Genomic DNA, 233,479 nt, shown 5'->3' on the forward strand with positions numbered 1-233,479 from the left:
ACCCACTGTAAGCCTAACAAGCATGTTTCTCAAGTCTAACTAGAACTCACCATTGAAAAATTTCAACTATGCTTTGGAGAACACTTACACTGAATATGTAAAATCAGAGCCATCTTGGCCTGACCAGGTAGTGGCGTAGTGGATAGTGTCAGACTAGAATGCAGAAGACCCAGGTTCGAAACCCTGAGGCCTCCAGCCTGAGCTCAGGGTCACTGGCTTGAGCGTAGGATCATAGACATGATCCCATAGTCCCTGACTTGAGCCCAGAGGTCGCTGACTTGAGCCCAAGGTCTCAGGCTTGAGCAAGGGGTCACTCACTCTGCTGTAGCCCCCCAGTCAAGGCACATATGAGAAAGTAATCAACGAACAATGAAGGAACCGCAACAAAGAACTGATGCTTCTCGTCTCTCTCCCTTCCTTCCTTTCTGTCCCTATCTGTCCCTCTATTTCTGTCACAAAATTAAAAAATAAAGAATTGTCTTGGAATGTTCTGATTCTACACTTGCCAAAAGCCCTGAGTCCATGTGGCAGGTGTGGAAAGCTGGGCAGGAAACAATGATGGCAGGCGGAGCCGGACCGGGCAGGCATTCCCCCATCCCCCACTCGCTCCCTGTGAGCCCTGAGCTTCACAACTGCTTCTGGAGGTGGGGAGCCGAGGCCCACGAGGCCACTGCCCAGGTGCTGCCCACGCTGAGAGCCTGCCCTGTGCTGCTCAGGACACAGTCAGGAACTTGTGCTGGAGCCAGTTTCTAAAACTGTCCCATACCTCAGGAGGTCCAATATGCTTTTTAGAAACATCATCAATTTCTTACTTTGTTTTCTTTTTTGAAAAACATAGAGATTTCCTTTGAACATTTTCAGTCTGACCCAACATCACTTAATTCTGTAACTATTTTCAGGTCAACACGAGCAGATACTCTCCGTGAACCAAGCAGCAGCAGTCCCTTGCTCGGGGGCGGGTTGAGAAGAGGAGCTAACAGTAAGAGCAGGAGTAAACTGAGGCCCAGAGAGTGACCAGGGCCAGGGCGACAGAAGATGGGAGGCGAGGCTATAGGCAGAGAACGCCCCACCCACATGGGCCTTTCCCCGCCTCAGCCAATCAACTGCAGCTTGTGTTCAAGGTTGTTCATGTTCTCATTACCATAAAAGATAAGTGACGAGAATTTTGAGCTCTCTGAAGATGGATTTGAGAATTAGTTCTCCCAGGTTCGTGAGCTAGGTCTTCTGGAACAATAAACCTTCCCTTGCTCCGCCCCCCCCCCCCATAAAAATAAAAAAGATAAGGAAAGAGTACGTCCTTGATTCTGGTTAACTCCACCCTCTACGATCACAGTCTCCCCATCCCGGGATGGACGGACTCACACAGGCCAGCACCTACTCCTGGGACTGCAGTGTGGATATCTGCATTTAACTAGAGAATAGTCATGTGCTGTGACTTGCTCAAGTCATCACGTAGAATTATCAAAACTTTGTAGCTAAGGAAACTAAGTTTTTGGTGAAAGTTCAAAGGAGGAAAAATATCAAGATGTAAATAATTCTATTTTTTCCTTTATTCTCCCATTTTATGAAATCACTTGTTTTCCTTTCTTTGTCTTTCATTTAATAATCATTTATTTAATCACCATGTCCCCCGTGGGAAAGCCAGAAGACCTCAGGCCCTAGAATGAGGGTGGGAGTTGACATATAATTTCCAGACACCCATACTGGACCCAAAAGACCTGTCAAGATGTCTAATTGCCCCATAAGTCATATATATGAAGCCATGAATCCTTATTTCCTGGATCCGGAAAGTGAATTTTGTCAAGAAAGCCTTTCCAGTATGATAATTAAGTCCCTTCTCCAGTTCAGCCAAACACGAGGCTCCCAGGCAAAGGGCTGAGTCTCAGGCTGCGAGTGACTGAAGGAAAAAAGTTGGAAATTGGTAGTCAATTCTCAATGGCCCTGAGCCCTCCGGCCGCAGACCTTAGGTCACAAAGGGGGCACAGGTGAGTGCCCTAAACGGCCAAAGGGAAAAGACAGTAGAGAAAAAACAAAATGAAAGACTGAAGTCTCAGCACGTTATTTTATCACATCAACCTCAGGGAAATGTGCTAGATTTCTTGGGTTGGTTCAATGAAATGCTTCTGTAACTAATGTTTCAGTTGCATTCTTCATACCCTTTTTCCTATAGATATTTCAATTCTCTTGATTAACTTAACGGTGTGAGGCCAGTGCTATGGAACCCAATAAGCGTGCACAGTGGATGTCACAAAAGGCTGCGTATCAGTTCACGCCTCCACAAATGTTAGCGTCCTCATTTTAAAATATGAAAGACAGAGACGAGAAAAGCATGAGTAAGAGCAGAGCAGAAGCTTCCCTTAGTTTCAGATGGGAAAACTCAGGGTAACGAGGGGGTGTGGAGCGGGGGCAGGGGGAGGAACCGGGGGGAGAAACCATGGAGAGGGGGTGGACAGCTGGGTGAGGAACAAGGAGAACAGCTAGGGGAGGAGCCAGGTGGACAGCTGGGGGAGGAACCAGGGGGAGGAACCAGGGGGAGGGGGTGGACAGTAGGGTGAGGAACAAGGTGGACAGCTAGGGGAGGAGCCAGGTGGACAGCTGGGGGAGGAACCAGGGGGAGGGGGTAGACAGCAGGGTGAGGAGCCAGGTGGACAGCTAGGGGAGGAGCCAGGTGGACAGCTGGGGGAGGAACCAGGGGGAGGGGGTGGACAGCAGGGTGAGGAACAAGGAGAACAGCTAGGGGAGGAGCCAGGTGGACAGCTGGGGGAGGAGCCAGGGGGAGGAGCCAGGTGGACAGCTGGGGGAGGAACCAAGGGGAGGGGGTGGACAGCAGGGTGAGGAGCCAGGTGGACAGCTAGGGGAGGAGCCAGGTGGACAGCTAGGGGAGGAGCCAGGTGGACAGCAGGGTGAGGAGCCAGGTGGACAGCTAGGGGAGGAGCCAGGTGGACAGCTGGGGGAGGAGCCAGGGGGAGGGGGTGGACAGCAGAGTGAGGAACAAGGTGGACAGCTGGGGGAGGAGCCAGGTGGACAGCAGGGTGAGGAGCCAGGTGGACAGCTGGGGGAGGAGCCAGGTGGACAGCAGGGTGAGGAGCCAGGTGGACAGCTAGGGGAGGAGCCAGCTGGACAGCTGGGGGAGGAGCCAGGGGGAGGGGGTGGACAGCAGAGTGAGGAACAAGGTGGACAGCAGGGGGAGGAGCCAGGTGGACAGCCAGTGAGGAACCAGGGCAAAGGGGTGGACCACCCAGGGAGGAATCAGGGTGAGGGGTGGACAGCCCTGTGAGGAACAAGTCAGGTCATTCTTCCTGCATCCCCCCAGCCAGTGGCAGGAAGTCATACACCCATTCAGTGGGTTCCTGAACAGCCCAGGTGGGACTCGTGCATTTCATCCAGAGCACCATCTTCTCTGGGGAATAATGTCTCAGAGCAAAAAAAAAACCAGACAATGGTTGTTGATCTTTTCAAAATATGGACAAAGAAAAACAGAAGGTGGAGAAGGAGACTTTGCATACGAAAGCCAGATTTCTACATCTCCTATTAAGAGTTTTTAAAAGATGATATGGTCTTAATATGACACATTAACGAACACTTGACTGTCAGTATCACTTCCCTCTTATAACAATATCTCCAGACCTGTGAGCCTGTGATCCCAGGGAAGCTGTGGAGTTATTGCCTTCAGGCAGAAAATTTCCACGTCTAGACTAAAAAAGAATAAATAAGTCATATATGTACCACTTTCTCAAATGTCTGTAATTGCTTTATAAATAATAAAATACAACTTCATAGAAGCATTACTAAATTTATATCAGCCTTTGTATTTATATTTTTTCAATTATTTGACATAAAAAATATGTAAGTACCATAAACCAGATGAACTTGAAATGTCATGTTTCTTTATTTTCTTTCAGTCAACCTACTTCCGATTCTGAACTCCTGTCCCTCTGGACAGGCAGGAAACCCAAGCTGTCTTTCTCCAGGTTCCGTCACGCACGCATGGTGCTAGGTGCTACACCGCCAGTTCTCCCCAGGGATTCTGTCGAGTGTGGAAATCTTCAGTGAGGCTGGGTGTCAAGAGCTTGGGATCCAGTCCTGCAGCTACAACCCACAGCTTCTGGGGGCTGGCACCTGTCAGGGCCAGGACCACAGAACTCCCTCTCCTCTAGGCTTCAAACAAGAAGGAAGTAAAATATATACGGGAACTCAGTATTTCTATCGGTTATCCTACTATTAACTTGTTATCAGTGAGGGTCTAATTAAGAGACAGAAACTATGTAATAATTTTAACAGGGACATATTAATGTAAAAAAATTATTGGCCCTGGCCAGTTCACTCAGTGGATAGAGCGTCAGCCCAGTGTATGGATATCCCAGGTTTGATTCCCGGTCAGGGCACACAAGAGAAGCGACCATCTGCTTCTCTACCCCTCCCTCTCCCCCTTCTCTCCCTCTTCTCCCGCAGCCAGTGGCTTGACTGGTTTGAGCATCAGCCCCGGGCACTGAGGATAGCTTGTTGATCCAAGCATCAATCTCAGGCACCAAAAATAGCTTGGCTGATTCGAGCATCAGCCCCAGACAGTGGCTGCTGCATGGATCCTGATTGAGATGCATGCAGGACTTTGTCTATCTCCCCTCCTCTCACTTAAAAAAAAATGAATTATTGCCCTGGCCAGATTGCTCAGTTGGTTTGAGCATCACCTGGAAGCACAAAGGTTGCCAATTTGATTCCTGGTCAGGGCACATACAGGAACAGATCAACGTTTCTTTCTCTCCTTCTCTCACTTACATCAATATAAAAAAGAATTATTAGCTATAACAAAAGATTAACTATAAAGGGTTAAAAAAACTTTTTTAATTACCCAAGAGATGAAGGATAAGCCTCACCAAGGCTGTGATTCAGATCTCCCTGGAAAAGGTGTGGTAGCAACCCACCAGGTGGTGGGAAATTTCTCTAGGCTGACCTGAGCCAGAGCTGGACCACAGTGTCTGCCCAACGGCGAGAAGGCAGGTAACATGGGCTGAAACTGGCAGCCTGGAAGCCTCCCACTGGGGTGACGGTCGACCAAGCTACAGCCAAGGAACCACAGCTGGGATTGGCAAGCTGGAAACAGCCCACCTCAGAGTGTAGGAGACTCAACGCTGAGAAGCCAACCAGTAGAGTGTCTACTGGACTCACTGAGAATCCACCTGCAAGGATGCCACTGAGACTCAATAGAGGTGAGAGCACCACTGGATGTCTGCCCCTCATTCCACTGGCAAGAAAAAGAAGGAAGAAGAATAGAATGCACCAGAACTAGGAAGTGATGCCCATCCTCCTTTGCTGTCAGTCTAGCGCCCTCTGCTGACAGAGTTGAATGAACAACATGACAGCTGAGATGGGGAGATGCTCACAACGCCCCATTCTGCCGCCACGGAGCAGGCGATCCACCATCCACAGAGGAGTGGAGTTAGTGCTGAGACTGCAACGTTAAAATGGTAATAAAGCAATAACTGTCACACACATGAAGGCTTTGAAAATGTTTTATGTTATAACCAGGACCTCATGTTCACAATGTTCGGGAACTCGTGACCAACATTAAATAACAGTCTGTTGCTTCCCATCCTGTTAGGCATTTCTGAGGCCAGGGTTCCATCTCTGGTGGAGGTCATCTCTATGGACCACAGTTCCCACCTTTCCAGAAAGACCTTAAACTAATTACTAAAGAAAAAGGGGCCCTGACCTCTTCTCCCTTAGCAACTAATTTATTTGTGCCATGAGATGAAAATGGTTGTATTTAGTCAGGGCACTGACCTTAGTAATTAGTGTGTGTTTGTGCCATGAAAAAAAAGAGGTTGAAAGTCACTGACCTAGAGCAGAGGCTTCTGTTTTGTCTTCCAGGACGCAGTCCTTGTCTCACTGCCCCCAGAGACCAGCCTTGTGACCTGCCGCCGAAACCCAACACATACAACAGTTCTCCAGTGTGAGGATTAAACTTCTGCAAAGTCTATTTGGGGATCAAAAGGCAAAGACTACAAAAATTCATCCATATCACCTCACCAAATAATCAGTGAAATTTTTATTAAAAATTGAGTTATGTTGAACCACTGCAGGTATCCAATAAGAACACACTTCATTACATATGGCATCCTTATCTACCCAAATGTATTAAATTAGTTCTCATAGAAATAAAGTAAATTTTGTCACACTTTATATTTTGAATTAAGTCTCCACTGAGTTACAAAATGCTTATGATTTTACTGAAAGAAATATCACGAATAAAAGAGAGAAATCATTATTTCAAACAACACAACTCTATATCATGAGCAAAAATTCAGGTTAAAAAAGTAGAATTAATGAAGGTTTTCAATAAAGTGATCAGAAGTAACAATATTTAAATAATTTTCCAACTATGGAAAATTATGAAGCAAAGGAGGAAAGGAAAAAGCAGGAAGAAGAAGGAAATAAAGAAAAAAATTGGTTTTGGGAGTCTCTTTCTGGCCAGTGGTGGGGAAGTTGTTCAAAAACATAATTGAAATATTTGTGTTCAAAAGCATAAACAGATGTTGGAAGAGGATTAATAACTTAGCAATTTGCTGTTTTGAAACTTAAGTTCTACATAGATCCCTCCTTTAAGTGAAGTAAATATATAGAGAAAAAAATACGAAGTCGGGTCCTAATTTGCAATGGACAGCTGGGAGGTATGACCAGAACATCACGATGAATGCAGAGTTCTTTCTAAACACACAAAAATGCTTAGAATTATACATTTATACTCGGCAAAGAAGAGCCCAGCTGTTAACACTCAGATTTGAAACACACTACTGCTTTGGGATTTACTTTTTACTGAACTTTGCAAATTGCTAAAACCAGGACTAACAACCTTTCCCCTTGACAATGATTTTCTTCTTTTCTTAGAAAGCAAGCCTGCGAGAGTGATGCTGACCTGGCCCCAGAGAAGCCCTCGACCCAGCGGGCAGCTTCCGGAAATGGACAACAGCATCTTCTCCCCGAGTACCATCCGGTGGATCAAGCATTTAACTAGAAAGTTCATCCAACCTTTTCCACTGATGCTGAGAAGATAACAGTACCTGCCTTCTAGGGTTGTCATGAGAAGTAAATGAGTTGACAGGTGTACAGCGCCCAGCTCTGGGCCTGACACACAGCAGGCCCGTCACTGTGCGCCCTCACCCGACTGTGCTGGCCTGGCCGATCTATTTGAAAACTTCACAGGACCATTCTCAGCATTTCCCAATGCTCCTTCCATGGAAATGACCCCAGCAACCAGCAGCTTCCAAAGCTCATCATCCTGCAGTGTTACATATCCCACAGGAACACTAGGAATCGATACTAATGGAGATCTTTGAGCGACTGAGATGCACACACATCTCTAAACAAATCATCTGGAAAGAAAATATCAGGCAACTGTCAAATCGGTTTTCCTACACCTCAGCACACCTGCCTCAAGCATCTAAAGGGGAAAACCCTTGTTGCTCAAAGAAAACAGCTTTTCAAAACTCAGACCCCCTCAAAAGTCTATGGTAATTTCTAATAAAGAAAAACAGTCAAGTCTTCTTTAAAGTCAAAGTGAGCTGTCTGAAAAAGAGTGTGGAATTTCTTTTGCATTTGCACAGTCTCTTCTACTTATTCACCCCGGGGAAATATTTTTTCCCACAGGCCATTAACATGTTTTGAAAGGATGACAAAGGGAAGAAAACAATAAATGTCTAAGTTGAAATAAGATGTATAAAATGGAAATGTAAACATGCCACAGTCCGCTGCACAAAGAGCAATACTGTATGCACATGGCAGGGGGTTCTTCACTCCATCCCCGCCCCGGCCACACTGGGGGTGCAGTATTCTCTAGTCAAGGTCCAAGAGCAATTTGTCATCAGCTTGCCAAGTCCTGCACCAGCCTGCTGTGGTCAGTTTACTACTATACATTCCAAAGAACTTTGGGGACATCTTATAAACAAATGACAGAAGATCACGAGGAACATTGTATAGACAAGGGAACGCTGTAGACATCAGGTCACCGCTGCTCGGAGCCTCCGCCTCCTGCTGCTCTTCAAACAGTCCTTAATCTTTCTCCTCTTTGCGAATATACATCTTAATTAACTAATCCAAAAATATGAAAAACGAGCATGCATCCTTCCAGCTTTTACAGTGTTTACAATAGAAAAAAAATAAACAACTTGAATATACAAAAGTTGAGGAATGCTTAAATTATGGTATGCCAACCAAAGAGACTACTGTGAAAACATTTAAAATAATGGCGCTAAAGACTCTGGAAAATGGAAAAATCAGAGCACCTCACACCCCGAGCTACCGGGCAGCTCAGGTCTGGATACACAGACAAATCAACACCGCAAATGGCATACTGGTATTACAACACATGATATGTGAAATGACACCACACATTACGTTTAATGTCTTTTCTCTCGGTACAATGCACAGGCAAACTGCAGTGGACACCGGGCATTAAGGCAGCATGTCCTGCAGCCCCTGTACCTGCAGGTGATGCGCTGCCTTCGATGATCTATGTCTCTCCGATTTTCACTGGCTAGCCCTGTGCTGTTAGTAAATCCCAGAAGTAATCAGGCAGTTGCTCTAGTAAGCATGGAGCCCTCTCCCGTTGGCCACATCATCCTCTAAGGTTTAGGAATTTAACCATCTAACCACTCTGGAGTAATGGGATGACATGTTCTCCTGGTGGAAGCATTCAGTGACTTTCCCAGTCCTACAAGTGCAGGCATTAATTGTTGGTCACTTAAAAGTAGTCAAATGCGTCAGACAGTTGCCTGTGTTACCAGACTTTACGGGGCCCCTGTCTATGGACCAAAGATTCAGACATATTGGTCATGGCTTTGGCACTCTCCAGGGGTCTCTGTGCTTTACGGTCCAAAAGCCTCCTGGAAGAAGACTCATCTTCAAGAAGAAAGGACCCAGTGTTTAGAAGCTTGGTTCAAAAAAAACTTTTAGGTTAGAGGAAGGTATAATTACGAATACAACCTATCTCTGATTATCCCCAAAAGGGCTCCTCAAAAATAGATTTTCCTGGACCTTAGAGAAGGCAGGGCTATGAATAAAATGGACCAAGTTTCTATAAAAATCCTGGAAAGCCTGACCAGGCGATGGCGCAGTGGATAGAGCGTTGGACTGGGATGTGGAAGACCCAGGTTCAAGACCCCGAGGTCGCCAGCTTGAGCGAGGGCTCATCTGGTTTGAGCAAAAGCTCACCAGCTTGAGCCCAACATTGCTGGCTCAAGCAAGGGGTTACTCGGTCTGCTGAAGGCCCGCGGTCAAGGCACATAAAAAAAAATTCCCAGAAAGATTATTGTCACACAGTCACGCTGTCTTACGACCACATAACAGAGTGTAGCCTGATTATAATAGTGTCAAACACATCACCCACAGGGCTATGGCCCCAAATATCCTCGGGAAACACAAACACCATTTGACTAGCAAAACCTTAGGGGATCATATTGAATGTCAAGAAATATTTGAGATTTGCCTACATAATTATTTATGAACTCCAAAATTACAATCACTTTCTCCCTCTTCTGATACATATTCCATCCTCATCTCAACAGATACTGCGGTGCCTGTGAAAGGGAGTGGACAGAACCTTCCAGGTAAGATTACCATAAAATTTATCACCCAAACCAGGACACTGCTGAGGATGTAAAGGAGCACTCTTGGAATTACACCAGGACAACAGGTGTAAGCCAGGACTGTCCCAGGCAAACCGGTACATCCGATCACCCTATGAGTCTACAGCAGGGGTCCCCAAACTATGGCCCGTGGGCCACATGTGGCCCCCTGAGGCCATTTATCCGGCCCCTGCCGCACTTCCGGAAGGGGCACCTCTTTCATTGGTGGTCAGTGAGAGAGCACAGGATGCATCCTGTGTGCTGTATGTGGTGGCACCACAAAGCGCAGCGATGCAGGACGCACGCGTCAGGGCTCCAGAAGCGCGTCATATCACTTGTTACAGCTAGCATTGACAAATATGGAACCAGACACTGACCATCTCATTAACCAAAAGCAGGCCCATAGTTCCCATTGAAATACTGGTCAGTTTGTTGATTTAAATTTACCTGTTCTTTATATTAAATATTGTATTGTTCCTGTTTTGTTTTTTTACTTTAAATAAGATATGTGCAGTGTGCATAGGGATTTGTTCATAGTTTTTTTATAATCTGGCCCTCCAACGGTCTGAGGGACAGTGAACTGGCCCCCTGTGTAAAAAGTTTGGGGACCCCTGGTCTACAGGCTATGGGACAGAACGTTTGTGCCTCTAACTTTAGTCTTTTGTTCAAATCGGTTTTTTATTCTGCCACATGCTCTTGCTCTTTTAGACATATCTTCCATTACCCAAAGCAAAAACCCAGGCTTTCCAAGACATCTGGATGAACGCTGGCAAACCTAAATAACAAATCCTAGATGTACATATTCTTGGCCGTTCCCACCTGCACCCTACTTCACAGAGATATTCAGGGACGCATGGTTTCTAAAAGGATGAAAATAATTGGCCATTCAAAACCATCCTACCTTAAAGAACTGCCTCTTGTTCATTACTAACAAAAAACAAACAAAACAGATATTAGATGCCAAGCACCCTTCTAGGTACTGGGTGATACAGGTTTTAAAAAGACAGGACCATGGCCCTGGCCGGTTTGCTCAGTGGTAGAGCATCGGCCTGGCGTGCAGGAGTACCGGGTTAATTCCTGGCCAGGGCACACAGGAGAAGCGGCCATTTTCTTCTCCACCCCTCCCCCTTTCCTTCCTCTCTGTCTCTCTCTTCCCCTCCCGCAGCCAAGGCTCCATTGGAGCAAAGTTGGCCCGGGCACTGAGGATGGCTCTGTGGCCTCTGCCTCAGGCGCTAGAATGGCCCTGGTTGCAACAGAGCAATGCCCCGTATGGGCAGAGCATCGCCCCCTGGTGGGTGTGCCGGGTGGATCTCGGTCAGGTGCATGCGGGAGTCTGTCTGACTTGCCTCCCTGTTTCCAACTCCAGAAAAATACAAAAAAAAAAAAAAAAAAAGACAGTACCGTCACCTGCTTGCTGGACCCTACACTCAGTGAGGGAGGCTGACAATGACTGAGCAAGCAGATAGATCACTGCGGGGCTTCCTGAGGCACCAATCTCCATCTGGGGTGGAGGGAGAGGCCACCTCAATAAGAGAGGGCAGGAAAGACATCTCTGAGAAGGCGACCTCTGATGTGACATATGACAGGCCCTGGCCCGTGTGACAAGCCCTTTCACACGTCAATGTTAATCGTTTCCAGCTTTCTGTCTGCTTCCAGTTTGTGTAGTCCACACATGTTAATACCAGTGGGCGCGACACCTTGATGTTTTCTCAGGAAATGGAATGAATACAGATGAAAAGCAAAAGAGGCTTACACATACACACACACACACACACACACACACACACACACGGGCCAACCATGGGGAGTGGAATGATCCCCACCAGCCAGCATAAGGTTGACACAGGTGCCTGAAACGAGATGTTCTTTAATGTGGCTTAACCATCAACAAGGTCCTGACGCTCCCCGAGTTGTCATTGGTTTGGGGATCAGTAAATGGAGTCTAAACCCAGAAAAACACTCAGCACAGACAGGAGCTCGCTGGACTGAGCTGATTACAGGCCTTTCTCAGGGCCATTCTGAGCTAATGTTTATGCTCAGGCCTGCCTGAGAGAGGCAGTTTTCTGAACCCACAATATTCCCAGCATCAGTCCTAGCTCCCGTTGGCCGCGGGTCCCACGGACCAATTCATTCTTGTGGTCAGGTCCCTCCCGGTGTTCAGTGTTTACTCCCCCTGCTGGCAGTGTTACACTGTGATTTCTTATTCCACTGTTCGGGACCAATTAGAATAATCTAAGCTTCTCTCTTCCAAACATGAGCCACAGGCTGCTAAGTCAACACCAAGCTGGTTTGGTTGCTTTATCGTTAAGTTTTTCATATTCCTCTTTTTTTCCAAACTCCAGGTCAGGACTGCTGCACTCCTCTCAACTCCATGCAACATGTGATTTTTGGAAACGTAACAAAAAGAAAGTCTGAATAGGCTTTTTTTAGCCGGGGCCCAGCAAGAGCCAAAGGAAATGGAATAATGAAGCGTGTTCTGCTGTTCAGGCCAGGTTTGTTACCATGCCCAAGTGTGGCTTTGCCTTTTATGGTATTTAGAGCCTATCATTGACTCATGTTCCATAAGAACCAATTTGATTTACCCGTTACAGCCCATTCCAACCCGCACTTTCTTTCTTCCTCCCTCTCTCTCCCCTTTCTTTCTGTGAACCTTCCTTCTACCCAAAGCCAGGTTTTTATAATGGCACATTTGATTGTACCATTGTTCACAGATAATATGCCTAATTGTTTTTTAATTAATGCTCCTTTGTTTTCAGATGCTTTTGCCTACTTGTCAAGATAGGTAGTGTATTTTTCATTCCTCGTCTACATATAAAATATTATTTGCCATATTATTTGGGTACACGACAGATTTTTTTTTTCAGGTATTCTTACCACCTGACATGCAGGTCATGCCCCAAAATAAGAGCAAACCTTTACATAGATAGGCCTTACAATACTCCAGGCACTTGATATTTATTAACTCACCAAGCTTGATCAGTGGCAGTGCAGTGGATATAGCCTCAACCTGGAGCGCTGAGGTTGCAGAGGTCACCAGTTCGAAACCCTGGGCTTGCTTGGTCAAGGCACGTACAAGTAAGCAATAGACAGCTAAAGTGAAGCAACTATGAGTTGGAACTTCTTGCCTGACCTGTGGCGGCACAGTGGATAAGTTATCAACCTGGAATGCTGAGGTCGCTGGTTCAAAACTTCAGGCTTGCCGGGTCACACATGAGAAGGAACAGTGACAAGTTGATGCTTCCCATTCCTCCCCCCACTCCCTTTCTCTCTTTCCTCTCTCAAAATCAATAAATAAAATCATTAGTTTTGGGGGTTTTTTTCTAAGTGAGAAGCAAGGAGATAGACAGACTCTCACATGCGCCCCGACCAGAATTTACCTGGCAAGCCCCACTAGGGGGAGATGCTCTGCCCATCTGGGCCACTGCTCCGCTGCTCAGCAATCAAGCCATTTTAGCACCGGAGGCAGAGGCCATGGAGCAATTCTCAGTGCCCCAGGCCAACCTGTTCCAACGGAGCCAATGGCTGCAGGAGGGGAAGAGAGAGACAGAGAGAGAAGGGAAGGGGGAGGGGTGGAGAAGCAGATGGGCGCTTCTCCTCTGTGCCCTGACCAGGAATCAAACCTGGGACATCCACATGCCAGGCCAATGCTCTACTGCTGAGTAAACTGGCCAGGGCCAATAAATAAAATCTTATAAAACAAAACAAAACAAAAGAAAACTTATTAAATCCCCAACAACTGTAAGAAGTAGGTATGGTTAGAACACTAGCATAAAAGATAAACAATGTGCCTACCAGAAAGGGAAACTCCAAGATCAGCAAGATGTAGTGGCCAGTTTCGAGCCGGCGTGTCTCCAGTTCAGAATGGGGCATACTCTGGCACAGAGGTGGTTCAGCCACTAAAATAGCCAGTTGTTTTTGGCTTTCCAGTAGCCTTCTGTGCTGCGAAGTAAAAGTAGTGTTCACACTTAATCAGTAGCTTTGCAATTGGCCAAAATTACCATCTTTTAATTAAGTACTAGCATGCTTTCCTTAAAATTCTTTCTAGTTAGTGACTTCAGTCATGAGAAATTTTTGCACTATTCTGATGATACACTAATGTTTTAGGTGGCCTTATTTTACAGAAGAAATACATGTAAAAGGCAAAAGTGGAATCTCAGTAGATAAAATGGACATAATTACATACTCCCTGCCTCTCTATTCAAATTTCCTTCCTCCAGGGGGCACTAAGGGACAAACTATTCCAGATTGACATCTCCATTTAGTAACAGTATTCATTAGCACTGTTCAAGACAGGCAACAGGCCCACAGTGTAGTCACTAATAATGTTCCGTAAGCCCCAACTCACTAAGCCGAGATTTAACTACAGTTTTAACTCCCTCAGAAATGGAGTGGTAAATCAATCAGGGAGTGATCAATCAGGGGGTGCTCAGCGATAGTTAATCTGCCGGATAGACCCCTGCCATTTTCTCTAAGAAAAATAAGCTCACAATAACCAATCTGCTCTTCTGCCTAGAACAAATTCCTTGTTCCTGCACCCTTCTTCCGCCTATAAAACCTCTTACCTTTTAACCTCTTAGAAACTCCCTTCTACCTCAGGGCTAACTGTGATGCTACCCAATTTATGAATCTCTATATAAAGCCCGTTAAGATCATTAAAATTTACTCAGTTGAATTTTGGGCGTTGACACACTTTCTATTAAACTGAATGACCATACTTCATCTGTGGGTGAAAAGGACCAGAAATGACATCCCCTGATTATATATTGTACTTATTCCTAAAAACCATCCCTGGAAAGCTGCAGGGATTGATGTGAGCATCACTGATCACAGTCTTAAACCCCATAATACTCTCTCACTCATTTCCAGCATATCTGAGCTCACGTATTCAAATAAGGAAGAAATAACAAAAGTCACAGTAAACGCCGCCCCTCCGTGAACGGTCCCCCGCCCACGAAGGTGCCACCCGTGAAGGGCTGCTGAACCAGGTTCTCTTGGAAAATAGGGGCGCCTTCTGCGGGAGAGCCCTTCAGCCCTCCGGGGGGACCGCTCAGAAACCTGGGTGACGTCACTACGTGCCACTAGATGGCCAGGCTCAAAAGCAAGAAAGGGCAAGTCCTGGGAGAAAGTCAAAGAAGGAACCCGCACAGAGAGCGGGCAGGAAGACCCCACGCCCCATGAACGAGGAAGCCAGGGCACAGGAGGGATGCCCACAGGCAAGCAGCTGGCACGTGAGGATGGAGAGCGGACATGCGAGTGGAGTCACAGTGGCACCTGGACCACGCGGCCTAAAATGCCAATTACGGGACTGAACCCTCATTTCCGGCCAGGAGGCTGGAAGAGAGAACTCTGACGCATGCGTCCCCATGCGTACAGGACTGACGTCACAGGAAGAGACGTACCTGCACCTCCGACAGGAAGTGAGGCTGCTGGACTACCTCAGCCGGAGGAAGAAATGATGCGTCTTGCCCCAGTAACAGCTCAGCCAATGGGAGACTTCCAGAATTCAGCCAATGAGAAGTCACTACAGTTGGCCCTTTCAGTTTCCTCCAATGGAATCTTCCTTTACAACAGCCCCTCCCAAGTCCATAAAAAAAAACATTGCTGTAGAGCGTCGGCCTGGTGTGCGGGGGAACCTGGGTTCGATTCCCGGCCAGGGCACATAGGAGAAGCGCCCATCTGCTTCTCCACCCCCCTCCCCTCCTTCCTCTCTGTCTCTCTCTTCCCCTCCTGCAGCCAAGGCTCCATTGGAGCAAAGATGGCCTGGGCACTGGGGATGATTCTTTGGCCTCTGCCCCAGGCGCTAGAGTGGCTCTGGTTGCGGCAGAGCGACGCCCCGGAGGGGCAGAGCATCGCCCCCTGGTGGGCAGAGCATCGCCCCCTGGTGAGCGTGCCGGGTGGATCCCGGTCGGGCGCATGCGGGAGTCTGTCTGTCTCTCCCCGTTTCTAGCTTCAGAAAAATACAAAAACAAAAACAAACAAACAAAAAAAAAACATTGCTTTCGGTTGTTTCTCTGGACCTGCATGTGGTTTGCCATTAGACTGCGTGTCACCAGTTACTATTCTTTATTATTTCGGATAAATCCATTTTGCTGGAGGAATATCTAGCTGTTTGTTTAGTCAATAGTAATTACTGATACTACTTTAGCAAGAAGAACGTTTAGCCCAGAAGGGAGAAGAATGCTTGAAGCATCCATGAGCCTTAAACAACAAAAGACTTGAAGAACCTAAATAAGAAGCCATCTCAAAAATAAGGATAAGTCATTTGGAAATTACAAAAGGGGGCATTAAAATAATAGATAACAGTGGGAGAGGTTAAGCAAACTCAAGAAGTTAAAGCAATCTAGAGTCACTGCCATACTGAGGAGTAGAAAGATACTCATTCATTTTAGGCATTGTTAGAAAAATTACATTAGAAATATATATATATATATATATATATATATATATATATATATATATATATATATTTCTCAGACCAACGCTCTATCCACTGCGCCACCACCTGGTCAGGCAAGAAGTGAATTCTTGATACAAACAAGTAGGGGAATCTTACAATGATTATGCTAAGTGTAATTAATTATACAAAAATATATACTGGCCTGACCAGACGGTGGCACAGTGGATAGAGTGTCAGACTGGGATGCAGAGGACCCAGGTTCGAGACCCCGAGGTCGCCAGTTTGAGCGCGGGCTCATCTGGTTTGAGCAAAAGCTCACCGGCTTGGACCCAAGGTCGCTGGCTCGAGCAAGGGGTTACTCGGTCTGCTGAAGGCCCGCGGTCAAGGCACATATGAGAAAGCAATCAATGAACAACTAAGGTGTTGCAACACACAATGAAAAACTAATGATTGATGCTTCTCATCTCTCCGTTCCTGTCTATCTGTCCCTGTCTATCCCTCTCTCTGACTCTCTGTCTCTGAAAAAAAAAAAAAAAAAAAAAAAAAAAAAAAAAAATATATATATATATATATATATATATGTTATGGTTATTGTCTTGAGTGCAGTGTTGGTTTCATGTGTATAATTCAAATTTATGAAATTAAAAACTAAACCCATACAGTTGGTTTAGTTTATACCTCAGTAAAATCTGTGTAACAAAGTTTGATGATGCAGAACTGATAAAAATATCAATGAATATATATATATATACTGTATTATTCCATTAATATAAAGTCCTAAGAAATGCAAACTAACCTATAGCAGTGACTTTCAATTGGTGTGCCACAAGAATATGTACCTAGGCCCTGGCCAGTTTGCTCAGTGGTAGAGTGTTGGCCTGGCGTGCGGAAGTCCCGGGTTCGATTCCCGGCCAGGGCACACAGGAGAAGCACCCATCTGCTTCTCCACCCCTCCTCCTCTCCTTCCTCTCTGTCTCTCTCTTCCCCTCCTGCAGCCAAGGCTCCATTGGAGCAAAGATGGCCCGGGCGCTGGGGATGGCTCCTTGGCCTCTGCCCCAGGCACTAGAGTGGCTCTGGTCACAACAGAGCGACGCCCCGGAGGGGCAGAGCATCGCCCCCTGGTGGGCAGAGCATCGTTCCCTGGTGGGCGTGCCGGGTGGAACCCGGTCGGGTGCATGCTCGGGAGTCTGTCTGACTGTCTCTCCCCGTTTCCAGCTTCAGAAAAATACAAAAAAAAAAAAAAGAATATGTACCTCAATAAACTGAATTAAAAAATAAAAAAGTGTTTAAAACATATAGTAGGCCTGACCTGTGGTGGCGCAGTGGGATAAAGCGTCGACCTGGAACACTGAGGTCGCCGGTTCGAAACCTTGGGCTTGCCTGGTCAAGGCACATATGGGAGTTGATGCTTCCTGCTCCTCCCCCTTCTCTCTCTCTCTGTCTCTCTCTCTCACTCCTCTCTCTCTAAAAAAAAAAAAAAAAATCAATAAATAAAATATTAAAAAAAAAAAAAAAAAAACATATAGTACCTGATTATTTAGTCAGGGACACTGACCTCTTTTCCCTTAGATTGTCCTTTTTCTTTAAAGTTTTTTCAAATTTTATTTATTGATTTCAGAGAGAGGAAGGGAGAAAGAGGGAGACAGGAACATCATTCTGTTCTTGTATGTGCCCTGACTGAGGATCAAAGTCGCAACCTTAGCCTCTCCACATGATGCTCTAATCAACCAAGCTATCAGGCTATGGCCCCTTAGATTGTCAAAAAAATATGACACAGCCAACACAACACTAGCTGTCTTGTGCTAATGAATCAAAAGTATACCTATTTTTTTGTCAGATCGGCAAAAAACTAGAATATATTTTTTGGTGTACAGCCAAATTTTAGTAATTAGTTTATGTGTGCCATGACATGAAAATGGTTGAAAATTGCTGATCTATAGCAATGGAAAGCAGATCAGTGATCGCCTGTGGACGAGGAGTCAAAGAAGGGCAAAGAGGAGGGATTTCCAAGGGTCACAATAAAATTTTAGGAGGGATGGCCCTGGCCGGTTGGCACAGTGGTAGAGCGTCGGCCTGGCGTGCAGGAGTCCCGGGTTCAATTCCCGGCCAGGGCACACAGGAGAAGTGCCCATCTGCTTCTCCACCCCTCCCCCTCTCCTTCCTCTCTGTCTCTCTCTTCCCCTCCTGCAGCCAAGGCTCCATTGGAGCAAAGTTGGCCCGGGCGCTGAGGATGGTTCTATGGCCTCTTCCTCAGGTGCTAGAATGACTCTGGTTGCAACAGAGCAACGCCCCAGATGGGCAGAGTATCGCCCCCTGGTGGGCATGCCGGGTGGATTCCGGTCGGGTGCATGCAGGAGTCTATCTGCCTCCCAGTTTCCAACTTCAGAAAAATACAAAAAAATAATAATAATTTAGGAGGGATGTTATGGTTATTGTCTTGAGTGCAGTGTTGGTTTCATGAGTGTATAATTCAAATTTATGAAATTAAAAACTAAACCCATACAGTGTATTATATGTTAATTATACCTCAGTAAAATCTGTGTAACAAAGTTTGATGGTGCAGAACTGATAAAAATATCAATGAATAAGAATAGAGAGCCTAGAAGTTGACCTGTATATATTTGGAAACTTGGCATATGATAATGATGGCATTACCAACCAATGGAGAACTGATAAGTCACCCAATAAATAGTATTATACCAGTTGACATTTCAAATTGAAAAGTTAAATTAGATTCATACCTCCAAATCAATACCAGATTGACCTAAGATTCAAATGTTGAAAGAAGAAAAATGGATTTAAAGTATTAGCACAAAGTAAGAAATTTGGAAATTACAAAAGGGGGCATTAAAATAATAGGTAAGAGAATATATTTATGACTTCAAGGTAGGGAACACTCTCTTAAATAAGGCACAAGAAGCATAAATAACAAAGGATAATATTGATGTTTGACTCATCAAACATAAAACTTCAATTTTTCAAAAGATGCCAAAAACAGAATTAAAAGAAAAGTCACAGACTGAGAAAAGGTCTTTTCCCTTAGAACAAACTAAGAATTAATATCCAAATACATACTTCTTTAAAACTTACAAATCAATAAGAAGAAGGGCAAGACCTAATTAAACACATAAAGGCAATGACTACGCAATCCTCAGAGGAAGGAATGCAAACTTTGAACAAACAAATGGGGGGGGTTCAACTCCACTGGTAATTAGAAAAGTGCAAATCAAAACTAGGACATAGCACTTCTCATTCACAAGCCGAGCAAGAATTTAAGACGTGAAAACATCAAGAGCTGAGAAGGATGTGGAGAAATGAGAGTCCTCCTACAACCCTGAGGGTAAATTTTGAACAGCAGGTTGGCACTATCTACTCAAATTGAAAACATGTTCATCTTCCAACCTAGCGATTTTATTTGGTTGGGGTGGGGGAAGAGGGAGAGAGTAATGACAGTCCAGTAAGTCTGACCAGCGGTGTTCCCTGAAAGATCTAGGTTATCTTCACAAGCTCCACACTGTAAGTAACTCCCTACGGGGCTAAGAAAGGAAATGGGGCCGACTGGGGGACACGGAAGGAAAGGGAAAGGAAACGGACATGGTGGTGTTGCTCTGACTTCTGCTACTTGCTTATCCACATGGTCTCTTTGGAGTCTTGATCCAGACGTTCTCTCTTCCTGCCACTCTCTGCCCACCCTTCTGTGTGACCAGGCTGCTTCATTTCACATCTGTGACTGCGGCCACCCCCTGCTCGGCCCCGTCAGACTATATGAATCTGAGCACAAGATACAACAGCAGGCCTGGGCATTGTGGTCTGACCGGGCAAAACTAGGGGAGAGAGTTTTCATCCTCACCACCAGAACTAAACGGCCTTCCCACAAGAAAATAAACAATCCAGCTTTTTCCATCCGTAGGACACAGCAAGGGCAGTCTTGTCGGTCGTGCTATTAAGCTTGCCGGTCTCACATGAAAATGACCTCACTGACCACCCTCATTACAGCTGGAAGTTGGAGATGTTCCCTAGTCAGGGAGATGGGCCGGGGCCAGTGTACCCACACTCGTCACCCAGTGACCCCTGGTGATGCTTGATGTGGGACGGAGCAGAGACCACAGCCAGCACAGGTGGAGCCCCCAGCCCTGTCCCCACACCCTGCCATGGCCCCCAGAATTCGCCGGGCCTGACAGCCCACTATTTCAAGTGGAAGGACAGCAATACTAACGTCATCCTATAATTTGCAATACAAAATTACAAATGTCCGTGTGCACCCATCACTGGCAAACAGATTGCCTTTAAATACTACTCATTGTATATTTATTTATTGAGACAAATATTTATTGATTGATTTTTCTATCACTGAAAGTCATGTGTCACATAACATAACAGCATTTTGGTCAAAGATGGTTCATAGAAACAACAGTGATCCCATAATATTGTAATAGATTCTAAGCAAAAAGTTTGTTTCGATATTGAACGAAAAAGCTGGACCTGACTATCATGATGAATTTACTGCTAGTTCTGCGTAGTTGAACGAGGCGGGGCTCCGTGTGCTGTCCACCTGCCCTGTGCCCGCACTCAGCTGGGCCCTGGAGCTGGTGAAGGAACAAGAGGAATAGGTGAACAGGAGGGAAACCCAGGCACGGCCCCTGCCTGCCGGCCCCCCGCGCGCGCGCGCGCGCGCGCACACACACACACACACACACACACACTTTATACGTTTAGTTACACAAATACCATTGTGTTGTAATTGCCAACAGTATTCAGTACAGCGGCATGCTACATAGGCTTTACTAGACCAACTATGTGTGCAGTAGGCTCCACCTCCTAGGTGTGTGAAGTGCTTCTGTGACGTTGACACACTGACAAAATCGCCTAAGGATGCATTTCTCAGAATGTAGCCCCATCCTTAAGTAACACATGACTGTATATAAACAGGTTCATTACCAATTCATTTCCACAGGCCAACACGGAATCAGTTTTTTGGAGGAAAATAAATTGGCAAGTTGTCCACGTGTCTGAGCTGGTGAGAAGAAACACAATCTGGAGTAGATATATTATAGAAGAAATGCAACAGCCTTCGCGGGAACACGGTAACAACAAACTGTGTGCGCCATGAGCTCCTAAGGGACTTGCGTCACGAGAAAAGACCACAGAGCAACCCAGATTGGTCACACGGTGCTACAGAAGGGTTCACGTAACAAGTAACTACTTAAAATTAAGTTCTTCATAAAAATGTATTCAAGCCCTGGCCGGTTGGCTCAGTGGTAGAGCGTCGGCCTGGCGTGCAGAAGTCCCGGGTTTGATTCCCGGCCAGGGCACACAAGAGAAGCGCCCATCTGCTTCTCCACCCCTCCCCCTCTCCTTCCTCTCTGTCTTTCTCTTCCCCTCCCGCAGCTGAGGCTCCATTGGAGCAAAGATGGCCCGGGCGCTGGGGATGGCTCCTTGGCCTCTGCCCCAGGTGCTAGAGTGGCTCTGGTCGCAACAGAGCGACACTCCGGAGGGGCAGAGCATCGCCCCCTGGTAGGCAGAGCGTCGCCCCTGGTGGGCGTGCCGAGTGGATCCCGGTTGGGCGCATGTGGGAGTCTGTCTGACTGTCTCTCCCCGTTTCCATCTTCGGAAAAATACAAAAAAAAAAAAAAATGTATTCAAAATGGATCATAGATCTAAATATTAAAATGCAATACTACAAAACTTCTAGAAGAAAACACAGAATAGCCTGACAAAGCAGTGGCACAGTGTCACATGAGCCAGCCAATGTCCTCATTAGTTAAGCCAGTGTGAGGAGCTTTTGTTGGGGTTTTTTTTTTGGCAACTAAAACACTCTAACTGATCCACCCTCATTTTGGACAAACCTTCAGTCTCACAGCTCAATATGTTTGTAACTAAAGGTTTAACTGAGTGTACCTGTTTACTTATACACCCATATAAACACCTTGAAGAATGTAAAATGTACCTGACCAGGCGGTGGCACAGTGAAAAGAACGTTGACCTGGGATGCTGAGGACCCAGGTTCAAAGCCCCAAGGTTTCCAGCTTGAGCGCAGGCTCACCAGCTTGAGCGCAGGGTCATCGGCTTGAGCTTGGGATTATAGACACAACCCCATGGTCACTGGCTTGATCCCAAAAGTTACTGGCTTGAAGCCTAAGGTTACTTGAGCCCAAGATCGCTGGCTTGAGTAAGGGGTTACTGGCAAGGCTGGAGCCCTCTGGTCAAGCCACAGATGAGAACCAATCAATGAACAACTAAGGTGCTACAATGAAAATTGATGCTTCTCATCTCTCTCCCTTCCTGTCTCCCTCTCTCAAAAAAAAAGAAAAAGAAAACCATAAAATGCAAATTGAACTTTCTAACATGATTTTTAAGTGTGTATTTGCGTACTATATAACGTGTCAACAAATTAAGTAGTAGTATCCACAATCAACTCAGTATAACAGAAATACACATATACACAAATATAGCCCACTTAGGGTAACTTTAACTAAGAGGAAAAAATTCAGTGTTTAAGGGGTGACACTTTACCAGAATTACATTAATAGTATCTCCTGTGGCAGTAAAACTTAAATGCTTGGGCGGAAAGTTTTAGGGTGGGATGTTTAAAGCCCTAATAAAAATAGTGAGCAGCCTGACCTGTGGCAGCGCAGTGGATAAAGCGTCGACCTGGAAATGCTGAGGTTGCCGGTTCAAAACCCTGGGCTTGCCTGGTCAAGGCACATATGGGAGTTGATGCTTCCAGCTTCTCCCCACCTTCTCTCTCTCTGTCTCTCCTCTCTCTCTCTCTCTGTCTCTCCCTCTCCTCTCTAAAAAAAAAAAAAAAAAAAAATAGTGAGCAAAGCTTACAGTAAACAGGCATGACACTGAGGATATTACAATGGCAAACACTGAATATGAATCAGTGTCTATTAGCCATGTTACACCATGGCCAGGCCTACACAGTGCCAAACATCTGGTTGCAAACTAAAAACAATCCAATAACAATGGGTGTCCCAAATAATCATGGATTTGGAATATGAAACAGAAACTCGTGCTCACATATTCAAGTTTCATTTCATGGTCTGATTTTAATATACTTTTGCTATTTCTCAGAGACAAACTTACTAAATTTTAACATTTGTGTATTTTGCTAATTAATATCTAACATGTTTTAGTCATAAACCACTAGAACTGGTCTATAAATAGAAGTAGAAAATAAAACATGACATTGAAGTTGAAGTCCCTACACTTTTTGTTAATATGGTCATCGAAATATTGAGGCTGTCAAACATTTTCAAGATGTAGATTCCACATTAATTTCACAATAAATTTTGAAACACAGTTCCATTTCAAATGTTCACAGATGTTAAAGTTCAAAACCTCAAATTTAAGACAAATACATTCTTTGGCAGTAGCAAAGTATATACTGTATATTTTAAGAATTCACAGAATACTCCAGAAAACATGTATGTAAAGTCAGGAAAAAAAATGATGACATTTTAACTGAAGTTTGCCTCATAACAATGACCAAAGACTAAAAACAGATAATAAACCTTTTTATTATAATATAAACAAAAGTCAGTAAGTTTTAGATAAACTGTCTAATGAATAGTCTAGAATATAAAAAAATGGCAAACACCATTTCCAAAGAAAATTTTAAAATATTTGACTTAAGTGGAAAATAAAAAGCAATAGTCTTGGAATTTGCCCAAGACATGCATTCTCAAATTCTTATATTTATTTACCAGAACTACATCTTGCCTTTTATCTCAAGAAGTCCAATTTAATGTTAAAAATCTTGAAAGCAACCAGAAGCAGGCATTAAGCCTGATTCTCCCCAAAGATCTCGGAGAGGTTATGCAGCCACCAAAATTTAAGGACTAGCTGAAGAAAACTATTCTATTTAAAGAATAAAACCTCTCTCCTCTTCCTTTTCTTCTCTCTCTCTCTCTCTCTCTCTCACACACACACACACACACACACACACACACACACACACAAAGAAATAATACCAAACTGATTATTTGGGTCTGAATGGATAGGCAATACATAACTATTTCTCCTAATGTTTTTTTTTGTTTTTTTTTTCATTTTTCTGAAGCTGGAAACAGGGAGAAACAGTCAGACTCCCGCATGCGCCCGACCGGGATCCACCCGGCACGCCCACCAGGGACGATGCTCTGCCCATCCTGGGCGTCGCCATGTTGGCGACCAGAGCCACTCTAGCGCCTGAGGCAGAGGCCACAGAGCCATCCCCAGCGCCCAGGCCATCTTTGCTCCAGTGGAGCCTTGGCTGCGGGAGGGGAAGAGAGAGACAGAGAGGAAAGTGCGGCGGAGGGGTGGAGAAGCAAATGGGCGCTTCTCCTGTGTGCCCTGGCCGGGAATCGAACCCGGGTCCTCCGCACGCTAGGCCGACGCTCTACCGCTGAGCCAACCGGCCAGGGCTTCTCCTAATGTTTTTAAGCTACAGTCCTTTTATATATTTTTTAATGCTCTCAAGTTTTTCTACACAAATTAGTAAATTATTCATTTTTTGTTTGTTTCAGTAGTAATATAAAAATGTAATGGAAACACTGGGCAATTTGGAAGCCTGCTTTATGTCTGAGGACCCAAGGGTTTCTTCACAGGGTCATTACTGATTCCGCGGCCATCAGGTAATACCACTTTAAGGCTGGTGAGCTAAGCAGACATGAATGAACAGATGAGGCATTTTTAACGCCGCAAACGTGAAAGGTATATTGCATGGCAGGTGGCAGATGGAATGCGTATTTTTCAATATTGGGAGCGGAGGAGAGTGTCAGGAGAGCTGGATCACCTCAGGGCGGGGCTTCGAAGCCCCGCAAGGGGGCGCGGAGGCGAGGAGTAGGTGGTGTGCGTTCCAGGGAGGTGTGATTCGCATCCCTGATGCTGACCCTTTGCATTGTGTTTCCTAATTGTGTTTGTGTAAAACGATACATGTATTTGACTTTATAGTTGTACAAGACCTGTAAACATCGAGTTTTTATATAGGTTTGTTTAAATTTTTACATATTCATATTAAATACAGTAAAATCATTTAATTTTGGGAAAAAAATACTCAACTGAGTCTCCTAAATTCTTTCATTTACACACACACCCACAAAACACAGTTTCCTAATCTCATCTTACCGTTTCTCTGCAATCTTCCCGTCTGACTTTTCAACAGATTGGCAGAGCGGGAACATTTCAGACCATGGCTGAACTGTGACAAAAGCTGGGGCCCGCGGCCCACACCTGGCAGGCCTAAATTTTAGTTTTGCAATGTGTTCTTCAATAGACAGGTTTTTATTCAACAACACCATTGCCTGTGGCTCTCTGAACAGAGGTTTCACGATGTGTGGCTCTCACACCTTCACGGTAAAGAAAAGAAAAATTATCACACTGAATCAATGTATTCAATTATTCAACCAATACGTATTAGTATAAGGGCAGTATACTGTGTCCTGGGGATACAATGCTTCTTTTGAAAACAGCACCATGGCCCCTGCCTTCACGGAGCCGATGGTCTAGTGGAGGAAATCGCTAGTAACCACACAACGACGCGGCCCAGGGGGTGGTGGCCAGCTGCCATATGTGCTCTGAACGCCCGTGCAGACTACTGCTCTGGCGGTCAACACGAAGAACACAACCTTGGAAGTCACACAAGTCAGACTTTTCATAATCTTCTCTGAAAATCAACCAGTTGCTCAGGAACACAGCAGGACTGATATTGGCATTTGAGGAAAGTTTCCTGTTGATCCACCAGAAGGAGAACGGGAGGAAGAGAGGAAGAGAAAGATGAAGAAGGAAAAGAAGGGAAAAAGGTAAGATGAAAGGATAGAAGGAAGGAAGGAAGGGAGGGAGGGAGGGAGGGGGGGGGGAGGGAGAGAGGGAGGAAGGGAGGGAGGGAGGGAGGGAGGGAGGGAGGGAGGAAGGAAGGAAGGAAGGAAGGAAGGAAGGAAGGAAGGAAGGAAGGAAGGAAGGAAGGAAGGAAGGGACCCCTGTTCAAGCCAGCAACCTTGGGCTCAGGCCAGTGACCACCAGGTCATGTTTATGATCCCACACTCAAGGTATTATGAGTGGATGCTTCCTGCTCCTCCTCCCCCTTTCTCTCTCTCCTCTCTCTAAAATTAATAAATAAAACTTTTAAAAAAAATGAAAAACAGTAAAATGTCTGAAAACTGAGGATGGCATGCCCATGACCTAAATAAGTCAAAACAAAGAATTTTTTAAAAGAACATGAAAAATGAGTCCTTGCCTAAAGGGAATTATTTTTTAGATGAGTAAGCAAGAGAACCAGTAAAAGTAAACGGAAATCAGCATACCATAGAAACTCACCTTTGGCAGATTTGGAAGTTTCCAGTTTGGAGATTTTACAAGACTACGCATGTAGGTTAACTACCCAGTCCAAATATACCGGAGGGACGAAACAAAGAAAGGAGTGTTTTTCCCTGTATCAGCATTGGCACATGGCCTGTGGTGAGGGGACCGTCTAACCACACCGTGGCAGCGTCTAAGGCAGGCGACACAATACCTAAGTACAGGGGGATTCTGGACTGGATTGTTTTGCTGTAAAGGGCATTATTGGGACAATGACTGGATAGTATCTGAGAATTACAGGATAGTACCTAATTGTTAATTTCCTGATTTTTTTTTAATCGAATTCACTGGGGTGACTTTGGTTAATAAAATTACATAGGTTTTCAGGTGTACCATTTGATAATACATCACCTGTACACTGCCCTGTGTGTTCACCACCCCAAGTCAAGTCTCCCTCCCTCACCCCGTGTCCCCCCTTCCCTCAATTCCCTGATTCTGACGGCTGTCCAGTGGCTATGTAGGAGAATGTCCTTGTTTTCAGGAGATACAAAGTACTTGGTGGTGATGGGGCATCCTATGGGCAACGGACCCTCAAAAGAAACCCTCTGAAAACACTTGGGTTTGTATACTATAATTGCTACTGTTCTGCACATTTGAGGTTTTCAAAATAAAAAGAATTAAAAGTTTAAAGTGAAAAACTGAAAGAACATCCTTTTTATAATGAACAAAAAAGGTTCAGTAACGTGTGCCTTGAAGGTCCTCCTTGAAGTGTTCCAACACCCTGAACCATTCTGCTTCTACAGAAATCCCGTTTATAGCAGTGCCTGGAGGGAGAAAAGCATAGAAATACTGCCACCTAGTGGTTCTAGAGCAAATATGGGGTGTGGCAAAAGTAGGCTTACAGTACATGAAAGTTTTTTTTGTATTATTATTTATTGTATTATTTTCCATACAAACTGTTAACCAAATTTTTCCCCACCCTGTATATTTAGGATAATAGTTGGGGGGAAAGGCAATCTTGCGTTTTCCTCTGGATGGAAGAATAGAAATTTTTATGGATTTATTTTTTTATTTTATTTTTTTAGCAAGAGACAGGAAAGGAAAGAGATAAGAAGCATTAACTCATAGTTGCAGCACTTTAGTTGTTCATTGATTACTTCTCAGACATGTCTTGACTGGGGGCTCGAGCTGAGCCAGTGACCCCTTGTTCAAGCCAGCGACCTTGGGCTCAAGCCAGCGACCATGAGATCATTTTGATCCCACATTCAAGCCAGTGACCCTGTGTTCAAGTTGGTGAGCCCGCGCTCAAGCCGGCAACCCCGGGGTTTTGAACCTGGGTCTTCAGCATCCCAGGAAAATGCTCTGTTCACTGTACCAGTGCCTGGTACAGACAAGATTAACTCTTTAGGCCAGAGAAGAAATAGGAGAACTGACCCCAAGAATGGGGTATGAGGATATAAGACCCAAAGGGAGAGAAGACTGCTAGCAAAATGTAAACCAACTACTGGGCAGCCCTGGGGGGGTCACACAGGTGCCTCTACACACAGGGCGGGAGAAAGGCTGCATTTCAGAGCAGCCCTGGCCACCCTGGGGACACCCTCATAAAACACAGCTAGCCAATCACGTGCAGGGGCCCTGGCTACTTCCCATGGCGGGGTAAACATTTAATTATCTAAAAGTTACTTGTTAATTTTTTTCAACTCCATTTCTAGAACACTGAACATATTTGTATATGATCCAGCAATCACTATCCTTGGTAATTACCCAAATGATTTAAAATCTATATCCACAAAGATGTTTATTTGTAATTGTCAAAACTTGGAAATATGAAGATGTCCTCCAGCAGGTGAATAGATAAATAAGCTGTGGTTCATCCAGACAAAGGAATACTATTCAGTGTTAAAGAAATGAGCTACCAAGCCATGAAAAGACATGAACAAACCTTAAGTGCATGTTACTAAATGAAAGCCAATGTGACATACCATATGATCCCAAGTATATGATGCGATGCTGGTGGTCGAGGCCAGGCCAGTTCACATTGGACTTGGGCAGACGATAGAGGAACCGCGGAGCGGGAAAGGCTCAGGCCATGCCCGTTTATTGGAGGCTCGCAGAGACAGGCGAGCGAATCAACAAAGGAAAACCGCTTTGCGCAGTGGAGGGTGAGGGGTCAGGAACAGCGCCCCTCACAGCGGCGGCTGAGGGAATCGTGGAACCGCACCTCCCAGAGGCAGGAGAGCGATCTGGGCAAATCGCCCCACCGAGGGAAAGCGGCCATAGCTTTTCATAGACACACACGTGGCTTTCTGCCACGTGCTCACGCACTAATCGTGCAACGTGCTTGCAGCCGGGACACCAGTGGGCAAGCCCAACCCGGCTGTTTTCCCCACATAACACATTCTGGAGAAAGACAAAACTATGGAGAAAACAAAAGGATCAGTGGTTTCTGGGGTGTTAGGAAGAAGGAAAGAGCAGGTGGCGCACAGAGGCTCCTTGGGGCAGTGAAGCCATTATGTCTGAGGCTTTAGTGATGGGTGCATGTCACTGTGTACCTGCCAAAACCCCTGGGAGGAACAACGCCAAACGTGAGCTCTTCTGTGAACTATGGGCTTCGGGTGATTATGATGCGTCCAGGGGGGTTCATCGGTTTCAACAAATGCACCACTCTGTTGGGGGATGTCGGTAGGGAGTTTGGGGGTTAGGCAGCAGGGTATAAATGTGAAATGTCTGTACTTCTGCTAGTTTTGCTGTGGTTCTAAAAAAAGTCTGTTTTATAAATCCTATACCATAATGTCGCCAATAACCATAATGACAACTGAATATAGCCAAACTACAGAGAATAATAGAGAATTGGGTATATAATTGCCCACATATTTCCAGCATTTAAAGTGGTACAAATTTATGAGTTTGGGTTAAATTTTAACCTTCATTGGGGGAAGAGGAAACTCCTTATAAGTATTCAATTAAAACAAAATTGAAGTATTGAATTCATCTATTTCCTACTCTATAATCAAGAAATATACAAGAAATCTTATACTTGGTAAAAAAAATAATAATAATAATAAATCTTTAAAAAAAGTTTGCTGAGGTCGCCGGTTCGAAACCCTGGGCTTGCCTGGTCAAGGCACATATGGGAGTTGATGCTTCCAACTCCTCCCCCTTCTCTCTCTCTCTGTTTCTCTCTCTCCCTCTCTCTCTCCCTCTCCCTCTCTCTCTCCCCTCTAAAAATGAATAAATAAAATTAATTTTAAAAAAAGATTCCTTTAAAAAAAATTAAGCTTCTGCTTAATTTAAAACTTCAAAAAACTGGAAATTCTTTGTGTTAATATTCTCTACGTGCAAACATTCCTTAAACAGGGACCAGGTGTTTGACCATGAGAAGGCTTTTAACCTCTAGACAAAAGCTAAAGATATAAATTTACTTTCTTTGCCAGGTTTCTTGCATCATTAGGACTTGACTTGTTTATGGTCATATTATGATTCGTACAAAGATCCTGGAATACTGAGGTGCTGCAGAGAGAGAGAGAGAGCTTAGAGAGACTAAAGATCGCTGTGGACTGAATCGTGTTCCCCTCAAAGTCATATGTTGAAATCCTAATGCCCAATGTGACTATGTCTAGAGATAGAACCTTTAGAAGGTTCTAAGTAAGGTGAACTGGGATCTTAAGCATCAGGCCCTAATTCAATAGGACTGTGGCCTTCTAAGAAGAGGAAGGGAGATTCTGTGTCTCTGTCTCTCCTTCTCTCTGCCATGGGAGGACACAGCAAGAAGGTGGCCTTCTGCAAACCAGAAAAAGGGCTCTCACAGGAACTGAATCAGGTAGCACTTTGATCTTAGACCTTACAAACTCCAGAACTGTAAGAAATAATTTCTGTCACTTAAGCCCCCCAGTCTGTGCTATTCTACATGGCAGCCCAAGCCAATGACCGACACAGTATGGAACTCCTGGTGCAAAACTGGCTCCATGAAGATGGCCACAGTTCTAAGTTGCCTGGCCATATGTCCCTGAATACAAGCCCAGTGGCCCGGCTCCACACTCTGTGCCATACCAGTCCCCGTGAACAGACGAGAGGGGTCGCTGTGAAACACTGCTTTCATTTCCCTTAAGCTGAAGGGACTTGGGTGTTTCCCTCCACATCCTCCCTGAGCCCCAAAGATGGAGCCGACCACAAACACTACCAGCAAGTATTCTATTGGTCGGGAGAACCCTTGTTTAGAGTAATAAACTGGACACCTTTTGTAAATGACATGACCATCTAATATCATCAGTATGCATTTATCCGCCCTCATTTTAGTCAAAACAAAGATAAATCCTCAAAGTGCTAGAGTTGGCATATAGTATTCTCTGTCCAAACCCATTATCGTACATGAAAGGGACAGGGACTCAAATTAGGCATGCTGACCAGTAGTATATCACACAGGTGCTGAGTAACGACATGGGGGCCCAGGCCTCCTGTTCCTGCTGTGCCGTGTGCAAAGGCAAGCAGCAGGACAAGAGCGAGCCTAAGGCCCCTGCAGTCACAGGACCTATGCTGTCACATGTCTTTGTGGGTGTTGGTGTTAACGTCTGAGCCTCGGGGAGACCCTTTATGTTGTGATGACTACATTAAATCATATTGCTTAATAAAAATATTTGATTTTGGGTCCAGAATTCTGTGCGCGACACCAAAGACACACGAATGAACAGTAGCTCCGCCCGGGGCTGTCCTGGGGCTCCCAGGTTAGCAGGGAAGCAGACGAGGACTCATCTCTGAGCAGTGCTGTTGAGAGAGGTCCCGAGTGCGGCCATGGGCACACTAACTGCAGAACGGTAGACATGAAGCCGGAACCCGAGAGCTTTCGTGCCCTTTCCCTGTCAAACTGAACTGAGACAGCCAACTTTTTTCAAAACACGTTCAAAAGCATCTTGAGAGCAGAAGCACTCGCTCTCCAAAGCACACATGCAACAGCAAACAGCAGGACTTCCCCAGACACAGGTGAACGTCACTTTGCCTTCCACAACCACTATCCTAGCAGGCCAGGGAGAGGGGCCTACGTAAGCTCACACTTTCCAACACTGGAGCGAATAAAATGTCACTTCTTACATAAAGGTCAGAACTTCATGTAAAATACACCTTGTGGTATGAATACTTTTTTCTCCCCAGAGTTTAGGCAATATTCTATGTTTGGTTAATGTTCTAAGATGTTATGACATTGCCTGACCAGGCGGTGGCGCAGTGGATAAAGCGTCAGACTGGGATACCGAGGACCCAGGTTCGAGACCCCAAGGTCGCCAGCTTAAGCACGGGCTCATCTGGTTTGAACAAGGCTCATCAGCTTGGACCCAAGATCGCTGGCTCGAGCAAGGGGTTACTCGGTCTGCTGAAGGCCCTCGGTCAAGGCACATATGAGAAAGTAATCAATGAACAACTAAGGTGTCGCAACAAAAAACTGATGATTGATGCTTCTCATCTCTCTCCATTCCCGTCTGTCTGTCCCTAACTATCCCTCTCTCTGACTCTCTCTGTCTCTGAAAAAAATAAATTAAAAAAAAGACTTAAGGTTTAAGATGTTATGACATTATTAACTTTGTATATAAAATACTATGCTGTTACATTATCAGATGATGTTGCCGCAGAAAGGACTGAAGAAAGAGTTCCTACGCCTTCCAGGTTTTAAAAGTAAAATTTCAACTACCAATCATTTTGTATTCCGTTCCTACAGTAACGCATTGGATTCTTAAGGTTTTGACCAACACGCAGAACACAGCCTCTTTTTGACAGACTCTTTTTATTAACAATCAAAAACTTCACATTTACAATAGGAAAATAAATGTTCCTCTAATGAATAATTAAGTGAAAACTATTCAGGACCTTATAGATTTTTCATATGTACTCCATGTATCTTAGAAGACAGAGATTAGCTTGCTGAATCATCAGGTATGACTGAAACTGAGATACTAATTTTTTTGTTTTTTTTTTTAAAGATTTTATTTATTCATTATAGAGAGGGGAGAGGGAGAAAGAGAGAGAGGGAAGGGGGGAGGAGCAGGAAGCATCAACTCCCATATGTGCCTTGACCAGGCAAGCCCAGGGTTTTGAACTGGCAACCTCAGTGTTTCCAGGTTGACGCTTTATCCACTGCACCACCACAGGTCAGGCAATACTAACTTATAAAAGCTACCTAATAGCTATCCCAAACAGCAGTTCCCGGAATTACAACAGGAAATCAAATCTGTATTTCTACTTTGTTTTAGATACGACTCACAATGCGTATCAATCTTACTTAAATGATTTTGCTGTCATTTTTTTAAAGATATTCAACAGAAATTCAAATCTCATTTTAAGACCCTGAATCTGAAGTGTGCAAGCAAGCTGTGATTGCTCAACAGCGAAGTTTGACTGTGCAGTGCAAGCCGTGGATACCAAGTCACAGACAGTGTCTGCGTCCTGCTTCCGGCAGCCCGAGTCACAGGCTCGGGTTTGACAAGCACATCTAGAACAGGGCTGGTACTGCCCACGAGTCACAAAGGTCCCCCCTGGGTGACCACATGTTTTCAGAAGAAACGGCTATTTCACCTTTTCTGCTTTTTTTCTAGTATGAAAAACAGGGCTAACCAGAATCTTAAGTCTCACTCTCCGCTGGCTGATTACAATGTTTACTCTGTAAATTATCTTACTCTTGAAACCTGTGAGGGAGGAACACGCAAAACCTCCGTACAGTGAGCTTCCCTTCAACACAAAGCCAAAGCAGAAATGGAGCCCCGTGGAAATTAACATTGAATTTTTTTGAAATCTTAAAAGTTTACTGAGTCAGCCTGACCTGTGGTGGCGCAGTGGATAAAGCGTCGACCTGGAAATGCTGAGGTCGCCGGTTTGAAACCCTGGGCTTGCCTGGTCAAGGCACATATGGGAGTTGATGCTTCCAGCTTCTCCCCTCTTCTCTCTCTCTGTCTCTCCTCTCTCTCTCCTTTCTCTCTCTGTCTCTCTCTCTGCCACTCTCTCTCCTCTCTAAAAATGAATAAATTAAAAAAAAAGTTTACTGAGTCAAAGAGCTTTATATAAATCAGTAATTTCTGCGTATCTTTGTTAGTTCAACGCATACCATGATCCAGCAGAAAACAGATTCAAAAGCTCATCTTACCCGGATTCGATTCCCGGCCAGGGCACACAGAAGCGCCCATTTGCTTCTCCACCCCTCCACCGCGCTTTCCTCTCTGTCTCTCTCTTCCCCTCCCGCAGCCAAGGCTCCATTGGAGCAAAGATGGCCCGGGCGCTGGGGATGGCTCTGTGGCCTCTGCCTCAGGCGCTAGAGTGGCTCTGGTCGCAACATGGCGACGCCCAGGATGGGCAGAGCATCGCCCCCTGGTGGGCAGAGCGTTGCGCCATGGTGGGCGAGCCGGGTGGATCCCGGTCGGGCACATGCGGGAATCTGTCTGACTGTCTCTCCCTGTTTCCAGCTTCAGAAAAATGAAAGAAAAAAAACAAAAAACAAAAAAACAAACAAACAGAACTGTAGAATATTTTAGGAAATGTTCAGTTGATGAAAGAGCCCACAGCATCAAAGACAAGGAGAAGGCGCTGCGCCTGCGGAGCCAAGGACCTGAGGCCCGGGCCTCGTGGGAACAGCGCCCTCTGCGGCAAAACCCAAACACCATCCGAGGTGCTGTGTGCTTGTATTATGTGCAGTTTTCCCTTTATTGAGAAAAAAAAACAATAAAGGCTTCTGTAGTGGCTGTACATTTTCTAAAGGAAAAACATCAAAATGACTCAAAACAGTCTACGATAAGGAATGTTCCCACAGCGCATGCACCTGGGAGGCGGCTGGGAACCTGTCACTCACTCCTGGGAAGGGGCAGGGGTGCTCCTGCTCAGAACAGCCTGGAAGGAGGGGCGGGGCAAGCGCCAGGCCACAGGGACCGAGGCCTCCTCCCCATCATCAACCAGGCCTAATTGTATCCCTTTTGAGCGCTTAACCAACACACATTTTTATGTTTGAAAACCAAATTTCACATACAAGTCTTTGTATTACACAAACACACACACACACACACAATTCAGATGCACAACTATTTCCTTCTCAAAATAAAACAAACCATTCTCAATTAGCAATCACATATTTATTTATATGACAAAATGCTGTTAACTTTGTGCAACATATGACTGTAAATAATTACAGAACACTGGGTGATAACTACCAGAAGTAATACTAGACATAGGATTACTTACAAAACAAGCAATTTTTAATAGAAAACTAGTATTTCCCTTGGGAAAAAAAATTTAATATTTTATTATTAAACAACTGGCACAAAAGACTAGATTTTTCTATCAATGCAGAACAGGATCAGAGAGGTTTCCCTAGAGGCCCCAACAGTATAGGATGCAATATTTTGGATGTCTTTATGACAGTTATCACCTCCTAAGTATTTGATCTCTCTGAAGAAGATGTTCAATCAAAAGACTAAGTCATAGGAAGCATTTAATATTTTCAAACAGTTGCCCAACAACAAAAATTAAAACAAGATATTATTTATAGTACTAAATTATATTTATCAAATACTTGAAGAAGCCACGATCAGAAACGCTACAATAGAGCAGCTTACGGAATACTTAGGTGCTCTACTATAAAAATAGTTGTCAAGAGCCTTATATATTCAGTGTAATGCTGATGTTTCACTTTTTGCAAGCCATGTATCTCTCAGATACATTCTCCCAGTTGATTACCTTCCAAATAGCCTTTAGATAATCAGGTCTGACATTTTTATATTGAAGGTAATAAGCATGCTCCCACACATCAATCCCCAGCAGTGGAATAAGACCTATTGGAAAGGGGGGAAAAAAGCAAAAACAATAAATGTCAACTTAAACACTGCATCTTGTCCATTTATCCTTCATCCCACGCATCTACAATCACCCTGCACAACAGTCTCATCCATTCTCCAGTCTCTGCCATAAACAGGAAACATGCATAAGAATAAAGACTCCGGCCCTGGCCGGTTGGCTCAGTGGTAAAGCGTTGGCCTGGCGTGCAGGAGTCCCGGGTTTGATTCCCGGCCAGGGCACACAGGAGAAGCGCCCATCTGCTTCTCCGCCCCTCCCTCTCTCCTTCCTCTCTGTCCCTCTCTTTCCCTCCCGCAGCGAGGCTCCATTGGAGCAAAGTTGGCCCAGGTGCTGAGGCTGGCTCTGTGGCCTCTGCCTCAGGCAGTAGAATGGCTCTGGTTGCAACAGCGCAATGCCCCAGATGGGCAGAGCATCACCCCTTGATGGATGTGCTGGGTGGATCCTGGTTGGGCACATGCAGGAGTCTGTCTGACTGCCTCCCCATTTCCAACTTCAGAAAAATAAAAAAATAAAAAAATAATTAAAAAAAAAAGAATAAAGACTCCTATAAAAAAGATTTTAAACTTGACTCTTTTGAAGAAAATGTGGTTAGTACTAAAAATAATTAAAACAGACCTGGAAAAATCAATTAACTACCGTATTTTAATAGCGGTTCTTAACACAACAGATTTATCCAAGAGCCAGGTGTCGGTCATCCTCACTGGGGGTCCCAGTAAGAGAATGTTGTTTGGGGGCTGGCTGAGGACCTTCCAACGGTCCTGAGTTCTCAGGGAGGTTGTGAGAAAGCTACCCTGCTCCCCAAGGCTATTGTTAGTCTTGGGGAATAAAAGCACTTATGAGACACTAATAGAAAGAACAAGTGACATAAGGGAAACTGCATAGGACCAACGAAAGGCACACAGGAGGTGCAGCCAGGACTCAGCTGGACTCACACACAGCCTTTCCAGGGGTACCTTCAGGGGCAAGCCTGCCCCCTAAGGCACTCAGTGCCCCCAGCCCTTTGGCTGCTTTTACAAATCCTGTGGCATCTCAATTTCTCAAAAGAGCCATTTAGGTTCCGGGAAAGTCTGAGTACGTTCGAGAAGAGTCACATAACAAGCTTTCTGACGTGAGTAGAGGTGGAAAAGGTGGCTGAGAGCGGCTGTTGTTTGATGTGAAGGTGTCACTTGGGCTTCTTTACATCAAAGCTAACCGCTGGATGGCTTATGATTCTGTTTCCTAAGGAGGATCTAATTCAATCTGGTGCCACATTAAAAAAAAGACTAGGTAAGCCCAACCTGACACTTCTAAGCCAAATTCTGTCAAATATCGAACCCCCAGAAAGGCAGAAGTCTGGAAATCTGAGCTCTCCTCCCAGTTCGATCACGAGTGCTCAGTAGAGTGAGTCCAAGTTCTGAAGTCAAACGTCTTTTCCTTACTCTTGTTGTTTATCTAATTTTAGTATTTTTACTTTAGTGAATATAATTGCACCGCTGATACAAACTCACTGTCAAATGAAGCAGTTTAAGACTTTTTTTTGGTTAATGTATTGGTAAAATCATATGTACTTATTTTTGTAAGATTTAAGATCTCAAAAAATCAAGAACTTTTAAAGCACTTTTGCTTACATAGACTCTGGGCATCATCTGTTAAGATTTGCTCAAGCCTGACCTGGCGGTAGAGCGTTGGACTGGCATGTGGAGGACCCAAGTTCAAGACCCTGAGATCGCCAGCTTGAGTGCGAGCTCATCTGGTTTGACCAAGGCTCACCAGCTTGAGCTCAAGGTTGCTGGCTCGAGCAAGGGGTCCCTGGGTCTGCTGTAGCCCTCCGGTCAAGGCACATATGAGAAATCAATCAATGAACAACTAAGGAACCGCAACAAAGAATTGATGTTTCTCATCTCTCTCCCTTCCTGTCTGTCTGTCCCTATATGTCCTTCTTTCTGACTGTCTCTGTCTCTCCCACAAGAAAAATAAAAAAGATTTGCTCAAATAAGTACAGGCTCATGATAGGTTTAAACACTGCTGGTTTTTCGTATTTCAAGTGAAGTGTTTTATAGTGAACCATCTCCCCCAAATGAATATATAACAATATTCCGATCTAACCTGTTGTTCCTTCCAGGGGATCCTGGTTGGGACAAGCAGCAATCTGTAAGCGTCCTCGTTCCTTATTGAAACCCAGCCACCCCCAGCCAGAGCCTTGAACGCCAGCAGAAACAGTGGTCAGCTTCTCCTGAAATGCGGCGAAGGAACCAAAATCACGTTTGATGGCTTCCAGCAGTTCCCCTATTAAAAAAAAAAAGCCACAAATGAACAGATGGTAACAATTACAATATTTTATTACATACATAAAAGATTGTTATATGGCCCAAGATACAACTGGACACCACCACACAGAAGATACAAGAAAACCCAGTGAGCCTGACCAGGCGGTGGTGCAGTGGATAAAGCGTCAGACTGGGATGCCGAGGACCCAGGTTTGAGACCCCGAGGTCGCCAGCTTGATCATGGGCTCATCTGGTTTGAGCAAAAGCTCACCAGCTTGGACCCAAGGTCGCTGGCTCGAGCAAGGGGTTACTCGGTCTGCTGAAGGCCCACGGTCAAGGCACATATGAGAAAGCAATCAGTGAACAACTAAGGTGTCGCAATGCACAACAAAAAACTGATGATTGATGCTTCTCATCTCTCCGTTTCTGTCTGTCTGTCCCTGTCTATCACTCTCTATGGAAAAAAAAACAAAACCACCCAGTGAGCCTCCATAGCTCTGCACGACTCCAGGGCCCCGGGCCCCACGGTTCCCACTCGTGACTGAGGACTGCAGAGGGTTTCTGCCCTCGCTGAGCTACTGCCCTGGGCAAAGAAACAATCGTTCCCATTCGCTTTTTTCCTCCACTCAGCAGAAAATTTTCCTTTGACTTCTACCCTGCCTACTCTCAGTTTGGGAATAAAATGTTATGGCTGCTACTTGTTTCTTCTCCAAGGTAGCCCAGAGCTGTTCTATCTCAATGATATTGTGTTAAAAAGAGTGATTTTTCTCTTATATTACTATATAATATAACAATGTGTTTTTAAAAAGAGCTATAGCCTTTTTACTGTACAGCAATATAGAATATCTTTCTAGACTGAACACATCAACTAGGCCAAAAATATCATCTCTCCATTAAAAGTGAAATCATGTGTTATAAACACCAACAATGGACTGAAGTGATACAGGTAACACAAAATGCCAGAGTACCAACACCTGTTGATTGAATAGGGGTGTGGCCTGACCAGGCGGTGGCGCAGTGGATAGAGCGTCGGACTGGGATGCAGAGGACCCAGGTTCGAGACCCCGAGGTCACCAGCTTGAGCACGGGCTCATCTGGTTTGAGCAAAAGCCCACCAGCTTGAACCCAAGGTCGCTGGCTCCAGCAAGGGGTTACTCGGTCTGCTGAAGGCCCGCGGTTAAGGCACATATGAGAAAGCAATCAATGAACAACTAAGGTGTTGCAACATGCAACGAAAAACTAATGATTGATGCTTCTCGTCTCTCTCCATTCCTGTCTGTCTGTCCCTGTCTGTCCCTCTCTCTGACTCACTGTCTCTGTAAAAAATAAATAAATAAATAAAATTGAATAGGGGTGTGGCTGATATTCTGCTAACTCAAAAGACCTCAGTAGTGTTAAAACATGGTCTGAAGATCTAACTCACAAAAAATAAAGTGTCCAGTTTCCCATATTTACTCCCCCATTCATCTTTGCTTCTTAATGAAATAGCTTATCTCTTTTATTTTTTTCCCTTCTTCTTTTCCAAGTGAGAGAAGGGGAGACAGATGGACAGATTCCCGCCTGCGCCTCCACCAGGATCTATCCAACAACCTCTGTCTGGCACCATGCTTGCAAATGAGCTATTTTTAGTGCCTTAGCCAGAGGCTCCATGGAGCTATCCAAAGCACCCAGGACCAATGTGCTCAAATCAATTGAGCCATTGCTGCAGGAGAGAAAGAGAGAGAAGGAAGAGGGGAAGGGGGGGAGAAGCAGATGGTCGCTTCTCCTGTGTGCCCTGACTAGAAATCAAACCCAGGACATCCATAAGCTAGGCCAACACCCTACCACTGAGCCAACTGGCCAGGGCCAAAACTGCTTATTTCAATTGCATAAGATGCCTTCTAGAACACAATTAAAAAACACACACATAGAAGTTTAAGGTATATTCCTGAAGCCCAGAAATAAGGGAGGGGAGCTATTGAATATATTTATGCCCCATACTCTCCCTGGCCTGAGTGGGGGCTATTAAAGTATTAAAGTCTCCACACGCCGCACAGGAAGTCACGTGAACGAGGAGAGTGGGCCAGACCACCAGCTCTGTTCTCCCCTCATCACCTGTGGTTGTCCTGGAAAACCTACTTTTCTGGGACAGCTGACTTCCAGTCACTTAGGAAGAGAAGTAAAATAATAGCAAAAGCCACTATTCTAAACACTTTATATTGAATAACTTAATTCTCAAAACAGCCCTATTATCCCTGTTATCGCATAGATGAAGAAAGTAGGGTTCAGGATGGTTAAGTGTCTCACCTCAGGTCCTGCTTTTTCTAAAAAGTGCTTCTCACTCTTTTCCTAATGTAGAGTACAGTACATTGCAACCAAAAGTTAACACCATGTGTGATACTGCATGTGTGTGTATAAAATCTGATGACACAACCCCTGAAATGCACTCTCCATTCTTACATGTGTCCCTTTGAAAGTTACAACTTGATTTGTACTTCTTGCTATAAAAAAGATGCCATTATGACGCCTCAGAGAGAATTAGGGTAACAAAAAAAAAATCAACAGTCTATTCCTATCATGCACAAAACGCAGCTAAGCTTGCACCAGCATATACTGACCTTTGGGCTCTCCTCCACCCTTAGGGCTCAGGTTTGTCCAGAAAATGCTGTGATTGATATGGCCTCCACCGTTGAACTTCAGTGCAGGCTGAAGAGCTATCTGAGCTGTAACATCACCTGAAATGTTAAAATGCAAAATACGATTTTTTTTTTCATTGAGAGGAGGGGAAGCAGACAGACTCCCATATGCACCTTGACCGGGATCCACCCAGCAAGCACACTAGGGGGCAATGTTCTGCCCATCTGGGGCAACCAAGCTTTTCCTAGAACCTTAGGAATGCATGTGTTTTATAGGGAGAGCTGGCATTGCTGGCGGATACGCTGCAATGGAGCCATGGAGCCATCCTCAGCACCCAGGACCAACTTGCTCCAATCAAGCCATGGCTGCAGGAAGGGAAGAGAGAGAGAGAGGGAGAAGTGAGGGGGAGGGATAGAGAAGCAGATGGGCATTTCTCCTGTGTGCCCTGACCGGGAATTGAACCCAGGACATCCACATGCCAGGCTAGTGTTCTACCACTGAGTCAACTGGCCAAGACTGCAAATACATTTTTTAAAATTCTTACTTTTCCAGCCATTCTATACACTGGTTTATTCTTTGTAAAATGTCAGATAATTGGGTCAATTTATTTATAATATCCCATAGGTCCTAAAATTCTACAATTTCATGATTCTACCAAAAAAAAGACCTTCCCAAAATTATTATGTCCCACTGAATTTTCAGGAGATTAGTAAAATGTTGAATAACAAGTGAGAGACCCAGCAGGCATGGCAGCTAGCAGAAAATTCACTCCTCCGTTTCAAAGAACTCAGTTTCCTTGCATAGAAAAGATCTCAGCAAATGAAATAATGAAGAACAAAAATAGAGAACAGTGGAATGCTAAAATGTATGGTTTCATAACAGACTACGTGGGAAATTTTCACCTCTCATCTCCTAGGTAGACAACTATGCACTGAAAAATAATCTCACTGTTGCATTAACACAGAACACCACATATTCAAAGTTGAACTGATTTTCAACCCCAAACTTACTCCTACTGGGGTTTCCCCATCTCTGTAAGTGCCAGCTGTCTTTGCAGGGCATTTTTGATGGCTTGGTCATCTTTGACTCCTTTTCTCTCGCCCCACATCCAACTCACCAGCCAGCGTATCTGCCAGCAATGCCAGCTCTCCCTATAAAACACATGCAGAATCCAACCCCTTCTTCCGACGCCTGTGCAGACCAGCAGCATCTCTCTCCCACCAGCATTCCCGCTGCCCTTGGGCGCTGACCTCCTGCTCCCACATCTGCCCCCAGCAGACTATCCTCAACACCGTGGGCAGAGGCTCCTCTAGACCCCACACCCCTTATGGTGCTTCCCTGGTCAAGCCGCTCCGTGGGCTGCTCTTGTCAGAGTGAGCCCCAGCCCTTACACTTGGCTGCAGCCCGGCCTGCCACGTGACCCTCTGTGGCTCCTAGCTGGCCCAGCTCCAGCCACACTGGCCTCCGGGCTCTTACAACAGCTCAGCTCCCAGGGCCAGGCTTCCAGAGCTTCCAGTGCAGGAACTTTCCTCCCAGAGGCAGCCTCGAGCTCCGTTCCCTCCTTTCTCCTGCAGGTCGCTACTGAACCTCCAACCCATCAGTGCCGCCTTCCAGCCACAGGAAGAAGCCGCCTTCCAGCCACAGGAAGAAGCCGGCAATCCCCCTACACTTTATTTTTTGTTAGATCTTCAGACCATGTTTTAATACTACGCGTATTTACTTGTTCATCTGCCTCCCTGCTAGATAATGAAAGGCCCAGGGTGGGACTAGGGCTTTCATGCACTGCCTCATACACAGCCTTCACTCAATGAATATTTGACGACTGACTAGATAATTGAATCTACTGAATGTAGTTTCTAAGGTTAAAAATTCTCTGATATTTATAGTATTTAGACAAAAGGATGTCCTGTTTGAAGGCTATTTTTCTACCTTGCCTAACAAGTAACAAAATAAAATATTTTTTCTATGCCTTCCAGAAGCTACAGATGAACTGCACTACTAGGAAAAATGGGAATTCCCTTGTTAAACAAATGCCAAATGTTCATTACTCAAAAGCTATCAAGAGGCAACATGACGGACACTAAGAACTGTGGGAGACTGCAAGCTGACAAAAGTCCTTGCAGTTTAAGGGTTAAGCCAAAGGGCTAAGCTCTTCTCCACAACCTCTAATTGTTTGAGTTGGTAAAGGCAACTTACATGCCCCTCCCACACCCCCACGTTAGCTGTGATCCTGACAGTTCCTACAGTCCCATCCCCATGTCCTTCAAAGAGACTGAAGGCAGTTTTCTTTTTACCCTTTGTGTTGTTTGCTTTGAATGGTGGGTGGTTTTCTGCACTTGGGAGAATTCTTGGTTTGCCTTAGAAATGGGACTTTGTATCTGAGCTCTCTTTATTTTGCAAATGGCTTTGCTCTCTGCTCTATAAATGAAGTGTTTGGGGTGCAGGCTCACTCTTGCAAGCCATCAGCTTGGTAAAGAATCCTCCCAATCCAATCCTTTTTCTCTTTGTGTTTATTTTCTAATCCTCCATTGTTCCCACTCGAGATCTGAAAAATGAGTTGCACTGGCTTGTGACAAAGAACCACTGAGGGTGCTGCCAAAGCTCACGGAGTACCAGGAAAAGCTCTCTACTTCTGTTCTTGGGGAGCACGCTAAGAACCTATGTAAGAAATACTGTTTAAAAAAGAAAAGAAATACTATTGTCTTCTTTTTTTTAGCTTTTATTCTGCCATTTACTCATTCAGCACCACCTCATGGCAGACAAGCATTGTTACTATATTAAGCACTCATACAAAGATATTTCAAAGAAGGCCCCTAACATATAAATGAGCAAAGGACATCAAAGGATAATTCAAGGGGAAAAAAGAGAAAGAAAACCAGTTCCAATCCAATTTCATGGGAAAGAAGGTGTATCCTCATTAGCAATAAAACAAAGCACATTAGGCCCTGGCCGGTTGGCTCAGCGGTAGAGCATCGGCCTGGCATGCAGGAAGGAGTCCCAGGTTCGATTTCTGGCCAGGGCACACAGGAGAAGCACCCATCTGCTTCTCCACCCCTCCCCCTCTCCTTCCTCTCTGTCTCTCTCTTCCCCTCCCGAAGCCAAGGCTCCATTGAGCAAAGATGGCCCGGGCGCTGAGGATGGCTCTATGGCCTCTGCCTCAGGCACTAGAGTGGCTCTGGATGCAACAGAGTGACGCCCCAGAGGGGCAGAGCATCGCCCCCTGATGGGCATGCCGAGTGGATCCCAGTCAGTCACATGCGGGAGTCTGTCTGCCTCCCTGTTTCCAGCTTTGGAAAAATGAAGGAAAAAAAAAAAAAAACAAAACACATTAATGCTGCAGTATCATTCTGGTTTGGGTCCTACTCAATAATGAAATAGTCATTTAACATATTAACATCCAAAGCTGACAATGGTAAAGTGAGGAAGGGTACTTAAGCACTGGTGGGACTAATTGGTATAAGATTTCAGGAAATCATACTTTAGTACAAGAACACTGTTGTTTTCCTAAACAAAGCCAAACCTCAAGTTGGTTAGCAGTTCAGAGGAGAGGACCACCCAATAACTGAATACATAGATCTGTGAGACTTTTTTTGAAAATGTCAACTTTTTGCTGTTATGTTTTTTTTTTTGTTGTTGTTGTTTTTTTTTCTTTTCATTTTTCTGAAGCTGGAAACAGGGAGAGACAGTCAGACAGACTCCCGCATGCACCCGACCGGGATCCACCCGGCACGCCCACCAGGGGCGAAGCTCTGCCCACCAGGGGGCGATGCTCTGCCCATCCTGGGCGTCCCCATGTTGCGACCAGAGCCACTCTAGCGCCTGGGGCAGAGGCCACAGAGCCATCCCCAGCGCCCGGGCCATCTTTGCTCCTATGGAGCCTCGGCTGCGGGAGGGGACGAGAGAGACAGAGAGGAAAGTGCGGCGAAGGGGTGGAGAAGCAAATGGGCGCTTCTCCTGTGTGCCCTGGCCGGGAATCGAACCCGGGTCCTCCGCACGCTAGGCCGACGCTCTACTGCTGAGCCAACCGGCCAGGGCGAGTGTTATGTTTATAAAATAAATTTCTCACTAATCACTGGCTCCCTTTATTAACTTTTTTGGAAAGTCACCCTAAAAATAAATGTAAATTTATTAAATTGTGTTTTAATAAGTCAATAGTAACTACGTTTTTCTAATGGAAAAGAAATATGCTTGAGAATTACTTTAACAATTTCAATCTCTTAAGAGTTTAAACATTTTAAAATTTCAATAGAAATTTGGGGGGGTTATTATCTGCTTTTAAGAACATTTTCTGAAGTTCAACATTTTCTTTGGTTTCTCTTTCTGTTAAACGCAGTAAAAGTTAAAAATGTTTGTTTGAAAAGTATGCTACTTACATGTGATGAGACTGATGTGATTTTACTTATACTCCTTTAATCCCAAACTTCAAAAATAAAAATTTAGCTTTTTAACGATTTTTCAAATATAACCTTTTAAATAAAAGAAAGCTCTGCAGGTATTTATCTATTTATGGGCAATATAGACTAGAAGGTAAAGCTTTCTTTCCAGTGGCTCTCATTAAACAAGTAAAGCTTCGATTGCACAAGAAAAGGTGTGAAAGCAAGCTGTTTTTAAATACTGAAAGAGAAGTTCATGGGTGTCAGATGTTGTCACGTAGGAAATACTTTCACAACTGGGATATTCCCCAGCCTCACAATTACCACATCCTTCCCGCACTTGTTATGTGCTAAATCACCAACACTTTTCCCGCCTCAGAGACTTTTGCCAGACTTGAGGTTTCTCCCACTGTCAGAAGTAAATAGTCCAGAATGTGGCAACTTCCCCTTGGTTTGGTTTAGCCATTTGCCTCATAGACAATCAGGCTGAAATACTGCATTTTCCCACTAGATGCCCCCAGGCAACAAGATGTCGCTGTCTAAAATTACTCCACTAAATTCGTAAGACTTAAATTCAATAAAAATATGTACATTTAAGGGGAAAAAAATCCATTTTTAACTCATAAAGCCAAACCTGTAAGCTGCTGAAAACACGACTGTCAATTAGTTTCTCTGCAAACCGCTGCTTAAACTAACAGGTTAAAAAGTGTAATAGCTTTTTTTTTTTTTTTTTTGCATAGAAACAAACATAGTATTCCCATACACATTCCGCAGACGCAAAACGCAACAAGTCCACACGCTAATGTTTTTGTCAACTGGGCTCGTTAAAAAAGAAACGGTAACTCCATTTCTGTTATTACACTGTAACTGAATTCGAAATATTAGAAAATAAGTAACAAGCCTGTTTCCGCTTCCCATCAACGCATGTTTTCCTTATGAATTTCAAGAACACGTGGAGTGCTGGACCGCACAGAGAAGCGTTCCCGCGGCGGCGCCCCGCTGCCCCGCTGCCCAGAGCCCCGGACCTACGCTTGTGCAGCGCCTCCTGGTACTTCTCCTCCGTGACGTTCAGGTTGCTCACGTAGGCCGCGTGGTGCTTGCTGTGGTGCAGCTTCATGATCTCGGTGTTGATGTGCGGCTCCAGGGCGTTATAGTCGTACGGCAGGTCGGGCAGGCTGTGCTTCTGCCTGGAGCCCGGAGACGCCACGGCCGGCACCAGCCTCCGGCTCGCGCTGGGGAAACAACACGCACAGGGCGGTCCGCTCGGGCTGGGGTCCGCTGCCACGCGCGCCCGTCTGCGCAGAGGCCTTTCGGTCGTTTCCTCACTCGCCACATTCTGGGAGGCATTCACCTAACGTCGCTGCAGCGCCTAGACGCGCGCATGGCACACCTGCCCGGACACCCGGGCCCCGAGGGCGCCCTCGACCCCGCCGGGTCCCGGCCCGGCAGCGGCTGAGCAGGGAGGGAAGGCGGGGACCCGGGAAGCGACCAGCACGCCGTCCCCGCCGCCCGCGCCCTCCACCCTTGGGGCGGGTACCGTGTCCCCGCTACACCTCGCGGCCCGAGCGAGCGCCTCACCTGCACGCCGCGCGGGACAACATGGTGACGCCACCAGCAGGCCTCTCCAACCTCGAGCCGCCGCGCCGCGCTGACCGCTCGCAGTGAACCGGCGACCCGAGCAGCGCCGCAAGGACACCGCCGCCGGCCACAGGCTCCGCCCCCTGTCGCCGCTCCCACCCAGGAGGGTGCGCGGCCCCGGGATCTGCCCCGCCCGCCCCTGTCCGGCGCCCTGGGCCCAGACAACGTGAGAAAGGGGGTCACTGAGACCCTTCTCCAGTGTGCCGCTGGAATCAAGGTGACCACTGGCCGCATTTCCCGGAGGATCGACCACGGGAAGGCCGCTGCCCCCCCCCCAGGTGTCAAATGGTACGGTCCGGGGCTCCGCCCACGATGGCACCGCCCTGCGGGCCCCGGAGTAGGAGACGCGATCCCGGGGGTCTGTGAGGGTGTACCCTCCGGTTCCCTGGGGCAGCCCCGGGGTCAGGAGAGCTTCCCGGAGGAGAGACTTCTGTTTCCCCGAACAGCCTTGGCGCGCCCCGGCGCGTCCGCGAGGAAGGGCGGGTCCCGGGTGCTGGGAAGCTGTAGGGCCAGTGGATCCAAACACTGCCCAGAAAGGCCTTTCTTTCCGAGATAAGTGACCTTGGGACCTCCTCCAGGCCCGAGCCAGGCCAAGGGCGGCCTGGTAATAGTGTTGCTGAACACCAAGGATAGGCCAGAGACTGCCTATCCTTTTTGCATACCTTTACCTTTATTTCATCCTGAGGATAGGTATTGTGGACTCCAAGCTACAGTTAGAGTTCACTGAAGTTAAGCAGGTTGCCCCGCTCACACTGTTAATGAGTCAAGATTAGAACTCACAGTTCATATTTTCTCGGGTACTAAGACCTGCCCGTCAAGTCTTGAGTATTTGTTAGGTGTGACGTTCTGAACTAACCACTGGGAAAACAGGAAAACAGTACAGCAGAGTACTCTTTCCTACAACGTCTTGTAGTCTAATAAGCTTTAAGTATCAAACGCTTTCTCAACAATTAAAAAAAAACCCTGAGTTGTGTGAATCCTCCTTATATAGAAGTTAGGAAAGCTTTACACTGTACTGGCTTGAGTTGGGCCCTTCTTGAAAAGAATAATAAAAGGAAGCAGGTAATAGGTGTTTAATAAAGAACCTCATCTCTCTTGGCAGATTGTGGGAGGCGGGAGGGGGGGGCTGGGGCGCTGGAACTACTCTGGGAAAGCCACCTCTTTCTCACCAGGATCTCACCACCTTAGATGTTACAAAATTGACACCGCTTTCACGTGAAGTTATCAGCAGACAAGCCACAATTAACATAGATACAACTGGTCGTGTAGCTCATGGAAAGCCCACAGTCCTGAGCTGTTTCTGGAGTTCACACTGTCAGGTTCAAAAAAGAACTAGCCTGACCTGTGGTGGTGCAGTGGATGAGGTGTTGACCGGGAATGCTGAGGTTCAAGACCCCTGGCTTGCCAGGTCTTCCCGTTCCTCCTTCCCCCAGCCTTTCCTTCTCTCTCTCCTCTCTAAATCAATAAAATAAAATCTAAACAAACAAAACTAAAGGGTGCATGCAGGAGCCTATCTCCCCTTCTCTCACTTAAAAATAATAGTAATAGTAATGGCCCTGGCCGGTTTGCTCAGTGGATAGAGCGTCAGCCCCGGGTATGAATGTCCTGGGTTCGACTCAGGTCAAGACACACAGGAGAAGCGACCATTGACTTCCCTCCCCCTTCTCTCCCTCCTCCCCTCCTGCAGCCAGTGGCTGATTGGCTCCAGCCTTGGCCCCAGACAGGGGTTGCCCAGTGGATCCCAGTGGTGAAGCATGTGGTAGTCTGTCTCACTACTTCCCCGCCTCTCACTTAAAATAATAATAATAAATGAACTAGAAAAATATTATAATTAAGCTTAGATATGCTAATGCTAAGATTCACAAACTTGATGATGACTCAAGTAGTCCTGGGCCAGTATGGTACAGAGCCTGTGGAAGCAGTACACCTGAGGAGTATCCTGCAGGTCAAAGGGAACCTCAGATTAACTAGACATGTTTCCTTGTGCTGGCCACAACATTTTGATGGCTACTATGTTGAACGAATGTAGCTTCTGTCCCTAGCTGGTAATGAGTCTTGTCCTCAGTCTCACACTTCTGAACACCTGGCTGCTACAGAAATCATGAAACTGAAGCATATTTTCATTCTACAAAATAAAATTGATTTGGTAAAAGAAAGCCTGGCTAAAGAACAATATGAGCAGATCCTTGTATTACTGGCACAAGGTACAGTAGCAGAAGTATCATTCCAGTTTCTGCTCAGCTGAAATACAAAACTGAAATATTTATTAGGTCCTTTGATGTCAACAAACCTGGCTATGAAAGTTGATAACCTTAAAGGGGTAAGGGGTGGCTGGTGACAGTATTCTAAAAGGAGTGTTATAAAGGTGGGCCAGGAGATAGAAGTCAAATCTGGAATTATTTCCAAAGACAGTGAAGGAAATGGTATGTAAAACCAGTCTTCTCCAAAATCGTATCACTGTTTGCAGAATCTTCAGTATGCTGCTTTGGGAGGACTGATTGGAGTTGGGACAGAAATGGACCCCACTCTGTGCCGGGCTGAGAGAAAGGTGGGGCGGGTATGTGCGTGATCCGCACATTGGAGCCTTATCTGAGATCTTCACAGAATTGGAACTCTCCTGTGTCCTGATTAGATGGCTTCTGGCAGTTATTTTTATGTTTCAGTGATGAAAATTTAACCTCTAGTACTTAAAATAGGGTCTACAATAAATGCAAAACTTGGCATAATGTTGGATTGAATCTACCAGACATTAATCATCCCCAAATGACTAATTTACACATCAACGCAGGTTTGAAATGAAGCTATTTGCTACAACCAGCTTCTGCTGGAGAACATGTACCACTGAACCTGTTTAAAATATCTAGTTTTTCTTATTTTCATCATTCATGTTGGAGTAGCTCCAGGCTTGAAAGGTCTGGTATACCAGCAAAATCTTGAAGACATAAATTCTTGAAGACCAGCTTCCCTTTGCCTTATATTTTATGTTGCTTTATCTTTGCAATTTTGAGTGCAAAGAAATAGGTTCAAATAAAATTATCCAGTAGAGAAGGAAAAGAATTTGTTTTCTTCCACCTCCTTCACAACTCCCTACTCCCCACTTACCCCCCTCCTGCCCTCCCTCCGAGGATGACTAGGCTTTGGATTAGGGGACTAGCAAGGGGAACCACCCGGCTTGACTTCCCAGCAGGAGGGCTGGGGCTTGCTGGCAGCCAGAAGAATGTAACCAAGGGTGTGCTGGGGTGAAGGAGGAAACACGGGTTGGAAGCAGACTATGGATGTCCTCAAAACAAACATATGGTTGGTGTCAGGAAATTGAGAAGCATTTTGGCAGAAATGAAACTCATCAAAAGTAGTTTTTCAGGCAAGATGGTCTGGCATCGATATCACGAGGGGCAGGCTAGTTGGCAAACTGTTGTATGAATCCTAGCATGAGGTACCAAGAGCCAGTTTTAGGGTACCCTCTATGAGAACTGGAAGAAAGAGGGATGTTGAGCACTGGAACAACAGAATTCTCAGTCATTGATAAAAGGGCTTGATCTAGTGAGTATAAAATATCCCTGTCAGGAGAGAGCCCAGTCAGACTGTATCTGTGGGCTCTTGTTTGGACAGGTGATGATACTTTGAGATTTAAATTGACCCCCCAGGATGTGCCTTATTTATAATTGATTTTTTATTTAAGTACAGTTGGTATACAATCTTATACTGGTTCTATTAGTTTCCGGTGGACAAAATAGTGATTTGGCATTTTTATACCTTACCATGTCATCACCCCACTAATTCTAGTGATCATCTGTCACCATGTAAACTATCACAATAGTATTGGCCATATTCCCCTTCCCCTTTTGCATTTTTCTTCATTCATTTCATTTGCAGGGAGAAGGAATGTACAAACTGGGTGTTCTGTTTACTCAGGTATCAGGTGAGCTATGATGAGGCCAGGTTGAGTAGAGAGCAGGTAATTACAGTAAGGTGGGCTATGAAGTTCAGTGGAAATAGGGTGAGAGCAACAGCTTAGATGTGCCCGATTGTGTAACAGTACTGCTGAAACCGGAATGAGAGAGTGAGCTGGTAAAAGGTAAGAAAACACAGTGGTGATAAGTAACCACCAGGTACAGAATGTCGGTTTCCTCTAGGAGGAAATGCTGTTGAGGTAGAACAGAAGTGAAATTTATTTTTTTTTTCATTTACAGTTGACATTCTGTATTGTAGCTTCAGCATCGTAGTTGACATTTATATAATTTAAAAAGAGATCACCTGATAGTCCTAGTACCCACCTGGCACCATACAGTTATTACAAAGGACATGCCCTTTTGAACAAGTAACAAAGATGGGGGATTGGGGAAGTGACGGTAACAATCAAATAGGAGTGTCTCTAACATGTCATCTGTCATCAGCTACATTCTTCCAGAAGACAACCTCAACCATAAGAGTATCTGAGATTGAGACCCAGGGCTTGTAGAGTATGGGAGGTAATGAGAAGGAAGTTTCTTACCTCCTTTGCCTATCACGCCCAATAAACAGGACTCTCTCCTTTTTGTGTGGCCACGGTATGCAGTACTCATGCAATGAGCCCAAGGAGTTAGACAGATGGTAGTTGACCGGGGTCTGTCCCAGATTCCTCCAGCTCAGGATGTTGTCGGCCACATCAGGGCGCCATGATTATAGGTTTCTCTTAAATAAACTTCTGAGGGCTCCTTCACAGCCCTCCTCAGACCCACCACCACCACCTAGACCAACATATTGGAGGAGGCCAAATGGAGGTTGAGCTGAAATCATTTGCAACCAGCTGTTATTAATTACATTCCAGGTCTAGGAACATACAGCCACAGTGTCTCAAACACAGAAGAGTGTATTCCCTCATATAAGAGATCTGGAGCAGGGAGTCCAGGGCTGGGTGACAGCGTCACCAAGAACTCAGGGTCCTCTGTCCTCAGAGTCACCTCACGACCTAGGTCAGCTTCTATAGCACCTTTCCATGAACAGGGAAGGACAGAGGTTGGGTCCCAGCAGTCCTCCTTTTAAGGATCCTTTGTGGTAGATTCACCCAACAGATTCCATGAGAATTCAGGTGCAAAGCTACAGCCAGCTGCGGAGGAAGCTGGGAAGTGCATCATTCAGCTGCGAACATCTCCAGTCTGAAAAAAGTGGAATTCTGTCACTAAAGGGAAAATGATTAATGGTTTGGAAAATATTCTTCTTTAAGGCAGTATTTCTACATACTAGGGCATGAACTTTGAGCACTAGTGGAATGACCTTAGCTACATTTTCTTTTCTCTCTCTCTCTCTCTCTCTCTCCCTTTTTCTTTTCAACTTTTTTTTTTCTTTTTTTGTACAAAAAACAGAGAGTCCGAGAGAGGGATAGATAGGGACAGACAGGAACAGAGGGAGATGAGAAGCATCAATCATTAGTTTTTCGTTGCGACACCTTAGTTGTTCATTGATTGCTTTTTCATATGTGCCTTGACTGCGGGCCTTCAGCAGACTGAGTAACCCCTTGCCTGAGCCAACGACCTTGGGTCCAAACTAGTGAGCTTTGCTCAAACCAGATAAGCCCGCTCAAGCTGGTAACCTCGGGGTCTCGAACCTGGGTCCTCCGCATCCCAGTCCAATGCTCTATCCACTGCGCCACGGCCTGGTCAGGCTCTTTTCAACCTTTGTATCATAAATCTTACCCAGATAGGAATCTATGTGAAATGCTGCACCAGCTTTCCCTTTGCATAACAGGTTGTTAATAGGACTAAGAGGAGCACTTAAATTACTAAGATAAAACCAGCAATCCAAGCTAAAAGAGAAAGTGATGATAGAGATTTAGCACCATTTACAAGGAGTTCCAAGTGAGCTGCTCCCCTGCCACATCGTCAGGCTAATTATAATTAGATTGCATCCTGGCCCTGGCCGGTTGGCTCAGTGGTAGAGCATTGGCCTGGCGTGTAGGAGTCCCGGGTTCGACACGGGAGAAGCGCCCATCTGCTTCTCCACCCCTCCCCCTCTCCTTCCTCTCTGTCTCTCTCTTCCCCTCCCACAGCCAAGGCTCCATTGGAGCAAAGTTGGCCCGGGCACTGAGGATGGCTTTGTGGCCTCTGTCTCAGGCGCTAGAATGGCTCTGGTTGCAACAGAGCCCCCAGATGGGCAGAGCATCACCCCTTGGTGGGCGTGCCGGGTGGATCCCGGTTGTGAGCATGCGGGAGTCTGTCTGACTGCCTCCCCGTTTCCAACTTCAGAAAAATACAAAAAAAAAAAAAAATTAGATTGCATCCTCAAAGAACACATTAAGTACTGGAAAAGAAAGGGGGAGCTTGGCTCAGAACAAGTGTTTTATTGAACAAGATGTGTCGTCTTATTCTTTATAGCCATAAAGGAATTAGAGAAGCAATGTTACTGAGCATATAGCAATATGTGCCAGGTCCTAGGTCAGATAATGTACCTCATCTCTCACTTCACACATCTCTTTGAAGTGGTTTATTATTCCTCTTCTTCCCAAAGATAGTAAGTGACCTAACCAACGTCACACACAGAACTCATACGTAGTCGAGGTGGGCTTCTAATGTATTCTTCTCCCTGTAACCTGGACTTAGTTCTGTGCCTTTAACAGTTCCTTGCACACGAGTTGAGCTCAATCTGATCTTGTTTGTGTGTGACCCAAGTTCTGAAACTTCCTTCTGTGCTGCCCCCCAACTTATCCTGTCTTCTCAACTCCTGACTGATCACTGGCCTCATCTCTTGCATACATACTGAGGCCATACTCTTGGATCTAAAGCTTGATACTGCTCCTTGGCGCTCATATTGGATCATCTGGCCCTTGAATCACATTTGCTTCTTAGCCAAGGTGAGGACCCAGCTTCCTGGAGCCGCCCTTGGTGATGGCCCACCGGGCTGACTCCTCCCATCCTTGTCTATGGAGAGAGTCAGAGCTGCGAGCCATGAACCTGGGAAACCAGAACAGAACGGAGGAAGGGTGGAGAGAAAGTTGTGCCATCTTTGTGAGTCCAGCGGATTCCTCCATAAGATCCTCCGCAGAGACTGCAGCGCCTGCCCTGAACCATCACCATCATCAGTACGCCAGGTAGATTCCCTAGGGTTTCCAGAGAAACAGAGCCAGCAAGATGTGTACAGAAAGAGAGAAAGAAGTCCTGGCAGGGTGGCTCAGTGGATAAATCATTGACCAGCACGCTAGAGGTCATGGGTTCAAAAAACAATCAATGGGTGCACAACTAAATGGAACAACTAAGTGAAATAATGATTTGCTTCTCTCTCACTCTCCCTCTCTTCCTCTCTTTTTTCTCTCTCTCAAATTAATGGAAAAACTAAAAAAGAAAGATGTTGATTGATTTTTAGAGAGAGAGAGAGAGAGAGACATAGATTTGTTATTCTACTCATTTATGCAATCATTGGTTGGTTCTTGTATGTGCCCTGACCAGGGATTGAACTTGCAACCTTGGCATACCTAGACAACGCTCTAACCAACTGAGCTACCCAGCAGGGCAACACAGTTCTAAGAATAACCCGCAGGAGCTACCCAAGATGAACTGAGCCAGACTACTGAGGGCAATGACAAAGCATAAGGCTCTCAAGCTGGCTGTCTCCTGGTCAGCACATGCCAGGGGCTGTACCCCGCACCATGAGGTCAACTCAGAAGAACCAGAGTGGGCATGCAGGAGGCATGGCCCCATAGACTACAGCAGTTCATGCCGGAACTCAGTCCACTGGGAACAGCATAGACATTGGTCCCATTCCAGGAATGTCACTACCCCATCATGGCCCTCATCACTCTACTGTGGTACTAGCTACCTCTGCATTGGCCCGCTGGTGGGAATTGGATAAAATCATGTAAAGTAAGCCTGTGTTTTCACCCTATGAATATTAATTTACATGTCCTATCAGTGATGTACAAACGAGCAACTCTCTTCATCTCAACACTGACCCTGAACATTCCAGGTTCCCTTGAGCAGACATATTAGTTTTGTCCCAGACCAGATTAGAACTTCAACCAGTTATGAGCTGAGTCATGTCCCCTAAAACCCATACATTAAGCCCTGGCCGGTTGGCTCAGCGGTAGAGCGTCGGCCTAGCGTGCGGAGGACCCGGGTTCGATTCCCGGCCAGGGCACACAGGAGAAGCGCCCATTTGCTTCTCCACCCCTCCGCCGCGCTTTCCTCTCTGTCTCTCTCTTCCCCTCCCGCAGCCGAGGCTCCATTGGAGCAAAGATGGCCCGGGCGCTGGGGATGGCTCTGTGGCCTCTGCCTCAGGCGCTAGAGTGGCTCTGGTCGCAACATGGCGACGCCCAGGATGGGCAGAGCATCGCCCCCTGGTGGGCAGAGCGTCGCCCCTGGTGGGCGTGCCAGGTGGATCCCGGTCGGGCGCATGCGGGAGTCTGTCTGACTGTCTCTCCCTGTTTCCAGCTTCAGAAAAATGGAAAGAAAAAAAAAACAAAACAAACAAACAAAAAAACCCCCATACATTGAAGTCCTGACCCCTGTACCGAACATGCATCACCTGCCGGGCCGCAGTCTGCTGCCAGCCTGACAACCCTCAGCCCCTCCGTGGTCACGTCTAACCCTGCAAACGGCCCTGCCGGGAACAGGCTCTGCTGAGCTAATGAGCGGGAAGACAGGTAACCTCCACGGAGGGCAGTCAGTGGGACCCAGTCAGTTAGAGCACAGGCTGAATGATGACCGCGGTCTGGGAAAGAACTGTGTGCCTGCAAAGAGCATACTAATAAAGGAAGCGGTGTGTGTGCCCTCACCCCAGCTTTCTGAATGAAATGTAAACGGCCCTGGCCAGAGAGTTTCATCCCAATGCTCAAAGGTTGCGGGTTTGATCCCCAGTCAGGGCACAAACAGGAACAGATTGATGTTTCGGTCTCTCTCTCCCCCTCTCTCTTCCTCTCTCTCTAAAATCAATCAACAAATTAAAAATTGTTAAAGGGGCCTGACCTGCGGTGGCACAGTGAATAAAGCGTTGATCTGGAAGACTGAGGTTACTGGTTTGAAACCCAGGGCTTGTCCGGTCAAGGCACTTATGGGAGTTGATGCTTCCTGCTCCTCCCCCTTCTCTTTCTCTCTCTCTTTTCTCAAAAATGAATAAATAAAATATTTAAAAAATAAAAACAATAATTTATTTTAAAAAATGTCTAGGTAAATGCCTGTGAACAATGACAAATGTCACTCAGCAGGCATACTGATTGAACAGCTACGTGCGGAACAGTGGGGTGCTGGGAAATTAGATCACTTGGCAGGTGCCTTTAAGTTCCCACGCCACTTCTGAGAATTGAAAACGGAAATCACAGACAATGCATTACTAGGGTGGTGATGAGTAAGTCCAGCAATTTTCTGCCTCTTTACCTGAAAAATATTCAATGAATATGCATTGTATGTTTTAAGTTAAAACGCACTGTTTAAGGTAAGCATGTGACATTTTATTCTGATTCCAACTTTGATCCCATAGAATAAAAAGACTTTGTCTCTTAGTGTTAAATGAAGAACAGATCTATCCATAGTGCATTCTGGAAGTTAGGTTTAAATGTCTGGTCTTTTGTCCCACACAAAGCTCTTGGCTATATGAATTCTGGGGTCCCGCGATGTCTGAGGTCTGAGACATCCTTCCACCTGGGAAATGGCGCTCGAGGGCGGACTGTGGCTACTCCCTCATTGTCTTCCCCCCAAGTTGAGGTACAATTGACAAAAACTGTAAGATAATGAAAATAAATGTCTGGTCTTTGATATTATGTCTATTTTTGTTAAAATTTGACTTTCCATTGGCCTACTTTTCTTTTAGGTTTACCATAACCTTTCAAAGTCCAAGGAGAGGTTTGGTTTTCTTAAGGTTCCCTGGAGCACAACTCAGTCTCTCCGTTTTTTGTTTTTAAGATTTATTGATTTTTAAAAATTTTTTTTTAGCAAGAGAAATGAGAGAGAGTGAGAGAAGTGGGAAGCATCAACTCATAGTAGTTGCTTCTCATACATGACTTGACCAGGCAAGCCCAAGATTTCGAACCAGCGACCTCAGCACTCCAGGTCGATGCTCTATCCACTGCGCCACCGCAGGCCAGGCAGTCTCTGTTTTTTTTTGTTTTTGTTTTTTTTTTTTTAATTTATTCATTTTAGAGAGGAGAGGGAGAGACAGAAGGAGAGAGAGAGAGGAGAGACAGAGAGAGAGAAGGGGGGAGGAGCTGGAAGCATTAACTCCCATATGTGCCTTAACCAGGCAAGCCCAGGGTTTCGAACCGGCGACCTCAGCATTTCCAGGTCGACGCTTTATCCACTGCGCCACCGCAGGCCAGGCAGTCTCTGTTTTTGAACTGAACTGTAGGTGAGGAATTCTCAGTGATGGAGCGGTCTCCAAAATGAGGAGAGAAAAGAGTCCACTTACAACAACCGCCAGGCAAGACGAGGAGTCAAGTCCGAGTCCCCCACAACGGGCCCCTCGCGGCCACCACCATGAACAGTAACCCCACTCCCTCTCCGTCCTGCAGCTCAGAACCTGGAGATGTCAGAAACCATGGCCAGCCTGCTGACGGAGAACAAGGCAGGAAGCGGGAAGCCGCCGGCCCGCTGTGGGCTGCTAGCCTGCTTCAGGCCTACACCCAAGGGGGAGAAGCCTCGACTTTAAGTCAGAGTCAGGGTTTTATTCCTTAGGACTGGGCACAGAAGATTGAGCCTGTGTTCTGACTTAAAGTGACTCTATGACCTTTTGTTACCTAAGAATTAAGAAAAAACAACAACACACACACACACACCAAAATCAAGGACCCAGCATTTTGGTTCAAGGATAAAGAAAAAACAAGCCCACTAGGCCAATGTAAATACAACATGGGTGACTAAAGGGAAGTCACATTATGATCACATCCCAGGAGTCACTTACTCAGTGTGCTAGTTACTCAATGTACTAGTAACACATCAGTAAAATGTCTACCAGAAAGTCTTCCGTAACTGTGGCATTGGAGTGTCACTGCAGATTTCCGGCAGTAATGTGGGTTTTTTCCTCATGAGTCATTTCAGTGGGGATTTTAGAGCTTACGCCACCATCTTGCCTGGGAGTACCCACCCCCAACCAAATGGGACCTTTAAATTTAGAAAAGAGTATGCAAATCTACAACTTAAATTTTTCTAGGCATTTTATGGCTTCCTTGGTTGTTTTCAAATATGTCTTGAAATTCTTTCAGAAGAGTGTTAAGAGTAACAGATATGAGCTGCTCGGACAGCTAACCTCCCATCTCTTCAGGGTGTGCATCTTTATAACACGCCAGCATGCACGTTCCCCGCCTTTCTCTCCATCAGCTGGAAGATGGGAAAGACAATGAGAAAGCTTGTTTGGGGCCGGGCCTGCCTGTGGTGCTGCACATCCCCTCTGCCCGTCTGTGTACATTATCTGGAACTGGCCACGTGGTCATTATTTGACAAGAGAACAGAGACCATGTAGCTCACCTCTATAACCAAGAAGAGGAAAAGAACTTGGTAACTATTTAACAAGTCCAGTCACCACCATATATATAGTGGGGATATGAGATATCTCTCACAAAAATTAGGGGATATTTCAAAATGAATATGAAGGGATAAAAAAAAGAAGCATTTTTTTTTCTTTTTGTATTTTTCTGAAGCTGGAAACGGGGAGAGACAATCAGACTCCCGCATGCGCCCGACCGGAATCCAACCGGCACGCCCACCAGGGGCGACACTCTGCCCACCAGGGGGCGATGCTCTGCCCCTCTGGGGGCAGGGGGGGGTTGCTCTGCCGCGACCAGAGCCACTCTAGAGCCTGGGGCAGAGGCCAAGGAGCCATCCCCAGCGCCCGGGCCATCTTTGCTCCAATGGAGCCTTTGGCTGCGGGAGGGGAATAGAGACAGAGAGGAAGGAGGGGGGGTGGAGAAGCAGATGGGCGCCTATGTGCCCTGGCTGGGAATCGAACCCGGGTCCCCCGCACTCCAGGCCAACGCTCTACCGCTGAGCCAACCGGCCAGGGCCGCATTTTTTTATTAAACAAGAACATCAGAAAAGCAAACAACTCAAAGGAAGTTGATTATGCAAATGAGACACAAAACCAACTTTCAGTTCATTGGTGAAAATGCACTATACAAAAGGCTGAAAGTACTGGAGTATCTGCATGTTCCCTGATCTTGAAAGTGCATTTTGAAATACCCTCTAATTTTTGTGAGCAGTGTATATGTATGTGTGTGTGTGTGTGTGTGTGTGTGTATATGATTCTATGACTGGTGAAGATTAAGGTGTACATTAGTATTCACAGGACACCAAGAAGTGTGATGACAGCCTGACTGGGCAGTGGCGCAGTGGATAGAGCCTCGGACTAGGATGTGGAGGATCCAGGTTCGAGACCCTGAGGTCGCCAGTTTGAGCGCTGGCTCATCTGGTTTGAGCAAAGCTCACCAGCTTGCGCTCAAGGTCGCTGGCTCGAGCAAGGGGTCATTCAGTCTGCTGTAGCCCCACAGTCAAGGCACATACAAGAAAGCAATCAATGAACAACTAAGATGCCACAATGAAGAATTGATGCTTCTCATCTCTCTCCCTTCCTGTCTGTCCCTCTCTCTGACTCTATCTCTGTCACAAAATAAATAAATTTAAAAAAAAAAGGGTGACGACATAACTTATTAGTCCTGTCGGGAGGCAATTTTTCCTCTATCCTTCCAGGTTCTTTTGACTGGTCTGATAATTAAGTAGACACAGATTAACTGAAGGAAAAAAAGCAAACTGAACTTAGTACATACAGGAACCCCAAGATATGAGACTCGAGGGCAAAGCAGGCAATTGAGGCTCAGATGCCGCCTGAGCTCAGGAATGGGAGTGAGGGCTCCTAGATCGCTACTGAGGTCATTGCTGAACCTCAGAACAACCTGACTCCAGCTTCTCCAAAGGCCAAGGCTAAAGCCACACATGCTGCGAATTTTGGAAAATACCTAGGTCAAGGGCATACCCTGATTTATACTTTAAAAACTTACTATCTTTTTTCCCTGGCCAATTGGCTGTGGAAAAGCGTTGGCCTTGCCTGTGGAAGTCCCAGGTTCGATTCCTGGTCAGGACACACAGGAGAAGTGTCCATCTACTTCTCCACCCCTCCCCCTCTCCTTCTTCTCTCTCTCTCTCTTCCCCTCCCACAGCCAAGGTTCCACTGGAGCAAAGTTGGCCCAAGCACTGAGGACAGCTCCACAGCCTCCGCCTCAGGCTCTAGAAGGGATCTGGCTGCAATGGAGCAATGCCCCAGATGGGCAGGGCAGGGCAGAGCATCGCTCCCTAGTGGGTGTGCCGGGTGGATGCTGGTCGGGCGTAGGCAGGAGTCTGCGGGACATTCTCACTTCAGAAAAAAACAACAATAAAAAACCACTTACCTTTTTAATGACTTCTAGTAAGATTCTTTTTTTTCTTTATTTTTTTATTCATTTTAGAGAGGAGAGAGAAAGGGAGAGAGAGAGACAGAGAGGGAGAGAGGGAGAGAGGGAGGTGAGGAGGAGCTAGAAGCATCAACTCCCATATGTGCCTTGACCAGGCAAGCCCAGGGTTTTGAACCGGTGACCTCAGCATTTCCAGGTTGACACTTTATCCACTGTGCCACCACAGGTCAGGCTCTAGTAAGATTCTTATACAGAACAAGCTCATTCATCTGCTGGCATTTATCCTGTCTTGTTCATTCCTTGTTTTCAATGTCTGAGGCCCTGGAACTCTCCCTGGCTCTCATCGGTCCTTTCTTCCAGGGGCTGGGTCCCCTTCTCTGCAACTGGCTTTCTCCTGGGGTCCTACTTGGAATGTAACTGGCCTACCTCCTTCCTGCATCACCTCCTCCTCCAGGATTCCCTCACTGCTGAGCCCTGCTCAGACAATGGGCCTCTGGAAACTTCCATTTGCCTAAACACACCTAAGTTTTCCATGCCTTTGGGACACAGCCTTGACAGCCCAGTTTTCCTTATTAAGACTGTGGCCACGGCAGCCCTTGTAGCTTACCTCCTACCCAGACCTGTGCCTCTTACCATTTTGCTATTCCTCTGACTGGGCAGAAGCACTAGTCAAACATCCTAGATCATTTTGCTTAGAGGATATTTATTTTCTTCTTTTCCAAGTGAGAGGAGAGACAGAGAGACAGACTCCTGCATGTACCCCCACCAGCATCCACTCAGCAACCCACATCTAGGGGTCTGCCCATCTGGGCCATGCTCGTAACTGAGCTAATTTTAGCACCTGAGGTAGAGGCTCCACCTCAGTGCCCGGGGCTGATGCACTTGAACCAATCAAGCCATGGCTGCCGGAGAGAAAGAGAGAGAGAGAAAAAGAGAGAGAGAGAGAAGAGGGAGGGGAAGGGTAGAGAAGATGGTCGCTTCCCCTGTGTGCCCTGACCAGGAATCAAAGCTGGGACATCCACAAGCCAGGCCAACGCTCTACCACTGAGCCAACCAGCCAGAGCCAAGGCAGTTTCTATAGATGCAAGCATCCCAGCCTCTCCCAGCCTGCTGAGACAAGAAGGGAGGGGTAATGAAGCACTTTCTCTCCTGCACATCTCTCATCAGAGAAAATCCTTCTCAGAAACCCCAGGCGACTTCCTCTGGTACTGGCCAGAACTGGTCAACTGGCCGTCTGTCTGGAAGAAGACTGGATGCCACTCTTTGGTAAGGAAGACTCCAGTACCCACAACTGACCAGGGTTTCTCCTCAGAGGGATTCTGTGCACCCAGAGGTGTTGGAAACAGAGAGGGAGTTCTCTCAGTCATCACACAAATAGAGAGGTTAACACTGATATTTAATGGCTTGGTCTAGGGATTCTAGAAGTCCTAAAATACACAGAATACTTGCACACAAAAAAAGACTCATCCTACCCAATATACCAATGCCACTTCTATTGAGAAACATTGGCTTAGACCAGCCATAATTCATCCCCTGGGCTGAAGATATTACGACTCAAACACAATCATGGGACCATCAGCAAGAAGAGGAACGTGGCTCCAGCAGTGTGTGTCATGTACCCTGCTGGACGTCTGAAGGAGTATAATGATGCTGAGTCATGCTGGCACACTCAATCCTCTTCGAAAAACACTGTTATTTATACTAAATGGGTGACAAGGGGAAAACTACAGAAATCAAGACTGTCTCCAAGGTGGACTTTATTTTTTGCAATGAAGGGAATTCCCAGTAACTGGAAAACCTTGTTTCAAGAAGTAACTCTAAATTCCCCACACCTCTATTGTCTCTGCTCCCTGCCCCAAACAAGGATTCAGAATGATGAAAACACAACTGTATAGATTTGGGGGATAAACATCTCCTTTGTAGACTCTGTACTTCGTAAAATGTGGCAGATATTTAGTAAATGTTTCTTCGGTATATGACAAATACATTGATTCAAAACGATACAAGGAAACAAAACCTGGAAATTGTTCAGCATTGTGTTACAGGAAATAGGTACAATAAAATAAAAAATTAAAAATAGTAGTAAAAATTATGATAGAAATCTATTAATTTTAAAATACATTTTTTTTAGAGCGCCAGTGGAGTCCTTTGTGGTCTGCAAAGAAAATAAAAACTAAACATTATTAGCTTTAATTATCACTTAAAAATTTGTATGTTAGGCCCTAGCTGGTTGGCTCAGTGGTAGAGTGTCGACCCGGCATATGGATGTCCCAGGTTCAATTCCCAGTCAGGGGACACAGGATTCATCTGCTTTTCCACCCTTTCCTCTCACTTCTCTCTCTTTTCTCCTCCCATCCTGCAGCCGGGGCTTGATTAGAGTAAGTTGGCCCCAGGTGCTGAGGATGGCTCCATGGCCTCTGCCTCCGGTGCTAAGAGCTTGGTTGCTGAGCAACAGAGCAATGCCCCAGAGGGGCACAGCATCGCCCTCTAGTGGGCATGCCAGATGGATCCCAGTCAGGGTGCATGCCGAGTCTGTCTCTGCCTTCCCTCCTCTAACTGAATATTAAAAAAAAAAGTTTTTTGGCATAGGAGGTAATAATTCATTTTGCTAGTATTATTAGATTTGAACTACAAGTCTTTCTCCTGTACAGGTACTTTCTGAAAACTGGATGTTGTTTCACTCTTACAGATTCTAAATTTGATCATTTGGTTCAGGTGGTGACCACTAGATGGCTCCACTACACAACGTGTGTTCTCTACAGTTAGATAAATCACCTATGGAGTGATATTTTGGTGCCGCATAAATACTCCTGTTAATCCAAATTCGGAGGGACCCGAAATATGGAAGACAGGAGCAAGGTCCGTCGTTTACACATCAAAGCTTTATTGTCTAGCTTGGCCAAGCGGCGGGAACTCCGACAGAAATCTGTCGGAGAGCGCGCCGGCCCTTTGTTCTACTTAGTTTTTATAGTTTTGTAAGTGGGAAGTACAGAAGCAAAAATTGCAATTAGGAGCCCCTTACCGCTATTGGTTATAGTCACATGTCCTTTAACATGATAGGACCACGTTTAATTTGCAAACCATACATCATTTTGGAGAAAACAAAATTTACAAGCCAACACAATAGTAGAAAGATGTCTCTTTACATATTAAAGGCATTCCTATATTATCTAGTGTTTATCTGCTATCTCTCTGTCCAGAGTCACACACGCATTTACATAGGAGAGGTAGTTTCAGTGGGGACAAATGCCCGCAAATGACTCATTTCTATAAGAAAAGGTTTATTTTGGCTTTTCTCTTCCTGCACCTGGCTAGCCATTCACCCCTTTCCCCACAGGTGTGGTGGAATGTCTGGGAATCCATGTTTTCCTCCCCTTGCATTTACAATACAATGCCAAGGGCCATCCTGGTTATGCCAATCACACAGTACAGAGACTATTCTCACAATTTCTCTTCACACCTTAATCCAAATTAATAAAATGTTCTCCAAGCCTCTTAAAATATTAATTCTGTAGCCTTTAGTACTTTACAACACCTGCGGGTGAAATGGCTCAGTGGCTCCTCACTCCTATTTCTCAGCAATCTATCATCTGAACATTTTAAAGTCCATTGATAATCCTTGCCTACATCAATTATTTTAGGATTTGCATAATGGTCATTTTCTTTTTTTTATTTTATTTTATTTTTTATTGTATTTTTCTGAAGCTGTAAACCGGGAGGCAGTCAGACTTCCGCATGCGCCTGACCAGGATCCACCTGGCATGCCCACCAGGGGGCGATGCTCTGCCCATCTGGGGCGTCGCTCTGTTGCAACCAGAGCCATTCTAGAGCCTGAGGCAGAAGCCAGAGAGCCATCCTCAGCGCCCAGGCCAACTTTGCTCCAGTGGAGCCTTGGCTGCGGGAGGGGAAGAGAGAGACAGAGAGGAAGGAGAGGTGGAGGGGTGGAGAAGCAGATGGGCGCTTCTCCTGTGTGCCCTGGCCGGGAATCAAACCCAGGACTCCTGCACACCAGGCTGATGCTCTACCACTGAGCCAACTGGCCAGGGGATAATAGTCATTTTCTAACTACATAATTTATTCCATATTTATTTGCTAGCACCCTATTGTAAAAACAGGGCAAATACTATTTTTCCTTTTCATAACTAATTTTCAGTGTATGGAGTTAGTGTAGTAATTTCTAATGATGGAAAAGTCTCCTGCCCCCTTCTCTTTCAAGTATAACTAGAGAGTATAGATGTTTTTTAATCTATTCAGTATTTACTATCAGCTATAGTTATTTGCTAAAATTGCCCTAAATTTGGCCTGTTGGAGATCCTTTCAAGCTTGCTTCTTTCGCTTTTAAGTTTTACTTTAAAGAAAAACAACATACAGCTTGGCCTGTGGTGGCACAGGAGTGTCTACCTGGAACGCTGAGGTCACTGGTTTGAAACCCTGCGCTTGCTTGGTCAAGACACATATGACAAGCAATCAATGAACAACTAAAGTGAAGCAAATTGTTTCTTTCCTCTTTCTCTCTTCTCTCTGTAATATCAATAAATAAAATATTTTCTTTTCTATAACTAAAAAATACAAATGAACCCGGGCAGACCATATATCTGACCTGCAACTTGCAGCAAAGCACCTAGGAAACCTACTCCCTTATCTCTAATAACTAGCCCAGGAAGCCAGCTTGCTAAGAGACTTAGAGGAAGTTAGACTGCTATCTCTGTAACAATGCAGAAGGCTCAACAAACCTTCTACAACAGCTCAAAATGGCCGGAGTTCATTAAAAATTGACAGCTTCCCTATTTGTCCCCACTTCCAATTTCGATCCAAACGCACCCTAACCCATACATGGATGCCCCGCCTCTAGCCAGCTGCCTCCAGCTTCCACGCCCATCGCCCCCATCAGGGCACACCTGGGCCTGCCCTTTCTGCCTCTTCTGCCCGCCTTTGCGTCTCTGCCAAACACAAGGGTCTCTCTTGCTACAGCAAGTTCTGAATAAATAGCCCTTGTTTTTCTGTTTGTTGGTCTTAATTTATTTCCACACCTTACTGAGGTATAATTTACATATATATTAGGCTGTAACTTGTATGAGGTATAATATACATGAGTTAATTTACACTGAGTGCACCCATTTCAGTGTACAGTTGAATGAAGTTTGGTAAACATATATAGCTGGGTCATCACCACCCTGCCCATAATGTAGAACATTTTCGTCAATCCCAAAGTTTCTTCATGTTCCTTTCCAGCCAGTTTCTGTTCCTTTCCCCTCCTATCCACGCACAGACTTGACTTCTATAATAATGGATTAGTTCTACCTGTTCTAAGTCCTGTTGACATATTTTCATTAGCCTCTCATTCAGGAACAACAAAATGTCTGACTTAATATAAACTTTCCCTATCCCAAAACGGGAATCAGTGCTCAAATTGATATTTCCGATTTAAACAAATTACAGGTTTTTTCCTGAACTTCCTTGATCTTATGTTTGTATTTCATTTTTCTTACACTGAAGGTCTTGTATAACATTAAAACATTTGTGTATCATACAATACAGTTTCAAAACCACGGCAACAATATTACCACTCATTATAAACCATGTAACCGGGGGCTCACTTCAAACCACAAAACAATACCGTCGTAATAATGTGCTCTCCACTCTAAGTGAGGACGAACAGCCTTTTATGTTTAAAGACCATTTGCTCTTTTCTGTCCATGTTCCTGCGCATTTTTCTCTTTGGATGTGGTCTTTTTCAGTTTTGAAGAGTCCTGTGATGGAAGCTGCAGATATTTTCTCCATCTTGATCTGATTTACTGAGGATATACCCTGATCCTTTTGACCATTTGGAGTATACTTTAATCTCATCCTTATAAATCGCCTCATTCCAGGACACCTTGGGGGATAAACAGTTTTGGTAAAGCCGGATAAGGGCAGACCAATCAAAACAATTACCTGACCCCTGCAGTAACTGTAAGAAACTGCTTCTCGCTCACCGGGTAACACCATCACGCTTATGCAACGGTCCGGATGGCACCAAGTTCGGCGTGAGGAAGTGGGTTCGAACTACACAACTCATCTGATCAGGTTAACACCGCGCAGGACGCGCCTTCCCCGCGTTTCTGGGTTAGCAACGTGCCCCTAGAGCGGCTGACAAAGGCACAAGCTCCGTCCGCTAGACAATAGCTCCCCCGTGTCGCCTAGAAATGCCAAGTCCGGGATGAACCAGGACCCAGAGGGCCGCAATTCACGCAGGAAGAGAAAGCACCCGTTGCTAACCGCTCAGGACACGCCATGGCGAGGCTGAGGGTAGCCGAAACCGACCCCACGCCGGCCACCGGCCCCGCCCTCGAGCGCGCACCTGGCCGGCGGGCCGGCGCGCGGACGCATCACCGACAGGCTTTGTGAGCGGGTATCCAATCACGCGCCGCCCGGGCTCGGATTCCTCCGCCGGAGGCCGCGCCGCAGCCGCAGGTGGCCGGCGAGCGCGTCCACCCAGCGCCGCCGAAAGCTACCCGGCCGTCCTTCCCGTGATGCCTTGCGGCTGACCTCCGACCTCGCGGCGCCCCCCACCCACCCACCCCCGCGCGCGCCGGCCGCATCTCTCCCCGCCCCCGCCGAGCTTGCGGCGCTCCGGCGGCTGCAGGTGGGGGCGCGTCCGGAGCACGGCTCCTCCCTCAGCGCCTCAGGCCCCCGGGTCGGGCGCCGACCCTTCGACTTCGCTCCGCGCCGCGGTGCCCGGCGGCGGCCGGGTGAATGCGGGCACGTCAGGAGGCGACAGGTCGGCGAGTGGGCGGGACGCTGCCGGCCGGGGCCGGGCGGGGCAGGGCGGCGGGAGGAGCGGGCAGGGGGCGGGGCGGCGCGGCCTCGCTTCCTCCCTCAGCGCCATTTTGTGGCGGCGAGACCCGCAAATAAAGGGGAGCGCGGGGGCCGGCGGTAGCGCGATCGGGCGGCCCGGGCGGCGATCGGGCAGCGCGGGCTCGGCCGAGGGGACAGGGCGGCGCCGGCGCGCCTCCGGAGAGGTAGGTGCGGGCCGCCGGCGGGAGCGGCCGCGCGGGGCTCTGCGGCCCGAGCGCTGAGGCGCGGCCGCCCGGGCCCGGGAGCGGGGATCGCGCTCGGCACCCAGAGGACGACCCGGCGCTGCGGGCCCGCCGGCCTCCCGCCTGCGAGGACACCGCGCGCGCGAGGCCATTTTCTCTCCTTCCTCCTTCCCCCGGGCCCGGAGAGGTGGGCGCTCCCGCGGGCGGGCCCCGGAGTCCGCCCCCTCGGGGCGCGCTGTCCCCGCCTCGGCGTCGCCCCCTCCCGCCCCCTGGGCCGGGTCCCGGGCTGGCGGCGCGCCCTGGGGCTGCCGGGCGAGGGGAGCTGCGTCCGTCCCCCGGACGACTCCTCGCGCGGAGGCTGCTCTGCGGCCGCGCGCTCCCGGAAACTTCCATTTTTAAATGATCGGTGCATTCTGAGTTGAAAGATAATTGTTGAATTACTTCCAGATTTCCGTGAAATTTCAAAAGTCTCACCTTGGATCCTTGTAAGGTTGTTAGATGTTTTCGTTTGTTTTTTTGAGTCATGTCTTTTTAGTGGGAAACCCAAGTCCAAGTTCTTGTTTTAGTAAAAATAATTGGATGTTTGATCCCAAAGGACTGTTAAAATCCTAAAAAACCGTGCTTATGTAATAAACGATTTCTTTGCTCGAGTTAGAGAATTATTTCCATGAGGGTGTTGTTGCAGTCGTGACTTGTCCGTTGAAATTTCCAGCTCTTAGAATTTAGTTTAATTCCATTGTGGGCAGATAACGTGGAAGTCAGTTTTCGCACCGCAGCCTTCTGTGGATATGAGAGTGGTAACAATGACATGTGTACAATATATTACGGCTTTCAAAGTGCCTTACAGTCTTGTGTGTATGTAGTGGAGAATCCCTTTGAAAGTACAGGGTGGGGCAAAAATAGGTTTATAGTTCATAAATTATATGGAAGATAATACAATAATAAGTAACAATAAGAGAATAAACATTGTTTCACGTATTCAACTGTACACCTACTTCTGTCCTACCTGGCATACTTAGTAGTACTACTATTGACCGTTTTCATTAAGTTGTATATTATGTTGCTTTTGAAAAAAAATTTTTTTTCTTGCTCTTAAAAAATGTTATGTTGCCTGACCTCTGGTGGCACAATGGATAAAGCATCGACCTGGGAACACTGAGGTCGCTGGTTCAAAACCCTGTACTTGCCTGGTCAAGGCATATATGGGAGTTGATGCTTCCTGCTCCTCCCTCCTCCTCCTCCTCCTCTTCCTCTCTCTCTTCTCTCTAAAAATGAATAAATAAAAAAAATAAATTAAAAAAAAATGTTATGTTGGTGGGTCATTTAGCAAAACAAGTTCTAGCTAGTATTAAATTAGCTCCCTTTTCTGTCTCTAAATAATTTTCTGTTCCTAACCTTATCAGAGAAAAACTTTTTAATATTCTCATAACAGTATTTGGCTATTAAGGTAGTGCATCAGGCAGAACTCGATGTTATAAATAAATGTTTTTCTCTCTTCAAAATGTAGGTGGTGGAAATTTAATTTTTCCTAAATGCACATCAAAATGATCTTTTATGTTAATGTTACTATTTTATTTTTTAAATCCCCTTTTTTGTTTTCTTTTGTATGGCACTTTTATGCCACTTTAAGCCTTGAGATTTGCAGGACTTAGTGAGACAGACAATATTGGTGTTCCCTTTTTCCTGAGAAGGAGATTATAGCCCAGAGAGTTAAGTGAATTGCTCAGAATCACATGACTGAGAAGGTACAAGAGTCAGGACAAGGTGGTCTTCTAATTCCTAACTAGTACCATTTCAATTATAATGCCAAAGCTAATGTACAATGCAACAAAATATTATTTTTTTTTAGTTATGACTTTCAATCAGGTACATGCTTCTTACTGAAGTTGTGTTGGCTGGTGCTTGCCTCACAGTTTAGAGAGAACTGAGTTGCATAACTTAGAATCGTAATGCTTAGAGCCAGGGACATACTAATACTTGGGATGCTAGGCACCTAGCCAACCATAACCAAGCCTCTCTCTCTGTCATAAGCTGTTTTTCAGTATTAAGACTTCAAGAATGGATGGTGGTCCTGACATTCTAAACTTAGACATACTATTGTATCTTTGCCCCTCCCCATTTGTTTGCTTATTTCTAATTTCTTATTTATTGATATTATGATATAAAGAGAGAGGGAGAGACAGAAACATCTATCTTTCTTGTATGTGCCCTGACCAGGGATTGAACCTGAAACCTTTGTATGTCAGGACAATGCTCTAACCCAGTGGTTTTCAGCTGCGGGTCTGCGGACTGCTGCTGGTCCACCAGAGGTTTTGTGCCATAGACTATTATCTTCATACAACATCAGGCGGTTAAGTCTTTTGCGGACCTGCATGAAATTTTTGGCGGACTGGAGGTTGAAAACCACTGCTCTTACCAACCGAACTATCCAGCCAGGGCTAGATATATGTATTATCTTTGAATTATCCACCTGAATAACTGAAATATTTATAATTTTAAAGTTATATTTATCCAGATTTCTTAAATGTGCTAAAAGGTAACCAAGTTGCCCAGTTTTGAGGTTTATTTATTTTGCTTTTCTGCATTCTCTACTCTAGCTAGCTATAAGCTGCTGGATCATTATCGAGGCTTGGGAGAGTGGGAGAATTACCCATCTTCATTAGTTACCAGCTTTTGTCATTTCATCACCTGAAAAATGGGGACTAACTTTGAAAAGTTATTAAGTAAGTGTCTCATAGCACTGATCATATATTCACTTCTTTCTGTCAAGAAATATCTCCAAATATTTCAGTCATTCGATTTTTCTGATGCAAGAATAGATTGTACTAAGAACCTGAAATGTCCGTTGTTTTTATGACTCTAGAATCGAATTTAGATGGTATTGTGCTGTCAGTTTTGCCGAAAAATTTTGCCTGGGGAAATAATAAATTTCTTAGCACATTTGTACAATGTGAAAGTCAAAATTGAGAACCAGGCCCTGGCCGGTTGGCTCAGTGGTAGAGCGTCGGCCTGGCGTGCAGAAGTCCCCGGTTCGATTCCCCGCCAGGGCACACAGGAGAGGCGCCCATCTGCCTCTCCACCCCTCCCACTCTCCTTCCTCTCTGTGTCTCTCTTCCCCTCTCTCAGCGAGGCTTCATTGGAGCAAGGATGGCCCGGGCGCTGGGGATGGCTCCTTGGCCTCTGCCCCAGGTGCTAGAGTGGCTCTGGTCGCAACAGAGTGACGCCCCCGGAGGGGCAGAGCATCGCCCCCTGGTGGGCAGAGCGGCGCCCCCTGGTGGCGTGCCGGGTGGATCCCAGTCAGGTGCATGCAGGAGTCTGTCTGACTGTCTCTCCCCGTTTCCAGCTTCAGAAAAATACAAAAAAAAAAAAGAAAAAATTGAGAACCAGGATCTATTTTGACTAAATTGTTCGGTATTGAGGCTTTTCCATTTTAAACGTTTTAATTTGCCTTTGCCAGACGGTCCATCTAACTATTGTGCAGTATCATGGGCACTCAACAAAAGACTGATTTTTCATCAATTAAAGATAAAGGAGGAGTTGCATTCTAAACGCTTATGCTTTGAATTCCTAAATTACATATCCTGTAACATGTGGAATGACCGGTGACTGATAATCACATGTGAAATACAGAGATTTATACAGAACTTGTATTTATCCTTGACTTATTTCAAATTTAGAAATTTATTTTTATAAATAAAAAAATAGGCTATGGCCTGGTTATAGGTTGGCTCTGGTAGAGTGTTGACCCTGCATGTGGAAATCCCAGGTTCAGTTCCCAGTCAGCGCACACAGGAGAAGCTACCATCTGGTTCTCAACCCCTCACCCATTCTCTTTCTCTCTCTCTCTCTTTCTTCTTCTTTCTTCTTCTTCTTTTTCTTCTTCTTCTTCTCCCTCCATAGCCATGGCTGGATTGGTTCTAATGCATTGGCCAGGGCACTGAGGATGGCTCCATGGAGCCCCACCTCAGGCACTAAAAATAGCTTGGTTGTGAGCATGGTCCCAGGTGGCAGAGCATCAGCCCCAGACTGGTGGATCCCCATTGGGGCACATAGGGCAGTCTGTCTCAATATCTCCCCTCCTCTCACTTAAAAAAGAAGAAAATATGGCCCTGGCCAGTTGGCTCAGCGGTAGAGCGTCAGCCTGGCGTGCGGGGGACCCGGGTTTGATTCCCGGCCAGGGCACATGGGAGAAGTGCCCATTTGCTTCTCCACACCCCCCTTCCTCTCTGTCTCTCTCTTCCCCTCCCGCAGCCAAGGCTCCATTGGAGCAAAGATGGCCCCGGCGCTGGGGATGGCTCCTTGGCCTCTGCCCCAGGCGCTAGAGTGGCTCTGGTAGCGGCAGAGCGACACCCGGAGGGGCAGAGCGTCGCCCCTGGTGGGCATGCCGGGTGGATCCCGGTCGGGCGCATGCGGGAGTCTGTCTGACTGTCTCACCCCGTTTCCAGCTTCAGAAAAGAAAAAAAAAAGAAGAAGAAAATAAATAAATAAATATCCTCTAAGGCAGTGGTCCCCAAACCCCGGGCTGCAGACTGGTACCGGTCCGTGGGCCATTTGGTACCAGTCCACAGAGAAAGAATAAATAATTTACATTATTTCCATTTTATTTATATTTAAGTCTGAACGATGTTTTATTTTTTAAAATGACCAGATTCCCTCTGTTATGTCCATCTAAGACTCTTGACGCTTGTCTTGGTCACATGATACATTTATCTGTCCCACCCTCAAGGCCGGTCCGTGAAAATATTTTCTAACAGTAAACCGGTCTGTGGCCCAAAAAAAGTTGAGGACCACTGCTCTAAGCAGTGTGCTATAAAATCTACCCAGCATCAAACTTTTATAAAGGAAAGAACAGAACAAAAAAAAAAAAAGGAAAGAGAACATATACCAGTGTTAGAAATTACTGTGCTGTAGAAAAGCAGGGTTATTAGAACATTCTTCATGTATTTCTTAGTCCTTTAAATGCCATTTTAAAATAGTTTTGTGTATTTATTGCAAATTAATTTTGCAGTTAATTTTATTTGAATAGATTAGAAGTGGAATAACTATTAAGATCAGAATAATGGGCCCTGGCTGGTTGGCTCAGTGGTAGAGTGTTGGCCCAGCATGTAGAAGTCCCAGGTTCGAATCCTAGCGAGGGAACACAGGAGAAGCGCCCATCTGCTTCTCCACCCTCCAGTAATTTAGGATATGATCATTGATTTTTTTCTAAAATGTACTCATTTCTTCACAATGTACCTAATCTGAATATTCAGGTTTGGATTGGAGTATTTGACTTACAGACTTCCCCCTCTCCTTTCTCTCTGTCTCTCTCTTCCCCTCCAGCAGCCCAGGCTCCATTGGAGCAAAGTTTGCCGGGGCGCTGGGGATGGCTCTGTGGCCTCTGCCTCAGGTGCTAGAATGGCTCCGGCCACAAAGGAGCAACGCCCCCTGGTGGGCATGCTAGGTGAATCACAGTCAGGCATATGTGGGAGTCTGTCTGACTGCCTCCCCGCTTCGCACTTCAGAAAAATACAAAAAGGAAGAAAGAAAGAAAGAGAGAGAGAAAGAGAGAGAGAGAAAGAAAGAAAGAAAGAGAAAAACAAAAACAAAAACAATGAGGGCTCTGGCCAGATAGCTTGTCTGGTTAAAGCATCATCCTGAAGCACAGAGGTCGCCAGTTCTATCCCTGGTCAGGGTACATACAGGAACAGATATTTCTGTCTCACTCCTCTCTCTAAAATCAATAAAATAAACACTAAAAAGGAAGAAGAACAGAATGATGGCCCTGGCCAGATAGTCATTTGGTTGCAGGTTTGATCCCTAGTCAAGGTACACACAAGAATCAACCAGTGAATGCATAAATAAGTAGAACAACAAAGCAATGTTTCTCTCTTTCCCTTCCTCTGTCTAAAAAAATCAAAAACAAAAAAGTATCTTTTAAAAAAGAACAGAATGAACAAATAGATCTGGGGAAAGTGTCAGGTTGTAGAAGCATATACTAGGTTATAAACTATAATTTAACCTATGTTAAATAGCACCCATAACACTGAAGTTTTATAGCTAATCTTTTGAGTACTGTGATGCCCAGTGACTAGGTAGGTAACAGGTAGACTGCCTATCTACAGAGTTAAATTTAGCTGTCTTCAAGTTGTCATTCATTGAACTCGAGGACAATACATATTCATTAAGTTCCGCATATACTGTATATTCAGAATTTTATAGGATGGACATCTTGACCGATACTGAGGAGAAACTATTGATAGATAGGCTTGTTTGGCTCACTTTTATGATTTACTAGTAACTGAAGCAAATTCATTTGTTCTTTTTTTTTTTTTTTTTTTCATTTTTTTCATTTTTCTGAAGCTGGAAACAGGGAGAGACAGTCAGACAGACTCCCGCATGCGCCTGACCGGGATCCACCCGGCACGCCCACCAGGGGCAACGCTCTGCCCACCAGGGGGCGATGCTCTGCCCATCCTGGGCGTCGCCATATTGCGACCAGAGCCACTCTAGCGCCTGAGGCAGAGGCCACAGAGCCATCCCCAGCGCCCAGGCCATCTCCGCTCCAATGGAGCCTTGGCTGCGGGAGGGGAAGAGAGAGACAGAGAGGAAAGCGCGGCGGAGGGGTGGAGAAGCAAATGGGCGCTTCTCCTGTGTGCCCTGGCCGGGAATCGAACCCGGGTCCTCCGCACGCTAGGCCGACGCTCTACCACTGAGCCAACCGGCCAGGGCCTCATTTGTTCTTTTAGCACAGTGGTCCCCAACCCCCCGGCTGCGGACCGGTAGCGGTCCGCAGAGAAAGAATAAATAACTTACATTATTTCCGTTTTATTTATATTTAAGTCTGAATGATGTTTTATTTTTTAAAAATGACCAGATTCCCTCTGTTACATCTAAGACTCACTCTTGACGCTTGTCTTGGTCACATGATACATTTATCCGTCCCACCCTAAAGGCCGGTCCGTGAAAATATTTTCTGACATTAAACCAGTCCGTGGTCCCCAAAAAGGTTGGGGACCACTGGTTTAGCATATGTTTGAGTGTCTATCATGTTTTGAGGCATCAGCAGTGAATGAAACATTTCCTCGTGTAGCTTATTTCACAACTGGGAGAAACAGTATAGAAAATAGCAGGTTTATGGAGAAAAGTAAAGCCCAATATGAGGGGATGGCAAGGAAGTGGCATTGACTATTTTGAGTGAGGTGAAAAGCTTTTAGTAAGATTTAACCGGAATAGTGACCTACATGGGTACACATTTATATATTAGTTAACTATGTCTGAAACTTCAAATAGCTAAAATTGTGTTACAGTTTTTATTATTATTTTTATTATTATTAAATAGACTATTTTTTTCTTTTTTTGTTTTTTTTTTATAAATTTTTATTAATGTTAATGGGATGACATTAATAAATCAGGGTACATATATTCAAAGAAAACATGTCTAGGTTATTTTGTCATTAAATTATGTTGCATACCCCTCGCCCAGAGTCAGATTGTAAATAGACTATTGATGTTTGCCTACTGTATATACTCTGGACAAATGGGAAATTCCCAGTAAATGCCAAACTTTCTGGGTTCTAAGAAGTTACAGCTAGTGGAGTAAATGCACATGGAAGCCGCACTGAAGCAGAAGTAGTCAGACCTCTGTGGAGATATACATGGTGAGGGTTTGTTTCCCAAATGATGGGATCCCTGATAACATGTCAGGATAAACAAATGATACACTCAGGCTTCTGCTAGTGACATCCACTGATAAGATTATCAAAGAGGGGAGAATTAAGCCAGTGATTTAGGAAATGATCATTGATTTTTTTCTAAAATATACTCATTTCTTCACAATGTACCTAATCTGAATATTCAGGTTTGGATTGGAGTATTTGACTTACAGAGTTGGGATTGTATGTAATATAAAAAATGATATTGGAATATTTGAGATTGTATTTCAGGTTCCTTTTAAGGAACTAAGAAGTCAAGTAGCTTTTACAAACTCAGTTTTACACTATAAATTCTTTGGTTAAATTTTTTGAAGTTTAAAAGAAATTTTTATTGAGTCTGACCAGGCAGTTGTGCAGTGGGCAGAGTGTCAACCTGGGATGCTGAGGACCCAGGTTCAAAACCACAAGGTCACTGGCTTGAGCATGGGATCAGAGACATGACCCCATGGTGGCTGGCTTGAACCCAAGGTTGCTGGCTTGAAGCCCAAGGTTGCTAGCTTGAGCCCAGGGAGTGACTGGCTTGGCTGGATCCTCCTGGTCAAGGCACATGTGAGAAGCAATCAGTGAGCAACTAAGGGACCGCAACTATGACTTGATGCTTTGCATCCCTCCCTTCCTGTCTGTCTTGTGCATGCACTCTGTCTCTATCAGTCTCTCTCTCGCTAAAAAAAAGTTTTGAGTATATTGGGGTGACATTTGTTAATACAATCACATAGGAGTCAAGTGTACAGTTTGGTAATACATCATCTGTAAATTATATTGTATTCACCACCCCAAGTCAAGTCCCCTTCCATCACTGTTCATCGCCCCCTTTACCCTTTTCTACCCCCTCTTTATTATTGAGGTCTTAGTGGCAATACAACATAAGTTTCAGGTGTACATTTTACTATTCTATATTTGTATACATTGCAAGGTTATCACCACAGTAAATCTAGTTTGCCATCCATCACCATACATAGTTATAAAAATTTTCCTTTTTTTTTTTCTTGTGATGATGACTTTTAATATTTACTTTCTCTGCCTTGGCCGGTGGCTAAGGGGATAGAGCATTGGCTAGTGTTCGGACATCCTGGGGTCGGTCCCGGGTAAGGAAGGTACAAGAATCAACCAGTGGATGCATAAATAAGTGAATAACAGATCGATACTTTATTTCTCTTTCTCTCTTCCTCTCTCACTAAAATCAACAAATAAAATTCAAATATGCAGTACAGTATTAACTAGAGTCACCATGCTGTGCATTACATTCCCATGACATTTCTATTTTGTTCAATTTTTAATAATTTGGAATTTATAGTGACTATGAGTAGGTAAAATACAACGGTAAAGAAAGTTTTCTGTTTGTTTTTAGCGAGAGAGAGTGGGACAGACAGGAAGGGAGATGAGAAGCATCAACTTGTAGTTGTGGCACCTTGGTGGTTTATTGATTGCTTTCTCTCATGTATCTTGACGGGGATCTCCAGCCAAGCCAGCAACCATGGGGTCATGTCTGTGATCCCACGCTCAAGCTGGTGAGCCCAAATTCAAGCTGGCAACCTTGGGATTTAGAACCTGGGCCCTCAGCGTCCCAGGTCGATGCTCTATCCACTGGAGTCACCACTAGGTCAGGCTAAAGAAATTTTAAAATAGGGAACATTCATGACTGCGCTATTAGAAATGGTACCTAGAAATAAGTTTAAATTAGCTTATCTTCCTTATTAAATTTCAACATTAGGAAGTAACAAGTGTTTTCAGTAAGCAAATAATATTAATGAGCATAGTTCTTTCATTAACCTATCTTCCCTGAGAAGGTTAGGTGAATTTTGCATAAACTTACATAAAGAAGCTAATTGTGAGATACAGATTACTGTGACATGAAGCAGTGTAGGAGTATCTATTAAGGCGTCTTGTGTTACATGAAACATCGCACAGTAGGGAGTTGTGACAATGATGGGTTCTACCTCCTGTACCACCGTAATGCTGTAAAAGCAGAGGCTTGGCTGGCGCCCCCCTTCTGTATGGTTTCAGCAGGGTGCCTAGGCCTAGGGTACCGCTGAGGTCAGTATCTGACTTTCAGCACAGTGTCCATTCTGCAGCACTTGTCTTTCATAGGGCAGTTGTAAGAGTGCATTGAAAAATTATTTCTCTTGATCCTTCTTCGCAACATTTAAAAGTGGTGGTGCGGTGGATAAAGCACCAACCTAGAATGCTAAGGTTGCTGGTTCAAAACCCGGGGCTTGCCTGGTCAAGGCCCATATGGGAATTGATGCTTCCTGTTCCTCCCCCCCCCCCCCTCTCTCTCTGTCTCTCTCTTCTTTCTTTAAAAATAAATAATAGAAAGTATGATCAATTTTTTATGAAAGAATTTTTTTAATGACCTCATAACAATGGTAATGTAATGTAATGGTAGTATTAATATAAGATGTTAACTAGAGAAATTGAGTGTGGAGTATATGGGAACCCTGTAATATCTTTGCAGCTGTTCTCTAAATCTAATACTATTCCAATATAAAAGATTTATTTTAATTAAAAAGAAACCCTAATGATTTAGTCATAATTGAGTTCACTAATAAATTGGATTGAAAAGACCAGCATTTTTTACTACTTTCAATGGAAAACAATCAATTGAACCTCATCTCTCTATTGCTTTTCTAGGACTCAAGATGACCAACGAGGAACCTCTTCCCAAAAAGGTGTGTTTTTCCAACAGTTTTTAAGCACAATTTTTGGATGGGATAATAGAATTGAAGGGACTATTTGGATTATTGGTCATTCCCTTGCCTATGACAATAACAGCATTGTGGTGTGTAGTGTACTAGACTTTGTATGTTTTACGCAGTGTAGGTTTTTAATATTTTCAGCTTTTATTTTTTTATTTTATTTTTTTTCCATTTTTCCGAAGCTGGAAACGGGGAGGCAGTCAGACAGACTCCCACATGCGCCCGACCGGGATCCACCGGCATGCCCACCAGGGGGGCGATGTTCTGCCTCTCTGGGGCGTCGCTCTGTTGCATCCAGAGCCATTCTAGCGCCTGAGGCAGAGGCCACAGAGCCATCCCCAGCGCCTGGGCCATCTTTGCTCCAATGGAGCCTTGGCTGCGGGAGGGGAAGAGAGAGACAGAGAGGAAGGAGATGGGGAGGGGTGGAGAAGCAGGTGGGCGCCTCTCCTGTGTGCCCTGGCCAGGAATCGAACCCGGGATTCCTGCACACCAGGTCGATGCTCTACCGCTGAGCCAACCGGCCAGGGCCAATATTTCCAGCTTTTAGAACACTTGTTATAATGTTTTCTCCATTCTCTACTGTTAGCCTTCATTATATGAATATTATACAAATTATGGCAGAAAGGGAAATTATTTACAGGTTCCTATAAGTTACTTTTTTTTTCTTATTTAAATTCCTTTGAATGTAGTGTAAAATTACTTCAATATTTTTAAAAAGTTTACAGCTGTTTAGTCCTTAGCTTTTCCTCATCCACTCCCCCCTTCTCGTCCCACCCTCTGTTGTACCCTATCTTAGTTTAGTGACTATTTTACACACGCGCACGAAGTTACAAAGAAGTAACATAGTTTCCAAAAGGAGTTACTCAGTTGGGAAAGTAGAGTATGTGTTTACCGATATTACTAACAGTTGAGATATGTGTTAGGGAAATTTCTGTCTTAAGTTTGAAGTCGAATTATTCATAAGTACAGTGATTTAATAAGCTGAGGGCTACTATGTGTTTTCTGTTGGACTTTTAATGTTTTCTGGTGTAAGGATGTTTCCCTCTTCCATTTTATGATAGTACTACTATATTACTGGTGAATGTTACAGTTTGAAACTTTTTTTTTTTTAATTTTTTTTGTAATTTTCTGAAGCTGGAAATGGGGAGAGACAGTCAGACAGACTCCCGCATGCGCCCGACCGGGATCCTCCCAGCACACCCACCAGGGGCGACGCTCTGCCCACCAGGGGGCGATGCTCTGCCCCTCCGGGGGGTCGCTCTGCCGCGACCAGAGCCACTCTAGCGCCTGGGGCAGAGGCCAAGGAGCCATCCCCAGCGCCCGGGCCATCTTTGCTCCAATGGAGCCTTGGCTGCGGGAGGGGAAGAGAGAGACAGAGAGGAAGGGGGGGGGGGGGTGGAGAAGCAGATGGGCGCCTCTCCTGTGTGCCCTGGCCGGGAATCGAACCCGGGTCCCCCGCACGCCAGGCCGACGCTCTACCGCTGAGCCAACCGGCCAGGGCCAGTTTGAAACATTTTATAAGAAAATATCTTAAGTATTTTATGAAGAAAACTAATATAGCATAATTTTATACTAGAGTAGGAGAGGTACCTTCAGCTTTACAGTCTTCATTGGTATGGAGAAAACATGCACTGTTTCTCAGTTTACAAAGCAGTTCCAGCTAGCCAGACTAGTATGCCCATTGTTTAAAACTTTATTTTGAAAAAATTACTGGTTCACAGAAAGTTGCAAAGAAATGTACAGGGAGGTTTGTGCACTCTTCCTCCGGCCTCCTTCAATGCTAACATCTTGCATAACAATCAGACATCTTGCATAACATTATCAAAACCAGGCACTTGACACAGAGCTAGTCCACAGAGATCATTCAGATTTCACCAGTTAAATGTGCACAGAGAGAAAAAGCGTGTGTGTGTGTGTGTGTGTGTGTGTGTGCGCGCGTGTGTGTGCGCGCGCGCAGGCGCAAGCCTTTGTGTCTGCAGTTTTATCTCGCGTAACTTAGTGCAACCACGAGAAAAATAAACCATCACCAGAAGCCTTGATCTGTTTTCCATTTCTATAATTAGACTACTTTATAAATGTTATATAAATGAAATCATGTAGTATATTTGTCCTTTGGAAATTTTTTTTTTCACTCAGTATAATTTTTCTTGAGGTTTATTCAAGTTTTTGCATATATCAAGTCTGTTTCTTTTCAGTACCCCATGGTGTAGCTGTATCCTAGTGTATTTACCTTTTTGGTAGTTTCCAAGTTCTCGCTATTATAAATAAAGCTGTATATTCATGTATAAGTTTCTGTGTGAAAATAAATATCCATTTCTTTGGGACATGTGCTTAAGAGTGTAACTGCTTTATGTCTAGTACATTTTTTTTCCTGCATCCACTTTTAGTTTTAAAAGGAACCACCCAACTCTTCTAGAGCAGCTGTACCATTTTACATTCTCAGCAACAGTGGATGGAAGTTCAGGTTTTCTGCATCTTCACCTACTGTTTGGTGTTGTCACCACTGTCTTTTATTTAGACGTTCTAATAGGTGTGTAGTGATCTAGCTCTAGCTCATTGGGGTTTTAATTTGCATTTTCCTAATGAAGCCCATTTTAAAGTTAACAAGTAGTTCACATTTTTAAAACTTACTTTCCAATAAGAGGGTTTTTTGTTGTTGTTTTTAAAATTATGTGTCCTGAACCATTTAAGTGTCAAACTCTGTCTCAATACAGACCTTCTTTGGGGATGTGCTTTGTATCTATCTCTTCAGTAATAAGGACTTGCTAAAATAAAAATGAGCAACTGGATTAGAAGTAATGCTTCTGTCTTCATAAAGTATAAATAGCACAAGTGCCAGTGGTATTTAATATTTTAAAATTTTAGGAAGAGCATTTAGTTCATATTTATTTCTCTTCATAGGTTCGACTGAGTGAGACAGACTTCAAAGTTATGGCACGAGATGAATTAATTTTAAGGTAAGTTCTTTTATCAAAATAGAAAAAATTTTTATAGAACATTATATTGTGATTCTCTACTATAAAATTTTTATCTGTCATTTTTAATGTGAATACATCTTCAAATTATTTAATGTACTTTCGGAATGTATTTTTTATGGCTTGTTTCTTTATTACACAAACATTAAGGAAAATATAACACTTTCGAGATGGAAAGCACTAGGTTGGGTAACTTCCCAAATAATAGGTAGCCAGATTTATTTTCTGGCAAAGGGAAGATACTCAGAATTTTACTCTGAAAAGCAATTGTTGAGCTTTTATATTTTTCTATTCCTCTGAAGCAGATGGTTCTTCTATAACCTCCACAAAAGACCTTATCCAACCCCAAACATTGAATGCACTCTGTTTGTATCATAGGTTATCAGAGCCATAAATATGAGCATGTGCTTGGTTGAATAGTAGTCTTTACATAGAAGGTAGATCAGCTTGGTAAATTAAGTATTTTTGTTATGTTGTAATAATAAATCTTAAAGCAGACCTGTCAAAAGATTTTAAGTTTATAAAAATGTTTTCTAAAATTAAATTTTTATTAGCTATAACTGAAGAGCAGCTTGAAAATACGGCTTTTTCAGTAAGCAAGATAGCGACACTCAGGGCAGGTTACTTTTGCATTAGCAGTTGCTTAAACCTGTGACTGGGGAAAGCTTTGTTGTTTATATACAGTAATTGCAAGGGCAGCTACTATAGCCTAGATTTTGTGGGTGAAGGAACATAATAAAGAAAGGTCTTGTACTCGGACACGGTGTGGCATTTATGCACGTTATTTCTGCAATTTGACATGGCTTTTAAAATAGTCTTGAAAAATAGTATAGCGTCTCCCCTTTTTTCACTGGCAAAAAGAAATGTTATTTGGAGAAAGTCACATGGTATTTTCACAGAAGAGCCAAGATGAAGAACCTGAAGTCCCTTGTTAGATGTTTGTGTGTGTGTGTGTGTTTTGTTTGTTTTTTTACAGAGACAGAGAGTCAGAGAGAGGGATAGATAGGGACAGACAGGAACGGAGAGAGATGAGAAGCATCAATCATTAGTTTTTCATTGCGACACCTTAGTTGTTCATTGATTGCTTTCTCATATGTGCCTTGACTGTGGGGCTACAGCAGACTGAGTAACCCCTTGCCAGCGACCTTGGATCCAAGCTGGTGAGCTTTTTGCTCAAACCAGATGAGTCTGCCCTCAAGCTGGTGACCTTGGGGTCTCAAACCTGGGTCCTCTGCATCCTAGTCTGATGCTCTATCCACTGTGCCACTCACTGTCTGGTCAGGCGTTAGGCGTATTTTTATAAGCTTTTTCTTTTGGTGGACAACTAGCTGACAGTAGTAGGGTTTTCACTCAGCTTCCATCATCCAGCCATTATGCTGAGCGTCAGGTGATGTATGCCACGTCATGTGTGGTGTGTGATCTGACCTAGGGAAGCACACTGCGTGTTCTCAGGAGAGAACTCTCCTCCCTCTGTTTCCTTTTATATACCTCCTGTAAGTTAAGAAGGAATAATTAAATGACTAACTTATTATTGGTTAAGACTAGATTCATAATTATCGCAAAACAAAAGAGACCTTAAAAATCATGTCGTGGGCCCTGGCTGGGTGGGTCAGTGGATAGAGTGTTGCCCCTGCACACAGGTCGCTGGTTTGATCCCTGGTCAGATCATGCACGAGAAGCAACTAAATGGAGTGGCGAAGGGAAACAGGAAGATGCGCTTCGCTGCCCACCCCTTTCCTTCTCTTCCCTGCCCACCCCTTTCCTTCTTTTCCCTGTCTCAAATCAGTGCGGAAGGATCTTTTAAAATTCTTTTTTCCTTAAGATTTTATTTATTAATTTTTTCAGAGTGGGGGAGGTGCCGTGAGAAAATATCAACTCCTAGTTGCTTTACTTTAGTTGTTCACGGCTTGTCGTATGTGTCTTGACTGGGCAAGCCCAGGTTATGAACCAGCGACCTCAGTGTTCCAGGTCGACACTTTCCACAGCGCCACCATGGGCAGGCGGTGGGTCCCTGGCATCGTCATTTGGCTCTAGTGTTGTCCCTCTACAGCAGGGTTGCCGGTACAGTTCCCGGTCAGGGGACAGACAGGAGTCAACCAGTGAATGCATAAATAACTGGAATAACAAATTGATGTTTCTCTTTCTAAAAATTAATCAATAAAACCATGCAGCAGAATTCTTGGTGTTAAATTTATAAGTTATGGATGTGATTTTTCTAGTTTTTTAATAAGGCAATTCCAGTTTAGCAGCTAACACGTATTTATTTTTGTACTAGATGGAAACAGTATGAAGCATACGTGCAAGCTTTGGAGGGCAAGTACACAGATCTGAATTGTAAGTTTTAACTTCCTAAAGACCATGTGAACATCTCCTTTTAGATTGTTGCTTTAGGCTTGGAGGCTAATTGGTTCTGCTAAGCACATGTAATTTTTTTCAAACATTAAAGAACTATGTCCAGGTACTATATTGAGTGCTAGAACATAGCTGAATGAGAAATGATCTCTCTTCTTGGGTAGTTCCCAGTCATTGGGAAGACTGACATGCAATAATTATATAATAGCATAGCTGTTTTTTGTTTTTTTTGTTTTTTTTTTTTTCTTCATTTTTCTGAAGCTGGAAACAGGGAGAGACAGTCAGACAGACTCCCGCATGCGCCCGACCGGGATCCACCCGGCACGCCCACCAGGGGTGGTGCTCTGCCCACCAGGGGGCGATGCTCTGCCCATCCTGGGCATCGCCATACTGCGACCAGAGCCACTCTAGCGCCTGGGGCAGAGGCCACAGAGCCATCCCCAGCGCCCGGGCCATCTTTTTGCTCCAATGGAGCCTTGGCTGCGGGAGGGGAAGAGAGAGACAGAGAGGAAAGCGCGGCGGAGGGGTGGAGAAGCAAATGGGCGCTTCTCCTATGTGCCCTGGCCGGGAATCGAACCCGGGTCCTCCGCACGCTAGGCCGACGCTCTACCGCTGAGCCAACCGGCCAGGGCCTAGCATAGCTGTTTTAACAATTAAGTACCAGGTTCTGAGATAGCAAGGGTAGGAAAACTCAAAACTACTTGAAATGTTTCTTGATCTATTTCTAATCCCTTTCACAGAGGAATTTGAACTAAAGCATGATTTATTAGTCCAGAAAGGATGTAAAACAAATCATAAATTTACTTAAATTGCAACTTGTTACTCATATTGTAACAATAAGGTATTGGCTATATTTTTACCAAAGTTTTTAATTTCAAACCATTTTAGTCTGTCATTTTTCTTTGAGAGTAACATACTGTTTGTGAGTATGAAAACCAGTACAGGCTCCGGTTACCTAGCTCAGTGGGCTAAGAGCACCACCCTGAAACAACAAGGGTGCAGGTTTGATCTCCGGTCAGGGCGCACACAGGCAGCAACCGGTGAATGCACCACTGGGCGGAACAAGTGAATGGATGTTTCCCTTCCCCTCCCCTTTCTCTCCCTGCTTCTCTCTGTCTCTTAAAAAAAAAAAAATAAGCCCTCGCCAGAGAACTCAGTTGATTGGAGCGTCATCCTGGAGCGCAGAGGTTGCCAGTTTGATTCCCTGGTCAGGGTACAGCATGATGTTCCTGTCTCTCCCTGCCTCTCTCTCTCAAAAAAAAAAAAAACAAAAAAACAAAACAAAACAAAAAAAACACATATATATATGTATATGTATATGTATATGTATATGTATATAGTTTTCTAAGCCCAGAAAGCGTAGTATCCAGAAATTTGTTATTCTACAACTATATTACAATCCGTAGAAGTTATGAACATTGTGAAAACATAAAATAATAATTGTCCATACAGCTATTTGGCAGGTTTATTATATCGAATAGGTTAAAAACAATACTGACCGAGACTCTAAATACTGTATAATACAAACAAATGCAAGTGAAGTTTTTTGTGTTCCGTTGGAACAGATTAGACAATAATAACATAAAGTCCATCTAGTATTAGATGATTTTGGAGCACTGTAACACTACTACCTCCTAAAAGAGCACTCATGCTTGGGAAGAAATGTTCTTCTAAAAGGAGTTAGTGTAGAAACTAAAGACTTGGTTAATATTTTTTACCCTGGTTTATATTTCCCTTGACAAAGGTAATCAGGCTGGTTTTGGTTAGTTCAGTTTGATCTTGAAATTGTATTTCATGTTCTGAAGTTTTTTTCTTTTAATCATTAGCTAATGATGTAACTGGCTTAAGGGAGTCGGAAGAAAAACTAAAGCAGCAACAGCAAGAGTCTGCTCGCAGAGAAAACATCCTTGTAATGCGGCTAGCAACCAAGGAGCAGGAGATGCAGGAGTGTACTGTAAGTATTTCAGGGGCTAAGTCTTTTTGAGGAATTGGTTTTTAGTCTACTTTACATGTGGTAATTAGTACTCAGCTAATTTGATATCCTTAGTACGGATTATAAATGCACATTTCGTTAAGGTAGATATGCTTTGAGCTATAAAAGCTAAATGTAAAATTTTGATAGTCTCAAATACGTTTTGTGTGGCCAAGGAGTCCAGAATTTGAAGTTCCCTGAAATCTCGTGTTTTAGGAGAATTAGTACATTGAGTCATATATTGCTTAGTAGCTTGAGATCTGAGGATATAAGGAGCACTTGTTCTTTACTCAGTAAACCGTCTGATTAGTTTCTCCTCGGCGACTGGCCTGTGGTGGCACGTGGATGAGGTGTTGACCTGAGAACGCTGAGGTCACAGGTTTGAAACCCTGGGCTTGCCTGGTCAAGGTGCAAATGGGGCTAATGCTACCTGCTTCTCCCCCGCTTCTCTCTTCTCTAAAATGAACAAATAAATTTTTAAAAACATGAAAAAAAGAGTTTCTCCTCTGCACTCTTTACACCTTAGTGGGTAAAACTATTTTTCTTAGTATCAGCAACTTGTACCACCTTTCCTTTTTAATTATTACGGCTTATGTTGGTACCATTGGCCATGTCTACATAGATCTAAAGTGTAGTGGCTTATTTGATGGTGTTTGTATATGTAAATTTTACTAAATAGAGGAAGCTCTGTCCCTGTTCCTAATTTTAAAGTCTGAACTTTTCCTGAATTATTTTGTTATCTTGTCATTCAATACATATTTATTAAAATCTAATATATAAGGCAATATGCTGGTCATTGGGGACTAATGTATGGGGCACAGTCCTATTCCGATTTCTTTTCTCATCAATGAGATGTTCTTTAGGGCTCAGTCACAGTTCTTTTACTTCCTGTGCCGACATCATCCACATCCACCAGAGCCTCGTCTTGCCCTTCACTTTTGCAGAATGAGTCTTGACCCGTCACTTTGTTCGAGAGAACAGTAGCCTTTGTCATTTCTCTGCCGCCACCACTTGTTCTCCTTTTGTTTCCACCTTCACTACCACTGGCTTTTTTTTCCCTATAAGGTCACTAATTAATACATTAATAATTTTTTTTTTCCTTAGTACTCATACGCCTTCACTTTCTGTATTTTCAACTCTTAACCATCCTCAGCTTTAGCTATCGGTTCTGCAAAGTCTTACAAAGAGTTTGCATGTTATTTTTTTTTCTATGTAACACCCACCCTCCAATAAAAGATTTTTTCTCTTATGATTTTCATGTCTAATGGAGTGGACAGTGCATCTCAGGTGCCCAGTCTCAGAACTGTTTAATTCTTTCCTCCTCTTTCTGATGTTTAGGATTCTAGATTCGACCACTTATTTAATGGTCTTCAGTCTCTGTGTTTACATGATACTGTACTATATATACGCTTACACATGCAGAGGACGAGTGGCCTCTGAAGTGCTAGCCCCTGGTAGATAGAGGGGACAGCTGGTCCCATGATGGCACCTCCTGACCCCAGTGTGTCCTCAACTCTGTTTTCTTGGCAGCTTTCCTCTATGCGTGATCAAAGCTTGGGTTGATGCCCCTCGCCCTTTTGTCTTCTCAGGCTAGCTTCTAAGGTTATCTTGACTGGACCTTTCTTTTCCAGCCACTTTGTAACAGCTCTCTCCTGCACAGGTTTCGCTGAGAATACAGTGAAGTTTACAGGAAGGACAGGATTGATGTGGCAGATGAGAGCAGTTCGCTGGCTGTCAGTGTTGGAGGGACAGTGGCCTTCAGTGACGGTGGTGTGTGGTGTAGACTGTAGACATGCTTCATTCCTGTTCGGTTGTCTTAGCATTTGGCCTCACATTGAATTAGCAGTTGTACTTTTTTAAAATGAGTTAAAAAAATTTTTTCCTAAGCTAAGTAAAAATTAGTTCTGTTTGCTCAATGAAATAGTAATTAAATGTATTTCAGCCTGACCTGTGGATAAAGCGTCGACCTGGAACGCTGAGGTCACCAGTTCAAGATGCCGGGCTTGCCTGGTCAAGGCACATATGGGAGTTGATACTTCCTGTTCCTCCCCGCTTCTCTCTCTCTCTCCTCTCTAAAAAAGGAATCAATAAAATCTATATAAATAAATGTATTCTAAACCATTCAGTATTTTTTAGCTTTTACTAAATATATGATAGAAATTAGCTACTTATGAAATGTTAACCTAAATCCTATTTAGGACTTAGTGTGGAGCAGGATCTTGAACCATATCTTCTTTGGGTGTGAAGAAAGTGATGCATTTAATGCTGGTAAACTGTATTTCATATCTTAGAGAGGTGTTTGTAATGTGCTTGTAAATAGTACAACGGAAGTTGAAATGGAAGGTTTCATGTGCAGGTAGAGGGGTTCTGGTGTGGTGGAAAAGCCCTGGACCGGAAGCGTGAGAACCAGACGCCAGTCCCAGTTCTGCCACTATGAATTTAAAAACTGCCACTGAACTCACTGTGTCCTTGGACAACTGGTTCATTTCATTTCTGAAAAATAAACAGTTTGGCCTGACCGGTGGTGGTACAGTGGATAGAGTGCCCACCTAGGATGCTTAAGTCCCAGGTTGGAAACCCCTAGCTCCCGAGCTTGAGTGCGGGATCATTGACTTTAGCTCAAGGTCACTGGCTTGAGCAAAGGGATCACTGGCTCAGCCAGAGCCCCCAGTCAAGGCGTGCATGAGAAAACAATCATTGAACAACTAAAGTGTTGCAACTATGAGTTGATGCTTCTCACCCCACCCCACCCCAGCTTAAAGGAAAACAACAGTTTGGACTAGATCAGTCACCTTCTGCTTTATAATTCTATGATTGGGATCTACTCCAAAGGAGAAAAACTAAACATAGTTTATTTTGGCTTAAGGTGCTATTTATAAAGCTACTTATAAGGTGATGTTTATAAAGTAATGCTAACTCATGTAAACATAAATACTACATATTTTTTATTCTGGAAATGCAAATGGTGTATTTTAAATTATATTCTTGTACCTGGTGTATTTTTAGGGAATTTGTATTATATATAGAATAGCTTCCATAGGCACAAATTTGAATGAGTAAAACACTATACTGTTACATGATATTTTAAACTTGGCTTTTCTCTAGTGGCTGCTAGCATTTTTAATAAATATACTTTTTTGTAATGTTTTGGTTGCAAATAAATATGGAGCCTCTTTGTTTAAAGGTTCCAAATATGGAAGTGCAATCAAATGGCTTAAGTCCTACATCAATAACCTTAGTTTTTTCATCTCTTATTTTTCTAGAGGATGTTAAAATCAAAGGGGGTGTTAATAAATAGAATGAAAGAGATTTGACCCCGCCTCCTTACGTATGTTTTCTTTCATTTGGTAGTAATTGTCGCTTTTGCTTTGCACAGACTCAAATCCAGTACCTCAAGCAAGTCCAGCAGCCCAGTGTTGCCCAACTGAGATCAACAATGGTAGACCCCGCGATCAACTTGTTTTTCCTAAAAATGAAAGGTGAACTGGAACAGACTAAAGACAAACTGGAACAAGCCCAAAATGAACTGAGTGCCTGGAAGTTTACGCCTGATAGGTAAACAAATCCTACTCCCCAGTCAAGACTCCCTGACAGTCCCACTGCGAGAAAGCTGTGGTGGGACAGCCACGTACTCGTTTCCACACCAAGACTCAGACTTTTTGAGCCAAAAAAAGCCACATTCTTATACTATCCAGCTTGTAATGGTTAATGTAAAACTTACCAGATGAACCTTGTGTTTCAGCTTTTTCCTCCCCCCCTCCCTTGCTTCAGAGGCCTGATGGCGTCGGACTATTCCGAAGAAGTGGCCACCTCCGAAAAGTCCCCCTCTAGAACATGTAGACACTTGAGAAATGTTTCTGTTTGAAGAAAATAGAGGGAGAAACAGAAGTCTTAAGTCTGTGGCACACTGTGTCTTCAGACAGTTTGGAGGAATGAAAACCTAGAGATTTAAAATCATGAATTGAACATGTAAAATTCCAGTAAAATGTAAAAACGGAAAATGCATCGCTCTTAACCTTGAGCATAGTGACTTAGAGACACTGTGTATCAGTTTTGCCAATAAGACTGTGGACTTCGTGATCATTGTTGAACTTCTTGGTCAAAACTCAAACGAGGTGAATTTTGCCTTTAAAGGGTTTATTTGCTAAGAAACAACTGAATAGTTATAAGAGAATCAAATAATAGATAACAGTACAAGTAGTTTATATATTTAACCATTTAGTTTGGGGCTCTGTTTCTTGAATGAGCCTTGAATCAATGTGGTTTTCATCAATGGTTTGTTCTTTGAATGGTTGCTAACACTGTAGATAACCTTACTGAGGACTGTACAAACATGAAGGTGTGGTATTAAACTTCAGGTTTAAACTGTTGGAAGCATTATAAACATTCATTTCACAACTAGATTGTACAAGGACATCGGCTATGATGAGACTCACTGCGTTATTTTTTTAGTAGTGAAATTGATTAAATTCCCGTTCCAGTCAACAGGCACGTGTTGCAAGAGCATTGTCATTGGTGTTCGTGGGGGATGTGTTCCTTCATTGTATTCGGGCCTTCTGTATCACACTCGATATTAAATTAAATATGCCTTGAAATAGTTGGGTTTTTTTAAGTTCAAGGAATATGATGATTTTGTTGTACTTTTAACATTTTGATTTGGGGGGCTGTGGAGAGCAGATTGATTTTGGAAAACTCGTTGCTGTGCTCTTCAAAGGAAAGGAAAAGGCTGTGCCTCTGTTTTCCAGCTGGTCATAAAAGACAAGGAAACTTGACACTTGTTACTTTTTGACGCCTTGTCCCAGGATATTGAAGTAGAAATTAATGTGGGACAGCTTCACAGGGTGCCTGCCAGAAGACTGGGGAAATAATGTATTGGAACTGTGGCCTGGCCTCAGTGAGACATTTTGTGAATTGAAAAAAAAGGTATAGTGATCATTTCTGGCAAATTCATTTGATCATTTAGATAAATGAGGCATTTTCTTCATGCTTCCATCCAGTCCTGGAGGTGAATTTTTTTCTTCAGATCATTCTGTAAGTCACCAATTCGAATTTTCTCTTGGTGATAATGGAGTCTAAGATGAGTGGAAGATAAATGTTCCAGATTGTCCCAACGTTTAAGTGCAGTTTTAACAAGGGTGACTTAAGTTCTCTTAATCATTCAAATCAATTGTAAGTATTACATATGTTTACGCTCTAGGGAACTGCTTGTGGGGCAGGGGTGGGTTCAAGAAGTGGTTTGTGTGACTTTACAACAAAAAATCCGCTTCTGAAATCCCCATTCTTTATGGGGACTGGAGGGTAAGTAACTAAATCGGTTTGAAATTAGTTTATTGTGCCCACATTAAGGCTCTTGTATATATTTTATGTCGTTTAAGATCAGAGACTTGGGAGGTGAACACACAATACGGGGTACAGAAATGTGTTTTAGAATTGGGCACCTCAAACCTGTATAATTATGTGATCCAGTGTTACCCTAATAAAATTCAATTTTAAAAAGTCACAGTACAAATGGCCTAAATATTTTAGTAGGTCAAGAAATAATTTATAAAATGTATTATTAACATGTACTTAAAATATGGCCAGTATCTTTCTTTGCGTTTAGGTAACAGTTACTTTGGGGTCTGTGAGTTTTTTCTTACTGTTAAACATTTTTTTACTAAATAAGATCAGTCATGCTCATGAATAAGTTGAAGCAGCATGAAGAAAGGTGAAGATGGAAAGTGAGTCCCCCCTGGACGTGCCCTTGTCCCTCCCCTTGTCCCCCCCCCCCCCCTCTGTTCTCCGGGCGGTAACCACTTAACAGTCCTGGGTATCATCACGATCATTTCTGGGCTGCAGTCGTTTTATAGATTGCTTTAAGCAAATGTAAGCGTATGTACAGGTGATTTGCTGCTTTGGTTTTTGTTTTCCACTTTATCCCTTGGGCATTTTTCCTTTTTTTGTTTGTTTTTTGTTTTGTTTAGTTTGGTTAGCTTCATTTTTAATGGTTATGTAATATTTCCATTGTGTTAGTGCATTTTAATCACCTATAAGTGGATTTTTGTTTTCTATTTTTTTTTTTTTTTTTTTTTTTTTTTTTTTTTTCATTTTTCTGAAGCTGGAAACGGGGAGAGACAGTCAGACAGACTCCCGCATGCGCCCGACCGGGATCCACCCGGCACGCCCACCAGGGGCGACGCTCTGCCCAGCAGGGGGCGATGCTCTGCCCATCCTGGGCGTCGCCATGTTGCGACCAGAGCCACTCTAGCGCCTGAGGTAGAGGCCACAGAGCCATCCCCAGCGCCCGGGCCATCTTTGCTCCAATGGAGCCTTGGCTGCGGGAGGGGAAGAGAGAGACAGAGAGGAAAGCGCGGCGGAGGGGTAGAGAAGCAAATGGGCGCTTCTCCTGTGTGCCCTGGCCGGGAATCGAACCCGGGTCCTCCGCACGCTAGGCCGACGCTCTACCGCTTGGATTTTTGTTTTCTAAAAGAAATAAGCTATAAGCCAGGGTATTCCAGGTACTAAAAATACATCATTAATCTGAAACAAGTAGTACATAATCAATACTATGTCTGGAATAATTCAAATAGAATGGGTTGTGGATTGTTTTGCTTTTTTCCTATTCTGTTTTCATTTTGAGAGATTCCCTGAATTAATTTGTCCACTTTAGTTAAAATATTCTAGCATGTGACAGTACCTATGTTCAGAGTATTTAGTGGATGTATACAGCATTTTGGCAGCTTTCAGGCTGCACTGACTCAGGTAACTGTGTGGTGCACCTTTCTAGACACCTTGGCTCCCCTGACAGGAAACCAATGTACAGTGTCTGTTCTTTTGTATAAAATTTTCTCTCAAAATAATTTCTATTTTATTTTTTTTTGTGGGTTATTTGACTCTAGGATTGGGTTGGATTGTTTTCTGTTTTTGTTTTGTTTTTTTTTTAGCAAAGAATTTTTTTCAGAGATAGTTTACTTATAATTAAATTCTTACCATGTTTTTGTGATGTAATGAACACAACAGAAATTTTACATAACATAATTGGTAAAAATGACAGTTATAGATTGGTTAAAGAACAAGCAGTTTTGTTAAGATTTGTTTTAGCAGCCATTAATTTTAGAAGTGATAGAATTATCTTAGAAAGGGCATTTTATTTATGAAAAGGTATAACTCCATAACTAAAACATTTTTTGCATTAGAACTTGTGCCACTTTATGAGATTAAGTCAGATCACAAATTAATGTATTGATTTTAGTTGTTTTTCCCTAAGCTTTGTTAAATTTATATAAAAGATTTTTCAGGTTAGTTGGAAAACAGTGATGTTACTTACATACTTCGCTAGAAAAAGTTGTGGGAGGGAGGAGCACCAGAGTGTTTGACAGTGCTGCTCAATCTCAGTTCCTGGGTCAGTGTCTGACCCCTTGTTCAGTGGAGGCTTCAGTCTGAGCTGCCAGGGGCGATGGGAGCAGCAGTAGCAACAGATGAGAACAGGAGCTAATACAGTTACTGGTGACTCACCTGAGGCTTCTTTGAACAGCAGAAGTAACCCAGGTTGACTTGACCACAGATTTGGGTAAAGAAACTTAAATTACAAATTAACTTGAATTATATTAGGTTAAAACAAATACTCAGTAAAATAACCTTACAACACTGAGTCAAAAAATGAGAATCATTTACAAAGTGCTCCCATTTAAAAAGTTCTAATGCTTAATAGGATCAGATGCATTTGGAAATAATATATTGGGCAAACACAAAGAAGGAAGAAATAGAAAGTGTCAGCAGGAAACATTCTTTAACCAATAAGGTCATTCTGAACTTAACCCCATCACAAGAATATCAGATTTTCTATCCCAGTCTCAAAGGTAACATCACATTTATATACTTAAACCAGATCCCTTTAAAAGTCTTTTTTTTGGCCCTGGCCAGTGGGTCAGTAGATAGAACATTGACCTGATGTATGGACATCCCAGTTTTGATTCCCACTCAGGACACAGAGGAGAAGTGACCATCTGCTTCTCTCTTCCTCCCTCTCCCCCTTCTTGCCCTCTTTTTCTCCTGCAGCCAGTGGCTTGGTTTAAGCGAGGGCCCAGGTGCTGAGGCTAGCTCTGTTAGTGCTTCAGCCTCAGGTTCTAAAAATAGCTCGGTACTGGAGCATCTTCCCCAAATGGGGTTGCCTGGTGGACCCTGGACCAGGCGCGTGCAGGAATCTGCCTCACTATCTAACCTGCTCTCACATTTTTAAAAAAAAGTTATTTTTTTCTGTTGTTATTGCTGAGGCTAAAGAAAAACCAGTAAAGTTTTATTGAGAAACTATTAGAGCTTTTGAATTGCATATTGCAGTTGCTGTATATGTGCCTATAGTTCTATAGTATGTTGCACTAGCACTTGGTAACTGATTTGTGAAAGTGTGGCACTCCTAATTTTGCAAATATTTGTGTTATTTGTGATTAGTGGCACAAATTTTATTTTTGTGTCCAAAGTATAATCTTTTATAAAATGAATAAAATGTAACCACATGTCAACATTAAATTTTTTAGAATTTATTTTTTAGATTATATAGTTCAAAAGTGTGCATATAAAGAGAAATTAAGAGGGATTGATGAATAGAAATTGTCTCAAGGCTCATTTTTAAAAGCTGCTTTTTAAACAATTACTGAACACACCTCCCTTAATGCAGTTTTGTGAGAACTGCCTATTGAGACATCTTTATTAAATGCCATTCTAGCAAGAATAAATGGACTCTCATTCATTTATATTTATTTGTACTGATTTTCATATACTAGGTATTTTAAAGAATTGTACATTTGTGATGTTGCATTTGTTTTTTCAAGAACTTTTCTGTTCCACAAAGCTAAGTGCCTTAAGTATTTTATTACTATTGGCATATCTGAGGTATGAGTTAATTAACTGGCCTGTTTTATTTTAAATGATAATTTGGAATGAAAGTAGATTTCAGAATTAATGTAATAGCAGTAAAAAGTGGCCATTTGGATACTTTTTGTTTAGAGTTTATTTTTACTGCTGTATTGGCAAAATGCGGAAATGCAGAAGATGGATGTGTTCCAGAAAAGAAGATGGTAATTACTGGGAGGCATCTGCTGTGACGTAGTTACGTTCTGTACCTGTTAACTGGATCACTGTAATGCTTGCAAGAAAGAAGGTTATAGAGCATTTTGTCTTCATTTTGTGATGGATGGCTCTTTCCTTTGCAGTCAAACAGGCAAAAAGTTAATGGCGAAGTGTCGAATGCTTATCCAGGAGAATCAGGAACTTGGAAGGCAGCTGTCCCAGGGGCGCATTGCACAGCTTGAAGCAGAGTTGGCCTTACAGAAGAAATATAGTGAGGAACTTAAAAGCAGTCAGGATGGTAAGGGGTTTTTTGAAAAGTTTGGTTAGTATTGCACTGGCTTTTAAAAATAACTGCCAGGCGGTCAGTGTTATAGATTTTCTGTACGTGGTAATCACTGGCCAATCCTATAAAATTATGAATGAAACATTTCTAGTTAAGTCAGAAAACAAAGCTGTTTCATTTTAATGCCCCCCCCCTCGATTGTTGTTGTAAATTTCGTAAGTTTTTGTTATTCGGGGTGGGATTTGGTGAAAGAGAAAGCCTGTTACATTCCTAAGGCATTACATAGAGATACAAATTTATAATCAGTGCCAAAAGTGGGGAGTATTTCCATCTAACCAATTTCTCTAATTGTAAGTCTTGGTATTTATCTATTTCCAGTGGCCTAAAAATATATCATTGACTGTACCTGTTAAGGTCCTAATATTTAAATATACTAAGACAAACCAAACTTGCCAGCTACCATCCTTTTGTGGGGGCAAGTGTAGCTGTTTCTCCTCTTTTTGAAAAAGGTTAGTAGTAGGAAACTACAGTATCTAAATTCTGAAAATAAAATTATGATTTACTGTATCTGTGACAGTTGTTTGCAAAGATCAGTAGTCAAATATATCTTTAAAACGACCTTTTCAAAGTAATAGTTCTTCACTTTTTTGGTAAACATAGTAAATAGGAGATTTTGTATTGTAGTGAGGACTTTTTTTTTCCTCCAAAAGGCTTTTAGAATTTAATGGACATTTGGTTTGTATCCTGTTTTCAAGAGGTCTTTTCTCTGATTTTTTTTTTTTTTTGGATGTGGACTAGTCCCTTGGTTACAGACTAGACACCTTTGGAGTGCTAGAGTCCAGGACCACACTGTCCCCTAGGGGCTAGATCTGCCATGGGGCTAAGAACAATCACTGGCTAAGAGGAAGAGTAAGAGGACCAGTCACGTGGGCCCACAGGTTAAACAAACGTGAAACATATTTAACATATTTTGTGGGCTGTGATCAGTTGAATGTGGCTAGCTGGTTTGAATCAGTTTAAAGTTGGTTGTTTTAATATATTTATTTTAAGCATTTACCTCCTCTCCAACAAAAACCTTATTTTTAAATGGCTATTTAAAATTCCAAGAAGCAAAATTTTAAAATCAATTTTAGAATTGTATTTGTTCGCTTAAACATTTGTTGACTGTCTGCTTTGCAGCAGGCATTAAGAAGTATTTTAAAACATGCTATGCAATATTAATGTAGGTTTGACTCTTCTTTGCACAGAACTGAATGACTTCATCATTCAACTTGATGAAGAAGTAGAGGGCATGCAGAGTACCATTCTAGTTCTCCAGCAGCAGCTGAAGGAGGCGCGCCAACAGCTGGCTCAGTACCAGCAGCAGCAGTGTCAGGCCCCGGCCCCCAGTACCAGCAGGACGACGCCTTCTGAGCCTGCAGGACAGGCGGAGGCCCCAGGTAAAGACTGCAGTCGGCTGGCCAACGGACCGAGCAACGGCAGTTCCTCCCGCCCGAGGATGTCGGGGTCCGGATTTCTCAGGGAGGGGGACACACCCGAAGATGGCTTTCCTTCTTCTCCAGGGAGTGGCACTAAGGCCTCCGGCAGCTCAGAGGAGAGAACTGGCAGAGGAGGTGGTAGTTACGTAAACCCACTCAGTGCGGGGTATGAAAGTGTAGACTCTCCCACGGGCAGTGAAAACTCTCTCACACACCACTCAAATGACACAGACTCCAATCATGACCCTCAAGAGGAGAAAACAGTGAGCGGGAAAGGTAACCGAACTGCAGCTTCCCGCCACGTTCAGAATGGCTTGGACTCCAGTGTAAATGTGCAGGGTTCAGTTTTGTAATATTTTTCCAGCAAATTTTTATACAGTGTCATTTAATTTGGGAGAGGGTACTATCCAGAAAATTACGCATACTTTGTCACAATTTGCCTTTTTTGGTGAGTGTGTGTGTGTTTTTTTTCTTTTTTTCCCCTTTATTTCTTTGCTTCAATACCTCTGCCACTTCGGAAATTGTAACAGTTAATTGCTTTGTTGCTAAAAGGACATTTTGTGTAGGGTCAGGTTATTTTTATATGAGTTAATGTGAAGTTGTAAATGGAAATCTTCCCTTCAAGTATAACAATGATGTCTGTGCAAATCTGTGTCTCTAGAACCCGTGCTGTGTAGGGCGTTCTGACTCATGCTGTTGCTCCACTCATGCACCATTCGGACTTGTTAGAGTAGATGCGGGGTCTTGACTGCCAAGTTTGCCCAGTACAGTAGTTTTATCACTACAAGTTGGACTTGTTGATAGAGTCCTACAGTAGTTTCAGTGTTAGATACAGTTTTTTCCACCATACATCTGTGCATTTTCTCTTTAGGTGACTGAATGTTTAAGAAATTTGTGTGCATAGTTACTCAGTTTTTATGAACTGTTGTACCCTGTTAATGCATATTGCTCTGTGACTCCACTATATCTTACCTGTACTGACCAAACCTAAATAAAGATTTTTATTGTAACTCCTGCATTAGTTGTTTGTTTTTTGTGTATTTAGCACTTGTTATTTATTTTCATTGAATTCCTTAATTTCTCCTCATTATCCTTTAGTACCATACCACAAAAGTGCAACTTGTGTCCATGCCTGCTTCAATTTTGATTGGCACTTAATTTTTCAAAAATTTGTGCCTTGTAAAAAAAAAAAAAGCCCTGGCCGGTTGGCTCAGTGGTAGAGCGTCGGCCTGGTGTGCAGAAATCCCGGGTTTGATTCCCGGCCAGGGCACACAGGAGAAGCGCCCATCTGCTTCTCCACCCCTCCCCCTCTCCTTCCTCTCTGTCTCTCTCTTCCCCTCCCACAGCGAGGCTCCATTGGAGCAAAGATGGCCCGGGCGCTGGGGATGGCTCCTTGGCCTCTGCCCCAGGCGCTAGAGTGGCTCTGGTCGCGGCAGAGCGACGCCCCGGAGGGGCAGAGCATCGCCCCCTGGTGGGCAGAGCGTCACCCCCTGGTGGGCGTGTCGGGTGGATCCCGGTCAGGCGCATGCGGGAGTCTGTCTGACTGTCTTTCCCCGTTTCCAGCTTCAGAAAAATACAAAAAAAAAAAAAAAAAAAGTTGTGCCTTGTTCTGAAAAATACACTTGGGATTTAAGACTATACTTTAAATTTTTCTCCTAACTTGTAAAAATAAATGTTATAAAATATTCAGAAGGGCCCTGGCCGGTTGGCTCAGTGGTAGAGCGTCGGCCTGGTATGCAGGAATTCCGGTTTGATTCCCGACCAGGGCACACAGGAGAAGTGCCCATCTGCTTCTCCACCCCTCCCCCTCTCCTTCCTCTCTGTCTCTCTCTTCCCCTCCCGCAGCCAGGGCTCCGGGAGCAAAGTTGGCCTGGGCGCTGAGGATGGCTTTGTGGCCTCTGCCTAAGGTGCTAGAATGGCTCTGGTTGCAGCAGAGCAACGCCCCCTGGTGGGCGTGCCGGGTGGATCCTGGTCGGGCGCATGCGGGAGTCTGTCTGACTGCCTCCCCATTAACAACTTCAGAAAAATACAAAAAAAAAATATATATATATATGTATATATACATATATATTCAGAAGTACAGAAAAGTATACCGAAGAAAATAGTCAACCTTTTGTGAGGTTTTAATTGAAAAGCCATTTTGGGCGCTCTCCCTCTGGGGAGCACACCTACACCTCTCCCACCCCTCTTCTTCCCCCCAAGGCGCCTTACCTGGACCTTTCTCCTGAGCTCCGAGGGCCTTTCTTTGCCTGTGTAACTTGTTACTTGAGCCCATCTTTTCTGTGGCTCAGCTCTTCTACCTTTCTGACATTCTCAATAAACTTTTGCTTGTATTTGAAAAAAAAAAGGCAGATTTTGTTTTTGTGGAATGATTTTGGGCAATTAGGGTATCTGTGTAGTCAGTGATGTTTGGTTTAAAACATTGGCCAGGCCCTGGCCAGCTTGTTAGTTGGTTAGAGCATCATCTCATACGCCAAGGTTGCATCAATACCCAGTCAGGCACACACAAGACTCAACCAATGAGTGCATAAATAAGTGGAACAACAAACGATGTCTCTCTCAAATAAAAAAAAAATTTTAAACATTGGCCAGATGCTACTGATTTATACTATTAACCTGTCTGCTAATATTGCATAGTAAGGCTGTGGGGTGTTAGAAGAAAATATTCATAAGACGTAAGACTCGAGTTTTGTGTTTTTTTTAATCTATTGATTTGAGAGAAGGTAGGGAAGAAGAGAGGGGGAAGGGAGAAAACATTATCTTGTTTCATGTAGTTGGGCACTCATTGGTTGCTTCTCATGTGCCTGGACTAGGTACCAAACACCCCATTTCTGTGGGAATTATGCTCTATCCCCTGAGCAACCCAGCCAGGACTATTGCTTTGCTTTTTTTATTTAAGCATTAAGTGTCCAGGTCTAGGCTATACTGCCTGACCAGGCAGTGGCACACTGGATAGAGTGTCAGACTGGGAGGTGGAGGACCCAGGTTTGAAATCAATGAACAACTGAGGAGACTAAGGAGCCGCAACGAGGAATTGATGTTTCTCATCTCTCTCCCTGCCTGTCCCTATCTGTCCTTCCCTCTCTTTCTGTCACAAACACACACACACAAAGGTATACCAGTTGTCGGCAAACAGTCAACAGAGGCAAATATCAACAGTATAACGATTGAAATTTCTTTTGAGAGCCAAGTTTTTTATTTTTTATTTTTATTTATTTTTTTGTGGTAGAGACAGTCAGAGAGGGACAGATAGGGACAGACAGGAAGGAGGGAGAGAGATGAGAAGCATCAATTATTCGTTGCAGCTCCTTAATTGTTCATTGATTGATTTCTCATATGTGCCTTAATCGGGGGGCTACAGCAGACTGAGCGACCCCTTGCTCGAGCCAGCGACCTTGGGATCAAGCTGGTGAGCCTTGCTCAAACCAGATGAGCCCACGCTCAAGCTGGCGAGCTTGGGGTCTCAAACCTGGGTCCTCCGTGTCCCAGTCCAACACTCTACCCACTGCACCACCGCATGGTCAGGCTTAAACTTAAACTATATAGGTACATTCCTTATCGAGGTAGTGCCCACATGTGGTATTTTGTGGAAGAGCTACACTCAAGGGGCCAAAGAACCGCATGTGGCTCGTGAGCCGCAGTTTGCCGAGGGGTCTATGCTATCAAAGGCTATAGAATCCACAGCTTTTCATGTATACTGCTCACAGAAATTAGGGGATATTTTCTCACTTCATATTTTGACATATCCCCTAATTTTTGTGAGCAGTGTATGATGGAGATGATATGTGACTTGCTGAAAGCAAAGTATTTTTTATAGATACTACTTTTAATATAATCCAGGAACCGGAGAAGTGGAGTTATGATACTTGAAACTGCGGTACAACTTATTTCAAAGTAACGCCTGTCTGCTTATTTCACTGGTATACAAGTATATGTGTTCTTTTTTGGTTTATTTAAAGTACTGCACTTCCTGCCTTGACACGTGGATAGAGCATCTTCCCAAGGTGCCAAGTGTACCAGTTCGAGCCCCAGTCAGGACACTTAGGAGAAGCAATTATTGAATGCACAACTAAGTGGAACAATGAGTTGAAGCTTCTCTCTCAACCTCCCTTACTTTCTCTAAATAAATAAAGTACTGCACTTCTTGTCTGAAACTTGTGCAGTGTTCAAGTAAATAAAAAAGCCTATGCGATGTTGTATAAATTTAGTAATGATAAACATGTTGGTATGTACTAAAACACTAAATATTCCCTTGATTTATCAAGTACTGTGGGCTTTAGTTTTTGTTGTGTATGTTTTTTCACTTGCCCAATTTAAACAAAAATAAAAATTTCTCTTTTGGTCTTATGCCGTGGTGTGCAATAGGAAATTGTGTGACTGCTAATACAATTTTATGACGAAATTTAGATGTTATGTGTTGTTACCCATTTTCACACTTGTGTTGCATCTGCATTAATGGATGAACAAGTTGGACGAAGAGAAGTTAAGACTGGGCAAAGTCCACATTCCTCACTTCTGGAGCTGGCTGTTTTATCTGCTCTCAGGACTCGCGTGAGAGGTGCTAGACTGTAGTGCAGGCTGAGACAGAGCTCGAGCTGATGGCTGAATCCTGGTTTTACCGCTTACCTGCTTCATGGCTTGGGCAGACAAGGTCTCTCTGGCTAGTGTTTCCCTTTAAAGAGCTCTAAGTGAGTTGATACATGAAAAGTGCTTACCACAGTGTCCAGCACATACTGACTGCTCAGTAAATGTTAGCCATTGCTCTTTTCTCAGAGTGAGGTCCCAGCCCTGATGACAGACCATCTATCTCCCTTGGTCATACTGCTCCAAATATGATTTACTGCTGGGTTCATTTTCACTGAAGGAAAAGATAGTGCCTTTTTTTTTTTTTTTTTTTAATTTTTTGTATTTTTCTGAAGTTGGAAACAGGGAGGCAGTCAGACAGACTCCTGCATGCGCCCAACCGGGATCCACCCGGCATGCCCACCAGGGGGCAATGCTCTGCCCATCTGGGGCTTCGCTCTGCTGCAACCAGAGCCATTCCAGTGCCTGAGGCAGAGGCCATAGAGCCATCCTCAGCGCCTGGGCCTACTTTGCTCCAATGGAGCCCTGGCTGCGGGAGGGGAAGAGAAAGACAGAGAGGAAGGAGAGGGGGCACAGATGGGCACTTCTCCTGTGTGCCCTGGCTGGGAATCAAATCTGGGACTTATGCACGCCAGGCCGATGCAAGATAGTGGCTTTTTTTTTTTTTTTTATAGTTTTTTTTTTTTTCCTGTATTTTTCTGAAGCTGGAAACGGGGAGAGACAGTCAGACAGACTCCCGCATGCGCCCAACCGGGATCCACCCGGCACGCCCACCAGGGGTGATGCTCTGCCCACCAGGGGGCGATGCTCTGCCCCTCCAGGGCGTCGCTCTGCCACCACCAGAGCCAGTCTAGCGCCTGGGGCAGAGGCCAAGGAGCCATCCCCAGCGCCCAGTCCATCTTTGCTCCAATGGAGCCTTGGCTGCGGGAGGGGAAGAGAGAGACAGAGAGGAAGGAGGGGGGGGGTGGAGAAGCAAATGGGCGCTTCTCCTATGTGCCCTGGCCGGGAATCGAACCGGGTCCCCCGCACACCAGGCCGACGCTCTACTGCTGAGCCAACCGGCCAGGGCGATAGTGGCTTTAATTAAATGGATTGTGGTACCTTTGATGTAAAAGAAGTTACCTGCCTGTGTGTTCTTCTGTTAAAAGTGTATTACTTCTCAAGCAGGACAAGTGGGACAACAGCAAAGCATTCTTAAGATCAGGGGTCTCAAACTCGCAGCCTGCGGGCCGCATGCGGCCCACTGAACAATTTTGTGCGGCCCGCAGACTAATCCACGAAGTTCAAAATATTTTGGATAAAATTAAGTAAGCCTAGGGGCCTACTTGTATTTTTCATTTCTCTAGCATCCTAGCTAGATATTAGCTTAGTTAACAGCAGTTGTGATGCGAACTACTGTTTCTGGTCGTTTTGAGACACTGAGTAAACTGCATGTACGATTGTGCTTGTTGTACTGATTTTTTTTTGTTTTCAACTGCAGTGAGAAAAGTGTTGTGTAACAGTTGCCTTTTGTAGACCTAGTGCGGCCCGCCCAACGGCTGTGATCTTGCTCTGCGGCCCACATGCTGAGTTGAGTTTGAGACCCCTGCTTTAGATGTTTCTTGGAAACTGAGAAACCCAGAATTTGGCAAAAGCTTGATGAGGACTGCCAAAGAAGGTTATTATTATTATTATTTTTGTATTTTTCTGAAGTTGGAAACGGGGAGGCAGTCAGACAGACTCCCACATGTGCCCAACCCGGATCCATCTGGCATGCCCACCAGGAGGCGATGCTCTGCCCATCTGGGGTGTTGCTCTATTGCAACCAGAGCCATTCTAGTGCCTGAGGCAGAGGCCATAGAGCCACCCCCAGCACCCGGGCCAACTTTGCTCCAATGGAGCCTCGGCTGCGGGAGGGGAAGAGAGAGACAGAGAGGAAGGAGAGGGGAAGGAGTGGAGAAGCAGATGGGCGCTTCTCCTGTGTGCTCTGGCGGGGAATTGAACCCAGGACTCCTTCACACCAGGCCAATGCTCTACCACTGAGCCAACCAGCCAGGGCCAGGAGGTTAATATTTAAGGGCAGCCAGCTTGGATAAATTCCAAGATACAGTAAAAAACGTTCAATGTTTAACTCTATTCCAGAGAGAGTTGAAGGTAATAAGAAATGCCTCAGAAAAATTTTTTGACATCTATTAAGTAGGTACATGGCAGAAACTGACAGCTATTTATATGTATTATGGTCTTCACTATCACCCCATGAAATAGGCACTTGGTATGCCCATTCACAGAATAGGTAGTGGGCTTTAAAAAGTGAAGGAGCCTGACCAGGCGGTGGCGCAGTGGATAGAGCGTCGGTCTGGGATGCAGAAGACCCAGGTTTGAGACCCCGAGGTCGCCAGCTTGAGCACGGGCTCATCTGGTTTGAACAAAATCCCACCAGCTTGAACCCAAGGTTGCTGGCTCCAGCAAGGGGTTACTCGGTCTGCTGAAGGTCCGTGGTCAAGGCACATATAAGAAAGCAATCAATGAACAACTAAGGTGTTGCAACGTGCATTGAACAACTAATGATTGATGCTTCTCATCTCTCTCCGTTCCTGTCTGTCCCTGTTTATCCCTCTCTCTGACTCACTCTCTGTCTCTGTAAAAAAATAAAAAAAATAAAAAATAAATTTAAAAAGGGGAAAAAAAGCATTAAAAAAAATAAATAAAAAGTGAAGGAACTGGCCCTGGCCGATTGGCTCAGTGGTAGAGCGTCGGCCTGGTGTGTGGGAGTCCCGGGTTCAATTCCCAGCCAGGGCACACAGGAGAAGCGCCCATCTGCTTCTCCACTCCTCCCCCTCTCCTTCCTCTCTGTCTCTCTCTTACCCTCCCGCATTCGAGGCTCCATTGGAGCAAAGTTGGCCCGGGCCCTGAGGATGGCTCCATGGCCTCTGCCTCAGGCGCTAGAATGGCTCTGGTTGCAGCAAAGCAACGCCCTAGATGAGCAGAGCATCGCCCCCTGGTGGGCATGCCGGGTGGATATTCGTCGGGCGCATGCAGGAGTCTGTCTGACTGCCTCCCCATTTCCAGCTTCGGAAAAATACAAAAAAAAAAAAAGTGAAGGAACTACCACAGGGTTGGTAAGTGTTGGAGCTGCCCTCTAGGGGACTGTCATAAAAGCTCCCTGGACAATAAATACATCAGAGCTGGCAGCTTGAACCACTTAATAACAAGAAGCCAGACTTGCCACTAGTACATGCTCTTTTTTTATTACTTGTTTTTAATTGATTTTCGAGAGAGAAACATCGATTGTTTTTGTTCCACTTATCCATGCATTTATCAGTTGATTCTTGTCTGTGCCCTGGCTGGGGACCAAACTTGCAACTTGGTGTATTGGGAATGACACTAACCAACTGAGCTACCCTACCAGGGCCATAGTACATCCCCTTAAATCAGTGGTTCTCAACCTTTCTAATGCCGTGACCCCGCAATACAGTTCCTCATGTTGCGGTGACCCCAAACCAAAAAATAATTTTGGTGGCTACTTCATAACTGTAATTTTGCTACAGTTATGATTCGGAATGTAAATACGTGATATGCATTATGTATTTTCCGATGGCTTCAGGCGACCCCACAGGTTGAGAACCGCTGCCTTAAATGAAGCAAAGGAATGTTAGCTGAGCTTCTGAGGATGGTATCTCATGCCTGTCTGAATGATTGCTGTGCCAAATACATACAAGTTGGAAATAATCCCATGAAATGGTAAGCAATGATGGAAAAAATGCAAATCAAAGATTTTTAAGTTCAAGATGTTGGCGAAGGTTAGAGGATTTAGTCTCTTAGAAATGGTTAACTTGGTCCCGGAAGGCAGTGCTGTTAGTGGACAAGAGAAATAAGAACACTCCTCCAAGGTCTGGCATTGGAGGACGTACCAGTTGCCATTTCTTCACATAAGGTTTAGTGGATACAATTTCCTGTGGGAAGATTTCATGAGAACAAAATGTAAAAGTGCTTTGTTACATAGGGCTCACTAGACACTAGTTCTCTTGGCCTCTCAGCTGAATTGGATGCAACTGACCAATCTAGTTTCTGGGACACGTGTAAACATAATTTAAAAAGCCCTTCTTTCTGACAGTTTTTCTCTCAGATGGTCCCTATTTTCCATTAATAGCAGTTTGTCCCTCCCTTGTACCCAGTCATTCCTTAATGCTCTTCTCTGATGTCACTTCCTTAACAGGTCATTTTTTCCTGTGGTTATAATTAACACTCCTTACTCCCCCGGGGAATACTATTTACTACCTTTGATCTTTGATTGGGACCCATGGGAGAGGTGAGCTACACCTGTTGAAAGCAGCACACTCCAACTCTCACCTTCAGACCAACAAGAGGGTTTGCTGTGTGGGAGATTGGTGAATTCTGCCTTTTCCTAAAATCTGGTCTGGATTCCTGCCACCCTGTTTGTGAAACTTGATGGAGAAGGTCTGCAAAGCCCCATCGGGGGACACTGGTTCAGGAACACTTCTCTAACAGTGGTTCCTCCTTCGCACTCCTCACCAGCCTAAGTGGCATATGATCCTAGATCCGGGTGTAATATTTTAAATGACTTCTTGTTTTCACCTCTTCGTTATTCTTAGTCCCCATCTGGCCAGTACATAGCTTTGAGTAGATAACTGATGAGGAACTGTAATGAGGACTCCCCAGAGAACAGGTGCTGTATGGCCACACAACAACAAAAAAGCAATTATCTTCACAATATTTGCTCTTAAGTTGGTTCTGGATACCCACATAAGAAACAAGGGAATACTTTCCTAGCATCCAGAAAAATAGATTCATAGATACACTGGGAATAAAGACTATTATATTCGTATTCACGATCAACTCCTATAATGCGCTAGGAGCTGTGCATAAAGCCATCTAACAAGATTGTCTTGCAAAGCTTATACAGTCCAGCAGAAGAGACAGAACTAGAAATTATAACAAATGGTAAGCAGAAATAAAGTTACAATGTCAAGGAGCTCCAAATGCAGGAGACAGACAGGACTTTGTCCAGGAAGCCTTCCTAAATGTAGTGCAAAATGGTAAGTAAGTTGGTTAACAGAAGGTAGTTACAGTGCTCACTGACATTTTGAATAGAGAAGCAAAGGCTAAAAGAGGTGAATATAATGGGTTAGGTGTAGCCCTAACTTTTGTGAATTTAGGGTTTTTGGAGTAAGTGAAAAGGTGGGGTGACATTGCCACCGAGACGATGACCACGGGGTCCGAGCTTTTACTCATTCTGCCACACGACCAGCCCCAGCGCAGCTGTGGACCTGATGCTGTCGCAAGTGAGGCAAAGCTTGACTCAAGCAGCCGACTGACCACTCCGGGGGAGGGGGCGGAGCCCAAGGCCGCCCCGCCCACCGCCTCTGAGGGCGCGCCAGTGCGCAGGCGCGGGGCTGGAGGACGGGCCGGAGGCGGGGCCCCGGGGCGGAGACCCCTGACGAAGACACGCCGCGCTCTCCGCCATCATTTAAGGGGATGTATTATGGCCCTGGATAGCTCAGTTGGTTAGTATTGTCCCAATACACAAAAGGTTGCCAGTTTGGTCCCTGGTGAGGGCACATACAGGAACAATTTGATGTTTCTTTTTTCTCTCTCAAATCAATAATAACAAAAAACTGAGTTAGATGTATTAAATGTGTTGTGCTTACGGGAACTTTATCTTTTTTATTTATTTTTTATTTTTTTAAAGATTTTATTTATTCATTATAGAGGGGGGGGAGAGAGAGAGAGAGAGAGAGAGAGAAGGGGGGAGGAGCAGGAAGCATCAACTCCCATATGTGCCTTGACCAGGCAAGCCCAGGGTTTTGAACCGGCAACCTCAGCGTTTCCAGGTTAACGCTTTATCCACTGCGCCACCACAGGTCAGGCTTACGGGAAATTTAAATGGAGTGCACCTATCTCCTCAGGAAACAAGTAGGTTAGAGAGATTTCAGGGCTGTCAACACAAGGGTGGTAACTGAAGCCATGGAGTGACTGGTACTACCCAAGGTGCCAGTGCCAAGTAAAACCTTCGCAGAATATATTAAGGAGCAGTGAAAGTAAGCCCACAGAGGACAAAGGAGTGGCCAGAGATGTAAGTGGCACTGGGATAGAGTAGAGCATGAAGCCAGGGGACAAGTCCCTTAAATTCCTCAGACTCCATATAGTGCAGTACACACTCCAGACAGAAGAGTCTCCGAGAGTGCTGCCAAGTTCTCGGGGCAACTGCTGATTCTATCACTGTGTCAGACCCTAAACATTTCCCCTGGAGGAGGCACTGTTATCCAAGCTTTTCCCTCTCTACCACCTCACCTCTGGGGCTTATTCCGTAGTTATATCCTCTGGTTTGACTTATCCAACCACATCTTTTCAAAGTCTTGATGTAGGTTCCCAGGATCAAAGGAATTTCCAATCTAGCTAAAAGTTTTTCAGGAGTCCCTAGGTTTGTCAGATTTCTCCTCCATAATTCTGTGACAGTCTCTTGCTCCTGTATCCTCAAAAAGCAGCGCTGCCCCTCTAGAAGCACGTTCCTTGTTCCTATGCTGGGTTTCCCCTTGATTTGCCGAACATCCAGAAATCTCAACTTCCTACCAAGAAGTCAGCCTGGATAAAACAGGATGCTTTCAGGCCCTGGCCGGTTGGCTCAGTGGTAGAGCGCTGGCCTGGCGTGCAGAAGTCCCGGGTTCGATTCCCGGCCAGGGCACACAGGAGAAGCGTCCATCTGCTTCTCCACCCCTCCCCCTCTCCTTCCTCTCTGTCTCTCTCTTCCCCTCCCGCAGCCGCCGCTCCATTGGAGCAAGGATGGCCCGGGCGCTAGAGTGGCTCTGGTTGAAACAGAGCGACGCCCCGGAGGGGCAGAGCATCGCCCCCTGGTGGGCAGAGCGTTGCCCCTGGGTGGATCCCGGTCGGGCGCATGCGGGAGTCTGTCTGACTGTCTCTCCCTGTTTCCAGCTTCAGAAAAATAAAAAAAAAATTTAAAAAACACACAAAAAACCCCAGGATGCTTTCAGTTGCTTGCAACGGCGGCTTACTTAACTGAAGCTGGCTACAATGAGAGGGAAAATCTGTTTCCTAGTCATAGTTGGAAGACCAGAGGTTGACGGGCCTCTAGGGTTGGCTTCACAGACATCTTCAGAGGTCTAGTTCTTTGCATCTCTGCTTGGCACACCTCTTTCTCCTCAATGTGCTGGCCTTGCAGTCACGTTAGCTCCCCTCACACTCAAAAGGTGGTCCAGCTGCCCTGGCCAGATGGCTCCATTGGTTGGGGTATTGTTCTGAAGAGAAGTTGCTGATTTGATCTTTGGTCAAGCACATACAGGAACAGATCGATGTTCCTGTCTCTCCCTCTCTCTCTCTCCTTCTTCTCTCACTAAAATCAACAAATAAAAATGAAAAAACAAAACAAAACAAAAATTCCTTGCAATCCAAGACTATGTCCCTTTAAAAAAAAGAAAAAAGGTGGTCCAGCAGTTCCTGGCCTCACACCCAGGCACCACAACCTCCGAGGGTAAAAGATCTATCTTCTTTGTGTCTCATAGAAGGCAGAATGCCTTTTCCAGAGCCACCCTCCACAACCTCCCAATTTTGGTGGCAAAATATTAATTACGTGGAGTAATGAGTGTTGGAAATCAATCACCATAACTGGATTCAAGGGAAGAGGTGAAATGTATCATGTTCCTGTCCTAACCATGAAATTGCAGCCATCCCTGATTATCCTAACCGTTTACCCTTTATTCAAACACACCTTGCCAATACTGACAATTGATGGTTGTTCAATTTTATTCACATATCTATATTGACAACGTAAGAAACATCCAAACCTGTAGAGAACTTTTATGAGTTTATTTGAGCCAAACTGACAATTGTCAAGAAGCAAAATCTCAAAGGTCTGAGAAAATCTGGAGGATGGTAGTTTGCAGCTTATTTTATACATTCAATCAAAGAAGGAGGTGAAAGGTGGAGGGGGGGTTACATGAGACTCATTGGTGGTAGACTACGGAGGCGGGAGAAAGCAAAGTGGCAAATCTCTGGGATTGGATAAAGAGGAAAACTTAGTCTGACCTGTGGTGGTACAGTGGATAAAGCATCGACCTGCCTGGAATGTTGAGGTCGCCGGTTCAAAACCCTGGGCTTGCCTGGTCAAGGCACATATGGGAGTTGATGCTTCCTGCTCCTCCCCCTGTTCTCTCTCTATCTCTCCCTCTCTCTTTAATAAAAATGAATAAATAAAAAATCTAAAAAAGTAAATAAATAAAAAAAGAGAAAAACTTAGAGACAAATACTTCTTTTTACATTGGTGGGTACAGGGTAGTTAACAAGGAACAATTTCAGTACATAGAGATATGTACTCCGGGAACAAGGTGACAATAGGGGGTTCTGTGGTCTTGCACTCTGGTGCAGTGGATGAACTTTGAGGTCTGTAAAATGGATTACTCTGATATTCCACGGGAATGTTATGTTAGATGCAAGAAGCAACAACAACAAAAACGACAGGCTCACTGAAGGTAAAGATTGACCCTTGTCAAGAAAGCTACAGGCCTAGAATGTGACGATCCGCCATGACCCGCTTTTAGTTAGGAACGTTTATATTCACACCACCCTTTGTAACTATTTTCCATCTCTGGGTCTGTAAGGCCCACCATGCAGCCCCCCCCTCCCCGCCCGTCCAGCTTGTCGGGTTTAGTCCTTGTAACTCTCCACATTTGTAGCCTGATTCTAACCTCTCTCTCTCTAGGGCTTCCTGCAGCCCTGGGGTGTTGTTAAAGCGTCCAGATGATCATCATAACGAACATTCATGAACGTTTGATAAGCGTGCATTAGTCTCCACTGCGTGTCCAACACTGTCGCAGGCGCTAGTGAGAATGAGACAAAGCAGGACCTCTGTGTGGGAGACCAGACTGGGAGGTGTGTCCAGGGGAGACAAGCCAGAGCGCTGCTGTACAATGACCGGGGCCAGGCCATCGGGTTCCTACAAAACTGTAACTCTGACTTTCGTCCCGTCTGAGACAGAAAGTAATCAAGAACATAAGAGCGACCCAACTTATCACACGTTCCTCCGCTTCCGACGGTCCACACGGCCAGCCAGAGGCAATCCCTCTGTCGTGCGGGGCACGAGGCCAGCCGCTGCACGTGGTGCCAACCGGCCGGGCACGGAGTCTGCTCCCCGCGCCCCCGTCTGCCCGAGGAGAACCAGGGCGACCCGCAGTGGGAGGGAGGGTTCGGGGCGCCCAGACAGGGCGAGGGGGTGCTCTGGCGGCCAGCTGAGCAAAAGCACCCATCAGCGGGGGCTCCCGCGACGGGCAGGCCGCGCCACACTGTCACCCCACCTTTCACTCACTCCAAAAACCCTAAATTCACAAAAGGAAACCCACACGCCTGACCTGTGGTGGCGCGGCGGAGAAGGCCTCCACCTGGCATGCTCAGGTCGCCGGCTCGAAGCCCCCGGCTTGCTACTAGTTGATGCTTCCCGCTCCTCTCCCCTGAATTTCACTGTCTCCTCTAAATAAAATGTTATAAAACAAAACAAAAGCGTCCGAACAGAAACTGCAACAGTGGGTTGTGCACATAAAGTCGCAGGTGGCGGAGAGCGCGGCGCGTCTCCGTCAGGGGTCTCCGCCCCGGAGCCCCGCCTCCGGCCCTTCCTCCCGCCTCGCGTCTGCGCACCGGCGCCCGCAGGGGCGGTGGGCGGGGCGGCCTTGGGCTCCGCCCCCTCCCCCCGGAGTGGTCTGTCGGCTGCTTGAGTAAAGCTTTGCCTCGCTTGCGGTAGCATCGGGTCCACAGCTGCGCTGGGACTGGTCGTGTTGCAGAATGAGTAAAAGCTCGGACCCCGTGGTCATCGTCTCGGCGGCGCGAACCATCATAGGTGAGTGGCCGGAAGCCGCCGCGCAGCGCAGGAATACGCAGGCCGGGCCCGGCTGCCGGGATCCCTGGGACGCCTGGGACCCTCGGAACGACGGTCCTCACACCACCCGGGATTGATCCGGCAGTCCCTACCCCCTCGTCCGCTGACGGTGATTCCTCCCCGCGCGCTCTGATTGGCTCCCGGGGTAGAACCACTGCACCGTCCGACTCTCGCCATTGGCTGGCAGAACGAGGCGCTCTCTCTTGAGCTTTTGATTGGCCGTCTCAGCCCCATGGCCTCAGGTGGGGCTGCTGGGTGGCACTAGCCCGGGACAAGGGGCAGGGGTCTTGCCGGTGGCCCCAGCGATGCTGTGAATTACTTTCATGTCCTTACTGCTGTAGGGTTTTCAAAGCCTTTGGCGGCGCGGGAGGGCCGACATCTTTTGTTAGGGGAGCGTGGTCCCTCCACTCGGACTTGAGGGGCAAGCCCGCGGGTCCGCGGCCCCCAGCGCGCTCTGGGAGCCCCCTGCCCTGGTCTCGGCTGCTGCGAGTCACGCGTTATGAGTTCTGTACCCACGTGAGCGGTGGTGGGCGCCTGCTCAGGGGCAAAGCCGGGTCTGCCGGCCCCCCGTCGTGGGCGGCCTCTTCATCGCCCTCGCGTTCCCTTTTGTTCTAGGCTCCTTCAATGGTGCCCTGTCCACGGTTCCTGTCCATGACCTGGGCTCAGCCGTCATCAAAGAAGTCCTGAAGAGGGCGGCAGTGGCTCCGGAGGAGGTGTCAGAGGTCGTATTTGGACACGTTTTGACAGCAGGTACTCCTCGGTGACCCCGGCAGAGGGTCATGTGTATTTATCAGCGACCCAACTGCCCCCTGCACACTTTGCTCTCACCCCTGTGCATGTGCTCACAGAGTTTCTGCTGTTAGCATTTTTCCTGTCGCTCCTCTGCTGAGTCCCCTGAATAGCTTCTCTCCACTCCGCATCTTTAACCCACTTTTCTTGAATGAACGAGACCACCCCTCCTCCACTGCCTTTTCCTTCTTTAGAGGCAGGGCCAGCCTGGCACGTGGGAGAGGATGCATGACCCTAAAAGTGTCACGCATTTCAATAAAAATGTACTGCATTCTTCTTTCCTGCCCCACGCTGTGCTAGATGCTGGGGAGAGGGTCCCAACAGCACAGGTAAGATTCTCACCCCAGCGGGGCTCACTTGTGAGCTGGTAAGGCAGGTTGGCTTCATGCTCCTCACAGGTAGGTCACCACAGTGCTCCGATCTTCTGCCAGGTTTAATAGACTGGCGATCACTGCCAGTTCCTAATTAGTTCATTGTAACTAGTTTCGTGCTCACTAACAACTGGCTTTTGTCCTTACTCTTTCTGAGACCTGGCCCAGTTTTTCTGTGTATTTACTTTGTGGTTTTGTAATTCCTCTTTCTTCTTTCTCCACTGGTCCAAACGGGACTTCAAGTTGAAGAATGCCACTTTCTCGTGACTCTGCAAGGCTTTAAATGTATGAGAAGCACCTCAGCCCGGCTACCTCCAGTCACTGCCCCCTTCTTCCTTTCCAGACCCATGACTCAATGGGCACTTCCAGTGCCCATTGGGTACTCACCTACTGGTTTCTCTGTTACCTTTTCCACATCTCACCTTTGTAGTATCTGTACATATGGTAATAAAAATATAGCTGTGTTTACAGAGGGTCTGCTTAGTGCTGGGCCTTGAAAGCACTGTGCTTAGTGCTTTCCTTTTATTAATTTATTTAATCTCAGTAAGTGGGTTGGATCGTATTATCTCCATTTTACTAATGGCTAAATGAGATTTGGAGAGGGTAACTTACCCACGGTCACAGTTGGAAGTAGAGTTAGTCTTTGTTCCCTAAGCCCAGATACTCGCCACAATCACGTAAATATTTACTGAGCACCTGCTGTGTGTTAGGTACTGTTCTACCAGCTTGAGATAAGCACTGTTCATATAAGATAGACATCCTCGCCCTGGCTGGATAGCTCAGTTAGTTAGAGCGTCATCCCGAAGCACAGAGGTTACCGGTTCAATCTCTGGTCAGGGCACATACAAGAACAGATGTTCCTGTCTTTCTCCTGCTCTCTCCCTTTCTCTCCAAAATCAATAAAATAAACATAAAAGAAAAAAGAAATCCTTATTTTCATGGAGTTTATATTCTGCTATTGCTAAACTACTAATTAATTATGTTTACTCATTTTCTTCTTTTTTTTTAAGCAAGAGAGAGAGATAGGAAGGGAGAAAGATGAGAAGCATCAACTTGTAGTTGCAGCACTTTAGTTGTTTGTTGATTGCTTCTCATACGTGCCTTGACTAAGGTGCTCCAGCTGAGCCAGTGACCCCTTGTTCAAGCCAGCGACCTTGGGCTTTAAGTCAGCGACTTTTGGGCTTCAAGCCAGCGACCATGGAATCATGCCAATGATCCCAAGCTCAAGCCAGCAACCATGCTGAAGCTGGATGAGCCTGTGCCCAAGCCAGCGATCTCAGGGTTTTGTCAGAATGAGTTACTGTTTTCTTTATTCATGATAGTCACCAGCTTCTTTTTAAAGATTAGAGAAGGGGGAGAAGCAGGAAGCATCAACTCCCATATGTGCCTTGACCAGGCAAGCGTGGGGATTTGAACCAGCGACCTCAGTGTTCCAGGTTGACACTTTACCCACTGCACCACCACAGGTTAGGCGCTATTCTCAGGGTTTTTTTTGTTTTTGTTTTTGTTTTTGGCAGAGACAGAGAGAGTCAGAGAGAGGGACAGATAGGGACAGACAGACAGTTGGAACGGAGAGAGATGAGAAACATCGGTTCTTCATTGCTGTTCCTTAGTGTCCATTGATTGATTTCTCATATGTGCCTTGACTGGGGAAGGGCTGCAGCAGACCGAGTAATCCCTTACTGGAGCCAGCGACCTTGGGCTCAAGCTGGTGAGCCTTGCTCAAACCCGATGAGCCCGCGCTCAAGCTGGCAACCTCCAAGTCTCAAACGTGGGTCCTCCGCATCCCAGTCCAACGCTCTTTCCACTGTACCACCGCCTGGTCAGGCGATCTCAGGGTTTTGAACCTGGGACTTCAGCATCCCAGACCCTCTATCTACTGCACCACCACCAGTCAGGCTGTTTGCTCATTTCTTAACTACCACCAGTCAGGCCAAAGTTTGTTTTGTTTTGTTTTTTCTTTCCTAAGCAAGAAGGCTACTCTCATTGCTGTGGGCGGCAAATGTCCACTGTCATGCCTACATTCTGACCTACAATGGGTAGATGGTGACCCCTGCATATACACTGGCACTAAGACAAGTCCTGGTAAACATGATGTAGTTTGGCCCCGACTGGGCTAGCTGCCTCTGTGAGCGGGTTTGGAGTGTGGAAACCAGGCAGGCCGAGGGCTTAAGTCACTGGCCTGCCCTTGTGAGGGAGTGTCTGGAAACTTTTAAAGACACATGTTACCATTAAAAAAATTTTAGTAATACTGCCCTTTTCTGAAATATGTACTGTGTCATAGCCCTATACCCAGTAATCGAAGACAGTGACATTCAAACCTTTTCATCCCACGGCACATGTAAATGAATGACTAAAATCCTGCAGCACACCAAAAGAATATTTTGTTTCTTGAAGATCTGACAACAATTATGTCTAATGTTAACTCATTCACACCAGATTTATTGATTTTAGTGAGAGAAGAGGAAGAGGAATAGAGAAGAAAGAGAGAGGGAGAGAGAGAGAGACAGGAACAATGAGCTGTTCCTGTGTGTGCCCTGACCGGTGATCGAAAGGGCAACTTTGATGCACGTCCGACACTCTTCACAGAGTTAACCGGCAAGGGCGGGCAGGCCAAAGTTTTTATAAAGGATTATTTACCTAAATGCATGTTCAAGTCATTGTAGTTTAAAAAGTAGAAACCTTAAATAAAGTTGTCTTCTTTATTAACCAGTGTCCTGTTTAATTCAGAGAATTTTTTTTCAAGTATTGCATGCTTTATTTTTTTTATTTACAGAGAGAGAGATAGATAGGGACAGACAGACAAGAACGAAGAGAGATGAGAAGCATCAATCATCAGTTTTTTGTTGCAACAGCTTAGTTGTTCATTGATTGCTTTCTCATATGTGCCTTGACTGTAGGCCTTCAGCAGACCGAGTAACCCCTTGCTCAAACCAGCAACCTTGGGTCCAAGCTGGTGAGCTTTGCTCAAACCAGATGAGCCCGCGCTCAAGCTGGCGACCTCGGGGTCTCGAACCTGGGTCCTCCACATCCCAGTCCAATGCTCTATCCACTGCACCACTGCCTGGTCAGGCCAGAGAATATATTTTTTGTTTTGTTTTGTTTTCTTTTGTTTTTTGTGAAAGACAAGAGTCAGACAGAGGGACAGATAGGGACAGACAGCTAGGAAGGGAGAGATGAGAAGCATCAATTCTTCATTGCGGCACCTCAGTTGTTAATTGATTGTTTTCTCATATGTGCCTTGACCGGGGGGCTACAGCAGAGCGAGTGACTCCTTGCTCAAGCCAGCGACCTTGGGCTCAAGCTGGTGAGCCTTGCTCAAACCAAATAAGCCTGTGCTCAAGCTGGTGACCTTGCGGACTTGAACCTGAGTCTTGAGCATCCCAGTCCAACATTCTATCCACTGCGCCACTGCCTGGTCAGACCAGAGAATTTTTTTTTTTTTTTTTTACAGAGACAGAGAGAGAATCAGAGAGAGGGATAGACAGGGACAGACAGACAGGAACGGAGAGATGAGAAGCATCAATCATTAGTTTTTTTCGTTGCGCATTGTGACTGCTTAGTTGTTCATCGATTGCTTTCTCATATGTGCCTTGACCGCGGGCCTTCAGCAGACTGAGTAACCCCTTGCTGGAGCCAGTACGTTGGGCTCAAACCGGTGAGCCCACGCTCAAGCTGGCGACCTTGGGGTCTCGAACCTGGGTCCTTCCGCATCCCAGTCCAACGCTCTATCCACTGCACCACCGCCTGGTCAGGCCAGAGAATATTTTAATACTGTCTTTTTAATGTTTTTCCTGCATCTACTCTCAACATCCAGTTTAATCCCAGATTAATAACACTGTGATGCATATAATCTCTACATTTTTGTCAATGACCCATTTGCTGATTTTTTTCTAATAAGCTCACCAAGGAAAGTTTCTAGGTGTGGGTATATCAGCAATTTGCATTAGAGTGACCGCTGTATAGACACTTACCCATTGTTACAGATAATGGTGACTGAGGATACTTGAAACTTTTGACTCCATCCCCTTCTCTGCTACTTTGATTAAATTAAGGGTATGAGATTTTTTTTTTCATTTTCTGTAGTAACTCCCCACAGTTGAATTCTTGAAAAGGTATTTGTCGATTCTCATGTTGTACATAACTTGTTACATAACCAATTAACCATGGTGTGCTGAATATTAAGGAAAGAAGTGCTTCTTATCAGAAATGTTCCTCTTTAAGTAGCCCTCTAATGTTATGGCTCAGGTGTCTTAGCCATGACCCCAGAAACACATCGCCTAGATAGAAACCAGCAACGCCCGTGTTCTGCCTTATGTTTATATGGGAGTATGTGCATCTTCAAGCCCTGTCTAAAGGGCAAGAAGATAGTTTGTGTTTATTTTTTATGGTTTAATTTTTTAAATTGAATGTATTGGGGTGACACTGGTTAACACAATTGTACCGGTTTCAGGTGCTCAGTGCTACAGCACACCTCTGTACACCCCATTGTGTGTTCACTCTTAAGGTATTAATAGCTTTGTGGAGAAGAAAGCTTGTGTTCCTGTCTGTAGAACAGCACAGATAGTAAGTATTACCGGCTGAGTATGACAGACAGGGAGGGTACACAAGCCATTTCGCTTCTGGCAGAGCTGCCCTGGCAGTGGCAGCAGACCCGGCCGCAAACTCCTGACTGCATGTGCCTCCCCGAAGTCTTCACCTTTCTCTCTGATGGCTGAGAGGCCTCCGTGTTCCTTCTTCCAGGCTGTGGGCAGAATCCTGTTCGACAAGCCAGTGTGGGTGCAGGGATCCCCTATTCTGTGCCAGCATGGAGCTGCCAGATGATCTGTGGGTCCGGCCTGAAAGCTGTGTGCCTGGCAGCGCAGTCCATCGGGACGGGCGACTCCAGCATTGTGGTTGCAGGAGGCATGGAAAGTATGAGCAAGGTAAGGCCTCTGACGAGACGGCCACCCCAGGTCTGTCGCCGTGAACTCACATCCGTGGCCACCCCAGGTCTGTCGCCGTGAACTCACATCCGTGGCCACCACAGGTCTGTCGCTGGTGAACTCACATCTGTGCCAGCAGTGTAAGCCCGTTCATATCAGAGCTGGAACCAAACAGGAAACGAATGAACAAGAAATGGATTCAACCCTGATTCCTACCTGAATGCTGATTTTTTTTTCAAATTAGAGGGGGGGATTCAGGTTGTAGAAGAAGTTGGTCAACCTGTGGGATTAGAACAGAATGGTTTTTCTGAAATGTTAAGCATACAGTATGTTCTGAATTTAACCTATAATGTTGAGATATCCTTGGCCTTAGATTTCTTTCTTGTAGTGCAGAAAATTTAAGGACATGTTGCCACTTACCTTCCTGCACGTGACAAGGAGGGCCCTAGGGACTCAATTTTGCTGACCTTTGGGGGTATGAACATAGAAAAGAGGACCACTGAGCGGTGGCTCTCTCTAAGAAGTTTGCCAGGTGGGATTTGTTCCCTCAAACTGGCACAGTGATAAAGGAAACGGGATATCCCCTGCTTCCTATCGGCAGTTCAGGGTCTCCCCTGGGGATGCCCTAGACAGGCCTGTTCAGCCCAGCGTTGCGCAGGCCCAGGGAGGCAGGCTGAAGGTGGCAAACAGACAGTGATTCTCATGGGCCCTACTAATATCCTGATAGCGCCGTATGAGATGCTTTTATACACGCAGTCACAACAGCCCTTGGGGGCAGATGATGTCATTGTTCATTTATAGGGAGTAAGTAAATAGGCCCAGAGCCAGGACTCAACTACAGATCTTCTGACTCCAAGTTCTTCTATTATTTTTATTTTATTTTATTTTTTTACAGAGACAGAGGGAGTCAGAGAGAGGGATAGATAGGAACAGACAGACAGGAATGGAGAGAGATGAGAAGCATCAATCATCAGTTTTTCGTTGCGACACCTTAGTTGTTCATTGATTGCTTTCTCATATGTGCCTTGACCGCGGGCCTTCAGCAGACCGAGTAACCCCTTGCTCAAGCGAGCGACCTTGGGTCCACGCTGATGAGCTTTTGCTCAAACCAGATGAGCCCGCGCTCAAACTGGCAACCTTGGGGTCTCGAACCTAGGTCTTTCCGCATCCCAGTCCGACGCTTTATCCACTGCGCCACCGCCTGGTCAAGCTATTTTTTTTTTTTAAAGATTTTATTCTTCCCACTCCTCCTCACTCCCCTTTTTTTTCCTCTCTCTCCTCTCTAAAAATCAATAAATAAAACCTATCTTAACAAAAAGAAAAAGCCTGACCTGTGGTAGCGTAGTTGGTTAAAGCATTTAGCCTGGAACACTGAAGTCGCCGGTTTGAAACCCCAGGCTTGCCCGGTCAAGGCACCTATGGGAAGCTACTACTTCAAGTTGATGCTTCCCGTTCCTCTCCACCCGCTTTCTCTCTCTCTCAAAATCAATAAATAAAATCATTTGGGTCAGAAAACCACTTTAAAATAGATTTTATTTTATTGATTTTACAGAGAAGGTATGGCGCGAGAAGTATCAACTCATTTGCTTCAGTTTAGTTGTTCATTGCTTGCTTGTTGTATGTGCCTTGACCGGGCAAACCCACGGTTTCAAACCCAGCAACCTCGGCGTTCCAAGTCGACGCTCTATCCACTGCGCCACCGCAGGCCAGGCTAAATCCTTATATTCTATTATATTTGCAATTGAGTTAAGTAAGAGTTAAGAGTATACCCTACCCAGAAATCCCTCTCCATCAGTTAATTAGACAACTCGATTATTCTCATGTATAGGCATTATGTCTCCTATCAAAATAGGTAACATCGTTAGCATCACTTAAGCCCTTGGGTGAGCTCTTCCTTTAACAGATAACTAGTTGCCTCTTTGGAAGGAAGGAATGAGGTTTTTTTTGTTGTTTCTTTTTTGTATTTTTCCGAAGCTGGAAACGGAGAGGCAGTCAGACAGACTCCTGCATGCGCCCGACCGGGATCCACCTGGCACGCCCACCAGGGGACGATGCTCTGCCCATTTTGGGGCATCGCTCTGCCACAATCAGAGCCATTCTAGCGCCTGAGGCAGAGACCACAGAGCCATCCTCAGTGCCCAGGCCAACTTTGCTCCAGTGGAGCCTTGGCTGCTGGAGGGGAAGAGAGAGACAGAGAGGAAGGAGAGGGGGAGGGGTGGAGAAGCAGATGGGCGCTTCTCCTGTGTACCCTGGCTGGGAATCGAACCCATGACTCCTGCACGCCAGGCCGACGCTCTACCACGGAGCCAACCGGCCAGGGCCAGAATGAGGTTCTTAAGGAAACAGGACAGGAGGGATGGGTTTGATGGAAAACGGGTATGGGTAGGCAGGAGGGTAGGAGAGCAACAGGCTCCCACGAGTGGACAGGGAGGTGTGCTGATTCCAGGGGTTTTCAGAAGCTGGATCCCGAGTGGGGAGGAGGATGGGCCAGAACTGGGCAGAAGGGTTCTGAGGAGGACCGGATGAAGACTGAAGGTCCACTGGACAGTTAAGAGCGGGATCCTTGGGACAGGACTGGTTCTACCCGAGCCTCAGTTCAGTTGTATTTCTTGTCTCCAGGCTCCTCACTTGGTTCACTTGAGGACAGGAGTCAGGATCGGGGAGACACAACTGGCTGACAGCGTTCTCTGTGACGGGCTCACAGATGCATTTCACAGCTATCACATGGGCATCACAGGTGAGGCAGACGTGGCTGAGAGCATTGAGTGTAAAAGTGTCGCACCACTGCACAGGTGCTTTCCTCATATTGAGGTCATAATATCATTCGGTGGGATACTTGCTTTTCTGCATACTCTTTTTTTATTTTTTTAAATTGACATTTAGAGAGAGGGAGAAGGGGGGAGAAATATTGATTTGTTATTCCACTTATTTGTGCATTCATTGGTTGATTCTTGTGTATGCCCTGACCAGCAAACCTGCAAACTGGGTGTATTAGGACGATGCTGTAGCCAACAGAGCTACCTTCAAGGTGCATACTCTTAATTTAATCTTGAGGAAACAACAAACCCAAATCAGGGCCATTTGACAAAAGAACTGGTCCCAGCTTTTCAAAAATGTCAAGGTTAATAAACACAAAGATACTATAGTATGAGAAACTCTTCCAAATCAAAGAAAACTAAGGAAATGATGAAATGCAGTGCATGAGCCTGGATTGGATCCTGAACTGAGTAACTAAATTAGCTATAAAGGACATCACTGGGACTAAAGGTGAAACTTGAATAGGGACCAAGAATTAGTTAATTATATTGTATCGATGTTATGTTTCTTGAATTTGAAAGCTGCGGCTATATAAGAAAATGGCCTTGATTGGAGAAAATATACACTGAAGTGAAAATTTAAGGATAAAGGAGCATGATATCTATAACTTTCAAATGGTTCAGAAAAAACGATAAAATAATTGGGGCAAAAGTAAACAATTGATGCATCTGCATAAAGGAAAGTTCTGGAAGTTTAAAATTATACAAAAAGGAAAAGGTAAGAAGCAAAGAAAAAAAATGGCTTCGTAAGTCACTGCAACATTTTCGTTTTCAGAGACAGTGGGAGGCAAGATTGCATGGGAGCGCTGTCCCTAGCCCACCAGTGAGCCTGCTCGTGTGGGCAGGCAGTGTTTGGTTAAATGGGAAAATCTTGAGCTACCAAAAGCCAATTCCTGAAAATGATTGTTCTTTGCTTTATTTTTTTTCACAGCTGAAAATGTAGCCAAAAAATGGCAAGTGACTAGAGAAGATCAGGACAAGGTTGCAGTTCTGTCCCAGAACAGGACCGAGAATGCACAGAAAGCTGGCTATTTTGACAAAGAAATTGTACCAGTTTTTGTACCTACTAGAAATGGTGGGTGTATAAATCATGATTTTAACATTAACATGGCTGTTTACAAGTAAGGGTAGTAATTAAGAGAATAACATATGGGACTGTTTATAAATGATAGTGTCTTAGCTGTGTCTTTCAGGTTGCAACTAGAAGATACTGAATAAGGGTTGGAGGAGGGGGACATTTATGGGCGAGGGCATGGGAAGCCGTGCCCGCATTAACTTAGTCCCAGGGTGTCCACACTGCTGGGGAGGCAGAGCGGGTTTCATGAGGAACTGGAGCGCTGGCTCAGGGCTGTGAGGGGGCAACAGCTGACCTTTTTACAGGCTACATCTCCTCAGAAATAAACATCCCTTCCTTCCTGTTGCTTCTGTGTGCATTTCCTATTTCTTGGGTGGATCTCTTTAGATCACTTTGTTATCTAATATGGAGGGCCCCAGTCCAGTTCTGTTAGTGATTGACGGCCATCTCCTATGACCAGCCCTTGTGAGGCTGGCTTGCACACTCCCGGACCCAGTTGGCTGCAACCGGCCAAGCCCTATGTCCCAGACCCCAAAGTTTTGCACAAAGAACTCCCTATGACTGCCTTCCTCAGAGGGCTATGGATACGGAAGACACTGAAGCTCTCACGACAATAGTGCTCATAAAAGGTGTTAACATACAGTAATTATTAGGACATACTTTTCTCTTTTTGAAGTGGAAGTATTTTTAAGTAAACCTTTCTTCCACATATTGATCTGGATGTATCAGGTCTAAAGAATCCACCTTTCCTAGCGTGCTGCCTGCCATCTCTGTTCTAATGTCAGGTAATTTCCTTTTTTAAAGGTCTTACTGAAGTTAAAACAGATGAATTTCCTCGCCATGGGAGCAACATAGAAGCTGTGTCTAAACTGAAGCCTTACTTCCTCAAAGATGGAACAGGAACAGTCACCCCAGCTAATGCTTCAGGTTAGGTTTTCTCAAGGGCACTTGGGGGAAATCTTATCTTCTGGTAGGTCTTCCAGGTTAATACCTTTTTATACTATTTATACACGTTTTTCTATAGCATTGTTTTAGCTGTTTTAGGGGAAAATGTTGTAGTTCCGTATATTTGATCATTAGTTTCTCCATAGCTGATTATTGACTTAACCTATGTATAAGGTCTACTGGAAAGTTCTGTCCATTTCTATCACAAGTTTCGACACGTAAACACATTTGGCGCATGTGTGCCTCTCTATTTTTATCACTTAATGCAGTGATTTTCAACCTTTGTTTCTCACGCACTCATAAACTAATTACTAAAGAAAAAGGGGCCTTGACCTCTTCTTCCTTAGTAACTAATTTATTTGTGTCATGAGATGAAAATGGTTGTATTTAGTCAGGGGCACTGATCTTAGTAATTAGTGTGTTTGTGCCATGAAAAAAAAAAAGGTTGAAAATCACTGACTTAATGTATACATACTGACATAGCAAATTAACTAAAACAAAGTTGATTCACGTTAGTCTTATGTGTGAAGCAATAGTGTACCCACGGCTACTGATAAAGTTCATTTACGCCACTGTAATTTTTACAAATTTCAACAAGGAAGAAATGCTACAGAAGCATGTCTGTTGCATCCACCATATTCCCCGGACTTAGCACCCTCTATCACTTATTTTTGTCCTTAGAAAAGTTTTTGAAGGGCAAAATTCAAAAATGAAAAGATATCAAACAAGCACTGGTTCAATTTTTCACATCAAAAGATAAAACATTTTTCAAAAATGGGATATACAAATTGCCCTCACGCTGGCAAGAAATCATTAATAATGGCAATTATTTAATAAAGTTTATTGACGGTAAGAAAAATCTGTATTTTGTTTTATTCCAAAAACGGACAGAACTTTCCAGTAGACCTTATATATAAAAGATGGGGCAAAAGTAGTTTTAGTTGCTCATATGGAAAATTCAACTAAGAAATACGAAAATAAACTATTGTGTACTCCCAACTGTAGTAACCCTTTACCCACCCGGCATGCTGAATGGATTTGCTTTCCCAATATCCTGATGAGACGTGCAGGTGAAAAAGCCAATCTGTCAGTACCCTCCTGAGGCCAGAGCTGTTTCTTCCGTTTTTCATTAATCTCCCTTCCCCACTGTTTCCATCTTTCCACATTCATTCTCCCATTGGAGTGTTCTGTGGTCAATTATGTCATACCGGCTAACTTAGCTTTTCTAATCACACTCCGAAATACAGCCGACGGCTTTGCCAACATGTTAATAACTTGTCTTCAGGTTTTAAGTAAACACAGGTACACACAACTGCAGCCCAGCAGCCTTACTGACAGCCGTCTTTTGCAGGAATGAATGATGGTGCTGCAGCTGTGGTGGTTATGAAGAAGTCAGAAGCTGACAACCGTGGCCTGAAGCCTTTAGCAGAGATAGTTTCCTGGTCACAAGCAGGTGTGGAGCCTTCCATTATGGGAACAGGACCGATTCCAGCAATAAAGCAAGCCGTGAGTTTAATTGTGAATGTTAACTTACCTCTCGGGGACTAGACCAATGACCTGCAGTTCTGTACTCAGCTCTGCCGTTTGAACTTGGCCTGGGTCCTTTCCACTCCAAAATGCCAATACTGAGCTTGGTTTTGCTTCCATGTTTACTCCTCTCAGGTTTTGCTTTATATATAGTCTTCCTATTAGCCTTAAATGAGCTTACTCATTTCCTTACCTCTACTTACCCTCCCACAGAGGGAAGCCAGGAAAATTTAGATCATGTGGTTTGGGGAACTGATTCTGCTACATCACCTCTTCTACACATGACAGATGTTACTGGTTCAAATTTTAAGTTTAGAATTTCAAGGGCTGTTTTATCCTTAACCTCTTAGAATGTGTGATGTAGGAACCCAGAGATCCTTCAGTACTGCAGTATATTCTTTTACCTTCGATGAAGAACGATTCCACCTGAGTTTAGATTTTAATCTTTTTTAGGTTGCAAAAGCAGGTTGGTCCCTGGAGGATGTGGACCTATTTGAAATCAATGAAGCCTTTGCAGCCCTCTCTGTTGCCATAATTAAGGAACTTGGATTAAACCCAGAGAAGGTAAACATGAGCAAGCAGTGTTGGAGAGCTTGCAAATGAACATTCACAATGCAGTTTTACGACTGTCAACATAGAACTGCATTGGTTTACTTCCAACACGAACAGGGTTCTCAGAAATAAGGAATAAGGGAAGGCAGTCAGGATACATGTCAAGAGCACAGGTCAGGTTCTAGGCAGTTGAAAAGGGCGGGTTACTGAGGTAACATGACTGTGGAAAAGGTAGTTTAGGATTTCAGTGATATATCCACAGAATAACCAATCTTCTCCCGCTTAGGTCAACTGTCAAGGAGGGGCCATAGCCTTGGGCCATCCTCTCGGGGCATCGGGCTGTCGGATTCTCGTTACCCTGCTACACGCACTGGAGCGGACAGGCGGACGCCGTGGAGTTGCTGCCCTGTGTATTGGGGGTGGGATGGGGATAGCAATGTGTGTTCAGAGAGGTTGAACCCAGTTTTAAACCTCATTTTTCTCTAAACTAGTAAGGCACTAATGTGAAATCAGGACCAATTTGAGAATGGGAGCCACCTTCCACTTCACAAGAACCCAAGGCATGCCAGCTTGTACTTTAATGTGTAATACACAGGCGTAAGACAGGTGCATCTGACACTGTTATAAATAAAAGGAATCAAATCAGTCATCAAGGGCTCCTGAGTGAACAGCATCATCATAACCTCCATGCTTATCATCTCTGCTTTCTGGATGCAATTTAATAAGATCATCAATTCGAAGAATGGTAATTGCAGCTTCTGTCGCAAATTTCAAGCTTTTAACTTTAACTATAGTTGGTTCAAATACCCCTGCTTGTTTGTTGTCTCGAGGTTTGCCATTGACCAGATCAAGACCAATCCTGCAATTCAGGGGAAAAAAATAATGAGCTCTTATAGAACACATACTCATTCTATCCCTTTAAGACTAAAGTAATGCTTTATGAACAACAAAATCAATGAAAGGATTGTACATGAAAGGCCTAGATTGTAGTAAAGAAATGATTAACACCATTTACTATCTTATAAAGGGGTTGCTTAAAATGGATATGGATCAACCCAAAATAATCTCCCCTGTTCCTCAAGTGGACTGTCCTATAAAGTTAATTACCCAGAGAAGCAAAGAGAAGTTAGGACACTTGAATGCTAATAAAATCAGCAGAAAAGAAAATGACATACAGATGACAGTGAGCAAGACAGGGAAACTGTAGACTTACCATTTTAGATTTTTACGTTCTGGGTTAACTTGAGCCTCATTATGAAAAGCTCTTAACTTTGCAACTAGGTCAGTCGAGTCTTGGGCAGCATTAACTGCCAGTGTATTCGGAATAACAAGAAGAGACCGTGCAAACTCTGCAATAGCGAGCTGTTCCCGAGACCCCTAAGAGGAGAGAGAATGAGGTGTCTTCACAACAGCAGCCAAGGCCTCAGATGAGGCACATGAACAGAATGCTAGTTCCCTGGCACATCAGCTCAGGTGGTCAGAGATCAGCCCAAAACACCACGGTGTGGGTTTGCACTCTAGTCAGGGCACGCAGGAAGCAACCAATGAGCACACAACTATGTGGAACAAAAGAATGTCCTGCCCCCTCACAACCAGTCAGTAAGTACTAGTTTTTAAAAATGCTAGATAGAGACAATCTCACACACCTCTTGAAAAGAAAACGGGTTTCTAGACGTTCTTACCATGCTGGTTGCGTAGTTTTCAAGGTATATGGAAAGGGCTGCTTCTACAGCTCCCCCACCCGGAACCACAGACTTGGACTCCAACACTCTCTTCACCACACACAGAGCATCGTGTAAAGAGCGCTCCATCTCATCACACATGAAATCGTTTGCCCCACGTAGGATAATTGATGCAGATGTACGAGCCTTAGTGCTGTTAAGAAGATGAAGTGACATTCTTAACCTGTTTATAAAATAAGCCTACACAGAAACTCTTTAAGGGCCCTGGCCGGGTAGCACAGTTGGTTAGAGCACCATCCTGATATGCCAAGATGCAGGCTTGATCCCCGGTCAGGGCACCCAAGAGAATCAACCAATGAATGCATAAATAAACGGCACAACTTGATGTTTCCCTCTCCCAAATTAATACATTTTAAAACCTGGCCTGTGGTGGCACAGAAGAGAAAGGATTGACCTGGAACACTGAAGTTGCTGGTTTGAGACCCTGGGCTTGCCTGGTCAAGGCACACGCGGGAAACAACCACTATGAGATGATGCTTCCCATTTCTCCCTTCTGCCCCTTTCACTGTCTACTTTCTAAAAAAGAAACACTAATAATATACATTATTAAATATATAAAATAATACATATTATAAATATATGAGAAAAATGTGCTGTAAGCACTTTGATTAAATCCTGCTTACCTAAGGACATACGGACAGGGAAGCAATGTCTAGGCCATGTATGCAGAAGAGATCTGAAACGGTTATTCCATCTCAATTTACAATGGCCCAATGTTATTTTATCCCATGCGTATAACTGCTTATATCACTGAAAAGACTACAGCAGCAAATAAATGGGAAGGCGATTTATTTTTAATTCATTAATAAAATTTATGTAGCTTTCTATTTTCGAAAGCAGCTCTTACTTTTTGATCAGGATCAGCTCATCATCACAAATTCTTTCCTGGACCACCTCTTCCGCTTGTCCCAACATAGAAGCTTCAAAAGTCTCTTCCCCTTCCAGATTAGCCAGGGTTGACAGAATAGTTGCTGTTAAGAGTTACAAAGGTCTGTAAACACTGTTCTCCCATGAATACTTTCACAACCTGTCTTAGATTCAGAAACATTTCTGAAAAGGTGATGTATAAATACCAAGTTTAAGGTTTGAGTTAAGCATCAGACAAGCAACTGTTCTTTTGTCCTAAGAACTGTCATTTTGAGGTGAAGAAATTAAGTAAATCTAAAGAACTTTTCCAGTTACATGAAACATGGCTCTATAAATACATCTGTAGCACAAGTCACAAAAAAGTATGTTTTTGAAACTGCTTAGTGTTAACATTTCAGTGTAAAGAGACATGGTCTTGTGCAATAACATGAAATGTCGTATCTGACAGGTGGCAGAAGACATACCTCCAGAAGCCTTAGCAATGCGTTTAAGGTCTCTCTTTAAAACTCTTCTAACTGCCATTGCGCCAGTCTCCACAAAATACTTCAGACACATGTCGTCAATTCCACCAGTGGTTAGGACCACGTTGGCTCCAGTTGCCAGGATCTTCTGGATTCGCTCCTTGGTGATATCTGACTCTCTGTAAATGAAGTGTGAGTAGGAACCCAAAGTTACCTCCTGTATTTACATAACATAACTCTAACTTCAATTAAACGTCAAAATACAATGCTCAGAAAAATTAGGGGAGATTTCAAAATGAACATCAAGCAATGAAAAAAAGCATTTGGTTTAAAGAACATCAGAAAAGCAAACAAAGAAAATTGTTTGATTATGCAAATGAGATGCAAAGCCAACTTTTATTTCATTGGTGAAAATGCACTATACAAAAGGTTGAAAGTACTGGAGTATCTGCCCGTTCCCTGATCTTGAAAGTGCACACCTGCAATTTTCCATCCGTTGCAATGCTCAAGTAACACAATTTGCCTGAATGCGAAGCCTGGAGAGCCATAGACATCTTGAAGCTAGTCAGACAACAGTGGCAACAGCACTTGGAACATCCCAAAGTGTGATTAGCAGACTTTGGAATCGCTTTCAAGAGACTGGCACAGTACATAGAAGACGAGGATAGGGTCGCCCATCTGCCACAACAGCAAGAGATGACCGCTACTTGACCTTATTGGCAAGAAGAAACAGGTGCAGCAGTAATGCGGCAAAGCTGCAGGGACAGTTTCTTGCTGCTACTAGATGATGGATATGCACCCAGACCATATGAAATCGGCTCCATCGTGTTAGACTGCATGCCCGGCAACCAATGGTATGCATTCTGTTATCTGCTGAACACCATAGAACCTGTAGAAGGTGGGCTGATGAGCATCATCCTTGGCCCCGTGATGAGTGGTCAACTGTCTTCTCTGATGAGTCACGGTTCAATCTGCAGCCTGACAATCATGTTCTGATCTGGCGTGAACAAGGAACACAGGAGAATCCACGTTTCATGCGAGAAAGGTACTCCTTTGGTGGTGGTGGGTGTGGGCTGACCTCCACATCAGAAACAGATTGCTGACTGCTGTCACATATCGAGATGAGGTCTGCACCGTCTAGTGGTCCCCATGCTGGAGCAGTTGGAAACAACTTTCTTTTCACAGACGATAATGCAAGGCCCCACTGTGCGCATCTCAACAACATGCTTCAAGAGGCAAGAATCGAACGCATGGACTGGCCTTCACGTTCTCCAGACCTGAATCCCATTGAACATGCTCGGGATGCACTGGGAAGACATCTGACAAACCGTCCAATGCTTCCCACAGCAGTTCTTGAGCTGGAAGGTGTCCTGGAGCAGGACTGGCAGAGGGTCCCATTAGAACTGCTGGACAACCTGATCCTGTCCATGCCCCATTGCAGTCACTGTGTTTCAGCAGTCTTGGGTGGCCATGCACCATACTGAACAGTACATGTGTGGCACTCTCGTCCACCCTGACACGCTTCTGTTTATGCCCACCAATGTCACTTGCTACTCAATGACAATAATTGAGTTTGCATCTCATTTGCATAATAGAACCTTCTTTGACTTGTCATTTGCTTTTCTGATGTTATTTAATAAAAAAAAGTCAAATGACTTTATTGCTTCATATTCATTTTGAAACATCCCCTAATTTTTAGTGTGCAGTACAATTGCACATGAAATTAGATTGACCTCCCTTTTGCTTCTATGACCAAAATTTAAGCTAATCCAATTTATATAAAAGCTCCAAGGATTAAAAATTACTTGCCCCCCCACCACCACCTTGAGTCACTAACCAAGAACTATGTTAGAAAGGAAAGCGTCCCTGCCTTTAATGATCTGCCTGTCAAACCACATTCTGTGGCCAATGCTAATACAGTAGAATGCAGAGATTACGAGCACATGGGAGGCAAAATCCATCCCAGTAGAAGGGACAGAAAGCCTGAGGGTCTGGAGCCAAGAAGGTTCTTGAGTTGAAATGACAGGTAAAACCAGAAAATGGAGAACCCTGTAGGGGTGTTAAAAAGTCTGGATTCGGCCCTGGCCGGTTGGCTCAGTGGTAGAGTGTTGGCCTGGTGTGCAGGAGTCCCAGGTTCAATTCTCGGCCAGGGCACACAGGAGAAGCACCATTTGCTTCACCACCCCTCCCCCTCTACCTTCCTCTCTGTCTCTCTCTTCCCCTCTCGCAGCCAAGGCTCCGTTGGAGCAAAGATGGCCCGGGCGCTGAGGATGGCTCTGTGGCCTCTGCCTCAGGCGCTAGAGTGGCTCTGGTAGTGACAGAGCGACGCCCCAGATGGGAACAGTATCACTCCCTGGTGGGCATGCCGGGTGGATCCCGGTCGGGCACATGCAGGAGTCTGACTGCCTCCCCGTTTCCAACTTCAGAAAAATACAAAAAACAAAACAAAACAAAACAAAGTCTGGACTCAGTTTAATCTTTTTACATAAGAACAGCATTGTCAAATCTGTTTTCAAAAGGGTCCCGATATCAGTGTGGAAACTGCACTGGAAAGGGGATGGACTGAGGCAAGGAGGCACTATGTGGACCAACGGGCGACCAGAGCAGAGTCCCAGGTTATGACTTCGGGAACTACCTGGCGTTTCAGCCACTGACAGGGGAGTAGAACTACTAACAGGCTGGGGTAGGACGAGAAAGTAGAGTTCAGTTTCTAACAACTGAGGCTGAAGCCGTGTTATATTCAGGTGACGCTGCCAGGAGGCAGACAAACATATGGAAACTAAGCAAGCTATGGGAAAGAAGAATAAAGCGTCTGGCAACCAAGGTCTCAGGTTAGATTCCCAATCAAGGCACATGAGATGCAACCAGTGAGTGCACAACTAAAACTGGAACAAGCTGATGCTTCTCTCCACCACCCCCAATTCCGTGGAGAAATTAAAAAAAACCCACAAAACGATAAAAAAAAAAAGCCTGCAAAATAAACCCCTTCGTACATACTGAAAAAATACTGCCGGACACTATAATAAAAACAGATACAAAGCCAAGGAAATCATTCAGTGTCTGTCTTAAGAGTTTATACTCTGGCCTGACCAGGCGGTGGCGCAGTGGATAAAGCATTGGACTGGGATGCTAAGGATCCAGGTTCGAGACCCCAGGGTTGACAGCTTGAGCGCAGGCTCATCTGGTTTGAGCGAAGATCACCAGCTTGGACCCAAGGTAACTGGCTTGAGCAAGGGGTTACTCGGTCTGCTGAAGGCCCACGGTCAAGGCACATATGAGAAAGCAATCAATGAACTAAGGTGTTGCAATGAGCAACGAAAAACTAATGATTGATGCTTCTCATCTCTTTGTTCCTGTCTGTCCCTGTCTATTCCCCCCCCCCCCCCGTTAAAAAAAAAAGGGTTATACTCTTAAGTCATACAAACATAATTAGAAATTGTGGTAATCACTAGGGAAACAAGGTATAGAAATTCATAATAGGGCCCTGGCCAGTTGGCTCAGCAGTAGAGCGTCAGCCCAGTGTGAAAGTCCTGGGTTCAATTCCTGGTCAGGGCACACAGGAGAAGCAACCATCTGCTTTTCCACCCCTCTCCCCCCCATCTCTCTCTTCCCTTCTCGCAGCCATGGTTCAAATGTTTGAGAAAGTTGGCCCCAGGTGTTGAGGATGGCTCCATGGCCTCGCCTCAGGCGTTAAAACAGCTCAGTTGTCAACAGAGCAGCCCCAGATGGGCAAAACATCACCCCCTAGTGGGCTTGCCAGGTGGATACCAGTTGGGGCACATGTGAGTCTGTCTCTGCCCCCCTCTCTCATTGAATAAAGAAAAAGAATTGGCCCTGGCCGGTTGGCTCAGCGGTAGAGCGTCGGCCTAGCATGTGGAGGACCCGGGTTCGATTCCCGGCCAGGGCACACAGGAGAAGCGCCCATTTGCTTCTCCACCCCTCCGCCGCGCTTTCCTCTCTGTCTCTCTCTTCCCCTCCCGCAGCCAAGGCTCCACTGGAGCAAAGATAGCCCGGGCGCTGGGGATGGCTCTGTGGCCTCTGCCCCAGGCGCTAGAGTGGCTCTGGTCACAACATGGCGACGCCCAGGATGGGCAGAGCATCGCCCCCTGGTGGGCAGAGCGTCGCCCCTGGTGGGCGTGCCGGGTGGATCCCGGTCGGGCGCATGCGGGAGTCTGTCTGACTGTCTCTCCCTGTTTCCAGCTTCAGAAAAAAATGAAAAAAAAAAAAAAAAAAAAAAAAAAAAAAGAAAAAAGAAAAAGAATTAGTAGTTGAAGACGCATATGAGAAAGAACTATCAATGAAGCAAAAATCTTAAAGCAGGCCCTGGCCGGTTGGCTCAGTGGTAGAGCGTCGGCCTGGCGTGCAGAAGTCCCGGGTTCGATTCCCAGCCAGGGCACACAGGAGAGGCACCCATCTGCTTCTCCCCCCCTCCCCCCTCTCCTTCCTCTCCGTCTCTCTCTTCCCCTTCCGCAGCCAAGGCTCCATTGGAGCAAAAAGATGGCCCGGGCGCTGGGGATGGCTCCTTGGCCTCTGCCCCACGCGCTAGAGTGGCTCTGGTCCCTACAGAGCGACGCCCCGGAGGGGCAGAGCATCACCCCTGGTGGACGTGCCGGGTGGATCCCGGTCGGGCGCATGCGGGAGTCTGTCTGACTTTCTCTCCCTGTTTCCAGCTTCAGAAAAATACAAAAAAAAAAAAAAAAAAAAATCTTAAAGCAGAAGGCAACAGGACCTGGAAGAAGGACTGGTCTTTGACTGAAGAACGCTTGCTGGTATGTCAGGAAAGAGTAAAGAAATACAGTTAGATAAAAGATGACAGCATTACTGACTCCTGGGGAAAACATTTCTTATACATTTGGTTCAGTTACTTAAAACCCACATAAAAACAAAACAAAAAATATACTCCAAATACTAACCACCTAACCATTAAAAACTTGACTTCATGACCAGGCCTCTAGCATGCCAATCAGTAACACTGGCTGTACCCCTAGTACTTGCCTGGCATACAGTAGGTAGGCACACAGTGTACTTGCCTGATTCCTCTACTGTTTAGCTGAGAGAATACATTAACTGATATGTAACTGTAACTCCCTTTTAGTTTACTATCACCTGGTCTAACAGAAGTGGAATTTACAGACACCTGTTTTCAAAGGTCAGAAATAGTTTGCCCACTTACCTCTGTCTAATCTGGTCCAGTTTTTCAGGGTCTGTAATGACCACCTGGACACCAAGTTTCATCTTTGTTTTCTGCAGGCTGAAGTCAAGGCAGGCAATTTTTGCATTCACTATTCTCTTGGGCATGCCTATAATTGAATATAATGTTCAGTTCACAGTAATTACTTCATAGTAATTATTAAAAATGCTACATTTAATAACATCCATGGAACTATAAAGCATAATAGAATAGCATGGAGATTAAACTATGTTATATGTAAACACAAACTTCAATTTTGTTACATTTAACATTCCATACACATTTTTATGGCATTCAACGCATACTTTCTCCTAATTTGCATTTTTCCTAAGATGGTTCATCTTAGATGTACAGTATTCAGTCCACAGAAAGCTAATTTTACCCGCCAGGCCTCTCCTTAGGTGGCGGAGATCCCAGACTTACCCTGGGACCCCACCACACAATTGAGTGCATAGCCATTGATGAGCATGCTCTCCACCTGGCTTCTTCCATGGGCTTTCAGAACATTGATGGAATTGACGGGATAGCGAGGCTGGCCTCTTACATCTGTGTATTTAATGGCAAGAACAGCATCTACTACCATGTTAGCGAAGAAATCCCCATTTCTAAGGCAACAGTTAAGGAGAACTTGGAATGGACAGTGGGTAAACAAAGTCAAGGGTAACTCAAAGGCACATCCTATTTACAACCCCATCAAAGAAACAGGCATTATTCACACCACCAAAATGCTAGAGAACTATCACCATTTGTAATTCATACTACCTTTACAAACACTTTAAATTACCTTCCCCTTAGAAAAGCAGGGAAGGAAACAGTTGGTTTTAATAAAGTGCCACCTGGCATGAAAACTAACAAATTCTTGCTTTAAAAAAAGCTTAAACTTTATCGGACCAACACAAGGATACATTCCAATGATTTTGGATGACATTGATGTCTTAGCAGCATTAATCAGGCAGTCTCTTCCAAGTTCATCTGTGTTAATAATTAGATTTTCACTAATGTAACGCACTGCTTCCCTGTTTAAAGTGTGCCGGAGAAAACATAAATTACTTCCATCTTCAAACTTTCATTTTATCAGTGTCAAAATATCATAGGCACCAGTTTTCTGTTTAGCCATTTCATATAGGAGGAGGACACAGAAAAACCCTCCCTCTTCAGATCATGGCAGCATTAATCTATCCCATAAGCATAGCCACTAAAATCTATTATTAGTAGAAAATGTGGTAGTCAAATGGGAATAAAAAAAGATACCAGCCCTACTTACCTCAAAACATTATTACTTAAATGCTAAAATACACATTTTTAAAATTAAAACGTAGTCATCAACAAAAACATTTAAACGGTTTATGATTATATCAAATAATATAAAATCTTCTCTGAACGCAAACATCTTACTTGCAGGCAAGTCGATAGCCACTAATCACTGACGTGGGATGAATTTTCTGTTTGACTAGTTCATCTGCGTTTTTTAGAAGTTCTGCTGCAATAATTACCTGTTGAGAAAACATTCATTGCCCTAACATCAGTCTGACAATATATGTAATGATGCATATGTAAAAACACAAGTCAGATAGTAACCAGAATATTAAACAGCACTGTGATAGCAGTGAAATGAATAACTGATTAGAAATTTAAAAAAAGATAACTCTACATAGGGTTTCATATGCAAATGGTCAAAGCCAAATAAGAGCCAGAAAAATGTTCTGGCTAATAAATTAGTTCTGCAGTACATTAATAAAGTACACAGCCATCACCTTTCAAGATGAAGTGTCTGCCTACTCAAATGACCTGTACCATTTCAGTTTATTGCTTGGTTCATTTCAAAAATCATTTAAAGCCTGACCTGTGGTGGCTCAGTGGACAGAGCGCCTACCAGGAAGGAAGCCTGAGACTGCGGGTCTGAAACCCCAGGCTTGCCCGGTCAAAGCACACACAATGAACAGCTAGAGTGAAGCAACTACTTCTCATCCCCACCCTCTGCAAAGTCAGTAAATAAAATCTCAAAATCTCTTAAGAATACTAGAAAGGTATTTTTTTCTTAATTAAAGACTTAAAAATACCACATCATTTGGGGGAAATTATGATTTTATTTAAAAAGTCATGTTATCATAATTAAGTTACCTGTACAAAACCACTTTTATTATTTTAGAAGAGGTAAGTTCCATTCTTTCACGGCTTGTAGTTTAACTTTAGAAATACAAACATTTCCCCCCTCCCACAACACACTATTTCTTTAGAACACGTTATTTGTTCTTGACCAAATAAAAGCGTTTCTACATCAACGTGCCGGATGATTTCCAATTTTTTTTGTTTCTTATGAGAGAGGCAGGGAGGGACAGTACCACCCACTGTTCCTTTATGTGCCCTGACCAGGGATGAAACCCGCAACCTTGTCATTTCAGAATGATGCTCTTAACTAACTGACCTACCCAGCTAGGGTTCATTTTATTTACAGACAGAGAGGCAGGGAGAGAGGGGAGGGTAAAGGGAAACATTCGTTTGTTATTCCGCTCAGTTGTGCATTCTTTGGTTGCTTCCTGTGTGTGCCCTGACCGGGGATGGAACCCACAACCTTGTTGTTTCAAGACGACACTCTTAACTGAGTTAACTGGCCAGGGCCACCAAGGTTTTATGTTATTGATCACGTTTACTGACTTTCTCATATTCCCACTATGAACTCATGAGAATGCCTTGTCATATAAAAAATGTTGTTTTTAAGAACCAGTGAGATTTCTTTTAGATAATTATAAAGGGAAGGTTTTAGAAATTTCTAAGTCTCAGGTCATTGATGGGAAAGGAAAATAACTAAACTTAAATGAGGGAAACATATTTCTTCAACTTTCTTTTCTATTTGAAGTGTGCAAACTAGGTATAACCATCAGTCAACCCCCCTCAATCCGTTTCCAAGTCACTACCCAAAAAACTTCCTTTTCTCCCTGGTGACCACCTACCACAGAGGTAGTTCCATCTCCCACTTCCTTGTCTTGCAGATCAGCTAGCTCACAAAGAACTTTAGCTGCAGGGTGTTCCACCTCCAGTAACTTCAGGATGGTCGCACCATCGTTAGTAATGGTTACATCCTAAGAAATTTGCCGGAAAGAAAAAGATAATCACAATCACCCCCAGAAACAGGGTATCTTCTAATGAACACAACTCTGTTATGACATACATTCATTCACTTTGTCAACACCTTCCAATACTAGCACTCTGATTAAAAACAACTTACATAACAAAATACTTAAGATCTTTTCAATTTGAAGAAACAAAACAACTAGATGTACTTACACCAATATCATCCACCAACATTTTATCCAAGCCAACTGGTCCAAGGGAACTTTTTACGATATTGGCAATAGAAGCCGCAGCCATAACTGTAGAAATGAGATTAACAAAATTAAAATAGCCACCATTTCAAAGACAATCATTTCAGCTTAAAGTAAATGACATCCAGCAGTCTCTGAATTTTACAAATCTACAAATCTGTTCTATTTACTTAAATTATCTACTAGTCATAATTTCAGATTCTCCCACCTTATATGGAAAATAAAAAAACACATTTCAACAACCTTTTCCTTCAGAAGCTGGCAGGTATTTTTCCTTTTTTAATTCTATAAAATCAACAGTTTTTATCTGTGAATCAAAAAACTGGGCATCCAAAGGTTCTGACTTTCATGCAAACTCATCCAAGACAAAAAACAAAAAAACTAGCAATCTATCAAATAACGGTAAGACCCACAGGCATCCATGAGTTCTCATTGTAAGCACTCTCAAAGAGGCTCAACAACAAACGCTTTAAGTCGTATCCATGTTTCATGGAACAAATTCACTTTAAGTATCGCTCACGCTAGCCTCCAACTAATATTTCGCCGGCTATTATTTCAAGAAGCTGTTAGCGATAGGTAGGGAACGCAGCATCTACTGCCGAGGACAATGGGCGGGGCAGGCCATCGGGATGGTGACCAGTCGGTCACTACGCATCAGAACAGCTGAAAGTAGTCTTTCCTGGTTAGGGGTCCTAAACCGAGGCCCCGAGGTTGCGAGGGGCGCTCCTCGTGGGTATGGTCGGAACAGAAGGGGCTCAGAGCAGCCAGAGCGGACCCCAGGCTCGGCCGGCCGGCACGTGTGGGCACCCGGGTCGCTCTCGCGCGCCCGGAGCCCGGGCATCCTCCCCAGCCGTCCCCACCCGGCGCGGTTCCCCATCACGTGCGGCGCTCCTCCCCTACCTGCGGGAAGGGGGCGCTTGAGACCCGCGTGGGTAGGACATGCAGCCCGCACCAAGCTCTCTTTTGGGGAGAAAACGGAAGCACAAGGACGGCGGCCGCGGCCCGAGCGGGGCGCGCCGGGGCGGGGAAGCGCACCGCGCCGGCCTAACCCAGGCCCGGCCCATCCTTACCGTTCTGGGAGCGGATCGCCTCCCCACTGCTGCGGTCCCCGAATACCGGCAAAGGCCCCTCCATCTTCGCGGCAGGGTCCACTTCGGGTTTCACTCACACCGCAGACAACTGGCGTCTCGGTCCCTAGGCCGGGCGGCTGCCAGTCCAGCGGCGGCGGCGTGGAACGTGCTGGAGCGATGCCGCAGGGGCTGCCGGGAACGCCGCTCCCCTCCCCACCCCGGTCGCCTGTGTCGCCGCGGGGCAGGGCGGGAACGGAAGAGAGGAGGGGCGTGCAGTGCCGGAAGTGAGGAGCCGGGAAAGGGCGGGCCAGCGCTTTCTCCCAGTTGGACAGCGAATGAGAAGGGCGCCAAGGTAGAACGGAAGTCAGGGTCTTTGCCTACCGGGTGGGGCTGGGGGGGGGGGGCGGGTGTGCTCGGTGACGCCTGCGCAGTTACACATTCTAGTGCCTTCTAGAAGAGGGTTCGCGGCGGGGCGGAGCTGGGAGTGTGATGGGAGGGAAGGGCGGGGCCGTTGTCAGGGGCCGGAGCACGGGGGTCTTGGGAACCAGCTATCTACAACCTTTTTCATCTTATGACCCATGACTTAATTACTAAAACTCAGTGGCACATCAAACATTTTGTTTTTTGCAGATTTGACAGGAAAAAATAGGTATAATTTTGACACATTCACATTGGACAGCTATGGTAATCTAAGGAAAAAAAGAGATCAGTGTCCCTGACTAGTCAGGTACTGCGTGTTTTAAAAAACAATTCTTGTGGCACACGGTACACCGGTTGAAAACTGCTTTCCCTTGTTCCCCCCCAACGTGGGACCTTGCTCGAGCAGCAAGGGCAAGCCGGCCTGTCGCAGGCTTTGTTTCCGGCGGCGGCGGGCGGGTCTTTCCACGGACCCTCGGTAAAATGACAGCCGCCCTTTCTGAAGAGAAAAACTGCATCTTGCTCTGCCCCGGTCTTTCCCGGGGTCCAACGGGTGCCCTCGCGGTCGATCTGAGAGCAGAGGGACCACAAAGGGTAGCGCGAGTCCACGGCTGGCTCACGCAGGATTCCAGCCCAAAGCGTCTCCTACTCTAACGGGTCGCGCCCACCCCCAGGTGCGGTACTGCGAGGTGGTTGGTCGACCTCGTTGGCTACGTGCACCCAGCGTAAGCTACGATTGGAGGGGCGGAGATAACGGTTGCTCTCTCAGCCACTCAGCGGCAGGGGAGTTATTAGTTCCGATAGGAAGTGTCGACAGGGAGTTTAAGACTTTTCTCTAAGTAAATATGGCTGCGGCCACGGACCGGTGGGCTTGCTAGTGAGGAAAGGAGGCAAAATTTTCCCGAGGCTTTGCCCGTGATCCTCTCAGCGATGGCGCTTCGGCCTGGGTTCTGGGCGTTGTTGTCGGTTTGTAGGAACTCCGGTAATTAACCTTGCCACTTTTCTGAGATTAGTCCCCGGGCCCTGCTCAGTAAAGTGCATGTGCAAGTCGTATTTTCTATTCGGCATTTCCCATCGAAGGGTGAATGACCTCACAGCATTGCGATGACAGCCGGCATTGAGGACGGGGTCTGAGAAGACTGCGCCCTGTGTCCAAGCATACCTTCCTTCGTCCTTCCAGGGCGCGAAGACGGGGGTGGGGGGGTGGGGAGAGTAGATGGGAATAATCCAGTTTCGTCCCCGTTCGTCACTTTTAAAGATCCGTCTGGTTGTTTCCATTCATAGGGCGTGGGGTCGCCGCGCTCTCAACCAGGTCCAAGCCAAAGGTGAAGCCCGAAGTCGACCCTCTAGGAAATGAAGCTGTTGCCCCAGAGTTCACCAACCGGAACCCCCGGAATCTGGAGCTCTTGGCTGTGGCCAGGAAAGAGCGGGGCTGGGGGACAGTGTGGCCTTCCCGGGAGTTCTGGCACAGGTAATTACAGTAAGTCGGCTGGTTACTGAGCGATAGAGCCGTGCACGGTGCCCTACACGTTGTATCCATCAGTTCATCCAACAAACATGCCCATTAATGCTGGGGACTCTCTTCTAAGGAAGCTGAGGTGCCCTGGGTGGAGGGGGGCACGTAACAAATAGGAGTTACAGAAAAATTAAAGAGGGTGATGGTTGAAGGGAACTAGGTCCTTCTGAACTATAGGAATAAGCCCAGTTATCTGCCAGGAAGAGCATTGCCCGCCGAGGGAACAGCTAGGGTGGTATGAGCTTGGTGCGTTGGGGATCTCGTGGGTAAAGGGATGAAGGGTGTAAAATGAGGAGGGAGAGGTTAACGATACAGACTGTTAACTTTGTAAGTGAAGTAAGCACTTTAGACTCTTTTCACTGCATTGAGAAACTATGAGAGGATTTAAAGTTTGAGCCTGAACTAAAGAGCATTCTGGTTACTTTAGAGAGAACACGTTCTTTTTTCTTGTTCTTTTCCATGGATTTGGGAGTGGGGGCATGAGGAGAAGCATCAACTTGTTGTTCCACTTAGTTGTTCCATTTAGTTGTGTATTTGTTGGTTGCTTCTAGTAAGTGCCCTGACCTGGATTGAACCTTGACCTCCACGTGCCAGGTTGACGCTCTATCCATTGAACCAACAGGCCAGGGCTGGGAGAACACATTTTTAAGGAGCAAGGGTAGCCCCAAGAAGACCAGTTAGGTGTCTATTTGTTATAAAGGTGGTTATTTGTTGAACACTTTCTATTTGCCAGGAACTATACTAGTTGCTTTATATTCATTTAAGTCTTTGATCCATGGTACATTTGTTTTGGTGAAAGTGTAGAGTGAGTTTATTTTTAGCCATTGTAGGGTCAGCAACTTAGCTCTACCTCCTCAAATCCTTTTTTGAAACAGATGCTGTGTAATTATAACTCAGCTCTCAGAAATAACAAATTTCTCTTTGATATTTGAGGTTAAGTGGAAGTGTTTGGTTTATTTTTTATTTTTTACAGAGACAGAGAGAGTCAGAGAGAGGGATAGACATGGACAGACAGACAGGAACGGAGAGATGAGAAGCATCAATCATTAGTTTTTCATTGCACGTTGCGACACCTTAGTTCTTCATTGATTGCTTTCTCATAATGTGCCTTGACCGCGGGCCTTCGGCAGACCGAGTAACCCCTTGCTCAAGCCAGCAACCTTGGGTCCAAGCTGGTGAGCTTTTGCTCAAACCAGATGAGCCCACGCTCAAGCTGGTGACCTCGGGGTCTTGAACCTGGATCCTTCCACATCCCAGTCCAATGCTCTATCCACTGCACCACCGCCTGGTCAGGCAGAGGAAAAATAGCTTTGCCACATAAAATCAAGGTCGAGTATGTTGAAGTAAATCAACAAAGTATTTCAGCATGTATTCACCCGAGATCACTTCTTTTACAAATTTACTCTCTTCTCACCTCTTTCAGGTTGCGAGTTATAAGGACTCAGCATCATATAGAAGCGCTTGTTGAGCATCGCAATGGCCAGGTCGTGGTTTCTGCATCCACACGTGAATGGGCTATCAGAAAGTACCTTTATAGTACCAGAAACGTGGTGGCTTGTGAGAATATTGGACGGGTACTGGCGCAGCGATGCTTAGAGGCAGGAATCAATTTCATGGTCTACCAACCCACTCCTTGGGAGGCAGCCTCAGACTCGGTATTGTTGTTTTCATGTACTTATTTAAAAGGTGTCCTGTTCATTCTTGACATTAGATACTTACATAATAATAATAGTTTCATACAGTATTTCAAGTTCTTTTCACGTGTCAGACTCAGAGGTGAGTATTCTGATGTGCATGACCTTTTTTCCTTTTTTCTGATCTTTAAAACCAGATGAAAGCACTGCAGAGTGCTATGACAGAAGCGGGCGTGGTGCTGCAGGAGCCTCGGAGAATTTATGAATGAAATAGAGGCACTGTTTGGAATATGTGGATATCAATGACAACGGAGATTTTATGAACAAAATAGTCACCGTTTGGAATATGTGCATATCAATGACAATGGAGAATTTATGAACGAAATAGAGGCACTGTTTGGAATATATGAATATCAATAACAACGGAGAATTTATGAACAAAATAGAGTCACTGTTTGGAATATGTGCATATCAATGACAATGGAGATTTTATGAATGAAATAAAGGCACTGTTTAGAATATCTAAAGATGAAACTGTCAGCTATTAACATCCATCAGAAGAGAGCATCTGGAAGAACAGCCAACTTGGGAGTTTTTTGCAATAATGTAACTGCAGGTTGCTGGTAGCAGTCAGGATCACCCCCTTTACCCTTGTGTGTGGGGGGCTAAAGTTTTCCCTTCTGTTGGACATGAGAGAAGTATCTGAGAAAAACGTCACCAGTTATAATTAGCTTTTGAAGGACAAATTACATGTTTATAAGTTAAAGAATAAAGGCATATTACGAACTCTTAATTTCTGGCTAAATTTATTTTTTAGCTCATTTTAGCAAAAGTACACATACAAGGTTTATGCAAAGCACTCATCACCATATATATCGAGTTCTTAGTGGGGGACCTAAATTCATGTTTTTCAACCTTTTTACACTTGGGAATAGTGAAAATATAAATATTTCGGGACTGCTAAGGCAGAAATCACCCTGAGCATAAGCAAATTCGACTAAGATTATTGGGTCTATAATCTTCATATAATATCAGGTTGGTTAACTCATTCGTGGACCAGTCTGGAGACCATTGGTAGAAAACACGGATCTGATCTAAATGAGAGCTTTCCACTCAGTTGTGCATTCATTGGTGGCTTCTTGTGTGTGCCCTGACCATCGACCAAACCTGAAATCTTGACGTGTAGGGATGATGTCCTAATGAACTGAACTAACTTGCTAGGGCTGGAGGTTTTGTGTGTTTGTTTTTTTTTTAAATATGAAATATCATTATCAATTCATTATAAAACGGTCTTAGGAATATGAAGATACAGGGGACAAATTTTAACCTCAACTTGGCCGCTGGATTCTAACAGGCAGAACCAGATTTGAAAGGATAGATGAATGCAGTGAGGAACTGAAAATGGAGGTGGAAATGGAAGGGTTAGTGTGTTCGGAATTTGCCATGAAGTGAAAATGGATTAGGAGATTAGGCTTGAAGTGCATTCAAGTTAACCTAAAATTGAAGCTGGGGTAACTGGGAATCGGGGTAGTTGTCTCGAAGTTGATTAAAGCAAAGGAGTTAACCATTACAGCTGTTGAAGATATGAAGAGGAACCTATAAACAGTTAAGGCGGATTCTAAAGCATTTCCCCTTCGATTATTAAATGTGTGGCCAATTACATATATTTTGGGGGGGTATTTTTCTATTTTTTTAATTTTTTTATTATTTATTTATTTTATTTATTGACTTTGGGGGGAGAGAGAGAGAGAAAGGGGAGGAGCAGGAAGCATCAACTCCCATATGTGCCTTGACCAGGCAAGCCCAAGGTTTCGAACCGGCAACCTCAGTGTTCTAGGTCGACGCTTTATCCCACTGTGCCACCACAGGTCAGGCCAATTATATTTTTTATACAGAAGTAAAGTAACATTACTTTTGTCAATCTAGGTATCCAGTATATATTTTAAAGATAATAAGTAGGTATGCACCAACATTTTTTAAAAGTATAATTGGGCCTGACCTGTGATGGTGCAGTGGATAAAGCGTTGACCTGAGAACGCTGAAGTCACTGGTTCGAAACCCTGAGTTTGCCTGGTCAAGGCACATATGGGAGTTGATGCTTTCTGCTCCTCTCCCTTCTCTCTCTCTCTGTCTCTCTTCTCTCCCTAAAAAAGCTGAATAACATTTAAAAAAATATATCTTTAAAAGTATAATTGATTCTGAGAGCCCTTTGGAATCCAGTGGCTTAGTCCCCTTCTGATTAATAAATATGCCAGTGAAGATATTTTTTTGTGTTTGTTTTAAAATTTTTAAATGTACTTATTGATTTGGGAAGGGAGAGAGAGAGAAACATTGACCTGTTGCAAACCTGCCACCCTGGCATATCTAACCTGATACCTACCCGGCCAGAGCTCCAGAGGAGACATGTTTTAATTTTTAAAAAAGGTTTTAGTTACTGATTTCAGAGGGGGGGAGAGAGAAAAGCAGGGGGAGAAACAGGAAACATCAACAAGTAGAAATTGCTCCTCTCATGTGTGCCCTGACCAGGCAAGCCTGGGGTTCTGAACCATGACCCCAGCATTCCAGGTCAACGCTTTATCCACTACATCATCACCATAGTCAGGCCCCAGTGGAGACATTTAAAAGTATGTATATATATCATAGCCCTGGCCAGTTCAGATGGTTAGAGCAGTGTTTTTCAACCAGTGTGCCATGAGACATGGTCAGGTGTACCGTGGGGAAATTAAACATGGGTCCCCAAACTACGGCCCGCCGCCAGCCGCCTCTATCCGAACATAAACATTCCCCTCACAATCCCTCCAGCTATCAGCGACAAGAAGAGTGGAAGCACAGGGAACGCTCACTGACCAATCACCTTCTAGGATTCATCTGACCACTAGAGATGAACCAATAGTAGGCCGCCTCTCATCCACACCCAGGAAGGTCCCCACTCGGGTTGCCGCGCACTTGTCATTGTGTGGCCGCAGCGAGTAGTTGAAGCTGCTACTCCTCCTCATGGTCCTGATTTCTAATCCTGGTCAGGACTGGAGGTAAATGTTGCCACCACTAGATGAAGCCTCAGCCTCAGCTGGTTATGTCTATCCTGATGGTGTATATAGATATTTGACCTTTTTCTTTTTAAAAAAGGCCCCCGCAGAGGATGATATACAATGCATCACAATGTTATCTATATTGTATATGGCCTCCTGAAGGGTCATCTTCTTAAAGAGCTCAAATCTCTATATACACCATCAAAACAGACAGAACCAAGGCCCCTGCACCCAGCTGACCATGGGATTTGAACCCACAACTTCAGGGAGAACTCTAGTATTTATCAGAATCCTTACCTAGAAAGCAAACTTCTCAATCTGACAGTAGAGATGCTCTGAGGACTTATGATGTTACACAAGTACCCAACGTTTTCTAAAATTGATTTTGTCCAGTCTCTATATAGAGTATTTGTCAAATTGATTTGAACCCACAACCTTCCTGAGGTCGCCAGCTTGAGCGCGAGCATATCTGGTTTGAGCAAAAACTCACCAGCTTGGACCCAAGGTCACTGGCTTGAGCAAGGGGTTACTCGGTCTGCTGAAGGCCCACGGTCAAGGCACATATGAGAAAAAAAGAATAAAAACCTTGAACCCACAACCTTGATGAAAGCTCCAGTATCTATTAGTGGGACTGTATATATGAGGGGATACATGGGACTGTATATATGAGGGGTTACATGGGACTGTATATATGAGGTTACATGGGACTGTATATGAGGGGATATTACGTGGGACTGTATTTATAAGGTGATGTTACATGGGACTGTGTATACGAGGGATGTTACATGGGACTGTATATATGAGGGGGTTATCCTTTTTTATTTAACTTTTTTTTAATAAATGTAATTTATTTAAACTTTAAATAAATTCTAACAGAGAGTCATTTTATGTCATTTTGGTAGGTGGTGTGCCCCAGGATTTTGTAAATGTAAAAAATGTGCCGCAGCTCAAAAAAGGTTGAAAATCACTGGGTTAGAGCATCCTTCTGATAGGGAGTCTGTTGTTGGTTAGGGCACATACAAGAATCAACAGATGAATATGTAAATAAGTGGAACAACAAATTGATGTTTCTCTCTCTCTTCTCCTCTCCTGCAGCCATGGCTCGATTGGAGCGAAATGGCCCTGGGCACAGAGAATAGCTCCATGGCCCCAGCCTCGCGCTAAAGAAGGGCTTTGGTTGCAATGGAGCAACGCCCCAGATGGACAGAGCATCGCCCCCCCTAGTGGGCACGCCGGGTGGATCCCAGTCAAGGTGCATGCTAGAGTCTGTCTCTGCCTCCCCTCCTATCACTGAACAAACAAACAAACAAACAAAAACAAAGGCAATGATGATGCAAAGTAAAGTGAGGAAAAGATGGGCTGGGGGCTGGGGGCTGAGGGCTGGGGACAGACCAGTACCGGCAAGGACAGCGAAGTTGAGAAGTGCTGACTTAGGAAACCAGGTGTGGTCCTTAACCAGCCCGCGTGTCACACAGGCAGGATCCGCTTACTGCACTTCCTTCAGGGGCTATGTCCTGGTTTCGCTCTAGGTTTCCGTAAACGGCAAAAAGATGTGTTGTGACTGCAGTGAAACTGCCGTGGAGCAAGGCAAAGGGCTTGGATTGCCGAGGCGAGTCTGAGCAGCCCTGACCCGAGCCCACAGGGCGTGAGCCAGGCCCGCGTGAGTGGGCAGGGGTGCGCGGACCGCAGCCCTAGCCGAGGCCCCTGGGGTGGAAGGGCGCGGGGCGGCCCCGTTTACCCGCGCGGGCTCTTTAAGGCGGAAGGGCGTGGGCGCACCGGGGGCGTCGGTTGAGCTGCGTGCCTGCGAGGCCATGGACGTGGGCGCCGACGAGTTCGAGCAGAGCCTGCCTCTGCTGCAGAAGCTTGTCATGGGCGCGGACTTCGTGGGTAAGGCGTGGGGACTCTGGGCTGGGAGAGCCCGTGGAGGGTCCGGCGTGGGCGGGACAGGGCGGAGAGGGGAGGCCCAGCTGGGACAGTCGCTAGGCCCGTGGGTGGCTCAGAAAGCCCCCCCCCCCCCCCCCCCCGCAAGGACCGAGAGATTTCCTCTCGGCCTGGGCCGTGCGGTGTTAAGTAGCGGTCACCGCCTGGGCCCGCAGTGGCCCAGGTGGAGCCGAGTCCACGGAACTGGGACCGGGTAGCCTGGCGTGTCTTTGGTTAGGTTTCCTCCGTTTTTCCCCTAAGGTGACCAATCGTCCTCCTTTAGGGAGGACAGTCCTTCTTTTGTAAGTTCTGTCCTCCCTTGAAAAGTGTCCTCCTACGTGTCCTCCTTTTTGACTTTGGAAGACTGATCTTGTAAATGCCCGTTTTCCCATGCAGAGTTGATCCATTGCATGTGATGTGACATATTTGTATCTAAATGAGTACTTTTTTCTTATAATTATTATTAAAAATGAATAGGCATGTAAGCATAATTACAATATAAAATATTACAAATGTTTTTATTATGCATTTATCATATTATAGTGTATTACTATTGCAATGAAGAAAATGTGTATTTGCAATATTGTTTTCTTCAATTTATTTTTTGTCCTTTTCATTGTAATAACGTTGGTCACCTTACTTTTGAACTCACTTGGCTTCTTGAACACAAGAAAAGTGAGCCGAATAGTTTGCCACGTGCAGCCTTTACAGCATGCAGAGCGGTGGTGGCGGTCTGTTCTGGGGACTCATCGTCTTTTGCCTTCCGGCAGGTCTGGACATCGAGTTCACCGGCCTCTGCACTAACCTGTCCAAGCCTCAGCAGATTAGGTAAAGCGAAGGCTGCCTTAGAGCCGAGCTAGAGAGGTGCTTACCTGTGCCCTGCTGGAGGGCATCCTGCCCAGACCTATGTTGTTTCACAGCAGGCACCTGGGGCCTTGGGAGGGCAGGGCAGGGCAGCATTTTGTGGGGGCATCTGGAGACCTGGCCTTTGTCCACTGAATGCTGGCAGTATTCCCCAGCTGTAAGAAGGAACAGTGGCCAAGAGGTGTCGGTCCTCATGCCATCTCCTGGCCTGTGGGGTGAGATGTCTGTTTTTTCACAGTCTTTTTGACCTGCCATCAGAGTGGTATCTAAAGACCCGTCCCAGTGTTCAGCAGTTTACAGTCTGTCAGATTGGTGAGTTTGATCTTCAGCCGTTTGTCATGAGTTGCTAAGGGAGGTACTTTTATTGTCTTTGTGTTTCCTACTGACCAAAAGCTCTGACATCTTTGGAAGAGCTTGGCTGTCATTTTGTGTGCTTGTTTGGTTTTTGGTTGTGTTATGCCCGTCGGATCTCACACTTTGGATCGAGCAGAACTCAATTTAGCAGCAACATTTCCACGCCTAAATAAGTTAAGGAATTTGTACCCTCTTTCAAGGAAAAAAAAATGTATGATTTTTGTTTAGAGAAAACATACAAACAAGATCATACGACACACATTTTGTTTTGCGTCTTTTTGTTTTCGCTAATGGGGTTTAGGGATCTTTCTGTATCAGCACAAGCAGATCTCTTGACCATTTTTAACAGTTGTATTCCAAACCACGAATGTATCTATTGACTCAGTTTCCTAATGATTCGTACTTTGGTACCATTTGTGTGTAATGAAATAAGGTTGCACTGTCTCTCCTATTTACACATTACTTTTGCGAGTACTTCTAGCAGTGCAGTTGCAGAGTTAAAGAGTATGTGTTAAAATATTGCTCTCTGTTGCCCACCTACTCCTCCTCGTCCTCCTCCTCCTAACCATCCACAAAGTTGACAGTGACTCACACTAACAGCAGTGAATGTGCCTGCTTCCCTCACTCACGCTGGTTATCACTCTTAAGTTTTTTTGCTCTCTTAGAGGAAAAATGATGTAACTATTACTCTGCTATACACTTTCAATTCAGAGTCAACAAACATTTTCTGTAAAGGGCTATAAAGTAAATATATTAGGTTTTGCAGGCCATATGGTCTGTTACAACTACTCAGCTTTGTCATTGTTTATGGGAAATCAGCCATAGATAGTACATAAATGAATGAGCATGGATGTATTCCAATAAAACTTTCTTTATAACAACAGGCCTTGGCAGATTTTAGTGATCCTTGCTTTCCCTGTGAAGGATGGTGAACATGTGTGTGTGTTACTCTTCTATTTTTGTCCTTTGATATTTCTGTTGTTGCTTTACCTGATTGCGAGACCTCTGTGAAAAGTATGAGAAATAGCTATGTTTCTATTGTTCTTCCCTGCCATGGAAGTCATTTCCACTTTGTGTATGGTCTTTTTATTTTTAAACAATATAGACATTTTAAAGCGATTAAATATATAAATTGTCATGGTTTTGGGTGTTTTCTCTGGCTAGTTTTACAACTATAAAAATGTCCATTTAATTTTACTTATGTGTTTGGAAAACCATCCACCATTAACATTTTAGTAATTTCAGTGTGAATTACAATTTGACAGCACTAATGTTTTGACTTTGTCTCCTTCTCCTCATTCTCTTCCTCATTCTCCTCCATCTCTTCTTCTTCTTTTTTTTTTTTAAAGAGGTTATCTTCTAAAAGCCTATACAGTATTTCTAGATGCAAAGTACTGTTCAAAATGTTTCGTTTTAGTAGGTAACTTCTGGTAGCTCTTCTGCGGTGCTCATTCCCGCTACTGTCATTCTTCTAGGGTTGTCTGTGTTTTCCAGTATCGAAGGAGAGTCAAACAAGTATGTATAAAGACCTTTTCACACCGCGTGGCTCGGGCCCCTTCATCTTCTCCACCTGCTCCTCCCAAATTCTGTTTCAGGCTCTGAACCGCTTTGGCCCTGGACGCCCCTGTTCTCCCCTGCTTCTGTGCCTTCACTTGCTCAGTCCCCTGCAGACCTTGGCTTGTCCTTCAAGCCTCTTGAAGCAACACCTGTCCTGGGGGCCTTTCCTGACACCCGGCCCTGCACCTTACGCACTCCTTGCCCTGTGTCCATTGTCTCCTGTGTGCATCTGCAGAATAGTGATGAGCACAGGGTGATACTGAGGGGGAGGTCACTCCTCGACACCATCAGAAAGGATGCTGGGTGGCAGTCCCTCTGGGCTCTGGATGGGGGGGGTAGACTTTTTCTTCCAGGGCAGGATCTCTGTCTTTTTGAATCGACTCCCCGCCCCGCCCCTGCCAGGGCCAGTCACAGGCCTGTCAACAGCTGACATTCAAATACTTCTCAAGTGCAAGAAGTGTCCACTCTAAAGCCTGTTCTGAGCCAGAGTTGTAAAAAATGACTTTGTCTTTTTCTCCTTTTGTTTGTTTGTCTGTTTTTATAGGTACGTAGCCCATTCGTGTAACTTCTTTCTCTTCCCTACAACATTTGGGATTTTGGACTCAGAATTCTCTTTCCAGGCTTCTAGTGTTCAGTTTTTGAATCAGTATGGCTTCGACTATAACAAGGTACAGCACTGGGGGGGGGGGGTGTCTGGTCCAAGCGGCCTTGAGCCCCGTTTCCTTCCCCTTTCGTGTCCCTATGGAACCCGACGAGGAAGGTTTTTTTCACTCTGCTCCCCAGCCCAGGATGACACTACCAGGCTGCTGTTCTCTTCTGTCTTTAGTTTCTCAAGAATGGCATCCCGTACATGAATGAGGAACAGGAGAAGAAAATCAAACACAGCATCCTGACCGGGAACTGGAAAATGCGCAGGTAGAGTGTGTTTCTCTGGGTGCGTGGTGGGCTTCCCTGGGTGCATGGTGGGCTTCCCTGGGCGCGTGGTACATTTTCCCTGGGTGCGTGGTACATTTTCCCAGGGTGCATGGTGGTACATTTTCCCCGGGCGCGTGGTGGGCTTCCCCGGGTGCGTGGTGGGCTTCCCTGGGTGCATGGTGGGCTTCCCTGGGTGCGTGGTACATTTTCCCTGGGTGCGTGGTGGGCTTCCCTGGGTGCGTGGTACATTTTCCCCGGGTGCGTGGTGGGCTTCCCTGGGTGCGTGGTACATTTTCCCCGGGTGCGTGGTGGGCTTCCCTGGGTGCGTGGTGGGCTTCCCTGGGTGCGTGGTGGGTTTCCCTGGGTGTGTGGTGGGTTTCCCCAGGTGCGTGGTGAGCTTTCCCGGGTGCATGGTGGGCTTCCCCGGGTGCATGGTGGGTTTCCTCACGTGCGTGGTACATTTTCCCCGGGCGCGTGGTGGGCTTCCCCGGGCACGTGGTGGGCTTCCCCGGGTGCGTGGTGGGTTTCCTCACGTGCGTGGTACATTTTCCCCGGGTGCGTGATGCATTTCTCCGGGTGCGTGGTGCATTTTTTCTGGGTGCATGGTGCATTTTTTCCGGGTACCTGGTGGGTTTCCCCGGGGCCCATGTTCTTCCACCCTTCCTGTGGGTGGCATGCTCTCTCAAGCACGTGGAGACCTGGCACTGTCCCCTCCAGCTGGGGTGGCTTCTGCGACCTGTGCTCAGTCACACAGACAGGCTCAAATTGCTGGTGATCCCACTCTCACGCCTGAGTGGGGAAACCTCTCGCTGCACCATCCTCGATGAAGGGAAAGGAAAATAGAAAAAGAACTGACTCTTCCATTGGTGCTCAAAGAAGCAGGGCCTCCACTCCAGGGCTGGGCTGGCGGCAGGGGAGAGGGCCCTGTTGAACTTACTTTGAGAGGGTGTGTTGGCCTTCAGAGTGGTCCTAGGGAGTTTTCAGGGGTATCATGTGGGCAGCCTTGGCTCTGCCAGTTACAAGGCTCAATGTGGATGGACATGTCACCTCAGGTGCTAGATCCTGCTGTGTTCCCCGAGGGCAGGATTTCTGCCTTTTACCCTTCGGCCCCCAGGGCCAGTTGTCATGCTTGAGAATCCTGACCTTCTGTGGAGCTGGGGCAGGGGTGACGGGGTGACCGGGTGGTGAACAAGTACGCATTGTGTGCCAGAAAGGGCCAGGCCACCTGGTCCCGGCAGGCCCTGCTGTCAGATGTCTGATTTTGAACAAGTTATTTACAGGTTATTTCAGCTCTTTGGGCTTTAGATTTATGCCTTTGTCACCAAGGGGGTTAAATTAGACAGCTTTTTTAACTCTGGAACTAAGTTATGGTTATTTGGTCCAGATCATTATCTTATGTGATGTTGGAGGCTGGTTTTTTTGTTTGTTTGTTTTCCACCTTTGCAGTTTTTACATAAAAATGTAGCTTTTTGTAAGGGGAAAACAGTTTGAGTTTTTAACCTCCTGTTATTTTCAAATGTTGGCAAAAGACCTTTCTGGATCTCAAAATAACGTTGTGTTCTCTAAGACAGGAGAAGATGTACTTAACTGAAGTTCCTGTCTTTTCCTTATTCTGCCAGATGGTGCTTTTTTCACCTCTGAAAGCAGAATTAGGAAGACAGGCCTGACAATAACGGGTAGTGCTGGCCGGCTCCCAGTACTTTTCCTCCGCTCGACCTCGTGATGCAGAGAGGGGTGGAGCGTCCTCCTGTGGACATGTGGGAGAGGATAGACCAAGTGCTGGCTTCCCGTTGCAGAAGGAGACTTGGGGCCAAAAACGGTCCTTTTGGGGTCTGTTTTCTTGCCAGATTCGCAGTGTTTAAACGGCAGCCCTCGTAGCCACAGCCATGCTCACGCCATGTCATGGTCCTGCTGGTTTTCTCCAACATTTCCGTTCTCATGTGCCCATTTTCAGTTCTCTGGATAAAGAGCGGATCAAGGTGGTGATCGACGTGGTGACGCAGTGGCTGACCCTGGCAGAGGAAGGCGACTCGATGACCCTTCCTGGTATCACTGGTAGGCAGGAGGCTCCCCGACCTGGGAGCACTGGTCTGGTCACTGTCACATACCCGCTTCTTCCACAGCTCCTGGGCATACGCTCAGCAGATGTGTGGTCCTTGTGGTGAGATAAAGCTCTGAACTCAATTCAGACGTGGGAAGCTGATTGACCTATTCTGAGTTTTAAGGATGAGGAGGTGAAGTTCCATTCAGAGCCGTCCTTTTACCCCAGCTCTGGGTGTCCTGTGTACTTTTGTTTATTTTTGTTAATCCCTGGATATTCCCCCCACAGTACAATGTGGAATTACAGTGATCTTGCCCTGGATTAGTGGTTCTTAGGCCTGGTCTGTGGACCCCAGGGGTCTCTGAGACCCTTTCCAACAGGTCCATGAGGTCAAAAGTATCGTCACAGTATCGCTTGGCTATCAGCCATTGTCACTGTGCCTTTGGCACCGATGGTGTCAGAGCGCAGGTGGGCGAACCTGTCAGCACCAGGGCACAGACTGTGGAATAGCATCAATGTGCTGGTAGTCAGTGTCATCTGTCACCAGTTACTCTCAGTTCTAAAAAAAAAATCCTATTTTACTTAACTTCCTTGAAGAAGTGATAATTATTAATTTATTTTTCATTGATTGAATTTTAGAAAGAAGAAGCGGGGGGGGGGGGAGGTGGAAGAGAAGCATTCATTTGTTGTTCCACTTAGCTGTGCATACATTGGTCACTCCCTGTATGTGCCCTGACTGGGGATGGAACCGGTAACCTTGGTGTTTTGGAATGACGTTCTAACAGCCTGAGCTAACTGGCCAGGGCTGAAGTAAATTCTTATTTTTATTAAATCTCAACCTTTGCTCATCGTGTTTCATATTCAGTGTGTTAACATGAATATGTAAAACAGTAAGCAGGCATAGGGCATTGCTGCTGCGTACCAGAGTTCAGTGGTGTTGAGGGAAAACGCTTGTGTAAGTTTTTAAGTTGAGAGCTGAATTAATTCCCTTTTTCTTCATGGAATATTGCTATTATTATTTTGTATTTTTCTGAAGTGAGAAGCTGGGAGGCAGACAGACTCCCGCATGCGCCCGACCGGGATCCACCCGGTATGTCCACCAGGGGACGATGCTCTGCCTATCTGGGACGTTGCTCTGTTGCAACCAGGGCCATTCTAGCTCCTGAGGTGGAGGCCATGGAGCCATCCTCAGCGCTCAGGCCAACTTTGCTCCAATGGAGCCTTGGCTGCGGGAAAAGAGAGAGATAGAGAGAAAGAAGAGGGGGAGGGGTGGAGAAGCAGATGGGTGCCTCTCCTGTGTGCCCTGGTTGGAATCAAACCCAGGACTTACACACTCTGGGCCAACGCTCTACCACTGAGCAACTGGCCAGGACTGGAATATTATTTTTACTTAAAGGAAGTGACTGGTTATTTTTGATTCGGATATTTTCAGTTATTTTCTCAAATGAAAAAAAATGAGTTTATTTCTTCAAGTATTTGCTAGTGATAACATTGGAGTTTGTAGTCAAAAGTTTGAATTTTGGAAAATTCGAGCCTGCCCCTGTAATCTTGGCAGCCCCCCAGTGCTGAGCCCTCTCTGATGAGGTCAGTGGCCATGTTTGCAAGCGTCTTTTGTTGTCGTTCTATAATGAAATGTGTGAATGTTGGAAGCTCTGTGTTACTTGGCAAACCAGTGTTTTCCAAATAACCAATGAGTAATGTTACAAAACCTGGGGCAAAAGTAAGTAGAATGGGTTTATTATTTTAAAAGAAAACTTGACAACTTTAAATTTCACGTATAGTTTTCATTTCTAACGTGGTGGCTATCAAAAGCTATCATTCATGTACAAGAAGACTCTTTGGGGGGTCCTCAGGTGAACAGGGGTCTCAGCTTCTGGCGTCTCAGCCTCTCTCGAGGAGAAGGTGGGTTGCCGTCCCGGGGTCTGCGGGGGTTCTGGGTGAGCCTTGTGTTTCCCGGCTGTAGGCTTCCAGGCCTCCGAGGTCCAGCTGGTGCTGAGGAAGGCCCTCCCCAACATCTGGACAGTGCCGGGGGACCAAGGGGTGAGTTCCGACCTGGAGCAGTCACCTCTGCCGCTCCGCGATCGCGCCCGTTCAGCCCAGTTGGTGAAAAGTGTCTCTTCCTCCCTCCGTTTCCCTTCCCTGCTGAGATGAAGAACCACTTCTCTGGCCCCCATTCCCAGGACTCGGGGACCTGTGTCCCCTTTCCCTTTCAGGTGATAGTGCAGAAAATGAGCCAGCAGCGCCGCTGCTGTCTTGAGAACACCTCCTGCCAGGCCGAGCCCCGCTGGAAGGAGAAGATTCTTCTGTCTGCAAGGGGTTTCTCTGTGTTCTTCCAGATGCTGGTCAAAGCCCGGAAGGTAGGGGGGGAAATACCTCTTTTTCTCGGTCTGTAGCTGTCTTTTGTATCTCTGGTTCTAACACCGGTGGGACCTCCAACAGTAAAATAAGATTCCTTGCAATAAGTGATGATCCCTTCTGGTTGATTACTGGCTTGATGGGACGAACTTGCTTTCACCAAATCACGTTGGGTTGGTCTGAGGAGCGCCTGTCCACATGAGTTGTTACTCTTTGCTCCTTTCGGGCACAAATAGGCGTTTTTGTACTAACTGACCTAGAACTGCTTTTTGGAACTGAGAGTTCACCTGCTTCGCTGTTTAGGTTCCCAGGGTGGCCCCAGCCTTCCATCCCTCCTGCTCACTGCTCTTCTTTTCTGGGATTTAAGTAATTAGGCTACTCTTCATGGGGGGGGGGACGGACAGAATCACCACGTGGTCATAATCGCAGTGGGTTCTAAAGCTACACCCTTTGCAAGGGACTGTTAGTCTGTGGTGTCTGTTTTTATTTTTACTTTTAAAGTTCATTTCACTCACCTGTCGATTTCCTCCAAGTAGCCCTTAGTGGGACATAATATGATGATGGACCTGCTGCATCTCCATGAGAAGTTCTTCCGACCTCTCCCAGGTAGGGGCAGGCCTGCCATTGCTGTTTCTTTGAGCTTAGTTTGCCACCTGGCAGGGGATTGGCCCAGAATCCTGCTCCTGTAGGAGTTGCTACGTGCACAGCCCTCTCTCAGGTCCGCATGTTTCTGCAGAGGTCAGGCGCATCTGTGCCATTACCGTTTTCCCAGAGATAAAGACCAGGGAACTCGCTGGGGTGTGTGTGTGAGTGTGTGTGTGTGTGTGTGTGTGTGTGGACATTTGAATTGACATGCCTCCCCCCTGACAGAAGGTGTTCAGTGTCATTGTATAAAACTTGGCAAAGTCACAACTGTGTGAGGGAGACACGCCACCTGTAATCTCAGTTCCGGTCCGACCCTTTGCCTTTCCTGTTGTGAGTTCTTACGTGTTTGACCACACTGTGTATATTCGATTTTATGGGCTGTCAGGGCTGAAAACCCAGGACCCTAAGCCCCCCCACCAAAAGCACTTATGATGTTATTAATGTAACAAATGTGATTTTAACGGCTGTGTGGCCCCATGCTATGCCTGTGCCATGCCTTTCCATGCGGGGTGTCTTGTTGGACATACAGCCATGGAGTGTGGCCATTAGAAGCATGGACTCAAGAGCACACTTGAGTCCTTATTCCCCCCTTGTTATAGGGGTGTTCTTGAGCAGGTTATGTTAACATACCTCATCTCAGTTTCCTTGCCTGTAAAGTGGGGGTGTTCATGGTACCAGCATCATAGGGTTGTTTGCGATTAGCTGAACTAGTAAATACATAGAAAGGGGTGGGCAGGTTCTAGGAGAGATTTCCCCCAGAGACGAATGGACAGAACCACCTCAGTTTGAGCATATTGAGAGAATGGCAGGAGATGAGGGGTAGAATTAGTGATCAGCACTCACTAGAAAAACTAAGCAAACGGCCAAACAGAAGGGCTGGAAGAACAAAGAACAAAAACCGTGCCATTATCACAAAGAAAGGAAAGGAAGGAGAAGTCACCAGAGAACAGAGCCCGCACCGCGCCCCTACCGGTGGTTGCAGAGGCGGGTGCTGGCCGCGGGATGGGAGGGGGCTACTGTTCTACACAGTGGGAAGTGCACAGTCCAGTGCCTAACACTGGGAAAGCACCGATCTCATCGATCCGTGTCAGTGTGGTTTAGAGATAAGGCAGTAACTTCAGTGGAGGCCGTTGCCTTTGGGGTAGGAAATGGGAAGGTAGTAAGAAAACCAGAGCACAGTGTTTTGGGTTTGTTTTTTGCAGTAAACCTCCTTGCATGCAGGTGCAATTTTGATAAACATTCATTAGTAGTTCAAAATTGTTATCAGGGCACTTTATTCTTATTATAATGGGTTTAGTTGATTTTTCTCTGAACAGTCATTTACAAATGGTGATTTCATCTCAGGTTCTGTTGGCTAGATCAACATTGCAAACCATGTTACCCTTCATTGGCAATAACAGTGTCCTGAATTGAACGGAAAACTGCGTGGCTTTCACTGTTACAATGGCGGTGGCCGGTTGAACTGAAATTTGGAAATCCTCCACAATTAGGAATAGGGTTGTTTTCAGTTCCTGCACTTGGTCTTAGCCACAAGGCCGAGAAGCCGCGGGGTGTCATCCCTGTTTTGTTTTATTGATTAACCAGTTGGTGACAAGTTAGTTGGAGAACTTTCCTTCTCATGTACTGACTTATTCGCTCACGGCTCTCTGGCCTCTCCCCTCAGAAAGCTACAGTCAGTTTAAGCTGAATATCCACGACCTGTTTCCTGTCCTCATTGACACCAAGAATGTGACAAAGGACATATGGAAGGTAAGGAAGGAAATGCTTTCGGTGGAGGGATGCTTTGTTTTTCCCGGTAACACAGCTCTCTTTTAAAAATTCTTCCTTGAACCTTTTTCTTGTATTTTACAACCAGTATCAGTTTCCTTGTCTACTTCTAGCAACTCTGGGTCCTTCAAGCTTATGTGTGATTTTCTTTCCTTGCCTCATTCAGATTCCCATGTTGGACTGACATGTGTATGTAGCTCAGGTGCTTATTTAGATGCGACAGCAGAACTTGTTCTAGAGCTTGATACATACCCAGTGTTTGCAACATGCTTAAAAAGCATGGGGGAGGGGTCCCCTCTTGAAAAATGTTGAGGAAACATCTTTACTGAGGCTTAAGGTCCTGGGTTCTCAGCCCTGACAGCCCACGAGAACCACCTGGGACACTAAATCCTGACACCCGGGCTCCGCCATCAGCTTTTCTGGTTTAGAGGGACGTGGGGTGGGGCTTCTGAATCTCCTAGGTGACTTCTGTTGTGCATTTGGGGAGAAGCACCCAACTGGTTTAAATGCTGCTCAGAAGTGGAACTGAGGAACAAAGAAAGAGGAATTGGATCAGTGTTTGTAAGCCTTAAGCCGATCTCCTCAAGTTAATGATTCAGAAAGGCGCCGCAACAGCGAGACTGGGCTGCTTGGTACACCTTTGCCAGAGACGTGCGTTCTCTCGTGTTTCACGTGTTCCTACCTCTGATGCGGAGGTACCAGGCTGCGCAGTGATGCTGCTGGTCTCCATGGAGCTGTGTCCTGGGGGGGACGGGAGGGGGTGGGGCTGATCTCAGGGAACCGATGGGGCTCCTTTCCACACAAGATGAGACGAACTCTAGGACATGAAGAGCTGGCATTGCCCAGGGCCCTCTGGTCCTTAGAGTGCCTGTCCTACCTAGGTGTCCTTGCTCTGGGCCTGATGCCTGGGAGTCCTGTGTTTCTAGAACCCCTCAAATACTTGTCTTTGAAAGAAGATAGTAGTATGAGTTGCATTTGTGGCAGCTTTTTCCTTGCTTAGGTCATTGGGTCCCTTATAGGAACTCAGTCCAAGGACACTAGGTTCCCTGGCATCCTAAATAAGGAATAAGGACAGGTAGGTTGGAAGAGAAAGAAGAGGGTGTGGGAGTTAACATTTCTCCAGGTCATTTTTAAAAATTGATTTAAAATTTTTAATTTGAATTTTAGAGAGAGGAGGGGGAGAGAGAGAAACTTTAACTTGTTCCGCTTATTTGTGCCGTCATGGGTCGATGACTGCATGTACCCCGTCCAGGCCTCGAACCGGCAGCCTTGGCATGTCGGGATGATGCTTCGACCAACTGAGCTGCCCGGCCTGGGGCCTCCAGGTCATTTTCGTGGCCATTTGTTTATTACCCGAAGCAGATAATAAACAACAGCATGAATATTTTATTCTCCCTAATTTGTTTTCCATAATGATAGGAGCTGAACTTCCCGAGGGTTTCAAATCTTTCCGAAGTCTATGAGGTCCTGAGCAGGTAAGGAAGGATCGTTGGGAACCGCTTCTGGAGCGGGTGTCTCCCTCCGGCAGTTTGTTTACCAGGACACATTGGCAGCGGCGGGACACCTCCAGCTGGGGGTGCTGCCGCCGTCCTGTGCACAGAGGCCAGGACATGGAACAGCCCCTGGCAGGGCTCTCCGGCCCAAGGTGTCACTGGTGCTGAGGCTGGGAAACCGCCCCCAGGGAAGGGGCCTGGTGAAGGCACCTCCGTGTTCAGTGATGTGCTGTTCTCCTGTTGGCCAGGGTTTTATTTTTCTTTGCATGTGTTTCCGATAACTGGAGTAACAAGCTCTGCGAGAAGAGGGTGGGGTTTTCTGTTTGTTTTTTCTTCTGAACCCTGAGGTTTCTTTTGGCCTAACGCCATGCGGGGCAGAGCAGATGCACAGGTAACACTCGCAGGAATGAACGATGCCGACCCCGAGGGGAGCCCTGACGTTTGGAGCGCTCTGGTCACACCTCGGGCGGCACTGGTGTCCCAGGCGGCTGTGGTCATCGCTCCTTGCTGTTTGGACCCCAGGGCGGAGCCGGCATCGGGTTCATCTTGGTGCCCAGGCTGAGGTTAAGCATCTGCTAGATGCTCACAACCCCCGGTTCAGTCCTGAGTCCATGGTTCTCTTTCACCTTCCTGTTGCCTAGTTACCAGGGCCTATTTGCTCAGGCCTAGCTGGTGCCTTTTTTTTTTTCATCTTCTTCCTGTGAATATGTCTCAGTGTCGAGGACATTTTTAGTGACGTTAACTGAAGACGAGGCAGGGAGAACCAGAGGGAATATTTTTAGTGACTAGGCTTTATCCTGTTTCTCTCCTCTCACAGTGACTTGAATCCCACCAAGAATTCTGGGCCAGTGATCACTCACTCAAGCATGTGCGGGAAATACGGTGCGTGTTTGCGCGTGCTTGCTCGCTCCCCACAGCTGCCAAAGCATGGGGGTGCCAGAGCGGAGGCCAGGCCTCCCTGGGCGGCAGGGTGTGCACAGGGCGGCTGGGGTCTCCACCAGCATCCTGGGCTGTGCTCCCTGTGACCCCCTCACTCAACAGGGGCCACCCTGGAGGCATCAGAGGTCCCTGGCAGGGGTGGGTGGTGGCTGCTCCCCCCTGCATGGTGGGTGGTCTGTCTGGAAGCTCTCAGCTCTCCGCTTCTTCCTCCCGGGGGTGCTCATGCTGCCGTGGGGAGAACCGAGGTGGTGAGGGTGGGATGGGAAGGGGAGGGTGCCCATGTCTCTGGAGGAAGGACAGTTGGAGGAGTTGGAGGTTGTATGTGCATGGCCAGTGCAGTGTGCAGCTGGGGCAGGGAGGGGGCGTGCTCACAGCCCACAGGTGGGGGTTAGGGGGAGACTCCTCTCCTCCTGTGTTCTCATCACTGCTTGACCCTCTCTCCTGCTTGTGCAACGATGCCTCAGTCGAGACAAAGTACCCCCATGAAGCAGCGTATGATGCCTTCCTCTGTGGCTCAGGTGAGAGTCCCTGTCCTCTGGTTTGTGCTGACCCTGCCATCCCATTGACTTCCGGGCGGGTCGCACATATAAGATGGCGCGTGCGCCTGCGTGTTTTGATAAGGTGACCAGGGGGGGCCTGGCTGTCTGTTACATTTCTGGCTTTCCCCCCCCAGTTCTTCTGAAGGTGGCGCACCTGCTCCTGTGGAGAACGCACGGGTGAGAATCCCTGCTTTTCGTCCTGCGGTTCATCCTCACCGGAAGCCAGGAGCTCCGGGCTCCCTCGGCCGTCCCAGCGAAGGGAGGACGCAGAATGTCACTGTGTGAATGCAGTCCCTGCCCGGGTAGCAGCTACCTCCCTGGGGTGGCCTTGCCCCACCACGCCTGTGCTGGCCCCGGCCCCATCTCTTCCTGTCTTGGTGTTGGGGAGACCCAGTGTCAGGAGGCCTCCCACGATTCTCTGAGCCTGTCACTGTTTGTCAGCAGAGGGGTCCTCACCAAATTGTCACCCGCAGATGGCAACCACGTGGGAGCTCTGCATTGGCTGGGGCTGTTGAGGGGCCTCTCTGAGATTGGTCCGTGGGGGCAGCACACCGCCCTGAGCCCAGGACTGGTGAGGGGGTGCGGGCAGAGTTGTCCGAGGCAGCGCCTCCCGTTCCGTCCCCAGAGCCCTGGCCTCTGCTGGGAACACGGGCACGACCGCCTGTGTGCTGAGTACTCTGGGGCTCTCTCTGCCCACGCAGTGCCGGCTCCATGCCCGTGCCCTCCTTTGCCCTGTACCTCGATGTGCTGGCTGTCTACGTGAACCAGGTGAACCTCATCCGAGCGGGGGTCCCCAAGATCGTGAGTACCCTCCATTTTGCTCCTTGCCCTGTTCAGAGGCTGTCCTGGGAAGCAGCCCGGTCCCCTGGGATATCTTAGGGGTCCTGATACTAGCCAGAATCAGTGTAGAAGAGGGTGCTCACACGCTACTCAACTTCCTCTTATTTTTTTTGTCTTCTGCCACAACCAACATGGGACCCACTCTCCTTCCTTCCCACTTCCCTCTCAGCCCAGACGGAGCCTTTCCTAGTTTATATCAGGATTTCAAACCGGGTAGGTCGTCAGTTGGAGAGGTGGAACTGTTCTTCTGTTCTCCCTGCCTTTCAGAACTTTGCTGGTCCAGATTATCCCGGTATCCGACCCCCTGTCCTCATCCTCAGTGTCAGGAGGTGGCCTGGGGTCAGCGAGCAGCAAGTCTATCGCGAGTTCCAGAATCTCTGCAAATTCGATGTCCGGCGGTACACGCGGAACCAGTTCCTGCTCTTGACCAATAAGTTTAAGGAGTAGGTGCCCCGGTGCGGAGCCGCCCCGCCCCCTCCCGGCCCCGCCGCCCCGCCCCCTCCCGGCCACCCAGCCTCTCGGAGGGCACCTGGCGCCGTGCCTGACCCGAGATCGCTTCTTTTGGCAGCGCTCGGCGTGTCCTGAAGGCGTACAGATGCCACCCCACCCTGCAGGTGACCCCCTACCGGTACTGGAGGCACTCCCCGGACATCGGCTGCCTGTTACAGTGAGTGACGGGGCCCAGGCCGCTTGTCGCACTGTCCCTGTGGCCCCGGCGTGGTCTGAGGCGAGCACAGCTCGGTAGCTGACGAGTATTGTGAAGGAGTCGTGGACAGGTGTGGGGCACAGAGCGTTAGTCAGGAGTGTTTGACAGACGGTTATTGAGCATCTGCTGTACTGGGCACTGTCGTAGGTTCTAGAGCGTCATCGAGCAAAACGGAAACTGGTTTTTTAGAGAGAGAGAGACAGACAGACAGACAGGAAAGGAGAGAGATGAGAAGTATCAGCTCGTCATTGCAGGACTTCAGTTATCAATTGCTGCTCTTATCTGCCTTGATGGGGGGGCTGCAGCTGAGCCACTGACCCCTTGCTCAAGCCAGTGACCTTGGGCTCGAGCCAGCAACCTTTGGGCTCAAGCTGGTGAGCCTGCACTCAACCTGGCAACCTTGGGGTTTCAAACCTGGGTTCTCAGAGTCCCGGGTCGATGCTCTGTTCGCTGTGCCACCGCCAGTCAGGCCACAACCTGTTCTGGAGCTCGCTCTGCAGTGGGAGGTAGCAGTAAGTAAACTAGTGAGCTGCAGATCTTTTAGGTGACAGGTGCTCACTAAAAACGAGGGCAGTTCACGAGGGGGGAGTGGGAGGTGTCAGGGTGGGGAGGTTGCTGTTGAAAAAGAATGGGAGGCCATGTGTCCGGGCACAGGCAGTGGCAGGGCATGGGCCCTCGAGTGGGGGTGCCCAGTGCACCGAGGAGCAGAGAGAGGGCCCAGTGACGGGTGTGAACCAGAAAGGGGACGGGCCGGAGATGTAAGCAGGTCCCCAGCACGTGCAGGGCCGCGAGCAGGGGTTCTGGGGGAAACCACGGATAGTCGGAGGGGTTAGCAGAGGGATGTCCCATGGCTCTGTGTTGAGACAGACTGTGGAGGACACAGGTTGGGGAAGAGATCTGGAAGTGGCACCCAGTCACAGTTGGGTTGTGGCTTGGACTGCTTGGTGGCAGAGCGGGGGCAGTGAAGGTGGCATCACGGACAGCCCGCAGCAGAGTCGAGTCTGCATCCAGGGTGTCGTGCTGTGGCATCAGGAAGGGCGGAGGGGCCGCGAACTCCGTAAGGCTTTCGGCAGGCGGCTCCGGCGCCAGCCCTGCAGACGCGGCATTGCCGAAGAACATCGGCTCCTGGGCAGCCCTTTGTCCTGTGCCAACCTCTGATGTAAATCGCGAGGAAGGTTGACAGCTCTGTGCCCCAGACCCGTGCTACCTCGGGAGGCAGAAGTTTGTTGCGGGCGCTGGGGACTGCGGTGAGAGGAACTACAACATTTGTGTGCACAAAGTCGGGAGGAAAGGGGCGTGCTTGTGGGTCAGAGCTTTCAAATCTGCGCGCCCCTCATCCTGACCAGGCAGTGGCGCCCTGGACAGATCTGTCCGCCCCTCGCACACGCGGCCTGCACCACGCATATGTGGCCCGCCCCTCGCACACGCAGCCTGCCCACGCCTCTGGCCTGCTGACCCATGTTGTTGTCTTGCAGAGTCTGTGGCATAGTCACCACCTGGGCCCTGGTCGCGTTTGTCCTGGGAAGACGCAGCCCCTGACGCTGGGGGGGCGGCCTGCGGTGTCTCCAGCCCGGGTTCCGTTCTTGTCAAGCGTATCCTCCTTGCAGGTGGATCTGCCTGGAATCCACCAGGAATTTTGTTATGTTTTGAACAAGAAATTCTGTAAATCTTATCAATGATAAAAAATATTTTTGGATTGGGTACCTTTGTGGCCAAAACTTTTCTATCGATGATTGGGGAGAAGTCACCCCCTCCGGGAATTGAACGTCCCAGTGTCTGAGTAACAGACGGTTGTTCTAGGAGCTGGACCGCAGAAGACAGGGCTGTGTTCTCTCTGGGAGAGAAGGTCATGGCCAGTGGGCTGGTAATGGGAGAAAGCGAGGCTAAGTGTCCATGCACTTTGAGGATGCTTTGAGAGGTATTCTAAACCACAGAATGCTAATATTCACTTTAGAAATGACAATAAAATTACCTGCACCACAGAGTTGAGGTCAATCAAGTGTTAGTTTATGATGTAAGATTTTAATTTTATCAATGTCATTTATTATAATAAGCATTTAAGTCATCTCGTGTTTTGTGTAATTAAGAAGGGTAAGAACAGGCCCTGGTCGGTTGGCTCAGTGGTAGAGCGTCGGCCTGGCGTGCAGAAGTCCCGGGTTCGATTCCCGGCCAGGGCACACAGGAGAAGCGCCCATCTGCTTCTCCACCCCTCCCCCTCTCCTTCCTCGCTGTCTCTCTCTTCCCCTCCCGCAGCCGAGGCTCCACTGGAGCAAAGATGGCCCGGGTGCTGGGGATGGCTCCTCGGCCTCTGCCCCAGGCGCTAGAGTGGCTCTGGTCACAACAATGCGACGCCCTGGAGAGGCAGAGCGTCGCCCCCTGGTGGGCGTGCCGGGTGGATCCCGGTTGGGTGCATGCGGGAGTCTGTCTGACTGTCTCTTCCCGTTTCCTGCTTCAGAAAAATACAGGGAAAAAAAAAGAGTAAGAACAAAGTTTTAAATCAATATTGATGGGTGGACAATATTGATGGGTGCAGTTCTTGCAACTGCATCTCGAGGGCTTTAGCGAGTGCCCCAGGCTCTTCCTCATAGAAACGTCACTGCTTGGGAATGGACTAGTATTCCTCCGGGTCTGGGCAGAAGGGAGTCCTGTAATTGGGGAGAGGAGGTTGGGACACCGGGCACCCCAGGCTTATCTGGCCATGTGGCATCCTGTTTGCCTGAAGGCCGAGCCTCCCATTCTGGAAGGAACAGGTGGGCTCACCTTTAGCATTGCCAGTCTCTAGTTTCTCTGCTTTTGTGTTTTCTGCCCAAGAAGTGTGAAATGCACTAGCAAAATGCAGTCCAGGTCAGTGCTTTTGTTTTTGAGAGAGAGAAGTATAAACTTGTAGTTTCTTCACTTTAGTTGTTCATTGATTGCCTCTTGTATGTGCCTTGACCTGGAGGCTCCAGCTGAGCCAGTGGCCCCTTGGTCATGCCAATGACCTTGGAATCATGTCAATGATCCCACACTCACGCCAATGACCCCACACCCAAGCTGGTGAGCCCACGCTCAAGCCAGCAACCTCGAGATTTAGAACCCGGGACCTCAGCGTTCTAGGTCAGTGCTCTGGCCACTGTGCCACCGCTAGTCAGGCAGGCCAGTGTTTTTCAGTCGCCGGTCTGCAGACCAGTGTCAGTCCACCAGAAATGCTGTGCCGGCCCACAAGAGTTAACCACCCCGAGGTTGTAGGAAGGTTACAGACCCAAGGATTATACACTCTACTGGAAAGTACTGGTCTAGATAAACATAAGACGTTTATTCTGTGTGTGCGAAAATTTCAATGACTGTTTGTCTAGCACCCTGTTTAGGTCACCTGGCATTCCCAGCCTCCGGGCCGCTGGCATCCTCGAGGGTCATTCTGAGTTTTTGTTGCCACAGATACTCCAGGGACCCTGGCTAAAAGCCAGCTAGGCTTCACAGGCCACTCGACAGAAACTTCTCCATTGGCCCCGCCCCCGGGGGGCCCGGGGGTCTTGCTCGGGAGATCGGAAAGCAAGACGAGACGGAACAAGAACACGACGGGCCTTTAGTGTTGAGAGCTGGCTTTCCAATGTGAGGGCTCCAGCGTGCTTGCTGCTTGGTCAGCTCTCTGAAGCGCTGTAGACAAACCCACCTGTCAGCGCCCCCCCTTGAGAAAGGGGCGTTGTCATTGGATGTCATCATCACGCATTGTAGGGCATGAAAGAGGGAGGCAGGCCAACATCCCCGGGGAGGAGAGCGGGGCCTGGGCCCACCTCTGTCCATCCACCCTGGTGAGGTGAGCAGCGCTCCGGTGTCCGCTGGGCCCTTTGGGAGTAGGAGGGGCAGCGTGGCTGTGTGGGCCGGGGCAGCAGGGCGCTGCGGTCTGACACCGGGTGTTACCCTGGGAAGGAGACAGCAGGGCTCCTGCAGAGATCCTTCCGAGCGCCGCCTCCAGGACGTCTTGTTTCTCACAGACTTGTTAAAACATCCTGTTGAACTAATCTGGGGGTCTGCCAAGGTCAAGGAATCTCCCCTGTTTTGGGGGGAGGGGTGAGAATTCCCATAAAATAACAATTCAAGAGATAAACATGCAACTTACTTCAGAAACAGGGAAACAGTAGAACAAAAAGAACTGTTAGAATGATTTCCCCTTTGTGAAAACCCAAATCACCACTTGATGGCGCCAGAAAATAGGAAAGCTGGAGAGCTTCTTGTCCACCAGTGGAGACACTTAAAACTCCCCTCTCCCTGCACGTGAGGGGTGGGGGCTACCTTGTGAACTGAGGCTGAGGTATTCCTGTCCTTGGGAGAGCTTGTCACCCCTGACTCCCTTCCCCTGCCCGGCATCCACGTCATTGCCCAGGCTGTAGTTTAAAAGCTTAAAAAATAAAAAATGACCCCGGGAACAACCGAGAGGCTTCCTGGGGACTTGGAGGTGAAATGTCACTATCTAAAGGCCTGGCCTGGAGGTCTGAAGCCTGGAGTGTCTATTTTGAGCCAGACTGTGGACAGTGAGGGACAGAGCCAACCACGAAGCCCCTATGGGAGGTGGACATGGGAGCTGGACGTGGGGCCTGGGGACGGACGGAAGACAGGTCACTCAAACTGCAGGAGGCAGATTGTGCAGGGGGTGTGAGGACCCGCCGAGAGGTGGTCCCCGTCTGCTTCCTATCTAGGGCCCTGGGTGGAGGGGTCCTGCGCCTGCCAGGGTGTGGCCACCGGGGCAGGCTGGTGCAATGGTGTGTCCCATGCAGCCCAGGTGACCGCCTGCGTCCTCACGCAGGGCTAAGAACAAGCACTTACTTTATTGCTGGGCATGGAGGTGGGAGGGAGCAAGGAGCCGTACCAGAGTCAGGCCCGGTGGGCACTGCAGAGGCCAGTGGCTCGGGACAGCTGGGAGTAGGGCTGTGTGGGTGGCAGGGACCCACCTCCGCATGTGCCCTGAGGCCTCTCTCTCAGCGAGCCGGAGTTGCAGGATGCCGTAGCAAAGGGGGCGCCCCTGACCGCCCGCTCAGGCTCCAGGACATCCCCTGGGCCTGGCTGACCCTCCTCTGTCTGCAGGCGGACCGGGACACGCCCGCTCACAGATCTTGTCGCTGCTCCACGAGGTCAGACTTGCTCTGGGGTCTGGCGCCCGCCCCACCGCCTGCCGCTGTCTCCCCATTTTCTCACAGGTGCTTCCCCTGACTCCAGCCAGGCTGAAATCTGACCTTCCTGTCTCTTTCCTGGAGGGCTGGCTTACCTGCCCCCAGTCCGAGGCCATGACATCCCATAAGCCAGACACAGAGGGACAAATACTGCATGATTCCACCTGCATGGGGTGTATAGAGGAGCGAACTCAGGGACAGAGAGCAGGTTGGAGGGCAGCAGGGACTGGGGAGGGGAGTGGGGAGTTTGCGTTTACCGGGGACGGTTTCAGTTTGGGAAGATGAAGAAGTCCTGGAGACGGAGGATGGGGACAGTTGTACAATACAACATTGTGCTTGTCCTTAACGCCGTTAAACTGTATGCTTGAAGGATGGTTAAAATAGTGGGTTTTATGTACATATAACAAAAATACAAGCTACCAAGCTGTTAAATATGTTCTCTCCTTCCACCTTGACAAATACATACCTTTATAACAATTGGAAGACCAGGCTTAAGTTGAGAACAGTTGGACGCCTTGGAGGTCTGGGCTGGAAAACAGCCAGATGAGGAGAGCCAGCCCCTGGCCTCTGTCCAGCCCTCCTCTCCTCCTGTATTTTGTCTTTGTCCCTGTCCCTCTCCACGAGGGGCCTCACTCACACCTGCGTGTCTGCTCCTGCAGCACACCTGAGCTCCACACACGGCGGCTAGCCACCCTTTGCCCAGGCGTGTATCTACGGGCAGTGCAGTTACCCTCAGGGGCCAGGCCCAGGGACAAGGCCTTGCAGACGCTGGGGGCAGACTTATGTTGGTACCCAGAAAACCAGGGCCCTGGGCACTCAGAGAACGACATCAAGGGGGAGAGCCAGGCTGCAGGTGGTCCCATGGTCTGGGTCCCCATGGACTTCGGTGAGTGGGACACGATGGAGGTGGGCCACTGGGAGCTTTTACAGTGTGGGACTCATTCAAGGACACATGCTGCCTGGGGTGAGAACTGGGCAGGGCCGGCGTGTGTGTTCCTGGCTGTTGAGTCAGCTCTGACTCCTGGTGACTGCATGAAGGACAGATGCCATTAAAACTTGACGTGGATCTTGGTTTCTCCTTTGGGCACCCAAAATCTGGGCCCTTTCCCGCAATGGGGGGTGGAGGACTCTCCTGGTCTCCCTCCTTGTGGGCATCTGACGTTGGCACATCCAGCCAGGTTTGTCAGGTCCTGACTTTGGTGGCAAGGAAGTAGGAACACAGAGAATCCTCTCTGGTAGGGGTTAGAGAGCCCAAGAGCCCAGGGCAGCCGGACCGGAGCTATGGGGGCATGGGGCACAGGGTGCTGGTCACAGTGAGGGGGAGACTCAGTCATCCGTGGCCCTGGGCTTGGCAGAGGCGGCAGCGTCTTGATGCTATTCCTGCTGCATGATTTTAGCGTCACGCAGTTGGTTTGGGCATCCCAACTTAGCCTGGGTTTTCTGTCCTCCTGGAGGGCCTATGAGCTAGCTAATATTATTTTAATAAACCCCCTTTCTACTCAAGTGAGCTGGAGTTCATTCTGTTATTTGCAGTTAAAACCCTAACTGATACAGGTCACTTGACACAAGTGGAGTTTCGGGCTGGGAATACCTGGAAAGTACCTGCTGTGTCGTTAGGTGAAGCATATTAGATTACTGATTCCAGAAGCAGGGTTCCCGAATCCCAGACGGACAGAAGGGCATTTGGGCTCTGATCTAACAGCGTGGCCCTCCAGTGCCGCACTCGTAATAAGGATACCCTCCAGTCACCCAAGTGTCCGTCAGTGGGTAGACGAGTGTTACCTACACATTCCATTCAGTGCCACAGATAGTATCCAGCCTCTAAAAGGAACATGATTCTGACACAGGCTACAATGTGGACGAACCTTGAAGACATGCTGAGTGAAGTAGGCCAGACACAGAGGGACAAATCTTGGGTGATTTCACTTATATGAGGTCCCTGGAGTAATCAAAACTCATAGCGACAGAGAGCAGATTAGAGGGCCCCAGAGGCTTGGGGGAGGGAGGGAGTGTTTAGTGGGTATAGGGGTTCCGTGTAGGAAGGCGGAGGTGTGGAGACGGTGCTGGCCACACAATATGGCGGTTGCGCTTAATGCCACTGAACTGCACGTTAAAAAGTGGTTAATGCTGTAAGTTTCAGGGTAGGTTTTTTGTTCTGCTGTGTTTTGGGTTTTTTTGTGACAAAGACAGAGAGAGACAGAGGGACAGATGGGGTGACAGAGATGTGGTGACTATGTTTGAGCACCTGGAGCTACTGTGTGGAGAGGTGGGGGACTGACTTCGGGGCCACGTGGCTGTAGACTCTTCAAAGCAGCATGTCACGGGCATTCATGTGCCCAGACCCTTGTTCTGGGCACTCAGGAGCATGCCCCTGCACATGCATTGGTTGTGTCTGACCAGGTCATTCATCGAACATGAGCAGAGTCCAGAATTCAGTCCTGGGCTAGAATTCTAGCATTTTGGCATATGCCCCCCCCCCCCCCCCTAGAATCTTCTCACATCGGGCTGATGCACAGGGCATGTACCTAAGCTGGGGGATAGCAGCAATCCGGAACCATCCGCCAGCCACTCCCAACGTGGCCTCACCTGGGACTAGTTAACTGAACTTCTAAAGGTCCTGGGTATCAGCAAGTCCGTTATTGTCTCTGTAAGGGATGCCAGAAGACGTGTCACGTGGGGGACGGGGGGGGAGGAACCCAGGCTGCCCACCTCTCTCTAGAGAAAGTCGAGACCCACGAAAGCTAGTCCAGTGGTCGCCAATTCCAGGCAGAAACGCAAGACTCTCCGTGAGTAGCCGCCGACACGTCTTGGAGTGCTGCAGACTGCCATGCACACCAGCTGAATGCCGGAGTGAGGGCTTGAAGCTGTCGGAGGAGTGGGCAGCTTGCGGCTGGATGGGGGACACAGGCATCCCCACTTGTGTGACTGGATTGTCTCAGTGCAGGCTGAGGCATAATGGACACAAGCAAGTCAGCTCCTGGAATGCAGAGAGCTTAAACACCCCTCCCGCCCCCGCATCTGGTGACAGTGGTCAGATGTCTCCCGCTCCAAGCTCCCTGATGAGCTAGTGGGGAAACCCCTCAAATTTAGCTTCTAGCAAGGCAGCCCTGGCAGGGCCTGCCTCCACTGTGGGAGCCGTGAGCTGGACGGTGGGGTCTCTAGTCAAAACTAGGAGCCTGGGTGCGGGAGACCCCAGTGTGGGCCGATCGGTGCCTGAGGTGCTGGTCAGGAAAGGCTCCAATCCTACCATGTGTCCTGTTCGAGAACTTTCACTGTGGGTTGTCCCTTTAACAATTTCAGGGTTTCAGAGCAAACTAAGGGTCTTGGCTATCACTCTGATTCATGATGACATTAAGCCAGAGTGGACTCGGCCTGACCTGTATCAGCAGGTCTCTGCTACTACCCGTGACCTCTCTCCGTGGGTTCCAGGGATCCCCAGGGGTCACTCGCTTTTATTTTGTGCATGGAGGCCTCTTTCTCTGTCATCCACTCCTTTCTCCTCAGCACTTAGGAATCCTCTTCTGTGCCCCACCCCCCACGCCAGCCTCTGGGCTGGGAGGATGTATACGGGCCAGCACCTCCTGGATCAGGGATAATGTGACCCGAGGTGACCTAGCACATCCTTCTCAGCAGAGCTTAGGCAGAGAATGTTCAATGGAAAATATTGAAAATCCTTAATCTCATTTCGGCCGATAGCACCACCTCCTTCTCCAGCACGTTCTCTGAGAAGAAGAGCGTGGTGGCTGCCCCCGTCTTGTTTCTCAGCTCACCCTTGTGTGGCGATGGGTCTGTGCACGTGCGGAACAAGCCAACATCGAACAGCTGGCTCGAGGTCTGGGAGAGCCACACGCCGAGTGAACAGTCTGAAGCATGGAAGTGGCCTGCACTGTCCTCTTGACCCTGGGCAATGATGAAAGTTGGAACAAAATTAAGAAGGTTGATTTTCTTTATTTTGCCTGATTTACACTGTTGTCGGCTGACTATTTTTGGTCTTGCCTGAAAATAGCTTTAGAGCTGAGATCTAAAGTAGGTACAGTAGCTGGAAATAGAACTATTATTCTCTTGGCTACAGACGCTGAGCGTTCCTCCTTAGGGCAACGTATGGACATTGACTTACCAAGAACAAGCCCTCTGCATGGATTTCAGGTGTTATGCAGGTTACTTTCAGACAACTGAACCAAAGCGAGTTGGATAGATGTCGCAGTCCAGTCACGATGAGTCTATTACAGAGTCTTGAATGGGAAAAGGTATGGAATTAAAATAAATGATAGACAGGGACTTAAAGATATACACACACAGGCCCTGGCCGGTTGGCTCAGCGGTAGAGCGTTGGCCTGGCGTGCGGGGGACCCGGGTTCGATTCCCGGCCAGGGCACATAGGAGAAGCGCCCATTTGCTTCTCCACCCCTCCCCCTTCCTCTCTGTCTCTCTCTTCCCCTCCCGCAGCCAAGGCTCCATTGGAGCAAAGATGGCCCCGGCGCTGGGGATGGCTCCTTGGCCTCTGCCCCAGGCGCTAGAGTGGCTCTGGTCGCAGCAGAGCGACACCCCGGAGGGGCAGAGCATCGCCCCCTGGTGGGCAGAGCGTCGCCCCTGGTAGGCGTGCTGGGTGGATCCTGGTCGGGCACATGTGGGAGTCTGTCTGACTGTCTCTCCCTGTTTCCAGCTTCAGAAAAAAAAAAAAAAGATACATACACACACACACACACACACACACACGGGTTCAGGAGGATGTCACAGCAAACAGTCTCTACTGTTCCTTAGCCGTAATGGAACGGCTAATGTGTTCCTTAGCTCCCAGAAACACATCCACTTTTATTCATAGAAAAAAATGTGGTCCATCAGCAATTCAATTAAGTTTCCAAGGCAACTCAAAGACAACCCCCCACCATACCATCCAAATCTACTTTACACTAATAAGAAACTAGCTTCCAACCTCTTCTGGAGAACATGGGTAAGACAAATAAGAATCTGGTGTAGCTCTTTGTTAACTAGGCTAATGAAGTAGGGTTTGGGCCCAGCACCTGTCGAGACTGCAAAAATACCCTGTTTATTTGGTCCTCAACATATACCCCTTTTTATTTTTATTTTTTTAAAACTTCAATTCGTGTGCTGTGGTTCATACTCATCTGAATTCTCATGTTCCAACTTGGAGGCAGACTGGAAAACTATAAAACAAACAACAAAATTGAAATAGCCAATGCTAACAGATACTATAACAAGTGTCCTAATACAATTAAGGGATTAGATTATCAAGCAAAATCTTAACTAATACAACAGGATCTATAATAAAATTCTTATAGTCTTAAATGTCCTTAACATGTTCATGTAATTTCACCAAGTCCATGTTGACACCATCATTGCTTCATATTATTTGTAAATGTAACCCAACCCCACTTCAGTCTGAGAACTGTCCCAAGGAGCAGGAGTCACACATTCAGGAAAAGTCCACAAGGCACTAGAGTTGTGGCCACATTTCCACACTTTGCAGCTAGAGTCCAAGTCCCCAATGACCACTGCTTCTAGCTGATAACGATTGAGATAGACTTGTAAAGCCATCTGCAGCATGTATGAAGACGGAGCTTCCATTTTCTTTAAACTGGAGAGATGAACCCAGGGTGCCTTTCCCTGGAGCTCTGCAGCCATGGTGTGGTGAAGAGAACATTGGGATAAACATGCTGGGTGGCAGAGGTAAATTAATCTAAATTAGAAGCAGGTTTCAGCCTAAAATAGGCATGGAGCATTAAGGCAGGAGGAATAAAGGAAACACTATATATTAAACAAAGCAGTAGAAAATAAAGACTATCAACACCCACAGAGATCTTTGAGGGATGAATAAAAATTCAAATATTCAGGCAAGACATAGTAAGTGGCCCTCGTGTCCATAAGAAATGAGATCAGTTTACTTGCTACTTGGAAGAAATACCCTAGGCTCATCCACAGTGATGTGAGATGGGGCTGACAGCCCTGGGCACCTTTAGCCTTCAGTGGCAAGTCCCAGCAGGCTGAGCAAGGTTAGGTCACAGGTGGCTGGAGCAGTGCTGGAAGAGACTAAGCCCTCCCTTAGAGGAGTGAGGGGGCAGCTTACCTTCCAGTGTCCTTTTTTCCAAGCAAAGGTATGTCCCTGGTAGGGGCAGAGAAGCCTGGCAGGCTTTAGCTCAATGACCTTCCTTTCCACTCTTGAAGCAGGGCCCTGATGAGTCCTATGAGACCCCTTTGGGGCATTGGAGCCTTTAAGGGTGTATGCCATGAGCTGGTATTTTTCCTGATCTCTTTTGGGCTTTGTCTGCCTTTTCTTTTCCTCTTGGTCATTACAGACCTTAAGAGCCATGCTCAGAAGATCTCGCTGAGGATTTTTTTTTTTTTTTTGCTGAGGGTTTTGAGGGTCCACATCTGCCTATATAAACTTTTTCTGTATATCTGGAACTATTTAGAAAATGACAAAAGAGCATTACTAGCTGGATCAAATAAAAGAGGGTAGACGTTTGCAAAAGAAAAAGGTGTGGCATCTCCTGTACATCAGCATTCTTCAAAGTAAATAAATTTGCAGGAGTTTCAGGACATGACTTCCCCCCTCTTTTTTTTTATATTATTTAGAATTGACCCTTAAGCATTTGTTGAGTACACTCCACAACACTTTGACCTCAAAAACTGCAAGAAACACCTGTCTCAATGCCAACCTTCAACAAAATACAGCAAATGCACTTTCAAGCAACATTCCCAAACCCATCAAAACACCTCTATCCAATCAGCAGGCAACTCAAAGAGTAAAAAAAAAAAAAAAAAAAAATTACACCTTTGTTAATAAAATCCACCACCTTTGTTAATAAAATCCACCTTGCTTCAAGCTTTGCAGCTGCAGCAACTTTAACTTGGAGCAGTTTGGCCAAATTAGGAAGTCTTTAGGATCTACATTTCATTTTATTTAAATTTTAATGAGCATGCTTTACTTGTTCTAATTAAACTTTTAAACTTGTAGAGATGATATTTTATTTTTACAATATTAGAGCCAGCATTTCCAATTTTTTGCATGCAAGAACATAATTCAGGCCTTGAAAACAGATACATTTAGACATTAAACAGAGACTTCACATACAATTACACAAATCAAGAGTGAAACCCAGGATTTTAGAGATTAGAATGTGGCCTGCTTGATCTTACATAGGGCTATTTAATAGGAACGTGGTAAGGATAAATACTAAACAGAAATCTCTCTTGAAAAATCTCAAGTCGGCCCTGGCCGGTTGGCTCAGCGGTAGAGCGTCGGCCTAGCGTGCGGAGGACCCGGGTTCGATTCCTGGCCAGGGCACATAGGAGAAGCGCCCATTTGCTTCTCCACCCCTCCGCCGCGCCTTCCTCTCTGTCTCTCTCTTCCCCTCCCGCAGCCAAGGCTCCATTGGAGCAAAGATGGCCCGGGCGCTGGGGATGGCTCTGTGGCCTCTTCCCCAGGCGCTAGAGTGGCTCTGGTCGCAACATGGCGACACCCAGGAGGGTCGCAACATGGCGACGCCCAGGATGGGCAGAGCATCGCCCCCTGGTGGGCAGAGCGTCGCCCCCTGGTGGGCGTGCCGGGTGGATCCCGGTCAGGCGCATGTGGGAGTCTGTCTGACTGTCTCTCCCTGTTTCCAGCTTCAGAAAAATGCAAAAAAAAAAAAAAAAAAAAAGAAAAATCTCAAGTCGGCCGTATGAGACTTTTGTTGAGGCACATCCAAACAGGCTCCCCCTGCGCCTCTTTCCAGGCATAGAGTAGGAAAGAAAGAAAATGATAGTTTAGAGAAAGTTAGAGAATAATAGGGAAAAGCTGTAATTCCCCCAAACTCTTACATCTTTTTATTTACTAAAGCTCAGATTCTAATAGCTGCTGCAACTGGCAGCCTAGATTAATCACACCGAATTGTGGGCCGCCGCAGCCTCCATCTCAATCCCAGCTGAGCGGCAGTCCTAGTTTACCAGGGTGGGGAAGGCTTCCCCGTTCACCTCCCTGCTTTACCTTCCCCTTGGCTGCAGCCTCCACCAGTCTGGGCCCAACCTAGCTGCTGCATTGGAAACAACATTCACAGGCAGAAGTACTTCCCTGACCTCCTTTCATTTGTCCTGCCTTTTATCAAAAATTCTTGGGATCCTCACCTTAAGGGCTGTGGCAAAAGCAAAACCTTGCATGTATGAAGCCCCAACATCAGTGCATATTCTGATATAAACTTCTTTTTCTATCACTATTCTTTCAACTGCTGGAACCAGCCATGAAACAAATTCTTGATATTGCTCATCAGGACTTTGCCTAATATTGCTGAATTCCATTTATTCCCCTGCATCTCGAGCCTGATCGAGAGTGGGGATCTCCAAGGGTCTGAGACAAAGACTTTGGGAGCAGAGAGCTGTGGAGGCGCAAAGTTTAAAATGGCCAAAGCTGTGATATTCTCATCTCCCGAGTTATTCTCAGACTCCAAGTTTTTCTTATATATATTTACATTCCTCTGTTTCTATCTCATTCTGTTCAAACAGCTTCTTCTCAAATAAAAACATTTGTACAAAAAGAAAAAGATCCCTCACTTTTGATCCTACAGTTCCCATATTTATCTTTCTCCCAAATTATTTCTTATTATACTCTCCCCCCAAACTCTACTTAAAACTTCACTCTCTAGAAGCTTTATACTTACTTTGTGTGCACACCTCTGGGGAATTCCATCACCTCTCCTCTTTCCCCTTTTCTTTTTTTTTTTTTAATATTTTATATAATTTTTTTTATTCATTTTAGAAAGGAGAGAGAGAGAGGAGAGAGAGAGAGAGAGAGAGAAGGGGGGAGGAGCAGGAAGCATCAACTCCCATATGTGCCTTGACCAGGCAAGCCCAGGGTTTCGAACCGGCGACCTCAGCATTTCCAGGTCGACGCTTTATCCACTGCGCCACCACAGGTCAGGCCTCTTTCCCTTTTTCAATGGCCACACGTATGGGCGCCAATTGTCACGGTCCAGCCACAAGTCTATTACGGGGTCTTGAATGGGAAAAGGTATGGAATTGTAATAAATGATAGGGACTTAAAGATATATATTTTTGGGGTTCAGGAGGATGCCACGGCAAACAGTCTCTACTGTTCCTTAGCCATAACGTCCCTGCTCCCAGAAACACATCCACTTTTATTCATAGAAAAAATGTGGTCCATCAGCAATTCAATTAAGTTTCCAAGGCAACTCAAAGACAACCCCCACCATACCGTCCAAATCTACTTTACACTAATAAGAAAGTAGCTTCTAGCCTCCTCCGGAGAACATGGGTGAGACAAATGAGAATTAGGTGTAGCTCTTTGTTAATTAGGCAAATGAGGTGGGGTTTGGGCCCAGCACCTCTGTCCAGATTGCAAAAATACCTTGTTTATTTATTCCGTCCCCAACAGAAAGATTTCCACCTTTGTAATCTCCCACCTAAATCATCTCGTGAGTGTATATGAGGCCATGGTAAGACACTGGTTTTAAAAAAGAGAGTTAACAAGCCCTTGCCCTCCAAAATGTTACTTTCCCCAATGCCTTTCAGTTTAATGGGAGGAAATTAAACTAACTCTGAAGAAGCAACTATAAAACAACCAATATTGCAAATGGTGGTACTAATTCTAAATACAGTCGATCTAGTCAACTTTTTCTCTCACTCAGCCAATGCTGAGGGAGTTAGGCTTTGCCTCTGCCTCAGAGAGCTGAGCTTTGTGGGGGAAAACACACACAGATGTGTAACTCTATATTTTAATAGGTGCCATCATAGACTTTTTTTTAATTTTTTATTTATTCATTTTAGAGAGGAGAGGGGGAGAGAGAGAGAGAGAGAAAGAGAGAGAGAGAGAGAGAGGAGAGATAGAGAGATAGAGAGAGAGAAGGGAGGAGGAGCTGGAAGAATCAACTCCCATATGTGCCTTGACCAGGCAAGCCCAGGGTTTCGAACCGGCAACCTCAAAGTTTCCAGGTCGACGCTTTATTCACTGCGCCACCACAGGTCAGGTGACTTTTTTTTTTTTTTTTTTTTAGATGAGACGAGGGAAGATAGAGAGACAGACTCCTGCGTGTGCCCCAACCAGGATCCACCCAGCAACCCCCATCTGGGGTTGCTACACTCAGCACCTGAGGTCAACTTTCGAAGCAATCGAGCCAGTGGCTTTGAGAGAAGAGAGAGAGAGAGAAGTGGGAGAGGGAAGGGAAGAGAAGCAGATGGTTACTTCTCCTGTGTGCCCTGACCAGGGATCGAACCACTGAGCCAACTGACCAGGGCCACACTTTAGAGAACTCTTTTCTGCACGGGTCCCGAGTCACTGCTAATTGTGGTAATCCCAATATGGAAGTTGCTATCATTTGGAGGTGACTTACTTTTTTCCCCCGTTCTCCTTGAAGATATAGTAGGTGGAAAAAAAACAACACTTTGCCAAAGTCCACAATTATTGGCAGAAAAAGGATAATGAATATTGATACAATACCAGAATTGCCCTTTGGACTGCATTAGTAATTTCAAACATTTTTCCTTTAAGTAGCCATGTGGTCCATTTCCAAAGGCAGGTTAAATATGTGTCCTCAGGCTTCCTATTAGGGAAAGAAAACAAGAACAACGGCACACTTCTTAGCGTTCTTTTCCCACAAGCACGCTGTCCGCCGCTCCTCCAGATGTGGACCTCTCCGCCAGGGGACTCCGTCGACAGGTGGGGAGGGGGGTGCACGCCAATTCCCCCAGGAACCCTGTCCTGCTCTTTTTGTGTCTTTTTTTTTTTTTTTTTTTTTTTTTTTTTTTTAGAGCCTCTGCATGCTAGCTGACAAATATCTCCAAAGGATGACTTAGAAATCGCAGTTTTATGAAGGGCCAACACAATGCTGGCCAAGTATGCAGGGCTGAACCCAGGGTAATATTTAGAACATCTAGAGGAATGGATAGACTCCATGTCTCAGGGCAATGCTCCAAAAATGCTCTTTCTCACCACTGGATGTTTTCATGGTGTTGGGACAAGAGAGAGCACAGGATTACGATCTAGGTAAAGAATCTAGAAGGCAGGTGTCTGTGCAGCCAACTCAGGGGACAGGGAGCCATTGCATGTATTCAAGTTAAGGAGTCTGGCTCACACCTGCATCTGTAAGGGTGATCACCACCACACGTATGCTCCCGCTGCCCCTGGGCACACACAGCTGTCTCTGATGGAGGACCTCTGGACTCATGTAGGGTCACTTCACATTTTCCCTATCATTCTGCAAAGGCAGAAAAAGTCTCCTCCTTTCTGGCAGATTCCAAATAGCGGGGAAGGTCAGGGAGACTTGGGGGAGGTCGGGGAGACTCGGGGCTGGCGACCCAGCCTCCCGCAGTTGGGTCTAATCTGCAGCCCCCATCTGTTTCAGACCATTCCCAGCGTTTATCCCAGGAGTCTGTCTGCTCCCTAAACTTCCTCACAGGTTTGCTGACCGCAACCGCTGTTGGGCCTGTCTAGTTGGAGGAGAACGACATGGTGGGGGAGGGGGGGTGTCATTTCTCTTTAAGATTTGTGGTTTAAGAAAAGTGCACTGGACATAAAGATCGTTACTTGGGAGAGACCCAACAAATCCTAGGGCAGGGTGGGGTACGAGGAGCCTCGAGAAGATTCCCTAAGGCTGATGGGATTCAGATCGGCCTGGGAGAGTTCTGTTCTCAGGATTTTATCTGGGACTTTTATCTGACCAGTGAGATCTGAAGTCCCGCTGGCAGGACAGGAGGGCAGAGGGCGGGGCCAGCCCTGCTCTGAAGCCCTGTCAATCACACGGAGGGGATAAAGAATCACTCATCACTCCAGTCAAATTTCTAAGTCCAAATTTCTAGCATACCGGAAGTTGTTCTGCTTCCCAATGGTGCACCAGGACAATCTGTGCTCAGTTGTCTGCCATTCTGGGGACCTGCTGTTTCTCAGTCCAGACTGGACTTGGGAGCCGTCATCTTGCTATGGAAACGCGCCCTCCAACCTGCCGCACTGACGGCCTAGTTTTTTCAGTGGGAGTGGCCCAGCCCGTGTCTATTCTAACTTTCTAGCGCTGCTGAGGTTAGCACTGGGCTTGGTAAAGCACGCAATGGCTCTCTCCCCATAACTGTAGGCTCAGCATTGGGGGAGGGCATATCCTTCCAGATGGGGAGTACGTTCTAGGCTGGGACTGGACCGCCCCGCGGCCCCCTGGGTGTAGTCCTGAGCAAAGCACCCATGGCACTGAGAGGGTTTGGCACCTGAGAGTGACCTCCTGGTGGAAGAAAAGGATTTTACCCCTTGTGGGTCTCCGTATGGGCTCTTCCACTTAGGGGTCCATCCGCGTGACCTTCTGGGTTACTAAGCTTCCTTCTTCGCTGCCCACGCGAGGTCTCTCCCCCGCCTCCGCCCCATGATTCCCTGTTGTGAGAGGGGTGTTGTTTCTCTAGGCAACTTCCGAAGGTGTGACTTGACTTGTGGAGGTGAAGCTAGAACTTCCTTCTGCACTGGACTTTGGGGACCACGGACATCATTTCCCCACACTCAGACTGCTCTGCTCCCCGTTCTTTGGTCTCCTCCTTTCCCCCCCCAAACTTTCCTTGCCTCTCAAAAGGAGGAGGATTGCTCACAAAGATAAGCCAGGCACAGAAATAGCCCACCTATTTGTGGTTGAAGTGCAAGCAGTTTTATTTTTACAGAGAGTTGCTGTATTTTCTCTAAATGCAAATCATTATCTGCCACAAATGAAACTCCAGCTCCATCTGCAGTCATTCCTGCCTTTGTCAGCGGTGCCAATTAGCCACAAAACAATTGGCGCTTTCTACCACCCACTCAGTCTGGAGGAAAAGAGCCCCTGTCTGTCTCTTCGGGGCTGCCCTGACCAGCCACCGCCTCGGCTGCCCCCCGCCTGGACTGGGCCCCACCTGACCACGCCAGCCTCCCCGCGGCTCACTCCTCATTCACCTTGTGACTGTTATCAATTGCCAAACTGGGCGCCTTATTCTCTGCCAGCGTGCTCAGACTTCTGTGTTCTGGAGGGAGCTGGGAAAAGCAGGGTGCGGAGGCCCTGGGTCCTGTTGACTTAAATCGTGACGTGGGAGTCTCCCTCCCCGTTGGCCACTTTGCTCAGGGTGTCACAGCCTCTGGAGGGACTAGGTGAAACGTTCATGAAATCTGGACAGCCCTGAGCTTCGGAGAAGCCGCAAACGTGGAGCAGGCGAGCGAGCCAGCCCTTCCACCCACCCCATTCTCCTCCGTGCCTCCTTCCCCGCAGGGCTGTCGCCTTCCCTGCCGGGACTTTGGTGCCCATTCAGCCAGCCCGTTCCTCCTCTCCTCGCTGAGTTCCCTGCCGCGTGTCTGGTCCCTTTGCCACCGTGGGCTCCTTCCTTTCTGCCCTGCCGTTTGCCTCCGGTGCTCCTGGGTTTCTCTTCAGTGTCTGGCTGTCCTCCGGGAATTGTCCACTTCTCCAGGAGGCCGACCCTTTCCTCCCCCGCCCCCCGGGGACATCCTTGCCAGGTAACGCAATGCTCCCGTGGCTCCCTGGGGCTGAGGTCACCTGAAGTTTTGATTTGCTGCTCGGCCCCTGCCTATCTGGGAGATGCCCTGACCCTCACGTTGTTTTGCCTGTGGCTTGACCGTCCTTAGGGGAAGTCCCCCATGTCCTTGTTCTCCACCGCCACCCCCGCAGGCCGGAGCACAGGTCAGCCCCCTGCAGGAGCAGTCTGGCTGGCCCTGGGTCTTGCTGCTATGGAAACAGTCTGAGGAAAGCTTCATATGCGGGTTCCCAAGTCCGCTTTCCCACAGAGTCTGAACTTGCCTTCTTACCCCGTTTTGATCTAATTCGTCCCAGGGGTCCGTGACTACTTTGACACAGTAAGCAGGAAGGACTGCTTTTGAGAAAGAAGGAATGGCGCCCTGAACGAGGGGCGCGAGGGGTGGGCCCTCGCCGCAGGGCTTGGCTAGTCAAACCATCAGAATTCTCCTGCGTGGCCTTTGTGCCTTTACACCAGGTCTGTGGCAGAGGGGCCCGGTATTGGGGGACAGGTCCCTGGCTGCATGTGGGCAAGAAGCTGCAGCAGCCAGGGACGGCTGCTCCCAGGATCGGTCTCCGGGCCAGGCAGGGGCCACCTGGGAATTGCCGACGGTGCCTTCGGCCCTGGAGCGGGCTGCTCTCTCCTCCGCCGCACGATCCTTACACAGGAGACTCTGAAAAGGGCTTGTAGGAGGGAAGTGGGTATTTCATTATTGAACCATGTGTCCCTCTCTGTGCAGGTTTTTACCTACATCTCAGTTCGCCATAGCTACTTTTTGCAGCCCTCTGATCAGCTCCATTTTGCGGGTGACAGAACTGAGTCTTAAAGAGCTTGTCAGGGATCACATGGTTCGTTCCAGGCTAAGTCAGGGGTCTGAGCAGCTTCCATCTCTCTGACACGTGATGTTGCTCCTCCACAGGGAATGTCCCTGGCTCATCACCCTCCTTGGCCCCGTCTGGCCCTGGTGGTTCAAGGGGGTCGACCCCCTCGCACGCTCACCAGCTTGTTCCCACTCTGAATCAGCATGAAGACTTTCACTTGAGCGTGTCACTGAATGATGCTATTTGAACACGGCTCCTGATGATAAGCGTGGGACCATCTGCTTGGCACATTTCAGCCGTGGGGGAGCGGCGCTGATTTCTTCAGAGACGGGAGACTGACGGCAGCACCCGTGGAGGAGAGGTTGGGACCGGAGACCCTGCAGGCTGGCGGGGCCGCAGGGCCCCTCCGGATGCGAAGGGACAGCCCCCTGCTGCTGCCGCTGACCCTTCCTGAGCCATGGAGCTAGTGAGTCTGCACCCCACTTTTTCGTGGTTCCGCTGCCCTTGACAGCCAGAGTGAGAGTCCCCCTCTTCGAAAGGCCATTGCCCGGGCAACACTTTCTCTGCTGCTTGTTTTCACAGCGTGTTAGACGTTCAGTGTGTGTTGGCAAAGACCTTTGTCTCGTCCTGCCTTTGTTTTGGAAAATTTGCTTCTTTGCTGGGTTAACTGTCCCCAAACATTGTTTTTCAACTTCGGGGTTGAAACTTCTGTGTTAGCTTTTTTTTTTTTTTTTTTTTTTTTTTGACTCGTTTTGGAGGGCAAACGTCTTACACATAAAGGAGTCAGGGTTTGAAAGGATTGTGACCATATTTGATTCTTCTGGGAAATCACTTGATTAGAAGCAGTTGGGCATGGCCAGAGGCAAGTTGGATCGATTTTTCTTCGCCTTTCTTTAGTGGGCACCAGCCTTAGAACTAGCTTCTGTGGCTTCTCGAGCCTGGAGCGCAGCCCTCGCGTTGCCAGGTGCCTATGAGAAAGGTATTTCCTGCTCTGTCGTGGTTTTAATGGGATTGTCTCGGCAATATTTCTCGGGCAGTGTCTGTGTGTGGGGGGGGATGGGGACAGTATAAGATGCTGTTCGATTGCTGTGTGGGCAGCAGTAAGTTGGAGGCACCAAGCTGGCCTCTAGAGCAGGGTCTCTCAGCCTTGGCACCATGACCCTTTAGAGCAGACAATTTCTTGTTGTGGGGGCTGTTCTGAGCATTGTAGGATATTTTTAGCAGCATGCCTGGCCTGGACCCACTAGATGCCAATAACCTTCTCTTCTCAATTGTGACAACCAAAATCCCCAAAGTGCCAAATGTCTCCTAGGGGACAAAATCACAGACACCCCCTGTTGAGAGCAGGGCTCTAGGGGGAACCTGCTGTACATTTGAAAAGGGAGCGAGAAGCTTCTGCCTCTCCACACAGATGGCTCAAGTGTTAGGAGGAAGGGCACAAGGTGTTTAATACCAGGACAGGTGTTCCCGCCCTGCCCATTCCCGTCAGGTCCCTTCCCTGCCACGGACATTCCACCCCACAGATGGGTTTCTGTTTGTCCAGGTCACTGCACACACACACAGGGGACGATCTGCCCTTTCCTCGGGAGCTGCACACCGGGAAGGTCCCGCCTGGGGTCAGGCCTCTCTTTCTGGTCGCCTGGGAACGAGACAAGGTTGCAGATGGCTCACCTGGAATCCTAGTTTTGTTGGCTTTTCTCTTTTTCTCCCTTCTTTCATTCCCCCCCCCCCCCCTTCATTCTTTCCTTCCTTGAGTGATGTGCTAGACTGGGAATCCAAGACCATGGGTGGGCGGTGGCTAGCTAACCAGGAACATGGAAAGAGACGTTTGCTTCTTAGATTCCAAGAGAAAACTTCGGCAAGCATAAATGTATAGCATGTAAGACTCTCTGCCTTCTCCCCAAATAAAGCTGAGCCCCCACCCCACAGCCCTGTCTGCTTTGACCCGCCTTGCTTTTCTATCGGCTCCACTGTTCATCTGTCCCTCTCACGTGTGTCCACCAGCATTGTCCACAGACTGGCCAGGACCTGGGCTCTGCGAAGCTCACCTCCTTAAGCGTCTCGTAGGGAAAGCCCCGTGCTTGTCCTCCCTGCTGGCTGATTCCTTGACTCAGTTTGGCACTTCCGTGAGACTCGTATGGGCTAAGTGCTTTTCATCCTCTGGCTCCTCTTACCCCCCAGCCCTGTAGAGACACGTTAGACTGGCAACTAAGTGAAAGGAGCCGAGGTCAGAGGGGCTGAGCTGCTTTGCTCGGGATGTACATCTAGGGGTCATTTGATGGACAGAGTGGCTTTGAGACAGAGCAGCCTTCGGCCCAGGCTGAATAACCGTCCCCTCTGCAGTGTGGCTGGAGCAACGTCAAACCTCTCCATTCAAGCGTCTCCTGCATTCAGGTGTCAGATTGCCCGGGATTCCCTTGATTTTTGCAGGGCGGGGCGTGGGTGTCAAGCGTACCCTCTGCTGCAGTCAGCCTGCCTCGCCGTGGCCTGTGTGCAGTGTTGGAGCCCGAGCAGGTCAGAAGCTTGCACGTGGGCACAGACCAGCTGGGGAGAAGGCGGTGCTGAGGACACGGCAGGGCAGAGCGCGTCGGCATGGCGGATGCAGGGACCTGCCTCCAGGTCCAGAGCTTCTGCGGGGCGAGGAGGGTGTCCTAGGGCAGGGGCTTCTAAATACCCTTCTTTATGAAGAGGAACCAGGGCGCCTTGGAGAAATGGCTGATTCTAGGGATTGGTGCAGGAAGCACATAGATGAATAGTGCCTGGGAAAATGTCCAGAAGCAGCTGGTATATAATAAGTTGGAGATTATTAAAAACAAATTATGGTATAGCCAAATAGTGACTATTAAAGTCATGGGTTTTTTGTTTTGTTTTGTTTTTAAGTGAGAGGAGGGAAGATAGACCCCTGCATGCACCCTGACCGTGATCCATTCGATAGCCCCCATCTGGGGCCTATGCTCGAATCAACTGAGCTATTTTTTGCACCTGATGCTGATGCTCAGACCAATGAGCTGTCCTCAGTGCCCAGGGCCAGCGCTCAAACCTACTGAGCACTGGCTGCAGGAGAGGAAGAGAAAGAGAAAGGGGAGAGGGAGGGAAAGAGAAGCAGATGGTTATTTCTCAGGTGTGCCCTGACCAGGGATTGAACCTGCGATACCCACATACCAGGCCAATGCTCTATCCACTGAGCCAACCTGCCAGGGGAAGTCATGTTTTTAAAGTATATGCTCACAAATGATAAGCTTACAACAAGCTCTTGAATGAAAAAAGCAGATGCCAAAACAGATGATAAAAAATGCTTGCCTCTGGAAACACGTGCATCTGACAGCTCACTGTACGGTCTGCGCAATCATAGCACAAAATGGGGCTGTTCTTACTGCTGTTTTCTAATTGTGAAACGACATGTGTTTGTTGAAGAAGATTCAGAAAACTTTCACAAAGAAATCACACATGAAACTCTATTTAACATTTAGGATATTTCCTTTAAGTCTTTTGAGCAGTGGTTTCATGTGTGATTTTTTTTGTGGAAAATTTTTAATTCTTTAATAAACACATATTGGGTTTTTTGTTTGTTTGTTTGTTTGTTTATAAGGGGGGGAGATAGTGAGGCAGACTCCTGTATATGCCCCAACTGGGATCCACCTGGCAACTCCATCTAGGTCTGATGCTCGGATAGTAAGCTAGTTTTAGTGCCTGAGGCTGATGTGCTCCAAGAGAGCTATCCTCAGTGCCCTGGGCCATGCTCGAACCAGTCAAGCCACTGGCAGCAGGAAGGTTGAGAGAGAGTAGGGAGGGGGGGGAGAAACAGATAAGGTAAGGTAAGGTAAGGTCTTAAAATAGGATGAGGCCCCAGGGCAGAGTGCAAGGGTCGCTTTTTCTGTGCCCTGACCAGGGGTCAACCCCAGGATGTCCATATGCCGAGCCAGTGCTCTATCCACTGTGCCACAGGCCAGGGCCGGACACTCATTGTTTTACAATTAGAAAGTAGAGCAATAATAATTGTGTTACGGTTGTGCAGACTGTACAGTGAGCCTGCTGGGTGCATGTGTTTCCAGAACCAAGGCTGGAGTTCAGCAGGGCCATGTAATCAGTACACAGCAGAACTGGAGCACGGAGAGCACAACGTGACCCCGACCCTACCTTGGCCAAGGCACAGTTAGAAATGAAACAAGTCTTTGGGGAAAAAGAAATCCCCCGTAACCTCAGGGAATATGATGCCTCCCATTCCTTAAGGAGGAAGCATTAGAAGCACACGGGATTGAGATCGGAAAACATGCCACAGAGAGGCTAAAAAAGGTAAGGTCTTAAAAATAGGATGAGGCCCCGGGGCAGAGTGCGAGGGCGCAGGAGCGTTGGCCTCCCTCCCAGTGTCTCCGGCGTCCGTTTAGTGGTCTGTGGGGACCAGGGGCACCAGATGTGGTGAAGGATGAGCGGGAGGCCCTGTGCAGTGTGTGGCCCAGTGGCTCTGAACTTGGCCTGCTTCTCAGTCCTTAGCTTTTCCTCTAGGAAGTGGGGATGAGAACACCTTCCTTGGGGACAGGAACACCTTCCTTATCAGCCTGCCCAGGCAGGCTGGATTTGCAGAGCTGGCATGGGGAGAGATGGCTGAACTTGAAAGTCCTGCCCAGTGGCCTTCTCAGACCCCAACGAGCTGCTTCCTCCCCAGGGATTCTGCTCGGAGGGACGAGAGGACAGGAAGGTGCTTCAAGGACGCTGTCAGGAGTCCTTAGCCGTCGCGGTGCCACTACCAACTCGGCTTCCTGTCCTCTGCCCCCATTTGACGTGTCCACGGCATGTTGCAGTGTGACTGACCATGTCAGGGACATGGGGGCTGGTAGGATGAGCTGTCCTTCCACCTCGGACCGTCCCTGTCAGGTAATGCGCATCGCTGCGGAAACGACGGCTGTCTAATGGGAGCCGTTCGGAACCGTGATGTACGTGTCTGGACAGAGAGCTCACGGTACAGAACCGGGTTTCCAGGAAGACCAGCCCCACAGCATCCTTTCTGGAGCATGTTGGCTTCCTCTCATGTTCAGGAGAACCCACGGAGTGCCCCTCTCATCTTCAGGGGAACCCACGGAGTGCCCCTCTCATCTTCAGGAGAACCCACGGAGTGCCCCTCTCATCTTCAGGGGAACCCACGGAGTGCCCCTCTCATCTTCAGGGGAACCCACGGAGTGCCCCTCTCATGTTCAGGGGAACCCACGGAGTGCCCCTCTCATATTCAGGAGAACCCACGGAGTGCCCCACTCATGTTCAGGAGAACCCACGGAGTGCCCCTCTCATCTTCAGGGGAACCCACGGAGTGCCCCTCTCATCTTCAGGGGAACCCACGGAGTGCCCCTCTCATGTTCAGGGGAACCCACGGAGTGCCCCTCTCATGTTCAGGGGAACCCACGGAGTGCCCCTCTCATGTTCAGGGGAACCCACGGAGTGCCCCTCTCATGTTCAGGGGAACCCACGGAGTGCCCCTCTCATGTTCAGGGGAACCCACGGAGTGCCCCTCTCATGTTCAGGGGAACCCACGGAGTGCCCCTCTCATGTTCAGGGGAACCCACGGAGTGCCCCTCTCATGTTCAGGGGAACCCACGGAGTGCCCCTCTCATGTTCAGGGGAACCCACGGAGTGCCCCTCTCATGTTCAGGGGAACCCACGGAGTGCCCCTCTCATGTTCAGGGGAACCCACGGAGTGCCCCTCTCATGTTCAGGGGAACCCACGGAGTGCCCCTCTCATCTTCAGGGAACCCACGGAGTGCCCCTCTCATCTTCAGGGGAACCCACGGAGTGCCCCTGTCATCTTCAGGGGAACTCACGGAGTGCCCCTCTCATGTTCAGGGGAACCCACGGAGTGCCCCTGTCATCTTCAGGGGAACTCACGGAGTGCCCCTCTCATCTTCAGGAGAACCCACGGAGTGCCCCTCTCATGTTCAGGGGAACCCACGGAGTGCCCCTGTCATCTTCAGGGGAACTCACGGAGTGCCCCTCTCATCTTCAGGGGAACCCACGGAGTGCCCCTCTCATCTTCAGGGGAACCCACGGAGTGCCCCTCTCATGTTCAGGGGAACCCACGGAGTGCCCCTGTCATCTTCAGGGGAACCCACGGAGTGCCCCTCTCATGTTCAGGGGAACCCACGGAGTGCCCCTCTCATCTTCAGGAGAACCCACGGAGTGCCCCTCTCATGTTCAGGGGAACCCACGGAGTGCCCCTCTCATCTTCAGGGGAACCCACGGAGTGCCCCTCTCATCTTCAGGAGAACTCACGGAGTGCCGGAGTGCCGAGCCAAAACGAGGTTCTTCTGAACGGGAATGTTTGGTCAGCTAGGATCGATTACCTTCTGGTTCTCCTACCCTCCCCAGGATCAACATCCTAGTCACCCTCCAACAGGAATGGATATCATATTTCCCCATGTATTAAGACACTACCCTGTATAAAACACACCTTAATTCTGGGGCCCGAAATTTGAAAAAAAAAATGTCTTACATAAAGTGACTGAACTCAAGTTTTATTCATCATGAAATTCATACAACTCCTCATCACTGTCAGAACTCCCATCCATGAGCTTGTCCTCATCTGTGTCTAATGACGAATCACTGTCTTCAACAATGAGTGTAAAAACAAGTGCAAGAAAGCAGGAAATGCAAGTAAAAAGAACTACAACCACTGTGTAAGATGCACTCAGTTTTTAGACCCCAAAATTTTCGGAAAAAGGGGCATCTTATACATGGGGAAATACGGTAATAAGCAACCTGCCTGGAGGAGAGGGTTTGGGGGATGCTGAGCAGGTGTGACCAGCCCTGTTCAGGGCACTTCTGGCCCTCTGTTAGTCCCCCTGGGGGACTGGAGCTCAGTTGGTCTGCTAAGACCAGGAATGTGACTTTTAACAATGTGTTCATTTAAATAGAATGCCCCTACAACAAAACAGTTTGGGGAGTTATGAGTTTTGAGTGAGATTAATTTTAATGGGATTTTTATCTGCTTTCCAATCACATCATGATCGAAATCTGCCTGAGATGTGATTTCATGAGTTAGAAACTTTTAAATTAACCTGAGCTTGAGACAGTGCCTTCTTAGGGCTGCAGGGTGGGCTTCCGGTCCTGGAAGCATTCGGTAAGCATGTATTGAATGCCAACACCAAGTGCTGAGGGTCCAGATGTGAATAAGACCAAGTCGGAGTTTGCTGTTCAGTGGGGGAGGTATTGTTTTCATTCTCTGAGAAGGAATGTGGTGGCTATGGGGGTCAGTGATGATAGCACCAGAGTAGGCCCAGGGAGTCCGGGGAAGGGAAGGGATGGCAGTGTGACAGGCTGGGAAGGGGGGACTGACCCTGCAGGCAACGAGGAGACAGGAGACATGTCACGTCTAGGCCAGAGACGGAGGAGTAGAAGAGGAGCTGTGGGCCGGGTCACTTCTGCGTCTGAAATCCCGGTCAGGCCGATGCCCCGTGACGAATCATGTTCTGAAGATCTCATCTGTGTGTCCGTGACTTTCTTTTATTAAGTTGCGGCTTATTTAAAAAAAAAAAAAATCAAATCAGCCCTGGCCGGTTGGCTCAGTGGTAGAGCATCGGCCTGGCGTGCAGAAGTCCCGGGTTCGATTCCCGGCCAGGGCACACAGGAGAAGCGCCCATCTGCTTCTCCACCCCTCCCCCTCTCCTTCCTCTCTGTCTCTCTCTTCCCCTCCCGCAGCCGAGGCTCCATTGGAGCAAAGATGGCCTGAGCGCTGGGGATGGCTCCTTGGCCTCTGCCCCAGGCGCTAGAGTGGCTCTGGTCGCAACAGAGCGACACCCCGGAGGGGCAGAGCATCGCCCCCTGGTGGCAGAGCGTCGCCCCCTGGTGGGCGTGCCGGGTGGATCCCGGTCGGGTGCATGCGGGAGTCTGTCTGACTGTCTCTCCCCATTTCCAGCTTCGGAAAAATACAAAAAAAAAAAAAAAAAATCACTCCTTGAGAGCAGGACGTACAGAGATGAGCACAGCGGAACCTGCCCTTGTCCGTGTCTTCCTGCTGGTCTCTTCCCTCTCGATACCTCCCGGACCGAGTTCCTGGTTCTCCCACCATCCCCGTCGCTGTCCCCAGTCCTGGTCCCAGTCATTGGTAGCTCATCTACACGGCCTCCTCGGATGGGAAGCTTGGTCCACTGATCCTCCCTGTCCCTTCACACCCTCACGGTCACTGGGGCCTGACCAGTCCTCTCTGAAATGTCTCTGGAATCCATTCTCTCCTTCTGCCATCGTCCTAGCTGTGTGTCTCCCGAGGACTTTTGCAACACGCCCTCCTGGCTTTGTTTCTCTGCCCATTGTCTCCTTCCATAGCCGGCCTTTAGACTATGACCAGGGTGAACTTGCTCAGATGCAGTTTAGGTCATATCACAGTCCTAGAAGGAAACCTTTAATAGCTCCCCTGGATGAATAGTAGTGGTTTTCAAACTACGGCCCGCGACCCACCTGCATCAGAATCCCCCTGGGCTATGAAAATGCAGATTCCAGGACCCCACTCCAGGCTTTCTGAAACAGTGGTGCCGTGGAATTTGCATTTTTAATAAGCAGCCCTGGGTAGATGTAAGCACTCAAGTTGGATAAGCACAGCCTGTAGAAGAAGCTTGACTGAAGGATCATTCATAACGAGGCTTTGCTTTCTGGCACACCTCAGTCCCGGTGAGCAGTTCCTTATCGTACCTCCACCCCGTTCACGGACTCCTCAAACCCCGCCACTGTGCTACCCGTGCTTAGAGCCGTGCCTGGCAGGAAGTTGGCCCTGAATAGATGTTCAGTGGGTGAATCAGGGGCACCTGGCTGTCTCACTTACAAACTTCTAACAGAGCCTGGTCTCTGGAGCAGGTCTTTGGTCAACCCTGTCCTAGTCCTGTGGATTCTGGCCCTGGTGGGGGGCTTCTGAGGGTATTGGAGTCTATGTCTTCTGTCTATGAAATGAAAGAAGAGTCTGCCCCAGGGAGGGTAATCTCCAGCATTCCCTCAGAACAACTGAGGGCAGTGTTAGTGGGGAGGGGGGCCGGGACAGGGGAGGCAGGCACCTCTCTGGGCCTCTGGGTCACACCCCTGGGGAGGTATGTGTCCTCCGCAGCCTGCCTGCTAGTCCAGATCTCAGGCACGGCTGTGCTGAAATCGGAGCTTGGAGCCCTTCCAATGTGGGGGCTCTGCGAACGCCACCCCAGAAATGTCTGATATTGTTAATGACCTTCCAGCTCCAAGTATCCCATCGACACCCCGTTCTGGGCAAACGGCAGGCACTTGCTAATTCGCAATATTGTTTTTGATCAACTTCCTAGAGGTTAATTATATGCACACATAGGGGCCCTGGTCTGCAAGGGCAATGTTCAGAAAAGCAAAGAACAATATTTTAGCACCCTTGCCCACAACAGAATCTAAAAAAGAAAAAAAAAAAGCCAAGGACAAGTTCGAGCAGCACCAAGGAGAGGCTCTCCACTGGCCACTTCCCTTTTCCTTTCTCCGGGGTGCGAGCGGCATGGATGTGTATTTGTCGTGCAAGAGGAAAGGGGGAAACAGTGGAAATATTTATTTTGCAATTTGGAGAGTGTGAGGGAAAGTCTCAGAGCATCTTAGCTTTGCAGTAAAAAAAGCTTGAGCATTTTTATCGGTCTCAGGTTAGTGCTTGTGCAATGTCTGTCAGTGGCGCACTCCGGTGTGGTCCGGCCTGTGGGACAGGGGGACGTGAATGCACCCTGGGGCGGCTCACCGTCTGTCCCAGCGTTGGTTTGCGCAGCTCACCTCGCCTGAGTGGCTGCCCAGTTTTGTCACAGAACTGAGACTGCATATCATCAATGCCTTCTAATCGCTCACGCTTTCAAAAATGTGAGTACACTATGGAGCGTGATTTTTGCGAGCAATTCCCTCTCATTAACCTATTGCTAATGGCACCTTATGCCTTAGAAAGGCGACAGCAATATTGCCCAGACGTGTGTTTTGTGCTCACATTTCAGTGGGGTTAACGTGGTTCCTCCAGCCCAGTGGTGTTTTCCAAACACCCCCAGAAAGCTCGGGCCAGCCTGGAAACGGACACCAAGATCCCAAACCCCTTGCTTTGCCAGACCCCTTGGACACTGAGCCACAAGTAAATAATCATGCAGAATAAAAGACTACTGGGGGATCAAAAACAGTTATGAAGTCAGTTCTCTCTCTCAGTGAAATGTCTTAATTTTATCATCATTAGAAAGAAATGTACAGTCTATGAAACAATTTTTGTAACAGAGGTTACATATATGTTATCTTTTGCATGATCATAACCTTTGTATGATTATAACATGACGACTGTGACCGGTAGCTGAAATTCTACCTTTTACTCTAATTCATCACCTTTTTCTTTCTTTAACTTGTTTATAGAAAACGATCTGAAGAGCCGCAGTCTGAGGCCTCCTCATGGATGAGTCAAACGTGACGTCGTTTGTGGCTGAGGGGCCCACGAACGCCTCGGCCAGCAGGAACGCCTCCACCAGGGACCCGCCCCAGGCGGTCCCCGCTGTGCACTGGGTCATTATGGGCATCTCCCCCCTGGGCTTTGTTGAAAATGGAATTCTGCTCTGGTTCCTGTGCTTTCGGATGAGAAGAAACCCCTTCACGGTCTACATCACCCACTTGTCGATTGCGGACATCTCGTTGCTCTTTTGTATTTTTATTCTGACCGTCGACTACGCTTTAGATTATGAGCTCTCTTCTGGTTATTACTACACCATTGTCACACTGTCGGTGACCTTCCTGTTTGGCTACAACACGGGCCTCTATCTGCTGACGGCCATCAGCGTGGAGAGGTGCCTGTCCGTCCTGTACCCCATCTGGTACCGATGTCATCGCCCCAAGCACCAGTCGGCGTGCGTCTGTGCCCTTCTGTGGGCGCTCTCTTGCTTAGTGACCACCATGGAATATGTCATGTGCATTGACAGCGAAGGGCAGAGTCACTCTCGAAGCAACTGCCGGGCGGTGATCATCTTCATCGCCATTCTGAGCTTCCTGGTTTTCACTCCGCTCATGGTGGTATCCAGCGCCATCCTGGTGGTCAAGATCCGAAAGAACACGTGGACGTCCCATTCCTCGAAGCTGTACCTGGTCATCACGGTCACCATCGTCATCTTCCTCATCTTCGCCATGCCCATGAGACTCCTGTACCTGCTGTACTATGAGTATTGGTCCACGTCCCGGAACCTTCACCACGTCTCCCTTCTCTTCTCCACCCTCAACAGCAGCGCCAACCCCTTCATCTACTTCTTTGTGGGCAGCAGTCGAAAGAACCGGTTCAAGGAGTCCTTAAAGGTGGTTCTGACCCGGGCTTTCAAAGATGAGATGCAGCCCAGGCGCCAGGAGGGCAATGGCAATGCCACCACTGTTGAGACCGTCGTCTGAGGACGAAAATGATGGGACACAGGTCATTGACACTCTGTGCTTGAGCTACAACTTAAGTATCTCCTATATGACACAGACGGACACCCCTTCCCATAGGCACGAGATATGAATTAACCATGAGATTGTATTCTTGTATCGGATCTTCAGGAAATACCTACACACGAACCTCAAGCATTTCTGTACCTATCAAAAACGAAAACAAAAACAAAAAACAACTCTTTCTGTTCCTCCTCAGCTCTCCCGGCAGCACTTCCTCAAGAACAATAAACATGATTCTCGCGGGAAGGTTTGCAGACACGTAGAGAAGGGAACAGAACATTTGTTGGAAGTTGAGGAGGTGGAGCGACGTAGTGGGAAGAACGTGGGTTTTGCAGTCAGGTGGACCCTGCCATTTGCTGCCTGTGTGACCATAGGCAAGTGGTCTGCCCTGTTGGAGCCCCATTTTCTCATGTATAAAACGTTCAAAGGGGAGTTTTTACCTCCCAGGCTTGTGGTGAGAATGAAATGGGAAGAGAAGAGGTGCAAAGCGCTTGGCCCATTGTCAGCGTCCAATAAACGTCAGTCTGCCCTCACTGCTTGTGGTGGAAGGAGAATGTTACCTTCTGTCCCGTGAGGCACACACCTGGCTCTGTCACGTACCAATGTCATAACATGTTCTCAAGAGTTGACCGAGGACCAATGACGGTCTCCTCTCTGCTCTTGAAAACTCCTGCAGGTGTGACACCATCCCCACAGCCACCGGTTAGAGCATCACATCAGGTTGTGAACGAAAACACTGGCCCCCAGGCGAGGGGCTGCTCGTGGCTTCCCTTCTCTCCACAGGAATGCTCGATGTCATGAAAGTCTGTTATGACGTGCTTTGCTCGACATCAGTTTTCACGAGTGGAAGGAACTTAATGCCACGTTCCTGAGGGGCCTGTGCTTCCGGGGCCCCTCCACCCCCCACAAAGAGGTGGGTTATTCACTTATAGCCACGGAGTTCTCGCCTACAGCCAGGTGCCCGCTTCTGCGCCTCTGGGCCTCCTCTCCTCCTGAGCACGCGTTTCTGTGTCATTCCCAGCAGGAGGCTCGGCAGCAGGGGCTGGTGACAGCGTGGTCACATCTCGGAGGGAACTTTTGCAGGACTTCCTCAGCATCTTACTGCTCTGGGCCACTGGCCTGCGGTGGCTCGTGTCTGTGTCTTGGGCAGCAGGTCCGAGGTGTCAGCTGGGGGACTCATCATGGCCTATAGACTGCATCACTACGTTCGTGTCATTCTGCCTCTTCCGGGCGCCCCCTGGAAATGGCAATGCTTCTTGTGGCTCTGTGGGGACAGACCTGTTCATGCCCATTAGTATTTATTTTAACTGTTTGTCTCCGAAGGGTCAGAGAAATTGTGATGAAACAGTTCTCTGTGGCCACCTGTTTCTTCTCCATCGAAAGAAACAGTCTCCCATGAGCATGGGGGGCAGCCTCACCCGCGGAGATGTGCCAGTCTCTTGGATGCAGGCAGCTTTTCAGTGGGTGATGACATCTGATTCAGAAACAAGACAGCTTGCTTTCAGGAGCCCCAGATAAGGGTGGAGTGATGACATTTGGAATGGTCTTGTTTTTGATTGAAAACAAGATTTTCTTCCCTGGGAATGAAGAATATCGCAGCGGCTGTCCTCTGCTTACCACCACGACCCAGACGCCGTGCTGGCCTCTTGGACACTGAGTGCGAGATCAGCCTCATCTTGTCTCAAAGGGACCCTGGTGTCAGAGAGGAATTAAAGACTCTTAGAAACAAGGTGTTTCACCCAAGGAAAATACGGTGAACTAATGGGAAGCCCCCCCATCAACTGCCTTTCTGCAGATAAAGTGGTGAAATTGAATGCGTTAATGAATATAAAAATTCTTCTAACCTTTTAAAGAGTCATGAGTTGCAGAGAGGAAGGGTTCAGTGCTTGGCAGTGTGGTTAGGACACATTTCTCTCTAAATACTTTACCTAAATTCATCCCCCAAAGTATAAAGTAAAAAACGAAAACAGGAAGGTTCAAGTAAATATGCCCACGTGGAGAGTAGACAAGACGGTTTATACCCATTGAGAATTTAGACACTCTGCCTGAGTCATCCTAGGTTAGGGGGCGCCATTTCTGAGAATTCCCTGGGCCTGGGGAGGAGCTTGTTCAGCCGCAAGGCCTGTGTTTTGATGAAGGGGAGGGGTCTGTAGCATTCAGCCTACAAATATTTGTGGCTGGCTTCTCTGCCAAGCTCCATGAGGTGAGCAAGGGCTGAAGGAGCAGGTGGGAGCGGCTGGAGTCTGGGCGAGGGGGGAAAACGTAGAAGCCTCTACCGCCCCATGCTGCACGTAAATCCACGTCAGGAGAATGTAATACGCAAAGTTGTGTGGCCAGCAAGAGGGAGGTGACTCCCATCTTTTGTAGTAAATTAAAAAAGGAATGTTTCACGGAGGGGCTCTTTGATTGCTTGAAGGCAGGTAGGGTATCAAAAGGCTAAAGAGGGAGGGGGTTCCAAGCAGAGGACAGGCCTGAGTGAAGTCAGGGACAGGTCAACATGGGAGAAGCAAGGCCAGCCACTGTCACGCCCATGGGCTGGCTGCAGAAGAGGCCCTTGGAGACCCACGTGGTCCTGCTCCCCACCCTGTCCTCTTTCTTTGTTGCTGCCGTCTCTGGCCTCCTGGCCCCACGTTCTTCACGTTTTTTGAAATCTGGCTCCCCGGCCTTCTGCCCACTATCACTATCGTCCAGCCTGCCATGGTGGCCACCCGAATTTCTTATCTCCACAAGCCCCGCGCTGGCCTCCATCTCTGCGCCAGCTCTGCTGACCCTGAGAGTTCCCCCTCTCTCAGCCACACACTGAGCCTCATTGCAACTCAGACCAACTCGACTTCTGAACACGCGAGCCCCGCAGTCCACTGCCCGGCGTGGCCTCCTGTCCTTTCCGTCACTTGCCTTTTCACTCCCGCTGCCCAGGGATCTCGCCACCACTGAGACTCTGGCCCCTGGCTGTGGAAGTTGCGACCTCTCGGAGTCTCTTCTGCATCATCTCTGTTGCCGTGCGGTCAGACCTCTGGTGTCCCGGTCCAGTCCCTGTCACTGCTCCCTGCTTCTCTCGCCCCATGGCCCTCCCGTCCTGCCCTTCTCCTCGGGTTGCCTCCGGCCCCAGCCCGGCTTCCGAGCGGTGCAGAGACCCCTCACGGCAGTCAGCGAGGGCTCCTGCAGAGTCCCGGGCCTCGCATGCTGGTCCCTCGTCACGCCTGCCCTGGGCAGCCCTTCCAAACTCCTTCTCTGTCCTTGACCTCTGTGTGGCACCTTTTCCCCTCACTGTCCTTATCTCGCAATAGCTTCCTTCGTAGGTCACTGAATAAATAAGAATCAAGACCACTCGGTAACAACTCTCGGATCCTGTCTGCTACCCGGCCAGCACTGCTCCTCCCCTGCTTTCTCCTGTCTGGGGGTCCTGTCCTCTGGCCACTGGCCTCCCGGATGATAACAAGTCCTGCCCGTGGGCTACAAGGCACCACTGCCCAGCCCCGCCTGACTTTCAGCCCCTGTGACCCTTCTCCAGGGTTGGTGTGGCCCCTCCTCCAGCTGCCCCTGTCCTTCTGCCCTTCTTTGTACATGGCAGTACGCCCGACTTCTGAGAGTTCAGCTTTGGTGCTCCTTCTACTTGGAATGGCTTCCCTGGGTTTCTGCTCCCCTGCCCTCTTTCTTCCCTCAGGCTTCTTGGCTAGATGTCACCTTGGCAGGGAGGCTGCCAGGCTGTCGCTGCCCCCTCTCCCCAGCCAGCACCCCCTCAGCCAGGACCCCCCCAGCCAGCACCGCAGCCAGCACCCCCCAGCCAGCACCCCCCCAGCCAGCACCCCCTCAGCCAGGACCCCCCCAGCCAGCACCCCCTCAGCCAGGACCCCCCCAGCCAGCACCCCAGCCAGCAACCCCCCAGCCAGCACCCCAGCCAGCACCCCCCAGCCAGCACCCCCCCAGCCAGCACCCCAGCCAGCACCCCCCAGCCAGCACCCCAGCCAGCACCCCCCCAGCCAACACCCCCCCAGCCAGCACCCCCCAGCCAGCACCCCCCAGCCAGCACCCCAGCCAGCACCCCCCCAGCCAGCACCCCAGCCAGCACCCCCCCAGCCAACACCCCCCCCAGCCAGCACCCCCCCAGCCAACACCCCCCCAGCCAGCACCCCCCCAGCCAGCACCCCAGCCAGCAACCCCTAGCCAGCACCCCAGCCAGCACACCCCCAGCCAGCACCCCCTAGCCAGCACCCCCCCAGCCAGCACCCCTCCAGCCAGCACCCCCCATCCAGCACCCCCCCAGCCAGCACCCCCCCAGCCAGCACCCCCCAGCCAACACCCCCCCAGCCAGCAACCCCTAGCCAGCACCCCAGCCAGCACCCCCAGCCAGCACCCCGGTTTCTCCTCAGCGCTTATCACCACCCTCGAGCTGTACATGGGTCTGCTGGCTGTTCATTCCGGAGGACAAGCGCCTGCAGGGCAGGGACTGTGTCCTGCCCTGGCCGTGGCCCCAGCCCCTTATTGGCCGTGGTGGTGGGAGCCCTGCGTGCACAGGCTCAAACTGCTCCGTTTTAACACAAACGACAAAAACAAAAGCCATTCCCTATAGCCCCGTTCAGCCCCTCTTCGTCTGCCCTGCCATCACAGATGCCCTTCCAGAAGGGCCCCCACACCCACTGTCCACACTGTCCCTTCCAAGTCCCCCCTCCACACTCGGCTGCTAAACGGTGACCCTCCCACCACATAGAAATCTGCTCAGTCAAAAGTACGAGGACTTCCACGGGGCCACAGCCAATGGGCCCTTCTCTACCTATGCCTTCTGTGGCGTTTGACAGGGCTGACCATGCCGTGCTTAAATGTCCCCCCCACCCCGGGTTCCAGCTGGTCACTTTCCCGCTGGTGCTCATAGTTCATCCTGTCACACCGGTTGGCTCTTTCCTTTCTCTTCCCAGTGCCCCCCTCAGTGGCTGTGTTTCCCGGTGTCGGGGGCAGGACCTCTGCCCGGGCCGATCCATAACCGCTTCCATGTCAGGGACCCTCAGAACTGCCCCGACTGAACAGAATCTTTGCTGTGCTGCCTCCCTGGGTGTCCACCCACCTAACAGATGTTTGACTGGGTGCCCAGCAAACACTGCAGCTGCACCCCGTCCGGTTCCCCATAGTTCTTCCTCCGTGAGTGACACCTCTCGTCAACCCGTTCCCCAAACAATGTGATTGATTCCTTGAGCATTGACGCCCTTTACAGTTATAACCTAGCCAACTCCATTTATCTGTCCACGTCCAGCACACACATTCGCCGCTCAGGGGCACCTTCCTGGGATGATGGCGTCGTATTTCCTCCTATCTTTTCATACCCTTTCCGCCCTCACACTCGGCTGATGGCTGTTTTCCCTTTGCACGGGAGTGCAGCCCCCAGGAGCAGTGCCCACACCTGACCACGCTCCCGTCTGCAGGCCGCCCTCACGGCGGTGCCCACACCTGACCACGCTCCCGTCTGCGGGCCGCCCGCACAGCAGTGCCCACACCCGACCACGCTCCCGTCTGCGGGCCGCCCGCACAGCGGTGCCCACACCTGACTGTCCTCCTGTCTGCCTGCACCCCGGTGCTCACAGGAGACACCCGGTGCCCTGCAGGAACCCGATCCCCCAGCTGTGGTGGCCCCACACCTGCCTCCAGCCCCTGTCTCCTGTCCCCTCCTCAAGGACGTTTCTCTAGTGACTCTCTCTTCTTTGCCAAGCATCATCCACTGCGGTCTGGGCCCAGGAGGACAGACTGTCAGGAAGCAGACGGGGGGTTGGTGAGCTGCTCACCGACCTGGCCACCAGCCCCGCCTCCCAGCTTGCCTGTTGATTCTCCATGGACAACACTGCAGGCACTGAGGTGACGCCTGGACAGCCCCAGCCATTTCCACGACCCGCGCCCCAGTGCCTGTGCCCCGTGCAGATGGACTCAGGATAATCAGCTGCCTTCACAGAGCTGAGAGAGGAGCACCTGGCTGATGATGCCTTACGCCGTTCCTACAATTTCACTGTGAGTGAAACAACGCTTTTAGGTTAAATTTTTTTTATTTTTTACTCAACTCTTGTACAGATTACAAGTCACCCCCAAGAGGATAACACACCAAGTCACGGGTAACTCCCCGTGCTTTCTCTGGAGGACAGGAGCATTCAAGACAAGTCACCTGGGCGTAACCGGGTGGGGGTGGGGGAGTGTGGAAAGGAGGAGGAGGGAGCCATAAAGGACCGATCCCTCGATGCCACGGACAGGAAGCTTCTTTTCTTGTTGTCTCACACTCGACTCCCTAACATGACAAGGCGTCAAAAATAAAAGTCCTCAAAACGTGAAAGCATTCATTACCAAATGTGTCACTTATGAGATTGGCTCCCACCCAGCCCCCCTCCCTGACTGCAACGTGTTCAGGATTCCGTGAAGCTGGTAAAAGAGGTGTCAGAGAGCTGCTGAAACAACACCCCCAACTATTGGCAACAGAGCCCAGGGGGCAGAGCCAGAGCTGTGGGCGGGGCCAGGCCTGTGGGCGGGGCCAGGCCTGTGGGCGGGGCCGGACCTGCTGGCAGCTAACTTGGAGAAACAAACAAGGATGGTGATGGGATGAGAGCCCCTACAAAGAAGGGTTTCCTGTCAAATGTTTAAGGAAGGTTCTCGGGAAAACTAATGAGGTCCTCAGGTATTTTTGCAAAAATTATCCTTTTTTTTTGATATTCAAAAAAAAGTAACTATGAAATAAAGGATGTCATGGCATGGTTTTGTATAGTGTTGACAGAAAAAAATATTCCAGACATGAACTCTTTTCTGTGTCTTAAGACAGCGACATACCTACCGTCCTTTCTCGAGGTCCTGTGGGCTGATTGAGTTGGGCCGGTGCTTCTCATTTGGGGTCGCCTGCAGGTGTAGCCAGGTGTTGACCGAGGCAGCAGTCACCTGAAGGCTGGGCAGTGCGGGGCACCGAGGTAGTACACTCACCTGGGGGATCTGCGGTGCATGGGCTCAGCTGGGGAAGTCATTAGAGTTCCTGCATGTGACCTCTTGTGAAGGCTGGAGGTTTTTACAGCACATCAAGTACATTCTGAGCTCCTGTGATGAGCTTCCCCAAAAGGCCCCAAAAGGCCGAGATCCACTATTGACTCTCTTTCTTTTTTTTTTTTTTTTTTTTTTACAGAGACAGAGAGAGAGTCAGAGTGAGGGATAAACAGGGACAGACAGACAGGAACGGAGAGATGAGAAGCATCAATCATTAGTTTGTTTTCTTTTTCGTTGCGCATTGCGACACCTTAATTGTTCATTGATTGCTTTCTCATATGTGCCTTGACCATGGGCCTTCAGCAGACCGAGTAACCCCTTGCTTGAGCCAGTGACCTTGGGTCCAAGCTGGTGAGCTTTGTTCAAACTAGATGAGCCCGCGCTCAAGCTGATGACCTTGGGGCCTCGAACCTGGGTCTTCCACATCCCAGTCTGATGCTCTATCCACTGCGCCATCGCCTGGTCAGGCTTGACTCTCATTTTTAAAGAAGAATCAGCATGGCCCTGACCAGGTAGCTCAGTTGGTAGGAGTGTCATCTCCATACGCCAAGGTTATGGGTTTGATCTTTGGTCAGAACACATATAAGAATCAACCAATGAATGCATAAGTGGAACAGCAGAATCTATATGTGTGTGTCTCTCTCTCCCTCTTCCTCTCTCTAAAATAAATAAATTTAAAAAATTAGTTGAAATGAATTAGCATGTGGCTGAAATTGCATACATTTTTGATAAAGGCAAACTAAAAACTTTTTTTTTAATTTTCCTTCTCAAGATAATGTACTAACTTTTTTTTTTCCCTCCTCTCACGGTTTACTATGAAATTTGGTCCTCGTTTTAACGAAATTTCCTTTTAACAGACTTTTACTAAAACTAGTTATCCTTGGATAAGGAGACCCTCTTGCAATAATTATTATCTTTAAATGCGTCTATGAGTGTTAATACACAATGTTGAATTGTCAAAGCAAGTTCACTGTGAATTACAGATCTTACCCAGCCAAAAACTAGTGATCCTAATGATACAGGCAAGTGCAGCACCAATGAAATGTTCTTTTCAGGAGGAGCTCAAAAGAGATGGAGTTTCCAAAACATCTCCTTCTTCTACATGAGAACACGGTTTAGTTTCAGATTGATGAGTTTTGAGCAATGTGGACAGAAAAAGCCTTCTCGGAAGAAGCTGTTCAGGTTTGGGCCCCTCTGTGTTGTACTCTGCTAATTACACAGATAGCAAATGTGTGGGTGCCTGCTCCCTCTTGTTCAGTCCTTCGTGCCCCATAAACCTACAGATTCCAATAAGCGATCTTGAAAGATCAGGTCTGTCCGGCTGGAGATAGGACTATTTCCCTGAGCATAATATTTACAAAGCTGTCTGACCGAGATCGGAGTCTTTGCAAGGGGCCCAGGTAGAGGCCATTCCCTCTGGGGCACTCCCTGTAGGAAGGAGTGAGTTTCTCTGTTACTGGGGGGGGGGGGGGTGAGGACACTACACCTGGAGTGAGGAGACTGGGACTAAGGCCTGACTTGTTTCACTAACAGCTCCAGAGTCACAACAGGTTAATCTCTAACCCTGATGATCTGTAATAGGTGATTTAGTTGAAATTCCCCCTAAAGCAGACCCTGAGGCGAGGATTTGGGTACAAGTGATTTACTTAGGAAGTTAGCCTGAGGATGAGGAGGGAGGGAATGGGAATTCAGACAGTGCAGGGATAAAGGCAGCATAGGGTGGGTTAGTGAGTCCAGGAGCCCAGGACAGGGGGCCCACCTCAGAACTGCCCTCCCCCCACTCCTCCCAGGCGGGAGTCACACCCACAATGACCGCTCCCAGCTCTGCTGGGTCCGCCCTGTGCGCAGGGGCAGGGCTACTGGCCACAGTGAGGACACCCGGAGGCAGAGAGGCTCAGGGAGCCCTGGGTTGGTGCAGGGTCTCCATCTACAGGTGACCTCTGGGTGGTCTTGGGGATGACTGCCAGCGTCCGCTGTAGTGGGATAACATAACCTGCCTGTAAAGCCAGTATCCACGGCCACCATCACAGCTGCCTGGCCCGTGCAGGTTCACGTCAGATTTGGACAGTTGGTAAAGAAACAATGGAGCCAAGAACTGGTAGGCCATTACCTTCAATCCTAGCTTGCACCCGGTGGGCAAGTAAACACACACACTGGGCTCCAAAACCCACTCATTCAGTGCTCACAAAGCTACTGACCTATCCGAGTTTCCTAGAGTCAAAGGTTTCTAGCTCACTAGCCTTATTCACCTTTGTTCCCCATCTCCTTCTCTCTACACAAACTCTATACAAACTGGCTTCTTCTTCAGCATTCCTCCATCTTGGCTGCTTCTCCTCCTCCCCAACCCCCCCTTACTCTGCTCTCCTCCCTGTTCTCTTCCCCCAGAACAACGTGATCTCTCTTCCTTTTAAAACCTTTTGGCGTGAGAGCCCTCCCCCAACACATATTAACATAATCACGCCCATCCCAAGCAAGAAGAGCAACTAATATTATCACCTGGGCGATGGGCTTCCACGTGGGCAGCACCATCTTTAACAAAGTGAACATAATATATTTTATCTGCCCAACACTGCCTCACAAAGTAGCTGTGCCACTTTGTGCGGGTGAGATAATGTGTGTGACGCTCTGTGTAAATGGGAAACAGCCATCAAAGTTACTTAAGGCAACATACTAAGTGACATAAGCCAGAGACAGGACAAACACTATGTGATTCCACTCCCATGAGGTCCCGAGTGGAGTGACATTCCTGAAGACAAGCAGTAGAAGGTGGTGGCCAGGTGCTGGAGGAGGGAGGAATGGGGGTGTCTGATGGGGACAGAATTTCTTTTTGGGAAGAGGAAACATTCTGGAGATAGACGATGGTGACAGTTGGACAGCAATGTGAACGTACTTAATGCCACTGAACAGTAACTTAAAGTAATGTAAATGGTAAAAGTTATGTTATATATATTTCTACCATAATAAAAGCAACTAGTTCTCATACTTTCAAGGCCCTAGGTGTGCTCTTCGACATCCTTGACAGCACGCTGCCCAACGATGAGCACCAAGCCAATAGCGCAGGTGACAAAGAAGGAAGATGAATGCCCTCCCGCACGGCAGGCGGCGCTGTGCTGGCACAGCCTCCAGCCTCCGTTGAGAGTGCAAAGACATAAGCTTAATTAAACAAAACACCTCAGAGTCTGTATCTGCAAGTGAATGTGGTTCCTCTGGAGCCGCCCAGCATGGTCCCAGTGAAGCCACTGCAGAGGGCCAGTCACATGGAACCAGGTAAAATGCCCTGCAGTGTCTGCTGCCTGATGCAATGCTGTCAGCATTCATGACACACGTTCTGGTGAAAAGGGAAGAGGTTTGGTCAAGGGCCGGCCACCTGAGAAGATGAGGGGACTCTTGGCTTCAAAAACCCATCTTTGCTTGGCCTTTGGTGGCGCAGTGGATAGAGCACCTACCTGGAACGCTGAGGTTGCTGGTTCGAAACCTGGGCTTGCCCAGTCAAGGCACATACAACAAGCAAGCAACGAGCAGCTAGAGTGAAGCAATGGCTCGTCATGCCCCCACTCTCCTCTCTGTAAAATCAATAAATAAAATCTTAAAAAAAAAACACAAAAAAAGTCCTAACAGCTCAGATACCTTGGCCAGATTATATAGGGGATGTGGAGAATTTGGGAGAGGGAGAATTCCTAGGGAGAGGATGGACATGCAGTTTCTCTTGAGGGAGGGATGTTCTTACCTTCCTAGCTGGCTGGACTTCTGCAGTCTTTTTGGCCTAATTGGAGAATGGAAACTGTGAGCCTCGGCGTGGTGGGAGAGAAGGGAGGGGGTCTGAGGGTTCATTCTTCTTGCTTTGATGTTAACTCTTGATATGCATCAGCCAGATGTCTGACTCATCGCCACTGGTGATGTTCCTTAATGTTCCTTATTCCAGGAGGGGAACAGGCTTTTGAATTGCAACGAGAACTCAGCCACAAGGTGAAAGCATAGGATTGATTATATACTTGTGATTTGTTACAGAATGCATGACTTTGATTTCTAGATTGGTAATATTAAATCACAGTTACATTTAGAGTAACAAGCTAGGTTTACTAGATCAACATGGCTGGCTTTATATCAATTCTTATATAGGCTTACTTTAAGAGCATATTCTTGTTTTAATTCTATTCTATGACTAGTCAGACTAATATCAGTAATATAGCATGTTCATTCCCTGTTACAACCATTTTGACTTGGAAGGCCACACAGTCTGTGTGGCAAGGACTTATCCAACAAAACTTCATTGGCAGGTCCTAAATTGAAATTTCATGTAATTTTCATGTGTCATTAAAATTCTCCTTTCTCTTCAAACATTTAAACATGTGAAAAATTACTCTTATCTCTAGCCACATGAAAACAAGTAGTGGTCAGCTTTGGTGGCCACAGCAGTTTGCCAACCTGGCCTAGAATAGTTTCTTTTCTTCTTTTAAAAAAACTGTTTTCCCATTGATTTGAGACAAAGAGAGAGAGGAAGGGAGAGAGAGAGAAACATCAACTTGTTTGTCCACTTTAGTTGTGCACTCATTGATTGCTTCTCGTACGTGCCCTGACTGGGGATCAAGCCCGTGAGCTCGGTGTGCCGGGATGATGCTCTATCACTGAGCAACCTGGCCAAGGCTGGCCTAGAGTATTTTTGGAATCCCTCTTCTGGAATTGAATTCAATGTGGCCTCAACATGTCTATGTATAATCCTGACTTTGGTGGTGACAAAACTGCATCCTTTCCTGGAGATCTGGCTTTGCCAAAGGACCAGCAGACGTCCTGACTTAAACTGGATGAATGAAGTTGGTGTTGTATTGTACAGTGTGGTGTTGTATTGTATTGTATTGTGCTATCCTAGGTCTAAAGAAAAGGAGTCACCAGTGACCCAAAGAACAGGAAGTTCTTGAGCTGCTGTTGAAGACGCTGAGTGTCTGCACCAGGTGGAGTGTAGCCAGGTTGCTGTGTTGACACCGCCCCTGCCATCCACACCACCCACACTATCCACACTGCCGTTGCCTGCACACCAACAGAGTCTGGACGGTGGCTGCACACTGCCTCTGCGTGCCTCCACAGTTACACTCGAGTCACTTATTTGTGTGTGCAAAATCCCGGCGAGAGTGGATTACGCCAGGTTTACACACGCATGTCCTGGCTGCCGGGGGACAGGCAGAGGGAGCACCCACTCCGCTCCCCTCCCTTGCACACCTGGGCCTCTACATTCCACAGGTGCGACACATAATGGGACACTCCATAATGACACGTGCCCGTTATGCTTCCTGCCTCTGGCGGCCCAACATGCCACACATGCCCCTGTCCCCACTTGGACGCTTCCCCACCCTCCCCACACGTCCCTCCCTCCCTCCCTCCTCAGCTCCGAAGTCCGGGAGGTCTGGGCGACACTCGTTTCCCTTCTGTATTCTTGCCCTGGAATCCTTCCTCTGGGTTTAGAGAGAAGCAACAACATGGAAAACCCTAATTAGAAGGATATCACAGGGTAGTGAATATTTACATCTGGGTAATTATTAGCTCCTGAAAAATTAAGGTATTTTTTATTCAACTTACATTTTGTCGAGCCTCCATCTGCACAGCTAAGGTGATGCAATCTGTGGTATAGTTTTTGCATAATCTACATATGAATGAGTCAGTGATAAAAACATACGGTATGCAAAGTACAGCATAGGGAATAGAGTCGATAACATTGTAGTAACTATATATGGTGTCAGGTGGGTACTAGACTGGTCACTTGAAAGTTACATGAATATCTAATCACCATGCTGTGTACCTGAAACTAATATGACATTGTATGTCGACTGTATTTGAAAAAAATTATTAAAAAGTTATATACCCTGGTTGGTGGCACAATGGCTAAAGGGTCATCCCAGAGCACCAAGGGTGCTGGTTCAATCCGGGGTTGACAGCTTGAACCTAGGGTCAACGGCTAGACCCTGAGTTTGTCAGTTCAAGCCCTGGTCAGGGCACAGATGAGAAGCAATCAATGACACAACTAAGTGGAACAATGAGTTGATCTTTCTTTCTCTCTTTCTCTCTCCCTTCTTCTTTCTCTCTCAAAAAAAATTATATAATGACAGACTATCTAAATTTTTTTCAGTTTCATGATTTCTCACAGGAAACTAAGGGGACAAGCTTTCTTATGTTTTTCTTTTTTCTTTCTTTTCTTTTCTTTCTTTCTTTTTTTTTTTTTTTTTTTTTTGAGATAGACTCCCATATTTTCCCTGACTGGGATCCACCCCACCACCCCCATCTTGGCTGTGAGAGAGGAAGAGAGAGAAGGGGGAGAAGGAGAAGGAAAGGAAGAGGAGCAGATGGTTACTTCTCCTGTGTGCCCTGATTGGGGATCGAACACAGGATGTCCGCATGCTGAGCCCATGTTCTATCCACTGAGCCAACCGGCCAGGGCCTTATTTTTTCTAGAGCCTTGGGAAGCTTTAAGTTTGGGTATATGTGGGCTCCTTGTGTTTTAAACAGAATGAGGAGTTTATTTTGGACAGTGAATTTTCCTCCTATAGCAATAATCTTTTCTGGAAGGCACAAGGTCAAAAGGAAGACCCACTGGCCATGGATGTGAGACTTCCTCTGTATCTAAAGAATGACTCCTACTTCATGGAGTGGAGATGAGCACCATGAACTCAAAGGATTACTTACTGTTCACCGGGCACTTTCGTCAGGGCTTCCTGTGTGTATCTCACTTAATACTCACAACCCGATAACTACATGCTATTACCATCCCTAATGTCCTAACACTAGTGAGTGGTAGAACCAGAATTCACCGTGACAGCCTCACTCCTGAGTGTCTACTCTTCATCTGACTGAAATACGCGCTTCTTTCCCCAGTGGCCCGGAGATCGGCTTTCACTATTACTAAGGTGACCAACTTTTTTTTTTAAATTTTTTACTTTTATTAATTTTTAGAGAGGAGAGAAAATGAGAGAGAGAGAGAAGGGGGAGGGAGGAGCAGGAAGCATCAACTCCCATATGTGCCTTGACCAGGCAAGCCCAGGGTTTTGAACCGGCAACCTCAGCATTCCAGGTTGACGCTTTATCCACTGCGCCACCACAGGTCAGGCATGACCAACTTTTTTACAACGAAAAGGAGGACAAAAATAAATTGAAGATAACAATATTGTAAATAAAAGAAACATTTTATTCATTGCAACAATAATACACTATATAATATGATAAATGCATAATAAAAACATTTGTAATATTTTATATTGTAATTATGCTTACATGCCTATTCATTTTTAATAATACTTGTAAGAACAAAGTACTCGTCTAAATACAAGTACGTCACATCACACGCAATGGGTCGACTCTGCATCGATCGAATACGGACATTTACAGATGAGTCTTCCAATATCAAAAAGGAGGACATGCAAGAGGACACTTTTCAAGGGAGGGTGGAACTTACAAAAGAAGGACTGTCCTCTCTAAAGGAGGACGATTGGTCAGCTTACTATTCTTCCTGAAAAGGAAGTCGAGACATTTACAGGTCATTAGATGACACGAGGAACCCCTGGGGAACGAGTCAGCTGTTCCTTCAAGTGTCGGGTGTTTCAGAGAGAAGTAGTGCAGAGTTGAGCTGGTCAGAAAACAGAGTCCTGATGTCCTGGCTCCTTCAGCGTCCCCTCCTCCTCCTCCAGCCTGCTGCTCCCGCGTGGCCCTTTGCGGTTAAACTCTACGGAGGAGATGGCACTGGGGCTGTTCTCCCTGCAGTTCCAGAGGGAGGTTCTGGATAAGCTGCACAGCCACTGCTACGGACAGTACAAGGAGAGCCCAGGGAGTGGAAAGCCCAGCGCGGGGCCGGGTACTGGCTCCGGGGAGTGTCTGGAAATGCCTGCTCCGTGGGTCATGTTCCCTGGTGGTCGCGCCTCCTGAAAACGGGTCCCGCGGACCTGCGCCTTGAAGGGAGGCGAACGGCATGAGTGTCCCCGCCGCGGCGAGCTGGAGGGTAGGGAGTGAACGCAGAAGACAGATGGGTCTGGAGAGACAAAGGGCAGTGCTGAGGCATCTTGAGAATAGCAGAGACATTAGACAATAAAGCGTAAGGCTAAGGACATGACAGAATATCCGAGCTAATGAACTAGGAGTAACGAAACTGGTTTGAGGAAGGTAAGAAATTAAGAGTACACAAAAAGTATAAATTAAAAATGAGTTATGTAATCATCGGCAAGAATCCATATCTCCTTTTAACCAAGAATTCTTATTTATTTATTTTTTTTTTTAGTGAGAGAGAGAAAGAGGAACAGACAGCAACAGACAGGAAGGGAGAGAGATGAGAAGCATCAACTCATAGTTGCAGCACCTTAGCTGTTCACTGATTGCTTTCTCATATGTGCCTTGACCGGGGTGGTGGAGGGGGCTCCAGCCAAGCCAGTGACCCCTTGCTTAAGCCAGCGACCTTTGGGCTCAAGCCAGAGACCAAGAGGTCATATCTATAATCCTGCGCTCAAGCTGGTGAGCCAGCGCTCAAGCCAGTAACCTTGGGGTTTCAAACCTGGGTCCTCAGCATCCCAACCCAATGATCTATCCACTGCGCCACCGCCTGGTCAGGCTTAAATACTTTTTAAATAAAGAAAAGTCTTTATGCACGCTATCCCTTTGAAGTTCCTTCCTTTTCCAGAATGATCCAGGCCAGCCTCCCCTTTTACCCTCAGCAGCAAATCCCCAGAGAGGCCCCACCCACCAGCTTCTGGCTGAATGAACAGAGAAAGCACTCGTCTACAAACCTAAACACCTCTTGGGTCCTGGGTGCCCGCAAGGCAGCCAGAATGTCCACGTTGAACCGACTCACCCCTGCCCTGACCGCTGCTGACATTTCCTCGTCAGCACACTCTTGCAACGGCCATTTTGTCACACGTGTATGCTACATAACATACTGCTTGTTTTGTGTGTTTTTGTATAACTAACATTTATATCACAGTGTATGTCATTTTCTGCAAATTGCTTTTTTCACCTGGGGTTACGCTGAGGGAATCACCTGTGCGGTTGTGCATCATGTAGTTTGTCTGTTTTTCACTGCTGAGACGTGTTCCTCTGAGTGAACAGAACGTATTTTAGTCTCTTGCCACCAGAATGTTTCCAGTTATTATTATTATGATTTTTTTAAACAGGAAACATTGCTGTTTAGAAGCTTCCCTATCCGTCTCTCCTGGTGCAAGAATTTCTTCTGGGTGTATGCCTAGAAGTAGCATTGCTGGGTCAGGTTTACAGAAGAGTAGAGAAGTGTTTTCTGAGGTGGGGCCGGCCAGGTGGGGAGAAGCTGGGCTCCAAATCTCTTTCAATTCCTTTACGTTCTCCATTTCACTACCAGTTTTTCCTGGGAACACTTCCCAATACATTGCTTTCACATGTATCCCGTTGATATTCCACAAACATTTTAGATTATTTTTTCAGGTTACATGAAAATCCTGTTGAGATTTTTCTTGGAATTTTTTTTTTTTTTTTTGGAATAGAATATATAAATCAGTTTTGGGGGAGAATTATGCCCTTATGACATTAAATATTTTTTTACACATGAATATGAAATATGATTTACTGATCTTTTTTAGTACCTTTTAACAAAGGTTTCATAATTTTCTGAGTAATGGTCTTGCACATATTTTTATTAGATTTATTTCTAGGCACATTACAGTTTTTATTGCTATTATAAATAGTGGAGGTTTTGCTTTGTTTTAATTTTGCTTCTCAACTGTTTGTATAAAAACAACAGTTCTCTCTTGGTCTTTTTTTTTTTTTTTTTGGTGTATCTGGTACTTGTAGGCTGAATTCTGGACATTGTGCACCAGAAACGTGTGTCAGGACCCCTTTGCCAGTCTCGCGAAGCTTACAGACTCCTTCTTAGAAGAGTATTTTTAAATGCAGATAAGATGCATGGGAGTACAAAGAATCCGATTACATTGAATTGCAACCCGGAGGCCCTGGGGGTCCACAGACCCCATGTCAGGAACAGTGTAGGAGTTCTGGATGGCCTTATCTTCTGAGAGAGTGTTCACTGCAAGTTTTGGTGAGGCAGAGAGAGTGGAATCACGCACTGAGCTGTTTTGAGGCTAAACTGCAAATTTGGAAGGCTTTGACTACCTCTGGTTTTCTCTCCCTTGTTAGGGGGCACCCCCTCCAAGACTCCCAAATAGGGGCTTACTTTAATTTAGTATTAGATAACTTCCAATAAAGAGAAAATCCTAACCAACCAGTGTTATAGGGAATATATTTGGCAGAAGCAAATACATTCCCGCAGATAACGGCCTCAGACAGATTGCAGATATCAAGACATTAATCACAGGGCTTTGACATTTAAGAACTCGGGAGTTTGAAGTTTTGTTGACTTTCAGAGATAGGCAGAGTTTAATGAGCCAAATAAATTATTCTTCAGCTTTCTGCTGAAAATGCTGTAAATAGCATTTTTACTGGTTCTGTCTGTCATCTTTTTATGAGGAACATTAAGTATTCCCTCTAGAATAATATTTTGTGAAGGACAGAATATTTCTAAATATATTTATTAATTACCAAATAACAAGACAAATGAAAAGTCAGAGGTCAGTCGCCTTCCGTACTCTCAGTGATCCAAAAAATGGTTTAAGGTATTTTTAATGTACGGTTCTGACCTTTTAGTTAATTTACATTGGATTTTGGCAACAGAAAGGGTTATATAATAGTGCAGCCTCTTTCTACCAAATAAAGACTGAGTTTTAAAAAAAATAAATCTCACTATTTAAATTTAGAAATATTAAATGTTTGGTTAAGAAAAAAAAATTTAAGACTTTATTTTTTTTAAGTTGTTTTCAGTTCACAACAAAATTGGGGGGAAGGTACAGATATCGCTCCGATGCCCCCGCCCCCGCACACGCAGCCTCCCCGAGTATGTTGCCAGCACCCCTACCGGAGGGTGCGTTGGTTACTGTCAGCGAACCTGCATTGACATAGTACAGTCACCCCAAATCCATTGTTTGCACTACAGTTCAGTTTCGGTGTTGTACACTCGATGGGTTTGGACAGGTCGTTCTACAATGACATATGTCGACCATTATAGAATCATAAGGAGTATAGCAGTCTCCCTCCTGACCACAGGGGTATGTTCCAGGACCCCCGGGGGGTGCCGTGCCTGAAACCGTGGAGAGCACTGAGTTCTTCTTCCCCTATGACGTTTCTCCTCTACATCCAACCCTTTTCACTTAAGGGAAGGTTTCAATGGCTTTCTCTGGCATATCTGAATTGCCAGCATCACTATTCTTGTCCTTTGGGGACACTATTAAGTCAAATAAGGGTGACCTGAACACAAACACTGTGATACTGCCCCAGTCCATCTGATACCTTAGACAGCAACAAAGTGACTAATGGGTGGAGAGAGGGTACAGAGTGGAGACACAAGCCACAGGGATGACGCATATCCCGGGCAAGGTGGCGTGGGAAGGCACGCAATTCATCACACTACTGACAACAGCATTTCATTGAAAACGTATGAATTGTTTATTTCTAGAATTTTAGACCGAGGCTGACCTTGGATAACTAAAGCCCTGGAAAGCAAACCCACAAGTAAGGGGGACGATTGTATTTTAACTGCCCTAAAAATTCCCTGGGCTCTGTTTTTCCCTCCCTGCCTCCAATTTCTGGCAATCACTGACTTTTTTTTTTTTTTTTTTTTTTACTGTCTCCATAGTTTTGCCTTTTCCAGAATGCCATATCGGAATCAATATAGTGTGTAGCCTTTTCAGATTGGTTTCTTTCACTTAGTAATATGTATTTCAAAGTACTTCATGTCCTTTTATGGTTTGATAGTTCATTTATTTTTAGTACTGAATAGAATTTCATTGTCTGGATGGACCACAGTTTATCCATTCACCTGCTAGAGGACATCTTAGTTGCTTTCAAGTGTTGGCAATTATGAAGAAAACTATTATAAACATCCATGTGCAGGTTTTTGTGTGGACATAAGTTTTCAACCCCTTTGGGTAAATGCCAAGAGGCACAATTGCTAGATGGTCTCTTAAGGGTATGTTTAGTTTTGTAAGAATCTGCCAAACTGTATTCCAAAGTGTCTGACCTATTTGCATTCCTGTGAGCAATGAATGAGAGTTCTGTTCACGTCCTTGTCAGCATTTGGTGTTGTCAGTGTTCTAGATTTTGGCCATCTAATAGATGTGTAGTGATAGTCATTGTTCTCTATGTTGATTTTTTATACATGTTTTTAATTTTATAAGACTTTATTTACTCATTTTAGGGAGGAGAGAAAGAGATAGAGATAGTAGAGATAGAGAGAGAAGGAGGAGGAGCAGGAAGCAGCAGTTCCCATATGTGCCCTGACCGGGCAAGTCCATCACTGTTTTTAACCTGTATTACCCTGATGAAATGATGTGGAGCATCCTTTCATATACTTTTTTCCCATCTGTATATCTTTTTCTTTTCTTTTCTTTTCTTTTCTTTTTTAAGCGAGCGAGAGAGAGAAAGACAGACAGGAAAGGAGAAAGATGAGAAGCATTACTTCTTCATTGTGGCACCTTAGTTGTTCATTGATTGCTTTCTCATATGTGCCTTGACCCGGGGCTCCAGCCGAGCCCATGACCCTGTGCTCAAGCCAGCAACCTTGGGCTCAAGCCAGCAACCATGGGGTCATGTCTATAATCCCATGTTCAAGCTGGTGAGCCAGCAACCTCAGGGTTTTGAACCTGAGTCCTCTCTGTCCCAGGCTAATGCTCTATCCACTGCGCCACCATGTGGTCAGGCTGAATATCTTCTTTAGTGAAGTGTCTGTTAAGGTCTTTGGCTAATTTTTAATTCAGGTTGTTTTTCTATTGTTGAGTTTTAAGAGTTCTTCGTGTATTTTGGATAGCAGTCCTTTATAAGATGTGTCTTTTGTAAACATTTTATCCCAGTCTGTGGCTTGTTTTTTCATTCTCTTGACATTTCACAAAGCAAATTTTTTTTAATTTTAATTAAAGTCCAGTTTATAACAATTATTTCTTTCATGGATTATGCAGGAAGTCATTTTTCCATTTTGATTTCCCCCCAATTTTTCTTTTATTAAAAAAATGTTTCGGCCCGGGCTGGTTGGCTCAGCGGTAGAGCGTCGGCCTGGCATGCAGGGAACCCGGGTTCGATTCCCGGCTAGGGCACACAGGAGAAGCACCCATTTGCTTCTCCACCCCCCACCCCCTCCTTCCTCTCTGTCTCTCTCTTCCCCTCCTGCAGCCAAGGCTCCATTGGAGCAAAGATGGCCCGGGCGCTGGGGATGGCTCCTTGGCCTCTGCCCCAGGCGCTAGAGTGGCTCTGGTCGCAACAGAGCGATGCCCCAGAGGGGCAGAGCATCGCCCCCTGGTGGGCAGAGCATCGCCCCAGGTGGGCGTGCCGGGTGGATCCCAGTCGGGTGCATGCGGGAGTCTGTCTGACTGTCACTCCCCGTTTCCAGCTTCAGAAAAAGAAAAAAAAAAAAAAAGAAAAAAAGAAAAAAAAAGTTTCTATTGATTGATTTTAGAGAGAGAGAAAGAGAAACATCAATTTGTTTCTCCACTTAATTATGCATTCAATGGTTGTTTCTTGTATTTGCCCTGACCAGGGATTGAATCCACAACCCTGGAGTATCTGGGCAATGCTCTAACCAACTGAGCAACCTGGCCAGGGCCCCCAATTATTTTTAAAGAAAGAAACAAGGCCTGGCTGCGTGTTCAGTGGATAAAGCATCGTCCTGGTGCACCAAAGTAATGGGTTCAATCTCCGATCAGGGCATGTGTGAGAAGCAATCAATGAGTGCACAAGTAAATGGAACAACTAAGTGAAACAACAAGTTGATGCTTCTTTCTCTCTTTCTCTCTCTCTCACTTCTCTCTCTCAAATCAATTGCAAAATTAAAAAAAATAGAAACAACAATAAATATAGTACGATACTCTCTGTATCACATTATTTTAATTGCTTGAGGTCAGCTGGAAGAAAAGCATAGTCCTCCATTGTCTGTGACTTTAAAATGGTCCTTGTAGTTCTCTACCTGGTTGATTCAGATCAGTTCCAACACCGACCGAGCGCCTCCTGCAGCCGTGCACCACGCTAAGCATCAGCAGCGACGCCCTGGCGGACAGTGAGCCCCGCAGGGCTGCTCCACAGGCAAAGTGTACGAGCGAGTCTGGGATCAGAATCGAAGCAGAAGAACATATTTATTTTCCATACACTCACTGAGCATTTTGCATAGAGAAAAATCTACAAGTCATTTTTAATTCAGCATACATACAAAGTCTGAGTTTTATGGTTTGGTATGGTTCTTATTTTGAAGGTCACAGGGGGCAGGTGGTGGGCATTATGACCATTCCCGTTCTGGGGACCGCTGAAGGTCTCGGAGTTGCCTAAGCTCTGACTTTGCAGACTTGGCTGAGAGAAGCGTAGAAGATGGAGATAGGATACTTCATCCCCCTGCCTGCTTCATTTGAACACCCCCCCCCCCCCGCTCCCCGAACTCCTTGAGCAAGGGATAAGAAACGCAAGGAGCTTGAAGACAGATGGGATGCAAAGAATATGGTGATTTGAAGGTGATCGCTCCCTTCCCAAGAGTTTGGACAAGAAAGGTCACCAGAAAGTTCTTCCATGATACATACACACAATGAGGATTATTGTGGTCAGTTGGCGGGTTTTGAGGCTGAGCAAGGGAGAGACAGGACCACCAGGTGGCAGTGTTGTTCAACAGCTTTATTGCATGGGACTTGGGCAGGTTATATCTATGGGGAGGCCCCTCACAGCAGAAGACCTTCCTGAGACAGGGACACAGATCCACCACCCAGAAGGGGAAGAGGGTGTGGGAATTCTCCAGACTGATGAGAATCCGAGAGGGAGTTTACCCGTCCAGGTGATGTCACTCAGCAGAAAGGTCAGGAGTCTCTGGGTCAGAGAGCTCCCAAGGGTGGCAGCAGTTTTGGAGTCTTGATGGTTAATTCTGTGTCAATTTGACTGGGCCACAGATGGGCAGATACCTGGTTAAACAAGATTCTGGTTGTTTCTAGGAAGGTATCTCTGGATGAGATTAGCATTTGAATTGGTAGGCTAAGTAAAGCAGACCGCCCTTCCCAATGTGGGTGGCCTTATCCATTCGGTTGAAAGCCTGGAAAAAAAAAGCTAAGTAAGGGGGAATTTGCTCTTCCTGCCTGACTGCCTTCAAGTTGGAATCAGTCTTCTCCCGCCTTTGAACTTGGACTTAAACTGGAACTCACACCATTGGCTCTCTTGGGTCCCCAGCTTGCCAACTGCAAATCTTGGGACTTGTCAGCCTCCATAACTGCATGAGCCAATTTCTGAAAATCCATCTATCTATCTACCTATCTATCATCCATCTGTCATCATCATCTGTCTTTTATTGGTTCTGTTTCTCTGAAGAACCTTGGCTAATAGCTACAAGGGTGTGTCTTATCTGTGGCTAACAAATATTGCGTGCAGTTTCATGGGTTATATAAAGTGGGTAGGCTCTCAAGGGCTAAAAATGATGTTTATTTGGACTTTATGTAAAGCAACTGAGTGCGTGAGAATTTGAGTCGGTGCTGGTGGACTGTGAGCTAACAGTCCAACCAAGCCTGGTGTGAAGAAGAAACAACACAGGACCACCTTAGGCCAACACACAGGATCCAGCTCCGGCCCCTCTTTAGGACGACTAACAGGGGGGGGGGGTGGAGAAGAAGGAAGGGCTCAAATCAGTAAACGTCTGAATAGTTAACAGTGCTTTCCTTCATTCTGGAATGTTCTTTATTAAGGGATGGCAAGGAGCTGGGGGTCTTATGTTTCTCGTGAACTCTCTGTCACCCTCACTCGTCCACCCCACACCAGCCTGGAGAGGGGAGCAAGGGCTCAGGTAACCATAGCAACAGTAACAAAAATAGTTGTATCTTCTCTGCCACGTCTCCGTCTTCACTTTCCTCTGGCCGGGTCCCAGGCACGTCCACGTGCTCCCCTTGGCTGGCGGCCGCGTAAGTGCGTCCACAGCAGCCGCTGGTGTGTGGGCTTAATAATGTTTATCTTTTCTTCTACTTGAAAGATATTAATGCTTATGATAGAGGGTCCAGGAGGTAGAAAAATAAAAGAGAGAACTAAAAAGTGACCCATCTGAGAGAGAACCACATTTTCATATACTTCTTTTTTTAGTCTTTTCTGTAATACGTTTATAAATAATATTTAACATCATTACTGTTTTGCATTCGGTTCTTTGCATCTTAAATTTAATCGTCTGATTTTTCTATGTCATCAAATATGTTTTAGAAGGACCATACACACACACACACACACACACACACATATGGGTGTATGATTTTTCCCCCCACAAGCAGAACACAGGAAATCTTGGCCAAAGAGTTCTCTGGCTTTGCTTAACTTTGTTCAGGAAGCAATGTAGCCCACAATATTCACTGTTCAAAATTTATAAGGACCAGCTAGGTCTTTAGCTTCATGCAATTTTTTTTTTCTTCAAGCACAAAAATATCAAGTAAAGTCATAAAAACAGTGACCTAACCTCTGGCAGAAAGATATATTTTAAAACGATTGCACTTAGAAGCATAAGTTTTAATGCCAGCATAAAATTGCACTCCGTGGGCACAGTGCAACGTGTCCGTTGTTGGCCTTTTAGATTGGTCCCTGATTTGCCCCTTGAGAACCAATGTTTGATCAGCGGGGACGGGGCTGGCTGCCCCCCTCTGGCGTTTGTGTCCAGGTGAGGTTGGAAAGGGCTTCCTCCCCTGTTAGTGTTCATACTGCTAAGCCTCAGCCTGGTACAGCACCCAGTGTGAAGCCATGCCCTCAGCCTTGTTCCACGATGAGAGCCTACAATTCTACTGTTTTCTTTCTTTCTTTCTTTCTTTCTTTCTTTCTTTCTTTCTTTCTTTCTTTCTTTCTTTCTTTCTAACAGAGACAGAGAGAGTCAGAGAGAGGGATAGATAGGGACAGACAGACAGTAACGGAGAGAGATGAGAAACATCAATCATCAGTTTTTCGTTGCGACACCTTAGTTGTTCATTGATGGCTTTCGCATATGTGCCTTGACCATGGGCCTTCAGCAGACCGAGTAACCCCTTGCTCAAGCCAGCGACCTTGGGTCCAAGCTGGTGAGCTTTTGCTCAAACCAGATGAGCCCGCGCTCAAGCTGGCAACCTCAGAGTCTCAAACCTGGGTCCTCACATCCCAGTCTGATGCTCTATCCACTGCGCCACCGCCTGGTCAGGCTCTATCGTTTTCTATGAAAAGGTTCCCGATAATTGATGTATGAGGACAGAGAGAGAGAGAGAGAACTTAATTCTCTTTTTTTCTTTTTTAACAGGTTTGCATTTGTTATTCTGTTGTTCTTGACTGTGGAGTCATTCAAAGGCCCAAGAATGCAAAAACCAGCTGGAGATGTTTTCAAAGGACAGCCAAACAAGCATTTCTCTTCCAAATAAGTTTGATTCCACTGTTGGATTTTTAAAAACATTTGTTTATCTTCACTGATTATCTAACTTTGATTTGAATGCTTTGTCACTGAATATTCCTAAGTAGATTAACAACAACAAAACCCCCAAAATAAGATCATCCAAAAATTAGTTATACGATGTGCTCTAGGGATGAGACTCCTGGGCTAAGGATGAAGAAACCTTATTTTGTTTCTGCCCCTGCCTCGGAAGGGTGACTTCGGAAGCCATTGACCTCTTGAGCCTGTTTCTTCTTCTGTCAAATGAAGTGGGTTGGACTCCAAGGTGGGCAGTTATTATTTTGTGGATGTTCACTTTTTGTCTCTTTTGCTCCTGGTCCTGGGTTTCCTTTGGAGGACCATATTCTTCCACTGTCATGCATTACAGATGGGGCTCCATCACTAGCTTGGATTGGGGGGGGGGTCCCCTCATACGGCAGTGGGAATGGGGAAGGATGCTTCTCATAGCATGAAGGGACCCTTTGAAACACAAATTTTATGTTTTAAAGTATCAGTGGCTAACAGGAAACGATTTCTTACTCTATGTATTAGTTAGCTATTGCTGTGTAACAAATTACCACTGATTTAGCTGTTTACAACAGCACACATTTATAATCTCAGAGTGTTCGGGGTCTTGGCTGCAGTGTGGCCCCGGGACACAGTCAAGGTGTTGACCTAGGCTACAGTAACATCAGAAGATCTACTGGGGGGAAATCGGTGCCTCAGCACCCAGGCTGCTGGCAGAATCCATGTGCTTCTTGCAGGGCTGAGCCGTCAGCATCTTGCTGAGGCTGCTTTCAGCGGCTGGAGGTCGCCCACAGCTGTTTGCTGCAGGAGCTCCGCCAGCATGACTGTTGACTTCACGGCCAGTGAGGGCAAGTCCTGTGTGTCTGCTGGCAAGATGGAGTCTGATAGGTACGTAGACACCTAATCAAGGAGTGACATCCCCTTGCTTCTGCCACGTTCTCTTGGTTACAAGCAAGTTACAGGTCCCACTCACATTGAAGGGGTGTTCCCTTGGGGGTCACCTGGGGTCACCCACCTACGTTCTCCATCGGACCTCACATGGAAGGGTTGACTGACCAATAATGGATATTTAACACCTCCTCTGTTCCACTGGTAAGTACCTCACAGTTTCAACTATGTGCCACAGTCTCGACTTGTGGTCTTTTAGTCGTTAGCCTCTGTATCCAGGTCCAGGATAGGCTCACCTCCCATGCAATGCCACTCTGTACGAAGTGGTGCTCCAGCTCCAGGACCTCCGCTCCCATTTCTGCACCCATGTTTACGGCATGGGCTTCCTCTAGGCCAAACTGTGAGCTCGAGACGAGCAACTGGCTGGTGTTCGTGGGTGACAGACCGTATCTTTGCCACTGACCTTTGTGGGATTATCCCATTAGTGGGATACTCCTCATTAGAATGCCTTGTCAACAGGAGACTCTGACTCCCAGGACAGGGACAGATTTCTATGACACCTGGACAGGGGTGATGTGTGATGACAGCTGACGTTCCCACCTTACACCCTGTGCTTTCACACCTCCCATCAGCTCTGAGGCTCTGGACTCTCCTTTGAGAAGGCTTTCAGTAGCTGCTCTTGTTTCGGATGAAACCCAGAGAAGTGACAGAGTTGGGGGGGGGCAGATGGAAGGCTGTTTGCCCCAGAGGGTGGGGAGAAGCCAGAGCACAGTCTGCTTCGCGGAGCACTGGGCGACCCTCTCCCAGCTGGAGTCTCAGGAAGGTTGAAGGGGAATGGTCATTTTTCAGATAATATTAAAAAGAGGATAAAAAAAAGAGATTGGTTACTTTTTAGAACTGCAGTGTTTCTTTTCAGCAGATTTAGTAAAATTTCTCTAACTTTTCTTTTAAATGGTTATTTTGCCTTTTAAAATATAACATTTTCTTGTATGCATCCTGACCGGGGATTGAACCTGCAACTTTGGCATATCGGCATAAGGCTCTAACCAAGTGAGCTGCTCGGGGCCTAAGACATCACATTTTAATTTTGAGTAGATTTATATTTATAATTAGTGAAGATAGTACAAAGAGGTTCCATAGACCGTAATTTCCTTTTTGTACTAAACGTGCCAGGACCCAACACCAGGCTCACACTCTTCCCGAAACCGAGCGTTGTGCATAAGAAGATGAGAGAGAGCCCTGTTTTCTCTCTTCTTTCCAGTGTGTCACTGCTCTCAGTGTTCAAAGCAGAGGGTTTGGAGTGACGCTGGAAGAAGAAAGGAGAAGGAAAGGGAGTCGGGCCATGAATTCTTTGACATTCCCAACTTTCATTTTAATGGTTAACTTCAGTCTCCCTCTCTGCAAATCTTTATAGAAACTGCCTGGCCTGCCAGGCAATGGCACAGTGGATAGAGCATCAGACTGGGATAAAGAGAACCCAGGTTCGAAACCCTGAGGTTGCCGGCTTGAGCACGTGCTCATGAAGTTTGAACACGGGGTCGCTAGCTTGAGTGTGGGATCATAGACATGACCCCATGGTTACTGGCTTGAGCCCAGAGGTCTCTGGCTTGAAGCCCAAGGTCGCTGGCTTGAGCCCAAAGTCACTGACTTGAGCAAGGGGTGACTCGCTCTGCTGTAGCCCCCCTCACCCCCCGTCAAGGCACATGTGAGAAGACAATCAATGAACAACTAAGAAGCTGCAATGAAGAATTGATGGTTCTCATCTCTTTCCTTTCCTGTCTGTCCGTCCCTGTCCCTGTCCCTGTCCTTGTCTCTCTCTCTCTGTCTCTGTCACATACACACACACACAAGAAACTGCCTGCAAGTCTCCAACTAGACAGCCCAGTGCTAGGAATACCAACAGTCCTTGTTTCTACAAAAGCGTACGTCCCCCTGCCGAAGGGAGGGGCTCGTGAGGTTATTTGCTTTATGTTTGGTGTCAGATGCTGGTTTGGGGAGTGAGGTGCAAATGTGGGTGAAGTTTTTGCAGACTTTCCACCCTTTATGTTCTCCATGCAGGCTCAGAATAGTCTCTGCTGCAACCCGTGTGGCAGCCTGCCTTGCGGCCATTTGAGCAGGAGGTGGGCCATGCTGCTGAACCAACATCTGGGAAGAGACTGCGCCTGTCCTTGTCCCGGGAAGGGAGGAAGGAAATGCAGACTCTCTGCACGGAATGGACCTGGGCCATTTTTAAAGCTTCTCATCACACCTGCCATTCCTCTACTGCAGTGTGGCCTAAAGAGAGACGAGGACATCAATGGAACAGAACAGAGAGCCCAGAAGTAAACCCACACAGACCGGAACAACGGGTGTTTTCCCAAGGAGCAGTGACAGTCTCACAAACAAGCAGTTCTGGAAAGAATTGTGTATCCCTGTGCAAGAAAAGTGAACTTGGATTTATAACTTGCATCATACATAGAAACAACCTCAAATTAGATCTAGACCTAAATGTAAAAACCTAAAACTACAAAAGTTGGCAGAAGAAAGAGTAACAAGAAATCTGTTACCTCAGCGTAGGCAAAGATTTCTTACTTAAAACACTGAAAGCACAATCCGCAAAATAACAAATTGATAAATTATACCTCATCAACATAAGAAACTCTGTTCTTTGCCCCGGCCAGGTAGCTCAGTTGGGTAAAGCATCGTCCTGACACGCCAAGGTTGCAGGTTCGATCCCCAGTCTGAGCACACACATGAATCATCCAATGGAATGCATATGTAAATGGAACAACAGATCGATCTTTCTCTCCCTCTTTCTCCTTTCTTTTCTCTCTCTAAAAATTAACCAGTCAATAAAATAAAAAGTGCTGCTCTTCAAAAGTTTCTATAAAGAGAATGAGAAGAAAAGCCACAGACGGAGAGGAAATCTTTGCAAAGTATATATCTGAAAAGTATTGATATCCAGAGTACATAAAGAACTCTTAAAACTCAGCAATAAACAAATAACTCAATTTTAAAATGGGCAAAAGTTAGCTAGCTAGATAGACGGTATACAGATGGCCAATAAGCACATGAAAAGATGTTCAAGATCATTAGACATTAGGGAAATGCAAATTGAAACTACAATGAAGTAACACTCACACACCTATCACAATGGCTAAAATTTAAAACGCCCAGTGTCGGTGAGGATGTGGAAAAAGTGGAACTCTCAGACACTGCTGGTGGAAATGTAAAACGGTGCACCTATTTTTGAAAACAGTTTAGTAGTATTTCAACAAATTAGACATGTCTACCATTAGATTCGTCCACTGTCCACTCCTAGCTGTTTAACTAGGAAAAAAGAAGACGTGTGTTGAGAGACATGCACACAAATGTTCCTAGCGGCCAGCCCAAATCTCCATCACAGGGGAGTGGATAAACGAGGGGGTGCTACAATGGAATATTACTCAGCCATAACAAAGAGTGAGGTACTGACCCGTGTAACAATATGGGCGACTCTCAAACTAGTTATAGTGAGTGAAAGAACCCAGACAGAGGGGAGGACATGCTATATGACTCCCTTCACAGTCAAGTCTAGGGAATGCAGACCTGTGTCCTGTGGCAGGACGCAGAGCAGCGGCCGGCCGTGGTCTGCGGGGCGCAGGGAGGGAGGGCTTGCGGGGGAGGGGCACGGGGCGCTTCCGAAGGCGGCATGGGTATTTTCACCGTCTTGCCAGTGCGGATGGCTGCACCTGTGTGAGCGTGTATCCAAACCCACCAAGCTGTCGGCTTTAAATGGATGGTTTATTGTGTGCCAATATGCAATCTATTTGCATGGCAATGAGCAAGTGCCAAGAGCACTTTCCCTTTGTCAAAATCAGAGATAAGGTATTGCTAAGGCTGCAGACACTGCGGAAAGGGGAGAGTCTGGAGCCGTGTGAGTTTCCTGTGCGGGGGCGGGGCGGGGGCGGGGGCTGAGCGAGGGGCTGTGCGGGGGCGGGACAGGAGCTCACAGTAGTCACCCCTTGTGCGGCCTCAGCCCCCCGCAGGCCCGGCTAGCTGCCTGGCTTCCTTCCCCACGCCCCACTCCAGGCGGCAGATGGCACAGAAGTCAGGGGCATGTGCCTGGAGACAGCTTCGATGTCAAGTCCTGCTCCACCATTTCTGAGTGAGACGGAAACTTCACTCTCACCTGTGAAAACAATGGGAATTCAAGTCATTTAACTCATCCGGTGATTGTGGAAACCAAATGGGAATTTCAACCAGTGCCGGGAACGAGGCGAGTTGTCAATAAATGACATGTGCTGTGTCCTGCCAGGGTGTGGGGCCTTGTCCGTCCTCCTGCTGGGCTCTTGGTGCCTCTAGCCTCTATCAGGAAAGCTGGCACTTGGTCCTTCTGGTCTTATTTCTCCAAAATGACCTGGGGATTCCCAAGGATGGAGAGGGCAGGGCCTGGCCCCCATCAGAGTCTACTCACTGGAGAATCCCTCTCCAGAGAGGCCTCACCTGGGAACCCTGGTCCCGTCTTGGGGAGAAAAGAGCAGGGCCATCATCTTCCTGCTCCTTACCTTGCAGTCTCCCCAAAACCCCATTCAGAAAATACCTCCACTAGGCTCTCAGCTCTCAATGCCAAGGACGCTGCCTAATGTGGAGCACACATGTGGGTACCCGTGGCTGAATGCCGGGGGCCCACGGGTACAACATGCAGGGGGCACCCTGTGCTCACATCTCCAAGTGTTAGCTTCCACCTGGTTCTCGGGGGTCTAAGAGGAGGTGCCCAGTGTAGAGGGGACATCGCCAGTGGAAGCCACCCCAGCACCATGATAACACTGATGTTGAGATGGCTGCCTTAGACCTCCGCAGGCAGGAGACCGCCCCGCTGAGTCCGCAGGTCCTGCCGCGTGGGCTCAGGGTTGGCGCTGCGGCCCATTAGCTGCTGCCCTTGGTGCAGACCGGGCCGAGGGTGACACAGGCACAGAACCCGCTCCAAGTCCTTCCTTCTGGGGACACGTGATGTGTGCCAAGGTCGCTTACTGGGTAGGCTAGTAACGTTTTGGAAGAGGCTTGGAAGCTGGAAAATCTTTCTTAAAGAGCAATGTCATTCTGCCACCTTGTGGTGATGTCCTCCTAGGAATTGTTTCTGTGACTGGCCTGTTAGGGGACACCGACTTTCCCCGAAGAGGACCAGTGTTTAATCCTATGCAGTGTCTTATTAACCACCATATACTCCCTATGAAAACTAGATGGTTTAAGTGTGAAACACAACACAAAGTGAGGTCCATCTTTGTGGTGCAGGATACTTCAAATATTCATTCAACAAACACTTTTCCTCCTCTTTTCAAGCAGCAGTGGCAGGCTCTGCGGGAAATATAGACACACAGTCTCTGCCCTCAGCGAGCTTAAAAGTGGCCAGAGCATAAGGACATTTTACATAAATATCTATATTACAAGGCAAAGAGAGAGAGAGCGAGAGAAAGTATGTGTCCCCTGAAGAGCTCTGGACAAACAGGGAAAGAAGCTGATGACAACATGGGAACCTGGGAAAGTCCAACAGGGGAGGTGGCATTTGAGCCCAGGGAGGCACCCCCTCCAGGAGGCTTCTCGTCCGACCGTCCAGTGGCAGGAAGGCCACTGGATTCGCAGCTGGGAGCAGTGACCTGCAGACTTTTTTGACCATGCACCACTAAAAATCCAACTGCAAAATAAGTGAGCATGCGTTTCACTAGAAATGTCTCTTTATGAGTTACAAGCATTTATGGATTGAGTACAGTCATTATAAAGTGCATACTAAATGATAGGACAGGGGTTGGGAACCTATGGCTCACGAGCCAGATGTGGCTCTTTTGATGGCTGCATCTGGCTCTCAGACAAATCTTAATAATAAAAAAATAACGTTAAAAATATAAAACATTCTCTTGTATTACAATCCATTCATTTCCTACTGCTCAAGTTCATGGTTGTGGGTGGCTGGAGCCAATCACAGCTGTCCTCCGAGACAACACCTAATTTTTATTGGATAATGCGTAACATACACAGGTCATTGTGAGGTCAGGAAGTAAACTTCCCTCCTTTTAAACAAGCAGTCAGCTAGCTAATTGCAGAAACCCTTTTGATAAAGAAGATGGCTAAAAGAAAAAAGAGGAGTATCGTACTTTTCAGCAGGAATGGACAGAGGAATTCATCTTTGTGGAGAGAGCAGGTTCTGCAGTGTGTCTAATATGCAATGATAAAATTGCATCGATGAAATGGTCAGATATAAAGCGGCACTTCAACACATGCAATACTACATTTGCATCGAAATATCCAGCGGGGGACAGCAGGAAGAAAGCATGTCAAGAGCTACTGTGCAGGCCTGACCTGTGGTGGCTCAGTGGATAAAGTGTCAACCTGGAAATGCTGAGGTTGCTGGTTCAAAACCCTGGGCTTGCCTAGTCAAGGCACATATGGGAGTTGATAATTCCAGCTCCTCCCCCCTTCTCTCTCTCTGTTTCTCTCTCTGTTTCTCTCTCTCCTCTCTAAAAATGAATAAATAAAATTAAAAAAAAAAAAAAGCTACTGTGCAGAGTGCAAGCTAGTCAGCAGCAACTCTGTGTTTGGACCCAACAAGGTGACAGGAATTCGGCTAGCTTTGCTGGTGCTTTAGCAAGTGTGAGAAACGGAAAGTCATTCACAGATGGGGAGTATGCCAAAACATTCATGCTTGATGTTGCCAATGAACTTTTTGACGACTTTTCGGATAAAGACAAGATAATCAAACGAATAAAAGACATGCCTCTGTCGGCATGAACTGTTCACGATCGTACCATCATGATGGCAAATCAAACTGAGGCAACACAAGTGAAGGACATAAATGCAGCACTATTCTTTTTTCTCGCTTTGGATAAGTCAACAGACATAAGCCATTTATTCCAGTTCAGCGTAATTGCAAGGTATGCTGTCGGTGACACACTATGTGGGGAAAGTCTTGCTGTTTTGCCTATGAAAGATATAAGAGGGGAGGATTTATTCAAGTCTTTCACTGAGTTCACTAAAGAAAAAATCTACTGATGGATAAACTTATCTCGGTGTGTACTGATGGTGCTCCGTGCATGGTGGGGAAAAACAGAGGATTCGTAGCGCTCCTTCATGAACATGAAAAGAGACCCATCTTAAGTTTTCACTGCATCCTACATCAGGATGTGCTTTGTGCTCAGATGTGTGGCAAGCAGCTTGGTGAGGTGATGTTGCTGGTCATTCGGGTGGTCAACTTTATTGTTGCCTGAGCTTTAAATGATTGCCAGTTTAAAACACTGCTGGATGAAGTTGGGAATAATTATCCTGGTCTGCTTCTGCATAGCAATGTGCATTGGTTGTCAAGAAGGAAGGTGCTCAGCCGTTTCGCGGCTTGTCTGAGCAAAATCCGGACTTTTCTTGAAATGAAAAATGTCGAGTGCCTGACCTGTGGTGGCACTGTGGATAAAGCGTCGACCTGGAACACTGAGGTCACCGGTTCAAAACCCTGGGCTTGCCTGGTCAAGGCACATTGGGAGTTGATGCTTCATGCTCCTCCCCCCTCTACCCTCTCTCTCTTTCTCTCTCTCTATAAAAAAAATCAATAAATAAAAAATAAAATAAAAAAAGAAAAACAGCGAGCATGCTGAGTTAGCAACACTGAGTGGCTCCTGAAGTTCTACTATCTCGTGGACATGACTGAACATCTGAACCAGCTCAATGTGAAAATGCAAGGCATTGGAAATACAGTCTTATTCCTTCAACAAGCAGTGTTTGCATTTGAAAACAAGCTGGAACTCTTCATCGACATTGAAACAGGTCATTTACTACACTTTGAAAAACTGGGAGAGTTTAAAGATGCATGTACAGCAAGTGACCCTGCTCAACATCTTGATCTCTAGCAGCTAGCGGGCTTCACATCTAATCTCCTGCAGTCATTCAAAGCATGCTTTGGAGAGTTTCGTGAGCGCATTAATCTTTTTAAGTTCATCACCCATCCACACAAGTGTGCAGTGGACAGCACTGACCTGAGTTACATCCCCGGTGTCTCCGTCAGAGATTTTGAGCTACAAGCTGCTGACCTGAAGGCCTCAGACATGTGGGTGAATAAGTTCAAGTCACTGAATGAAGATTTGGAAAGACTTACACAACAGCAAGCAGAGTTGGCGAGTTGGCGAGCAAACATAAGTGGGGAGAAATGAAAAAACTTCAACCACGGACCAGCTGATTGTCAAAACTTGTAATGCTCTTCCCGTCACATACCACACACTGCAGCGTGTGAGTACTGCTGTACTGACAATGTTTGGCTCTACGTATGCATGTGAGCAGTCTTTCTCACATCTAAAGAATGTTAAGACCAACCTACGATCACGTTTAACAGATGGAAGTCTCAACGCCTGCATGAAGCTTAACCTCACCACGTATCCACCAGACTACAAGGCCATCAGCAAAACATGCAGCACCAGAAGTCGCATTAATGGTAAGAAGTACTTTATTCATCACTGATTAGCAACAACATAACGTTATTAAAAAGAATTCAGAGACTTATTGTACTTTAAAAGTGTTGGTCTTACATAAAATGCACACATTTTCTTGTATTTAGTGTTAAACATATTGTATGGCTCTCACAAAATTACATTTTAAAATATGTGGCGTTCATGGCTCTCTCAGCCAAAAAGGTTCCCGACCCCTGTGATAGAGGGACAGGCTAAAATAAGAGAGTGGCGTGGGACTTCTTCTCGCTTCCCGTGGGGTTATCAGCCCCCCTCCCCTGAAGGCGCCGTTATAGGTGAGTATGGGCAGGAAGACGGAGAAGAGGGAAGCGGAGAGACCCTGGAGGCGTCAGGACGGTGCCGGCAAGAGGGAATGAGAGCCTACGCAAGGCGGGGACAGAGGGTGTGTGACAGAAGGGGTGTGCTTTCAGAGACCGAAGGAGAGAGTCACCAGGCAGAGTTTAGGCAGAGAACTCTGACAGGTGATTCCGAGTCGAGTCGTTTGCTGGGAAGGTTGTGACGTGTTTCCTGAAAGGACGCAGAAGAAAAGGCAGGTTTCAGGAGAAGAGAATGAGCTTGTTTCATGTGTATACTGAGCACCAGTGAGATCTGCTCAGCTCCCCCTGGAGTCTGGAAACTTTTGAAGGCCAGAGGAGAGAGTACAGTCATCTGACTCAGAGGTGGTGGCCAAGTGTGTGCAGGTTGGAAGTTGCCCAGGGAAAGACGACAGACAGGGCGCGAAGAACGCAGAGCGAAGGACAGACTCCCGAGGATGGCGGCTCCAAGGGGCAGCTGTAGTGATTGTAGCGTAGGTTCCCATGGAAACAGACTGAGCTGGAGCATTGCGAGCAGGTGTGTTGGGTGGGGCGTGTCCCAGAATCAACACCTGGAAGGCAGGAGGAAACAGGGTTGAGTGCAGGGAGGAAGTTGAATGGGAATGTGGTTTCCACAGGGCTCAGCGGATCCCATGGAAGCTCTGAATCACCACATCAGCCCTTTGACAGATGTCAGCGATGTGCCAGACTGGTTCCTATCAGCTCGTGGGACTGACTGCCTCTGTCACCTCCCAGCTCCTCACTCAGTGGTGTCAGCTTGATCTTGAAATTGGCCATGGTGGGGGTTTGAAATCTCCCAACATTACAAATGAGGGCTTTCCCCCAGAGAACCAGTTGTTAAATATTTACCAGGGTACCCACCTGTATTCTAATGAGGTAAAGGGACAGAGCTTTTGTATCTTTTCAACGACTAATCGTCAGGTGTGGGCAGCCCCTGGAGAGCAGATGTTCCCTCGTGGGACAGCCCCTCAGTGAGGACCGCCCCCGGAGGAGAACACAGTGGTGGGCCTTCAGCAGACAGCATCCCCTGCACCCCGGGAGGTCACTGCCTTGATGCGGAAGCAGGACTATCAACAGCATCCTGTTATCGCCTCTTGAGCAGTGGCTTCGCGTACAGAGTCCACCTCACCTAGAAGCAGCTCTTTCAGGATTCGGGTTAGTCTGCTTTCCTGGGGAAACTTACAGGAGTGAGATGGATCTTGCTGGAGGCAGGCAGGCAGGCTAGGCATCCTCTCCCTCGCTCTCTAGGCATTCTAGATTCCTTCCCCTTCAGCCAGCACCTCTGCTGCTCAAGGCAGCTCACCTGGGAGGGTAACTGTTGGGAAAACAGCTGTGTTAGGCTTGCTTGCTTGTACTTTGTCTGGTTAGTGTGTGAGCACATGGCAGCCTGCATCTAGTCTATGTGAGGCTACGGGGGCCTGCCCTCAGGGCGGGTTGCAGATCGCCTGCCTGCTGCTGTGAGGGGCTGTTTTGCTGTTTATTTGCCCGAAAGCAGTCTTCCCCTGCCTGTTTTGCTTGTCTGCCATTGCAAGACCCTGTTAAACGGGAATGGACCAACTCTTCCTGGCTCCGCAGTTTCTCTACCATCTGCCTGGCCTCGGCCACCTGCATTACGGTAACCCAGATGCTCATCTCCAGGGTGGGACATCCTGGTCACCGTGTCCTTCTCGGGCTGTGGCTGTTGCATGATGTCTAGTTACTATCAGAATTGGTCAAGGGACTACCAAGAGACACCCATGTGGACCACCAGTGTGCGGATCTAGTCTTCCATTCCCCTGGTATGGAAGGGCAGAGCCTCCCAAAGAGCAGAGTCAATTACCACTGCTAGTATGATGAGTCCTTTTCTCGCCAGCTCATCTTTCTCTTTCTCTCTCTCTCTCTCTCTCTCTCTCTCTCTCTCTCTTTGGTATGTTTCTGAAGTTAGAAGCAGGGAGGCAGAGAGACAGACTCCCACATGTGTCCGACCGGGATCCACCCAGCATGCCCACCAGGGGGCAATGCTCTGTCCATCTGGGTTGTTGCTCCGTTGTGGCCAGAGCCATTCTAGTGCCTGAGGCGGAGGCCATGGAGCCATCCTCAGTGCCCGGGCCAACTTTGCTCCAGTGGAGCCTTGGCTGCGGGAGGGAAAGAGAGAGAGAGAGAGGAAGGAGAGGGGGAAGGGTGGAGAAGCAGATGTGTGCTTCTCCTGTGTGCCCTGGCTGGGAATTGAACCCAGGACTTCCACATGCTGGGCTGACGCCCTGCCACTGAACTAGCCGGCCAGGGCCACCAGCTCATCTTTTGACAAAGGACACTGGGGGCCACCTGATGGATGCATTCCTTCTGTGGGAACCAGGACCTCTCACTCCACAGATTCAGGATCCTTCTGGGATCCACTCATCTAACTCTGACCAAGAGTGTTCCATGTGCCATGTTCCTCCAGCTGCAAGAGAAGGAATCTGGTTTCCTGGTTGGTGGGAGTTGAACCATTCAGCTGGGACACAGCTATGCTCACTTGAAAAGGATGCCTCCCTAAGTGCTGCCTTGGGGAGTGGAGGCCCTTCTCTCTCACAAGAACAGGAGTGGGAAGAAATGTGATTCCTTTGGCCCCGACAGGTCTGGTAAGGAATAACTGCGCCATCTCTAGAACTAACATCACGTGCTTGTCAACATTGGGGATGGAGCTTTTCATCCTGTCGTATAATACTTCCTTTCCCATTAGTGAGTAAGGCATAATCTCTTCAGTAAACTATGTCACAGGTCACATGGCATCTTCATCATGGACCTTCCTGTTCATCACACACCCCACCCTATTTTAGAGTTTCTAGCCCCAATTTTCAGGTAAATCAAGGTGTCCATCTTAGGAGTACAGAGTTCTCAAAAGGAAGTTCATTTTAATTGACTTAAAATGCCGCCACCACACAATTATTAAGGGTGGAGAAGGGTAGAAAAGGAAGAGGAACATTATTGAACAAATAACAGAAAGATGTCATTATTCCCAAAATATTAAGAATGATAATAATAGGTTATGTCTTATTACTTAATTGCTCAGGGGATATTATTTTTGCCTCTCCCACTAGGCTGTGGATTCTTTGATCTCTGACTTTCCATGGCGTTAGCCACAGCTAATGAGGAATGGTGGAAGGCTGGTGGTAATAAATGCTGGGTTAAATCACTTGATTCTTGCCAGAGACAAGTTCACTGGATTGACTTGATTTTCAACTTCATAATGAATAGTCCATAATAGATTATTCTACTGCATGGCCCAACTGCACACATTAGGTCATTCTGCCAAACACCTGACCTGGCGTTTGTCCCCCTCTCCTCATTCTGTGCGCAGGAAAAAGAGAAAACTCGCTGGAATGTCACTTTCTCATTTATTTACTCATAAACTATTTTACTGAATTCTTCTTGTGGGCGTAGCAGTTCATTAGTCACCTCTGACTTAAACTGGGACAATAACAGGGGACCTTGTTTTATCCAGAATAGATGTGTTTTCCATTGTGCATGTGCCTGGTCTTGATTATTATTTTTATTATTATTATTATTATTTAAACAGGTTGATTGAGCTGTAACTCACATACCACCCAATTTGCCTAATTAAAATGTTTTAGAATATTCACAGATATGTGCAGCCATCACCACCGTCAATTTTAGAATATTTTCGTCACCTCAGAAAGAAATCCCATATGATTTAGCTACCACCGCCCCTGCCCCTCAGCGTTCCCCATCCTCAAGTAATCCTTAATCTATTTTCTCTGCAGATTTTCCTTTTCTAGACAGTTCATATACATGAAATTATACTGCACATGGTCTTCTGTGTCTGGCTTCTTTCACTTAGCATGATGGTCTCAAGGTCCGTATAGCCAGGAGTCAGGAACCATTTTGGCTGAGAGAGCAATGAACGCCACATATTTTAAAATGTAATTCCGTGAGAGCCATACAATGACCCGTGTATGTTATGCATTATCCAATAAAAATTTGGTGTTGTCCCAGAGGACAGCTGTGATTGGCTCCAGCCACCCGCAACCGTGAACATGAGTGGTAGGAAATTAATGGATTGTAATACATGAGAATATTTTCTATTTTTAACGTTATTATTTTTTTTTTATTAAAGATTTGTCTGTGAGCCAGATGTAGCCATCAAAAGAGCCACATCTGGCTCGCGAGCCAGAGTTTCCCGACCCCTGGTATACATTGTCACATGTGTCTGTATTTTATTTATTTTTATGGCCAAATAATATTCCACTGTATGAATAGATCATATTTCATTTGACCATTTGTTGGTGAATGGAAATCTGGGTTGTTTTTGCCCTTCGGCTATTATGAGTAATGCTGCTATGAACACAAGTTCTTATGTGGACATCCGCTTTCATCTCTCTGGGTGTATATATGTAGAAAAACGCCGCTGGGTCACTTGGCAGTCATTTGAAAAAGTGGCAGGTTGTTTTCCAAGGTGGATACACCATGTTACATTCCCACCAGCAAGTGAGGCTGTCCAGTTTCTCCACACACCCTGCCAACACCAGCCGTGGTCTCACTCTTTGATTTTAGCCATCCTAGTGAGTAGGAGACAGCATCTTCTTGTGGTTATGATTGGAGTTTCTCTGATAACTGATGGTCTCAGGCACCGTTTTTTTTTTTTTTTTTTTTTTTTTTTTTTTATAGAGACAGAGAGAGAGAGTCAGAGAGAGGGATAGACAGGGACAAACAGGAACGAAGAGATAAGAAGCATCAATCATTAGTTTTTCATTGTGCATTGCAACACCTGAGTTGTTCATTGATTGCTCTCTCATATATGCCTTGACTGCAGGCCTTCAGCAGACCAAGCAACCCCCTGCTTGAGCCAGCGACTTTGGGCTCAAGCTGGTGAGCTTTTTGCTCAAACCAGATGAGCCCGCGCTCAAGCTGGCGACCTCGGGGTCTCGAACCTGGGTCCTCCGCCTCCCAGTCCGATGCTCTATCCACTGCGCCACCGCCTGGTCAGGCTCAGGCACCGTTTTATGTGCTCCTTGCCGTCAGTATATCTTCCATGGAGAAATGTCTAGTCTGATCATTTGCCCGTTTTTTGATGGTGTTATTTCTTTTAATAATTGAGTTGTAAGAAGGTGCCTGGTCTTTTAGGGAAACTAATATTTGAAGCAGCATATCCCAGTCTTGGGTCACTTGGTCCTTACGAGTTTCAATTTTGTATCGTGTTCTTTTTAAACATGTCCCAAATGTGCTGAGGGTGGCTTCATGGCCTCTGCCTGAGGCGCTAAAAAATGGCTCCCGTTGCAGGGGAACAATGCCCCAGATGGGCAGAGCATTGCCCCCTGGTGGGCATGCTGGGTGGATCCCTGTCAGGATGTATGCGGAGTCTGTCTCTGCCTCCCCCCCTCTCAATAATAAATAAATAAATAAATAAATAAATAAGCATGTCCCAAATGTGTACATATACTATTCATGAGGTCTTGCAGAATGATTACATTTCCAGACCCCTTTCCATCACTCAAGAATTGTAACAACCCAGAGTGGCCACACGAGTAATGTCATGCTCGTCAGGAGGGGATGCTGGGGGGTGTCCCAGAGGGAGACTGACGACCTCGATGCAATGGGCAGAGCCACACTGCAGGCAGCCCCGGTCCCTTAACTGGACGTACCCAGCACGTACTCGGCCTCAGATACACGGCCAAGCAGTCGATCGCAAAATCCTATCCTCCTTAACGAAGGACACGTAGGAGTCCATGATTTATACTTTTCCCCAACCAGAGGGTAAACAGTTTAAATCACCCTGCTCAGGGAGAGAGATAACAGAAATCCAATTCGTGCCATTGGTGCCAGCCACACCCGTGGACAAGCCGAAGTTAAGCGAATAAATCTCACTTTGACGCCATCAGCAGAAAGCTGATGGATAGTCTACTGAGATCCTCCCCCATGGCCTCCCCTGAACACCCAGGCTTTAAGACGCTGGGGGTGAAGAACCCCAGCTGCGCCCTCCCTCCCGGGAGCGCGCCCACCCCATTCTCCTCTCTGAAGCTCTTGGGGTCCCCGACGCACTCGGAGCCAGTGGGGTAGTGGGCGGCAGCAGCTCCACCCTGGCTCGCCTGCTGAACCCCTGTCTCCCAGGCCCCTTTTGCTCTGACTTTGCAGGGAGCCAGAGCAGCCCTGCCTTGGCTCCTTGCTTTCTTACAACATTTCTGGAAAGCCAAAGCCACCCCACCCAGGGCCATTCCTGTGGCTTCTTCTGTCCTCCAACTTCCCAGGGAGCCAGCGCAGCCCCGCCTAGCTCATTTCTTTCCTCGAACATTTCGAGAGAGCCAAAGCCGCCCCGCCTTGGCTCTTTCTGTGGCTTCTTCTATCCTGAGCCCTTCCTTGTTTTGCTGTCTTTGCTGAACGTACTGTCAAATTAAAATAAAAAATTGAATGTAAAGCAACATGTCAGATCTTAGCAGCGTTGGTGATCATTTACTCATTCAACAAGCAGTTGACGTTGAATGGTGGAGGTGGTGACCTGTGAGAATAATTGGTAAGGCATGTCGTTGACTTCATGTACGGCCTGTCAGTGCACACTTTCTTATTTGAAGAGAAACGGCCTGTATTACCATCCCTCTTTAGCATTCCTCAAACTAAAGATAATCCACTCAACTTTCTCAAATTGTGGTTTTTTGTTTTTTTGTGTGTGACAGAGACAGAAAGCGGGACAGATAGGGACAGACAGATAGGAAGGGAGAGAGATGAGAAGCATCAATTCTTCATTGTGGCACCTTAGTTGTTCATTGGTTGCTTTCTCATACGTGCCTTGACTGGGGAGCTACAGCAGAGTGAGTGACCCCTTGTTCAAGCCAGTGACCTTGGGCTTATGCCAGCGACCTTGGGCTCAAGCCAGGGACCATGCAGATATGTCTATGATCCCACGCTCAAGCTGGTGAGCCCACACTCAAGCCGGATGATCCCATGCTCAAGCCAGTGACCTCAGGGTTTCGAACCTGGGTCCTCTGAGTCCGTCTGATGCTTTATCCACTGCTCCACCACCTGGTCAGGCTCATATTGTGTTTTTATTTTTATCCTGACGCTTTATCCACTGCTCTACCACCTGGTCAGGCTCATATTGTGTTTTTATTTTTATCCTGCTCTCTCTAGAGTCTTCTTCAGCAAATCTGCACCCCTCACAAAGAATTGGGTTATGATTTGTACACATTGTTCTATATTTGGACCTCACTCAGCAGGGGCATAGAGGGCTAGCTTATCAAAGCTTCCTTATGCCTTATTCTTATTGATAGCATCCTGCTTATACCTGGACCCATCCCTCTCAGTCATGGACATTACTTCCTTTTCTGATGAGGGGGATTTTAAAGTTGCCCCTCCACCATCTATGTGTGCCTCGTCTATTCCTTGACCTCAGTGGCTTTTCTCTCCTGTGCTGTTCTTCTGTGAGGCTGTAAGGCCAGGGGCCGCCATCATGGCCATTCACATGCAGGTTCCCATTGGATTTGGGCAGACGGTAAAGAAATGGCAGAGTCGGAGGATGGTGGGCCATTCTGTTTATTGGAGTCTCACCAAGACAGGCAAGCCACAAGAGAAGCCAAGGGAAAAGCAGGAAACCTGCTTTTCCTGTGGAGGGCAAGGGATCAGGGAGGCCCCTGCAATGGTGATAGCAGAAACCGAGAGCATGAGTCCTCGGTCTGTCCCCATTTTATAGTGTAGAAATCAAAACCTTTAAGCCAATATACAAATAAGGAAGTCTCTGATACAAAGTCACTTATCTGAGGCGTAAATGGGATTCCTCATAAGAGTGCACCGCCCCCTATCATGGGTGTGGGCAAAAGCTTAGTTTTAAAACTAAGCCTTAGGCTATAATAACTTTGCCAGTTTATAGCCTGTCTCCCACACCCAAAGCGAGCAAACATATATGTCATATTTAAAAACTTATTTGACCAACAGAGGCCTTCTCTAAATCTGCGGAGCAGTTAGTCATTTCTAGCTTTGAACTTCCAGTGCACTTTCTGGAGTCCTTAATTACGCTGTTGTTGTTTTTTAAATTGATTTAGAAAGACAAGACGAGAGAGAGAAACATTGATTTGTTTTCCCACTTATTAATACAGTCACTGGTTGATGCTAGTGTGTGCCCCAACGGGGATCAAACCTGCCATCTTGGCATATCTGGATGACGCTCTAACCAACTGAGTTACCTACCGGGCCAGGGCTCACAATACTGATTTTTTAACCCTCTGAGTAGTACGGACGTTCACGTCTGTCCTCGTGCCTCCTGACCTCCAGAGTACGATCGTACACGTGTAAGGCAACATGAAAGAAAGGCGAATGTATGTTCTTCTTGTTTCCATCAAACAAACATAATTTTAAGTTAATAAAACTGGATCTGGAACTAATATCAGTTTTTGAAAAAAACAAAACAAAACGAAATTCACTCCCGGGGGTCCGTGAGCATGGAAACAACTCACTGCTCAAAGGGTTCGGGGTCTGCTTATTTATCCACTTGTTCAATGAACACTCACCAGGTGCCCACTCTGCGCGGGCGCTGTGCTCAGGCTGGGGGGGGGGGTCATTCGTGAGTACAAGAGGAAAGGTCCCCGCCCCCAGGGAGCTCACAGTCGGGGCGGGGGGTGACACATCACAAATTAAGCAGCGGCTCCAGAGTGTGAAATGCTGTGCAGTGAACAAGAGGAGGAAAGAGCTGAGCTGGAGAAGGAGACGAGAGAACAACAGCTTAGCTGGTTGCAGGGGCCTCACCCGACTTGAGGAGGCGCCAGTTTGCTCGGCTGGGAGGGGGCGCACTCCTGGCAGAAGGAAGGCCACACGCAAGCCTGGAGTCAGGAAGAGCTTGGCCAGCGTGCCTGCCACAGAGGAGACAGCGGGACAAACACTCGGGGAGGGACCGGTGGGATCCAGGGAGGAAGAGCAGATTCACAGCTGGCCTGCAGGCCGGAGGCAGGAGTGGGGGTGCATTGACCAGCGCAGTGAGAAACGATCAGACCAGCCTGGCAGGAGACTGCCGTGACCCCCGACAAAAGGCCCCAGTGTCCCCATCTACTAACATGGGCGTGCGGGACCGGGACTGACTTCTCTAACACTGAACGCCACGTGGCTGACAACTTTTCGCTTCTTCTGACGGAGAATTTCCTGCTGCCAGGGCTCAGTTGCCCCCGGTCGGCCGTCTCTTTCTGGAAGCTGCTTGGCGAACCCGGGGTTTTCTGGAACCCCGCTGCCTTCTCCTTTTCTCCCCAGGCAGCGTCTGCACTGTGGCGGGAGCCCACTGAGTGGTCCTCGGCCCTCCTGTTCATCCTGGCCTCCCAGGAGGGACGGTCTCGGAAAGGCCACATGCATTCGGACAACCTTGGTCCCTGACTCAACCAGAAGAGCCCCATTCAGGACCCCTGAACCCCTAGCTGTTTTGGCCAGTCCCTTGCTGCCCCAGACCCCTGTGACTCTTTTCTCCAGCCCACCTGCCTGAGCACCCCAGCTGTGGGCTCCGGAACTCTCTCTGCCTCTGGGGTCTGCTGCCTCGGAGCGTCTGCCCCAGGAGCTGGGCATTATTCAGTTTGCCTGCGATTCCTCTCACCCCTTCTGTGCTCTCCCATCCCATCCCAGCAGTCAACCCTGAAAGAAGGTCCCTTCCCAGAGACCCCCAGCGTCTGTCTGTCTCCTGTGCTCATGACTCTCAATTTTGCTTTCTCACCTCTAGGGGGAGCTCTACCTTCGGGGGAGGCCAGGGCTCCCTGTGCCTGCCTGTGTCTCCCGCTCTGAAGGCGGTTACTGGGTCCTGGGAAGTGTAACAGGCTCAGAATATCCTACCCGGCGGGAGTGTGGGGGGCTGTTTTTAAAAAGGAGCACCGTCTACGCCTGCCTCTGCCAAAGGGGAGCTCGCCCTTCATGCCGCCCAGCCGCCACCCTCTGTGTGCCCCCCACACAGGCTCCTCTGTCGTCCCTTCTAGGGGCTTGAAGTGTTCTGGGGCCTCAGACGACAGAAAGGGAAGTCTGGAGGCACGGGTGTGAGTTAACTCAGCCCAGCCCCTTGGTGGGCAACAGGCTCCTGCACGGTGGG

General features: G+C 47.0%; 8 protein-coding genes, 1 long non-coding RNA gene, 2 other non-coding genes and 1 pseudogene across 15 annotated transcripts; 7 read left to right on the forward strand and 5 right to left on the reverse strand.

Annotated features, from left to right (window-relative positions):
* Positions 1 to 34,375: 34,375 nt before the first annotated feature.
* On the reverse strand, positions 34,376 to 46,091 carry SOD2 (superoxide dismutase 2). Its single transcript, XM_066247699.1, has 5 exons — positions 45,932 to 46,091; positions 45,383 to 45,585; positions 39,962 to 40,078; positions 37,204 to 37,383; positions 34,376 to 35,096 (listed from the first exon to the last, which is right to left on the reverse strand). Exons 1-5 carry the CDS (start codon positions 45,952 to 45,954, stop codon positions 34,951 to 34,953), a joined length of 669 nt encoding a protein of 222 aa, XP_066103796.1. The 5' UTR covers positions 45,955 to 46,091; the 3' UTR covers positions 34,376 to 34,950.
* Positions 45,953 to 48,657, forward strand: LOC136316077 (eukaryotic translation initiation factor 2 subunit 3, Y-linked pseudogene; annotated as a pseudogene).
* Positions 48,658 to 50,746: 2,089 nt separating this feature from the next.
* On the reverse strand, positions 50,747 to 65,774 carry LOC136316002 (uncharacterized). Its single transcript, XR_010727633.1, has 2 exons — positions 65,265 to 65,774; positions 50,747 to 51,126 (listed from the first exon to the last, which is right to left on the reverse strand). It is a non-coding gene; the product is annotated as an uncharacterized lncRNA (long non-coding RNA).
* Positions 65,775 to 65,922: 148 nt separating this feature from the next.
* WTAP (WT1 associated protein) lies at positions 65,923 to 95,854 on the forward strand. 4 transcript variants are annotated; one of them, XM_066247698.1, is made up of 9 exons: positions 66,167 to 66,331; positions 66,797 to 66,839; positions 76,675 to 76,712; positions 79,641 to 79,696; positions 81,990 to 82,048; positions 83,893 to 84,020; positions 87,415 to 87,593; positions 93,227 to 93,381; positions 94,614 to 95,854. In XM_066247698.1, the coding sequence occupies exons 3-9, from the start codon at positions 76,683 to 76,685 to the stop codon at positions 95,195 to 95,197; spliced, it is 1,191 nt and encodes a 396-aa protein (XP_066103795.1). In that variant the 5' UTR covers positions 66,167 to 66,331; positions 66,797 to 66,839; positions 76,675 to 76,682; the 3' UTR covers positions 95,198 to 95,854. The 4 variants fall into 4 exon arrangements, with proteins under 4 accessions (XP_066103793.1, XP_066103795.1, XP_066103792.1 ...); XM_066247695.1 differs by lacking the exon at positions 66,797 to 66,839 and adding an exon at positions 68,947 to 69,072; XM_066247696.1 differs by lacking the exons at positions 66,167 to 66,331; positions 66,797 to 66,839 and adding an exon at positions 65,923 to 66,090.
* A 13,255-nt stretch (positions 95,855 to 109,109) lies between these two features.
* ACAT2 (acetyl-CoA acetyltransferase 2) lies at positions 109,110 to 122,957 on the forward strand. Its single transcript, XM_066247778.1, has 9 exons — positions 109,110 to 109,269; positions 109,924 to 110,058; positions 115,212 to 115,393; positions 118,013 to 118,130; positions 119,141 to 119,284; positions 120,089 to 120,211; positions 121,581 to 121,735; positions 122,210 to 122,320; positions 122,595 to 122,957. Exons 1-9 carry the CDS (start codon positions 109,215 to 109,217, stop codon positions 122,763 to 122,765), a joined length of 1,194 nt encoding a protein of 397 aa, XP_066103875.1. The 5' UTR covers positions 109,110 to 109,214; the 3' UTR covers positions 122,766 to 122,957.
* TCP1 (t-complex 1) lies at positions 122,872 to 135,194 on the reverse strand. The gene is made up of 12 exons (XM_066247777.1): positions 134,963 to 135,194; positions 133,855 to 133,940; positions 133,521 to 133,649; positions 131,965 to 132,062; positions 131,475 to 131,585; positions 130,993 to 131,174; positions 130,552 to 130,678; positions 125,382 to 125,557; positions 124,898 to 125,021; positions 123,991 to 124,183; positions 123,522 to 123,685; positions 122,872 to 123,167 (listed from the first exon to the last, which is right to left on the reverse strand). The coding sequence occupies exons 1-12, from the start codon at positions 135,024 to 135,026 to the stop codon at positions 122,951 to 122,953; spliced, it is 1,671 nt and encodes a 556-aa protein (XP_066103874.1). The 5' UTR covers positions 135,027 to 135,194; the 3' UTR covers positions 122,872 to 122,950.
* On the reverse strand, positions 124,697 to 124,833 carry LOC136316527 (small nucleolar RNA SNORA20). The gene has a single exon (XR_010727757.1). It is a non-coding gene; the product is annotated as a small nucleolar RNA SNORA20 (small nucleolar RNA).
* Positions 131,669 to 131,808, reverse strand: LOC136316534 (small nucleolar RNA SNORA29). Its single transcript, XR_010727764.1, has one exon. It is a non-coding gene; the product is annotated as a small nucleolar RNA SNORA29 (small nucleolar RNA).
* A 992-nt stretch (positions 135,195 to 136,186) lies between the features above and the next one.
* Positions 136,187 to 139,315, forward strand: MRPL18 (mitochondrial ribosomal protein L18). 2 transcript variants are annotated; one of them, XM_066247921.1, is made up of 4 exons: positions 136,187 to 136,361; positions 136,664 to 136,850; positions 138,319 to 138,550; positions 138,727 to 139,315. In XM_066247921.1, exons 1-4 carry the CDS (start codon positions 136,310 to 136,312, stop codon positions 138,796 to 138,798), a joined length of 543 nt encoding a protein of 180 aa, XP_066104018.1. In that variant the 5' UTR covers positions 136,187 to 136,309; the 3' UTR covers positions 138,799 to 139,315. The 2 variants fall into 2 exon arrangements, with proteins under 2 accessions (XP_066104018.1, XP_066104019.1); XM_066247922.1 differs by having other exon boundaries at positions 138,319 to 138,401.
* Positions 139,316 to 143,369: 4,054 nt separating this feature from the next.
* PNLDC1 (PARN like ribonuclease domain containing exonuclease 1) lies at positions 143,370 to 160,087 on the forward strand. Its single transcript, XM_066248209.1, has 19 exons — positions 143,370 to 143,445; positions 144,249 to 144,306; positions 144,581 to 144,654; positions 146,172 to 146,211; positions 146,798 to 146,921; positions 147,080 to 147,168; positions 149,123 to 149,223; positions 151,173 to 151,249; positions 151,423 to 151,566; positions 152,101 to 152,170; positions 153,873 to 153,958; positions 155,396 to 155,451; positions 156,287 to 156,351; positions 156,873 to 156,926; positions 157,082 to 157,124; positions 157,649 to 157,748; positions 158,055 to 158,230; positions 158,356 to 158,454; positions 159,969 to 160,087. The coding sequence occupies exons 1-19, from the start codon at positions 143,370 to 143,372 to the stop codon at positions 160,030 to 160,032; spliced, it is 1,596 nt and encodes a 531-aa protein (XP_066104306.1). The 3' UTR covers positions 160,033 to 160,087.
* Positions 160,088 to 188,326: 28,239 nt separating this feature from the next.
* MAS1 (MAS1 proto-oncogene, G protein-coupled receptor) lies at positions 188,327 to 189,304 on the forward strand. Its single transcript, XM_066248471.1, has one exon. The coding sequence runs from the start codon at positions 188,327 to 188,329 to the stop codon at positions 189,302 to 189,304; it is 978 nt and encodes a 325-aa protein (XP_066104568.1).
* A 2,237-nt stretch (positions 189,305 to 191,541) lies between these two features.
* LOC136316078 (uncharacterized) lies at positions 191,542 to 193,507 on the forward strand. Its single transcript, XM_066247814.1, has 3 exons — positions 191,542 to 191,546; positions 192,855 to 192,913; positions 193,008 to 193,507. The coding sequence occupies exons 1-3, from the start codon at positions 191,542 to 191,544 to the stop codon at positions 193,505 to 193,507; spliced, it is 564 nt and encodes a 187-aa protein (XP_066103911.1).
* Positions 193,508 to 233,479: the final 39,972 nt, after the last annotated feature.

The sequence above is a fragment of the Saccopteryx bilineata genome, chromosome 12, assembly GCF_036850765.1.
Source record: "Saccopteryx bilineata isolate mSacBil1 chromosome 12, mSacBil1_pri_phased_curated, whole genome shotgun sequence".
Classification (NCBI taxonomy): Eukaryota; Metazoa; Chordata; class Mammalia; order Chiroptera; family Emballonuridae; genus Saccopteryx; species Saccopteryx bilineata.

Coding starts and splice junctions, on each gene's coding strand:
- SOD2 (XM_066247699.1), bottom strand. CDS start 45,954: ATGTTGTCCCGCGCGGCGTGCAG. Junction 37,384..39,961: donor GGGTGGAGGAGAGCCCAAAG/GTCAGTATATGC, acceptor TTTTTTTAATAG/GGGAACTGCTGGAAGCCATC. Junction 35,097..37,203: donor TCCCCTGGAAGGAACAACAG/GTTAGATCGGAA, acceptor CCTTTCCAATAG/GTCTTATTCCACTGCTGGGG.
- WTAP (XM_066247695.1), top strand. CDS start 69,045: ATGGGGACTAACTTTGAAAAGTTATTAA. Junction 79,697..81,989: donor CGAGATGAATTAATTTTAAG/GTAAGTTCTTTT, acceptor TTTTTGTACTAG/ATGGAAACAGTATGAAGCAT. Junction 84,021..87,414: donor AGGAGATGCAGGAGTGTACT/GTAAGTATTTCA, acceptor TGCTTTGCACAG/ACTCAAATCCAGTACCTCAA.
- ACAT2 (XM_066247778.1), top strand. CDS start 109,215: ATGAGTAAAAGCTCGGACCCCGTGGTCATCGTCTCGGCGGCGCGAACC. Junction 115,394..118,012: donor GCATGGAAAGTATGAGCAAG/GTAAGGCCTCTG, acceptor TCTTGTCTCCAG/GCTCCTCACTTGGTTCACTT. Junction 121,736..122,209: donor TTCCAGCAATAAAGCAAGCC/GTGAGTTTAATT, acceptor AATCTTTTTTAG/GTTGCAAAAGCAGGTTGGTC.
- TCP1 (XM_066247777.1), bottom strand. CDS start 135,026: ATGGAGGGGCCTTTGCCGGTATTCGGGGACCGCAGCAGTGGGGAGGCG. Junction 125,558..130,551: donor CTGGACCAGATTAGACAGAG/GTAAGTGGGCAA, acceptor CTTCATTTACAG/AGAGTCAGATATCACCAAGG. Junction 123,686..123,990: donor AAAACTACGCAACCAGCATG/GTAAGAACGTCT, acceptor CTCTCCTCTTAG/GGGTCTCGGGAACAGCTCGC.
- MRPL18 (XM_066247921.1), top strand. CDS start 136,310: ATGGCGCTTCGGCCTGGGTTCTGGGCGTTGTTGTCGGTTTGTAGGAAC. Junction 136,851..138,318: donor TCCCGGGAGTTCTGGCACAG/GTAATTACAGTA, acceptor CACCTCTTTCAG/GTTGCGAGTTATAAGGACTC. Junction 138,551..138,726: donor GGGAGGCAGCCTCAGACTCG/GTATTGTTGTTT, acceptor CTTTAAAACCAG/ATGAAAGCACTGCAGAGTGC.
- PNLDC1 (XM_066248209.1), top strand. CDS start 143,370: ATGGACGTGGGCGCCGACGAGTTCGAGCAGAGCCTGCCTCTGCTGCAG. Junction 151,250..151,422: donor CAGTGCCGGGGGACCAAGGG/GTGAGTTCCGAC, acceptor TTTCCCTTTCAG/GTGATAGTGCAGAAAATGAG. Junction 156,927..157,081: donor TGCCTTCCTCTGTGGCTCAG/GTGAGAGTCCCT, acceptor TTCCCCCCCCAG/TTCTTCTGAAGGTGGCGCAC.
- MAS1 (XM_066248471.1), top strand. CDS start 188,327: ATGGATGAGTCAAACGTGACGTCGTTTGTGGCTGAGGGGCCCACGAAC.
- LOC136316078 (XM_066247814.1), top strand. Junction 192,914..193,007: donor GCCCTTCTTTGTACATGGCA/GTACGCCCGACT, acceptor TTCTTCCCTCAG/GCTTCTTGGCTAGATGTCAC.